The sequence below is a fragment of the Populus trichocarpa genome, chromosome 12 (genome assembly GCF_000002775.5).
Source record: "Populus trichocarpa isolate Nisqually-1 chromosome 12, P.trichocarpa_v4.1, whole genome shotgun sequence".
Taxonomy (NCBI): Eukaryota; Viridiplantae; Streptophyta; class Magnoliopsida; order Malpighiales; family Salicaceae; genus Populus; species Populus trichocarpa.
In genome coordinates this window covers 15,288,678-15,564,902 of record NC_037296.2, presented here as the reverse complement: position 1 = coordinate 15,564,902, position 276,225 = coordinate 15,288,678, and the positions used below count along the sequence as shown (strand labels likewise).

Here is a 276,225-nt window from a genome sequence, read left to right as displayed (position 1 = left end):
GGAGTTACAATCTGCAAAACAGCCTTTATTCTTGGGGTCATAGGGCTTGAATGTAGGGCACTGGGAGGGGCAGGAAATGATTTGGCCAAAGCATTTTGAATTAAACTGATTGCAGTAGACTGACTCAGGGAACTCCACAGAACCATCTGGAGGTAACACTGGCGATAGTGGTGGTGGTGGTGGTGGTGGTGTGGGAGCTCCAATGTTGTCTGCATGAGACTTGGCAATAAGAAAGTAAAGAAAGAACAAGAGGGACAAAACTGAAGTGATAGTGGTCATGGTTGACACACACTAGTACTGTGCTGATTATGTTTATGATATTCTAGCAGCTAGTTAATTTCCAGCTGATCAGACCTGAAGCGACGTAGAATCGAAGAGAAAGCCTAGTCAATTTATAGCTAGATCGATGGATACATTGCATAGCATGATGTGGATGAGCATCTTGGTTAATTACAATGGACAAAATTGATAGGCTAGCAATTAGTCAAGTCCATTTTTTAAATTGAAACTCGATCGATTGATCATCAGATTCCTTTTATTTTTGCTCAATAATTGTTATGATCATTGGGAAGTGCATGCCGCAGAGGCATCTGCGCCACTTTTTGTGTTTCTTGGTCATGTGCAATTAGTAGTCCACTTTCGCTATGAAGTTCTCCTCTCTGAATTCATTGCAGGAGTTGAAGTATTACTGGAATAATTCTCGTCATGTGGTCTTAATTTCTTCTTCTTCTTTTTTCTATTACAAAAGAGAGACTCGAACACACACGAGATATTATGGGGGAGGGTAGCTTTACTGCCAGTTGAGGTATATATTCATAGGCTGGTTTTCGACTTTGGATCCATCTCTCTGTTTATGTATCTGCCTTTGTTTCCAATTCCCACCAAAATTTATCTTCAGAATTCATGCTCCAATTTCTGATCTTAATTAATTTAGTATTATAATATACAAGTCAGCTGCTTAGTTTTTTTTTTTTTTTAACATTTGGGCTGATTTATGGGCTTGAAGCTCGTTGCTCGCGATAGAAGGAGAGCCATTTTTGAAATTGGACTTTTTAATGGGCCTGAAGCTTATTTGCATGATTTCGATAGATGGATGGTGAGGGCTAGGAGAAATCGGGCCGAAGTTGTCAAATAATCCACTTATTGGAGGCCTCAATGTCACGTGTAGGTGCTTAGTTCATCACTGGCTGCCTCGTTTTCTAGCCTTCTCTAATCTCTACTGAAGCAGCGATAATATCTGTGAGGTAGGATTTGGATTTAGGAAGGAGATGGAGGGAAGCTTGAGCTTGTTTTCTGCATCTTCTTTGACCAACTGCTCTATCCTCCTCCCTACTGCCTCTGCCTCTGCCTCTGCTTCTCTTTCCTTATCTCATCCTCATTTCTCTTATGATTATCCCCTTAAATTTCCTCATCTTTCACAGCGTGCGTCTCCAAATCATGCTCTCAGTTTTCCATTCTCACCTTCTTCTTCTTCTTCTTCTTCTACTACTACTACTACTTGTCAAAGAAGCAGAAGCAGAAGCAGACATGCCAACTTCATTTCCAAGTGCTCCACACGCAGTAGTAGAAAGGCTGAATTGGAATTCGAATCATCATCATCACAACCTGTAGATGATGGTGGTGATCTTGATTGCGTGGGGACAGGCCTTGACTCGGAGTGCCTTGTATCCGAACCCAACCTCGACGCTCCACTCATCCAATTGTCGTCAACAGAAAAGGGAGAAACAGCAACTGAAAGCTTAATTGAAACGATAACGGAGACTGCAGTGCTGGTCTCTCCCTTCTTCTTTTGGGGCACTTCTATGGTGGCAATGAAGGAGGTTTTGCCCCTCACTGGCCCTTTCTTTGTCTCTTCCTTTCGCCTCATTCCAGCTGGCTTGCTTTTGGTTGCCTTTGCTGGATTCAAAGGGAGGCCTCTGCCTTCTGGACTCACTGCTTGGCTCACCATCACTCTCTTTGCCCTTGTTGATGCCTCCTGTTTTCAGGTCTTCACTCACGAATCCTCTTTCATTCTTTCTTTCTTTCTTAATAATTACGTAATTAATTGTAACTGCAACAGGGGTTTCTTGCTCAAGGATTGCAGAGGACTTCTGCTGGTTTGGGTAGTGTACGTTTCTTTTCTATTTTGCCTTGTTATTTGATTAATCTCTTTTTGTTTCATATTTCAATTTGCAAGAATTTTTACAATTTTGATCACTCAAAATGTTTTTATTGAATTGAATTCCCAAAGAGGAACATTGTTCTAATATAAGAAAATATTTCATCTTTCAAAAATAAGAAATCGTTTTTTTTTTTTTTTTTTGCTGCAAATAAGCAAAGTTCATTTCTTCAATGCATTTCATACTTCTTGCTCCAGAACAAAAGGAGTGTCATTTGTGGATTTTTTTTTTTTCATACTGCAGGTCATAATCGACTCGCAACCTCTGACAGTGGCTATACTTGCTAACTTGTTATTTGGTGAGTCCATTGGGATCGTTGGAGCTTCAGGCCTTGTGCTTGGTGTCATAGGCCTTTTACTTCTTGAGGTAAACACTTCACTTCTGCTAACGTTGATGCAAGTTACCTAACTTGTATGTACTTGTTGAGGAATTTTCTAAGAAGAGGAATGAAGTTTCAAATGTCACGCATATGTTCTTGTTGGTTCTTATAGATGTTTGTTAGGCATTCGTTTACTATGATGTGCTATTAGTATGTATGTAACAACTTTTTGTTTTTAGTTTATGGAGGGATGGTTGAGAAGTGAGGATTGTTGGGTATGACACCGAATATCAGTTTTGAGTCTCTCATTCCTTTCTTCTTCTTCTTCTTTTTTCTTTTATTATGGTCACTGGTGAGCTAATAAAAAATATTGAAGATGTTATTCTAGAGTTGGGATTAGTTACATCAGCTGCAGCTAGAGTTGGGAAAACTTGAAGTAAATCTATGGACTGCCAAGAGTCTGAAAGCTTCAGGCTGAGCAGGACCAAAATGAAAAGTATCATTTGCAGCTTTAGAATTTCTTCAGTGGAAGAGGAGTTGTAAGTTTGGATGGAGTAGATCTAGCAGTTGAATATTTTAAAAGATTCACATTTTGTAATACGAAAGGAAGAGAACATCAATGAATTTTTTACCCATAGAGTCAAGTCAAGGTGTTTTGAAATGGAGCAGCGCAGGTAGAGTGCTGCGCGATTGAAGGATAAATTTAAATTACTCAATCAGTCCAGCCATTCTTTATGTGAGCAACTGTTTGGCTGTGAAAAGGCAGCAATGTTAACTAAATGAGCATAGTGAGACAGGAATATTAAGATAGATGTGAGGAAACATAGGAAAGAACCAAATAAGAAATGAGTGTATGTGTGGGAAGGTGTGGGAGACACTCATCAAAAGAAAAAAAAGGAAGTGTAGCATAAGATGGTTTGGATGGTTAGTTGGATTGAAGTAGTATTGGCAAGGAAAGGGAGAGGTAAACAAGAAAATGGATAATCTAAGTTGGTAAATGTTTTATTGGTAATCTTACAACAGTTGACAAATTGTTTAACTCCTAACACAACTGGATAGAGGAAAATGATTCACATAATTGAACTCAACTTGCTTGGGATCAAGGCTAGTTGAGGTTGAGTTAATATTTTACCCTATTGTTCAGTTTGTTTTGTTTAATCTAGTTATCGCAGATGACATTACTTGAATTTTCCACCCTAGTAAGCCCCCCTAACCACATCATCAACAAAAGTTGTGTCATTATTACTTTCTCAAATCACCACTTGTCACTTTCCTTTGCTGTTTAACTATGCTGTCAGTCATATGATGCATTACAAGTATTTTTTTGCTACATTCTCTTATTGAGATATAGCAAATATTCCTAGATGAGACATAGCAAATATGATTTTCCAGCACCTATTTACATTATATTTAATAGGTACCTACTCTGACATTTGATGAAAGCAATTTTTCCCTGTGGGGAAGTGGAGAATGGTGGATGCTTCTTGCTGCTCAGAGCATGGCAGTTGGCACGGTCATGGTTCGATGGGTTTCAAAGTACTCCGATCCTGTTATGGCAACTGGATGGGTATGTTATCTTGAATCACTCAGCAAGTTGCCCATCATTTGTGCCATGATTTGATAATTAACATGGATAATTGCAAGTTGGTCCCTTTCTTTTCTTTTTCTATATTTTATCTGCTTATTCCATAGTCTCTTTTTCTCCATTAAAGGAAGAAAATTTCAATGAGTGTGTGTGTGTGTGTGAGAGAGAGAGAGAGAGAGAGAGAGAGAGAGAGAGAGTAGACAGCTAAACACATCATTTGCAATACAGAATATAAACAAATAACCTTCCAGTCCTGTTGAATATAAGCTAAGGACACGACTTGGAAAAGGCTCCATGATGAAGGGTAGCATGAGGGAGCTTAGCGTAGTATATTTGTCTATGATAACTGCTAGAAAAGAGATTGATTATTGAGAATTCCAGAATTTCTTAAAATTCATATGTGATTCTTCTGCCAGCACATCATTACAAACAAAAATACCTTCAGAGAATAATACAGTCATTGCCCTTCTTAAAACACACTAAATTAAGCAATGCCAGTTTTTATATCTTTCCTACGATTAATCACTGTTGACCACATAAATCAAAAGGTCTATTCCATATGCTCCAAGCAAAAGATGACCACTTTTTCTTGGTTCCTAATATCTTAATAGACAGTACATGCAAGAAGAGCGATGCTTTCTCACCTGCAAGAAGATATGATATGATAGTTTTATTCCTGAATTGCTTGGGTACTGGGCTCTGTTTGTGTTGTGATAATAAAATTGCCCATTATTGTAACTTGGATGTGATGGATCTTCAAATAATTAAGTTGTTGCGCTTTCAAATGTTGTAGGATGTCCCGCTTCTTCACTTTGGCTTTGTGATGAACTCAAAGCAAAAGGAATGGAGATTGACAGACTAACTCACATGAAACTATTCTTGCAGCATATGGTTATCGGTGGTCTCCCTCTTCTTGCGATCTCTGTTCTCAACCATGATCCTGCCTTCAATTTGAGTCTCAAGGACCTGACAGCAAGTGATATATTGGCACTACTTTATACCTCTATTTTTGGAAGTGCCATTAGTTATGGAGTGTACTTCTACAGTGCAACAAAAGGTTGAAGTCTACTTAATTTTTCATTTTGGTCGGTTACTATGTTTCATTTTGTTGATTAAAACTAAGTTGTCCATATGATCCATGGTTCAAAATATCTATTTTGTGTTTTTTGAACTTAAGTTTGCATAATTTCTTTGAATCTGTCCAGGGTTACTTGAGAATCCTTTCCTGAACTAATCTACCTTCGCTGATGCTTTTCAGGTAGCTTGACAAAGCTCAGTTCCCTCACATTCCTAACCCCAATGTTTGCTTCAATTTTTGGGTAAGTTCCATCAATCAGAATAACATAAGAAATGGAGATATAACTTGATTAAATTGCCTGGGCTAACTTGTTTACACAAAACAATATTAGACAGAAAGATCTGCAAGCATAAGATATGGATGAGAAACTTTATTACACTGCCTGGACTAAATCCATATGGAAAAGAATAACACACAAAAGATGAGCTGGGTAGCAGCTTGGGCCAAGTACTGATGTATGATGCATTATATATCATAGTGTTTGTCTGATTTGTTTCTTCATGTTTGATTTCCAACCCCAGGTTTCTATATCTTGGGGAAACTTTCTCCCCCTTGCAACTGGCTGGGGCCATTGTTACTGTGGTTGCAATATATATGGTTAATTATCGGAACAGTAATGAGTGATGTATTAGTGAGAGTGAGGGGCTATATAAGATGCAGACAGAGAATAAGACCAATTAATTTTGATCATGTTGGCTCTACCCTTGTATTAAGGCATGTTAAAAGCATGTATCTGGAAGGAAGTTCAATAATCAAGTTTATAAGGAAAGTTGATGGCTTTCAAGATGTGCTGTGAATGCTGGAAGCTCTCTCAATTCTCGAGGCTAAGAGACTGTTTTAGGGATCTTGTATCAGGCAAACTGTTCTGGTTGCACTTGTTGGGTTCCAAACTTCAAGAACTAACTGTCATCATGTCGGTTAATCAGTTTCATACCAAGTAAACTGGTCTGCTGCTTTTGGTAGGTACACGAAAACTGATGGCGTCATCTTCCAGGGCGTTGTAAATAATTATTGTTGCCATGTTATAATTTTTTAACATAGGAAAAGGTTCAGATATGCTTTATTTATGATGTTCATATATTTCTTAAGTGAGGTCTCTGATGTAGATATATTGTAAGCATGACTCATGAAGCAGAATTAGTTTTTTATTTATTGTTATTTTTATGGCTATGACCAGTTCTTTCTTGCATGTAACAAAAAAAAAATCTTGCAATCAAGTTTTATTCATATTGTATAAATAAATGCTTTGATATTCAATAAAGATATAATCTTCTGCATTTTAAGAAATACAAGACCTGCTTTCTCTTTTTTATATAACGAACAAATTGATATCATAGCAGATTATCTTAGAGGACTTGTAAGATTAAGAGATCCAACACACAATCTCTAAACATGTATCACCTAACACAACATATCTAATATGAAGTCATTTACCACAATTACACCTCCAGTGTTTGATGGGTATGAGTTATTAGAATAGAATGGAAGTGTTTGATGGGATAAGTTATCAGGTAGGTATGAGCTATTAGAATGGAAGTCTATCTTAATGCTAATGATTTGTGGGAAGCTGTTGATTAAGTATATGAAGTTCTACCATGCCAGACAATCCAATTGAAGATCAAAAGCAAGAGCAATTTTGTTTGCAGCAATTTCACTATCATTTTTATTAGAATAAGGACTCTGAAAACAGCCAAGGAAATTTGATATTTTTTGAAGCAAGAATATGAAGGAAATGAGAGGATCAAAGGGCAAAAGATGAACATTCAAGAAATATTCTAACAGACTTCTTAGCATTGTCAACAATGTAAGACTTCTTGGTACTGATTTTTCTAATTCTAGAATTGTTCAAAAAATCCTAATAACAATTCCTAAAAAGTTTAAAGTTATAATTTTATCTTTGAAAAACTTAAAAGATTTGTCAAATATTATCTTGACAGAATTGTTGAATGAACTGCAGGTATAAGAGCAAAGGAGGCTTGTGAGGCAAAAAGAATATATAGAGGGTGCTTTCTTGGCCAAATCTTAAAACAATCATGGTGGCAAAAACAAGAAAACAAAGCAGAACAATAAGCATGGAGGTTATGCATTCAACATCGGAAATAGCAGAAACAGTAATAAGACTTTCCTCTTTGTCCTTACTATAAAAAGAAAAAAACAATCATCCACAGAAAAAAATGTTAGTGGAGGCTTGATGCATGATGTTTCAAGTGCGGTCAATTAGGGCACATGAAAAAGATATGCAAGACTCAACAACAACAAAAAGAAGCCAAAATAGATGAGGATCAATATCTGAAGGAGCAATTGTTTGTGGTATCATGCTTGGCCACCACCAGCTTCACAGAAAGATGGCTTATAGATAGTGGTTGTATAAATCATATGACTAATGATCGAAAGCTTTTTAGAGAGCTTGATAAAATTGTTATTTTCAAAGTTAGAATTGAAAATGGAGCACACCTGAAATTAGAAGGCAAATAAACAGTAGTTATTGAAAGACACTCGAATTTAAAATTAATTCTAGATGTACTATATGTTCTTGAAATTAATCAAAACTTGTTAAGTGTTTCTCAACTACTTAACAGAGGCTATAAGGTGTTGTTTGAAGACAATAATTGTGTTATTAAAGATGCAAAAGGTATAGAGGTATTCAAAATTCAAATAAAAGATAAAAGTTGTCTTAGGTTTTAGGAATAACAAGCATGTTGTTATACACAAATAGGATATTAATTCGATTCTTTGGCATCAAAGATTGGGGCATTATCATCATAAAGCTTTGCTTTTCATGAAGAAGAACAATATGGTGAAAGGCTTGCCTAAATTGGAAAAAGAATTCTTCTACATGTGTTGTTTATCAATATGAAAAACTATCAAGGTTTTCTTTTCAACAAAGTAAGGTTTGAAGAACCACACAGAAGCTGTAATTGATACACATAGATATTGGAGAACCAATGAACACTTCATCTCTAAATGGCAGTAAGTATTATATTTTCTTTATTGATGATTATTCTAGAATGTGATGGATTTATTTTATGAAATTCAATGTTAAGATTGTTAATGTATTTGGAAAGTTCAAAGCTTGGATTGAAACATAACATAACTACAAAATTTAGTAATCATATCCGATAATTGAATTGAATATACTTCTGAAAAGATCGGGTTTTATAAAGATGCAGGCATTAAACATCAATTAACAGCACCATATGCCCCTCAGCATAATAGAGTTATGGAGAGAAAAAATAAGATAGTGATGGAGATGACAAGGTGCTTGCTTCATGATAAAAGGTTGTTAAAGAAATTTTTATAGGCTACAGTTCTATTTCAAAAGCTTAAAGGATCTTCTTACCACGAAGAAATAAAGTAATCATCAGCAGAGATGTTCAATTTTTTTAGTCTACTAGTTGGAATTGGAAGGATGATAAGCAGCTTGAAGTTCAAGAATAGAAGAATAATATAGATGATAAACCTATCAGAGAAACTAGAACACTTTCTGACATTTATTAAAGATGTAAGATTACTGTAACAGAACCTGATGAAGAAGCTGCAACTGATCATAAATGGATAACAACAATGAAGAAGAAGCTAAAGATGATTGAAAAGAACCATGCATTGGAATTGATAAACAAACCTCAACACAAAAAGCTACAGGAGTCAAGTGGGTTTATAAAACCAAATTAGATTATGATAATTCTGTGAACAAGTATAAGACAAGGCTTGTTGTCAAGGGATATGCTTAGATGTTTGGGGTAGATTTTTCTGAAACTTTCACTTCAGTTGCCAGGATGGATGCAATAAGAATGTTACTAGCACGTGCTGCACAAAAAGGGTGGACTTTACATCAAATGGATGTCAAATATGCTTCTTTGAATGGATATTTGGAGGGAAAAAATTTTGTGGAGCAACCTGAAGGGTTTATTATTGCAAGACAAGAGAATAAGGTATATTAACAAAACAAAAAAAAACCTTGTATGGTTTAAAATAAGTTCCAAGAACTTAGTATAGCAGAATTGATGTATACTTGAAAAACTTAGGCTTTGAAAGAAATCTAAGTGAATATACTTTATATATCAAAGAAGTTGATGGTAAAGTACTTGTTGTATCTTTATATGTTGATGATTTACTTATCACATGAAGTAGCAAAGAGTTGATTGATAAGTTCAAAGAAGAGATGAAGGTTGTCTTTGAAATGACAGGCCTTGGAAGAATGATATTCTTTTTTGGCATGCAGATATTTCTATGTCAATATAAATATACAAAGGAAATTCTCAAGAAATTCAACATGGAATGGTACAAGCCTGTTGCAACTCCAATAAATTAAAAGGAAAAGTTTTGCCAGGAAGATGGAGCTGAAAATGTGGAAAAAATGTTGTACATGAACCTAATAGGTTGACTAATGTATTTAATAACAACCAGACTAGATATCATTCATGTTGGAAGTTTGCTATCCAATATATGCATTAGGTTAGTGAAATTCATTTTCAAACAGTAAAAAGAATCCTTAAATATATAAAAGACAATTGATTATGGAATAAGATTCGATCATATTGAAAAACTTAATCTTTATGACTATTTTGATAGTGATTAGGTAGGAAGTATTGATGATATGAGAAGCACCTCTAGTTATTATTTCAGTTTTGATTCTGGAGTTTTTTCATGGTGTTCAAAGAAGTAAGAAATCACAGCTCAATCTACTAGTTGCTGCTACTGCAAACCAAGCACTTTGAATTACGAAGCTTATGGCAGATTTGTATTTGGAACAACAAGAAAGCACACAGTTATTTATGGACAACCAAACTGCAATATTAATTTCTAATGATCCGGTGTTAGGGTTACAAAACACTTCAAGATTAAGTTTTTCTTTCCGAGAGAAGTTCAAAAGGAAAGAGAAGTGAAGTTGTTTTACAACAAAACTGAAGAACAAAGTGCAGACATCCTAACAAAAGCACTTTCTAAGTTCAGGTTTGAGTATTTAAGGTAGAAATTGGGAGTTTGCAGCTTCAGAGTCAAGGGAAAGAATACTCAAGAAGCAGAATTAGTTTTTTATGGCTATGACCGGTTTAACAGAAAGATTTGATATGCAAGGAGATTTTCTTGCAATTTAGTTTCATTCCTATTATATAAATAAATGCCTTGATATTCAATAAAGATACAATCTTTTGCATTTTAAGAAATATAAGACAGCTTTCTCTTCTGTATAACCAACATATATATTATTTATGATGTTCATATATTTTTTTTAACTGAAGCTATTCAAAATTTAGCTCTCTCTGATATAGCTCTATACTATCCATGGTGTTCATATTTAACTGAAACTATTCAGAATTTAGCTCTCTCTATACTATTCATGATATTTATATATTTTTTTAACTGAAACTATTCAGAATTTAGCTCTTTTTGTGTAAATATATACTATTCATGATGTTCATATATTTTTTTAATGAAACTATTCAGAATTTAGCTCTATATGCAGTGATGCTTGTGATTTCAGCATATGAATAAAAGGGAGTTTCTTCCCTAATTATCCCGGACTGGCATCCAACTCTTGTTGAACAAGGGAAGAATGAATCTATTTGAATTAACAAGAAAACAGGTTGCAAGTTTGCAACCATCAACGAAGTAACCTTTGAAACTGAAAGTTAAAAAGGGCCACAACTGCGTGGAATTTGAAAACAACACAACTGAGTGGATTACGTTTGAGTAGCAGTTGCAAGGATAGGAGTTGTGTGAGCATTTTTACTTGTACCATGTCTCCCACGTCCAATTCCAGTCCTTTGTCCACTGAATGCTCTCCTGGCCTGTTCCACGTCACGCCCTGTTTCAGGTAATCCATGCTTTTGATATCCCAGAGGACTCTTGTCATCCTCATCTCTCGTGTTGGATCTTGAAGACCAGCGATCGGTTGAATCAGCTGAATTGGGTTCCCATGAAGAGGTAGACAATCCTAAATGCTGTTGGCTGCCACCAACAAAGCTGTTACTTCCTGAGGATTCTTGACCATCCATGTCTTCCCCGCACAATGTACCTCCTCCTCTTCTCACGGTTACATACTTGTGAAAGCTTGGCTCCATAAGATCATCACTTGCAATTATCTCAGATTCTACAAATGGGTCTTTTGCCTCAGGTAGTTTCTTCCCAACAAGATTAACAGCAGCCACTGCAGGGGGGCTTATTCTATCATCAGAGAAGGCACATGACAGGTTGGAGCTTGTAGTGGAATTGAGGTCTGCGACCGCTTCAAGAATGGAGCAGGCCTTGGTGACACAAGCTGGGAGTGAAAAGGAAGGAGGAGTGTTCTTCTGGTGAAAATTTTGAATGTCTTCCAGCAATAGTGCGGTATATGATGGAGTTGGATTCAATAAAGTTTCAGGATTGAGGTCCAGGTCTCGCGATCGCCTTGCCGACCTGCTTCTGGTTAATGCTTGGGGCTTCAAGCTTTCACCTCCCAAGTCTACCACATTGGTCGTGACTGGTGGATGTCCTTTGGCCTCTTCCATTTGTTGTTCCTTTGAAAGCTTGTTTTCCAGTGAAGCCATGCTACTGCATCTGTAATTTGCCACTTGAACATTGACTCTGTTGTTTTTCTCAGAATTTTGCTTCTTCATTGGAGTCTGAAAAGGATGCATAAAGGCAAATTTTATGTTCCAAAGAAACAGTATTAGTAGCCTCTTTAGCTGGCACATGCTCAAAAAAGACATCTGTGAAAAAGAAGAGGTCGTACCACTAAGACAAAAGTTTGGCTGAAATTTGTCTTAGTTCTAGAGGGAAATTAGAGCACTAATATGTTCATTCATAACTTCAATAATATAAGCTTAGATATTAATTACACGACCTTGACTATCAATTACAGATTGGTTAAAATTGAAACCATTTAAACGAGAGTTGTTAAAACTAGGGTATTGAAAGATCAATTGGCGAAAATAACCATGAGCGGCTATGATATTATAAGTTTCTTCATCTTGACCAAATCTGTAGCCTTCATTACCGGATTCATTTTATGTGATTCGCCTGATCAAACTAGAGGTTACAAAGAACCATGCATAGTGAATAGAACCCTCCTCCTCTAGTCAAAAACTGTTACCTGATTCAGAGGATTGAAAGTTTCCTTGGCCACCGCTTGTCCTTCAATATCTTTGTTTCTGATTTGTGATCTGTTGTTGCTGGTGCAGGTAGCCTTGTTGCCAGATGGTTGTGAATGCTGTAATGAATTGGGGTCAATTTCACTTAATGGGTTTCTTCTGTAAGGAGATTGGTCTGCTTTTCTTGAATTGCTGCGGCTAAGACATGGCTGCTGATTATTCTCATTAGAAGTCTTAGCATTGGCTCTGGCAGGAGATTGGGAGCGTGGGGATGCAGCTGTCCTGGAGCCTGCCACCGCTGCCTCACCAACATTTCTCTTCACCGAGATGCGCTTAGTTCCAGCTGTAGCTTGCGGTTCAACTCCAATGTTGTTGCTTTTATCCATCACTAAAGAAGAAACAGTGGCAGGGACTGATACCATTTTTCCAGGCCTATTACCAGTACCACCAGTATTGTTAGCAGGAATAGTAGCATTAAGATTTCCAGGAGTAATGCTTGTATTTTGGGCTATTTCTGATCTTCTACCCGGTGATCGACTCACCCTTCTCCCACTGCTACCACTGGCCCTCTCTCTGCTTCCGGAGCGCTGGTTCTGGTCTCTTTCCCTGCTGGGTGTCCTTCTCCTCCCTTGAGCAGAAGGAGAAGCAGAAGGCCTGCTGGATTGGCGTTGGCGGTGGCGTTGGCGATGCTGCCTTCTCTCCGCTGTAACCTCACCCTCGTCGTCGTCATTGCCCTTCCTTCTAGAATCATAATCGGCAGAAGTGGCAGGCTTGACATCTTGGTCCTGGTCATTATTATTATCAAAGTCATAACTCCTCTTGGAGCCAGAATACTTTCTGCCAGAAGAAAGAGGCTTTCCAGCTCCAGAGGAGTTGCTGCGACTAAGCCTTCCACACTGTATGAGAATGGCATCTACCTCTTCTTTTGTGCAGCTTGATGTTCTGACAACCATATTATTAACACCAGCATTGGTGTTGCTGTTGGCCAATAATATTTCACCAGCAGCAGCAGCAGATGCATTAGCGTTGGCAGCAGGACCATCGTCGTTGGGAGGAGGGATGCGTTTGTCTCTATCATGGCTTTTCCTGTGTTTGATGACAAAAATTTCTTTCTTGAGTAAGCTGTCTTCTTCTTCCTCTTCTTCTACGACTTGTTTGTTGACCACCTCCTTTTGCTCCACTATCTTGTTCTTGATTGTGATCTCATTCTTCTGATCTACTTTGAGAGTGGCATTGTTATTATTATGTGGGTGATTTAGAACTGGTTGTGAAGCAGGAGCCGCAGCTGCTTTCAAAGAAGGAGAAGAGGAAACTTCATTTTTTTTCTTGCTAAAACAAGCACCCATAGTGGTATTGTATTGGTGAGGGAATGGAACAGAGAAAGAACTGGTGTGGAGTGAAAGAGAAGGTTTTAGGGTTTGAGGGTAAGGAAAGAACAAGAGAAGGAGGAGGAGATAGGATTACTAGCGCTGCTAGAGTAGCGAAGGGATTTTATTTGAATACATGACTGAGTGAAATGAAAGAGAAGACATAGTTAGACCACGATTCACCCACTCTTGGTCTCTCTCTCTCTATCTATTATTTCAAGTTTTACAAATCGAGAGAGAGAGAGAGGATCGTTGTCCAAGAAAGAAACAACAACATTTTCAAAAGTACCTGCTTTTTGGATTTATAATAATAATTAATGGTCCAGAGATTAGAGAGAGAGACACAAAAACATTTCAAATTTTTGAGGGAGAAGCAGAGGCAGATATGTGAGAGAAAGAATAAAGTTGTGGTAAGCTACGATTTTATTTGGAACTGCGGTAGTTTTTTAATAGTATTTTTAAAAAGAAATTATTAAAATAATTTTTTAAAAAGAATTATTTTAAGTACTATGATATAATATGATCAAAATACATTAAAAAAAATTAATTTATTTTTAAATATTTTTAAAATATAAAAACAAACTAACTCGAAGTAATATGGTAGTATTTGGAAACGTGATTTTTAAAATTTAATTTTTTAAAAAAAAACTTATTGTTTTGATGTTGACGTAAAAAATAATTTATAAAAAATAAAAAAATATTTTAATATATTTTTAAATAAAGAAAAAAAAGAAGAAGCCGCTAGACTGGGGGAGAGAAAAGAGAAGAGACATAAATAGCCGTTGGATGATGGATTGGAGTGTGCTGTTAACTATCTGCTTTTCTTCTGACCACCCACCCTACTCGTTCACTCACTCACCACCCATTTCTTTCTTTCTTTTTTTATCTTTTTGTTTTTATCATAAGAGAAATAGCCAGCATTCTTTATCAATCATTTATTCTCGAATCTTTCTCTCTCTTCTTTTAAATTCAAATTTCTTCAACGGCTATCTCATTCACAGTACCCTTTTTAACTTCTCCTCTTTACAGAGATCTCCTACTGCCACCATGATGCTGGGCCTTTTATTTCTGCCTCTAATAAACATACCTTTAAAAAGTTTCTTTCTTGTTTTTGGTTGATATTTTAAGTCTCTGAGTTAATTAAAAATAATCAAATAATAAGAATTTGAATTAAACAAATATATGTGGTGGGAATGCTATTATACTCTCTCTTTGTTAAAATATCTATAACTTAAAACAAGTATAACAGCGTAAATTGATCTACAATTAATATAAAAGTTAGAATGTTTTGTATTCATTAAAATAAATAAGTTTGATCCTCATTAATGAGTTTGTCATTAATGATAAAAAAAAATTAAAAAAAAAAAGAATTATACAAGAAAAACATGGAGAGATTGGTTAATGCGCATTCCAACTGAATAACTAGAGAAAAAAATTATCAGGAAAAAAAGAAGAAAAAGAATTCCATGTAGGCGATCATTTCTTGAGCCCACTTGCTTGGGTAAAGAGCCAGCACCATAAATAAATAAAGCCCATAAGTGTTTATATGGAACAAAGCATTTTAGCCCAAGAAGTAGATGGATGGATGAAAATCTCATTTGGGTCCAGCATAGGGGAAAGTTCTGTGCTCAATCCATTGGGCACCCACCAAACCAAATCTAAGAGCATGGCCCATCCCTTTCCATGCGGTGAGAGCACAGAGCTGTGTGGTACAACCCAACGAAAGAAAATGAAATTCAGTTGGTTGCAGTCAGTCATTCTCAAGAAAAAAAAAAAAAGGGGGAGATTCTGGAAACGCAAAGGCAAAATCATAGAAATTAGAAAGAGGGGAAATGTTTTTATCAGTTTCGAGGAGTGTGTGAAGAGCGAAAACAACTCCTCTCTCTCCCCTGCCCGACTGCGTAATAATAATAAATTAAAAAAAAAAAAAAAGAACTGACAAGGAAAGCTTTTGTTTTGGTTTCTGATTAGAAATAGAAAGAAAAACTAGAGGTGGCGCCGACGGCGGTATGTTAGAACTCGCTGTAGCAGTATAGAAAATAGTGGAGTGGAGCAGCTAATACGCTTCTGAAATCGCTACTCCTCCGCTTCTCTGGTAAAAAAGTAAATAATTAAATAAGGAATGGGTGGAATCGGCGTAATATCGGCACAAGATGATGATGCAGCAGCTTCAACTTCATTCAAGTTGAAGAGAAAGTCAGCATTGGCTTCCAAGCTTAAATCTTCCATTTCCAAACATCTCCGTCACTCTTACTCCCACGACCGTGTCCTTGCTGTAATTCCTACTCTTTTTCTTTCTCTTTTTTTATCCCATCCATTGTAACCAGTTCTCATCTCCTCCTCCTGCATTCTATCAATTTAATTGCATTTTCCTTCCTTTTTATTTTAATATCATCATTGTTCTGTGCTTATATCCGCTCACAAACCTGACTTTACAACTTTTTCTTCCCTTTTCTTTTATTAAAAAATCAAAATGAAAATTCTAATGGTGGTCTTCTTCTTCTTCCAGGAGTATATTACAGTGCTTGTTTGTAATGGGAAGAATCAAGAGCAGGCCAGACACGATCTCGAAGCATTTCTTGGTCAAAGGACTCAGGAGTTTGTTTCTTGGTAATTCTAAATCACCCTTTCTACTTGTTTAATCTCATTTTTACCACTTAAATCTCTAATTGCTTCAATTTCGATTAAGATGGTAACTTATTAGTCCTATAACCTCAAAGCAATTATCAACTGTGACGCTTGTGTTAAAGATAGAGCAGCCACATTGTCAATAATGCATTGTTTTGAGCAATCCAGGAAAAGATTGATTTTTATTTACTTTAGCTTTCGTTAGATTAGCCGTATTCGTTGTTATATTTTCTTTTCTTAGCGCCAAATTGCTGTAAAGTTGCTAATACGTTTCCCCTTATTATGTTTTCTGTAAAGGTTGTGGGATCTTCTTTTGAAATATGTCTATCAGTCCAACAAGGATATTTGTTTATTATCAGATGCAAAGAATGTCAATATCACCACTCCATGCGCTAAGGATTCCAAGATCAACAAATTAAAGGACTTTCAGAGTCATGGCCATGATAGTAGCACTATGGATGCTTTTGTGGTAATCCCACTTGTATTACATAATCTATGTGTTTAATCATCATGCATGAATCCAGTAGTGGAATTTGATTTGATATTTTTTCCTAATTGCAGATCAAAGATGATCAGATGCGCCAGTTGCCAACTAATTCTGATCCTAACTTCTGTAATGTCAATCACGGTCAACTTGCTGAAGACTTTGAACAAGTTCAAAGTTTTTCTTCTCCATCATCTGAGATCAATTCAAAAAAAGTATTGTCACGGTCTTGCAAGACTGAGCGTCACGGAAAGATTGGTGCTTCTGAGAATGTTCTTTATAATTCCTTGGCAAATGAATCTTTGAGGAAAGAAAGCTCTTCCAATGCAAAGCAAAATTCTCAGTGTGTTGATAAAGCAACGAAGGTTGGTGTAGCCACATCTTTTATCTGGCTTTTCTGGCTTCTTCTCTACAGTTTCTAGTCTAACTTGAGCATTGCCTCATTGTACAGCAGATCGTCCCTGGTAGCTGCAACATGCTATTTAATCAGCTTATACCCAGAAGGGAACCAGCTTTTAGAAATCCACAACCCTCCACATCAGGTACCACATATGCAGCCAATTTATATGCCATCTTGTATGCAATAACTAGATGATCTGTGGTTGACATGAACAGTAGGAAGATAGCTCAAAGATTACTGTGCTGATTTTGCATTCATTGTGATTATGCAAAATGCGTAAATGTTTAATCTTTCATGCTTTTACGTTTTCTTGCTCATCCTGCTCATCGGTGAACTGTGTTTAAATGCATGATCATTTTCTTCATCTACTATGTTCATGTGTGGACAATTTTTCAACTATTTTTTCAGGAAAATGTCTTTTGCCAAGATCTGTTCATGCGGAGTCCCACCAGAAGGAAAAACATTGTATTAGTGTTTGGGATAGATTGGGAAAGCCATGTGATGGTGTACCTTCAGGGGTCAAAACTGTTGAGTTGTGTGATGGTTCAGGTACAGTGTATCTAAAGCAGGAATTGCTTAACCAACACAAAGCAGTGCTTCCTGTTTTAAATAGTGAACTTAGAGGGAGTATGACTGGAGGAGTTACTGGCCGTGGTAACATCCAGCCTGAGAGCAGGAAATTGGAGAGACCAACGAGAACGATGCATGAAGCTCATGCTGCAAATAATATTAGATGAAAAAGACACTTCGGGGAAATTTGTACTGACCAGGATGCTTTGGCTGGCTGTAGCAGGAAGGAGCTTCAGTGCCTAGATTTTTCACAATTTTCTAAAAGGTCAAATATGATAAAAGAAGATTCTAAAGCTACTCCAAATTTGATCTCGGTATGTTACTGCCTTCAAAACCATTGCTAATTGGTGATAAATGCTGCATGAGTGTTAAGGTCTGGCTTTAGGCTATGGGAAACAGCAACTAAGAGAGGATTTTACTTTTCTATTTTGGGCAGTGACAGAGTTGATCTTATTAAAAAGTTGATTTCCTTCTTATCTCACTCCCCTAAAATACGTTAAGAACATGTGATCAGTGTGTCGAAGCTTTGAAAACCTTTTGTTTTGCAGGAAGTGCTAGATGTGAAACAGAAACTACATAAAATTGAATTGGAAATGTCTAAGCTTCAGTCAAAGCAAGTTGAGATGGAGAAAGATGGAAAGTCCAATTTACTGTCACGTTCTGGTAGGTTATTTCCATAACTTGATCACTCCTCCTGCACCACACACACAGAGACTTTACATGGCACCTCAAAGAAAGAAAGAAAAAAAAAGACAATGCACAGAGATAGGGCAATGAAAACGGCATAGATGCCTGTCTTTGTGAGAAAGGAAGGGAGTATGGAGGGTGGAAGCTGATTAATTTTGAAGAGGGGAACCTGAACACTTTTGACCTGTGTATGCTGCACTTTTCTTTTCCTTAGGAGCAATCTGGGATCTAACATGAGTAAAGAATGAACACATTTCATAGATTAGGAAATAAATGTACACCATGTCTGATTTTCCATTCAAATTAATTCTGCATTCGTGATGCAACTTGTATCTTCATGAATGATGTGGTCTTATATTAAATTAGTAGAATCATTTTAAATAAAGAGTTCCATAATAATGTCAAAGTGTAGATTTTTTGGTTTCAATGTTTCAGTGGCTGATGCCAATCTATCATCTAATTAAGCTGAGCCCAGCTAGTTTAGGATTACAACTTGGTGTTTTGCCATCTTATATGGATCTCCAAGATTTCCCTTCTGCTTTCTAGATTCAAATAATAAGATCGTCCTCCTTTTTTATCTTGCTTGACAAGTTGACAATGATTGTTGAGTTTTCTATTGTTCTTAGTGGATATCTTCATGCATTAAAATTTATTACCTTGTGCATTTGCAGATGGAAAAATTCATGCAGAAGAAGATACCAAGATGAGAACTGTGTTTGTGACAAATGTAAAGTCAATTCAAATGTTTCGCATTCTTTCTCTTCTTCTGTGTTGCATTGTTTACTGACAAGTCATGTGTGTTTTAAATGGGAGCATTGATTCATTTTCAGAATGTTGTTTTTTGGCTCATATTAGCAAGTCACAAATACTTTCAGTTGCTGAATCTACAGGAAGTTTCAATCCCTTCTTTCTTTTCTGTGCATATTTTTTACCAGAATTTAGGGAATCAAAGTCAGTAATTTCTGCTTATCAGCTTCTTTTCTGATATGAACAAGATCTGAAATGTTTCCAAGCCCAATAAGCAACAGAATTTAACGTATAGATAGTGGAAGACAGTAGCTTAACCATGCCTTACTTGGAAAGTGTTAATGAATATTGCCTTCCTCTTCTTCTTTCTGAAAGTATTTTTTTCTTGTTCTTCTTCGGCTGTCTTTTCTTTCTGAAATTATTTTTTCCTTCTGAAATTATTTTTACTCGCACCAGATTACCATGAGAGCATTTTCTGCATTACAAATTTAGAAATGTTACCAATTCAGAAATATATTGATACTCTGAACTTATCTCTGTGTATTGTTTCCTAAAAGTCTCCTAATAGACTTCAGGATGTCTCATAATTATGATATTGCTCTACTATAAACATACAGGTACATTTTGCAGCAACAAAAGAAGCTCTATCATTGTACTTTGCCAAGTGTGGAGTGGTTGAGAATGTAGTGATCTTGATTGACAAAACCACTGGCCAGAGAAAGGGGTAGACATCAAATTTCAGCCATGTTATTTTTCTGATTAACGGGGTCTATATTCTGATATATATTATTTTGAGACTATATCGGTTGACTGTATCTTATATTCTTCTTTTAGATCTGCTTATGTTGCCTTTGCTAGCAAGGATTCTGCTGAGAAAGCAGTGGCATTGAGTGGTGCAACATTTTTTTCTAGGACTTTGAAAGTAAGTGATCATTAATATCTTATAGTTGATAAATATATCCGTGGTGCATTAGAGCCACGCAAATTAAAAAATTAAGTGAGTGAAAACCTGGAATGGCTTGTTTAGAGAATTTGCCATATTTGACATGGAAAGTAGGAAGTTGTGAAGTGCTAGATGTTCTGCTCTGCATTCAAATTAAAAAACAGTTGGACTTTGTTTTGGGTTGCAGATATATCTCATGCAATTTTTTGCTCCCTACTTTTCCAATAGTTGCACTTTAGTTTTTTTTTAATCGTCCATTACATGTTTGGACCTCCAAGTTACACTGTTTTACACTGAGCCATTTTTTGTTCTCTCCACGTTCATTTAACTTATTGTTTCCTTTGTTGAGTATTTATGCAGGTGCCTGTGCCTTGGTGGGTGCGTGCGTGTGTGTGTGAGCCCCTATCTTCAATTGGATGCAGAAAAACAAACCAAAGCACACAAACTTTAGATCTAATTGGGGGTTAAAAAATTTGAAACAAGTTGTGTGATGTAAACTCGTGTTGTTGCAATAATGTACACTGGCCCTGTATTTTTGGGTTGCCCTGTCATGAAATAATCTTTGTGAATGATGCGAAAAATAATGAAATAATCTTTTGCTTGTGACTGTGCCTGTGCCTGTGCCCCTATCTTCAATTGGGTTCCAATCATATCAGTAATGATTTCATCTGTTTTCTAATGTTATATCAGAGACTAGGAATTCAAAATTGTATACATTGAACTACTCTTTAAGTTGACATATTCACCATGTAGGTTTCAAGGAAGGCGGAATCAACATCTGCAATGGCCCAGCTTGCTGGGAAGCCATCTCGAGCACTATCATCTCGCATCAACAAGAAAGCTGTTGTCAAGATGCCGTATTCTTCCAGCTCCCATCTGCAATGGAGGAGAGATTCTTCCACATCAGAGCCATCAGCTTCAGCCAATGAAGAGTAACAAGATCCCGCTACATTACTTGGAGCGTGATGGTTGAAGCTTGGTTTTGAAAATGCATTCCCAAATTTCGAGTTGAACACAAGTGAGAAATATCTTGTTAATGTTTTGCGCTCACCATGTCTTGCTATGCTAGCTCATTAAGTCCTTTGGCAAATGCATTTGCTTGCTTGCGTGTTTGCATGGATATCTACCTAGGAAGCATGGATACTCTTAAGAATGCCCCGTATTTGTATGGATATCCGTTGGCAGAAACATCGTGTGAAGTGGAGAATAGCTCAAATCTCCTATAAAGCTCTTTTAAGAAGATAAACGGGGCAAATGAAAACCTTAAATTTCAATTTGACCCTGCTTTTATCCAATCTCAGCACACTCAAATCCTAATCAGCTCATTCAAAAAGCAATTGGGCAGGGACAGGATGCAATCTTTTGAGAATTAAGACAATCAAATTAGAGATTGACAGCATCTAGAACAATCAGATCGAATAGGATCAGTCTCTAAGTGCAGAGCTGCTTTGACACTATAAGATCCCATCTCAAAAATCCCTCTCCTCGGTAACCTTTTTTTCTTTTCTATTTTTTTGCCTCCTCCTAACTGCATGTCATTTTTTAAGCCTCCTATGGCTCACAATTTCCTCAGAAACCGGTATTCTGCAAGTTCGCAACACTACATGTTAGGAGCAAGTTCCCTATCCAATCCGCAAGTATGTCTGACACAATTCATATCAGACGACCAACTACTTCCAGTTTGCTTGCAAGCCAACATATGGAACCACTAAGTTGAAATATCAGTATAAATAAATAAGCCTAATTCTAGTTTATGCAACATTTGAACTCAAACTGCATTCCACCCATCATGCAGAAAACTTACAATTTAGGAGATAAGAAAGTAAATTTGAACTCTATCCAATGAAAGACTGACTATCAAATTACCATTCTATCTGTTCTCCATAATCAAGAAACATAATTAAGGAGAAAAAAAACATTCATATTAAATTTCTGAATATAAATAAACTAAAAAAAAAGTTGACATCATGAATACCATAATTAAAACCTCAGACCAAATCTGCTAAAAGGACAGGCATACAACCATGCACTGATTCTCTCCAAGTTAAGCAAGCAGCAAATTTCCTTGTGTCGACTCTCCAGGAAGCGGCATTCAATCATTATGCAGCCAATCTTTTCTTCTTCTTGTTATCCTTCACTTGCATTCCCCCACTCTCTAAAGCCAAAGCATTTTTCTTTATCTTCTTTTGCTTGGTAACATCTTCATTCTTTGCTTTCTTTTGCTTGAAACCATCTTCTTTCTTCAATTTAGCTACCTTCTTCTCACCTTTCCCTTTATTATCTCCCATCTTTCTCTTCTTATTCAATAATTCATCACTGCCCTTTTCAACATCATCATCAGCATGGTTATCAATATCCCCTTCAAAGACACTCCCCAATTCATCCTCATCAACAACCCGACCATCATCGTTATTATCCATATATCTAACCTCATGTATCCTTCCCTTCTTTTTCCCAATTTTCCCCTCTTTAACCTTATCTTCCTCCTCAGCGACCACATCCTCCTCCTCCTGCTCTTTTGCACTACCATCAATCTTCAACTTCAAATCAGGAACTGCCTGATAAACAGGCAAAGCCAGGCTATCAAGCAACTTCAAATGGAAAGACCTAATACCACCCCACTTCCTGGGCACAATCTCCGCGATCCCATTAATAGCAGCCATCACATTTTTGGAAATCTCCTCTCTACTCATCGAAATCCTCCCTACCTTCACCACACTACAAGTTCCAGTCCTCAGGAACAACAAGGCAGACCCACACGCCTTGTCAATCTGCTCCTTCCAATTTTGGTGCTTCAAATCCAAAGTCATCGGAATCTTCTTCTTCTTAAAAAACTGTTTCCCTAACATCTTAGGCAAGAGAGGAACCACCCTTTTATCAGCAAAGAACATATCATAAGAATCACAGAGTTTCCTCTTGGCCTCAAAAGGACGGTAATCGGTCTTGAGCTTGGAAATCTTGATGATTTTGGAGATGGGTATGTTGTCGTTTTGAATCTTCTTCTTGGCAGCATCTTTATTGAGGCCTGATTTGGGTCTGTCATCGATGATTAAGCAGAGCTCAGGGGCTTCAGTTAGAGGGTTGGTTAAGGGGCAAGGGAGAGGGATTTTGTGGGCGTTGATGCGGCTGACACCCTTATGTGGGATCTTTTTGAGGGTTAAGATAAGGTAGACAAACTCGTCATGTTCCAGTAGTTGAGGCTTTTGGGTATTCAATTTGGACGATCTCCATTTGAGAAGAGCGTTCACAGCTTTCTCCACGGTTTTGGGGCTAAAACCAGATGGTGTTGGAAGGGCTGCCATAATGGACAGACGGTGACAGTTGAAGAAGGGGAGGTAAACCTGCAAGCTGCTGTTGGTTATCACTATCAGATCAGTGCAGTGTGAACAAGCAGTACGCGTGTGATTTAGGGTTTAAGAGAGGATAGCTAGCAGTTTGAGGTTAGGGTTTTGAGTATTTTAAAGATGAACTTCAGGGTTCAGAGTGGAGTAGAGATGGGCTGAGTTTGATGGACGATTTGGGCTGAGTAAGTAAAGATTAACCTGAGAGAATATTGGGCTAAACAATACCTCCTCTAATATAAACAATGGATGGCCCGTTTATGATTTTAGGACACGCACACACATATACAAGGTGTCAAGGTGGGTAGTTGTAGTTCCAAGTTCCAACTACTGTAATTGGAGCAAAATGCGACCAAGCATGTCTAGCGGGTGCCAGTACGTGGCCCATAAGCCCCATGAAGATCTCTTTCTGAATAGAGTCAGATAACTCCACAAAGACAGCAACACTGGAAGCTGAATTCAATTCATTGTTTGATGGTGGGATTGACAGAGGCTTCTTGCATAGATGCAAGACAGGAAACGAAGCTCTGTTGGATGAAGGAAGATTGCATTGAAATGAGCTGGAATGTTGAATCTATCTTCTACATGCATGGCCGGTGCTTTCACAAGCAATCCATCTTTGGATGTTTTGCTTGATTATACTGACCGTGGTATGCTATCCAGTTTTTAATGGAAATGATGACAGGTATATTTCCCCCTTCTCGAAGTACCCAAGGCCTAGCTTTTAGCCCATGCCCAAGGATGAACGCAAGGACAGTTCAAAAAAAAAACAGAAGAAGAAGAAGAAGAAGCCATTCCTAACTTGTTTTCTCAGGCAAGATCTAATCTTACCATACGGATTTCTACTCTCTGACGATCCGACCCTGAATGCAAACATTATGTCAAGGGAAAGGAAAATTCGTTGTGTGTTGACTGATGAGTGGGAGTGGCACGTACTGAACGAGAACATGCATGTCATGACTTTGATGGAACGGAACGTTAGTTACGACTTACGAGCGATTTTTTTTCTTTGCTTTTTAAAAACTTTTAAAAAACATTATTATTTTTTAATATTCTATATTATTTGAATATATTGCTATTAAAAATTAATTTTAAAAAATAATAATAATATATCATTTTAATTTATATATTGTTTTATAAAAAAAAAACCACTAAGAGCATCTCCAAGGGAAAATACTATATTAAAGAGTTAAATGAAAAAAATGGCTTTTTGAATAGTGTAAATATAGCTTTTTTGATTATATACATTCCAATGGTAAAAAACTATTTAGAAAAGCCAATTATATTTTAATATATTTCATGTTAAATTAATTTTAATATAATTATATAATTAATTTAGATATTTTATATATAGTATAATTATGATGTTATTAATTATATAATTAATATGAGTAATTTATAAAAGTAATATAAAATTAATGAAGTAATATGAAAGTTAAAAGATATAATTTAAAATTTATTTATATGAATATTTTTAATTTTAAGTTTTATATGTTATTGTTAAAATTTTAATTTTTTAAAAGTAAATTCAAATTCAAACTTTGAAAAAAACCGTCAACATTTTAAATTTTAATTTTCAATTTTTTAAAAAAAAATTCAAGTTTTGAAAAAATGACCGCCAACATTTTAAATTTTAAAATTTTAAATTTTGAAAAAATAGCCGCCAACATTTTAAATTTTATATTTTTATCAATATCAACTATCATTATTAATTCCTCTCAATTTTATCAAAGATAACAGCATAAATAAAAATTGTCTTCCTTAACCCATATTAAAAACATAAAATAACAAAGAAATAAAAATCATCACAAATATTAAATTAACAACAAAAGATCTAAAAAATCAAGAGATATAAAAAAAAATAGAAAAAGTTTTTAAACAAGCATACCTTTTAATTTCAACTAATTAACACAACCGATGTTATTAATTAACCGGAAAATAATTGATTCTTGTTTTTTTAAATTTGATAGAAGGGTGAGGCATAATACAAAATTTTAAAATCTACAAGCTCTTTCCTTCTACATTTAAAAAAAAAAATTGCTATAAAAATAATCGTTGACTAACAATCATTTGTTTTTGCTATTTCTACAAGAAAATATAGAAATGACTCTTCACGTAATAAATAGCTAAAGTGAAGAAATGAAGAAAAAAAAGCTGGATAATTTTTAACATTTGAGTACTCATTTTGCCTTTCTGTTGGAGATGCTCAAACAAGGCCAATTAAAAAGCTCCAATAATCCAAATAGGTGGTAGCTACTCCACTTCCATGGATACAATGGACAAACAGACAAAACATTATTTCCATTCCATGTATAGACTGCCGGTTTGACTGGTCGCTCCTTCATTGCTGTGACCCCCAACTGGTTCCAGTTCCACGTAGAACCACAGTTACGTACTGATAAAACAAACCACTAGCACTCTGCTCCATCTCCATCTTCATCCTTCCTCCTCATGAATATAAATATATCACGTTTTCTACTGAGATCATTCCTTAATTGCTTCGGACAAACAGACAAAAAGCTGTTGCCTGCTGCTGATCACTACTGTCCAAAGTAAAATAAATATCATACAAAGTCCTTAACTAGTTTCATCCAACCTAACTTTCAACTCTCTCTCTCTCTCTCTCTCTCTCTCTCTCTCTCTCTCTATATATATATATATATATATATATATATATATATATATATATATATAATCAATAATCTTCTTCTTAAAAGTATATATCAAGAAAGACCGAAACACAAAACTTCCATATCACTCATTTCCTTGATATATTGTTACCATATATATACATATCCTTAATATGGAGAGCACGACACCACTTCTGCAGCTCAATAATGGATCTTCGTCGTCGTCGTCGTCACCATTACCTGCACCAGCAGCACCACAAGAAGCAGAAGCAGAAGGAGACTACTCACCTGCAGTTTCCAAGACTTTCAAAGACTTTATGAAGTTCGTATTTTGGAAAGAGACTGTTAAGTTATGGAAGATTGGCGGTCCTATTGCCATCACTCTGCTCTGTCAGTATGGTACCAACACTTTAACCTCTATCTTTGTTGGCCATCTTGGAAACTTGCAACTCTCTGCCGTTTCTGTTTCCCTCTCTGTCATCATGACCTTCGCTTTCGGCTTCCTTCTTGGTATGGGCAGTGCCCTCGAGACCCTCTGTGGTCAAGCTTTTGGTGCTGGTCAAGTTCATATGCTCGGTGTTTACTTGCAAAGATCAGCCATCATCTTATTCGTCAGTTGTGTCGTCCTCTTGCCCATTTACATTTTTTCCGCTCCTATCCTCAAAGTCATTGGCCAAGAAGATGATCTTTCGGACCTTGCCGGAAAATTCACCATCGTAGGCATACCTAATTTATTTTCACTGGCTATCTATTTCCCTACCCAAAAGTTCCTTCAAGCTCAACGCAAGGTTGGAGTACTTGCCTGTATTGCCTTTGCGACTCTCCTTCTACACGCTTTTTGGCTTTGGCTCTTCATCTATAAGCTTGGTTGGGGCGCCACTGGAGCAGCAATCGCTTTAGACCTTACTGGATGGTCAACTGCTCTGGCTCAAGCTGTGTACGTGATGGGCTGGTGTAAGGAAGGATGGCGTGGGTTTTCTTGGGCTGCATTTAAGGATATTTGGTCCTTCGTCACCCTCTCACTAGCTTCAGCTGTCATGCTTTGCCTGGAGCTCTGGTATATGATGAGTATTGTTATTCTCACTGGACATCTTAGTAACGCAGTCATTGCTGTTGGTGCCCTTACCATCTGGTCAGTCATTCATCATCATCCTAATCATTGTTATATCAATTAATTATTAATCAATCTTAGCTTGATTTTAACTTGTTGTTAATCTTCTGAATTGTATATATTTCAGCTTGAATATCAATGGCCTTGAACTAATGTTGTTCCTTGGAATAAATGCTGCTATAAGGTAAAATTAATTTAGTGTGCTCAACTCAATATATATTTGCATTTGCTAAATTCTGGTGATAATCAATCATCTATGATTATGAATATGGATTCTACTTGCCTGTCTCATGAGTGTATACATCGGTGCTCTTTTCTTTTCTTATTGCTTTGGTTGCGTACACACTCCTGGACATGAGCTTGCATACGGGTTGGGATGCATAAATAATAATTCCAGGAGATCACCCATTCTATAACATTTAATTTCAGAGTTATTGCAAGATACAGTGCATTAGACAGTGCAACTTCTGCCTGTTTTAATTAATTGATTTCGAGATCCTTGATATGTTATCTCGATGGAGTGTATGATTATGATTTCAGCTTAAATGAATGTATATATATTAATTAATTAATTAATTTCAGCGTTCGTGTCTCGAATGAGCTTGGATTGGGGCATCCAAGAGCTGCAAAATACTCGGTCATGGTGACTGTGTTTCAGTCACTTGTGATTGGGCTCATTCTGATGGCTGTTGTGTTGGTAGCCAAGGACTATTTTGCCTACATCTTCACAAGCAACAAGGAGATGCAAGTAGCTACCTCCAAACTAGCATTCATTCTAGCCATCACCATGGTTCTTAACAGTGTCCAGCCAGTGATATCAGGTGGGCTACGTACGAGGACATACCAGCATGGTTAATTAATTTGGCTGCTTGCAAGAAATTTACAATGACTACCTGTCGTCATCCATCGAATTAATCTATCTTAATTTCAGTACTCATCCCCTTAATTTAATCATCAATTTAATTAGATCAAGCATGCTCATGACACGCGCAGGTGTTGCTATTGGTGGTGGGTGGCAAGCATTAGTGGCCTATATCAACATTGGTTGTTATTATGTTTTTGGGCTCCCCCTTGGCTACCTGCTTGGTTACAGAGCAAAGTTGGGAGTCGAGGTATGTGCCCGATCGAGTAGTAGCTAGTAAGCAGATTATCAGACCATGTGCTTCCACTAATAGTTAAATGGCCAGTATATAACACTACTAATTATGCTCTACAATCCATATGTGATCGATCATCTAGGGCGTATGGGGTGGCATGCTAGGCGGAACTGCTTTGCAGACCTTGCTGCTCTTGATTGTACTCTACAAAACCAACTGGAAAAAGGAGGTCAGAATTCCCTCTCCTCCGGTTTCTTTCCATAAACAAGTTAATAGCTACCTAATTCGTGACAAGTAAATGCTAAATTATATATGAAATGCAGGTTGCAGAAACAGCAGAACGCATGAGGAAGTGGGGTGGCCAGGATATCAACAATAATGATGATCGTATAGGTGCTAACGGAGCGTGAAGCAGCTGACCATTAATTAATACATCTTTAATTAAGAAGTAGAATAATGCATGGCTCTCTTCGTCTCGACTCATGATCAAGTCTTCCAGCGGTACAACTTACGTAGGAAATCAAACAATCAGTCAAAATATCAGTCAACAGAAGAGAAAGATTCGTTGTTTTGAAAGAGAAAAACCTGCTGAATTTGCCATTGGTTATCTTGAAACAATAATAATAATAAATAGCTAGCACTTTCGATGCTCATTGAATTAATAGCCAGAACAAGTGTAATATTATAATATGTATGGACTGCTTTCGACGTAGGACATGAAAAGTTTTGTTGAAGGGAACTTTTCTGCTAGCGCTTCTCTTAGTGTCAAAGCAACTGCAACTCAACTAACACGAGTTCGACTCCATCCTCTTTTTTAAAGGGAAGTATGTTGACAAGGTTACATCCCAATCAACTTGTATTGTATTGTTGTTCATGGAATTATTAAGATGATATTTGAAAAGTTATCCGATGGTAATATATAAATCTAATATGTAGAATTCTGAAAAAGAAATGCTCATTGAATATTTGATAAGAATTAAACATCTTTTATTAAAAAAAAAAAAAGAAGAGGATTTTGGCTTCTTCTTTTTTTAATGAATGCCTGTTTTAATTGCTATAAAATTAAATCGAATTAAAAATATCTTGCGACATCCCATATATAAATTTTGAGATGCATATATATTAAAAATTAAAGACCGACGCGCAGAGGTATCAATTTTATCTTATGATTAATTAATCAGTGCAGCTCAAACGACTAATATAATATATATTAGAGTGAAAGTTAACGAGGTTCAAAATGCAGTGATACGGTGAATAATTTCATAATCATGAAAATATATGGGAAGTTTTTGAAACTCGTCATCCCGACTAGTTTGAAAGAATTACTTAACTAATTCTTTAAGTGAAAGAAAGAAAGGAGCAATCATGGGTAAACAACACAGAAACTCCATTACTGGAAAGTTCCACAACCATCGATCTTGAAAGAAATTAGCAATGGCATGTCTTAAAAACTTAGCTCAAAATCTCTAGAGAGTTGCTTCGTGCTTAGATGAGAGGGTTAGTTGAAGTTGATGCCTGCTTGTGTTGTTGTCGACGTCTAGTACTGCCTTAATATGTCCTGATTCTAGACACTCTTCTCTCGATGTAGGATATTCCTAGCAGCAGTAGAGGAGCATGAGTAGAGTTTCTACTGCAGGTAGGTGATCCGCACATGTACTTTCTATTTAAATTCCATGATTTAAGATGTTATTAATTTGAAATGTGAATTAAGGAATGTTGGATATTATGGGAAAGGATGAAAGTTTGCGTAATGATGTTGATATTTTGGATAGTATTATAAATGTATGTCTATTCAAGGTGAATGGTTCTTTTGTGAACTGCCAAGTGATGAGATTATCGTTAACAAATGAAAAATGAGAAATGTGTTATGGGGCATGAACTAGCACCATGTTTTGTCTAACATACATTTATGTTAAGATCACCATGTTTGACTAACATTTATTTAGTATATGTTAGGATCCCGGGTAAGGGGATCGTCATGTATTGGCTAGCATATATTTAGTGTATGTTAGGATCCCGAGTAAGGGGATCACCTTGCAACGACTAACATATATTTAGTGTATATTAGGGTCCCGAATAAAGGGATCGTTGTGCATCGACTCCCACAGGGTGATGATGATACCGGTGAAATTGGTATCGGTAATGTGTTAGGCGGAAATAATCGTGGTTGATCTTATGAAATCTTGAATGGAGGTTGATAATGGAAGAGGAAACGATTTTTAGTAGTTGAATGAGAAAAAGTTCCAATGAAAACCAAAAGGGAGAAGTGAATAGAATATGAATGCATGTTTGTCTTTTTAAATTATTGGATATTTGTGTTGTTGTATTTATTGTAATATTCATATTTCAATAATATGTATTTTGTTTCAGGACCATCGCATGCATGACAGGAGTAGATCCTAACTTATGTTCACCTTTTATAATCTTGGTTCTAGGGAGTATATCCTTGTATTTTGTAATATTACAACTTTTATATAACTTAATTTGTGTAATTGATGTTTAAACTTGAATAGATAATCTTAACTCTGAACTTCATACGATTGTGTCCATGTATACATTTTATCTCATTTATTCCTCTATAATGATATTTGTTGTTCAATGTATGTTATAAATATTATAGTTGTGATGATAATGATGTTTGCGGGATTGAGACCCAGGACAATTGGATCGTGATTGAGTTATGAGATGTGAAATATTAGAAGTGTAAACAGGTTATATGTCGATAACTTGGGACCTCCCGATATAGGGGAGACTCTGCCGAAATTTTAGTAGATTTTCATATATATATTACCTTGTTTTCTATTCGCCATGTGATTGTTGTTTTATCCCAGATATGGGGATGTTACAACATGGGTGATCTCTCCATATGAAATTGTCATGCAGGTCAATTCTGTGTAAATATCTTATGACAAACACTTACATATAGTTTTAGGTATCTCTTATACCTCAATTTATAAAAACAGCTACTTCCTTTCATAAAAATAATAATATAATATGTATCGGTCTATAGGGCTCTAATAAATGTTTAATATTTAATAGAGCATCGACCAAGAACATCTTAGGAACAATGTTTTGATGCAATAAGAATCTCATAATTATAACAATTTTATAATTTTCTTTGTAAAGCATTTTTGTTCCATGAATTTTATATTTACTCTAAACTCATAAATCAAATATTAAATTTTTTGATTTAATATTATATGAATATTATAGATAAATTAAGCCTTTATTAGCAATAAATATATATTTACATGCATATAATAACATTACGTGTAACTAATTGATTGGTGTCTAACACACATGAAAGAGATCACATGAATATAGAATGAAGTAACCAATACTACAAAAGGTAAGGATGGCCGAGTGGTCTAAGGCGCCAGACTCAAGTTCTGGTCCTCGTGAGAGGGCGTGGGTTCAAATCCCACTTCTGACATATGACGTTTAAGCTGTGTATATTACAGTGTAATTATGTGAATTAATTGTGCTTCATGAAACTTTTTGTTTTTTGTTTTTTCATTTCAAATACCAGAGCCTTCTAAAAATTGAAAATTATTTACTCCCCCCCCCCCCCCCCCCCCCACATCTCTCAATCACCCTGTTCAGGCAGCTGGTTTGGGTTTAAGTAATTGGGATTGAGATTGATTTTTAAACTGTTTTTTATTTAAAAATATATAAAAATAATACATTTTAATTTTTAAAATTTAATTTTGTTATTAGCATATTCAAATTATAAAGTATTTTGATATAATTTAGATTAAAGAGGAAAGAAAAAACAAATAAAGAATGACTTTTCAAAAACATGCCAATGATGACAATATTAATATCATTAAAAAAATCTTGATAAAACAAATCTAATTATATATAAAAAAAAAAGAGTAACCAACAATGAATAAAACAAGCCACATAAACCTGCAAACCTTCCAAAGATGACAGAGCTGGCTTCTTTTTGAATGATTCGACTTCAATCACAATTGACAATATTATCCTAGTATATTTCTAACAACACCAGTAGTGCAGTCACTAAAGCAACTTCAGTATATGCCTCTATGATCTCTCTCTTTTTTTTCTCCTCCTCTTTCCTCACTGTGATTTTTCACAGGACATTCAACTTGAGAGTTCACGACACTTTAAATCATGCTATTTCCCTCTAAAGATTTCTGTTCTAGAGTCCAAACACAAGGTGAAAAGTATCGATCCAGTTAGTTGCTAGAGTCCAAAAATAAAGCGTCGCCACGTGAAGGCGCTCGAACTAAGATAAAGAGATGTGTACTGTTCATTTCCTTACTTCACCATCAAACACTGCTACTCAGTTTCACTTAAATTCGATATCAATTCGTTACAAACAAAGATGAATAGAGAAAAATACCCTCAAAACTTCACATTTGCTTTCTTGTCCCCTCTAATTCCTAAAGAGCAATGCGAAACAATACAGCCTAAATCCCTAAGCAGCAACTTTCTGTTTCTTTGGCATACGGTAGCCACCAACCACACAGGCATGGTCTCGCTCAAACGGCTCGAGGGTCACCTGTTCAGTAGGCTTCAACTGCTCCTGCACCATCTTTTTCACTTCACTTTCAAATACTGCCTCGGCAGGGACAGTGGAATCTATGCAATTTGCCTGGTCACAAAATAATCACATCAATACAAGAGCAGGACGAAGGCAAAGTTGGTAGTCGGGAAATAAAAGGCCAACCTTTATTGAAATAACAAAATGACCCCCAGACTTCAGAAAATAGGAAGCATTGAGTGCTAAAATCCTTGCCTGCAGAAGCGCACGACTTACATACCTCAGTCAAAAAGGATTGAAAGAACGTACATAATCATTTGACAATGGGCTATGCAATATAGTCAAAAGCAATCAAACCAATGCTAATATTTTTTACAGGTCCAGTGACCGTTCTAGTCAGGGAATGAGCTAAACTAGCATGATACATGGGAGCTTTGACACATTTTACAATGGCAAATTGATAATCACAGACCGAACACAAGGCTATATAGATATTTAATTGAAACATAAACAGACATCTGTCATAATGAAGCTAGCCACTAAAACATCCTTACGGGTATCCCAAATATATACATAGTGCAAGCTTTTAGACATTTCTAGACGTGAATATTAAATACTGCTGCCTCTAACAAAAAGTTGCATTTACATGACAATGGATAAAAATCACATGGATTTGATCAATTAAAGCTCCCTTTTTCGTACAAGAGTATCAACAAGATGTATAAAAAAGCTAAAATTTACTCGAAGGAAAGCAAAATAACATGGCAGCAATTTCCTGCAAGCACAATTGACAATATAAAATGTAAACATAATAACATTCCATGCATCGCATAATGATACTCCACTCATACTCTCAGACTAGTATATTTCAAAGCAGACCACAATTACACAGTGAATAACAAGCACAGAAAATTTCTGAAAATACATAAGAAGGATGAAAAATAAAGTGCCCAGGAGAGAAAAGAGAGATGACACATTTGAAATACTGAAAATAAGAAAATTATATGATTCATACAAGCATCAGAAACTCGGTCTTGCATCACCCATGATGTCTTGAAGGGGAATCCGAGTACTTCATCGTATGCTAGATTTTAAAAATTACAAACAAGTAATAATAAAGAAAATAATAGAAGTCTCAAAAGGATTTCAGTGTCAATGATATGGGGAAAAGCTGCTTGGTATTTCAGTAAGCATCAGAAACTCGATTTTACATCACCCATTAAGTCTTGAAGGGGAATCCGAGTAAATTCATCATATGCGTGGACTTATAAGCTTCAATTCCAATCAATGTGGAAAGTATCAAAAGAAATAAACTAAAATGCCTTGAATGAAATAAACCAACAGTGAGAACACATTGCTGGGCCAACACTGACACTGAGAGACAAAAGCTTGGGGATCGAAAGTGATTTGATACCCCAGTAGTCCCAGCCATATGCCAAAAAGAAAACTTTCAAAATTTTCAAATAATGAAGCCAATTAGAGGAGTGAAAAACCAATAAAAACATGAACAAACTATAGTTAATTATCACAGAAATAAGTGAAATATGATATTGTCAATGGAGTTAGTGCTAGTACTTGGCAGAAACAGAAAACACAAAAACCATGTTCATTCAGTACAAACAAATAATTCCGTAGTAAATCATTTGAAGAATTCAAAACAAGATTTCAATTTTTTTTCCAAAAGGGTGATAGTTGTTCCACAGCGGGGCTGTAATTCATTAGAAGGAATGATCTGAACAGAATTACAAAAGAAGCAAACCTGATCAGGCTGAGCAACATCAGAAAAGATCACATCAACCATGCCAACTAGCATGCGGTACTTGGCAGGATGCCTGGCATCTTCAATGATGGGAATTACATTGGTGCGTTTCTTTGCCATGTTAACTAAGTCTCTGCCACTTCTGTGAGAAAATTCTACTGCATATACCACTCCAGTCTACAAACAAATTAAACATTTTACACCACATCCTTATGAGTAGACAACGAAGGAAACTATAATTTACAAATAAATAATACTTACAGGGCCAACAATATCAGATACATGAGAAACAGTAGTGCCAGAAGCAGCACCCAGGTAAAGAACTTTAGCGCCAGGTTTCTTGATACAACAAGAAAACAAAAGGACGAGAATACACATTGTCAATAAGCAGGTTATTTGAAACAAATTCTATCAAACCATTGAATTAACTTACGATCCAAACATCATCAACACCACCAAGAATGGCAGAAGCCAATTTTGATCGGAAGGGGTTCCAAACCCTGTATTCAACTTTAGTTCCATCTTCATTCTGAGAAGAAAAGCATGATTTAATAAGACTAATAAAAACAGCACAACATATTCTCCAAACAAGAAAAGAGAAACTTGATGCAACAGAGAATCAACATTCCAGAGTCTTCACAAAAGATGCAATTTCATCAATGGAGATAACATTTGAACAAAAGTAATACCTGGACAGAGATCTTCTTCTCATTGTAGACAGTTTCACCAGGAACCATATTCTTAGTAACAAGAGCATCTTCTTTACCCTTAGCAATGAACACCCCTTCATGTCTATGAGGCTCCACTACAACCTTGCTCCCACCTTTCATTCCTCCACCCCCACGGCCTCTTCCACCACCACGGCCTCTTCCCCCACCACCTCTGGTTTTCATGGCACTACCCCTTCCACCCCCACCTCCTCTTCCTCCTCCAAAACCTCTGCCTCTGCCTCTTCCTCCTCCATCACCTCTGCCTCCCCTGAACCCACCACCACTGCCACCTCGTCCTGCTCATATATGCACACATATACATATATATAAAAAAAAAAAACAGGGCATGCTCTAAACAATAATGTATACAGTGTAAAGCAAGAAAAAAAAAACCACTTCAACCAAAAAAAAGAAAAAAAAATAAGAGATTAGTTAAGTCATTAGAGATGGTATTAATGTTTATTATAAAGTTTAATACTTTCGGGAATTAAAGGAAATACAAGAGATTTTGTTTCGTAAATAATAAGACAAACCATTGATAAAATGTCATCACTTTAGCTGTGAACTGGGAGAGCAAACGACACAATTATCAAGCCATGCAACAAGAAAAAAGTGAAAAACTTTATCTACCTCTTGGGGGAGCCATCTCTGCTTCTGCCGCTAAGACTTAGAAGAAAGTAGAGAGAAAAGAAGTAGGCTTGAGCTGCAAACAGATGGGAGGGAGGCGAACACCGAGCTTTTGCCGCTCAACGCGACCTCACTTTATAGTGTCTGATTTTAGGGTTTAGGGTTTTTTCTTTGAATGGCATGGCCTTATTCTCTGAAGAAGGTTTGGTAAATGGACCAAGACTGTTACTTTGAGTTTGTCAAAGCCCAGTAGTAATAGGCCGCCACATGTATAGCTCCATCCCTTCTCTTCGAATGTTGTGTTTTGCTTTTGGTCGTCCCTTTAGTTTAGTCAATTCTCAAATTGATCCCTAACATTTTTAGAATTTGCAAGAAACTTTGTATTTTTGGTTTCCCACTGTTTACTTGGCCGTCTATTAATTGAGATGCTAATATCATATAATCCAATGTCCAAGTGTCATTTAAGAGATCATTTTTGTCTTGAAGTTTTTTTAGTAAGAATTTTTTTAGTTGAAAACAATTGACCCACAGATATGCTTTCAGGATTATTTACTAATTACTAGTCATAGATTTTTAACTTACAAAATAAAATCATGAGGACAGTTATTAATTAAATTTATGAGAAATAAATAAGATATTATTTATCTCTATACAAATTGCAACTGCACCAGCTCACCCCCTCCCCCAGTCAAGTGGGGAAAGAGGAGCGGTGGAACTTTAGGGTGCACTAGTCTCTCGTCATATGAGAGACGTATTCGAACAAAGAGGTACAGTATTCAGAAAGGAATTTCACAGCACATTACTGCAAGTGCAAAACGAGTTTCACCTACTGAAACAAGTTATTCGGCTTGAATAACACTGGTTTTTGGAATGTTTCCATGAAAACTAAACAAAATCTGAAATGGTTGCATTTCATATCATCAAGGACAAAAGAATAGGAAAACATAAGAAAATCTTCTCAGGCTCTCCAAAGACTGGTGATGTAAATATGGATTACAAGCTACCACCATGTGAAATTTCACTGTCAGCCAAATGAACCTCACACTATTGTGTCATCATGTAAATTTGAATATTGAGGTTTCATGGACAAGCAGTCGTACAAAAGAGCAGAACTTGTGTACTTTGATTAACGTTTGACCCATTGGAAGCTCTTTCTTGCTTTTGCCTTTCCTGGTTTTTTCCTTTCAACCACACGTGGATCTCTCGTCAAGAAACCGCCTGGTAACACAAAAATAAACATATTAGATATCGATTATATCTAACACAAGTGAAGACCTGAAGCTTATGATGGAAGAAGTGCATCACAGACGAACTAGTATTCAATGCCAGGAGCCAAGTTTGGAACCAAAATGAGGCAGTGTGCTGTCATTCAAAATGAGGTGTGATTTTCACAGCCAATAATATGTTAATTTTTAAAAAGATAGCGTGTGAATTCATTACAGCAAAGCTTGATATAAAAGAGAAGCATTTAAAACAAAAACAATATGCTTCATAAGCATACCACTTCTGAGTGTGGGACGCAAGTCTGGTTCCCAGTTTTGCATGGCCCTGCTGATCCCCAACTGAATGGCTCCAACTTGACCTGTCACCGTATAAATGATTTGAACTAAAAATTAAGTTGTGCAGAATGTGGTTCTCAACTCTCATATACGTTAAGCATGACGTTATAAAGAATTATCAGTGGTCAAGCCATTCTCCATTTGATGGGGAAAAGGATAAAAAGTAAAATAAAACAAAAATAAAAAACCCCCCTGCAATCACTTATATCTGGCCTGAAAAGACAATCATCGAACACAACCTTCACAGATACAAGTTGGAACCTAATGAAATGCCAAAATTCAATCACAAAGAAAATGGCAAGGAACTCATAAAAAAAGTAAGATAAATAAAGCGCATGCTTTAGATGTAAAACAATTCAAAATTCCATTGCAGTAGTTGTGATTGTGTGAAAAAGAATTTCATACCAAGAGAAACACAAGGAAAGGCTAGATAAAGAGAACTATGATTCGTGAAATGACATCCTCAATATTATTACACATGAAAGCTAGGAGTATCTGGTTTCAAATGAATTTGTGTAAATCAAGAAGGGCTTTTACTTCAGTGCCCAACCAATTACCACTAAATTAGAATCACCCCTTGCAGACATATTGCAATAATGCTAACCTCTGATTTTGAGTTTCCACCATGCAACAGTAGAAGATGACATGTGCTTATATTCTGGCATATCCGAAGTTTTATATACTTGAGATAAAAGGTAAGCAAATGGAATAGGAAATAGAGTTCATCTCTTGCTCAGAAACTAGCAAGCAAAACAAAAAAAGATTTTTATCTGATGACAAATGATAGTGTTTTATGACCGTGGGCAATAACAAATGAGAATAGCAGTTGGATTAGGATAAATGGTGGGGGAAAGGTTCAATGACAACAACCACAAGAATGACTCAACTCAACTAACCATCAGTTCCCAGCTATAGTTTAACTAATATGCTGATATCCTGAGACACAATCCTGTCTGTGCTAGGTAATGGAGAGCATTGGTCAGGAGAAGGATAACAATGGGAAAATGGAGCATGCAGACAACTGGATATTGCACTGAAAGACTATAAAAATACTGCACTTCTCAAAGGCTAGTTACGTCTAAAAATGTTGAACTCCCTTACAATTTCAACCCTTCCATCTTTCACTACAACAAAGTTCAGAAGAATTTGCTTACAGAGCTTTCCAAAAACTTAGAGGCTGCCTTCACAAGACATTGTTAAAATCAACTTAAAATAAGATTCAATATATCAATCAAAGGCACTTAGAATACAAGAAAAGAAAACACAGGTGATGAACTAACTTCTGGATCAACCACTAAATGAAAACAGGCAGGTAAGCCACCAAGAGAAAGGAAAGCATTTTAAGAAGATGCTACAATAAGAGCACCATAACATGAATAAACTTAATCTCATGTACTCATGGAATTGGAGCTGTTCTTAAATTTTATTAAAAAAGAAAGAGCTATTTGCCTGTAACAATATACTCCATGCAAGTGGAGAAAAGAATCTTGTCAAATACCAAAAATAAGAGTTAATGAAAACTACAATAATTATATGCACTTTATCCAACAAGAGAAGTATCTCTGTACCATATTACAAAAAAAAAAGGGTGTAAACCAGATTATATGTTGTAAGTGAGAGAAAAAACAAGTTTTCTTTAATTTTTACAGAGGGTTAACTTGAGCTATTGCGGATGGCACCTTAATTAAAAAGAGAGATAACAATAACATATGTAATATTCTGTGAACTAGGAACAATTAAGCTCACCTGAAACACCACCGCCTTTGACAGTACATGTAACATCCCAAAGACCTAAGGTCTTTGTCTCAGAGAAAGGTCGCAAAAGGGCAGCACGATGATCAAGCATTGGGAAATAGACATCAAATTGTTTGTCATTAACAATGAATTTTCCATCACCAGGTTGAACCCAAACACGAGCAATGCTACACTTCCTTCTTCCTGTTCCATAAGCTCTTCCTTTATCATCAACCTGTCTCACTCTAGCTCTAGCAATTTCTTCCTGTTTCTGGCGCTCTATTTCAGCTCTTGGGGATTTCATTATGTTCTTTTCATAACGCATATCCTCTAACTCACTTAAAGGAGGCAATCCTTCAACCCCGTCAAAATCCTTGAGGGCAATTAAACTGTCCAACATTGCATCTGTTATTCCAGATGCTGCAATAAGGTCACCAAAAGCACGATTTGGACCTGCAATATGGATCGATATAAACTTTCAGAGACTATCACCAGCCTTGATCCACCACCAGCAGAAAAAGCATATGATTGAATTAGTTAACATGCAAGAAAATAATTTTCTGATTGCACCTTGTCATTCAGTAATTTCATTAAATGAAAAATAATTTTCACAAAGAATAACACAATAGAAAACTGCTGACGGGTGAAATAGTTTTGAATAAACCATTTGACAAAACAGCTCAATGATACATATGCTTTCACATAGTTTTGCTATTGATATTTCCAAGATGTGATTCAGATATTTACATCTTCAATATATGGTGCGAGTAATGCAGTAAAAAGAATAGCTTTGACGAGTATTTCATTTCTAACAGTATTGCTGCTTGCAGGCAATCAAGTAAGGGTGAAATTCTAAACCCGGTGTATAAATTAACTCAATAGCCTAACATAACGTCATTGGTTAATTGTCCCAAGCACAAGGAGACACCTAAGCTGCATATACAGTCCAGAGGATCGCATGATAAATTAATGATGTTTCAGAATTTGTAGACCAGAAAGTCCAATATGCTATGTGTCATCAAAGTAAGATATCAAGTGTATCACTCAATTCATTCTTCTACAAATGTGCGTCATGCAAAGATAGCATTTTTGACACTCTACTCGTTAATCAGTAAGCTCTATTCTATAGGGAAAGACATAATTGCTATGTAAAGACTTGAACTTTACTCATTAAAGCCAGCCCTATCAATACTCTCCCAAAAAAACCCAGTAACTACTTCAAGCCTATATAATCATTCATTCATTCAAAGAAGTGAAAATAAATGAAAAGGGGAGCGAGCTTGCTTGCTTGCCTTTGAGAACGGCATTGAGTTCCTCCTTTTCTTTCTCAAGCATCTTCTCCTCTTCAGCACTTCTCTCACTTGGAACATTCTCGCCCCAATTAATATTACCTTCACCACTCCGTACCACACCCTCTCCAAAATCAAACACCTTATCCTCCTTCTCCTCCTCCTCAAAACTCCACTGCTTCACCCCCAACGATGAAGTCCGCCATTCACCACCACCACCACCAATATCACTAACGCTCCTTTCATTAATCACATCTTTCTCGAGTCGATCAAATATATATCGACCTCCGTCGTCACCATTTTCATCTTCTTTTAGCCACGACTCTTCATCCTCCCCCTTGGCGGTCACAGGTGAATCGGTGATGCCAGGAACGCCAGTGTCCGATTCTTGGGGGAAGAAGGAATCGAAATTTCCTTCATTTTCTCCGGAAAGTTGCCAGATGTTGTAGCCTGGCTGGTCTCTTTTGTTGTTGTTGTTGTTGTCGTCGTCGTCGTTAGTAGAAAAGGGTCTGCTGAGTAGGAGGAAAGTGGAGGAGGTGGAGTTATGAGGTCGTGGAGTTATCAGGGATCTAGAGAGGAGACGGATATGGGAGGGTTTTGGGAGGAGACGAGACCACACCATTTTTGGCCAAAGAAGAAGAAGGTGAAGAAGCGGTGTAGGGAGGTCGCGGAGCTTCTTCTTTCCTTTGGGTTTTTCACGCTTTAGTTAGGGTTTTACATTTGAGCTTCCAATTCGGCCCAATATCAATTACTTGGCATTGTGTAAAGCCTCATATGGCCCAATATCTATTAATTAGCTTTAGACACTCTTAAAAGGAAAAATAGGAAGAGAAAAAGACTTGATGCAGTTTTTAAGGTATTGGTTGATAACTATCTCTATGTAAGAATGATAGAAATAATAAAAATAAATTTATTTTATATTTTTATATAATTATTATTTTAATAAAGTATGTTTTTGTCCTTTTTTTATCTGTTTTATGTCTTTGTGTCTTTATTCCTCTAATAAAATATGTTTTTTTTTTTCATTTCTTCATCTGTTGGTTTACTATACTGAAACATTTATCAAATGTAACCTTAAACTATTTGTTAATTTTTTTACCTTTTTTTATATTGAAACATTAATCAAGCGTGGCCTTAAACCATCTCAAAAAAGTAGTTTACTTTATTATTTTTATCACTAAGCTAGACCCGTAATTTTTTTATTTTCCTTTTTATCACTTATTTAACAAATACCAAATACTTATTTCTAGAAAGATTTCATTACAATAGCCAGATATTTTATTTTATTTTAAGTAAGTTATTTTACGTGAAACAAATTGATACTAATTCTTAAAATAAATTAAGGGTAACTTCAAGTTTGTCCATATATATATATAAGATTATAAATAGGAAATTAACCACTTAATTTGAATGCAAAAGTTTGCCTAACTATTTTTTACCTTAAGTTGTACGGGCAGGCATGTTCCATTGAGTATAAAGCTAAATTCGTACATGTATTGCATATATGCCATGTCCATCTTGAGAATCATTTGCAAAAATCTTCAAAGACTTTTCTTCTTCTAATCTATATGTATCGACACTTTTCTTATTTTCAAAGGGATTTTTAGACACAAATAATTAATGGCTTTGAGTTTTGATTTTGTATGAATTTCACATATTTGTTTAGATCGTGTCTTCTTGTAATCAAAGCGAAAATGTTAGTTTACATCCAATGAGATCGTCAAATGTTTTTGCACTATAATTAAATCTTTGTTTATAACGGAGCCGTAGATGGTCATTCACCACGGGTGTGCAAGCTAATAACTTCCTTAGGATGGAGTTTGCCTAGTTTAGCCTACGGTCATAGCCGACTTAAGCGAAGAGTCATTTAGATATATATAATGGTTCAAAGCTCTCACTTGATAAAATTAAAGGCCTAAAAATAAATAACATATATTTATTAATTATACTTGTAGATTGCTCTTACTTGATAAAAGATCCTAATTACATATATAATAAAAAATTCTCAAGGCTTCGCTTGTTAAATATATATGAAAAATAATGAAAAATACATGTGGTTTTTTAATATTTTAAAAGGTCCTCTATTCAAAATCTCTATATATTCACTTTAAACCGAACTTGTCATGGTGCTACTGCTACCTAAACGTAGATATATATCACCCATCACATTAGGTGCTTTTAATTTGATATATTTGAATAACAAAGGCATCTGGCTCTCAACTCCATTAGTCTTATTATTGTAACCCAGCAAGTTCAAGACTTTCAATTATAGTATCCATCTTATAATTTTATAATATAGTATGCATGCAATACTCATTTCCTTTCTTAGGCAAGTTCTTTTAGATAAATACTGTTCAGTGTAGATTAGCCTTCGTATTCACGCTTCGCTACGGGGCTGAATAATTTTTTGAACAAAAAATAATGTTCATGTACTGAAAATAAGCAAAAAAATAATAAAATAAACCATTTATAACAAATACGTAAAAATGTTAATTAGACTTAAGCCAACATGGGACATCTCATCAAACCCACAATTTAAAATATATAACTGGAATAATCCGGTTAAAAATAAAAAGAATTATAAAGCTTTTTTTTATAAATATTTTAACATTTTAAACCCATGAACTAAGTCATTAAACTTGAAGCATCCAATCTAGAAAAATCACAAGGTTCAATTTCAAAAACAAATAAATATTAAATGATGAATTAAAAAAAATCATACCAAAAGATTTTAAAAAATAATAATTCAAAAAATTAGAATCAAGATCACTATAACTACTATTATTAATAAGTAATACCATCATTATTACTATTATTATTATTATGACCATCATAATTATTTATATTATTATTAAAATTATTATTGTTGTTGTTGTTGTTATTATTACCACAATTATTGCTAGTATTATCATTATTAATAATAATAGCAACATTCATATTAATATTATTACTATTTTAACAACCAACACCATAATCATCATCATTATTGTTGTTGTTGTTGTTATTCGTATTGTCGTTATCACTATTATTACAACAATTATTATTAGTATTTTTATTATCATCATTATTCTTTTTCCCCATCTTCTTCTCTCTCGTGTCATTATTATTATTATTATTTATAATAGTAATATCAGTAATAACAACAGTAGTATTGTTGTCACCACAACGTACACTACAACAACTACTACTTATTTTTTTTTAACTATTATTACTATTACTATTGTTGCCACAACTATCATTACTAATATTATTACAATCATCATCATCATCATTATTATTACTAATTTAATTAATGTTGTTGCTGCTATCATTATCGATAATATTATTATTTTCATCATATTTTTTATAATAATATAATAATCACCATCATTATTATTATAACTAACATTGCAATTATAATCATCATCATCAATATTACCATGATTATTATTGCAATTATTAGTGTTATTACTATTATTATTATTATTATTATTAAAAAAATAAAAATCATGAACTTGATTTGAAAGATAGAACTAGAAATTATAAAAACTTTGATAAAAGGACCAAGAAAAACAATAAAAAATCAAAAGAAAAGGAACTAAATTGAAATTAATATTATTATTAAAAAAATAAAAATCATAAACTTGATTTGAATCATCAAATTACAATCATTAAATTTTTTTACAAAAGAGTAAAGGAAAAAATAAAGAAATTAAAAGTAAAAAAACTGGATTGAAGCGCCTTATATATACATATTAAGAACCAATGTAAAATTAAAAGTAAATAAAACTTCAACAAAAAGAAAAATGATTAAAAAACAATAATTAAAACTTAATGGTCTGAATTTGAAATTAAAAAAAAACAAGAAAGGATTGCTGAAGACACACCAGCCAGATTTTAAGCACACGGGCCGGGCCGCTTATAAAGAAAGAGAAGGGAATAATTTGATTATGAAAATTATGTTTCTGGCCCTACGAGCCATGGCCGGTCTATCTCAATGCTTGCTTCCCGTGTTGAACCCGCGTGTAAGCCTAGAAGAAGCATCTATGAATTATACTCTTCTCTGCCTTTTGCTTTGCTGCATCCTAATTCCTATCGCATTTATGCCTTGCCTTGTCCCGGATTTTGGTTAAAGAACATCCAGCTTTAAGCATTAGGGCATCTCCAAACGCAACGCAGGAGGTAAAAGATCTAAAGAACTATCTTTTATAGCCTCTTCCTCTTAGTTAATAGCTATCTTTTAGCCTCTTCCTCTTAATTAATAGCTAGCTCCATTAATTAATGGGAATGCATTATGAAAGCTATTTCTATTTATTCCAAAAAATATCAAAACCAACAAGCCAGCTGGTAAGATAGACGACAAGCGGTCGATGTGAAAAGAAAATAACTTCAAAACTCCGTGCTACTTAATTTCTTCTTCCTCTTCAATACACAAGTGACTCTTCAAATTAATGGCTTTTAATTTTACTTTGAAATATATACTATATTTAAAATATCATATTAATATTTTGACACTTCAAAATAGCATAGATGCTATTATCATGCCTTCTTTTATACATGGAAGAATCAAAATCAAAAAGGAAAGAGAAAAAGTACCTGTCCCAGAAATCCTTATCTTTCGCCTAAAATTACATTCTTAGCCGTTACTGCCATGCGCATTAAGGAATTAATCACCTTCACCTACCATACAAAATTACCACACTGGTGCTGAATGGATATATATGGGCAAACGCAAACAAATCACAAGGGCATTCTAGACCATTAATTACCTCCTTACCCCAACTACAAGTCCAAAGTCCGGGTACTGAAACCTATATATATATAAATACATCCCCGCCACGCTGCTTGCCGCATGCAGAAAGCATTCCAGTCTCCAAAGACCAGATCATGGCTTCTCGATACGAGTTTGAAGTCACCATCTCTTCTGCCAAATACCTCAAAAACGTTAACTGGCGCCATGGCTCTTTGAAGCCATATGCTGTCGTGTGGGTTGACTCCAACTACAAATGCTCCACTCAAGTCGACGACGAAGGCGACACCTCTCCTTTTTGGGACCAAACTCTGGTCATCCCCTTACCATCTGGTCGCATCGAAGACCACACCCTCCACATCGACATCGTCCACGCCGGCTCCGAGGAGGGCACCAAGCCCCTCATCGGCTCCGCTAAGCTCAAGCTCATTGACGTTCTCGACGACGTCGAAATCGGAGAACGAGCCACCCGCGCTCTCCAGCTCAAGCGTCCTTCCGGCAGACCACAGGGGAAACTCGACGTTAAGGTCACCATTAGAGACCCTCGCTATCGTGCTCCTGATGCTTACCGTGAACCTCCTTACGGGGTTCCTCCTCCGTCATCTTCGAGAGACTACCCTTACGCGACACCCTATGGTGCACCACCACCGCAGCCAAATCCGTACTATTCAACAGCAGCTCCGCCAACAGGGTATCCGTACAGCGCGCCCCCACCTCCGACATACGGGCAGCCGAGTTACGGTTATGGGGGTTACGGGTATGGAGAGCAGCAACCTGTGGTTGTGGAGGAGAAGAAGAAAAGTAAGTTTGGAGGGATGGGGACAGGATTGGCCGTGGGTGCGGTGGGTGGGGTCTTAGGTGGACTGGCATTGGCTGAGGCCATTGATGCTTTGGAAGACCATGTTGCTGATGACGTGGCAGAGAAAGTCGAGGATGATCTTGCCTTCGATATGATGCTTTCTGATCTCTAAACTTTGCTAGAAGGGGTCCACGTGAGCATGACAGATGGACACTTTATCGGTTGCTGTTTCTTTTACAATCTAGAAATGTCAGGAGGGGAACATGTCATCTCACAAATCTGTCTTTTTTATATTCCAATAATTAAATCTAAAATTAAACTAGTCCTCTATCTTGAACGCCAAGTGTAATCGAATCTTTCGCAAAACTGTATCCAAATTATGCATGAAAATCGCACCCTATCTTCTTCTTCCTCCTTTTTTAACAGAATTGCACCAATTTACTTTTTTATTTTTTACTTTTTTATAATGAATAATTATAGTAGAAGCATTTAATTGGTGCGAGGATATTGTATATATATATATATATATAAAAGGTTGCTTATAATTAAGTTAATCTTGTTCTATGGCCACAGTAAAAAGGAGAGAATAATTAATGCTTCTGGATATGCTTAAACAAACTAATAAATAACCTTTGGATCGATCTATGTGAGAACACACACACACACATATATATATATATGGCATGAATCCCTTTATTAATTTAACCTAATCACGAAGGATCGATGTGTTTTTTGCATCCTCTCGATCGTTAACATCATGAAGGAAGAGCTAGCATATATATAGTCATCGAAACAGAACAAATTAAGTCGCTATATATATTAATTCTATGGCATATATATATATATATAAAATAATAGAATATAGTCATCCATTAGAATAATTAATATATATATGGTCCCAGCAGTTTCATTATAACTTTATTTTCAAGGGAAAATTAACGACATGCGCGCATATATACCATCGATTATTAATTGTTATCTATATATGATCAAAGCTGGGAGACGCATGCAGCCAAGAAGATTAATAAACGGCTACCTAGCTCCACTCAATAACGGACAAAACTATATATATATATATATATCAAGGCCCTTATAGTGTCAATATGATCAATCTTAAGATTGATTTTGTCAATAAAATTCAATGTAATCCCTATAAACCTTGATTATTAATTTTTATTCATTGTCGAGGCACTTGGGCTAGCTAGCTAAGTTTATATATATTAAGATATGATCGTAAACTCAATACATACAATTAGATATATATGCATGGTCCTAAATATTGCCACACGTTGAGCAACCTCCAGATCATCAGTCGACTGGTGACTCGTGGTCTGGGCGTGAATTTCACGTTCGTGTAGGGAATTCCGACCGGTGATGTTCTGATATTTGCCCATTGGAGGCTAAGCACACTGACACAATATTTAACGTGGTTCGGCAAACCGCCTACATCCACGGGAGAAGCCATTTGATTATATAGGGAGAGAACAAGATTTACAACAATAGAGAAGGAGGAATCATCCCCTCTTTGGCAACTCTCAACCTCACTCTATTTCTCTCTTTTCAGTGCTGCAATGGCAGCTACTGCTGGCTGCCTTGGCAGCCCACTCTCTCCTACATCTCTCACATCTTTGGCTCTACTTTCCTTCTCTTAACTCTCTCATTTTGCTCTCTAACATATGCCTCTATTTATAGGCATCCATGGCAGCTCCTCCAGCTCTTTTGTCAACAATGGTGGCTGCCAAACTTGCCAAACTTTGACATTAGACAATGGTTGTTGGCTGCCACCAACAACCCACCATTGCAGCCATCTTCTTTGACAATGGCAGCCACATAATTGGCAATATTCCAACAATCACCCCCTTTGCCATTTATGTGGGCAATTGTCCTCTTGCTTCTTCAGCACACGCTTGCATCCTGCAGCTCTTCGAAGCTTACCATTCCGAGAGCGTCTTTGGCCAAGTTTCCAGGTACTTGCCAAACCTTTCAATCGCCAGAGTCATCCAAGCACCCCTTTGCTCACTCCAAAGGATCACTTCAACCAGATGGTTTGTCATATCTCATCTGAAGAGTGTTTAACGCTTGTCTCTAGAACAACATCCCCCTTCAAGCATATCAACCATGCTTGGCCCGGAATGATTTATCAAGCCTTACACCAAGGCTTACAACACCCCCTCAAACGGATATTTCCAAGTGCGACAGTCATTGAGTATTTTAATGTGATCTCGAGCTCACCACTCTTCCAAGAGTCTACTCATCCCGGAGTTGCGTCTGCCCTCTGTTCCTCCCTAGGAACCACGCCTAACTTCTCCGTGAGTCTCCCGCTCTTAGTCTCAAGAGTCCAGGTAGCTCTCCACCTTAAACCATGGGGGCAGCCCATTAAAGGTTGATCCATATATGTCTTGATACTCTAAGTATTACAATGCCTTCACCGAGCTCACCACCTTGACAAGAGTCAACTTGTTCTCGGAACCTGCGCATGCCCTCTGCTTCTTCATAGCAGTCGCGTCTTAATGCTCCACAAGTCATCCACTTATTTTCCAAGGTAAATGTCTTCTAGCTCATTGATCTTTAGCATGGGGGCAATATCCATGAAAATCAATCTTGCATTTGTCTCCATACTCATCATAGCCTCTTCATTGGCTATACACTTGTCCACTTATATCCAGCCATCACATTGGCTCTGGGGCATTCTGTAATTGGGCTCCTATCATGGCCCTCTCACCTTCCATCCGAGGTGTCTCCGCCTATCGTCATGAGACGGTCTGAACTTGGACTCATATCATGGTCCTCACACCTTCCATCCGAGGTGTCTCCGTCTGTCGTCATGAGACGGTCTGAACTTGGACTCATGTCATGGTCCTCACACCTTCCATCGGAGGTGTCTCCGCCAGTCGTCATGAGACGGTCTGAACATGGACTCATATCATGGTCCTTACACCTTCCATCCGAGGTGTCTCCGCCTGTCGTCATGAGACGGTCTGAACTTGGAATCATATCATGGTCCTCACACCTTCCATCCGAGGTGTCTCCGCCTGTCATCATGAGACGGTCTGAACTTGGAATCATGTCATGGTCCTCACACCTTCCATCGGAGGTGTCTCCGCCTGTCGTCATGAGACGGTCTGAACATGGACTCATATCATGGTCCTTACACCTTCTGCCCGAGGTGTCTCCGTCCGTTATGAAGCGGTCACATCCTCCTTCATCGGGGATGTCTCCAGTGGCTCCAAGATTCTCTATCACCATGTGGACTTGGGAGAGATCACTGCCACTGATCACATAGAAAGAGAGAGTTGCGTTATACTCCTCGCAATCCTCCACCTCGATTTCTATGTTTGGAGCTTCTACGCCTTTCTGCTTGATAGCTCCACCCACACCAACTCTCTTTGGTGTCTTCGCCTTTCATCGGCGGTCGCACCCCCTTAATTAGGTGCTTCTGCAATAGCTCATCTTTCCATCCTTGCATGCATTGGAAAGGTCCTCGCTTGTTGCCTTTATCAAGAGCACAAGAGACTTCCTGTTGTACAACTTTTTCACACAGTCTCTGCTCTGAGCTTCATCTGGGAACACTTCTTCTCCTTGCACCTGTTGTCTCATTACAGTACCTCGTTGGATCCTTCGGGTACTCCTGCACAATCTCCGTGTGCTCTCGTGCAATTTCGGTTCTCCAGATTTCTCCCTATTCTTTGCTTTTATGTTTGACAGCAGCTCATCCTGTCACAACATTTATCCAAGTCAAAATAGGGTGCCAATCTTTATCCCCTTGCTGTATTTCTCTTCCATTATCAGGGTCTTCATTAATTCTCCCTTCGAGAAATTACAGTCACCGAATCTAACTTCTTTGGAGAAATCACCACTCCATCAGATCCTTGAACATACGGAACCCAACTGTTCCTTTGTGCCGTCATCTTGCTAGTCTTCAACAGTTTCATTACAAACTGTTACATATACAAAAATAGTACTGTGTGGATGATCCTTCAACTAAGCAAGTTCCCAGGAAAGATTTGGAGGGGTCACACTGGTCCCGCTTAAAACCCAATCTCCTAGACAGAACTTCTTAGAACGTATCTATCCACCGTACTGCCTTTTCGTATATACAACCATTTGCTAGCTTTGTTGCGGCTTTCCTTTACAAGTGATCTAAGGTATCCTGGTTTTATACCTGATTTCTCAACATCTGGCGAGACTACCAGTTCTTAGATTCGTCAAGATTGGTCTTCATCAAATTTCCACTCTCCACCTCAAATTGTCCACTTGATTGGGTGTCTAGAGTGTCTCAATTTTGCCTTCCCTCAAGGCAATTAAAATTCTCTCCACTTAGCAGTTCAGCACATGTAATTGGGTAAACATGTGTGACATGTTCTTCTTCATCTTCATCGACCACCATGATGACCTTTAGATGCCTCCTGATCGGGCAATCTCTTTTGTTAATTCACCACCACCACTTTCGGTCTCAAATCTCAACGATCGGACCATACCATTGCATCCGGAACGATCAAATTAGCTGGAAACAAGTCTGAAATCGTCCAAATCGCATTTCAGACGGCTAAGATTTGATCAAAACAATTCTGGCCTGATGAACGGCCCAGATTCAATCTCAGATCCGGTTGCACATAGACTCTGCTGCACAGAATCTTATCCCTCGGCTCGCGGCTTGGCTCGGCTTCACAACGGCTCGGCTCGGCTCGCGGCTGATGATGTGGCAGGTGTGTCCCACGTTGCTGACGTGTCTGCTGACTGGTCGATGATGTGGCTGCTGACATGGCATGCCTACTGTGCATGCTGACATCACAATTATGCCATGCTGACGTCATTAATATCCGGGTCAGCCATGTGGGTCGGGTCAACTGGTATTCGGGTCGGGTCAGCCCATCCGGGCGAAGAAGACACGTGGGGCGCGTCTGCGCGCGTGGGCAAATGCCTTGCTGGAGAGTGATGGAGAGTGCGGCCATGTCCGACGTCCGATTTTGACGCCGTTTTCACCAGTGGCTTCGTCTCTTCCTCCTCTACACGGTGGTATGGTCAAAACACAATTTTGACAACTTTCATTTTTGAGCAAAAATCAAACACCACTTCAAACCATATGCTCTGATACCAATTGTAGGGAATTCCGACCGGTGATGTTCTGATATTTGCCCATTGGAGGCTAAGCACACTGACACAATATTTAACGTGGTTCGGCAAACCGCCTACATCCACGGGAGAAGCCATTTGATTATATAGGGAGAGAACAAGATTTACAACAATAGAGAAGGAGGAATCATCCCCTCTTTGGCAACTCTCAACCTCACTCTATTTCTCTCTTTTCAGTGCTGCAATGGCAGCTACTGCTGGCTGCCTTGGCAGCCCACTCTCTCCTACATCTCTCACATCTTTGGCTCTACTTTCCTTCTCTTAACTCTCTCATTTTGCTCTCTAACATATGCCTCTATTTATAGGCATCCATGGCAGCTCCTCCAGCTCTTTTGTCAACAATGGTGGCTGCCAAACTTGCCAAACTTTGACATTAGACAATGGTTGTTGGCTGCCACCAACAACCCACCATTGCAGCCATCTTCTTTGACAATGGCAGCCACATAATTGGTAATATTCCAACAGTTCGTTCGCCGCTGCTATACCAATTATTTAAAAATAAAAATAAATGTACACACATTTTAGAAAGAAACCCTAAATTAACTCATGCATCTTCTACGCACGCACTACTCTCCTCTCTCGATCCTTGACCGTATCTTCTTTCTTTCTCTTTTTATTGAATATATAGCATGCTACTCTTGTTCCTTCCTTCATTCATTTTCTTCTTTATTGAATAGACATGTTGCTGCCGAGGATATGCGCTGTACCAGACAAAAGGCCCCTCAAGGATGAGTCACCAGTGACTGCCCCTAGGATATATGATGATTTACCGCTTAATTATTATTCTCATGAAAAAGAGGAAGAGAACAGTTCAAACAACCAAAAAGCTCATCAAACGCTGCAATGCATTAGGAGACAGTGGTGCAGAATTGAAAGATGTGCTCTTATAAGACCTGTTGGGACGCTGACATTCATAACGTCTCTTACACAGAGCTGCTGTTATAAGACCTGTTGGAACCATCAGAATAATTGTTGCCTGCAGAATAGTTCATAAAAGAGCAACTACCAGCATTAGAGGACTGCTGAGATGGGGGGGAACTAGAAGAGTTGGATTTCTGAATCATACTAGAGATCAAAAAGGGAAACCTGTTTTCCTTGGACCGATAGTCCGCAATTATATTGTGATATATATATTCAAAACCAAGATTAATTCTTATAAATTATTGCTTTGAACTTCAAGGAGTCAAAGGGTGTCCAGAGACCTCTAACTCATCAGCAATATATTTTGCTTCTTAAAGAAATTGAGCTACAGACTCATCATCAGTGGTTAATTCTTGTAGTTGAATATGAAGTTGCAACAGTCTATTTTCAGAAACATAACCAAAAGATCTTTCAAGGATCTGCCTTACCTCATAAGAGCTGTTGAGTTCCACAACGTACGTATAAGCCTCCACAGGGATAGAAGCCAGAAGCCGTGACAACAGCTTTTGATCCTTCTAAAACCACTCGGCATATGCTGGATTTGGCTCCAGCTAGCACAGACGTTGTCTTGTTAGTAATTTCTGGAGGGGAGGGGTTGAGAAATATGAAGGTAGTTGATCGGGAAGCATGAGAGGATCGCCATAGATGGCTCTAATACCATGTTTCAAGCAATAAAGAAAGAACTGTTTACAAGGTTAATTAAAGGGATGATTCCGTTACTGATGTATATATATAAAGAGAATTCACAATAGGATAATTGTTGTGCTTATCTTAAGCAAACAGAAGTTGAAAAAAATAGAATTATATCATATAATATTCAAAACTTGAAAACAGAAGAGTTGTGGTCTTTACAGGAGTATCTCCAATTGTCTCCTAGCACCCTGCGCGCAAGATGGCTGCCTTGCCGCCTGACTTTTCCTATTAATCATCCGCTGCAAACACTCAATATTTATTGCACGTCCAATGCCTACCATAATGTTCTAAACACTCTACCTTGTGTAATTCTACTCCCATCAATAAAATTTTCATGACCAACTGACAATATACAACGCAGTTTCATCAATTTACAACAAGAAAAAAACTAAGTATATGATCGGGTTGATTAAGAGAACGTTTGGTATTGCGTTTGTAACTGCGTTTTGTCCAAATTTAAATTATTTTTTTTTTGCTAAAATTGAGTGCGGTTTGTACTTTTTGGATCGTTTTGATGTGCTGATGTCAAAAATGATTTTTAAAAAATAAAAAAACATCATTGGCATGCATTTCGGCACGAAAAGCTATTTGAAAAGCACCTGCAACCACACTGCCAAACACGCTCTAATAGGGGAAAACGAGCCGCAACCAAATAACATTACATGACAAATAGATTATAGGTGTTAAATGTTCGGTGTTGGCACGGTGGCGGCAAGTCCTTGTGGGCAATGTTTGGAGTGTAATGTAATCGAATACTTCCATCCTCCATGTTGAAAACGCCAATGTCACGATCGAGGTCCAAAAGGTTCACAACGCCAAAGGAGAATGTAATCATCAGTGAAGTAAATAGAGTTTGGTAGGCATCCAGGGAAGTCTAAAGCCGAAACCGACATGGAATAGTTGTCACACAAGAATATTGCATCATCACCTTATAAGCTCTCTATCTCAACGATCTTAATTAATTTGTTGATGACTGTTGTTTAAAGAATCTGGTACTATAAGTTTAAAGACCTCAAACTTTGAGGGAACATCCTGAAACTCGTCATCTTTCTTTTTCAAAATCCTCTTAACAAATAGCAACTCTATCTCCCTTCGATGACTCTACAAGATACGTATTCCTCGCCCACGCACGTCATCTCGGGTGTAACCATCTTTAGTTTCGGGTTCGGTGCTGAAGTATCAAGGGACACAACTTGGCTCCTGTTACCCACAACGTATATCACACATTTGTAGTAAATAACATCTGAGAGGGGTAGACCTCTCCCTTGTACATCCATGCATGCTTCCACGAATATTTATGACCGCACTTGAAATAGGACAACCAATAATAATCACCGAAGATTGCTACAACCAGCTCGCTCGTGCTCATCCGGACATAAGGAAGTGGACAATTGATGTCAATCTCATTCCCTGAATGAAGATAAGTTATATTGACAGGAGGGAGACGAATGAAACCTGCATTGAAGGGGTTGAAATTAAAGAGTAATTCCATAATTCTTTTCTACAAATATAAGCCACCCATGTGAAGACCCACAGCATCTTTTTTTCTTTTCTTTTTTATAATGATCGATTTTTATTAAAAACATGGTTATTTAGGCAATAGCCATAAAAAAAAAAGATGAGGAAACAAACATCGAAATATGAAAAAGAAAAATAAACAAATCAAATCAAAACATTAGTAAATCTTATGTTGGTTTGTCCAAAACTTAATATCATTTGCACTTATTAGAATATTAAATCCCGAATATACGAGCTGATGATTATAGGACTTCAGCCAATAAAAAAGATGGTGAAGGATCAAGATAAAGCAGGAATCAAGATCTGCAGTACCCTCTTGAAAGACAATATTATTTCAATCTAGCCATATATTCTAGGTTGTGCATAAGGATAAAAACTTTCAAGTTTTTTTTTGAAAATTTCCAGTAACCAGCGCAGACCATTGATATAACTTGTCATCAAAACACCTAGGAAAAACATCCACTAATTCCCAACCAAGATAGAATTCTCATCCAAATATTCCAAGCAAAATCACAATGAATGAAAAGGTGATCAGTGTTCTAAATACGTATACCACAAAGGTTGCAAATTGTTTGAGCCTCCAGCACTAAGCGACAATGAAGCAAGAAACTTTTCGTGCCGAGTTTATTTTGAATAGCCTCCAGAACTAACTTTATTTCTTCATTCATACCTTTTATAGCTTAAATAGAAGAAATTATGTATTAAGAAAATATATAGCTAACCTTATATTAACGATAATTATTATTTTGGTCCAAAAGTTCATTCTCTTTATTTGTAGTCTCTTGGTTAAAGAGAGTAGAGAGAAACTCGTTTGAGAAGGTGACGAAAGAGAAAATAGTCAGCTGACAACAATTTCAACCATGAAAAGAGATCAATCTTGATGTCAAAAGATTTCATTCGATGATAGAAGTTTTATTAGGTTGTTTTTTGGCTTTCACTTTGCCTGTAATAACAAATCTGGGCTCGAGAAATTTTATCAATTCGGGTTAATTTTTTATTTTCAATTAATTTTTAGCTCATTTGATGTTATAAGTTATTTATGTTCTTATAATATTTTTTAGGTGTTTATTTATGTATAAATATATAGAAAAGACTTTCTATTGAAATAAAGCCACAATAGTTTCTATTCCCAAAGAAAAATAGAAGCAAATTACAAACCCCGTGTTTATTTACAAACTTAATTAATATATTAATCTAATCTAATCAAAGGTAAGATGTTGAATTAGAAATAAACTAGTTTATTTTTTGTGCGCGTTACGATATAGGAAACAAAGAGAAGAAACTTGAAGGATGGATTTGTTTTTTCAAAAAAAGAGAAAGGAAAAGAAATTGGAAGATGAAACTTGAGAGAGGAGACGAAGAGGGTAATTGGTGGCATGGTGTTATCGGTGAAGGAGGGGCGAGGCGATTCAACAAGATGAACGAATGCTAGCTAGAGCTTTAGCAAATAGCAACGAAGCCTAGGAAAAGAGATTTTGGATGCAGTCAATTCTCCCTGGCTCCACACGTTGACGGACGGTGCTGATGCATGCTGTGATAAATTGTCACATGCATGCAGCCGTCATGTACATGAAAGTGTCGTTAATGGATGTTTATTGAAGTGGCAGCATCAAGCTGGAATGGAAGCCCTTCCTTGCAACTTTCTTTCTTTCTTTTCTAGCAAATAATTTATTTAGGAGGTGAATCATTTATTGCTTGGAATTAAAGTCATTGCTTTAATTGCCTTAAATAATTAATCTCCGCATGCGTAGGTAGGAGCTAGCTCGATGCGGGTTTTCTTCTACCTGCATCGATGGAACCTTTTCAATAATGTCATTTGCCAGCCCCCCCTCTCATACAGTGCTTTAAATTGATTTGATTCTCATGTTCTTGATGAAATTATTCTTGTGTCCTCCCTTTAAATCTTATATGTTTAGGCGGAGTTTTTATAGTTTAAATCTTATTATTTTTATTTTTATTAATAAGATTAAATGTAATTTAATATAAATTAATTTAAACTTAAAAAAGCTTTCATTTAGCCCATCATCTCCGCAATCATTATTCCCGTCGGTCGCATAATTGGCCGGTCCTTGCTAAGAGTATGGGTCGTATACATGTGTGAACTTCTAAATTGTACTGTGAGAATTCCTCGACTTGATCTCGATGGTCATCCTCATAAAATTCGACGTAAAATCCCCAACCTAATTTGCCGACAAGGAAGGAAATGTGCATCCATTGGAACGACATCGATCATCCTGCCCGCACTTAATCTCTTCAAATTTATTGATCACCTGGACGACAAGTGCAGCCCGGACCTGATTAATTGCTGGTCTATGTGGGCCGGGGCTGCCTGCAAGATTTGTATCGAAACTATTTTTTTCCTTCGAGGTCTGTTTTCTCTGGGAACATGAACACTTTCGTAGCATATCCATGTATATATGCTGCCTCTATATCCATAGCATCCATGCATGGATGGTGCAAACACTTGAAGCACTGGGTCCAGGTTCTTACAGCCCCACATATTGACTGGTGTGTGTACAGGGCACTAGCTAGCTAGAGAAAACAAATTTTGAGGTGATTTATGTTGGCATTCATAAATTTGCAACAGGCAATTAATATTTGTAAGGAGAGAGAACCTCTATCTTACCGATCTCATCAAGTTTTTCCCTAACTAACAGTCTGTCTGATCAAATCCCAAATATTAATGGGACACAACCGCTCCCATGAAATCCATTAATGACTCCCAACCACACCAGAATCACATCTTCTATAAGTATCCCTTGTCTCTCTCTTCAGCTTTCCATAACCACACAGATTATCTGTCTGTCTTGTGTAGGTCCTGAAGCACAAGCTTCTTTCTCAGCTTTAATTAGGCACACTCCTGAATACCATCAACAATCAGCAATGGCCCCCGAGGCAGAATATAAGGAGGAGGAGATCATGAAGGTGAAAATAACTGGCAAATCCCATGTCAAGCCCAGCAAAAAACTAGGAAGAAGGGAATGTCGATTGGTGACCTTTGATCTTCCATACATTGCATTTCACTACAACCAGAAGTTGTTAGTTTACAAGGGAAATGAGTATGAGGACATGGTAGGGAAGCTGAAGGATGGGCTTGGAGCTGTCTTGGAGGATTTCTACCAACTGGCCGGGAAACTAGCAAGAGATGAAGAAGGGGTGCTCAGTGTAGAATATGACGATGATATGGAGGGTGTTGAGGTGGTGGAGGCCAATGCTGAGTGGATCAGTGTGGAGGATCTAGCTGTTGAGCTGGGTACCTCCACGTTGAAGGAGCTCATACCTTACAATGGGATCTTGAACTCTGAGGGACTCCACAGACCATTATTGTCGATGCAGGTAACATTTCGTAACATTTTCTTTTTTCGTCAGAAGCATACCCCATTTAATTACAACTTTGTAAGACATTGATTTATGCATGTAATTAAGTAGATGCCTTCTATTAATTTTGGCTACTAATTAAGAATATGTTAATCTAATTTGGTAGATACCTGCAGAATGCAGGAGGCAAGCAGAACATGAACTTAGGCAAAAAGGGTTGAGTTGGACTCTTTCGTTTTGTTTTAAATTGTTGTGTGGTGGTTTTTTTATTTAAAAATGTATTGAAGTAATATATTTTTATTTTTTAAAATTTATTTTTAATATCATAATAAAATAATTTAAAATCATAAAATAAATTAATTTAAAACTAAAAAATAATTTTCAAAAATACAATTTGACAAAAAAAAAAAAAACACTATTAAATTTGATTTAAGAAGAAATAATTTTAAGATACGATTCCATAGTTAATGTTCCAACTACTTTGTGTACATTTATCTATGAATTTGTTTTCACATAACCCGATTAGAACCCTATCCTCTCTCTCTCTCTCTCTCTCTATATATATATATATTCGTATGTAGTGTGAGCTAAATATTTAATTTCTGGAGGATGCTGCTAAATATTGCTTGCAGCTAACCAAGCTGGAAGATGGACTAGCAATGGGGTTGGCCTTCAACCATGCCATCATTGATGGGACCTCCACGTGGCACTTTATGAGTTCATGGGCCCAGATTTGCAGTGGGCTGCCTTCAGTCACTGTCTTGCCTTTCCTGGACCGCACCAAAGTGAGAAACACTAAAGTAAAGCTACACCCACCACCGCCAGATCAGGACGCACAAAATGCATCATCCAACGGCACTGCTGACGCTAAGCCTGTTGATCCGCCACTCAGAGAGCGAGTCTTCAAATTCTCTGAATCAGCAATTGACAAGATCAAGTCAAAAGTCAACTCAAACCCACCATCCGACGGCTCAAAACCATTCTCGACTTTTCAATCACTTGCTGTCCATATGTGGCGCCATGTAACACAAGCGCGTCAGCTTAAGCCTGAAGACCACACGGTCTTCACTGTCTTCGCTGACTGCCGCAAAAGGGTCGACCCGCCAATGCCGGAAAGTTACTTTGGTAACCTAATTCAGGCCGTATACACGGTGACCGCTGTCGGGTTGCTGTCGATGAACCCGCCTGAGTTTGGAGCTTCCATGATACAAAAAGCCATTGAGATGCACGATGCTAAAGCCATTGAAGAGCGTAACAGGCAGTTTGAAAGGTCACCAAAGATATTTCAGTTCAAAGATGCGGGTGTTAACTGTGTCTCTGTTGGGAGCTCGCCAAGGTTTCCAGTTTATGAGGTGGATTTTGGGTGGGGAAAGCCAGAGACGGTGAGGAGTGGAATCAATAACAGGTTCGATGGAATGGTGTATCTGTATCGAGGGAAGAGTGGTGGAAGGAGTATTGATGCGGAGATAAGCTTGGAAGCTGGAGCTATGGAGAGGTTGGAGGAGGACAAGGAGTTTGTTGTGGAGGTTAATTGAATGGGATAATATCTGGACGCATGCATAAGAGGAGTTTTGCTAGTTCTTGGATAACATCCATTCATTCATTCATGCATAATAATAATTTACTCGATCGTTACAGATTAGAATGTCCCAGTAATGTCGTTAATGTTGTCCAAAGAACTGATCAAAATCTCTGTTGCTTGAAGAGCACTACTGTCCCGTCCCGTGAGTTCTTTCTGGAAATGTTGTCGGGCCGGGGTGGCCCATGTACTTGTAAAGAGAGCTTGGAGGTGGTTTGATGATGCCTGGTTTGCCAATTAAGTGCTAGGAAGCTCGTGAGGGGAGTGCTGGTGTTAGTTATATATAAATGTTTATACATGCGTGTATTAATTTATATTTTTGGGCATCCTCGTGATGTGATATTGGCGTTGAAATTAAGATGCTTAACAACTAATGATGTTTTTCTACCACCCAATCTGTAAATCAAAGTTTATGAGTGAGTGACTGTGGGTGTGTGTGTACACAACAAATTAAACTAAAAGAGGAAGGGTAAAAACAATGCAGATCACACTGTAGATCATGACTCATGTGCACTGTATATAGGAGCAATGCATTTATGTTGTTACGCCTCGAACCGAAGATAGTTGGCTGCCTGATGGTAGTAGGAGGATCTTCTTCTTCCTTTTTACGAGGATTTAAACTACAAAAATGTCTTTCCAGAAAAAGAAAAAAAAACTCGGCGCTTATAGACAATTTCAGGTTTTTCCTTTTGAAAGTACAATTAATTTACTTTATTGCCTTTAATTTTTTTTAAAAAAAACCTTGCCTTTGGTCTCAGATTAGTTTGTCTTTTTAGTTCCTTTATTTTTTCGTTATTATTAAGTGGAATAGGAGGTAGGTTGGTCAGAAATTATAATAATTTTTTTTAATAAAAAAAAATTGCTATCCTGTTTGGTCACAATCTTCAAGAGGCACGTGTGGCATTTCTTGGTTGCTAAATATTAGCTGCCTAGAAAGTATTCCATTCGTCTTCTATCCTTGTACAATACATGTGACGACTCAAAGCAATCTTTTAATATTGTTTTTCTTTGAATTTGATCTCTCTTTTTTTAATTTTTAATTTTTTATACTTATTTTTTTTTTTTTGTAAAGTTTTGATTATTTTTTTTCAATTTTATTCTTTAATTTTAATTTGTCATGTATTATTTTATGTTTTTCCACTTTGGTCTTCATTCTTTTGATTTTTTATTTTTCTTCTAAGTTATCTTATATTGTTTTTATTAATTTTAAATTTCATCTCTTAATCCAAATATATGATATATTATTTTTCTAATTTGATTCTCATTTTTTTAATTTTATTGTCATTTTATTAAAGTTATTTTTCTTTCAATTTCACACTTTAATTAAAAAAAATTATGGTTGCCCTCTATTTAATTTTTAATTTCGATTTCTATCTTGATTATTTTAATTAATATTTTTTGTTTTTAATCCTTTTATGTGATTGTTTTTTATTCAATTTCTTCATTTAATGTTTGATTTGTTAAGAATTGAGTTTCATGTTTTTTTTATGTATGATGCTTTCGATCTGATAACCAAAGTCACACGTTTGAAAAGTTAATGCAGATTGATATCTTTTTTTAAACCTATTCTTTTTTTTTATTTCATTATTCAACATTAGTTTTTTTTATTTGACTTTGTGATTTTTTTTATTTTTTTTCTATCATATTATCTTGATCTCATTATGTATTGTGGATTTGCTGATTTGGTGAATTAACCTGAATGGCTCGCCCCTTATTATCCAGATTATATATCTATCATGCTATGTTGGGTTGACCCGGGCCAAGTTTTTTTTATTTAATTTCATAATTCCAAAGTTTTTTTAAGTTATCGTGATTCTTTTTTTATTTAAATTATATGTTTACTATCATTATCTTTTTTTTTATCTAATGAAAAAAAATCAACTTATAGTATAACCTGAATCATTATTATTATTTAAAAAAAAAAGCACAATCATCGTTTTTTTATGAAAAATACGTGGACCCATAATATATACAGTTACAGCCACGTCTAGTGTGTGTGTGGGGGGGGGGTGTGGGGGGGCACTGGGATCCGTGGGATGTATATATTTTTTTGCTGGGTAGCTCGCTAGTTCTCTCCTTAGAATGGCAATTTAACGCCCATCAGCCTCGCATAGCTAATATCTGACCCATGACAAGAACTTCAGCAGCCACTAGTTATGTATGTATGCTATCAATATTAATTTCTACTGATTATATAATAATGGATCCGTCATCAGTCTCTACCGACCATCCCCATCCCCATGCTCATGTGACTATGTCCATCTATACATGGCATTGAATGCTATGTCATGCAGAGGTGGCTCCCCGCTCATGCCTTGTCATGCTACCATGACATGGCATATAATCTGTCCATGTTTCAATTCCAATGTTATCATACAATCTGTTAATTCTAATTATACATGCATTCTTCATAACATGATATGATATGTGGGTTAAGATTCAAGATTAACAACATAATTAAACTGAACCGATTGAAGAAAACATATTATTAGTTCAGGGGCTGCGATGCAAACTGTACCTGGTAGGGGCTCGAACTAAAGAAGAAGGCCCATTCAGACTTCCCAGCTCATACTATACCTGGCACGGCCCAGGCATGCAAATGTCAAAGGTGGAAGCAGCAATTTGAAACTAGTCTCTGTTGCCGAAGAACGAAAAACCCTAATTTGTTTTTTGTTCTTCAGTCTCTAACATGAGAAATTCAATCTCAGAGGAAGAGGGGCAGGGCAGGGTGCTGGTTTCCTTGTCTATTTCAGCTTCATCAATGCATTAATTCATTGATTGATTTCTTCAGCAAAATCCAAAACCTTCCTTCCCTTCTCCCCACTAATCATCAGATCAGGTTTCCTATTAACTCTTATTTCTCGAATTTTCTTCTTTAATTTGAATTTAGTTGAACGCAATGCTCCTAAATTTCTTTTCTTTGTCCAATTGCAATAAAAATAGTTTCTTTTCTTTTTCCTTCTCTCAGTTAGGTCATTAAACTTCGAAGCAATCCCAAAGTTTTGATTTTTTTTTATTATTCAACTGGACCCCCTTGAATGGACTTGACCTCGCTTGCCTGCTCCTTTCTTACTATTTTATTACCTCTAGAAATTTTCTGTTTTATAGAGTTTGTTTAATTTGTAAATTTCAACTCTTTTAATCTCGTTGTCAGTGTTTTTTATTGATCCTTGAATAGTTCTTTTATTGATTGCCATGGAATCGCCTGAACGTTCTAGTCGTAGTTATGGGAGAAAGGATGTAGAAGATAGTTCAGATGTGAAGAGTGATAGGGGCGGGGATGATGAAGAATGGGATGTGAGTGATAAGAGGAAACACAGGTCTATCAAGTCTAGGATGTCCACCAATGGGGAGGATGCTGAAGGATTCGATGGGGGTGGGAGAAGGAGAACTTCAGGCGGGGACAGGAATGATAGTCGTAAGAGGTCAGGTGGTGGTGGGTCAAGTAAAGTGGGTAGTGATGAAGATGATTATGAGACGAGAAAAGAGATGCGTTCTAAGCAGATGAAGAAAAAACAGGAGGAAAGTAGTTTGGAAAAATTGAGCAGTTGGTATCAGGATGGAGAATTAGACAACAAGCAGAGTGGAGGTGACAAGTCTGTTGGTAAAGGCCATGGTCGCCCTGATGAAAGTGAGAGAAGGAAAATGATATCAAAGATCTTGGAGCATGAGAGTTCCCGTAAGGCAAGTAAAAGTAGAGAAGAAAGATCCTATGATGGAGAGATTGAAAAGGCACTGGGTAGAGATTCTAGATATTCAGAAAGGAAGGATAGCAGCCGAGATAAAGGTCACGGTTCTGCTGAGACAGGGAAAAATTCTAGGAGAAGGTGGGATGAATCTGACTCCAACAGAAAAGCCGAAGAAAATCATCATGAAAAGTCTGATTTCATAAGTGGAAAGATGTCTGATTCCAATCACGAGTCTAAAGAAAGAAGTGCTAGAATCGAACCTAGTGAGAGTAAAAGCAGGGGTTTGGATTCAAACAGTGAAAAGGGCGCCAAAACTAGCAACAGAGATGACAAAAGAGCTGATGCAGACAGGGAGAAGAATAAGAGTAAAAGCAGGTCAGAAGCTGCCAAAGAAGATAACGGGGCTAGTCCTATCACCCGTGAAGATAGATCAGGTCGGGAGAAAATTGAGAAGCATAGAGAGCAGAGAACTCCCACTAGAAAAGATGTTTCTGAAAGCCGTGAAAGGTCCTCCAATGCAGAAGAAGATGGAAACACGTGGGTGGGAGATAAAAGTGCAAGAGAAGTAGGGCGGTCTAATAGGTCCAGGACTCCCGAGAGGAGCATTAGGCATCATCAAGAATCTCAACATTCTGAAATAGAGTATGAAAGAGATGTTGACACAAGACGGAAGGATCAAGAAAAGGATGGCTACAGGGATGATAGATCGAAAGGCAGGGATGACAGCTGGAATGACAGGAATAGGGATCGGGAAAGTTCCAAAGAGAACTGGAAAAGAAGACAACCTTCTGGTAATGATAGGGAGCCAAAAGACGGGGACATTGCTTATGATCGTGGAAGAGACTGGGAGCCAAGACATGGTCGTGAAAGGAATGACAATGAAAGGCCTCATGGTCGAAGCAGGGGTGAAGCTGTGAAAACCTCCTCAAATTTTGGGATTTCAAATGATAATTATGATGTGATAGAGGTCCCGCTTGATCATGGACGACCAGAGGCTAGATCCAACTTTGCTAGGAGGATTGAGGTCAGTCAGCAGTCTGATGTAAAATCAGCACCAAACACTGAAGAGTGGGCATACATGCAAGGTGAAAGGGCAAGAAGGAATGACTCACCTTTTCTTGGAGACTCAAAGGACAAGTATATGGATGATGATGCACCATTGCGAGATCCGAGTTCTTGGAGGGATGACGTTGAGTACCAGGGAGGGAAAGGGAGAGGCCAAAAGGGGGCCATGCCCAGTCGCGGTGTTGGTGGTCAAAGTTCTAGCAGTGGTTCACAGACTCCATATAGAAACCAGGATCCAGGCTCCTTTGGCAGAGGTTCTCCACAGGGAGTAAAAGGAAGTAGAGTAGGGAGAGGAGGAAGGGGGAGGCCTGCTGGGAGAGATAACCAACAGGTTACACTCCCGTTGCCATTAATGGGATCACCTTTTGGGTCTCTTGGAATGCAACCACCTGGAGCACTTCAGCCTCTTGCTCCTAGTATGTCACCTGCTCCGTGTCCTCCAATTAGTCCAGGTGTCTTCATTCCACCATTTTCTTCACCAGTTGTTTGGGCTGGTGCCCGAGGTGTGGAGATGAATATGCTTGGTGTCCCCCCTGCTCTCTCTGCTGTTCCTCCTGGGCCCACAACGCCAAGATTTCCCCCTAACATGGGAACAAATCCATCAAACCCTGCTATGTTTTTTAATCAAGCAGGACCTGGCAGGGGAATGCCTCCAAGCATACCTGGTCCTGGTTTTAATGCTTCTGGACCAGTAGGACGAGGAACACCACCAGATCAAAATGCCGGGGGTTGGATTCCTCCTAGAAATAACGGTCCTCCAGGTAAAGCTCCTTCAAGAGGAGAGCAGAATGATTACTCACAGAATTTTGTTGATACTGGTATGCGACCCCAGAACTTTATCAGAGAGCTAGAGCTGACCAATGTTGTAGAGGATTATCCCAAGCTTAGGGAGCTTATACAGAAAAAGGATGAGATTGTGGCTCAATCTGCTTCTCCTCCCATGTACATGAAATGCGACCTACACGAGTTTGAGCTGTCTCCAGAGTTCTTTGGAACCAAGTTTGATGTTATTCTGGTGGACCCTCCATGGGAGGAATATGTTCATCGAGCTCCTGGTGTTGCTGACCATATGGAGTATTGGACTTTTGAAGAAATACTAAATCTTAAGATTGAGGTACATTGTTTCCAACTCTCTTTTCCTTGCAGTTGCCTTTCATAGAAAATGAGTAGTTGTATTTTTGTTACCTTGATTAAGAATTGACTGCTCTACTTGCAAAAGAGTGATTGCATGCCATTAAAGTGCAGTTGGAATGCAAAGGCTATTCATATTGGTACCCAGGGCCATCAGTTGCTAATGTTCAAAGTGTAGATATAAGCTGCATTGTTCTTTTATAAATAGATGTTATATTTCATATTTCTCTTGACTTGTCTAAAGTTTTTTTTTCCCCATGTGGTTACAGGCAATTGCAGATACGCCTTCTTTTATCTTCCTCTGGGTGGGTGATGGTGTTGGTCTTGAGCAAGGCCGCCGCTGTTTAAAGAAGGTATTCAGCCATTAGATTTAGAATTTGACAATGGCTTACCCATTCATTTTTGGCTCCTCATATATGTTCTGTTAAATCAGTTGTTCTGTCAGATTTGAATTTGACAATTGCTTGGCCTTTTCTTTTTGGCTCCACCCATATCATCTGCTGTAAAATAATCTGTAATTTATATAATTTAATTTAGTTTTCCACCACTGCAGTGGGGATTTCGGAGATGCGAAGATATTTGTTGGGTGAAGACCAACAAAAGCAACGCAACTCCAGGGCTCCGACATGATTCCCATACTTTGTTTCAGCATTCAAAGGTTGGTGTTTGATTTTTCTTCTGCATTGTAAAAGTGGGCAACTTTCCCCGACTTTGACTTCTCACAAGTTCATTTATTTTTTTCCTTGACTGTTTATTGCCTTGTCATTGAAATGAAGGAACACTGCTTGATGGGTATAAAAGGAACTGTTCGCCGCAGCACTGATGGTCACATCATCCATGCTAACATTGATACTGATGTAATTATTGCTGAGGAACCTCCTTATGGTCAGTGTATTTCCTCGTTGAAATTTTTGGCTCTGGTTGGTATGAGTCCACATAACTACACTTGTGTTTGGTTTGTGAATGATCTAGATTAGAAATTGAAGAGCTGCTGCATAACTTTCTGTGTTTACTGCTAGCTGTCTGTCTGTCTGTTCTCACAATATAATAAAGGATTTTGTTATGCATGCATTCTTTCCTCATTTTTTGTTCTTGTTTTATTTGTTATAAAATCTGACATGCTTCCTTCAGCTGGAAATTTACAAGAATGTTGTAAAGCGTCACCTTAAAATGGGTGATGCTATGAGACATATTAATGTGTTTTATGCCAATGGAACTGCAGGTTCAACTCAAAAGCCTGAAGACATGTATAGGATAATTGAGCATTTCTCTCTAGGCCGCAGAAGGCTTGAGCTCTTTGGCGAAGATCACAATATTCGATCTGGTTGGCTGACTGCTGGTAAAGAATTATCTTCATCAAATTTCAATGCTGAGGTACAGTATCATTCAGAAACATGATTACTTCTAATCATAACACTCTTTTTCCCTTCACGTGTACTCTCTTAATGTGCCGGCCAACAATCTAAGACTTAAGTTGTTTAATGGAATAGCAATTTTTGGTGTTACGACACTTGTTTACTAATATGAATGCTTTGTTCATGCTTGTCATCGTAGTTCCTCTATGGTATGCTAAACCTAGATTTGGTAACTTTCAGGCGTACATCAGGAATTTTGCTGACAAGGATGGCAAAGTTTGGCAAGGAGGGGGTGGAAGAAATCCTCCTCCTGAGGCGCCTCATCTTGTTGTGACTACCCCTGATATAGAGGCTCTACGCCCTAAGTCACCAATGAAGAACCAGCAGCAGCAATCAGTATCTATTTCTCTGACAGCAGCCAATTCCTCCAACAGAAGGCCAGCTGGAAATTCTCCTCAGAATCCAAGTACTTTCAGTTTAAACCAAGAGGCCTCTAGTGCTAACCCTTCAACCCCAGCCCCTTGGGCATCATCACCAATGGAAGGCTGTAGAGGACGAGAGGGTGGGAATATGCCTTCAGAAGACAAGGTCTTTGATATGTATGGTTATAGTGGGCAGGCAAATGGAGATTATCTAGATTTTGAATCCCACAGACCTATGAATTTGTTGTAAAGAAACACTTGCATAAAAAATCCCCCCCCCCCCCCCCCCCCCCCAACTAGCTAATTAGCTAATATAAATGAAAAGAAAATTCCCATATCGGCTTCTCTTTTTTCTTATTTCTTTTTTTCCCTGTAGTTGCAACAATAAAAGGGACAAGAATAGATGGCAACAAATATGAGTTACTTTTCAACTGATTTGATGTTTTTTTTAAGTGTTTTGAAATGGTTTTTATATCTTGTAAAAATTATCTAAAATCATCGTCCAAGAAAAGCATTAATTTTTAGGTTCAAATACACTTTTAAAAGCATTCTCAGCTGTATTTCAACAAATTGACCTTTCACGTTTCAACAACTCTTGAAAAATCACACAAAACCTCTACAATTTAGGTTAGGAATGAGGATTTTTGGTTTGGTTTGATTTTTACTCGAATAAAACAACCAATTTGAATTTACCAAAAACAATTTAAACCAATTATTTCTTGTTTGTTCGGTTTGGTCATTTAAGGTTCAAAACCAGAAAAAACCAATAAATGAAGGTGCTTCAACAAGGAGACAAAAGGTAGCTTTACCCACTTTTGTTTCTCTTCTAGATACAACTATTAATAAATGATCATCCCTGAAATAACAGTCAATTAAAAGCGTAAAAGGAACTAACAAGAGAAGGTGGCTAAGAAGTCACCAGGGGGTTTGATGGAAAAAAAGCCATGGTCACTCAACTGTTCAAGTTTTTATCATATGTACGGTACATTGCACGCATAACTCAATGTTTCTTAGGTCATCTTAACACTCCCTGCAAAAGGATGAAGAGAGAAAACCAGTAACCTAAGATCGAGAGACTGGGAGATTGAGAGAACCAGAGAGCTTGGAGAGCAGCTTTGATTTAGAGAGGAGAGATTAAAAAATGAAGATATTGATTTAGATTTAGATTTAGAGATAGATCTCCAAAGCGTGATAATAAAGAGTTTGAAATCTGCACAGCAGGACTCGAGTTCGAGTTAGGACGTTCACCTTTTGTAAGAGTTTGGGACAGCTGAGGTTTTACTAGTTTACTTGGGCCCATAAAATGTGCTTTTTAGAAAGTAGAGTTTCCTCAAATCCAAAAAAAAAAAATTAAGAATGTGACAGTGATTGTGAAGTGATTGTGAAGGGAGGCTGGTTTTTTAGTAATTTTTATACCAGTTCGGTCCGGTTAATTCAGTTTAAATCTTTGAAAACTAAAATTAAACCCAAGAATTTTTTTAAAAAGTTTTTTTTAATATATATATTTTTTCTGATTTAATTTTTTTAATTTTCTTGTTTTAATCGATTTTTTTCTTAGAACTGATTTAGGACACAAAGTGCAACGGCGAAAAGAGCAAAAAATACGGCCTTATAGAAGAGCTTAAGTGAGGATACTGCAATAATTACCATCATTTTACTCCCTCCTCGTGCAGAATCCGGCACTACAATACGTGAAGCAGATGTATTGTATTGAATTGAATTGATTGGCCGCAGCCTCTGATTTCCAATTGCAAACTCCATGCTATAGACTTACAAAAGGCAGATCAACTTGTATGGGATCAAATCAAGTACTACTTTTATTTGGAACATTCACATCTAGTATTCAAGAGGCCGTGTGCCCCTCGATCACTTGGTAGTTGAGACTTGAGACTGACGATGGACTATGGAGTGTGGAGTAATCTCCCTGAAAAGAACATGGCATTGGTGCAGAACAAAAGGGCACCTAATTAATTCCGAAAGCTTCATTAACACAAAAAATTCATATTTTACAACATATTCAAGAATCATACACTTGCTAATCGTCACAATATCCTCTTCATATAGAATTTCTAAAGGCTACTCTCTTGTTGTTTCACTCTGCCACCCAAAAAAAGAGAGGATAGAGCTCCATTGCTCTCGTTCTTGAGCACCTGATTAATTCATGCTTAGGCAGTCTCCTCTCCAACATCAAAAAATGGACAGCTGCAGCAGTTCTTCTCCACTGTGTTACTTAATAGTTTTGACTTCATTTTCTGGCTTTTCTGGAGAAGGCATCGCACCAGCAGTATCTTTGACGGGCTCTGAGTTGAGTTCATATACAAGATGTAAGGAAATTTTGGGGGTGGGGAAGACAGAGATGGATGTATGAGAACAAACTTAGTAGGAAGAATGGCTAACCTTGTGGCCGAAGCTGAGTTTCAGGTTCCAACTGACTTTCTACTGGAGGGGTTGACAGACCCTGTTGTTCAGCAGCAGATGCTTTTAGCTGCTCTTCTGTGATTTTCAAGTACTCTTCACTGGTATAAGCACTGTTTGGGGATGGAGCACCATCTAAATTTTTTTAAACAGAAGACAATGTCTCTCATCAGTCTTGTAGTGAAGCCATAGTTAATATAGGGAAACGGAAACCACAGTATTTTGTAGTGACTTGATTATTCAATCAAGAAAACAACCACAACTTGAGTCGATTGAAAACAATGATCGAAGCTATTCAAGCCAATCCTGCTAAGTAACCATGGTTATTCCCGTCAATGAAGTGCATAAATCAGCTTTGGAGGAAGGTTTTAAACGATCACTTATTTCGACCCCAGATATCGATTCTAGAACCTTATCCACTTCCGACGTTCAGCTACTTGTTCAGGGAAACATGGTTGGTTCTACAATTTAGAAGGATTGAGGTTCAAATTATATTTGATAAACTTTGAGAAGAAAACTGCCAATGGCATGAACAGTGCTATAGAGAAATGTCATTCTTAAACCTTCATTTGTGGTTTATAGCAATTAGCAACTGTCAGTGAACATACCAACTTTGATAAGAGTTACATATGCTAAAGAAAGCGTACTAGTATTTACTCATGCTCCAATGCTATCAGATCCAAAAAGTTCAGTAAAGGAGTAAAAATAAGTAAAGGTCAATTTACTAATTAATAGTATAGTATGAAGTACTAGAAGTCAAAAATCACCATCTGAATCTGATACCACTAATGGTATCACAGGAAAGTAGCAGCTATTACTTAAAAACGATCACTCACTGGGGTCAGTCACGGTCGGAGAAATATTGGTGCTGCCAGCTGATGAAGGGTTTGATGCAGTGTTTGTTATCTTTGAGCTATATGTGTTTTGAGTTTGATTTGAAATTTCATCAAGCCCAATCTCTCGCTCAAGGGTGCTCTTGAATTCCCTTGACACCTCCTATATTAAATTTAAAGGGTCGAATCAATTATATACAATTACACAAATAACTGGCAGGAACAATTCCATTAAAACTAAAGTTTCAATGACCAACCTGAAGTTCTTTAATTGTGGGTTGAAATTCACGTAGAGTTTTCCCTAGATTGCGTGCAACCTGCATTTAGATAATTCAATGGAGACACCACAAGAATCTTTTCTTTTCAGACAACAGGAAAATTAATAAAACATGCACTCTAAAACTTGGCAGTTCATTGCTACAGAAACGCAAAAGGTGCTACAGAGTCGTCAAGATACCTGGACAGGGTTCTAGATTTAGTTTTTAATGCTGCACCAAACAATCTTCAAATCGATGGAAAATAAAAGGCATAGGGTTTTCTAACTTTACTGGCTCATTATACAATTCGCACGGAACTCCATAACATAGGTAGCAAGCAATTTAACAATCCTTGTCTCATAGCATTGCTAAAAAGAGTGAGATGAGCAAACACTTTCAAGTGCAAAAATAAAATAACAACAGAAACAAAATGATGCTTATCTAGAATTACATTAACCCTTCCAGCATTGCCAGACTTTTTGCTACAGAAAATCTTTAAAAAGGGGCAAAGCAGCAAATAAGTTACACAACTAACCTCAGCAAGACCTTTGGGACCAAAAACCAGCAAAGCCACCACACCAATAACCAGAGCCTCAGGAGCCCCAACACCGAACAAAGATGCATGAATCACCTTACCCTTACACCTTCCTTTCCTCTCTGTATCACCAACACATGTCAACAAGAATAAAACAACAGGAAAACGAACAAGCGAAACCAAATTAACCCAGAAGAAACTTAAAGAAAGGAAGCCCAGATGAAAAGGGCATAATTACCTTTAGCAACGAAATTGGGAGAGAATGAGATACCCAGATGCTTTAAACCACTCCATTGAGAGAAAGGACCAAGACACAGTTGAGGAATCCATGTCGAGAGACCAAATTTGGGTGCTTTATGGTACGGGATTAGAGGAGAGGGGGGGAGAGGGTAGAGAGCTGATTTTGTGCTTGTTGAAGTTGAGCACAAGGATGCTGAGGTTGGAATTAGTGATGCCATGACCATGAGGGGTTTCTACGGGATTCTTTTAAAGGGGGCTTTAGTCATATGTGCAAGCAATATTATCCTGAATGGAAGGAAACTACGAGTGAAGATAGATTTCCCGAGTTAAGTTCACCATCACCATGTTTTTGACATTTCTTTCTAGCTTTTTTGTCTCCGCCTTTTTTTTCTTTCTTTTGTTTTTTGGTGGGTATGCCCCCAGGTCTGCTCATTGGGCTCAGTAATGGGAGGTAGCTCAGAAGCCCAGATTTAGGTTTCCTTGGAAGTTTTGGATAGCTCTTGCTGGCCCAGAAAAGATAAAGCACTTGGGCCTAGTCTACTTGATGTCCTGACAAAAGAGGACCATTCAAAGAGCTGAAGCTAACATTGTCTTTTGATGATGTGGTGGTTGTGATGGGAAAGCAGGGATGGCATCAAGCATTTGTAAATATTCTCAGAGGGGGCCAAGGAGCATATAAAATGAAGCAGGCGAAGATGTTGTTGGAGCAACTTAGTCTGCGTACCTAAATCTTTCACTTTTAATTATTCAAGAATTTAGGATTTGAGAGATCAACCCCCCCATTTACTTGATAACTTAAACACGTGGTGTGTTGGTTCGGCTTTTGCCTTGTAGGGCCATAACCACACTGAAGAGCTAGCTAGCTAGCTAGCTAGGGTCAGTTCATGGAGAGATATCCTTCGGCTAGCTACACCTGATCCTATTGGACCCAGCAATGGACTTGTTCAAATAATTCAAGCTTTCTTGGGGTGTAGTAATTTTTTTTTTCCTTTTCTGTCATGAACTGGGCTGGTTTTCAACCTTTGATCAGCACTTGTTTGATCATCGATTCTTAATTTGGAGGGCGGCTTTCAAGTGCAGGAATTGATCGCTAGGTAGCATTGCATGCATGGTCGAGACTTGAGAGATGATCGAAGAACATGGCAAAAAAGAAGGAAGCACATTAATGTTGAGGTAATGCATGTCGTTTTCTAAACTGTTGATCATGATGAGCAGATGAAAAGGCTACATAATAATAATAATATAGCAGCAAATTAATGATACGAACAATGAAAGGCTGTGATGAGATGGCTTTTCTTCCACTCACTAGGCAGGAAAGACAAATCATTGTAGTTCAAGAGTGGAGGGCTAAAGTGCAGTATCTGGTGAAAGAGAGTGCATGAAAAGGCCAAGGACTCGCCATAATTAAAGACACACATGAAAAGGGTTAAAGGTGGTCAGTTCAGAAACAAAGGCCCTTTTGAGGGAGAAAAGGGATGAAGGGGTTATAAATTATAATTAAGCAGTCGATCGACGACAAATTTAAGATAAAAAAAACAAGGAGGACACGTGAAAGGGGTTAAAGGAGAGTTCATCAAGGGAGAGGAGGTGGGGTGTGAGGTAACATCATTATCTCGAGAGTTTCAAGGCAAGAACGGATAATGGCAGGCAGCGGGAAAAAGAGAGAGAGGAAGGAGGAGGAGTAACCCACCCACCCGTGCAAGGTTTAGTTAATTAGAAAGGAAGAGGAGAGAGTGTCGCCATCTTCCACACAAAGTTGTGCGCACAAAAACCCATCCAACAGGCACCACTTGGGTTGGGTATCCATCCACACGTGCACCACTGGATAAATCAAAAACAAATAAACTAAAAAAAAAAAAGCCACTGTTGCTAATTTGTCCTAAACTAACCAACAACAAGTAACTCTTTTTATATATATATATATATATATATATATAAATAAAAAAAAACACACACCACCACTGCGTGAAGGAATTGAAGGCCTTCTATAATCTGGGCTAACTCGTGAATGCCCTCAACTCAGGAGGAGCCATTGCAAATTAAATCCATCCATCCTACGCACAGGACAGGAGGAGTGGCCCTCCTCGTGATGGGGGCCACAGCCTTACTGAATAAGATAGAGAGATTCTACCTAATCGATCTATTTTTGTAGTTACAATTGTGTTTTTTTTTTTTCTTTTTTGAAGAATTTCTTATTTAAAAAGTAAATTAAAATAATATATTTTTATTTTTTTAATATTTTTTTTGATATTAATGTATCAAAATAAACTAAAAATATAAAAAATATTAATTTAAAATAAAAAAATTTAAATTTTTTAAAAATATTTTTGAAATCTAAAAATAAAAAAACACCTTAACAATGTAATCATTACAGTAGCTAGCAGCAGCAAGTAGCCTCTTCTTCTTCCCACGTACGGGGGAAATAGCCTCCAGACTCATCCACCCGTAATTGTCGGCTACTATCCAAGTGAAAATATCGCGTTTGCTTCCCCAGAACACATAAAAATAATAATAATAATAATTTCTTTAAGCTAGATATGGCCTTGAAACACTATTGATGATGCCATGATGACCCGAAAAGTTATTTATCCCTCCGCGCACATACTGTCCTCCTCCTCGCCATTAAAAGCAGTTGAAGATTAAAACTTTCTTTAATGGGCATTCACATGGAGAATACTGGATTCTTCCCTATAATAAGATTTGTAACAAGCTTGACCAAGAACACACATGTTCTCTGTAGAGGAGGGAGGAGGAGGAGGAGGAGGAGGAGGAGGAGGAAGGATGTACGTAGCACGTGAGGGAGAGGCATGCTTCAAGGGAGTCCACATGGCAGAGCCGGCCGAACGAAACCCATCGAGGGTCCAAGTCAATGAATAAACGGCCTTGATTGGTTTGATCAACATTAGAATTAAATAATAATAAATAACAGACGTAGCACATGGAGCTTGCAGCCTCGCACAAATGAGGTCACGAGGATCACGACCTTGTAATTTCATGTCGCAGGGAGACTGAGACTGAGACTGAGAGACTGGGCATGTAATTTTATTTTTATTTTTATTTTTACTTTTACTTTTCCTTTTTAAAAAAAGAAAAGAAAAGAAAAGAAAAGGGTATGTTTCTGTTCAAATTCAATGTACAGAAAGCAACTCTGTAACTTACAATAACATCGCCATGACTATCTCACCTCCAAAGCCTGGCAGGGTTGACATGAAACCCTGGAGGCTGGAGCTTATTCTCAGTCATGATTAAACAAAAAAATCTGGTTATTTGGGTGAATCTGTTGATTTTTTTTTTTATCAAAATAATATTTTTTTTAAAAAAATAATGTTTAAGGATCGTCTTAAAACTACAGTAAGTAACAACTCTCGTAGTTTCACGTCCATGCCATGCCCATTTCAGTAATTACAAGTGCTTGACCACCGCATCGTTATCAAGTGAGAGTCCTTGTTATAATAATCATGTACTTATAATATCATTATTTGATTTTGTTTTTGTGTTTTAAAAAAAAATTTAAAAATATAAATATATTTTATTTTAAATTAATATTTTTTTAAGTGTATTTAGATTATTTTGATGTACTGATTTCAAAATTAATTTTAAAAAATAAAAAATATTTAATATATTTATAAATAAAAATTATTTTAAAAAACAACAACCAACCAGACTACTTACTCTCCGCATCAGCTCCCACCAATCAATTAAACGAAACAAGCTATCGTTGTTGATTATTTAGTGTAAACAAAATGGACTCTTACTATGAGACTATATATTAATTGCACTCTTCTCTTTTTCAAATCCCAAATCTTTTCAGATCACCTATAAGATTGTTTTATGAGAGTTGATAAATAATAATAATATAAAAAATACAGCAATAATATTATAGAATGATAGCGATGTATCATGGCGATGAAAAAGCATTGATGATAGACATACTAATTAATGGAGTATTAATATGGATGATAAAATATCAATAACAATGGTAATGGTTGCTGAAAGGGTCATTATAAGCAAATTATTATTATTTTATAAAACCTTAAAAGATAAGAATATTTCTTCATGAATAAATTAAATTTTAAAATTGACTATAAAATAAGCTAATTATTTCACCGCCACCATTGCTTCATGATAACGCGTTATTATCATCTTGCTTTCATAATCGTATTTTTTAATAATTATTTATCGAACATGGTAAGAACAATTATATAAATATCTACATGTAAAATATTTTTTATCATTAAAAATGGTATTCCCTCTTAATAGTTAAAATAGTATTTATTTAAGGGAAAAAGGAAAAGAGTTAATGGGATTAAAAACAACAAACAAGAGGATAAGAACCGTAGAGAAGAGAGAGTGTGCATGTTTTTCGTTTTCATGATCTGAAAAAACAGAACACAACTCAACACTTCTCTTCTGTTCTGTTCTGCTGTCTTGTTTTTTTTTTGTTTTTTTTTTTAAACAAAAATCTCTTCTTTTTTCACTTCTTTTATCTAAGAAAACAGCAGCCCTCTTTGGTTTTGGTATGAATTTAATTCCCTGCATGTGTTTTATGGGTGGTGATGTTTGCTGTTGTTGTTGTTAATCAAAGATGAGAAGTGTCAATAATAGCAGCATCGAAACCGTTAACGCCGCTGCTACCGCCATCGTCTCCGCCGAGTCTCGTGTCCAGCCATCCTCTTCTTCTGTTCAAGTACAACTCTTCTTTTTCTTTTTCTTTTTCTCTCTCGATCTGTCTGTGTGAGTTTGGTTAGGAAATGAAACTGATTTCTGAGGTTTTGTTTGGGCTCTATTCGTCTAACTGTTATGTTTTTCTTTCTTTGTTTGATAGAAAATTTTGATCTTGTTCTAAGGAACAAAATAACCCCTCCTTATCCTTGGACTGCGCTTTTTAGCTGAGGAACAGTACAGTTCCGGGGAGATGAAAAGATTGGATCTTTTTTAGACTCCTTTGATGTTCAAGTAATTGAGATTTTAGCTTTATTTTTAGCTTTTAATTTTTCTGGGTCCTGAAAAGTTGCAATCATATAATTGAATTGGATGGACTTTTTCACTTGCTTATGAGCTTCTTCTTCTTTTTTTCTTCTTTTTTTCCATGATGGAAAGTTAAATCTAAGACTAAGAAGATAAGACACATGAGATGCTTGGCTTTAGATGATGTTCAATAGCTCCTTTACTTTTTCCATGATTATTTATTTTCTTGCTGCAAATTGAGGGATTGGAAGAGACAACAAAAAGGATTCAAAACTTTTATGCTATTAGAATTAAGATCTTAGAACCCCTTGGAAAATAATATGATTCCGTGAAATACTTTGAGAGTTTGGATTTATCCATTCTACCAATTAGGATTTGCTGTCAAACCCACCTTCTTTGACTGTCTTTTTTTCTAGATGAATTCAGATCTATGCTAGGAAAGCAGCAGTCCTGGCTCTCTCTTTCCATGGATGTCTCCAAGTTTCAAAATATGATTTGCGTGGTATTGGTCATAAGAAAAATACCGTGTCTGTCTCGCTTTGATGCCTTTTGCTTTGCGATCAATAATGTATTTTATGCAATATTACACAGGAAATATAAGATTTAATTTGATTCTTCTGGAACCAGTCATTTACAATCTCTTTTCCTTCGACAGAAAAGAAGGTGGGGAGGCTGCTGGAGTCTCTACTGGTGTTTTGGTTCTCACGGTTCTCACAAGAATAGCAAGCGAATTGGTCATGCTGTCCTTGTTCCTGAACCAGAAGTACCAGGAGCAGTATCCTCTTCAACTGAAAATCAGACTCAGTCAACTCCCATTCTGCTGCCCTTTATTGCTCCTCCCTCTTCTCCTGCTTCTTTCCTCCAGTCTGATCCCCCTTCCTCCACTCAATCACCAGCAGGATTGCTCTCTCTCACGTCCCTCTCGGCGAATGCTTATTCCCCACGCGGACCTGCATCCATTTTTGCCATAGGCCCTTATGCACATGAAACCCAGCTAGTCACACCACCTGTGTTTTCTGCTTTCACCACTGAGCCATCCACTGCTCCATTCACTCCCCCTCCGGAGTCTGTTCAACTTACTACACCTTCATCTCCTGAAGTGCCATTTGCTCAACTCTTGACGTCCTCTCTGGAACGTGCTCGAAGAAATAGTGGCCCCAATCAAAAGTTTTCGTTATCTCACTATGAATTTCAGTCATATCATCTGTACCCAGGAAGCCCAGGTGGTCAAATCATCTCACCAGGATCAGCAATCTCGAATTCAGGTACCTCTTCTCCGTTCCCCGATAGACATCCTATGCTTGAGTTCCGAATGGGTGAGGCTCCCAAGCTCCTGGGCTTCGAACATTTTAGTACTCGTAAATGGGGTTCAAGATTGGGTTCTGGATCTTTGACACCGGATGGTTTGGGGCTAGGTTCGAGGCTTGGTTCTGGTACAGCGACTCCAGATGGCATGGGATTATCCAGGCTCGGTTCCGGTACGGTGACCCCAGATGGCATGGGGCTATCGAGGCTCTGTTCTGGAACTGCCACTCCAGATGGTGCGGGCCTGCGTTCAAGGCTTGGCTCAGGAACTTTGACCCCTGATTGCTTCGTGCCTGCCTCGCAAATTGGTTTCCTTTTGGAGAACCAAATTTCTGAGGTTGCATCACTTACCAACTCAGAAAATGGATCAAAAACCGAAGAAAATGTGGTTCACCACAGAGTCTCCTTTGAGTTGAGCGGTGAAGAGGTTGCGCGTTGTCTTGAAATTAAGTCAGTGGCATCCACTAGAACTTTCCCAGAGTATCCACAGGACACCATGCCCGAAGACCCAGTGAGAGGTGATAGGTTAGCAATGAATGGTGAACGTTGCTTACAAAACGGGGAAGCTTCCAGTGAAATGCCTGAGAAAAATTCAGAAGAAACAGAAGAGGATCACGTCTATAGAAAGCATCGATCCATCACTCTTGGGTCAATAAAAGAGTTTAACTTTGATAACTCTAAAGGAGAAGTCTCTGATAAGCCTGCTATCAGCTCTGAGTGGTGGGCAAATGAAACGATTGCTGGGAAGGAAGCTAGACCTGCCAACAGCTGGACTTTCTTTCCTCTGCTACAGCCAGAGGTCAGCTGACATTACAATCATGAAAAAAAGACCTCTCTTCCATATTTGGACAGTGAAGCAAATATGTTGTATTGAAAGCTAGCCTGTGAGATGCAAGTCCAAAGCCAGCACTGTTTTGGAAACTCTGATTACCATAGTCTGCAATCACATGATTGAAGGATAGATTTCACAGTACTATTTTCTCAAGTGACCAAAAGCACAAATTCTTAGAGGAAGTAGTTTGTAGGGATCCTTGGTGTGGGCACTGATAGATCATTCTTTTTTTTATCTTTTCCTTATTTTAGTTACACAAAAATAGCATTTGCATATAGGTATTGTACTCTGGATATTTTTTTTCTTTCCTTTTTCCTTTTCATGTGTAATAATAAGAGAATTTGGTTTCCTTCGACAGGTGCCCTCACTATAGTGATTCGGTGTCTCTGTGGCTGTATATGCCCCTCCTCGTCTTGTTTCTGCAGGTTCTCTCGTTATAGAATCCTGATGAATTGATTATATATATTAGAAAGATAAGTTTGATATTGATCTATCTACATTTTTAGGTCTCTGTGATAGGGATTCAGTCTCTGTGGCTGTATATGCCCTGTATCCTTGGCTTACATTGCATTACATCTTTAGGTCTTCTCGTACTGTTGGGTTCGGTGCAGAAGGGTCAACCTTTGTACATGGAATCACAGAGGAATTTGGTGTACATGCTCTGTTTAGATATGTCACCACTGTGTTTCAAAATGTTGTGTACAAGTTAGCTATAGCTGGCCTGGAATACGGATTTTAGATACTGTGACAGAAATCCCACGCCAAGAATAGCCCTGGGAGTTAGAGAGTTACAGTGGTGTAGTAAGAATCACTGTTGGTGGGGTACTGCATTGAATTTCTGCTGCTGGGAAGACAAGAAAATCGTGGTGGTTAATAAATGGCGATGTGTTGAATGAAGAGAGAGGGGGTGGGGGTATCTGTGGTGGAGCACCGTAGGGTACAGAGGAAATAGGAATACAGTGTGGGATACTAAGATTATCAATACAGTAGGGGGTATTGTCATGGTCATATATGGCTGATGCCATGCCAGCACTAGGTATGCTGGCTGGCCATTGCCTCTATTGGCAACAGAGGGAGGATAAGGCAGGCAAATAATTTTGTTAGGCAACGGCCAAGTGTCATGTCTCTGTCCCACCTACCTATCCTAACAAATGAACCGACAGAAAAGAGAGGAACAGGCTGTCCTGTGAGACCAGCAAAACCGACTGGCTTCTTCTTCTTCTTCCTTCACAAACCTGTTACTATTTAGCTTTAGATGATGGGTGATGACAGTTATTTTATAGATAGATCCTTCTCACGTTGGAAATCAGTGGCCTAGGAACAGGGAGTGAATCTGGGTGCTAATTAGATGTTGTTATTACCTGTAGTTTTAGGCAGGCAACTAAGAAATCATGTCAAGGCGAGGCGAAGAGAATGTCATGTGATTATGCATGGTTGTCTCTTGGCATGCCTCTGCTTTGCTTCCAGCGTGCATTCCCTTTTGTCTTTTGTATATAAATATAGTAGCCAAAACGCGTCGTGATTCTCCTTCTCTGCATTTTTCAAACCAAAATTTGATTCCTTTTTTTATTTTCTATAACGAAGCCCTTCTTGTTGTGGTCATTGGGCTATTAGTGGCATTGAAGTCCCACAGCCCATTGGGGATGGTAAGTCTATATCATGCTTGAGAAGTCATCAATCAGGCTGTCTATAACAACAATATATAGATAGATCCAAGTTTCTGTTCTTTTATAATTTTACGATTAAACTAGATATGCAGCTCCCTCATTTTTTATGTAAAAAAAGCGATAGGTTAAAAAAAAATTTGATCCAAATTCAATTGAGAAGTATAATTCTCAAACACAGATAGAAAAATATTAATAAAAAAACCTGTAAAAATAACAAAAAGAATAATGATAAAATTTGATATAAAAAACCCAAAGAGGATGCAATTTGATAAAAAATAATAATAATAAAATATCTCAAATGAAATAAATATCAATTAAAAGAACAAGTATCAAATTTTAAAGATTAAAAAAATTACATGGGGTGAAATTGAAAACATTTATAAAAACCAAGCAAATCTGAAAAAATATCCTAAACATGGTTAAATCTTCAAAGCTCGTAACCTATGAAACCCTGGATCCAAATCCTATCAAGAAATTTATTGTATGCCAATTTAAATATATAAATTTTAAAAACTTGTCAAAGAAAAAAAAGATAACAAAAAAAGCTTCGAGCAAACCCGGCGGCCAACCTGGGTCAACAAATCAAACACATGACCTAGGACATGAAACTGGGATGACCATATAAATAGGAAAGTGAAAAAAATACCAGCAAAAATATATTCAAAAAAATGCTTTAAAAAAATACGGAAATCGACTCGGGCTAATACTACAGATCTTTTACTTGGGTCATGAGACGAGAGTGACCCTATTAAAAGCAAACCTAAAAAACAAAGAAGCAAGATTCTTAATCAAACAAACATTGGGGGATAAAAATGAGAAAAAAAATCAATAAAATAACAAAGCAAAACAAATAGTAATTAAAAGAATTAGGACTAAATTCAACATAAAAATTAAATGAAATTAAATGTTTATGGAAAAATAAAATGAAATTAAAAGTTTAGGGATGGAATTGAAAAAAAAATCCATTAAGATAATGATTAAAAAATAGCAATTAAAAGAATTGTGACCAAATTTGACATAAAAATAAATGCCTTAGGGTGGAATTGAAAAAAAAACAATCAATCAAGAAAATGATTTAAAAAAATAGCAATTAAAAGAATGAGGACTAAATTTAAAAAAAAATTAAAAAACTCAAATGACTAAGGATGAAATCGAAAATAAAATTCAACTAGAAATAATCAATGTAAATAAAACAATTGCAAATAACAGAAGAGGGACAGAATCAAAAGAAAAAAATAAATTGAAGGGCTAGTATGAGTTTTGCATGATCAACACGCAATCCGAGAAAGAAAAGGAAGGAAAAGAAATGAAAGAAAAGCAATTTTTGGACAAACCACGCCGAACCACCACACACGCATCACTCAGAGAAGAAGAGAACGCCGATATAAATCAAATGATACAGTGGAATCACAATCACAACCACCAGATTCAGCCGCACACGCCGTCAGAAGGCGGCAATGACCGAAAATACCCTTAGAATTAAACAATAATGACTGTTTTTTAAACAGTTATCCATGAACACATAGATGCTTGTTTGAGAGTATGGTAGAGATTGAGAAATGTATTAAAATAATATTTTTTATTTATTTTTAACATACCGTATCAAAACAATTCAAAAGCATCAAGAGAAATAATTTGAATAAAAAAAATTCAAAAAAAAGTGAGACAGTGGTTCACCCACGTCGCTAAACAGGCCCTGAATATTCCGAACCAGAGTGACCCTGCCATGACGAACGACATTTTCAGCAATGATAAAATCATATGCTCTAGTTTGCACTGAAAAAGACAATCTGGCTAATAGAGAACCCATACACCACTCCATGTTGGTGTTGTCTGGTCCACTTATCCATGCCATTGGATCCTATCTCAGTCACAGGAACCTAATGATCGCACAAATTTCATGTTTAGTGTTGAATGGAAAAGGACTTGTAACTACCAGCACCTCTCCTGCTTTGACATGTAGTTGTATTCGCAGCCAAAATGATCAAGCTCAAGCCTGCTGGATATGTACGTACACTACCAGTAAGGTATTTATTCATCCATTAATTAGACTAAACCTTGTGCAATTAATGGCTGTTTTTTTCAGTTGGACCTGCTGCATGCTGTGCTAGTTACACTTCTGTTTGACTGTTAAGTGCACTTTGATTTTAGGTCCACCACTTTGCTGTCAACATGGAAGACTTCACTAAAATGCCAATGGACTGCTGGCATTTTTTCAGAAAAGCAGTGGACTCTTGTTTTTACACATCTTTCATTTTATGCGATTTGTTTTTTTTTTTTGTTGTTGATTGGAACTGCTATGTTTTACTTGATAATGATGGGTATTGTTAGATTAAGGCACTGAGCAATTCGGAATGTTATTGAGTTCATAGTTCTTCAACAGGAAAGGAATTTTGTTTATCTTGTAACAGTTCTTCCTAGGTGAACTCCTGTTAATTGGCTAGTCTTCTATTTTGAATGGCAATGTCTTTCAATATTGTGTGAGAATGCAGGATAATTGAATCTTGTTGTGTTTTCAGGGTTTCTAAGCTGCAAAGGAAATGGCAATGGCTCCTTTAGTGAAAGTGGTTCTAGGCACATTTGCCTTTGCAGTATTCTTGGTGCTGGCAGTTTTCCCTGCTGTTCCATTTCTGCCCATTGGGAGGACTGCAGGATCTCTTTTAGGTGCAATACTCATGGTTATTTTCCAAGTCATATCTCCTTCTCAAGCATATGCTTCCATTGATCTTTCAATTCTTGGCCTTCTCTTTGGAACAATAGTCGTGGGTGTCTATCTTGAAAGAGCAGATGCGTTTATGTACTTGAGCAAACTGCTGTCATGGAAGAGCCTTGGAGCAAAGGATTTAGTTTGTAGAGTCTGCTTATTATCTGCCATTTCAAGTGCTTTCTTTACCAATGACACTTCTTGTATGATCTTGACTGAATTTGTACTCAAAGTTGCAAAACAACACAATCTCTCGCCTCGACCTTTCTTGGTTGCTCTTGCCTCAAGTTCAAATATTGGGTCATCAGCAACTCCAATAGGCAACCCTCAAAACCTGGTTGTTGCTGTAAATGGTCAGATTCCTTTTTTGACTTTCTTTGTTGGAATTGCACCTGCAGCACTTGTAGGAGTTTTTGTGAATGCTGTAGGTATCATATGTATGTATCGGAGAGAGTTATCTTCTCATCTTAAGGAAGAAGAAGATGCAAATGGGGAAGTTGTTGCTGATGATGACACGAGTTTCTACAGGTTTTTACCAGCCACATTGCCACATTTCCCACGCTCAAGCTTTCAAGAAAGAAGCTTCATGTTGGATATGCAGGGCTCGCCTTCAATTCATGGGAATTCGACTTATTTTAACACGTTAAGATACAGATCTGGTGCTAGTGAGACTGACATGTTCAGGGTTCCCAGTATTATGTTAGAGTCTGCAGGAAACTCGAGTGCATGCTCGAAATGGAAACCCATACTGTGGAAATCTTGTGTGTACCTGGTGACTCTTGGGATGTTGATTGCTTTGGTTATGGGAGTAAATATGTCATGGGCTGCAATCACTGCTGCTGTTGCTCTAATGGTTCTTGATTTCAAGGATGCTCAGCCATGCCTAGAGAAGGCAAGACACCAAACTTGATACTTGTGTTATTTTCTACCTGTCTTCTCTGTTAGTTAATGAAGATTTTTACTGGTCTGTCAAGAACCTGAAGCCTTGAATCTTTCTTCTTACATTTGGCCAGGTTTCCTATTCTCTTTTGATTCTCTTTTGTGGGATGTTTATGACAATTGAAGGCTTCAATAAAACTGGATTTCCAAGCTGTTTGTGGGAATTCGTGGAGCCCTTCGCACAAATTAACCATGCTAGCGGGATAGCAGTCCTTGCAGTTCTCATCGTTATCCTCTCAAATGTGGTGTCAAATGTACCAACTGGTATATATGTTCATACTTCCTTTTCTCCAAGCCCTAGTTATCCATTGAATGAGATTGGCATGCATGCATGGACCCAAATTATTCTGATCAATGCAACTTCATGCATATATAATGCACGTCATCCATTTATGGGGCATTAATTGTTACATTAATTATGACTGAAAAGAAACATAAAAAGATGTTTATAGTAACTCTGCCGATCGTCTCAGTTCTCTTACTGGGGGCACGGATGGCAGCATCGGCAGCTTGTATTTCCCCGGATTACGTGAGGAAGTCATGGCTGATTTTAGCGTGGGTGAGCGCAGTGGCAGGTAACCTCTCGCTATTGGGTTCGGCTGCCAATATGATAGTGTGTGAGCAGGCAAGCCGTGCCCCAGATCTTGGTTACAACTTATCTTTCTGGAGCCATCTCAAATTTGGAGTCCCCTCCACCATTATCGTCACTGCTATTGGTTTGACAATCATTAGATAGTTCTTATTTTCTTGTTACGCCGAGAAAACTTCGTGCTACAGTTGCCGATGTATTCTATTCTTAGTATTATTTTATGGATAATCTTGTAATATTTTGTTTGGCTTAAAAATACATTTAACTGATATTTTATTTAAAGTCAATCTAGATTGTAGCCTCACACCGCTTTGTTCTCCATCCCTCGAAAAAATAGCAAATGTTTTTGGGCTCTGAACCCTTCTCTTCGGGACTAAAAGCCCAGGTATCAATGATTGAGACACAAGTGATCTAGATCACTGTTATTATTTTAAAGTATGATAATAATTATTTTTTAAAAAAATTTTTTTTCTTAAAAATATATATTAAAAATTTATTAATTTGAAATAAATAAATAAAATTAAAAAAAATAAATAAACAAATTAGACGTTTGGTGTTGACCACCATGGAGTTTTTGCATGGACTGGTATCAATTGCATCTCTTTGACTTCGGTTATTAGGAGCCCACATGAGCTCTTAATCCTGAATAACAAAAAGTCAAATGGATATTTAAAGAGAGATTGTCAAGATGGTGATATCTTTGACAAGAAAAACCCAAAGGCACAAGTTTCACCACAAGCGAGTGCCCATGAAGAGCATATGCAACTTGACTTCTTTCCAAACATTTTGTGCCGAAATGAGAAATCAATCCATACCCACTTGGTTGATCCAATTTTGGCTAAAACTGCCATTGTAAACAAAGACGCCAGACTGCACTTTTAACCCAGCTGATCAAGATGCGTTTGATTAATGTTTTGATACAGGAAAGGACATGAATGCATTACCGATGGAGATGAATATAAAGACAAAGTATTTTTGTAATTAATTTATATGTTTTCAAAACAAAACACGTCTCTTGTACTCTCACGGCTTTTATGTTCAAACAGTAACCAAACAATTTTCAAAGGAAACAAATTCTTGCACAGCAGCCCATGATCCCCAGGGCTGAAAGCAAAACACATGCACATAGGCACATCACATGTGCTGGTGTTTTTTGTCACAGGATGGCCATGGAGTTCAGCTATAACTCGGAGGGCGGCAGCACTGCCATGTCGCCAGCAACAAGTTAGAGAGAGAGATGATGAGAAAGTAGATGGGACCTAGGGGCACGTGTAGGGCTGATGGTGGGGTGGGGCTAAATCTTTAGGACCCCACTGGTTTCCTTTTCTCCCCTTGGGTACATCTCCCCTTCCATCTCCGTCTCCATCTACCGTCGCAGGCCTGCCCCTTTTGTCACATTCCTATTGCAGTCTATGCCTCCATATCACATCTCGCGGCCATGTGGTTTCTATGCTTCCTTTCATTTCAGTCACCATCTTCGAGTTTTTGTGCAAAAAATACCTCTCAGATTGAGTGTGTGTTACGTCTGGTTTTCCACAAGGGTATCCGCCTGAAAAGACATTAAAAATATCCGCACAAATAAAATCAGGTTCCATACAAAAAAAAAAAAAAAAAACATTAAATCTATACATTTAAGGATTTTTTATTAGCATATTCACTCGCGGTCCCACAGCACATCACTAACAAATTCTTTTTAAAATGTAAAAAAAATATAAAAAGTATTTTCAGGATTTTGAGTTTGACAACAATATATACTCAATAACCTTGAATCTGACAATTATACCATGTCCAAGAGTATTGGGCCTGACAACTATACCAGGCCCAAAAGCATTGAGTCTGACGGTCAAGCCTAACCCAATAGCCTGGGGTTTGACTACGGGGCCAGACTCTGGTACCAAGTGTTTTGCAGTCATGTCATTTCTCGATGTCTCGGGTATGACAGTCATATCAGATCCAATATTATTAGGTCTGGCGGCAATACCAAACCTGATAGCTTGGGATCTGGCTACGATACCACACCCGAGCACCTGTGGTCTGGCAGACATGCCATTCTCCAGTGCATGAGGCAAAACATTATGTCTTTAATTATTCTTTTAATACCATATGTATCCAATGAAAAAAATAATCTTATCCCCAACTGGATGTTTAGCAAGTTTTTTGGATAGGGACAATTATATTTTTACACTACTTCAATCCACAGTGATTTATGTCTTTGTGAACAGTAAAATAATGAACAATAAAAACTCTACACTATTTAGCTTTCTTTAGCTCCGAATATTTGTGATTAAAAATAAATATTTTAATTAATTTTATTTCTTTTCTATTTTTATCTTTTTATTTTGTATTATTATGCTTTTCTAACCTTTTCTATTTAAAGAAAATAGTTTTTCCATTTTATCTTTTTTATTATCCAGCATTACTATGTTTTTTTTTTTTAATATAAAAAGTTGTAATAATATGTTAGCAAATAAGATATAAATGGATAGAATTAGATATTTTTGAAGTTTTTTTCTATAATTATTGTATTTTTAATTTTTAAAATTTTTAACCTGTATCAAATTTCATTATCCTTTGCTTCCGACAAAAAAAAAATTAAAATTTAAGGGAACGCGGTTCACACAGCGTTCCCATACAGATCTGTACATTAGATACCGTGGTGAATTTTATTTTAACCATTTAATTAGTTAAATGACTTATACTTATATATGTTTATTTTTCAAGTTTTGATTTTATAAAAACTAAAATAACTTATTTTTTTATTCACAAAAACATGTTTTATTTATTTATTTTGTATATAAAAATCTATCTTATAATATTTTAAATTAAACACATATTTATATAAGGATTCACATTCAACCACATATTTTTTCCTGATTACAATTAGGCTTTCTTATTTGGAATTGTGGTTGCGGTTCAAAGTGATTTTCTCTTAGAAATGCATAAAAATAATATATTTTTTATTTTTTAAAAATTATTTTTGAGACCAACATATCAAAACGATCCGAAAACAAAATAAAAAATTAATTTTTAGTAAAAAAAATTAAATTTTTAAAAACATGGATTGAACCGTGTTTCCAAACAGTCTCCTGCCTCTACTGTTAATATGTTTTGCTCTGCATGACTCATTAAATCAAAAACAGAAAACAGATAAAAATCATGGCATGGAGAGTTGAATAATTAAATTGGTGTCACAAATTCAAAGCCACACCCTTTTATCTTGCATACTGCCTTCTTGACGAATTTATGCACACGATTGCAGAAATCTCATGTTTGTTTTTAGATGATCCAATTTCTCTCATGTACGTACAGGCTACAAGTCACATCGTGGGCTCTAAAGCTCTGAACCCTAAAAAATAACAATTTAATTTTTAATCCTCCAAGATATTTTCAAACCTATTTTCATTCTTTGAGGTTATAAATTATTTTTCAATTAAATTTTATATAAATTATTCATGGAAATCTCTATTTTCCAAACCCCCCTCGAGTTTGAAACTACAACAATAACACAAGCATTAAATTCAGTCGCCACTTAATTCATACTTGATATTCGTATATCAAGATCATGGATATTATTTATACCTAGGTTAATGGATTAGTAAGGATTTTTAATACAAGATATATTGAAATACCATTGACTGCAGACTAAAACTTGATGATTTATTTATTTTTATTTTGATGGTTATATTATTATTAAATCAATTTTATATATTGATATCGACTCCTTGATTGAGAGTATAAATGTAGTATTTAGTGTTGTGATATAACTATATTTTTAAAAATAAAAAAATATTATTTTAATATATTTTTAAATATAAAAACACTTTAAAAATCTCTATCACATTATCAAATACACACAAAATCTATATCTAGATTAGTGTATTCATAATGTATTTTTATCTCATTTATTTCTTAAAGTTTTGACTCATGACACGCATCAAAAATATATATATATATATATATATATATATATATATATATATATATTATATTAAACAAGCTTTGAAAATAAAATTCCATAATTTTAATGAGAAGTTACAACAAAAACTTAATCATGTAGTAAATCCTTGCTAATCCATGATGTCATGACAAAAATTAGCATACAAGATTAATAATAGAAGCGAGTAACTTTCCAAGCTTCACCATAGACAAAAAGAATCAAAATCAACAAATCCACACTGCAATAATAATAATAATGTTTTTTTTTTATATATATATATATAAAAGAAGAAGCAGTAGTGGCAATAGGGAGTAGTCCTGTTATCTTATATTTTTATTAAATTATTAATAGAGTAAGAATCGAGCGCATACAGAGCTCATGTCTGAGGACAGTCTCTCCTCACCCCCCCCTCCATTTCTATCAAAATCCCTCTCTATTTCTAACGCGATCTCTTATGATCTCTTCACGAACTCGCAAATTCAAAATCTTTTTCTCACTCTCTCACTTCTTAGATTCAGATTTTAATTGGGTTTCTTTTAATTTTGCTTCTTTCACTCTCTAAAGTTGAAACATTGAAGATTTGTTGCTCTATTCAATCACCTGGTCTCCCTCTACTTTAGCTTCTTCACTGCTTCATCAATTGTGTGGAAAAAGTAAGTGTTTTTCTTATGCCCCATTTTGTTTTTTTTTCTTACTAATGTCTTGAAGGGAGTGGATTTAGTTTTGGTGTTTGTTTTTTTTTTTTTGTGGAATTTTTGATCTGTATTGGTAAATTTTTCTTCTTTGTAGCAATTTGAGATCTTTAGAGTCTGTTTGGTTCCTGGGAAAATAGGGTTGGATGAAGAGAATGGGAAAGAAACTGAGTGGAGGTATCCACTTTTTGCTCACTCTACTTTCTGTTGTTGTTGTAAAACAATTGTAAATTTTGAGACTAATAATTGTGATAGAGATATTAAAGGATTGATTTTGGGTTTTTCCAGTTCTTATATTTATATCTGTAAGTATTGGAATAAAGGGTTTTTTTTTCCGGAAAATTATATTTGATGTTTCTTTCCATTATTGAAGTCAAATGGGTATTCCTGGAATTCGCGTCAGAAGCTGTTTGATAGACCTAGAAAGCACTCGAAAGTGGATTTGTGGGCTGATTTTTGACTTCCTACCAGTGTTTCCAGAAGACCTGTTTCGTACCTGAACTCTCATTGACTCATAGAAAGGTTCTACTAGAATTAAGAAGATGAAATCACATACGGATTCTTTTCATGTCGATGTGTTTATGGTATAATTAAAACTCTATTGTAAATTAGTCACCAGATGGTTCTGATAGTGTTAGTGATTAATGTTCTGTGAACTTCATAGTTTTGGATAATTTGTGTTATTTTTGAAGATGCTAAGTTTCTTGAGAGAACTGAAGACGGGCCTTTTCCATTTATGTCTGCAGGTTTATAATTTCTGACAGTTTTCAATGTCACTCAAAATCTGCCCCCCAGAATGTTAGCCTCAATTTTCATGAAACTCCTTCAGTGAACTTTATTGTTGAACTTTCTAAGACCTCAAGCTCAAGCTTTTTAGGGTTTTCATGTGGTTCATAACTTCACACCTAGGTGCTATATTATAATGTTTGATATCAGAATGGATTAGCTTTGGGAGAACTTTGCATAGTGATTCTTTGTAAATAAAAAAATTAAATTTTTTTTGAGAAAAAAGATGCCTTCGTGGTGGGGAAAGTCATCATCTAAAGAATTGAAGAAGAAAGCAAACAAGGAAAGTTTCATTGATACATTACACAGAAGATTTAAGAGTCCATCTGATGGCAACCTTAATGGTAGATCTGGAGGTTCTCGAAGACATTGCAGTGACACAATTTCAGAGAGGGGATCTCAATCTCGAGCAGTATCAAGATCACCTTCACCTTCATCAAAACATGTTTCTAGGTGTCAGAGTTTTGCCGAGAGACCCCATGCCCAACCACTTCCCCTTCCTGGTGTGCACCTTGCAAATGGGGGGCGCACAGACTCTGGAATTGGTATATTGACTAAACCTAGATCGGAAAAGGGTGCAAATTCGTCATTGTTTTTGCCCCTACCAAGACCAGGATGCATTCGTAATAGGCCAAATCCACCAGATTTAGATGGGGATTTGGCCACTGCTTCAGTTTCCAGTGAGAGCGCCACTGATAGTGACGATCCCGCTGACTCAAGTCATCGTAGTCCTGCAGCAACTGACTATGACCTTGGGACCAGAACCACCACTAGCAGCCCTTCCAGGTAAGCCTCTGTACGAATTGTTAAATGTTCATTATTTGTGGTTTTTTCCATCATTCATTTAACTCATCCCTGATGAATTTACTCCATTTTCTGCTGAAGTGCAATGCTCAAGGATCAGTGCGCTATTGTGAGCCATTCAAACTCGAAAGAGGCAAAGAAACCAGCTAGTCTTTCTTTTGGTAATCACACCTCCTCTACATCACCTAAACGGAGACCTGTAAGCAGTCATGTGCTGAATCTACAGGTTCCACAACATGTTGCTTCCGGCAGTGCTCCAGACAGCTCCATGTCAAGTCCTTCCAGAAGTCCCATGAGAGCATCTAGCACCGAGCAAGTCATAAACTCTGCTTTCTGGGCAGGCAAGCCATACCCAGATGCCAATTTTTTAGGATCTGGCCACTGCTCCAGTCCTGGTTCAGGCTACAACTCTGGACATAACTCAATGGGAGGGGATATGTCAGGACAGTTATTCTGGCAACAAAGCAGGGGTAGCCCTGAATGTTCTCCGATCCCTAGTCCTAGAATGACCAGCCCTGGCCCCAGCTCCAGAGTCCAGAGTGGTGCTGTTACACCAATTCATCCCAGAGCAGGAGGGACGATCATTGAGTCCCAGACAAGCTGGACAGATGATGGGAAACAACAAAGCCACCGGTTGCCCCTCCCTCCTGTAATAATTTCCAGCCCCTCTCCCTTTTCTCATTCAAACTCAGCAGCAGCATCTCCTTCTGTGCCACGAAGTCCAGGAAGGGCAGATAATCCAACAAGCCCAGGATCTCGCTGGAAAAAAGGAAAGCTTCTGGGTAGAGGCACATTTGGACATGTCTATGTTGGATTTAACAGGTATAAACCCCAAAAGCAAACGCTTGAATTTGTTTGATTTAGCAATATTGCATGTAAATTCTCATGGATGCATTATGCTCCAACTGTTTGCAACCTACACTATAACCCAGTAGAGATGCCTAGTTGTGACCGTTGTTAGTCAGTTAAGTCGACTATTTGTTTGTGGTACCATTCTTATGAGAACCTACATGATTGATTGACAGTTTTTATTGAATGGCATTTTAAACTATTCCTAAGTTTCCAAATGTTTGTGAAATTGAGGACTACATGTCTGATTTTACCTTTACAATCGGCCAGTGAACGTGGTGAATTGTGTGCAATGAAGGAGGTGACATTATTTTCAGATGATGCCAAGTCCAAAGAAAGTGCTAAGCAGTTGATGCAGGTAAGTTGATCACCCCTTAGCAATGAAGTTTCCTGTGACAACACGATAAACTTTTCTGCTTGCGTATATTTTTTTTAATATTATTTAACTTGTAAATAGCTTTGAAAGAAGTTCTTACCTTCAGTCTTTTGACAGGAGATTTCTCTTTTAAGCCGTTTACAACACCCAAACATTGTGCAGTACCATGGATCTGAGACGGTATGTCTCTCATGTGCTGTTCTTTATCTTTTGCATGCAAGTGCTATTGAATTTAACCTCTTGTATTCATATTGAAACTTGTGTTATTGTTACCATAACCTTTGGCTCTTTATAAGTCCTTTTACATTAGGGTTAGAATAACAGTCAATGGTCAGTGATCATAAAACCTAATTATTGATACTCTAGAAATTAAATTTTGGGTCATGTTGGCTTGCTTAACTGTGTAGTGCAATAAGTCGGCTGGTAGTATTTCTGCATTTTGTGCAATTTGCTATTTCAAGGGGCAATTGTAAGTACTACACTTCATTAACAAAACCTTCAAATGATTTCTTGAACAGGTTGGTGACCGGCTTTATATATACTTGGAGTATGTATCTGGTGGGTCCATATATAAACTTCTCCAGGAATATGGCCAATTGGGCGAGCTAGTTATTCGTAGTTATACCCAGCAAATCTTGTCAGGACTTGCATTTTTGCATTCTAAAAGCACTGTTCATAGGTGAGTGGACTTTCCTCTCTTTGATCTGCTAGATAACAACAATTTATTTGCTCATCTTTACCATTGTTAATATTCTCTTGCTGTTCCTCAATTTTTTTTTTCTTGATAAATATCTCGCTTTCCTCTTCAGAGATATCAAAGGAGCAAACATTCTTGTAGATCCAAATGGTCGTGTTAAATTAGCTGATTTTGGCATGGCAAAACACGTAAGTGTGTACACAGTTATTTTTCTCTCCAAAAGACAAGATGAATTTCATATTGAACTTGAGCTGATATATGTATATTTACGGATATGGTGTTTGTTGAATGATGCATATGACAACTTGGTAGCTCGCATAATCCCTTGTCAGCAAGCAAAATTACCTTGTGAAGACTGATTTTTTAAGTTTATATTCTTTGGGTGCATGCACTAGGTGCAAAAATGAAAGAAAAAAAATTATGTGCTGCTGACTACAGTCTGATCTACTTTTACTGTTTACTCCCTCTCTTACGGTCAATCCTAGTAGCTGAGCTAACCTAATCTTTGCTTTGCAGATCACTGGGCAGTCATGTCCACTATCATTCAAGGGAAGTCCTTATTGGATGGCACCTGAGGTCAGAATCTTTTCTTGCTCAACTTTCTTGTCCTTATAATGGCATTTCCATATTATACTCAAACCATCTTTTTCATTGTTTTCTCAGGTTATAAAGAACTCAAATGGTTGCAATCTTGCTGTGGATATATGGAGTCTTGGATGCACTGTTTTGGAGATGGCTACCACAAAACCACCTTGGAGCCAGTTTGAAGGAGTAATTCCTATAGATGATATTTAATTTAGTGCTGTCTAAAATCTAAATATTTTAGTTGATCAAAGGAAACTGGCACAAATTATTTCTCGTGTATCCTGACACGTGCTTCTCATTTATAAAGACTTTACAGGTATTAGATTTTGTTCTTTCTTCTCATGTACGATGTTTTCATGTTGTTCAGGTTGCTGCCATGTTTAAAATTGGAAATAGTAAGGATCTCCCAACAATTCCAGATCACCTCTCAGATGAAGGAAAAGATTTTGTAAGGCAATGTTTGCAACGTAATCCACTACATCGACCTACAGCTGCCCAGCTTTTAGAGCATCCTTTTGTAAAATCAGCAGCGCCTTTAGAAAGACCTATTCCGAGCCCTGAACCTACTGATCCACCCCCTGGAGTTACAAATGGAGTTAAAGCTATGGTATGTTCCTTTGTTCATGTTGTTCCTTCAATTTCTACGGAGGTCTAATTTTGCATGCTTGGATAGTTAGCTGCATTTATTCCCCTTCATCTGGGATGAAGGAAAGGCTTTGGTAAGGCAATTTTAAGCTCTGACAATGTTTGTTTTAAATAGCAAATTCATCATGTTAAATTCATCTCTGATATTGTGCTGAAATGCATTTCATTTGTAGTCCAATGATGTCATGTTTAATATATGAATTTGTACTGTTGTCTATTAAAAAAGTATGGGAAGAAGTTTGGTTATATGGTGGAAGTTGTCATCTCCTAACTTTTCATCACAATAACCTTACAGTTCGGTGAAGAATGCTTTCTCTGAATTTTTCTGAGAAGTTTGTGCTCTGAAGGATACAAGCAGAATTTGTAGTGAAGAGGATGTATGCATTGGATGAGAGGCTGTACAACCAATATTTTTCTGTTTTGTATATTATGCATGTGCGAAATGCATTTATATTTATGAAGTCAATAAACTGATGTATGTCTGGGGTGGAAGGTTACTTGACTGTTATTCTCCTGCTTTTGTTTGGCAGTATGACATAGGAGAAACCTATTGATCTGTCACTGAAAGCAGAGGAAAATCATGAGAGCTTAAACAAGCTGTTTTTCATGTCTGTTACAATCATTCTGCTTTTGGATACCTGCCATGTTAAATGTTTCTGTGGTTTATTTACCATGTTTCAGGGCATTAATCAAGCTAGAAACTTTCCCACCTTGGATTCAGAGAGACTTGCAGTTCATTCATCTAGAGTTTCGAAAACTGGTCTACTTGCCAGGTATCTATCTCTCTCATAATATCACTGACATCACTGCAATCATCATCTCATCATCTTATGATCTGATTTCAATTCCCAAATCTGTAGTGATTTACATATTCCAAGGAACATATCATGCCCTGTTTCTCCCATTGGAAGCCCTCTCTTTCATTCGAGGTCGCCACAACACCTAAATGGAAGAATGTCTCCTTCACCTATAGCTAGCCCGCGCACCACTTCAGGCTCATCCACACCTCTGACTGGTGGAACTGGTGCTATACCTTTTAATCACTTGAAACAGTCAGTTTACTTGCAAGAGGGTTTTGGAAACATGCCATATCACACAAATGGTATATATGCCAATGGCTTGGCTTACCATGATTCCATTCCTGATCTTTTTCAAGGAATGCAGCCTGGCTCTCCCATCTTCTCAGAGCTGGTTCCTTGTGAAAATGATCTCATGGGAAAGCAGTTTGGAAGGCCTACTCAAGGGGAACCTTATGATGGGCAGTCAGTCTTGGCTGTTCGAGTGTCTCGGCAGCTTTTGAGGGATCATGTGAAAATGAAACCATCCCTGGATCTAAGTCCCAACTCTCCTTTACCCAGTAGAACCGGAGGTATATAATCTAATGCATTTTTGTGGACTGACGGATCAAAGCAAGCTTTCAAGATTTTGAGACTCATTTTGGTTCAATATGATTGTTTTATTCATCACATTAACAGCTGAGGAAACTAGCATGTTCAATAAAGGGAAGGAAATGTGGAATAAGTTTAAAGGTGATGAGACTTGGCTGGAGGCAGATTGATCAGCGTGGTTCCAAGCTTATGCATTTAGATAAATGCATGCCAGGCATGCTAAGGTATCTGAAAATACTCTTTCTGGTCAGATCTTCAGATGCACTGAAATGGAGCTTCCTAACTTGACAGAGAAACTTGCTCTTGTGGCCATTTTGTGGTGACATGCATTGCGAACTTGCACACACTTGACGAATCGCTCTAACACTCAAACTGATTAAGGTGATGTATTACATCCCCCCTTGCATTGCGTTGCATCTCATGATCCGTTGCATGGCAGTTCCTTCAGTAAGGAAATTATTCGTGGCATTGAGAATTGTATATTCCTTTAGATCATGGTATGAAAAAAACAAATATCAAGCTAGTAAGTGCAATTACTACCTTTTCGGACAACCTTTTTTGGGTCTGAAACTGCTGTACAGAAGATGAACTGAATCGGGGCTAGAAATTTGTTTACCAAGCAGATGTGGATTTGTCGACCCTGCGTGTGCCTGTTTCTTGGAGTTTTTTTATGCCGGCTCAGATTAACTGTTGCCTTATAGTCGATTCAAGCTGATCTGTATGTACATTATCACTAGTTATTGAAAAGAATCTAATCCAGTGATTTCTGTATTTTCGATTTCTCATTAAGTTACTGAATGATAACGTTTCAATCATGTGCTTCGAAGCCTATCATGAGTTACAGAGCCAATCTATATATATATACGTAGGCAATTTGTATATATGCAGACACAATTTATAAATCTATGAATTGATAAAATAAAAACTACACTAAGTAAAAATTACAATAGATTAAAATAATACGAGTAGGATCATATTTTATATTTTCCCAAGAAAGTGAATCGTCTGAGAACTCACTGTGAAATGAAAACGTTGGGATTCAAGCTTTAGAAATTGAATGCTCAATTTGAACATTGCTGAGAAGCTCCTTAATTCTAGTTAAGGTAAATCTGGCTAGAAAAGAACTGGACCAACTCCAAATTATTGATTCCATATTCATGGGATGTGTGGTTTCATGCGTGCAGATTGAAATGACTTTACTTGCAATGAGACGTAAAGAGTTTCAAGCAGATGGCTTCTTATTGAGAACTTGCAGCATAATCTTTGCAGGCAGAATCTCCTTATTGGAATCAGTTTTATGATGTTTATGGAGTTGAGCCTCTTCGGACCAAATCTAAGCTGAAATCCCAGAGTTTCGTAGCCAACTCAGCATCATTTGCTTGTAAACTCGCCTTGGCTATGCTGCTGTCAGCAAAATACTGCCCGCTCATGGCTTTAACTTTTGGATGCAATGCTACATAGCATGTAGTTGCTGCCCCCTACACCCAGATTGATTTAAAAACAGAGCATACATGACTTCAAAAGCCTGTGTAATCTACAGAAAATCCATTATTTCAAATCAATTATGTCGTGAACCCTACAGAGAAAACACTCCCAAGAAAACTGGACAGAGTTTTGTTTCCATCAAAACTTTTGTTTCCATCAAAACTTGTGGCGCAAGAAGACATGCACAAGCACACATACACAGAGAGGGAAGAGAGGACGCAAGCAATTCTAAAGACATTATCAGAGTAATATTTACTTAATTGTTTTTTCTCAGTTAATTATGATTACCTGCTGAACATTTTTGATGACGTACTTACCAACAAGACCAACAAGACCTGCATAAAACCCACATCATCAGCACTTAAATTAAAGTCCCAGCTGACTTTCATCACATACATCCAAGAGAAGAACATGGGATTTTAACCTGAAAAAGATGATATTAAATCTTAGTTAAACTTCCTCCTTGATGAGGCAAACAAGGGTTTTACATGATCCATCCTTGTATTATGTAAGGTTCATTAACTGTGTGATTCAGTGAAAAGTGAAGCACCTAAAAGAAAGAAAGAAAGAAAGAAAGAAAGAAAACTGTTCGGTTTTTTGCAAAATATGGGCAAGACAGCCTCTGAAAGATAACGTTGCGATTGTGAAGGCCAATAATTCTCAGTCTCGACTGAGCAAAGAGGTTTTGAGCATCAACTCTCCTCCCCCTGGCAGTTGGCATTTGATCGAAGAGGTATGATTATAAATCACGGTTGAAGCTGCCTTTGATTATTTTAACACCAAATCTTTTGAAATATATTTGTTGTCCATGGAGTAAGGTTTATAAACAAATTAAATGAGATCATTTGCCAACACTGTTTTCTTCATTAAACCAAAGCAGAAAAAGTTGTTTCCATAAGCAAAAATCAAAAGCTAATCTACTATGAAAAATAAGTAAAATACCTGTGAGAAAACTGTAATGCCGAAAAAGATTGGTGGCTATCAATCCTGGATGAACTGAATTTGCAGTTACCTCCACCCTGTCTTCCTGATTGAACAATATATCATCAAAGTGTTGCGGCAACTTACCATTATCATAACTACCACATTCTACTTTATATTAGACAGTGGAGAGCATTAATTGTGAATTATAACAATAGATCGTCTCTCCTTCAAACTGGAAGAATCCGGTATTTACTTATTGCTTTCTATACACAGCCAATCAACTGAGAAAAACACAATGACCGAAAACTTCAGGTACCAAGGCCAAGGAAGTTCTGCTGAGAGAAAATCCATGTTTATACTTTATAGCAAAGAGATAGTGTACACTGACATAGTTTCAAAAATATCATTTCTGGAAGCTCATCGGTATAAAAACACAGTACAGTGCAAGTTCATTAATATGCTTGAACAAATAACACACCTTTAGTTGTCTTGCAAGCTCATTAGCATGCAAAATATTTGCAAGCTTCGACTGACCATATGCAGATAAACTGTTATACCTGTACAATCACATGCACTATATGTTAAGAGGAAAGCTATATCTTGCAAAAACACATTCACTACATGTGTCCTAAGAATAATTTTGCAAAAATGACTAAACATTCATTACAAATTATCAAGAACTATGTTTACCAATCAGTCTCACTTTATGACAAGCTTTAGTAGTAAAAAAAGGGGCAACAAACAGCAAATTCCCCACAAATTTAGTTACAAATGACATCATATACTGAACACATTTGATGTTCTACACTATTGACCAGCCACAACCTGAATGATTAATAAACTGGTGTTTCCCCATTTTTCTCCATGCCTATCCTTATAGGGATTTTCTATACTAAACACAACTGTGCTCGAAATTCAACTCAATTTTGTTAAAAATTTGCAAGAATTTTCAAATGCTATGTCAAAATCATCTGTAATTATCCAGACCAGAATGCTTAACATAAACAAATAAAATAGACCTCCAAAAGTGAGATCCATGCAATTCTGTGTTGAGACGTGGTTCTACCCGGATGGATCATTGAGTTTAGCAAAACGAATCCCTTCTGGGTATGAGAATTTGTGCCGGCGTGATGAGACATTCACAATCCTTCCTTCTTTCCTGCTTGCACGAGCTGTCTTTCTAATGGTTTCCATCAGTAAATTCGTCAACAGAAAATGACCTGCAATATCACAGTCTCAAGTATTAAAAAAACACATCACACGATTGACTCCATCGGATTGATCAAGCTATTTTGTATACATTTAACAGTTTCTTCTTCCCACCATCTTGAGCTAAGAAGGAACCCTCCAAGTTCCAACACATGCCTGCGCTTGTTCACCCATGCAAATCTCAGAAAAATAAGACAAAGGTGGAAGCAGGAAGCTTTTGAATATTCAAACAATTGACAGTTCATTTAAAAAAAAATGTACTCACCGACATGGTTTGTTGCGAATTGAAGTTCTATGTTGTCCTTGGAAAGCATGAATGGTGTTGCCATGATTCCTGCATTGTTACTAACAAATGTATATCTGCTTTCAGTGCAGGGTTGTCACTAAGTGAAAACATCAAAAGGTTCTGGGTGTAAGCAAAACGAAATTACTGAGCAAATTAGAGCCCGTAAATCATTTTTCCTGTTATCCAATTAACTTACATGAGAAGGTTTAAGGGAAGATTCAAGGACTTGAAGTCTTCTGCAAATTTCTTTACTGATGCCATGGAACTTAAATCCAAATCCATGGCATCAAGTTTTGCATTAGGGTTTCCCTTAACAATTGCTTCTTTGACCGCCCTGCCAGCTTCCAGATTCCTCACTCCCATAACTACATGAACACCCCGTAATGCAAGCACCCGTGCTGTTTCTGCTCCAATCCCACTTGATGCTCCTGCAGGATAATACATCCATGATCATCAAATAAAAAAGTATCCCTAATGCTTGCTTTCAAATGATCACTTTTTTTGGGGTTTAAAAAAAATTGACCTGTGACAATGGCAGTGAGACCAGAGCCATCAATCCCTTGTGTAACATCTTCAGCTGTGGAAGAAGCTGAGAACCCAGATGTTCCTTTTCTGCTCAAAAACCACATTCTTTCTGACTCTTATCATAAACACATCATCTACCGTAGCACTTTGTAGTTGTACTATTCAAAGGGCAGTGAACAGTAGGCGTTTATCCATTTTATTTCTTCAGGGGCTAAAGGCCTCAGTCCAGTCCAACAAAACATGGCCTGCCCATGAAACCAATTTAATGATCTCCATTCAAACCAGCTCATTATGGTTAATTGGAGAAGCCAGTTGAGATCTCATGTCTCATAATTTTCGGTTTTGTACAGTTGGAGATCTTAAGGGAAATGTGTCATTACTGATTCCCTTTTCTGAAATGCAATCATCGAACGACAATAAAGTGTTACAGCATTGATACCAAAGACAAAATGGCAAATAGAATACACCATCATCTTTTATAAAGAACCAAGAATCCCTCTGAAATATATTACATTATCTTGGAAATATAGAAACTTGTAGGCGTCAATATTTATTGAACCAAATCCATACTGAAATCCCAGAGTTTCTTTGCTAACTCGGCATCTCTACTCTCAGAGGATGCAGCGGCCGGATTACAACCCGAAAAATATTCACCACTTACACCCTTTAATTACTTGTGGATTTAATGCCACATAGCACGTTGTTGCACTGCAATCAAATTCAAGAAATATGAAAATGGAAACGAAGATCACTAGAAGGTGTTTCAGTTTAGGGAAATTAGAAAAACAAGGAGTATTTTCGAAGACAGGCAGCTCACCTGCTGGACATTTTTTAGCACAAGCCCGGCGAGGGACTTGAGAAAGACTGCATTAAATCAAAAGAACTGAAGTTAAGAAGCTATTTTTCACTTGAATTTGGGACTGAGTCCATTGAAGTAAGAGTAAGACCAAAAAGATTAGAGGAGTTAAAATGTCAGACTTCTTATGGGATTGTCGTTGGCAAGGCTCTTATAAACATATGCTGCATGTAACAATTTTGTCTTCCGAATCACATCAATAGACACAAACAACCGCCTAAAAAGTTCTGACATATGATAAGCTCTTTACTGAGAAAGTATTCACGTTTCCCAAGAAAATTCCAATCACAGATCATGGGAATCTGACAGGCATTCGGCCAAAATCATATGAAGCATGCACAATAGTTTAAAACTTAAAAACAGGTCCAAGTATCAGATGCGAATTATTCTACGTGTGTAGCGAGCGAGAATTATCTTTACTTCACTTTAAGATATAAGATTTAGCATATCTTAGATATACCTATAACGGGGAAAATACTATAACTTTTCTTATATGTTAGAGTGGATTCTTCCAGTAGTTTCTTTTTTCTTTTTTTATTTTTTCTAAAATTATTTTTATCAATTTTATTATTTTAATATTGGTTAATAATTTAACTTTGTAATTTTTTTTATAATACTATAAATTGCTACATTGTTTATTCACATAGTTTTTTTTATGATTGTTTTTTAAATTGTTTGTTAATTTTATTTCTTTAATATTGAGCTGGTTGAGAATTACAACAGCAGTTTTTCTCACAAAACACTGTGAATTGCTATAGTATTTCCCCGCATGTTTTTTTTTTTTTTTATGAATTTTTTTAAAATTATATTTGTTGATTTTATTTTTTTAATATTGAGCTGGTTAAGAATTTAACTTTGTAATTTTTTTCTTTAAAAAATTATGAATTGCTACAATGTTTCTCCACATGGTTTTTTTTTGTTTATTTTTTATGATTTTTTTCAAAATTATCTTTGTCGATTTTATTTTTTAATATTGAGCTGATTGAGAATTACAATTACAATATGTGGGGAAAGCACTGCAGCTTTCTTCATAAATTACTGTGAATTGCTACAGTGTTTTCCCCACATGATTTTTTTTTTTCTAAAATAGTCTTTGTATATTTTATTTTTTTAATATTGAGTTGATTGAGAATTATAATTATAAGTAATACAAGTAATGTTAAATCATGTGGGGGAAACCACTATAGCTTTCCACACAAAACATTGTAGATTGTTATAGTATTTTCTCCACATGGTTTTTTTCCTCTTTTTTGTGTTTTCTTTTTGTTATGATTTTTTTAAAAATTATTTTTATCGATTTTATTTTTTTAATATTGAGTTGGTTAGAATTTAGCTTGTTAATTTTTTTTTAAAACATTGTGGATTGCTATAGTGTCTCCCCACATGATTTTTTTTTTCTTGTGATTTTTTGAAAATTATCTTTGTCAATTTTATTTTTTTAATATTGAGTTGGTGTGTTTTTTCCTCATAAAATAATGTGGATTGCTATAAATGTTTTGAATGTGATTTTGTTTTTTATTTTTTATGTTTTATTTTTTATGATTTTTTTTTAAATTTAGTAAACTGAGCAGGCCAGGAGACACCAAGAAAGCTATGCATGGATGAACAGAAACCAAAATGTTAAATCATGAAACCAGTACGAGAGTAGGATGAGACAAAGGCGGAATATTATCTACCAATAGGGTTCTTTATTTTTCCTTACATTAAGAGGTTCAAGGGACGGCCCGAGGAACTGAAATCCGATGCAAATTTCCTCACAGATGCCAGTGAACTGAGGTCCAATTCCATGGGATCAACTTTGGCAGTGGATATTTCCTTAACAATTGCGTCTTTGACATCTCTTCCAGCAGCCATATTCCCGACCCCATAATAACATGGACACCACGCAACGCAAGAACTCGCGTAGTCTCAGTGCCAATACCACTAGATGCTCCTAAAACCAATAGGAAATAAAAATGCTTGTCAAGTCATAGTGGCAATACGAATTGTTGAATGTCTTGAAACACAAAATTAACCTGTGCAATGCTTGCACAGTCCACAATAAGGATTTATAGGATATACCCATTAATCATAAAGCATGCAGATAGATTTCCATTCTCCACAATAAACAGTTTTGCAATCTTTCCAAAAGCATGCAAGTGTGTTTATTCCATGGAGTTTTGAAGAACTCGATCCTAATATCCCTGTTATGTATATCTATATGCAGCTAGCTGTCTAGTTCTAGCAGCATATACACCTTAATTATTAATCACTTTGTGCGTAGCAAATCAAATGAACTTAAAAACATGTTAATTTTGGATATTGTCTCACCATACAAACGATCTCTGATTTCTGTAAGATAAAGTCATGATTCTTGCAAACCTTTACAGCAATTTCATCCTAATAAATCTACTTGAAATTTTCATAAACAAGCCCATGCCAGAGGCATCAATCCCATGAGCAACTTTCTCAGCTGTACGTAGAAGATGAAGAGAGCCCAGATGATCCTTTCCTTTTGAAAAACCACATGATGAGATGATCTAAATTGAGTCTAGTGGTAAGAGTATGCAATGACAGGATAGCAGCAGCAGCCAGCAACCTTTCTTGACTAGTGCTGCAGTGCAGCAAAGAAAGTCCATGGCCATGCTGCCGCCAAGCCATCCTGACATCCTTTATTTGGCACCCCGCAAACTGTCAACGTCCCATATAGGCTGTCGTTTCTACATAATTTTGGCAGGTCAATACATTATTATTGCACCGTTTTTAGCTGGGAACTGGTCACTTAGCATAAAAAAAAAAAAACCCTTTAACATAAAAAAGTAAGGTTTTTATTTATTAATAAAATAGATCAAGAATTTAAAATATTAGTAAATATTAAAAAGAAACTTAAAGTATTTTATCTTAAGCGACGGAGAGCTCTTTAGTTTTTTTTATTATTTAATTTTATGAAAATTATTATTTTTAATGTAAGAAATATAACAGTTAAAATTCCATTGAAACAGAATGATTTGTTAGTTTAATTTCTCATTTCTTTATTTTTTTTATCTCGTCAACATGCTCCATTTTTTACTTTTGACTTTTTTTATCTGAATATAAATTATAATAATTAATTTGACGTTGATGTTTTAAAAAAATATAATAACATGCGTGATAACATTTTAGCAGTACTGGTACCCTTTTTGAAATGCAATCACTTAGATTTTTCTTTCCTTTTTTTTTCTTTTTCTTTGCTATCTATTTATTTTTTTATTTTAAAAATATTTTTTTAAAAAAATTATTTTTTATTTATTTTAAATTAATAATTTTTTATGTTTTTAGATATTTTGATGCGCTAATTTTAAAAATAATTTTTAAAAAATAAAAAAATATTATTTTAATATATTTCTAAATAAAAATTACTTTAAAAAACAACTACAATAATAATACTATTAAATATACTTCACTTCGTTATCACAATAAAGTAGTACAACACTGATACCAATAAGACCATATGGCAAATGGAATGACACCATATCCCTCTTAAATATATTACATTATCTTGGAAATATAGAAACTTTTGTAGGCATCAATATTTATTGAACCAAATCCATACTGAAATCCCAGAGTTTCTTTGCTAACTCGGCATCTCTACTCTCTGAGCATGCAGCGGCCAGATTACAACCCGAAAAATACTCACCGCTTACACCCTTTACTTGTGGATTTAATGCCACATAGCACGTTGTTGCAGCACCCTGCAATCAAATCAAGAAATATGAAGATGGAAACGAAGATCACTAGGCTTTTGTGCAATGAAGGTGTTTCAGTTTAGGGAACTAGAAAAACAAGGTGTATTTTGGAAGACAGGCAGCTCACCTGCTGGACATTTTTTAGCACAAGCCCGGCGAGGGACTTGAGAAAGACTGCGTTAAATCAAAAGAACTGAAGTTAAGAAGCTATTTTTCACTTGAATTTGGGACCGAGTCCATTGAAGTAAGACCAGAAAGATTAGAGGAGTTAAATGTAAAATGTGAAACCTCTTATGGGATTGTCGTTGGCAAGGCTCATATTATGACGGAAAAGATTGGTGGCGATTACTCCAGGATGCAATGAATTTGCAGTTATGTTTACTCCATCTTCCTGGTTATCAAAACAATCAAGAACATGTTGCACACTTAGCATCATATCTATCCATGTTCAGATATAGTGTAGGCCGTTGTACTTGAATCCTAGATTCTTGAATGCTATATACCATCTCTAATTAAGCTGTTGGAGGGGTATTTTTGTTATAAGGGATTGGTTTGATCCTTATTCGTAAAAGATGCTATCGACATTCTCTTTTTATCAAGCACTTCATGAGACTTATTTTTATAAAAAGAAGACCAGATACCTTGAATCGTCTAGTGAGCTCATTAGCATGCAGCACATTTGCAAGTTTCGATTGGCCATATGCCAGGAACCTTTTATACCTTTACAAGAGCAAGCATAGACACGATCAAATTTCTCCATTCAAGATCAATATTGCATAGCATGATTATATCAGACAACAAATTAAACATGCTGAATAGCTAGCATGCATCAAGTCCAATTAATGCATGTAGAGGATACAGAAAGAGCTTCATGGTTTAAAAAATATAATCAAGACGCTGGAAGAAGCAAGATGCGTTACGGAGGTTATTCCAACAACAAAAGCACATACTACATATATTTAGCAATTTTCTCTTCTGAATCATATCAGCAGACACAAACAACGGCCTAAGAAGTTATGACATGTGATAAGATCTCTACCATGAAAGTATTCGTGTTTGCCAAGAAAATTTCAATCACATGTACATCATGGGAATTTGACAGGCATTCAGCTAAAATCAGACGAAGCATGCACAATAGTTCAGAACTTAAAGACAGGTCGAAGAGTACTCGAAGTATCACAAGCAAATATTCATCATGTGTAGCAAACGAGAATTATCTTTTACTTCATTAACTTAATTTGTTCTTGAAGGTTCAGACTTCACTTTAAGACATAAGATTATTAATGTCATCATTTAAACAGCATATAAGAGTATATATGTTGATCTTCAAAAAATTGAAAGACGTAACAGGGACATATGAAATTAGGGACACTGGTACTTCTGCTTGGTGACTAGCATGCTTTCAAAATTAGAAATGGATGCAACTCTGAATGATTACAGTGTTACCCTGACTGATCATTGATATTATCAAAACGAATTCCCTCAGGATATGGATAGCGGTGAAACTCCGAGGAAACATTTACAATTCTTCCTTCTATTTCACTTTCACGTGCCGTTTTCTTCATAGTATCCAACAAAAGATTTGTCAAAAGAAAATGACCTGTAGAAAGCATTTAAAGGAATTAACTTAGTCTACTCGTTTGTTTGGACAAGAAATCATTGAATTGTTTATTATTTCCTGAAACAAAATGAGTACCCAGGTGATTTGTTGCAAACTGTAGCTCTATGTTGTCTTTGGAGAGCATGAATGGTGTCGCCATAATTCCTGCGTTGTTACTTACAATAGAGAAGATAAAATCATTTCTATAATTTAGTAAACTGAGCAGGCCCAGGAGACACCAAGAAAGCTATGCATGAATGAACAGAAACCAAAATGTCCAGAATAGGATGAGACAAATGCGAAATATATATTGTCTACCATCAAGGTTCTTAATTTTCCTTACATTAAGAGGTTCAAGGGGCGGCCTGAGGAATTGAAATCAGATGCGAATTTCCTCACGGATGCCAGCGCGCTGAGGTCCAATTCCATGACATCAACTTTGGCAGTGGGTATTTCCTTAATCATTGCATCTTTGACATCTCTTCCAGAAGCCATGTTCCTGACCCCCATAATAACATGGACACCACGCAACGCAAGAACTCGCGCAGTCTCAGTGCCAATACCACTAGATGCTCCTAAAACCCACATGAAACAAAAAAGATACAATCATAAAGTGGTAATACGAATTGCTGAATGTCTTTTGTAGGATTTAAGTTTGTATGTTATGCATATCTTCATTTCTTGATGTAGCTATGCAATGACGTTATCTTACAGAAATCATAATTCAAATAGAAAAGACATATATGCATGTATGACCTGTGACAATGGCAGTGAGGCCAGAGGCATCAACCCCACGAGTGACTTCCTCTGCTGTTGAAGATGAAGAGAACCCAGATGATCCATTCCTGTTAAAAAACCACATGATGAGCAGAGCATGCAATGACAGGACAGCAGCAGCAGCAGCAGCAGCCAGTAACCTTTCTTGAATAGTACGTACTGTAGTGGAGCAAAGAAAGGCAATGGCCATGCTGCAGGCAAGCATCGTGACATCCTTTATTTGGCACCGCGGGAAGTGTCAACGTCCCTTGAGCTGTCGTTTCTACTTAATTGTGGCAGTTCGATACATTTGTCAAGCTAATTAAGAATTCATTACACCGTTTTTTTGGGTTGGAAGTCGTAAAGTTATAACTGTCTGTCTGTCTGTCTCTGTCGATAATTTCTCTTTCAATTCATTTTTTTAATTTTTTGCACTTTCATTCATGTTAATTCTCTGTCTTTTGTCTGCATGTTGGCTAACAAAGATTAACTCATGTATCTGATTAATTATTTTTCTTTGCTTTAGGTTAATTGATGTCAAGGAATTTTCAAAAGGTGACCTCTTTTGGTGCAACCATTTCAAGTAGTTATTTCCACACAAAGGTGTGTTTTAGTCTCAATAGATCCATGTACATGCTAGATACCGCGGGCCGAGTTGTTTTTTCTTGCGTAAAAAAAACCATAAAGATATTCAAGTGAGTTAAAAAAAAAATTAATGATTTAGATCATAAATTCAATTGAGTCGAGTAAATTGGGGTTTTGTTTTAATTAAATGATAAAAAAAATTATACCAAATGTACCAAATAAAAATAATAATTAAGATAACTTGAAAAAAAACTATTTTGCAAAAAACAAAAATTAATGTAGCTAAAATTTCAGCTAACTTAATATGAAAGGACAAAATTAAATAAAAAAACAAAAACAAATCAACCCGAGTTAGCATGATAAATTCTTAACTCGGGTAATAAAGGTGGGATAATCCAATAGAATGCATATAGGAGAAAAACAAATCACAAATTATAATTTTCAACAAACCAAATGTTGAATGATGAAATTGAAAAAAAAATCAATTATACAAAAGGATCCAAAAAATAGCAATTGAAAAATAAGGATCAAAATTGAGATAAAAAATAAATTAGAGAACAACTAGAAATTTTTTATTGAGAGGCGGAATTAAAAAGAAAAATCAATTTAATAGAGAAACAAAAAAATAATTAAAAAAATTAATGAGGATTAAATTAGAAAAAGCAACATATTAAAATTTTGAATTCAAAGATGAAATTATAAACAAACTAAAATTTTATAAAAGAGCCAATATCAAAATTTAAAAGTCAAAAGAAGTAGATATTCAAATATTTTTAAAAGTTTGAATGTCTAATATGAAATTTAAGGGGAGAGGAGAGAAAAGAATGAGAAAAAAAATCTCACCCTCCCACCATGCACCGCCCTAACAAAGAAGACATCGCAAAAATTCCAACAACACAGTGAAAGGAATTTTTTAGTCGTCGTATGATGCCTTGCACGCCATTCAAATATAGCAAAAGCATCCCACACATTGACATGCATGTTGCACGCGCCAACCTGTTTATACCAGTCTCAGTATTTGTTTTTATTTTTAAATTTGATGTTTTAAAACTTAATTATTTTAAATTAACCAAGAATTGTTTTAATTCGCAAAACTTAGCATCAATTTCCCTTCGTATTGCAAGATGTCTTAAGCCAATTTAAATAGGTAAAAATGAGAAGAAAAAATGAAGGGATAAAAAGGGGGTTGAACCCTCCCGGCCCTGTCTGTGCATTTCAAATCAATCCAGTCCTGTCTGATTTTTTCTTTCTTATTTTCTCATTAATTTCCATGTAAAAAAGGGGGGAAAACCATCGATTTACAAAAGAATTATCTATAGAGAAGTGTGGTAAATATCGCTTTTATCTGGTTGGATGAAAAGAAATTTAACGGTTGGAACAGGAATTAAGGAATTATTGCACCATTTTTTGGTTGAGAGTTGTAAATTTTAATAATCAATGTTATTTGCTTGTGAGAGGTTACCCATCTAATCAATTATTTTCTCTGTTTACATCCTCATCTCTCTTTAATTATTGTCCGCTCGTCCATTTGCAATATAATCTCCATAAATTAATTAATACTCTGTGACTTTTATTCAATTATATTTTTGACCGGTCCAACTTGTAACCAACATGTTAAATTAATCATTCATTAAATTTACAAGATAATATATATCTTCTAAAGATCGACTTGTTTTATTTTATTATTTATTTTGTGATTTTTCTTTGTTTTGGTCACCGCTCTTTTTCTCTTTATATTTGGCATATTTATCACTTTACACTTAATTTATATATCATCCTTTTATCTTTTTTATCTTTATTTCTTTGTAATTTTTATTTTAAAAAAAAAATTAGAAAAAAAAACTATTATTATTATTTTTCGTGAATTTTTTTTTGTTATAATTATTGTTTTGGTCCCCTCTTTTTTTCTCTTTCTATTTAACATATTTATCACTTTATACTTAACCTATTTATCACCTTTTTTTTTTGTTATCTTCGATCTTTTAAAACTTTTTTTGAAAAAAAAATATTACTATTTTTTCGTGATTATTTTTTGTTATAGTTATTGTTTTTTTTTCTTATCACAATTGTTTTTATTCTTATCTATATTCTTTTGTAATTTTTTTTCCTTCAAACTCTTTTTAGGAATTTTTTTTTTATTTTTGACACTTTGAATATTTATCACTCTATACTTCATGCTCGTGTGCATCAACTCTTATTTTTTTTTCTTTGTTAATGGGGTGAACGATAATCTACAGTTATAGGCCCTTGCGTGAGCCCTTTATTTATTTATTTATTTATTTATTTATGTTTTTGCTTTGTTGATGGAGTGGACAACATGTTGTCCTTTCCTTTTCAAAATAGGCATCCCAACCGTGCTTGAATTTTTTTTTTTTAATTTTGTTTTTTAATTGATACTTTTTTTAATATGTATTTTTTAAAATAATTTATAATTTGTATTTAAATTATTATCCATCCTCTCTAATTCTTACACTAATTATTTGGTAGTTGCTTTTTTTTTATTAGCACAAATAGTTGTCAATTTATTTAATTAAATGCATGCATAGACTTTTTGATTTATGATTATGATTTTTTTTTTTGTAAAAGGACATGTTGAAAAAACTTGTATATTCCTTTTTTATTATTAAAAAATTTATATGGCTCATGTTGAATCGCATGTCAAATAGTTAATATTCATATAATCATGATACACAATACTTGTATCAAGTTCAATGTTTTAAGAAAAAAACAAAGAATACCTTGATAACTTATTTTTTTTATTAATTAATGTATACATTAATAAATTTTCATGGTCCCAAAAGTATTGATTTATAGAGATTTAACTATACATTGAGAAACATTTTTTAAATATGTATTGGTACATTATGACTCATGTACCAAAGTTTTTATAACAGGTCCGGACCAAAACCTGGTCCATGGATTGAACTAGTTGACTCTGGTCAAATATTATTTTTTTAAATTAAAATAACATTATTTTAAAGATTGTTTATTTTTAAAATGAAATGGGTTTTGATTGGTCAACTAAGTCACAAGTTGACCTGTTATGTCGACCATATTAAATCGGGTCAATTCCTAATTGATTTGTTTTGAAATCCGACCTGAGTTAGGGGTCATGTCAACCAGGTCCTGGATCACCCTATTGAAACAAACAAGATTATGTTATGTATTTATTTTTAAGTATTTAAAAAAAGTTTAATTCAGTAATTTATATGAAGAACCATCTAAGTTTAAATCAATTCGTTAAAAGTAGGTTAAAGATAAACATTTTTAGTGTGTTTTTTAAAAAATATATGTATAATTAAAACTACTATGAAATGAATTTTGTATACAAAATAACAAAAAAAAAACAGGTCTACATAAATGAAAAGTAAATAAGTATGAGATCCAATAGAAAAAACAGAAGTTGTTTAACTAGTCAAATAATTTTAAAAAAAAACTATAAAAAAAAACAGAAACTCAGTGTTTTTATTCTTTAAAAACCCTTTTTTTTTTATAAATATATTGCTCGCGCTTCATCACATGTTGAACCTTTTTTTTTTAATGTAAAAAAGTGATAGGTAAAAAAACATTCCCCAAAGCAAAGGGCCACCTCACCTCCCTCTTCTCCTCTCTCTCTATTCAAACTTACCTGTGTGAAATCGCAATGGCAATGGCCAGCAGAGAGAAGACAAGACTGTAATCTATTGTTTTGTGGTATAAACTGCAAGACAATTTTGAGTCATCTAAGAGTTGTGTTATTCATCACGATCGTCCAATGCTTAATTATTCTCCGTCAGGATTTTACTCAAATTATACTATGCTTCTGTATTTACTCGTTTGATTTAATTTTCTGTGATCCTATTATTTCTTTTAAAAAATATAAAATTTAGAAGGTATTTTAGAATATGATAGTGGTTACAGTTCTTTTAAATTATATCAAAATAATATATTTTTATTTTTTAAAAACTATTTTCAATATAAAACATACAAAAATTTAAAAATATATAATTTTTTTTTAAGATTGTGTGAACACAGTTTGCGTTTCCAAAGACGCCCTAATTTAAACCAGCAACAAAAAAGAAACACGTGCGAGGAGGAGGCAGGCAGGCAGGCAGCACTCACTCAGCGGGGAGCAGACAGACTTATTCTTCTACTCTCGATGGAAGTCACGTGCACAACTCAAACAGCCCAGCACAGCAGCACACAATATACCGAAGACAACAACAACGCACAGACCCAAACCAGAGAGACCAACAAACACCATACAAATTAAATTAAATCAAATTATATTTAGCTACATTCCATTTCTCAAGGTAAGCAGCTCCCTCTCCCCCTCTCACACTCAATCTTACTATCGTTTTTATTGTTAATTAATTAATGGTTTTTTTTTTTAATCTTGTTTAGTTTCAATTTCTTTTCTTTTTAATCCATTTTTTCAAGGCATTGCACCTGCAAAACAAAAAAATAATAGATGAAAAAAGAAACCAACTTTTCTTTATGCATTTAATAATAATTTATGAAATTGAATTGTTATTATTAGCAGCAGCAGCTTCTTTCTTATTTTGGTGAGAAAAATGGAGGTTGGACATATAGTGTCAGTCTGTTTTATTAAGATAAGATATCTAATGGGTGCTGCCTTTTCTTCTTGTTTTTATTTTTCATGATTCAAGCAAGTTTTGCTGATAAGAATGGTGATATCCACAGTGTTGTTGGGACTCAACAAAGTGTTCTTTTGGGAAGCTTTGGTGCAGAGTTTATGTGCATCTCTACAAGCTGTTGTTGTTTTGACGAGGAGCCTGCTTTTTTTATTGCCTTCCCTTCTTTCTTCTTTTTAAGGCCACTGCTGCTGCAACTCCCTTCCTTTTGTTTTTTCGAGTTTTTACCACATGCCAGAAGCTGGATTGGCTGTTGTGAAACCTGAGGTTTGTCTTTGTTTTAATCTTTTCCCCCTTAAGTAGCTTCATTTGTGGTTCCTTTTAATTTGATTTGTCTAGATGTAGACCAGATTTCTAAGTCTTGATTTGGCTTCTTTGTTGGCAATTTGTTTGTGGGATGAATGGTTTCGCAGCAGGATAAATATTGCAGAACTTTTTGGTTACAGAAATATGATTGTAGAAAATTTATAATTGGGTGGAAGTGGAACTCCTGGAACTTGAATTTCTGGATATCCAGTGCTTGCATCAAGCTCCGATGCACACCTTTTTTCTCTCCTATTATTTGTTCATTTTTAGCCTTAAGTTGCCTTCTTTCTTTGATTTTGTTGTGGTTTTCTGTATGAAGATGAAGTCTTACATTTGGCTCCAAACTGCTGATGGTTCAGTCCAACAAGTAGAAGAAGAGGTTGCTATGTTTTGCCCCATGATATGCCGAGAAATTATTCAAGCTGGCATGGGATCATCCAAGAACCATGCCATATCACTTCCACAACGGCTGAATCCTGCCATTTTGGGCTTAATTCTTGATTACTGCCGGTTTCATCAAGTACCAGGTCACTCTAACAAGGTGTTACTTTCTTTTGTCTTTCATTTTCTTCTCTTGTTTTTCAGCTCCTGTAATTCTTTTGCTTTCTTAGATGCTATAGTTTCCTAGAACTCTAATAGAGGACACTGAAATTTTTGGGATTGGAGAAACGCCATCATCTCATATTGGATTTTTTTTGGTGTGTGTGTGTGTGTGTGTGTGTGTGTTTCTGCTGGGAGTTGGGGTTGGGGAATGAACAGCATAGCTTGTGGATGATCAACTCGAGTACTAATGTTATTTTTGCTTCCTCATTCTTTTGTTTAGGAGCGAAAAACTTTTGATGAAAAGTTCATTCGGATGGATACAAAAAGATTATGTGAGTTGACATCAGCTGCTGACAGCCTCCAGTTGAAACCTTTGGTTGATCTTACCAGTCGTGCGCTTGCTCGAATTATTGAAGGGAAAACTCCTGAGGAGATTCGTGAAACATTTCATTTGCCTGATGATCTCACAGAGGTGTGTTGCCAACAATAAGTATGCTTACATTCTTTAGCATGTGTGAGTGTTTTTTCATGTAGATTTGGTTTTCTCCAGGAAGAAAAATTGGAGCCACTTGGAAACATAACTGATGATCCGCGAATCCGGCTTCTAAATCGTTTATATGCAAGAAAGCGGAGAGAGTTAAGAGAGAGAGAGAAATTGAAGGTTGTTAACTTTTTTGTTTGACTTTGTGTTGGCAGCTTTTCTTAGGGAAACTTTTTATTTAATTTGGTTGACCTTTGCTTGTATTGTCTGATTTTAATTCTGTAGTCATTATAGTATCGAACTCCTTATACCTGCGCATCTTGTTATAATAGCAAATGGATTTTTCATATGTTCCAGAATGTTGATGTTGAGGATGAGCGTTCGGATAACCGCTCAGTTGAGGATCTCCTATCATTTATAAATGGTGAAGATGGAGGTATGTGTGCAAATGTTTCTTCATCTTCCTGTTGAAGATGGTTAGCATCATCTTCTGACCAAATTGATAGCACTTGTTAACAACAGGCTTCTCCAGTTGCTTCAGACTTTGTATTGATATTCAACAATCAGTATATGGCTTACAGGAACATTTGAGAGGATCAGTACTTAAATAGCCATCTTTTAAAGTTTTCTGTGTCTTTGGAAACTTACCAGATGTGCTAACATTTGCAGATTCAAAGGGGGGTAGAAATAGTAAGAATAAAAAGAAAAACCGGAGAAGAAAAGAACAAGCAAAGGACTCCTCTTCAAACAATCCAAATGAAAACCAAAAGAAGGTTTCAATCTCTTTCTCAATCTCCTCCAGTGCATTTCCTTGCTTTATGGGAATGCTTTGCAGTAATCGTGTCATATCTAGTTTTGCACATCATGAATAGCTTATTGGCACAGTGAAGGGTGCTTTTTTCTCATTGCTACTTTTTTGTTGATGGTTGATGTCTCAGGAGTCGGACACGCTCCCTTCTGTTTCCCTTAATGATGAGGTTAACGATATTTTGGCTGCCTCTCCCAGTAAAACTTCAAATTTTCAAGGTTGTTCTGCTGTCACCTTTTCACCTAAGCTTGATTTTGATGACGCTGATATTGATGATGATTTAGATCCTGCAATGAAGGAGGAACTTGACAGGTTAATTGCTATGCTTGATTGTCTTCATTCACTCAACGAGTTCAATTTGTATCTTGTTTTGAGCAGCATTTCATGTGGAATTTTGACGCCGTTGAAACAGCAGTATATTTTAGACTGCAAAAGTTTGTTAAACCATATGTTTTTGAGAGAGAGAGAACTGTCAGTGCTTGCTGATTGAGATTTACATTCTCTTTTAATTTTCCATAATACAGGGAAGTTGAGGACTTTGCTCGCAGATTAAATTCTGATTGGCCAGAAAGGATGCAGGAAATATTGTCTTTGGACCAAAAAAAAAGGCCTGTACCATTATCTATGAACGGCAATGGAACATCACGTAGATATTCAGGTTCTTTCCTACATTCCTTCTTTCTCCCCTCTTTTTTTTTTGGGTTTCTTATGAGTATTTGCTTTGGTTATCCGGCATCTTGGTAGGTAGGTCCTGTTAAGTTGTCAGGGATGCTCACGTTTGTTAAGAATTAATAAGTTATTTTGTGGCTAAACAACCCTGAAATCAGCAGCACGGGGAAAATGTTTCTGATTCCCCATATAAAGCAATATTTTACATGAATATTTTGCTCTAAATGAGGACTTCCATAGGGCATGGTCGTCGCCTCGTGTGCCATGATGTGTATTGTGTCCATTGATAGACTTTGCAATATAGCGAATGACGTATTTTACATGGATAACAGGTTTGGACCAGAGATCATGTAAGGATACTTGACCTATATTTTAAAAATCTTAAGCAGCATGAGTGTTTTGTTAGACTCGATAGATCTAAATATATTTCTAAAATAATTTGCATTTAGTTCTAATGCGGGGAAATAAATAGATCAAAATATATCTCCTGTCATTGATGAAAAACACTCAATTTTTTTTATAAAAATTTTGGTACTTTTAAGCTCTAACACACTCAAATTTAAAGGTGTATTTCTGTAAATAAAAGTTTGTATTTTAATGTGTGAGCTAAGAGACCAAAAGTTTGTATTTATATAACAAGAGTCCTATTAAAGTCGTATTAATATAACTCTGATGCCACTAATTTAGAAAATATTAATATGAGAGTTAATTAATTGGAGTAAATATTAAAGTTATTGAAAAACTGAATCTCACATTAATAGGGAAAAACATAACTTTAACAATCTCCCACTTGGTCCATATATTTAACTCAATGTCTTAACTTAACCCCATCCTTTATCTTTTTTAGAAAACAAATGCATGAATCATGGAGATAAGTCTTTTAATAACGAGTATTACATTCCATGTATTACAATGCATATAATTTTCTAAGTATTATTCTATATGTGACAACCTTACTCAACAAATAATCCCTATGTTTATTCTTGGTCCTATACATATGAATTTTCTCAAATTCTCAAATAAACTATTGTGCGCATAAATATGAGGAAAAAATCACAATAAATAGAATTTCCTTAAAAAATAAAACTAAAATAACATTATGGAACCAAGTTCCATTTTCATTACATGATCATTGAATTTAAACGGTAGCATGCCCGTAGTCAAAGGATTTGTGATCAACATTCCCACAACAAATGCAATGTCAAACCTTGTACAGACCTGCTTTTTACAACAGGAGCATATGAAATGTTCTTCATTTCTTTCCTTTCAAGATCATTTTTTCGGGCATTGGTTCAAATTGAACCTATCACCCTTCACAATGAGAGTTACATTTGATGAACAATCATTCATCCAAAATTTCTCAAAAACTTTATTGATAAAGGTTTCTTGAGAACCAAAAACGCTTTTAAATCTGTCTTTATAGATCTTAATACAAATGACATAAGATGCCTCACCCATATCCTTTATGTAAAAAGTTTTAGAGAGATTGTTTCACCTCATGCAACAAACCCTTATCATTGGCCACAAGTAGAATATTATCCATGTATAAAACAAGAAAATAAATCTTACTCCCATTGACCTATGATGTTTTCTACAAATTCAAATGAAGAAATTACATCATGGAATTTAAAGTATCATTGTCGGGACACTTGTTTTAAACCTTATATGGATTTCTTGAGTTCGTAGACCAAATGCTCACCATCACTAGAAGAGAATTCCTCAAGTTGTTTTACGTAAACCTCCCATCTAGATCTCTGTTGAGAAATGTAGTTTTCACATTTATTTGTTGCTTTTATAAGTCAAAATGTGCTATTGATGCCAAAATAATACGTAGAGAATCTTTCTCAGGTATAAGGGAGAAAGTCTATGTGTAATTGATTCCTTTCTTTTGAGTGAATCCCTTAGCAACGAGTCTTGTCTTGTATCTTTCAATGTTGCCCAATGAGTATATCTTTGTCTTAAAGATCCATTTACATCCAATAGCTCTTGCATTATTAGGCAACTTAACAAGATCTCAAACTCTTACTTTTCATAGAATTCATCTCTTTCTTCATGTCATTGTACTAGAACTTTAATTCTTTCAACTTATAGCCTGTGAAAATGATTCAGGATCATTTTCGGCTGCAATGTTATAGTCATATTCTTGTAGATACACAACATAATCATTAGAAATTGTTGATCTCTTCGTTCTAGTAGATATTTTCAATGTTGTGTCATCATCTTCTTGAGAAATATTTGGTTCAACTGGTTGTTCAGAAATTCTTGGTAATGCTTGAATTACCTGATCTATTGGAATGTTGTCAATAACTTGTGGAACTTCAACGATTGATCGTTCAACACCAGTTTATACTTTGGGGATGTTATGAACAATAACCAATTTATCATTTGATGTCGAAGGTTGTGATTCTGAATGATCCTTTTCAGAAATTATGTTTTTGATTTGATCGCTCCTACTGATCTAAGTCATTTTCAAGAAACTTTGCATTTCTTGATTCTACAATTCTAGTGTTGTAGATGAACAATAAAATCTGTACCCTTTAGAGCTTTTAGCATATCCAATGAAATATCCACTAATGGTCCTTGGACCCAGCTTTTTTTCTTATGGATTATAAATTCTTACTTCAGACAGGCATCCCCAAACGCACACATGTCACAAACTCGGTTTCCAACCTTTCAATAATTCAAATGGAATTTTTGGAACAACCTTGGTTTGAACTCGATTTAATATGTACACTGTTGTATTTAATAGGTAGATTGGAGTTGCTAAACATACTCCGTGCCATGTCCAAAAATGTTTTGAGTTTTTTTTTCTGCTACACCATTCTGGTATGGTGAACCGGGCATGGTGTATTGGGCAACCATTCTATTTTCTTGAAGGAACTTTGAGAACGGACCAAGTACTTGCCCATCCTCTGTGGGTATCTGCTATAATATTCTCCACCTCTATTTGACCTCACAATCTTAATTTGTTTCTCACATTGTTTCTCTACTCCAAGTACTTGCCTATCTTCTGTGTATCTACTATAATATTCTCTACCTCTATTTGACCTCACAATCTTAATTTGTTTCTCACATTGTTTTTCTACTTTAGTCTTAAAAATCTTAAAGACATCTAATACTTCGTTCTTGTTATGAAGCAAGTAAAGTTACATGTATCATGAATAATCATCTATAGAAGAGATGAAGTATTTCTGACCATGTGAGTCTATGTCTGGACTACATATATCAGTATGAATGATTTCTAACATGTATGAACTCCTATTGGCACCTTTCTTTGACTTGTTGGTTTGCTTTCCCTTAATGCAATCCACACAAATTTCAAAGCCAGTAAAAGTATCCCATCATTTAATAATCTCTTAATTCTCTCTATGAAGATATGTTCTAATCTCTGGTGCCATGACTAGAAGAATCCTCGTTAATAACGCATCTTTTAATGTGAGTGTGAACATGTATTGAACTATAAGTGACATTATTTTGTAAAGTAATGCAATAAAACCATCATATAAAATATCATTTCCAACACAATCAGATTTATAAAATAAACTGAAAGTTTCTGAAAACTTAATGAAATATCCAAAAAGTACAATTCTTGAAACTAAAATTAAGTTTCTAGAAAAACTTGGAACATAAAAAGTCATTTCCAAATCTAAATCAAAACCATTACCTAGAATTAAATAGCATGTTCCTATAGCTTTCACATGTGAACACATCTTGTTTCCTGAATAAATGTTTTGCTTATTTCCCATTGGTTTCCTTAGGTTTCTCATACCTTGCAAGGTATTTGAAATATAAACTGTGTTATAATTAACATCAACCATATTAGATTCATAACAAACAAATGAGATTGAAATACCTTTCTTTTCAAGCCATTTCTGAAATTTAATGCTTTCCTTCTTCATGTCTTTTTTTTTACAAAAGAAACATGCAGATTTCTCCTTAATGTCAACTTGGAGGGGCATTTTACCTTTCCTTTTTTTATTGGCTTAAGTTTTGTCTTCCCCCCTGTGTTGCTAGCATTGCACTTTCTCCTAGTTCCATTACCAACCTCCTTTCCTCTTGAACACACATGGTCATGAGTTCATTGATTGATCATTTGGCTTTATATGTGTTGTACAAGATCTTGAAAGGTCTGTATTGTTGTGGGAGAGTATTCAAGATATAATGCACAAAAAAGGATTCTAACATCTCAACCTCAAGATTATTTAATTGAGCCATAATGTCCCTCATCTACATGATGTGCTCGCGCACACCTCTCACACTGGTGAGTCTCATGGATGAGAACTTCATAATTATGGTGCTTGCTAGTGACTTATCTAAAGTGACGAATTGATCATCAATTTCTTTTAGCAAATCACAAACTTTCTCAAGCATCAACCGAACCACGTATACCGGTGGATATTCTAGTTTTTATGAACTTCATATTGAAACGATTAGATCACTCTCATAGTTTATAAAGTACAATATCCTTTGAAGTGTTGGTATTAGTAATTGTAGGTTCATTTTTTCTAATTTGCATAATCCATGTCCATCCACCCTAAACGAAGGATAATATTTTCCTTCCATACTTTATAGTTATCACCTTTTAGATCGAGAATATCACAACAAATATAAGAGAAATTAACAGGTTGTAAAATTGCAAAAACAAATTTAAAGTATGTGTTTATGTCAAAATCGAGGAATAAATAAAATTCCATAATTTACCAATGTAATTCATGCAAAAATTGAATCTAATGACATAAAAATTGCATGTGGGCCAAAATTTTAATTCAAGCATATTCAAATATATCTTCAAATATATTATCAAATTATGTATGTAATTTATAATTTTGTGGGTATATATTATGAGAATAATTTGATATTCTATTATAAACCTTTCAATAAAACTATCAAATTATGTAATTAATTTATAATTCTTGTGGGTATATTATAAAAATAATTAGATATTTTAATCTAATTAATTATATAAATATAATAAAAAATTCTTGTGGGATAATATTTATTATATTTAGTATAATTAATTATGATTAATGTCTGTAATTCTTTATGTGATCCTAATATAGCATGATGTATAATTTTATTTAATTAAAGATGTTGTGGCCAATTTCTAATTATTTAAAATTATATAGATCACTAGACATTAAGTTAAGGCATAATTTTATATAAAATAAAATAATATGCTACCTCTTTTTTTTTATTTATTCATAAAAGCAACAGTAAATAAAACAAAAATAAAACCATGAAAATAAACCACATAAAAAATAAAAATGATAACCACGCGAATTAAAATTACACAGCCCGAACGTTAAATGATTATAAACCTTCTGACGATTTATAATCATATGAAACATCAAAACAATCCATAAAATAAAAAACCCTAAAATGTTTATTTTTAACACAAATGGTTTTCAATTTATTCCTACCCTACCAGGCATGTTGATGGCAATTGTGCATGTTGATGGCAATTGTTTCCTTTGCTATTAGGCATGTTGATGGCAAGGCATCATATTCATGGCATTTATTGAAACTTATTCCACCATAAACTAACCTTCCAAGCCATAAATAAAGTCAAGTTAATTATTAATTTAATTTGGAACCAAGGTTGTTCTTAAAAATTTTAAGGCATATAAAATACCATGGAATAAAAAAATCAATTTACCACTAAAAAATTTCATGACAAATATAATTAAGTAGATTAATTAATTTCTTTGAGCACAAAAACTCCTGGACAAATACATCAACATGCATAAAAGGCAAATGTATTATTGTTGTGGTTTTGATATCAACAGTTAGATTTAGTAGATCTGAACATGTTTCTAAAACAATTTGTATTTAAATCTAATGCAGAAAAATCAACAGAAAAAAATATACCTCTTGTCATTGATGAAAAACACTTGCAGAGTTTTTTATTTTTTGAAAAATGTTTTTGGTACTTCTAAACTCTAACACACTCTCAAGTTTAATGGTGTATTTCTACAAGTAAAAGTCTCTATTTCAGTGTGAGCTTAGAAATAAAAAACCTGTCTTTATATAACCGGAGTTCCATTTAACTACTATTGATATGCTATTAATTTATGAAATATTAATACGGAGTTAATTTATTGGATCAAATATTAAAATTCTTGAAAAAAACAAAAAAACATAACTTTTAACATGTTTTCGGAGAAGATACTATCATACTGCACTGTGTCTGCTGCTGTCAGATGCCAGAAGAATTGAGGCCATTATCTGGTGTGTATTGCATGTGAGTATATTGTTTGTTTGACCCACCAAAAATGCAACATTCTTTCTGGGCATCTTCGTACGTTCGAAAAGCTTAGAAAATAGAAGTAAAAAGAACTCAGAGTAGACAACTTGAGCACAATACGCTCAGTTGTCTATATTCTTGCGCGTTATTGGCTTTGCTTGTGACTTTCAGCTGTTTTCATCGGCAAGCTCCTGTACCTTTTGAAAAATATTGCTTCCACAGTTTTTGTCTTCCCTTTGAATGTCATTCAAATTTTTCTCCTCATTTTTCAGAATGCTTCCTATCGGCTTCTTCATGAAGATCTCTAACCTATAGATAAAGATTTGGGGATATATAGTTGCTTATCTTGCAAATCCTTTGGGGACTCCGCATGTTCCTAGATGTTGCTTGGTGTCACGAGTGGAAGTGGAACTTTAATAGGAGAAAACTGGTAGAGTATTGATTTTTCAGTATGTGGTTTGTAATTATATAGTAAGACCTTCGTAAAAGCATACGAAATTTTTGTTCAAGGGTATTTGGGGATTCGATTTTAAATAGTGAACAGAAGCTGCATTCTCCTCTACGCATAGAATGTTTTGATGTTTTTTCCTTGTTGTGCTCTGTCACCTCTGCAATAAAGAGATCATCATCAGCATCTTCATGATATCTTATGTGCTCGTTCTGTGTTGTCTTCATAGATATCATTTAAGATGCTTTCGATTTCTGAAGAAGACATGAAAATGGGGAGCTAATGCTCTCATCTGCTGACACATGTTGGAGTTACATGAAATCCCTTGCCCTTGTGGGATATATTCGAAAAACTTATTGATTATCAAAGACTTGTATTATTCAAAGTAGAATTATCTGGGGTGTCAAATGTCTCAGAGTATACAATGTTTTATGTCTAGTTAAAGAAATAAAGATATAAAATAAATGTTTTTGAAATAATTTTAATAGAAGAAAATCCTTTCCGGTAAATGACAATATATAATTTAGCACTCCTTCATATGAATCATTTCAACTTGATATGCAAGTGAATTTTTTACCCATGATGTCACACTGACATACAGCACATGAAGCAGCAGAAAATAAGATTTTAATTTTCTTTTTTTACTCCATTTGATATATTGAACTACGAAACAAAAAGAAGGCAATTTAATCCTTGACCTTCAATCCAGTGTAGTACTTCTTGAAGGCTCCAGGGATGCAAACAAGCACCAAAAGGCCAGGTTAGCCACAGCAAGAGCTCTACCAATGTGGAGCCTCCTAGTAGATTCTCCGTAATCCTGCTCCACCTTTGTGATCTCATTCCTCAACCAATCCACAAGTGTGAAAATCCTCCTTGAATTACAAAACACAGGCACAAAAACACGTATTGGGATCGAAAACCTATCTGAAAATGCCACTCCTTCCATGAAAACCTGAGCTGCTGGTGCTGCAGCTTTGATTCCTTCTTTATCTCCCTCGAAAATGCCTTCAAAGATGTAAGCTAGGGGGAGAAAGAGTCCAACAATAGCACCAACAAACACGTATAGGCCGAGAATCTTGGTTTTTGGGTAAAAAACTAGAGACTCTCTTGGAGGGTTGATAGTGGTGGGGAATGCAACTTTGGAGAAAAAAATGCATTTAAATAATGGAAAAGGCAACAAAAGCAAAGTCTTGAGGGCTTACCATGCCACAAAACCAGCTTTCTTTGAAGAGGTAGTGCTTTTAGGGTTTTTCAACGAAGACAGGTCTTCTTGGAGTTTCTGTTCTTGTTCTCTTTCATTTGGAAGGCTTATGTCACTACATGAAGGGCCAACACCACCTGACATTTTGCTCTAGTTTTTCTTTGGCTAATTTTTGAGTGAACTAAGTTATGTACAGCGAAAAGAGGAAAGGAAATGGAGATACGAACTCCAGTAGTGAAATTTAAGAGGAGAGAGAGAGATGGGAGATATGATCAAGAAGAAAGGTGTGAGGCAAGGAGAGTGTACAAGTGGCAGTTTGTGAGGAGTTTAAGGTGGAGAACTACTTGGCTCGTGTTAGTGTGGAAATCGTGAGCATGGTTTTCATCTTCTTGGTCGAAGTGTTTGCAAATTTTAAGGCTTTAGATTTGCGCCTTGTCACTGTTTCAGCTCTTGGTTCTTACCGATGCAAAAAGCTAGGTTTCGGTGCTTAATTGCCAGTGTTTCCTTTTCTGTAGTGGTGGTGCTACAGGCAATGCGATTAACAAATGTAATAGCTGAAGCTCAGCTATGGGTGATCTTAAATCCCGCCATGTCAACGAAAATTCTTTTAAGAAATTCGGTGAACTTTAGCTAAGCTCAGGGGAACCGAACTATCTTTTTTGATAAAAAGGAATGAAATTTTTAATATTTAATTTCATTCAAGTAATGTCTTCATCTATGTACAGATTTTTTTGAGAAGAATTTATTGAACATGTAGGTTTTCAATTTGCTCAATTGGATTTAGAAAAGCCCTATTCCATCAGTTTCAAGATGTTATGCGTCAAGAATCACCTATCACCTAGATCAGAAGAATTACCTACACCACGTTAATAATAAAAAAAAAATTACCTACCTAGATCAGTCTATATCAACTAATGAACAATGGCCAAAAATGAATACATAGCTACATTCGCAAGTCCACATTTAGGCTCCATTTTCTGAGGAATGGTTGCCCCAGCCACCAAAAAGGAACCCCACAAGGAGGAACGAAGCAAAGCCAAGAAAACAAAATTTATTACACAAAAATTTGGACTATTAATCCAAAAATACCTAAGTTTAGTTTTCTATGACAGGAAAAAAAAATGGCGGAATAGCAAAAGGGCGAAACCTTTCTTCAACTTTCTGACAGAAGACCATCGGTAAAACTGGAACCTCTGCTAAGAATGCAACAATGATAATACTGTGCACATCCATAAAATAAAATTATCCCTTTCTCTTCTCCATCTTATATTAAATGATCGTTCTTTGTTTCGGTATATACTTTAACTTGACACCATTATCAGGCTTTGTTTTATACTTGGCTCTACCAGCTCCAGAAGTTGAAGACTCCTGTGCCTCCACATTAAACAACTGATTTTCTGCACTGCTGATATCGTTGTGCTTACTTGTATCCGATGAATGATTTGTAGCAATTTGATAGTCTGGGGATAGAGCCAATTTCACATGTTCAGCAGCAATGGCCTCCTTCCACCCTACAGGAGATATATAGCCAATCAGATTGAGAGAGGCCAAGCAAATTAAGCTATGAACATATAAGAGCAGAATGATGACACAATACGGTGGGAAAAGGACTATACAAGTGCAAGTGCAAACAAATATGAACTTACTCTCTGCAAGAAAAGCCCTTGCTTCATGGCTTGTAAACTGCAAGACTCCTGGAAGAAGCCCTCCAGGTAGAGAACCATTTTCCATCCCACCAAAAGTATTGTCCATGGCACATGATCTTGGAGAGCTGTCATTGAAGTTCTGATCCTCACCCTTCCCATCAATGTTGTCGTGTTGGCATTCTCTACTGCCATTTTCAACTAGCATTAGATCTTTCGATCCATTCCGACTAACAGGCCTCCAAAGCTTTACTGTTGAACGATTTGTGCCACATTGAACTGAATCAGGTCTGTTGTGCTTCTCCTGCACATTTTTCTTCTTTAGAATTTCATGCTCTACCAGGTAATCAGCTCGGGCTCCATCCAAATTGTTACCTTCATCATGGCTACAATCTCCAAGGGTGACAGATATAGAACCAATCAGAACCTCCCCCTTCTTATCATGATCCAGTACGGTTACTACTTCCTTTTGCACTCTAGCTTTCAAACTCTCCCCATTATATTCTGGTTTAGGTTTTCGGCTCCATTTTCTGTTGCCATTCATTACAGGTCCAGGCTTAAAATCCCTTAGATTTCCATGCTTCTGTATGGTGCCAGGTTTTGGGGCGTGAGAATTTTGATTAGCATGGAAACCATATGACAGATGATTCCGCTGTGATTTTAAAGGACCATGCCATCGAGCAACAACAATATGCATATGACTCTTTCCTTGTAACATTGACCGTCCACCACCGCATCCCATCTGATTTTCCAAATCAAAATCTTCATCTGTTCTTGGTAGTTGTAAGGGTTCAAGAGATGAGGGAACATCATCTGGCAGAATCTCTGAACCAAGCGTATCAGAATCAGATATAGCCAAAGGACAGGATTGTTCAGCTTGAGGCACAGCCTCCAGTGTGTCCTCAATACACTCCTTATCATCAACCTTATCATCTAGCCTTTGCTCCTTCTCTTTCTGTTCTTTGAGCCTCAGTTTTTTCTGCCTCTTCCTTTCCAGGAGTTCAACTTGCCTTCAAAATTTAGGAAATAAAATGAATAAAATATGTTTAGGGAAAGCAAATTCAAGAGTCAAGTTTTTCGAGCCCCACAGTAAAACACAAAAAAGTTCTGGCTAATGGAACATCTATAATTCTAATGCACTGAAGAGGTTTGTTTTAAGAATTCAGGTAGTACTGAGGAAGATATTAGGTGGTGTAATATCTGAGCAACACCCTAATGGTTGAACAACTAATCTTAAACTGGTTCCATAACAGTTCAATGGATAGTCCAATTTTCAGGAGATAGGTTTGAGAGCTTAATAGAAACTAAGAAAACAGCAGATCCGAGCAAATAAAAATCCTGATGAGACAAAAGAGCTCTTATCAGTGTCTGTCTCTACTTTATGCTGTGTTTTTTACAGTGGGGCCGTTTGATATTCTTTTACTTGAAATAATGAATCGTGTAATTTCCTTGAAGATTAAACCATGAGCAGCTCCAACCACAAATGTCAAGTTCATTGAGAGTAGGATCACAAAGGCTCAAACAATCAAAACAAGAGAATAATCACAAGGAATGCTTCATTGACTCTCAAATGATCATAAAAACCTAACAAGAAAGAGCAAAACAAATCTCCTCCTGAACTTTTTTTCTGATTATCTTAATTCTTGCCTTCCATCTTAATTTTTTCTTTCCTGTATGATATCATCGATGGATCCTTGGATATGAAAAGATTCTAATAACTATCAAAGATAAACAAGTTCAAGAGCAAACTATACTCGCAATATAAGATACAACATAAAGCAGCATCATAAGTTCAAGGTATAAGTGTGAACTTAGGTTGCACCTTCTTTGTGCAGCTTCCTCCTCCTCCACGAGCAACTTTTGGCACCTCAAAGCTTCTGCATCCTGGTCTGCAAGCCATGCGTTAATCTGAATACAGAGAATCACAAATGCAAGAGCGAAGTACATCAACACATTTCTGAATGCAACAGTGCATAAGGAATGTCTGTGGTGCATGCAACACCAAAGCACTGGAACTTTGGAAGTAACTGAGCCCAAAAGAATGAAAAGAAAGGAAAGAAAGATACCAATTTCTGTTCCACCACAAAGCTTGTGCAAGCAACTATGTTCTTTGTTTCAAGCCCTATCTTCCCAGCTCCTCCATCAAAAATATATTTTTGTATTAATACAGCTGTTCCACATAAAAACGTATTTTCACTTGCATCATCAAGAGTACTGAAGAGTTGCCCAGAAGACAAAGGAAACCTGGAGGGCCTCCCCTGGACAAGATCCTATCATGAATGAGGATACATCACATTTTTAGGATAAATAATATGGCAGATGAAAACTATACAAAATCCAGAGGAAAAACAATGACAAGGGAGGATGCTCCCTTACCAAAAGGTCAGAACCAGCTCTCCAACAAGATTGAGTAAGTGAAGAGATCCCTGGTTTCCGAATAACCGTCATCAATGACCTTATAATTGAAGACCCTGGAACTTCCTAGTAAGTAATTAAAGAAAACAGGGAAAATGTTTACAAAATAATTATAGAATGACAATGGATTGCATTGAAAAGAAAAGGCAAAGACTCCAACTCCAGATGTTTATTAGTCAACGTATAAAAATATGGAACAAATGAAGACACTCAGCAGCTAATATCACTAACTCAACTGAAATGAATAGAATATACCTCAAAAGTCACGTCCTTGAATGATAAGATTTCCTTTGCCTCATCCTCAGAGAGCTGAACAAAATTAAAAGATACTAAAATTCTGCATAAAGAGAGATGGGTTCAGCCAAACCTTCCTAAGGGGAAAATACTTTACCTTATCCCAAAATGCTCCTAACAAGTCCCTATTTTTGGCAGAATCCTACAAGGAGAAACAAAACATCTTTCAGAGAAATTTATTGCATGTAAATTAACAAAGAGAGTAGCTATAAACAAACTATTTGATAGGAAAAATCAACATTGACGGAATTGAACATCTGACCATGACGAACACCAGATTTACAAGTTCCAAAACGCCCAAAAAATGTTAAAGCAGCAGGACTAATAAAAGAACAGGCATGTCTGTGAAGTGAAATGAATGAAACCTTATCAAGTCTTTTCAATCGATGATGAACCCGCAAGTGTCTTCTATAGTTAATGGAAGAACAAAATTCTCGGGAACACTTGCTGCACTTTTGCATCTGCGCCTTCAAAGGAGTGAGCAAAGGCCAACCTGGGTAATCTGCAAAAATGAAAACCAAGGAAATCAACAAGCTGATTCACTGTCAAACAACGCCATATGCCAACCTTGACCCAAAAACCCACCGACAGTATCAAGAAGAAACCACTACTTAGAAATTATGATTCATTTAGACAATATCTAGTACCTGGCTGATCGAGAGCATGGAGTAATTGGATCCACTGAACAGGGTTATCATTCGGCCTTGAAATAGAAAGAAGCGGCTGTTTTCCAATGGCATCCCTGATGAATGTATCTAGGGAAGATTCATTCCCCTCAGCCGGTCTCATCACATCAATAATACTGCTCACAGGTTTCACAACTGGCATTTAACACAGCAACTGCACACAAAAAAAGAAGAGAGAGTTAAGAACTGATTCAAAATCCTCAATTTACCAAACTAAAAAGGAAATGGGCTCTAGATCAGAAACATGAAGGATAAACAATGACAACACTTCCATTTCTATGACATTCATAATGAAATTTCCATAGAAACACATAAAGATTAAAACTTTTTCAAACTGAGAAAGACTATTAAACTCTACAGCAGAAATAAATGAAGAATTACAGCTAAACAAGCCAAAATCAACATATATTCAGTACCAAATCACCATAAAAATTATAAAAGCCAAAAGGGCATCACACAAAATTCAAGAAATGATGCTTTATATCTGCATTTTTAAGAGACCCCACAATTCAGAATTCAGTTTATCAACAGCTAAACCGCATAACAGAAATTAAACACACACACACACACACAAAACCCTTTTTTTCCTAAAAAAAATAGCATGGTTTACGCGGTCTGTGATGAGTTCTTGAAGGTGACGTACCCAGTGAAAAAGTTGAAAGAGAGAGAGAGATCGGAGAGATTTGGATTCGCCGGGAGAGAGAACAAAAAAGGTGATGAAATTGATGATCGGCCGATTAAACAAGAAAACAGAGGAGAAAAAAAAAAGCGAGAGAGAGTTTTGAGGAAGAGAACTGGAAGTAAGAAAAAAACCCAGCTTTACATGTATATTTTATATACGAGGCAAATATAGAACCTTTTTTTCTTTTATATATATATATATATATATATATATATATTTAGTAGTTTTTCATTAGGTATTAAGGGATTGAGACGTTGCAATTTTTCGAACTCTAGGGATGATGATAAAATCTTGTGTACTATAGGAGTAGAAATAGAATGTTAATAAAGTTATGAGGACTAAAATGAAGTTTATCTATTAACATAGGACATGATCGTGACATGTGAAAAATTCCATCACACTTGGGGAAGAGAGAATGGATGACATCATGTGATAGACGAGCACAATAAGCCCTATGTTGTTCTTTCATAATTAACTAGTTATGTTAAATCTAAAAGTTTATCCACTCTTTTAATTAAATAAATAAAATAATTATATATATTAATAAATAAATAATTATTAATAATAACTGAATATATATTTGATAAAATTAAAAAACAGATATAAATTAAGATATTTGATCTCGTAATATAATATATTTATCTAATTGTGTTTAATAATTTTGTTTATTAAAATTAATTTTTTATTTAATTAAATAATAACAGAAATAAAAACACACATAAAATTAATTGAATAAAATTAAAGGAAAAAAAATATCTCATGAGGTTGCACTTATTAGAAATATCATCCAAAAATAAAGTTTAATTATATAAAACATAAGAACAATTATACATAACTTACAATAATCTCTTACTAAATACAAAAAAAATAATTAAAAAAAAATTACTATTTAAAAAATGTTAAATACAAAACACAAAGAAAATAGAGAAAAATGGTATTAATTTTAATCCAAATAAAAAAATTATTTTAAAAAATACATATTTTTTTATAAAAAAAAACAAAACACAGAAAGGAATCAGGAGTCACTAGGCCTAACCCATCTAAGAAGGGCTCGTGTGCGGGCTCAAATTTTTTTTAATGTAATTGCACCCTTTTATTTTTTGAAAAAAAAAACAGCCAAACAACGTGTTGTATGGTATTATCTAAATTTCAACTATCATGGTGATTGGAAAAACAGATGTTATGTTTTTTGACATAGAGATTCATTTTCAATATATTTTTGACCCAATACATTTAAAAAATATCTAAACACCTTGAGAAACTCATAAATAGCTTTAAAAAAATACACGAAAAACCAAAATCAACTCAAAATCAATATTCTTCCTGGGCTCAAATCTAGTTTTTTTAGACAATTTCAAGGCACAAAATACATAAGTAAAACTTCCCTCACCAAATAAAATCCTTTGACACTAAAACTGACCATTTTAATAGCAAACTTGGTCTCAATATCATTTTTATAGTTATGATTTGATTTAAAAACACAAGTTTAATAAAAATTATAAATTGCAACTCTTTTGTAAATAATATTTTAAAGATTTAAAAATGAATTTTCAATTAAAAAAAACCATGTAAAATCGTGATATATATTAAATAACTAAATACTTTTAAAATTATAATTGAAGCAAAATAAAATTTTAACCACACCTCACCTCATTATTTAAAAAGTAATGGGCAATGATGTTTTTTCTTGTTATTGGCATTTTTGTAATTTTCCTATGAGTTGCAAAGATTCAAAATTCTTGGATTGCTAACAAATGGAGGGCAAATCATTTCATTTATCTCCCAAACAGCCTGTATGATGATGTTTCAATCTCAACCAATACACTAACTTGAAGCAAATATGCATTCATCTTCAGCATTTCAATCAGTTCACTTCTATATATATCACAATATGTGTTCTTGTTCTATACATCAGGCATGTCCATAAAAGTTGAGCCTTTCAATCAAAATCTTTCAATAGCTATCAACAAGCATAGTGTAGTGTTTAATTGCTCTGTCTTTCCTGTAATGTTGAGTCCAATCAATTCACAAATGCTGACGCCACTCAAGAATCGCTTGATGAAGAGCATGGTTAGGGAGTAGATTACAGTGCTCAAGTTTAAGATTTGTCATTGGTGAAGTGTTGTGCCCGCTCTTCAGCCATCCTCTAATAGCCTCTGCTTCATATGTAAAACCATCTGCGGCAATCTGTGGATCATCCATGACTTCCTGCAAATCCAACATAACAGCCATGGTCATAACTCAAAAACAAAAATGCTAATAAGAGAACAGTAGGATTTGCTTAGGTTTCATGTTTAATTTTTGCATAAATACAAATCTACAGTGATCAAAGAGAGGGAGCGTGTTCAGCAACACCGACCCATGGATGTGATTATTACCTGAAGAATAGGACAGACAAAATGAGATGGAATCCGACTTGGCTCCTTGGGTCCTGAATCAATTCCTGAAGTCTTCATTGGCTCAAGCACTCTCAAGATTAACACAAGATCTGGCCTGTCAAGTCGGTTCTTTTCACAGCACCTCAAGGCCAAGTTAGCTAACTGTTCGGCTTCCTCAAATGGCCAATTCCCACCAGAACAGTCCAGCAGTGCTTTGAAATTATCTTTTTCTATTGCACATTTTACTTCTTTCAATATGTCCAAACCAGCTCTCCCAGTCAAAAGCTGTAACAGTATAATTCCAAAAGAGTACACATCTGACTCTGGAGTAAGCATCCCGGTCTCAAGATATTCTGGATCAATATATAAAGAGGTGAAATTGGGGTTGGATTTATTACAAATTCCAGTTAAGTTTGAACCGCTTTCACTTTGTGGGATCAAATAAAACACGCCAAAGTCAGTAAGTTTACTGACAAAGTTAGCATCAAGGAGGACCTTGGATGGTTTTAAATTCCCATGTATGATACAAGGCTTGTTAGAGTGTAGGAAGACAAGGGAAGAGCATATCTGGACAGCAATGCGTATCCGAGTTTGCCATGGAAGCGGAGGCATCTTGTCTTTGCAGAAAAGGTTATCTTCAAGGCTTCCATTTCGGACATACTCGTAGACAAGCGACCTAGACTCTGGACAGGTTCCAACTAGCATTACAAGGTTTGGGTGCCTCACTCTACTAAAAATCTCTACCTGAAATTCAACAAAAAAGAAAATCCATGGTCAAAAAGTTTTCTGATTCCTTCATATGGCTTACCATTTTCATACTACAGTAACTCACATTGCTGGACCATGAATCATTTTACACACACAAACACACGGACAATCTGTCTATAGCTCTCGCAGGATCTAATCTGTTTACAAACCAAGCACCTGTGGGATGCATATTTATTAGCCCCTCAATCATTTGTTTCTTCACAAATTATTTTAGATTCAATAGCTCTCGTCCTGGTCTGATATAAAAATTGAACAGATCTTCAAAATAATATTGAAGATATATATCCAAACTTCATAACTATAGGCGAATGGAGTAGCAGATTAAGCAATAATCTCAAGGCAAACAGAGGGAAAACCTTAAAAAACATTAAAGACTAGCAAGGTTAATTTTATTTCTTTGCACAAGCTTTAACTTTAATCTCTCAATTATCACTGATCACATGTCTCATCATGATTGATTGTTTCAAGCAATGATTCAGCTGGTGTGTAAATAAATTGATGGTATTATAGAGATGGGAAAACATGATTACCCCATTTTGAAAGTCCAAGAGGCTTTGAGAGCTGTAAGATGGAAACATCTTGATGGCAACAAGGAGATGGCGAAGGAGCCCTTTGTAGACACTTCCATATTTTCCTTCACTGATCTTCCAGGATGGATCAAAATAGTGAGTTGCTTCATTGATTTCCATAAAAGAGAATTCAAGGATTTCTGACTTGCTGCCTGCAGCTGCTGCTATAGCTGATCTTTTTAGCCTTCTAACTTCCTGTCTTGCATTTTCATACTCCACCATTGCTGCATCCCGCCTTTCCTTAAAACTTATCAGGAGTTGCACAGCTGAGATGATCTTCTGCTCCAACTCCTCCACTGTATTCTGGGACTCTGCAATTTGGCTCTCAAGTGCAAACTTGTGCTCCTGGACCATCTGGAGTTCTTTTAAAAATTCATCACGCTGATTCTTTTTCTTTTCCACTTCTTGCTTTCTTCTATTCAAGGCTTCCTCCATTTCTTTTCTTAGGCTAATCTCCTTAATGCATAAGTTTTCTAATGCTATGGCCTGTAAGAGTATAGGATGGCAACAAAGTTACTGTGAAAAAGAAGAAGGTATTTTCCAATATTCGCAAGAAAGAAACATAGAACCCTAATTAGTAATATTCTTTGCTAAAATTTGGAACTTCTCTTTTCCTAGTGGAAACAGAAGTACAGAACGTAATCAAGTCTGAAACAATAATTTATGAACTCAACAGCGCCAGCAAGTCAATAGCAAAAGATGAAAAAAAGAAAAGAAATAAAAATTTTGCCTTGCATTTGGCCTCCATAACATTGTCTTCCTCTTTCCATCGCTTTACTGCCTCCACAAGAGCCTTTTGCTTTGAGTCCTTAGTATCCATAATTGCTTGTTCCAATCTAGAACATGTTTCTTCAGTTGTTTGCGTCTGAGTTTTTTCTTCCTGCAAAAGCCATGGAGCACTATAACCTCATGAGGTGGTTTAAACTAGAATCGAACAATTGGCTTTAGTGACATCTATAAAGACCACACGCATATGTAGAATGTATTTGTAAGATAATTCGTTGTGTAATCCTCAAGATGATGACCTCAAATTCAGCCTTATCATGTCAAAGTTCCTGGAATTCAACAATTCTGATGGTAGCTCATTGATTTCTTCATAGTACAGATATGAACATAAGAAAAAAAAATTTAATGAAAAAAAAAAGATTTTATAAGAATGAAGTATTTGAGAGATTATTGGGGAATAGGACATCTTCCAATCCAACAAAATAAATCTTAAAACACAAAATCAATATAAGAGGGCATTCCATTTACTCTGAATATCTGCTCCAGAAGTGCCACATGGAAGCAAGGAAACATGTGAGATAAAATGGTTTACTGTATTAAGATCTCATGCCATACCATGAAAATCAAAATCACAGATGAAGAGAAAAACATCTCATGACTTTTGAGCTGAGGAAAGGAGCAGAGAACCAGTTTCTCTAACCTCATCTGCCAACAATGGAATCAATTTGGAAGTGCTGAGTATTATGTTGGTTGATTGACAAGAATGAACAGGATAATAATCAAATCTTCCCAATATTCCTTCCAAGTCACCAGCAACTTCCTCTGCATCTGTACAGCTCTGCAACAAAGTTATTCCTCTAGCACTCATTAAGAAAACAAGTCTTTGAGCTCTCCACATGAGAAACAAACTCAATAGATTTGATCATCAAATGCAATCTCTGCGTTGGTCAGTAAGCTTACCGAGAGATCTATCTAGTTGTGTAAGAGACTCTGATCTCAAGAGTCTCAATTGCTCAGTATCTGAATCTGAACTCAGCAGTAGCAATGGAAGAGAAATCTCTGTTTCGGATCCATAATCTCTACCTTCCCTGTTTTTTTCACATTCCATCTATGAGCAGCATTGGTGGTTGAATCAAAGTAATAGCAATAACAGAAGGAATTCAAGCGGAGGAGATACTCCAGACTGGCCAAGCCTTCACAGCAAGGCTATTGCACAGCATTGATGAGATGCCTATGTTTTAACTGAAATGCTATCCATTCAGTTCAATTCTCGTTCAATTAGAATCTATGGAGATCTACAATTGCGGTTTTGCTAGTAAATTTCAGAATCCAAGTTAATGCCATTCAAATCATGTGCTCGTACATATGTAAATGCAATGAGTCTCATGGATAGATTCTCTAACCATGATCAGTCTGATCCTGTGATCTAGAAGTTGTTGATCAAAACAGACCAAACAACCCACTAGCCCAAGATTTATAACACAGTTCTAACTCGGTGGACCACCAACCACAACCAAAGAATCAACAAAAGAAATGGTCTGCTAGTTCAAATAAGCACACTAAACAAACCAAGAGTGAAATTTTATAAAGTCAAAAGCACCTTGTGTAGATAAGAGAGCCTCTGCAAACAAACCAGATATGGCAGGAAGTTGGTGCTTGCTGGCACACAATTATTGCTTTCTTGGACTTTATTTCTCCCAGTTTCCTGCAACAGAAACACACTCAAATTAACTGGGAGTGGCGTGAGTTCTTTATATCAGCCATACTATGTGAAGAAACTTATTAAGAAGAATCTATACATCATTTCTTAACATTACTGTAGCATCATGAAAATAGTGACAAAGGAGTAATTGCACTAAATAGTTCATACTTTGAATAGTATTTATCAGCTGCTGCTCCCATGACAAGCCACCTAATGTTGTATTGAGCAATAACCTCAACAATTCCCTTAGCTATATCGTCCATCTTGATCCATACTTTGTCTGCTTCTACCTACAATATAACCAAGTTTATCAATAAACTGTTTTGAATGTCCACATATGTATTGACCCTGGCCTGGCTTCCAAAAGCATTTGAGTTTAAATCACATTTGGATAAAGTAATTTTTTTTTTTTTTTGTGTTCAATTTAATACAATTCAAAGCATTAGTGTTTAACGTCTGGGACTCAAACTTCTATTCCAAAGCTGACACTGACACTCCATCGTGACTAGTTAGAAAAGACTGAAGAATCAGAAAATTACCCCCTCTTGAGCAAGAATGAGACGGTATTGATCCAAGACATCATGCATCTTTTTCGTTTCAAGTTCTTGGAATGCCTTGACAGCATCTTCCTTTAGTTTATTGACAGCAAGTTTTCTGTGTGCTGCATAAATCCCAAGAAGATCAAAACAATTACATCAGGCCATCCACGACAAAATTAAAAGAGGCAGAAATCGAAAACACATTTCTCTTTACAATCTCCATAAGCATGTGGTTTCCTTTTAAAAACCCAGTTAATTGAAATTCTCAAAAGCTTCACATCCTAGGAAATTCGATTCCATTCAAATTCAATATCAAATCATCGGGACCAAAAAAATAATGCCCTTTGATTGCAATACGTTGTGGATTCTTTGTTATCTGGGAGCTGTGATGAAACAAAAGCAAGCAAACAAATAAATAAATAAACAGAAAGCTCTGCTGACTTCAAAACAAGTAATCAGCCATCAAGCTTATACAGCACTGATATTTTATCCCTGTATAGCATAAACAACAGCACAGGATGGATTAATCACTAATATTTTAAATTGTCTTTTTCAATATATAAAACATGACCTTTAAAATTCAATTTTCCTTTCCTTTTCCTGAATTCTCTCAGGGACCAAACATGGAATTAATCAAAACTAATAGCAACATTAAAATGGATGAAAAATCATTCAAAGAAAACAATAAAAAATGAAAACTCACTGAAAGACACAACATTTGCAGGCCGGTGAACATAGAGGAGACATATCTTCTTGCCTGCAAAACTCTGTAATACCCAAAAAAGCAATCTTTTACTCTTATCTACATTCTTGCCAACTGCAACAAATATAGTCTCCTCCAAATGAAACACTCTCTCTGCCTCGAGCCCATCAACACCCTCCATCCCTTGTATAATCCGATCACCTTCTCCGTCTGTTAGGTGAGAGCCTAGTGAGTGAGTCAATCAACAGTCTCCTCGAGTCGCAAACTGGGTGGCTAAAAAGGAATAAACTTTCCTTTTCTAGAGTACTTTTTGTGACGTGGGGTTAGCTATTCTAGCTTGCCAACCTTTCGAAAAAGTATCGGAGAAGATGATTTCTTTCTCCTTGCATCAGTATTTTTTCAAGAGTTTCTACAAATCTTAAACTGCAAGTCAAGACAAAAGCTAATATAATGAGTGATTTGAGGACAAGTGGAACATCTACCTGGCAATTGGGTTTTTGTTTGTTTATATACGTCTACCTACAGTTTCACTATTTCATTGACCTTTTCAAACAATCAATTTCTTACATGACAGATTCAACTCAACTCCTTGTTAGTTTCTTGGTGTTGCCTTAGATTTCTGTGTTCAGACAGAGAAAACTTACAAGTTAGGGTGGGCATGCCAGTTCCTAGCAGTTGAGTTGATGCTGACTTTCCTATTTCATCGTGAACGATGTGTTGGTGTTTTTTTTTTTTTACCGGGCCATGGTTCCTTGATAATTACAATCTAAAAAAACTTAAAAATCTGAAATCTACCATAAAAACAGATCTCATTTTTATGTATTTTAGACTTTGATTTTCTGTTGTTGAATTTTTTCTATCCTCAACAAAACTTGACAAGTTATTAAATTATATAAGGCTAGAATTGTATAATTAAAAAAAATTAAGGAATAAAAATAAAAACTTGGTTACTTTACCTAGTTATTTTAATATATTTTGTAATAATTTTAATTGTAATCGATAATGTGATGCAATGCTTTTTTTAACAATTGAGCTTCAAAGAGGCTTTAAGCCAATTTGTCATAACAATATAGAGTAGTTGTATTTATTTTTTGAAATATTTTTTATTTAAAAATATATTAAAATAATATTTTTATTATTTTTTAAAAATTAATTTTTATATTAATACATTAAAATATCTAAATGATTAAAAAAATTAAAAAAATATTAATTTTATAAAAAAATAAAAAAAAGAAACGTGGTGGCTTCTTCTCAAACTGTCATTCAGTCGTACACTCGTACCATTCTAAGAGTGTGTTTGGCAGGGTAGTTGTAGTTGCTTTTCAAATAGCTTTCCGTGCCAAAATACATGCCAATAATGTTTTTTTTATTTTTTAAAAATTATTTTTAATATCAGCACATCAAAATGATTTGAAAACACTAAAACACATATTAATTTTAAAAATTAATTTTTAACGTTCAACAAAAAAAAACTCTAATCCCCTCCCCTAACAAAACTTTCTTTTCTTCCTCGTCAACACACAAATACTTCAAACCAAGGGATCATGGAAACAGCAACACAAAACCCTCCTCAGCCCTGCATCAAGGACCCTGCTGACTCCCCAACCACTACCAACATTACTTTCTCTGATCACCGTGACCTTCTCCCTCAGCTCCAATCTCTCCAACAGTCTTTTGACACCATTCAAAGCAAGTCCTCCTTGATGGAGGAAAACCTACTACTCCAGCACGAAAGAGATGATGCACTCAGAAACAACTCCCAGCTCAATTTAGTCATCCAAGAGGTTTCAAAGGAAAGAGAGTCTTTTCGTGACCAAGTTAACTAACTTGAGGCCTCTTCCAAGGAAAAAGAAGATGGGTTTGTGAAAAGGATTGGTGAAGCATATTTGACAACGGAAAAAATTGAAAAAAAACGAAGTTTCTTAGAGAGACGAATGATAAGTTGGAGCTTGAGATAAAAGAGAGTAAGGAGAAAAATGGGTTCTTGTTAAAAATCACTATGCCTTCAGTAAGGCCTATGAAGGATTCTTTGGTAAAAGTGAAAGGGTGTTTAAGTGTACTTGGATTAACTCTGATAATTACCATTAGTTTTGTCTTGAGCCCGTGCCCGAGCCGAGCAAGCAAAGCTCGAGTCCAAAGCCACTTCGCATAAGTTCACTTGCGTGACTCCAATTTTTCAATAAAGTTTTAGAGTGGAACCTATTTTAATCCAATAACCATAGGCTTAAAACAAATTTTCCAACATGCCTAAATGGATGGAAATGGTGAAACTTAGGTGGAGAAAAAAATGGCCACACGACTGCATTTTTCTTAAACCACTTTATGCTTATAAACATGCTTGATTTTGCTTGCATGGGAACACAAATTGGTTTTTACATGTCAGGCCAGACACTGAGCGATTACAAAGCCTTGCGCAAAAACAAGCTCAAGAAATTGTAGAAACTACATTATGCATAAAAGATTTGGAAGACGAGAGGGTGCTAGCTCAAAATGTAATTAATCATTGGTTTGGTTGAGATGGAATGACTCTTTTATGTGCATTCATAAAGCAAGCTCTTTCCCCTGTTGACTTCAATTCTTCTTGTGTTTTTCACAATAAGGTTGAGGAACTTCTGGGAGAAATAAAAGAAACCGAGGCAGAAGTTGTAAGATGGAGAGAAGCTTGCGAGTTGGAAGTTTTCAGCAATTAAACTTGGTCTGAATTCTGTTTTTATGTATTTGTTTGTGTAAGACAAAAGAAAAAAAATCCGGGGAACCTAAATTTCCATAGAATCCCAACCTGTAGGGAGACATGTAATGAAATTGTCATCGGTTTCTTCAGGGCTCCAAAAGTTGCTTCACAATCACTTGTTGAGCCCTGATATTGAAATGCTAAAAACATAACCGAGGGCCTATCAAAATATGACCTATGACCTCGATCTATCAGGGAACTATTTCAATTCTTCAATACACAACTGGTTGTATAGTTTTAGCCATCTTCAGTTCCTCAACCTCGGCTTAAACAATTTCCAAGGCACAATCTCAAATTCAATTTGGAACCTGACTTCCGCAGTTAACTTGGACCTGTCAAACAACAACCTTGAAGGGGGGATTCCAACATCGTTAGGAAGCCTTTGCAACTTAAGATCCGTTGATTTTCTACATGTTTCATCGGCTCAAAACATATCCAGAGTCTTAGATATCTTGTCAGGATGTGCAGTCGTTTGGAATTTCTGGATTTGATCGGTTGTCAACTTTCTGGTCATTTGAACAGTCGACTTGGGCAACTCAAAAGTCTAGTCACACTCCATCTAAGTGCTAATTCAATTCCAGGTCCACTCCCAGAGTCCTTGGGAGATCTTTCATCCCTGAGAGTTTTGGACCTTTCTTTTAACAAATTGAATGGATCTCTCCTGCATTTCTTGGACATCTTGAAAATTTGAAAATATTACAGCTTCCTTCTAATCTGTTTGAAGGTGTTGTTTCTGAAGATTCCTTTGCGAATCTCACAAAATCGAGGGAGCTTGATGCAACTAGAAACCAACTAACGTTAAACGTTAGTCCTGATTGGGTTCCTCCTTTCCAGCTAGAAGTTATAGGACTGGCTTGGCATTTAGGCCCATGATTCCCCCGTGGCTTCGATCACAAAAGAAGTTTTGGTGTCTGGATATTTCAGACTCGAAAATTCCTGATACCATTCCCAATTGGTTTTGGAATTTGTCTTACCAATGTATTCATTTAAATTTCTCTCACAACCAAATCCGCGGAACAATTGTACCAGCTGGGGTTGCTTTTGAGTTTGTCAAGGGTTCCACTCTCATTGACCTAAGTTCGAATCGCATCGAAGGTCCATTACCTCGTGTTCCCTCTAATGTTGCTGCACTAGATCTTCCAACAATTCTCTATCAGGCTCTATTTCTCATTTTTTGTGAGATAAAATGAACGAGTCAATGATACTGCAGTTTCTTTATCTTGGAGATAATCTTTTGTATGGAGAGATACCAGATTGTTAGAGGCAGTGGCAAAATTTAGTTGCAGTGAACCTAGGCAACAACAGGCTTACAGGTGATATTCCAAATTCTATTGGAACTTTACGGTTTCTTCAATCCTTGCACCTTGAGAACAACAGCATCTCTGGACAAATACCTTTGTCACTTGAAAATTGTACAAACTTGGAGTTTCTTCACTTGGCTGAAAATCATTTAGCAGGAAATATTCCAACATGGATTGGAGAAAGTCTTTCTAAGACGAAGGTTATTATCCTCCGTTCAAATAACTTCAATGGTTCCATCCCTGAAGAAATCTGCAGACTAGCTTCTTTACAAATCTTAGACCTTGCTCACAACAAGCTCTCCGAAAACATACCGAGATGCATTAATAACTTCAGTGCCATGACTACAATGAGTGAACATTCATCCAACGGCATATCATATACTATATCGATGGGGGGCTTTTATGAGAATGCTGCGCTTGTGATGAAAGAAAAATAGTCAAATATGGCACCATTCTGAATATTGTAAGAAGCATGGACCTCTCCAGCAATAATTTATCTGGAGAAATTCCAGAAGAAGTGACGAGCCTTATAATATTGCAGTCATTGAATTTGTCACACAATCATTTCCATAGAATAATCCCTGAGAATATCGGTGCTATGGGATCACTAGAATCTCTTGATTTTTCTGTGAACCAACTTGTAGGTGAAATCCCATCAAGCACGTCAAGATTGACATTTTTGAATTACTTGAACCTCTCCTACAAAAACTTGAAAGGAAAAATTCCTTCAAGCACTCAATTACAGAGCTTTGATGCATCCAGTTTTCTTGGCAACGCACTTTGGGGAGCCCCACTAGAAGAGAACTGCACTGTCGTTAATGAAACATCTGCAAAAGAAGGTGGAGAAGGACAAGGGAACAAGGAGTTGAATGGGGTGTATGTGAGCATGGAACTTGGATTTTTGGTTAGCTTTTTGTTAACATTTGGCTTCTTGGTGATTAAAAGGAGATGAAAGCAGAATACATGTACTTTCACTTTTTGGAGAGCTTGAGGTGCAAATTTGAGGAAGTTGTACACAAGTTTTGCTAGACGTCATATTAATCCTTGAAGTGTCATGTTACAAGAAAATCTGCTTCAAGCTTATCTCAAGATCAACCCTCGTTTCAGTAAGGTAGTGCCTTTAGTTTTCGACAAACCATAATCTTGGTGATCTCTCTCCATGTGTTCAACACTTATCTCTCTCTTTTTTTTCCTTTTATTAGCATGTAGTACTTGTAGGTGAAACCCCTCCAAGCATGTCAAGATTGACATTTTTGAATCACTTGAACTTGTTCAACAATAACTTGACTGGAAAAATCCCTTTAAGCACTCAATTACAGAGCCTTGATGCATCAAGTTTTATCGGCACTTGGAGAGAAATGCACTGCAATTGAAGTAACACCTAAACTTGAAAGCAGAGAAGGACAGGAGCACAAGGAAGTGGTGGATTTTATGTGAGCATGGCACTTGGATTTGTAGTGACCTTTTGGTAAGTATTTGGCTCCTTATTCCAACAATACCTATGTGCTTTCTCTTTGTTTGCCTGATTAACAAAACGACCACAACAAAAGCATTAACAAACTGGAGCCTATATATATATAGTAGTTGTATTAATTTAACTTATGCATTGGCTTTGATATTATCGGAAACAAGTCAAGAAGATTCAGAAATTCACATATATCTCTCGATGTATACTAAGAGCCACAAGAAGATTGATCTTTTCTGATGTCTTTGAACATTTGATACAATATGACTGAAGCAACCGAGTATGCCGTGTGCATGGCAGAATTAAGCTTCAAGTTGATAGTCTTGCTCCCAGCAAAACTTTTCCTTTCTATGTGGTCTCTTAACCTTGAAGTGCTATGAACAACACTGCGAGTATCATTATCAAGGGATCCGTACGTGCATGATGTCAAACTTGGACGGTCTAGTATGGATACTCACGATCGACACACTAACAACAGCCCAAAGCAGCAGCACTTGAACTAATCAAACAACAGCCGTTTTCAATTTTATTTTTCGATTTCTTACCAATTGTTGGTTGGAGATTGGTATAATTTCGAGTCTTCCATCCCCAAAGAACTCTGCAGTCTAGCTAATTTACGAATCTTGGATCTTTCTCACAATATGCTCCGTGGAAGCATACCAATATGTGCTCATAACTTTTATGATAATGCATTGCTTGTGTCGAAAGGAAACACGGTAGCTTATGGCAGCATTCTGAATATTGTAAGAAGCGTAGACCTTTCTAGCAATAATTTGTCAGGGGAAGTCCCAGAAGAAGTGGCGCTCCTGATAGCCTTGCAATCATTGAATTTGTCACACAATCATTTCACTGAAAGGATCCCCAAGAAAATCGGTGCAGTGGGATCACTGGAATCTCTCGATTTTTCTGTCAATCAACTTGTTGGAGAACACCCCCCCCCCCCCCCCCCCCCAAGCATGTCCAGGTTGACATTTTCTTTTTGGTTTTTCTGTGAGCTTTTCGGCAGTGTTGGGCTCCTTGGGGATCAACAAGAGATGGAGGCACTTGCACTTTCAGTTTTTGGACCACGTGAGGTACAAATCTGAGGATGTTGCGAGCAAGTTTTGCAAGATGTACTCTGTTTCGTCAAAATATCATGTAGTGGTTGATTCTTGATAGTAATCATTTTGGTGATCTCTTTCAACGTGTTCAGAAATAGGAATAACAAAAACACTATTTCATGCAAGTGTCTTAAATAGCATTGAGCATAAGAAAAGCAGAACATATCCTTTATTTGGGTGTGTTAGCAGAGAAGAAATTTCCTCAAAACTAATTGAATAGAGAAATTTTGTTCTATTGATCATGCTCTTTGTGGCTAAGTTTTCAGCAATCAGGATATACTAGCACCATGAGTTCTCTTTTCTTCTCTTCCACAAGTAACTCGTGCTAGTGATAGATATAGATTCTGAATCAAGTCTACCATACCCTATCTAGCAACATCATCATTAAACTTCATCCCTAGCCTCGCAGTCTTATGGGGATCGTTACCTCTTCACAGGTACGGAGATATATTAACCTGAGCTGTGTTAATGTTCGTTATTTTCTTGAAGCGGGAGATTTTATCAAATTCATGGATTTTTAATGAAATAAAGAGAAATCATGTGATTTTTTACATGAACACATAGCTATTTTATTAACTTAAACTAACAAAAAGATTTGTCTGAGAATCCATAGATCATCAGAGACTAATTAAGATTACCCTTATAGGTTGGGGACTTTCTTTCTTTTTTGAGATTTTAATAAAGGGGGTTACGTCAAGTGTTACTCCCAGAATTGAGGCCTTCAAGTCTTCTTCTTCTCCTACTCCTCTGGAATCTCAAACAAAGAGAGCTTGAAGCCTTTTTCTTTCCTTCTTTTTTTATTCCAATTTTTTTTTTTTTTTGTTTAGGAGAGAGGCTTTTACGGTTACCTTTTGCTCCATGGCTCCATTTCTATATCCTCCTTTCGTGACACCAGGATAGTCTTAATTTGTTCTGAAAACAGTCACTGTTTGAAGTGACCATTTGAATCTCTTCGTTAAAAGAGATCAACTTTTCTAGGGTTTCTTTTCATGATCTTTAGGTGGTAGTTTAAAAGAGCAGGTGTTCCAGACTACAAAATGATGTCATTTCTATGACGGCAGAGTTATGATTGATTTATTGACGACAGTGAAGTCAAATCCTATCAGGTACACAGAATGATTCGAGCCCCATTGGCTTTTGGAGATTGAAGAACACTGTGGATACTAACTCCGATGAGTTTCTTTATGGAATAAATCAATGAATGCTATATTAAAAACCTAAACCTTCTAAAAACTGCTGAAAAATAATAATCAGCTGGAGACTGTAGAGTACTTTCTTTGGTTTAATGAAGGGAAAAAGAGAGTTGCGACTTTGGCTTTCAACAAGCATTACAACTCTTCCTACATGTCCCAAAGTAATCGGGGGAACCAATCATATACACAGGGTTCTTTTCGCATTCTCCGAGAGCAGCCCAGCTTGGACAATTTTCATCTTCATCGGTGCATTCACTTCCTTCGGAGTCAGAAAAGACCTTAATGGCTCTTAAATAAAACTTTTTGGTGGCGTACCACATTTCGCCCTCAAGGACAGGGCATCTGGAATGGGAGCTACCCATGTCCGGAGATGTATTAGGATGCACTGTGAAAAACAGAATTGCATTCCCTTTAATCGGTCGAAGGGAATCACTAATCTTTGTACAATCAGACCAAATCTTGTTTTTAACCTGTGACAGGTTGAATACTGGTGTTAATGAGTGGTGCTGAAATGAAATCCTCCATTTATGAATGAACCAAAAGAAGATTTCTCACCAACCTCTGACTTAGGGAAGAATATCTCACCACCCTGGGTGACATTAGAGAGATAAAAAACCAGAGTTGCCATCAAAGGCTCGCTTGAAATGATTGCAGATTTGTTACCAAAATAATCAAAGTAGTTTTTGGCATCTTCAATTCCATAATGCATGACCTGCAGGGGTTTGCTGTTCTCTGAAGTGCGATATAAGCCATGCAACAACATGAAACACTAAATCATATAGATACGCAGTTCATGGAACAGAACAACCATTCTATGGTGACAAGAGCCAGGGTAACCAAACATACCTTTTGGAAGGAGAGTCCAAGCTGAAACTCTTTCTTCAATCCTTGAAAGTATGTTATCCTGCAAAGAAAAGAAGGTTTGTATTCAAAGTGGTGAAAATGTCATATAAGTCTTGCAACAGAATAACAATTTCAAATCTAGCGTGACTAAGAGCAAATCTCAACATATGCTCTTCAGCCATTTTTTTTAAAGTAATATTAAAGTGACGGATCGGTAAGTCTCTGTTTACACAGAGCTCTCTCCCAGCTAAAGATTGTAAATTTTCCTCTCGTGAAAGAAATTAGTAGCTACTTTATCAAAATGAAATAAAGTGGCCTACAATACAGAGACTCCGAGTTGGATGTTGAACCCAAACCATCAGAATGTCCTCCTGGAAACATCATTTGACAATTACAAAACTAAAGACCATTATCAAACTATTTACAAGCAAATAAGAAAAGGAAACAAAAATGGCTAACAGAAGAACCAGTTTCTCATGACATAGAAGAATAAGTTCCTCTTGATTATTAATACTCAACTCAATGATAGAAAGCATCTACTAAATCTTCACACAAACTCTGAAAAACAGCGAATCAAAATGAACCAAATATAATATGAAAGAACAAAATCAAAGCACAATCTGCAAACAAAAATCTAATAGTAGGTGATTATCCATAATGTAACAATATGCAGCATTAAAAGCACATGTTTGTAAAAATATAATCATAAAGAAGCTTACATCCATGTTTAGAAGAGAAGTCGAGCTTGCAAACAGCCTGTTTCTCTCAATTCTCCCTGAATCATCATCCTTTCCCTCAGAAGTTTCTTTTGTACCCTGTGCCTAAGCACAAAAAAAAAAAGCAATTCAAATAATTTCCATCACGATAAATAGATAAAACAAAGGCTAAAAGAGCAAAAGACAAGGGCATACCAAAGAAATAAGATGATCACATTCCTCGTCTGTCAAAAAGCCTTTGTACACGAACACCCTAATTCAAGAAAAAGAAAGTCATACATTTTTTAGTAACCGAGCCATTGAGCACCACAGTATTCATTCTGCGCAATAATTCATAGACGAATGCTCAGCCAGACATACTTAATTTAAAAACCTTAATACTTAACACAACCAACAACAATTCCCAATTAACTAATATCAGATTTTATTGGGGCCATAGCAACAAAATGACTCCTTGCATTATCCACTGTGAAAAAACAAACGCTTTACAACAACTTTATCAAATCAAAGTACCTGACCTTGGTTGCCAAGAGACCGTGACAACTCTTGATGGGTCTACCCAGTTGGTCTGAATTGAGCTTCCAAATTGTATCATTGTTTCAAGGTGGGCCTCCTTGTTCCTTAATTCCTTTCGGCTACTGAAGCAGAAAATTGCAAAGAAAGACATGGTTATTGCTGTATAAAACAAGTATACCATCAAAGAAAATCACTCAGATCACAAGAGGCAAATCTCCTATCAGGTTATGCACACAATATCTATTCAGCTGTAGAAAAAGATCGTTCCTTTATAGATCAGAAGATAAAAAGCACCAAGAAGCTCCCAATCCCACCACACACAAAGTGTTGTAACAAAAACCCAGATCAAGAACAACACAATTATTCAGATGTCTAACTAAATCAGAGATTAAAAAAAAAAAAAAAAGTAAAAAGTGATGTTCCATTAGAGAAATTAAATTGTGAAAGTACGCTAAAACAACAAACTTGATCCTTCATTGGAAAATAAGACATGAGAAAGGAGATGAGTTTCTTTACCTCTTTCCGAAACAGAGGGAGAATTGGGTTGTAAGTGTAAGCACCATGAAGAGAAGAAGGTAGACAAAGGAAGCCATGGATTGGAGATCAAACTCCAAAGAGATGCAACGCCAAGATTTTGATTTAAGACTCGCTCCCTGCTTTATACAATCTTTCTCAGTCGTGTTGTCAGGGTTGTTTCTTTTATTTAAATTTTTAATATATATATATATATTAAAAACTATTTTTTATTTTTTTTAATTTATTTCAACACTATTTAAAAATAAAAAAAAAATAATTTAAAATAAAAAAATAAAAAATATTCAGAAATCCATTGAAAATAAAAGTAACACTCTCTTAAAATAATATTTAAAAATATAGTAATAATTTCTTTTTAAAATATTTTTTATTTAAAAATTTATTAAAATAATATTTTTTTTATTTTTAAAAAATTATTTTTTATAATAACATATCAAAAAAACTCAAAATTCAAAATAATACATGACACTCTATCTAAATATATTACTACAATTCAAAATATTATTCATATTAACATATCAAAACAGTACATGACACTCTATCTAAATATATTACTACAGCGATATAGTCTTGTAGGTTTATTTTTATATATATAAACAGTAATTAATATTTTCAACTGTTGTTTTAACTTCTTTTTTTTATAATGATTGAAAATATTATTATAATTTATCTATATTTTATAAAATAAATTGTATTTATATGAGATATTTATAAAAATAAAAATAAATTGGACGTAGCAAGGAGGATTATTCTCTAAAAATATTTATAAAAAAAAACAATGCGAGTAAAATATTTATATAATTACATATTCTACTTTAAAGAATAAAAATTAACTTCTTTTATGTATAAATTCATATATTTTTTTATAGCACAGAAAAATAATCTAATGATATCAAAAACACATTCATACCACAAACATATTTTTTGGATGGGAAATTAAACTTGAATTCCTACCCGCGGCTGCATGGTGAGAGATATTGGATCAGTGCCATCTATTTCTTCCATGTATCATGTTCGCAACATAGATCCAATTCTCAAATTTTTCATTTTCTTTTTTTCAATCCTACATTTACTTATTAACTCAAGAATCAATGGACATATAATTTCAATTTAATGTCTTTTGCAGCAAACATATCCCCTCCCTCTCCATGATCAATCATCCATCCCTTTGTGATTTCTTGAGAGCCATGTGACCAGATACATCTTTGTCAAAAAGACGTTCAATCAATTCATCCCAGTTCTCTCTTATCTTGCCTGTCTTCGAAGAACCAAAAGAAGATTCCCCGCTAGATCTTTGCGAATCCTCTCCTTCTTCCACCTCATCGAAAGTTCCATACTTGGAAGGTGAATACGCATGGGGAACTGAGAGTGTAACAGCCCTTTGTAATGCAGCCCTGTACTCCTCACTGTGTTCTCGGGCCAAAGTCTCCTGCCGCTCCATCCTTTGCTTTGCTGGGATCTCCATGATATGATCTTTCTCTACCATTATCTAAGTCGAGGAGAACAAGACGCACATGTCATGATACAAGCTTGCAAGTAATTTTCTTAAAACCAAAGTTTAAGAAACCTTGGGCATAGGATGGGTGCTGCTGAAGCTGAGTTAAATATCAGCAAGAAAATACTCATACCAACTCCCATATATTTGTGTCAGCGCTGGAATGAGTGCAAGTGAATTCAAAAGGTTGTGGAAAAATACTGTTTCCGGTTGGATTGCTGTAAATTCACGCATGAACTTACAAAATATGCACATGAAGATCAAGCTACTAAAGATAGGCTATGGAATTTCAAGCATTCATCCCCTACCCTGGCAACAAATCGCAGGGGAAGAAGAGGGTGGTGCTGGAAACTCCAGAATTTCAGCATCTTTTACTGATTAACAACAGTTTGCCACTTTCAGAGCAGCAAATAGACCCTCCCAACAACCAACGTGCCAGCAAAATAAAGCAACTAATGGTTTGAGAACCTGGTCCACAAAAGATCAGTTTAATACTAAGAGATTGAAAGCTTACATCCATAGCCCTCTGGGCTTCTCTCTCTATCCAAATGATTGCATGATCAGAAGTAGCATTACAGGAAAGAACTATATGCTCAAACCGCCCATCTACTGGTACCGCTGTCCTCACAACAGGGGGGATTCTTCCCAATCTGCAAACCACGTAGAATGTCCAATTGTCAAAAACTCAAAGATCTTTACCGGCCAAAATTGACTAGAATATCTACTGAAACCATAAACTGGTAAAGGCAACAAAGCTCGTGAACAATGGACTCTAAGATTTTTTTACTCCAATTTCAATTGTTGATAGATATAAAAATACTTGACCACTAACCCACCTAGACTAGTTATATGATTCATGCTTAGTAAAAACTAGCAATATGCTCCACTTTGCTAACCATATGACATAACTAAGCTAATACCCCTAGGAAATACCTGAAAGGCTTCCTTTCAACAATGTGATATAGGCGGCCAGGTGCATACAGTCTCCTCGGATCTTTGATCATTTTCTCATCCGGAATACAAGTATCTCTCATGCACCTTAAACATAGTAGGCAGGGCAGACTGTAAAAGAAAAGGAAAACTAGAAGAATCGGTGAGTTGTTATAATACTGGACAACACATAGAATAAAATTTTGAAAAGGGGAAGTTCATGTTGTTTAGAGTATCAAATAATTAATGTCATCACCTAACTACATTCTTAGTCGAAAATAAGTTCAAGCACTTTGTTCTACAAGCCTCCCTTTTGTTAATCTTCCATTAGTAAATTTTTTCCTGTTGTGCCTCGAACACAACAGAGAAAATGCAGATATGGTCTAGCTTCTTCAAGAAGATTAAGGAAAACTTTAATAACCTTCTGACCGATCAATGATCAAACTTTAATAATTAAAGAACTTGATCTGTACCAGAAAAGTGACTTGAAAATGTCTTCCAAGGGCGTGGCTGTCCGCGGCAAGAAATCATCCTGATCCAGTAAAATAATCCACAGGCATTTAGAAACTTCATCAGAAGTTGTTCAGATAAAATCCAACAGACGTAAGCATATCTATGAGCATCAATGTACTAACACCAACCCATGGACAGATTCTTTACATGGTTTTCAAAACTAAAAAGAAATGCGTGCGTGAACAAGTAAATCAAACATTTCAAACCTTTATTTGCAATAAAAAAAACTAAAGTCATCTTGCAGCAACAGTTCATGACCTTGTCACATACTAAATATTTCATTCTCTTTCCCAAGACAAGGAAACAAGCTTCAAATCAAGGGAACACCATATTTACTGCTACCCTGTGAATAGCATTTTTCTAAAGGTTGAAGCATGAAAAATTTAGGAACATTTTCTATGATATTGATCAGATATGAAAATAAGAAGCTATAGTAAAAAGAACCTTTTTCATAAAAAGAAAGGTAAATGTAATGTTACATATTGATAACTAAGGGTATTAGCAATGCAAAAGGTACCAAAAAACCATCTCAACCTGAGAATTTAAGTTGTTCCGTAAAATCTCAAGATATGATTTATACTATTCTCTAACACATCTCCTCAAATGAAAGCCTTTGAACTTGAAACTTGCACAGACCCACACTATCTTGTGTTTCATTTTTATCCATTAATGTGAATGGTAAGATTCGAACTCCTGATTGCTTGGTCATCAAGGCTTTAATACCATGCCAAATAACAATTTCCACCTAAAGTCTTAAGTTGTTAGGTGAAGTCCCAAGATATGATTTATATTATTTCTATCAAAAAAAAAGATGTGTAAATTTTGTTAAGGTTTCTTTAGATGCATATCTTTATATTGTTTTTCATATGTATGAATTGGAATAACAACTTGCCTGAAGCACTACAGAATTGATAACATCTGCATATCTGACAGCCAAATTAAGTGACATGCATCGTGCAGGTGCAACTGCGTAGCATCTGATCCTCCTTCTATCAATGTTTCCCAATTTATCATGATGTAGCACTACCACTAGTGCCAGCATTGCTGCTACACCTGACCCCAGAGAATGACCTGTAAAAGTCAATGTGTAATTCGGATACTTTTCCACTAATTCCTTCAAAATGTCACATTCCGCGTCCAAAACCCAACCAGCAGCCTTCAATAGCCCATTGTGGACATACCCACCATCAATTTTCCTTTTCCCTAGCTTATTATCCAAAAGTACAGCGTAGTCACTCTCCCTTGCCAAATTAAGGCCCCTGACAGCTAGAACTATATCAGCATGGTCATGATCAAGATACAATATATATGGTGGCGCCCTTCCATGAGTATCTTCGTATGTTCTTCTTAGGATTAACCAATCTGGCTTTATTCCATACCCTCCAGGAGGTTCCCAAAGAGGGTGCCGAAGATCATCTTCATAAACAGCTAGAATATAGCGGCAAAGGCGAGGAATTGGCTCGAATTCTTCAGCAGTTGCAAGACCCCAAGTCTCGCTGTCATGACCTGCAGTGTGGAGACATCGTTTCCACGCCCATCGAGCACAAGCTAGACAATACACACACTCAAGGAGAGGTACGCCACATAAGATTGACATTGGTGCCTAGAGTCTAACCACACTAACATTGATCAAGAGGCATGTATTTAGAAGGAAAATGACAAGAACCTGGGGAAATAATATCAAAATAGATGGATGATTCAAAATGTGCCCCACTGTATGATGAAAGAATTCAATTGGACACCAATATGACTCCTTATTAGGTACTAGAAATTGATTCAAAATGCGAGGAGAGATTTCAAATGGTTTGAAAATGGTGAGAATTTCAGTACCAGAGAATGTGTTTTAAATTGTATTTAAGCTATAAACTGAGTAGGATGAGTAGCAGAAATACCAAGTCCACAAAAACTCAATGGGCCAACAACATCCAGGGTATTATGAACAGTACAAACAGAATCACACACCAGAATCTTTCTTCCAATAACAAAATGGTATAAAAGGATAGATCTCAATTCTCACATCAAATAAGAATAGAGTGACAGCAATGGAAATTGTCAAAAACAATACAAAAAACAAGTAAAAGAGAGAAATTTGACAGCATCAATGAAGAATATGTACAGGATTGAAAACACCACTCGCCAGAGCTTGAAACTTTACAAACGAATGGCGATTGGAGAGCCCAGAAGTTGACTTTTTGAAACAAAAACTGATCCGGGTCTCCACTGCTAAGGTTCTTTGTCAAAGCTTTTGATACCCAACCAAATTAAAGGAAGAGAAAACAAGACAAAAGTAAGAGATACAGAGATACCCGAGAGCAGAATTTAGCTGAGTAGGTGAAAGATCAAAACTTTAGAGGCCAACATTCATGGAAGCCACAGAAGAGATTCCATCCAAAGAATTTGAAGCATGTGCTTTCTTTCACTGCCAAGAAAATGACAGCTTTCTTCTTCTTGATGAGAGAGATTAGACATGTACAACGGGTTTGACACTGTAGGCTGGGTGGTGGTAGTGGTATGGCTGAGTTTTAATGATTGAAAATTTTAAAAATGGCAGGAAATTAAATAGAGTGGAATTAATTATCAGAAAATTTGAAGGGCTGCTGCTGCTGCTATAACTGCAAGTCAAAGGGAGATTTGAAGATGGGCAAAGGGAGTTGCTGAGTTGGATGTTTGTATGTGTGATTTTGATTGATTTTTAAAGTATTTTTTTAAGAAAAATATAATAAAATAATATTTTTTTATTTTAAAATATTTATTTTTAATTTCAGTATATTAAAACAATTCAAAAATAAAAATACTTAATTTTAAATTAAAAAAATTAATCAACTTTATAAGAGGACTAGGAGAGTATTTGGCAGTGTGGTTACGGTTGCTTTTCAAATAACTTTTTGTGCCGAAATACATACCAATTATGTTTTTTTATTTTTAAAAAATTATTTTTGATATCAGCATATTAAAACGATTTAAAACATACAAAATATATTAAATTTTAATCAAAAAAATTAAATTTTTTAAAAACATGGTTTGTATCGTATTCCCAATCATATTCTTCATGTAGGGAGGACATGGACACATGAAACATTCAATCATTAATGACAATTTTCTTTTTTCTTTTCAATAATGGTAAAGGGAACCAATCCGATATTAGTCGCATTTTATAATTTTTCAATATTATGTAGAGATTATATTTTAAAATATTTTTTATTTTTAAAATTTTAATTTTTAATCAATAAATTTAAAAATGCTAAAAAAAATTAAATTTTAAATAAACAATGTTTTGGCCGCACTGCCAAACACCTTATTAATGGTTAATGGTAAGGCTATCCACAATATTTCTATAAAATTAATTTTTAATGTAAAATATTTTTTTATATATTAACATGTGAAAATTATTTAAAAAAATGTTTAAAAAAACAATAATTTAATTTTTTTATATGAAAAATATTTAAAAAAACAAGCCGAAACAAATAAAAACAAAAATATACTTTGACAAACTATCCTGTGTATCTCATAACTTCAAAGAAAAGCAAATTTGAATTTGAATTTCAATGACTATGATTTATTTAATTATTATAATGTGATGAAGAATATTAAGAATTCTGATTAGATGATATTTTTTACAGTTCTAACTTGAGATCAACATGAGAAATTAATAATTCGTTAATTTATAAGATAATATATTTGATATTTTAGTTAGATTGTTTACTTTGGATGCTGTCTTTCGCGCTGTTGTGTCATGAGAGACATTTGCATGGGTTTTTTGGACGGTTTTGTTGTGAGGTTTAAGACAAATATTGCTCCCAATTTCACGTTTTCTTTGCAAGGGAGTTGGAGGAAACTTCCCCTGCCTTTGTGAAAAAAGAAACATATATGATCGGTTTCATAAAGAACAAGGAAAAAAGAAAGCTTTGTGATTAAAAATCTTTATTGTTGCTTTTCATTTTTTTTTAGATATACTTTGATCATTGGCATGTGTTATGATGTTGGTCGAAATAAAAAAAAATTAATGTAAAAAATTATTTAGATGTTGCTGGTGTGTTTTCTAGTAAACACAAAAAATTAAACTGTATGGAGATTGATTTAATGTGACACAATCATCTTCGCGAGTCAAAAAACAATATAAGATAATTTTGATGACCAGTAAAAATATAGTTTGGCTCGAAATAAATATTTAAAATCAAATATTTTTTTTATAGATACTGAGAAGGTAATATATTTGATAGATTTAGGTCAGCCTGCCAATTTGTATGTCGAGTTATAAAATCATGATAACCCCGTAAAAAAAAATCAAGAAAAAATTATAAAACTTAATTTCCAATAAACTCAATGTTGAAGGATGAAATTGAAAAAAAAATTAATAAAAAAATGACTTAGAAAAATGACTCAAGTCAACCTATTAAACTCGTGACTCGGGTAATGAGATTGGGATAACCCAATAGAAATAAATTGAAATAAATTATAAAGTTCAATTCTCAATTAACCTAATATCAAAAAAATGAAATTGAGAAAAAAAAATCGATTAAAAAAAAAAACACTAGTAAACCTAGGTTAATTTGCCAAACTCGTGAGCCGAGTCATGAAACGGAGATAACCTCATGAAAAATAAACCAAAATAAATCACGAAGCCTAATTTTCAATCAAACCAATACTAAATGATAAAATTGAGAAAAACAAGTCAACTAGGAAAAGAAAAAAAAACTTTAGTCAGCCGAATTAAGTCAATAAATTCATGGTTTTTGTCATGAAACTATAACAACCTCATAAAAAATAAATTAAAAAAATAAAGCTTAATTCTTAATAAAACTAATATTGAAAGATTGTATTAAAAATGAAAAAAAAAGATTAAAAAAAGTATTCTAGTTAATAATATTTTTGAAAAGAAATAAAATAAAAATTGTTAGTTGTTGGTAGTCAATGGCCGGGGGAACGCCAACCTAACTTCCCGAGACAGACATACATGGTTACTCGAGCTTTTATCTTTTCTTGTTTTTTTTTAAGCATAGCTCGATTCTACCTGTGGAATGAACGAGTTTCAAGTTGACCCGTTTAAAATTATAGTTCTAATCACACAATCATGTGATAACAATAAAATCCCCTTCAAACCAATGAGAAAGTATAGTGTTTAAATAATTGTTGTTTATAATTATCATAGAATGCCCGAAGATGTTTTACAAGAGTATTAACCGGGTGATGAATGGCCCGTGAAGATTATTTTTTATTTATAAAAAAAAGAACTAGAAAACTTTATTAATATTGAATAACAAATAAAAATAGAAAACTATTTTCTTCAAATATAAAATTTTGTTTCTAAACTAAAAAATAAAAAATAAAATAATTGTTTTTTCAAAAAGCTTTTTCATCGGTCTTTCCAGAGTAAAAAAAACTCGTTCTCAAGTTCAAGCAACACGAACACTTTCTTGTGTAGGGGCCACCCCACCATAAATCCCTAACGGTTTTGTGCGGGGCGCCTATCATGAGTCTCTAGAGCGTGTTTGGCAGTGTGATAGTGATTATTTTTCAAATAGCTTTTCGTGCCGAAATACATGTCAATGATGTTTTTTCATTTTTTAAAAATTATTTTTGACATCAGCACATCAAAACGATCCAAAAAGTACAAACCGCACTCAATTTTAGCCAAAAAAAATTTTAAAATTTGATCAAACGCAGGTTCAACCGCAGAGCCAAACAGGCTCCTAATAACTTTGTGTGTCTATAATAGATATATCGAGGACTTAATCTAGATAAGAAAACAAACTAGTTTGAACACTTAATCTGAATTCCCCCTCTAGATTGGGGACTCATTTAAAGTTTGCCCCTTTAGCTTCCAACTGAACTGGGCTAGTTATTTTATTTTTTGTCTAAGCCCATTTACAAAGGAAACGAGAAGCCCTTTCCCTAATAAGCTTAAAAGACTCAATTACCCCTTGCCTTTCTCTTATATAAACCAGTAGACTGTAATAACCCTAGCTTTTCTGCTTCCGCTCATACTTGCCGCTGCTACTGATTTGAGCCAAGGTACCGTCGCCAAATCTATGCTCTTCTTTCGTTGAGCCCTTTTGTGCTTTATCTATTCATGTAGCTGTAAATTGCCTTTCTTTCTTGATATTAAACTTGTTTTAGGTTGTAAAAAAATGGAATCTTTACACCAATCTGCAGCCTTATTCTGATCATTTTCATGTCTCAGGGCTTAGTCTGTTTGTGTAGCTTTCGAGCTGTAATTTTCCAAGCATTTTTAAGCGTATCACCATGATTTATTATATATATATATATTTTTTGTTGATATAAAGCCGATATTTTTTTTCCCATTAGTTTGCTAATTTGATTGTAAATATTTGTGATCTCTTGTTTGTTGGTTACATTGTTATTCATGTCAGTCCTTTTTTTTCTCTCTCTCTTTTGGATACAGTTTTGAGAACGCGTTTATGCATTATTATGATTTGTGCTATGAAGCTTGGTGCTCTTTGTTTTGTGTTGTATAGGTTGGAATGTAGTTGGAGTAGAATGAGCTAACGTTGTGACTTCAGTACTTGGATTTTTAGTGGTTTGAATTTTATTCGTTTAACATTGTGATGTTGTTTTGATTATGTGCTGAATTAATCTTTGCTGTTTCAGCAATGGCTCCAAAACAGCCAAATACGGGTCTTTTTGTGGGTTTGAATAAGGGGCATGTAGTCACGAAGAAGGATTTAGCTCCACGTCCTTCTGATCGCAAAGGGGTAAGTAACGTTATATCATGCAAGTTTCACTGTTCAATTTGTTTAATCTGGTTTTGGAGTTACATTGTACTCTTGAAAGGAGACTGTCCATGTTGAATTGTTTGTAATACATATTTGTAAGTTAAGATTTTTTTGTTGTTAGGGATTATATAACTGGTCTTCCTTGGATTTATCTCTGGACATTTTAGGCCATTTGAGATTAACAATTTTCTCAATGCGACTTTATTATTTTTTTGTATAATAAATTGCTGATATTGTGATATGGTCTCTTCCCCATGCATGTGTTGAGTGCAGAAATCTAGCAAAAGAGTTCTCTTCGTCAGGAGTTTGATCAGGGAAGTTGCTGGCTTTGCGCCTTATGAGAAGAGGATCACTGAGCTCCTCAAGGTTGGCAAGGACAAGCGTGCTTTGAAGGTTGCTAAGAGAAAGCTTGGGACACACAAGAGAGCTAAGAGGAAGCGTGAGGAGATGTCCAATGTTCTTCGCAAGATGAGGTAAGCTTCTTGGATATTCAATTTTCCTTTTGTTGCTGTAGCCAATGTGTTTAATAGATCTGTAAATGTACTTGAAATCCAATCTTTTATTCTATCTAATGATTTTTTATTGCCTTTCGCGGTAATGTTTCTTGCAGGGCTGCTGGAGGTGGTGAGAAGAAAAAGTGATTTGATTTTGTAGTCTCTGGCTATTAGATGCTAGTTAGAGGAACGGTGTTGTTTAGAGACACTATGGTCGGAAGCTTGTTATTTTAATTTTCAGGAAATTTTGTTGCTTTTTAATCCAGAACTAAATGTTATGTACCTCGTTTATGATGTGTATGTGTTTAAATTAATTGCAGCTATTTGAATGGGTGATTATGGAAATTAACTTATGTTTTTTTTCCGGAATCTCAATGGGGACAATGAGAGGTAGAGTATATGAATAGATCATTGATTTGGTTTCTGGTTCCTTGCGTATCACTTGTAAGAATTAAGTTAATGCTTGCATCAATAGTTAGCGCTTTCAAAAATTCTCAAATAGCTTTTCTTACCACTATGGATTCTGCTAGTGCATGTTGGCCTGTGCCTTTTGTGTATTTTTTTTACATTGGTAGGGTTTCTTGAGGCATTTCATAGCATCTCATGCTGTTCTTGGACCATCTCTGTTCTATAGAGTACTTTGTTATGTTGGAAATGATGGATTGGATATGATAATTTCTTATGTGAAGTTGTTTGGTACATCTTTGGATGATATAAAAATCAAATTTTGTATCAGTATAGAAATTTTTGTCCTATTAAAAAAGTTTAAACAGGCTTGCTTAATTCAATGAATGAGTTAACTCATTGGAATTAATATAAAAATAAAAATAATTACTATAATTTAAATACTTGATATTGATTGAGACAAGGTTTGTGTCATAGATTAGATTTACAATTGATTTATGATTTGGGTAAATCTAATAAAATATTTTATTATAATTTTAAAACTTGGTTTAAGGGTTAACAAAGGTAAGGCTTATTGAATTCAATAAATGGTTATTACAATTCTGAAACTTGATTGGGAGTCAAAAACTTGGGTCATAAATTGGCTTGATTAATGACTTGGGTTAATCTAAAAGATAAAAATAATTATCATTATAATTTTAAAACTCGACTCGAGTTAACCTAGGACAAGACTCGGGCCATGAGTTGAGTTTACCATTGATATTGGTCAATATAAAAATAAAAATAATAATTATTATAATTTTAAAACTCGATTTAAAAATAGATTTAGGGTAAGACCTGATTTATTGGTTAGGTTGACTATTTACACGAGTGAACGTAAGGATACAAATAATTATTATCATAGTTTTAAGACCCAACTTGAGGATCGACTTGAAGCCAATCACATGTTAAGTTGACCACTGAGTTGGGTCAACGTAATGATAAAAATAGTTATTATTATGGTTTTAAAACCTAACTTAGGGTTTGATTTCAGTTAAGGCCTAGGTCATAGTTCAGGAGGATTAACCCGGGTTGTCTTATGTCAACGTATGAATAAAAGTAATTATTATCATAATTTTGAAACTTGCTCGAGGGTCGGCCTGGGGTAAGGCCTAATAAAAAAAAATCTAGATTTTTTACCTGTGTTTTATTCCAGTTCGACTAGGTTGCAAGTCGACATAGGTTTATAACCAGGTCAAGTCAAATCAATCCTTTTTCTATTTTTTTTTTTATAAATTTGGACCGATTTATATTTCGGGTCGACTAGGTCTCATCTAATATCTACTAAATACAAAATAAAAAAGTTCAAAGCATACCAAATATAAAATAAGATGATTATTTGTCTAATATACCAAACAATACCCAAGGAACCTATTATGGTGGACTGGACAAGACATTTCTTTTGTGAAGTTTGGTGCATTTTTTAGCAATACTAAAACCTTGCTAAAGGCTCATTTTTGTTTAAGGTGAGACAATTTTATCCAATTCTCTATGCAATGTTGTTATTTATTAAATGAATAAACTACCCCTCTTATAAAATATAACCAACCAGACGGAGGCAATAATAAGATTATTTTTTAAAAAAAAATATATGGAATTTCTAATTCACCTCTTTCCCTCTCTGTCTCTCTTTCTCTCCCTTTTCCAATTTCTTTCCCTCTAAACACCATATCTCCATTTTATTTCTTTCTTTATTTCTCGTTAAATTTTAAAATCAATATTATTTAAAGATACAAAATTAAAACAAAATTCAATTAGAAAAATAAGTCGAGCCAACCTGGGTTAACATGCGAAAACTTGATCATGAGTCTAGGATAAACGTATAGAAAGAAAATTAAAACAAATTATAAAGATCAATTCTCAATCAATCCAGTGGTAAAGGATGAAATTGAAAAAAAATAAATTAAAAAAAAAACAAAAAAAACATCTAAGTTAACTCGAGTTAACCAACTAAACTCGTGACTCAAGTCATGAGGATGAGATAACATCATAGAGAACAAATCAAAATAAATTATGAAGTATAATTCTCAATCAACCTAATATTAAAGGATGACATTAAATAAAAGAACAAAATAACCCGAGATAATCAGGCTAAACCTATAGTGAAATGTAATGTCTTTTAATATATGTTAATAATAATAATTATTATTAAATGGGTATGATATGAATTTAGACCTTGTATTTTAAATGAAATCATAACTTAATATTTTTATTTTTATAATCAATATTGCACTTCATTGGCTCCATTATTGTATGATGTTTTTAGTTTACTAACAAATATCCAAAATGCATTTGGATTTCTATTTTGTCTCTTTGTTATATGGAACGAAACAATAGCATCAGTTATAAAAATTATTTTAAATAAATATATTTTTATCCTAACAAAAACAATTTACACAGGTTTTTTCAACATGTTTTTGTAGTTAAAAAAATTATAAATGAAAATAAAAAAGTTTATGTATACATGTAATCAAATAAATTAAGAACTATGCGTGTCAATAAATAAATAAATAAAAAGTTATAAACGACAACTAAAAATAAAACAAGAAAAACCAAGAGATATATTTAATTTTGCAAGAAAAGATATTTATCTGGTTGTGCTTGCTAAATTTTTTAATTAAAATAATATTTTTATTCAATCAAATGATAATAGAAATAAACATACACATTAAATTGCTTGAATAAAATAAAAGGGAAAAAATCATTATGCAAGGTTGCATATATTAAAAATATTATTTGAAAATAAATATTTTTTTTATTTTAAAAAATAAAGTTAAGCTATACAAAGGATAAAAAAAAACTTATAGATGAATAAAAACAATAACTCATTTAAAAAAGGCTCTATAAAAAAAAAGAATGTGTATTTATAGAAATATAAATAAAAAAACAAAAAAAAAAACATATAAAAATCATTAACTTGAAATTTATTTTAGAAAAAAGTCAGGCGCTGCTAGATTTGGCAAACCATGCTAACCTGCTTGGCCTATTTCATTAGGTCTCACGCGCAAGCCTTCTAAGACAGGCATGGGCCCTTTTCTTTTTCTTTGCATTTGTTATCTGCCTTTTTTTTGAAAAAAAAAAATTAGACAATATGTCGTTTGATATTGCCCAGAAAATTAGGGCCAATGGTTTTTTGATCTAAAGATTTAATTTTCAACTCATTTTGATCCAAAACACTTAGAAAACACTGTAGAAATCATGGTAAACCTGTCTATGACCTAAAAAACCCCAAAAAACCATCCCAAAACCTGAAATCAACCCGAAACAAAAAATATTCCCGAGCTCATATTTGTTTTTTAGGAACTTTCAAGGTAAATAATCACTTAATATGAATTTCTCTTATCAAATGAAACCATTTGACATAAAGATCAACAATTTTGGTGGCCAAAATCGGCATCAACAACATCTTTCTCTCTCTACATTAAAATTCAGCAATTTCTCTCTCTCCTCTCTCAAACTAAGGACTAAAAAAAATAATAAAAATAAACTTTTACACCAAAATTGAATTGAAAAAAATATTGAGGTACCAAATATTTATAGTTTTAAAAGTGTGAGGATCAAATTAAACTTTTTGTGTGAATTTTGAAACCATCATCCATTAGTAGCGCTTTTTCTACTTAGTTTCTAATCTTTTAATTTTATCTTTAGTCAACAAATTTGATTTAATTGCCCTTGAATTTGGCTTAAAGAGGATGCAATCGCAAAAAAAAAAGGTTTGAGAATCAATTTTTTTAAAAAAAATTGAATTGTAGACCTATAGTAAAATGTAAGAGAATGAACAATGCTATAGTTGAAAACCTAATCATTTTGGTTTTTTACTTAATTGTTCAATCCAGTACAATGCATTCTAAACACAAGATTGTCCAGTCCAAATTAGTCCAATGCATCCTAAACACAAGACAAAAAAGTTATTTGTCTAGTCCAACTCTAGTTAAGTCCAATCTAATTAATACTATCTAGCATATCAAACAATTATCTAAGCATATCAAACACTATCTAGACCTGGCACGGGTAGGTTTCCAGCTGCACAAACATTTGAGAGATGCATGCGTTTAAGCTATCAATCTTGCATTTTGGGGTTCGAGAATAGTGATGAACCATAGAATCTTGGCAAAAGTCATAGCGGAATTCTTGATTAGAAGTGAAACCTGCATGATTGAACATGAATAGGTAAGGAGTCTTGGCAGTAAGGAAATGGGCACATCGCTGTTCATGTAATGGTTAGCAGTATAATCAGAAGACTGATACCCATGCAATTCTCCAAATTCAAAGAATGGATATCCACACAAATCTCACGGAGCAGAAATCATTTCCATTTCACGGGTTGAGATGATAATTTGTGTCTACACCCATTAAACATTTTCCAAATGAGGGTGAAGATTATGTAAGTTGATACAATGAATATTATTACATCACTAATTTCTCGGTAAAAGTTACCTGCAAAATTTATTACTGGTACAGTGGGAAGGGACAGGGAGTCTGGGGGAGCATTCAGGATTTGAACTTCTGCGTCAGTTTCTCCACTCCTTCCCTGCAATCTTCTGTCACCCGCTTTGTGCCTTCCTTGACAGCTGAACCAAATTCTGCAGTGTGCTGCTTCAACTCTTGCATTGATCCTATCGTCTTCTCCTTGATGGCAGAACTAAATTCAGTTGTGTTCTGCTGCAACTCGTGTATTGATGCCCATGTCTTTGAGATGGTGGCTTCTTTAAGTTCTTTGGTCCTCGCACATGCCTCTGCAATCCACTCCTTCAGAACTGAGATTAAGACCAGTATTTTCTGAATGATTTTATCAAGTACTACTCGAGATTTCCCTCTAATGTCATCTGCCATTAGCTTGAGCCTGTCCACCAAGTTCTCAGCCCTGTTAACAGTTCCTTCAACAGAAGAGACTTGCTTTCCAGCAGTCAGCCATGTAACTCCAGTAGAACTCTCTTCATTAAGATCACTGTCAACCACCACCTTGATGCCATGCTTCTCCCACCGATATCTAGCCTCTTCAAGGGCTTTTGCCTGCTCTCTTGCTCTTTTTGCCTCGTCTTCAGCCCATGCCCTGAATGATAATAAAAAATAAAAAATAAAAAAAATGAAGGCTGTAATTAGTTATAGTATGGTTTTAGCTATCCATTACATAAGTTGATGACAACATGATAACTCCATTGCAGGTTTATATCGGTGAATCATGCCAAAGACAATTATTACTTTCTTACCTGGCCATTGACAAGGCTTTCCGCTCAACCTCTAGGTCATACTGTAATCTAGAGATCTCCTGCTTTTCACTCTCTGCTTCTTTTTGAAGTTTGCTAATCCTTTCCTTTTCATATGATATCTCCACCTTGTTGCTCAAAAGGCTTTGCAATTGCTCCTCCAATTCACGCCTTAACTTTGAAAGAACTTCCATTTCAGATTCAATAGCAGCACGCTCCTTCATCAAGGCAATATCATCCTTCTCTCTCTCAGCTCTTAATGTTTCTAATTCGCACCTTGCCTCTTCAGCCATTTTCTCTATAGCATTAATCTTTTCCCTCTCAATGGAAAGCTCCTTCTCAAAACTTGCATTTACATCCTGTTCAACTTGAGCTACTAAAGCATTGTGGGCAGAAACGACATTTTCTGCCACAGCTTCTGCTTCAATACGTGCAAGCTCCTCACTAACTATGTCAGAAGCCTCACCAGTTGCAAGAGCAACAGCAGCTTGGGCCTTTGTGACAGGTTTATCTGGCTGGAACAATCTCGTGCAACCTTTTGGAAGACACAAAGGTGAGGGTTGGTGCGTTGAGGCATCTCAATTATCCAACTTAACAGAAAATTAATAAACTATGATCATAGGCTAACATGAGGCTAACATGACTCACCAAATGCAAGTGATATAATTCCTTGATCTCCTGCAGACAAGTCAGCCACAAGAGCAGGCCATGCATCCGGGTTTAACTTGTCAATATCTCTGAACCCAGAAACTTTGTACAGCATCTGTAAATGATTGCAAAGTGAAGATGAACGCAAAACTTACCGTTAAAACTTTGACTATGTATTGACAGAGTAGCAAAAGAGACAGAATAAGAAAAAAAAGGTTCCAACCTTTTTATCAGCTTCTGGAAATTGTCTTTTCTCAAGGGCCATCTTCCAACTGACAAGATCCTGGCGTGACAAAGGGCTGCAATGGTAAAACTTGATAATTACAACAACAATGAGAAATCATAATATTGAAAATGGTAATATTGAACCACATATTTGAAATAGAAGACAGAAAGATCCCAAAAGAAGAATATAGAGAAAGATTTTCCATGGTAAATTATCAGAATGATATGGTACATAATGCATGACAAGGTAGCCAGAGGAAAAATTTTGCACTGCGGTCTCTTGCACAACACCATAATGCCAGGGATAGGTAGCATCTTCATATACGTTGCATCAATACTAATAAAATACAATTTAAGAGGGTAAGCACATAGGTGCGCTAATTCTACAAAGGACAAAAACCATTCTAACTGTGAAAAGAATACTCTATTCATTAACAATTTAACAGGGTATCAGAATCAACACAGTTGATATTGCAGGGTAAAACTGCTATCACCTTTCAGCAGCAAAGTAAAATGGACCTTGGTTTTCAACTGAAGAAGAAAGCAAACCACCACTTGAAAGCTTGCTTGAGATAAGTCCTGCTTCAGCTAAGCCTGAAAAAGATACAACTCGGTTAACAACTATAATGCAGTGGAATAAAGCCTTGTTACTAAAATTTCAAATGAAGATCAGAAATGAAGTTTAAACCTTGAATGGATGAAAAATCAGGGTCATCAGGCGTGATATCATCAAATGCAAGTTCAGTAAAATTCTCTATGTACATTGCAGGATATACTTTTGACACCGTGCTCCTTCAAGCAATTAGAAGGCAGTCAAAACATGTATTCTGAGCTTCTGATAAACACTTTGCACTGCTAGTTGGGTGCTCATCCTCAAGCTCAGTGCTAGACAAGCAATACTAACAAGAAAGATGCATACCTTGAAAGAGCACTGCTAGCAGTCACTAACCAACGAGCAAATTCACGCCGGGTACATAGATCACTGGATTGAATATCCGCCTCAATAACCTGTAATTGCAAAAAAAGAAAAAAAAGAAATTTCAAACTGGTTGTCCTCATTTATCTATACAGGTTATACACGCTGATTGCCTCACCATCCTCTAAAATAATGAGAAGCAAAAACAATAGCAAGGAAGTACCTTCAAAACTTGCAGTGCAGCTAATACCTGCCCCTGAACCTGATCAACAACTGCAGGAACTAGAACCTTTCCAGGAAGCACCTGCAAGGCTGCAGAAACTGCAGATGGAGCAGGTATACCAGCTGAGAAGGAAATTTCAGGAGTTGGTGGTTCAAAAAATGGTTTGCTTTCCTTCATCTCATTATTAGCAATAATGACGTCTGTGTTTGCAAATGGGTCGACTGAAGCTGACTCGGAAATTGTTTCTGAGGAATCTCTTTCATCTAAGTGATTCACTTCCAGGGAACTATTTCTCTCAGCTGAATCCTGGGTTGTATTGCTCAGATCAAGATTTTCTTTGGTTAAAAATGAGGCTACAGTCTCCATATCATCTTGGGGGACAATTTGAGGTTCTGAACTTGTATCCATGGGTGAACTCTCTGAAATTTTCACACCCACAGGATCACTGGGTTCACAAATGATGGAATTAGAAGAATTCAACGATGAGTCATAATTCTCATCTATCTTTGAGGCAGGCGATTCACTCTGGTGGTCCGTGTTAAGATTTGTTATATCTGGCACATTGCTAGGTTCTACATTAACAGGGTTTTGTTCTATTTCAAAGGTTGATATAGAGGAACTTGCACTAATATCAGAACTGGGCAAATTCTCTGAGCTGGTTGTTGTTTCAGGAGTAACAGATTTGTCATCAAAATTTGATTCATATTGCAAATTTTCTTGAACAGGCTCATTATCAACAGTATCACTGACCCTAGTAGCATAATCAACACTGTCTACAGAGGTCTCCTTATTGTCACCAAGTTTATTTTCACTGGGTGCTTCATTAAGTTCTGGAGATGAAGAAAGATCCGTTTCTATACCTTTCTTGCTTTCCTTGCTTTCACTCTCCTCAACTTTATCATCCTCCTTGTCAGAGACCAATGAAACTTCCTGCTGAGTTGTGAATGGTTCCATCTCTTGTTTTGGTCCTGTATGTAACATTATAATTAAGCATTGGATTGGTTGAACACCAAGGAGAAGAGAAATTCAAGAGATGCATACATTCTAGTGAAGCCCATTTGTTTATTAAGCACATGACATTCAGATCAAAGATTAGGCAACAGTAGCCAGAAGATTGTGATAGCATACAATTGGAAATCTGTTCTTTCTTTCATTTCATTTTTTTAGCAGGAAAAATAACATCTGATGATATAAAGTTTTCATATTTTTTTTAATCAGCACTGGTCATTTAAATTCTTCTAAGAATACAGGCAGCCACTTACTGGAAGTGCTCCGCTTGCTTAAAGACAATGCTGCAAAGGTAAGCCCCGCAAATAGGATGACCCCAGCTACTCCAGCTCCAACCATGCCTGAAAGCAAACTACTTCCAAAGTGTAATTAGTCCATTAAAAAGGCACAAATGAAACCTTTAAAACCATTCTCACTTTCACACGAAAATGCAACAATAATAATCCAACAAAAGAGTTCATATACAAAGCAAGTATCAACAGCAACAAAGATAATAACTTTGTTTGCGTTTACACAATACCATTCACTAATATGATTACTATTAAGAAACTTTTCCTCACACCCTGAAATTAACACCCTTGAAAGAGCTACTACATTTCACATTTGAATATAAAAAAAAACCCTCATGTTCATAATTTATTACCCAGAACTACCACAAAAACAACAACAAAAATGAAACATTTTGCCTCCCTTTATGCCAAATTTTCTCATTTGCAGTTAAACATAGACAATTGCATATTCTAAGTAAGAAAAAAAACACGAACTTTGCCAAATGGGCTAACTTTAACCCACTCTAGAGAGCTACATTTTGCATTACAAGCTTAGAAAAATAAAACCCATCATTTGTTTCTCAAAATTAACAAAACAAAAGGCCAAAAATCAAACTTTGCACATCTTTACCTCCAAACCATTTCTTTCTCTGATTCTCAATAGACTCATCACTCCCATTATCCGAATCAGTCCACGAACTCGACACGACCCACGAACTCCCATTACGTCGCGGTTCATTTTGAGACAGCAAGAGAAAGCGAAGGTTACTATCACTCTTCTTCTTCCTCACACAAGCCCGTGTGAGTGTTGCAGGTGATCGTCTACAGTTATGGGAGTTGAAGGCTAATCGAAGCTGGAGAGAGGTCGGAGAACACGTGGCAGCCATTGCTGATACCATATCTGGGTTTGGGTTTAATTATGAAATTATGGAGTGAAAATTAGAAAATGGGGATACGAGAGAGGTGAATTGAGATTGAATTTGAAAGAGGCTTTTGTGTTGTTTGGTTGTTGGAGAACAAAATGAAGAGACAGAGAGAGAGGTTTCGGAGTAGACTATGGTGAAAACGAGGAGACAAGAGCGTGCAATCTGTCATGGGATAATCCCATTGAAGTTTACTAGCTATAACACTGCGGATCGAATAATTTTTTGTTTTTTCTAATAAAAAACCGCATTTTTTTGGATTTTTTTATATAAAAATCTCAATTATAAATTAAAATAAAATATTTATATTTTTAATTAAATAATTAATTAATTATTTACCCAATCAAAAAAAATTATGCATGATTTCTAGCCATGTAAAATTAATCAGTCAACCTCGTGATGGAATTATTTAGATTTTATATTTTCTTTTAATAATTTTTTATTTAAAATAAATTTTTATTAAATTAAAAACTATCTAAATATTAAAATATTTGTTTGAAATCATGATATATCTAAAAATACCAAACTGTAATTAAAAATTAATAAAATATTAGAAGATAAAATTAAGTAAGAAAAATAAATAAAAATTTGATTATGAGTAATCAAATTAAAAATTAAAAAATAAAGAAAAAAATTAGGTGCTCAGGCGGCATGGTTGCCCCCAACGAACCTGAGCCTTAAAAAAAAAAGGTTTAGGCAAGTGGGCTTAGAATAGCTCACGTATTTAGACCTTTTTATTTTTATTTTTTTATACCCCTTTAATTCTTTGAAAAACATGTCAAACAATCCATTTTCACATTCAAAAACCACATTTTCAACCATTTTTTCACCTAAATTTATCTAAAAACACCATAAACAATTAAAATATATATTTATAACCTCAAACAACCCAAAAACAGGTCTAAAAATCCAAAATCAACATGAAAATCAAAATTCTTCCTGAGTTTAAATTCATCATCTCATGCATATTTTAAAAAAATAACACACAAGATAAGCTCCTATCATTGAATGAGATCAAATAACACTAAAATTACCTTTTACATGGCCGATATCAATGTCAACTGATATTTTTTTTCTTTCTACCATTAGAATCTAGTTATTTTATCTATATCCTTTCAAACTATAGATAAAAAAAATAAGAAAAATAAAGTTTGGAATCAAAATTAAATTATATAAATTATGAGAGACTAAAAGCTTATAACTTGAAAAGTTTAAGGACCAAGATGAATGTTTCACCCAAAATTTGAAACGACCACCCTTATTTATTGTCTTTTTTACTCTAGTCCTCTATATTTGAATCTTGTCATTGCTCAATAAATTGCTTTAACTTGCTATTAATTGGGATATATAAAGGTGTAATTGAAAAAAAATGGACAAAAAAAATTATTATAGCAAATCATAATGATTTGTTTTTGTGTGAACAATGATGTAATGAAAAATGTTTTCACCGCCATTTTCATATAGTAGTTAATAAATAAGTAACAAATCAATAGTTAGTCTATAGTTAATATCTAGATTACGAAATGGTAAATGAACTCATATGATAATAAGATAATTTATAGTAGTACAATGAGTAAAAGTGTTTAGCATATGCAATTATTATTATTATTATTGAAGCAAAAATGATTTTTATTTACACTTTATATTATATTAACTAGTTTTTTTTATCCCTGCTACATTAGTGGTCGAATCATTTTTTTATAATCTTAAAAAAGATATAAAAATGTTAGGAAGTCAAGAATTTGATGTATAATGGACGAAACACTTTAAAAATATTGAAGTGGTGCTATATTAAATGATATTTTTCTTTAAAAAAATATTGAAACAACGACACTGAATTAACCCCGGTCAACCATGTTTAACCCTTGAAACCCTTGATCGAGGGCATGAACCCGTGATCATAGAATCCAAATAAAAAACAAGCTAGGAAGCTCAATTCTAATTAACCAAATATTCAAGGCCTAAAATGAAAAAAAAACTCAATTAAAAATAACGACAAAAAAATATGATTCGAGCAAACCTAGATCAATTGCCCCTACTATGCCAGGACCCAGACCAAATTGGTTTTAACATAAAAAAAGGATGTTCAGGCAATGCCAATGTTTAAAAAAATAAAAAAAAATCAAGACTCGGGTCATTGACTTGTTTGAATCCATTAAACCGGGTTAATTTAATAATATAATTAAATAAATTAGCAAAGAATAAAAAGTTAAAAAACTCAAAATAACCCGAATCATTTTCAAAATTAGTAAAAAATCATATAGAAAGCCAAAAAAATAATTATGGAGTCCAATCTTCAAATAAATAAAATATTGAGGGATGAAACTGAAAAAACATGATCTTAAAATATAAAAATAAAACAAATTTTTTTTTTACTCATGCTATGTCCCAAGCCATATATTTTTCTCTAACCATTAGAGAAATGTAAAAAACAAATGGAGATGTTGATATACTAGATAATATTTTTTAAAAATAAATATTAAGCAATTAATTTAATTTAATTTAAAAAATATTTAACAATAAGATGAATATAAAAAAAAATAACAAATAAAAAGAACTAGGATAGCCCATGTAATTTTTAAAATCAATGAAAAATACTATAAAAAAATAGATAAATTATGGAGTTCAATTTACAATCAAATCAGGTGCTAAATAATTAAATTAAAAAATTAAAAAAATAAAATAAAATTAGACGAATTTTTCAAATTTGATTTAGACTCTTAAATTCGCAATCTTTTAAATTTTAAACTCGAAATTAATTAAGAAACTTAATTTAATATTGAAGGATAAAATAAAAAAAATCTAATTAAAAAACTTGTCAATGCAAAAAAACAATAATTTAATTATGTAAAAAATCATAAAAAGACGAAGCTATACCCAAATAATTCTAAAATTATAAATGGACTCGTGAAAAGCTTCGTTTATCCTTTAAGACTAGTTTATTGGTTTTTCTAATGAAGTGAAAAAACTTTAATTTATTATTATAATCCACATTAAATAAAAACAAATATACGATACTTTTCTCACACCAAATAGGTTCTGCATGCAGAGAATGCCACGTGTATAATGTTTGGTTATATAGCTAATAGCATTATTTCTATACTAAATAAACTGTTTTTTTTTATGTGGATATCCTCTTTTTCAAAATTAATGAAAATACTATAGAAAACAAAAAAAAATAAATCTTCATTTTTAATTAAACTAAATGTTGGAAGATAAAATTAAAAAAATACGAGATTAAAAAAATAAAAATAAAACAAATAAATTTTTGGCCCCCGCTACAATGTGGCTAAGATAAATTTTTTATGAACTTAAAAAAATATAGATGATGACATATTAGATGATACATTTTTTAAAATTAATATTGAACAACTCATTTAATTTAATTAAAAAAGATTCTTTTAAAAAAACTAAATCTAGCAAAGAATAAAAAATAAAAAGACCTGAGAAAATCCGGATCATTTTCAAAATTAGTGAAAGTTTAAATAGAAAGCAAATAAAAAAATAACGAAGTCCAATCTCCAATTAAATCAAGTTATGGAGAATGAAACTGGAAAAACATGAGTTTTTTTTTTTTAAAAGTACAAAAATGAATCCGAATAAATATTCTACACCTGGGTTAATCTCTCAAATTCATATCGCATTAAATCTTAGATCTGAACTCAATCAAGAAGTTCAATTTAATGTTGAAGGATGAAATCATAAAAAAATATCAATTTTAAAAACTTGTTAAGGTAAAAAAAGTCAAAATAAAAAAAATAAGGTTAAAATTTATCACTAGACCTTGAATTTTGTGATTTTGTTTTCGTTTTTTTATAGAATTATTCTAATTTTATATCTCGAATTACGAGTTATTGGTAACTTTATCATTATCTGGATATTTTTATTTATTTTATAGAAAAATAATGTGTATATATATATAACCAAACATTATATCATGCCCAAACCCTAAGTCCCAGGCCCAAACCAATATTTAAAGAACAAGTGTCATTGTGGTCCTTATAAATCATATTAAATGTTAAATCAGGGCTAGTCATTAATTAATTATCCTTCCTCCAACAGCATGGCTCAAGAAACGGTCTTGTAGGAGGGGATTGATAAAGGGAAAAAGAGCAACGCTTGACAGTAGTTCGGGAACAACCTGGGTAATATTCGAAGATCTAATACAAATCTGATCAATTAAAGAATAACAGGAGATGTCGTCAAGTCCCAAAAAAATCCTTTATGTTCTTGCAGGTGCTTGTAATTGATCAATTAATGATGTGATTATCTTTTAAATCTCTGAAATAATCCTAAAATTAGTGTTAATACAAGCCATGCAATTGCTGTAATCCAAGTTTAAAATCAAGGGACTTCTTCTCGTATGAGAGTAACATGGTGTAAGAAAAAAATGTGCTCCACTCTGCCTCTCTCCCTACCCCTTTCCCCTCCTATTTTCACATCCATTTGAAGATCTTTCTTTTCCTCGATTGCTTGTAGAAGGAGAACAATATGATAAATTTCCTTCCCTTCTTTCATATCTGACATTTGAATTGGTTGTGCGAAGAGTCAAATACAATTAAGTAAACATCAAATTGTTGATTCTCTTGTTTAAGTTTTTCATGGATTGAATTTCCTGGTGAATTTACAACTTTTAGCTTGCCCACTAAACTCCATGGTGCAAACCGCAGAGGTGGGCTCAAACTTCTATTTGGCGTGCTTTGTCATTGACATTAGACATGCTTCCTTCCCACAACTCGGGCAGTTCCCTCCTAAACCAAGAGACAACAATAACAGGTCCGAGGGTTGAAGGCACCTACATTCACCATCAAGCAAATCAACAAAAAAACATGAAAGGAAAAACTCAGAGAAATACAAATATGTTTTTCGACCTCTTACAGTCAAAAGCTCAAAAAAAAAAAAAACAAAAATTGTTGTGCAATCCAACACTCAAGCATAGGCAGGTATATTCCAACTACAATATTCAAGCAACAAATAAATACATTGCCAATAGATGTACCAGATAGAGAAGTGCAGGTTGGGGTGAGTGAGTCAGGACACCAGCTGCTAAGGCGATTACCAATCCAATGGCATACCCAGGAAGAGCATACCATATATATTTTTGTCCCTTGGAAGAATATAAATCCAAGAGATTCACCGGATCTCTGCTCTTTCGGTAGTCAAAACAAAGAACTAAAGCTAGAAGCATGGCAGGAATAGCCTGCAAGAACAACATTATTGAAATAAAATGTCACATCTTTCAATATTTTCTCCGGAAGAGTACAACATGCCAAAATCATATTCTCCATTTAGAAAAAATCTAGTAAGATTTTGGTGTGCAAGCATGAGTGTGCAAATAAATTTAACGAATATCTTTACCAAAATGAAGTTGCAAAGGATTCATAACTTAATTTTCCAAGCAAGCAGGGCAGTAAGATCATTATTCATAACAGCTTAGCTTTTAGTCAATACAAGAAAAAATAACTTGGAGAGAAAGAGAACAACATTGACAATCAGTTTGTGGAAGGCCTGTGAACTGGAAAGGTAGAAGAAACAAGGTATAACCAGAGGTGTAATGATTGTGAAGATTTTTGACCAATGGGTCCTAAAGATCTAGTGTATTCATCATTTTACATCTACATGCATAGTAAAAAGATGTATAACTATGGGCTCCTATGGATACAATCTGACCTAACGATACAAAGAGTCTTCCTGTGATGACTGAACTAAAAATTGTATGCAAATCCAATTACGGGATTAGAAGCTGCAGATCAACAATGGACCAAGCAATCCAAGAACAGGATGCACCAAGAAAATATAGAGAACTGATATTTAGCATGATTGGACAATGGACGGCTTAGTCACCATCTTTAACAAAAGAAGGCGTAACAAAGATCAGTCCATTGGAGGGGGATTGGGGCTAATACTATACAGATGCCGTGGTCATTGTTTTCAAACAGAACAGAAAATCAAGTCCCAAAATGACCAACAGTCCATCTAAGAAAACTGTATGCAGAAACTTTGATGCAACCACTTTGCTGCATTTTGGTGGGGGAAAGGCGCATTTCTTATTGACTTGAGAAATGCCATGCAAGAACACTAACAAGAAATCCTAACATACCATGTCCCCAAGGCCAAGCATCATGAAATCTGTAGTATTTCCTCCTGGAGCTGTACTACTGAACAAATTTCGGGGGAAGACTATTTTCACAGGCAACTCAAGCTTCTTTGTAATCAATTGCAACCCTGGAAGACTCAAACTATTAGCCACTGTATGAACAGGATTCGATGCTTGCTGAGTCGCCACTGACACCATGACATTGGCACCAAAAAATCTCTCTGAGTAGAACACCCAGAATATGTCATATACGAACAAGCATGCAAGGAGCATTGCACATATTTTGATGTTTGGAAGGCGTACATGACTCACAAATGCAATGCAAATTGAAATACCCAACAGATTGTTCAATATCCAATGCCCAGATACAAGCCAGGCTGCAACAGTAAGAGAGCATGATAGCAACAATAACCCTTCGATTCTTGTAAATGACTTTGCACAGCAACGGGACACAAATGGGTCTGCCAAGCCATAATGTGACTTTATATAGGCAACAAAAGGAGAGAGGCAGAAGAAAAGAGATGAAACAGAGGCAATGGCTGTGAATGCAGTAAGGATTTGGGAGACAGACGAAAACAGGTAAAACATCAAAAGCAAACTGCAAGAACTCATTATTGGGATCATTAGTGCTTGAGACCTATCCAATGTAATGGATGCTTCAGACAAGTCAAGATTCCTCTCCATTTCTTTCCCATAATTTAAAGCTCGAAAAGCAGACCCAAATGTCACGGCCACTGCTGTCACTATAAGGGTAACAGGTGCAGGCTCCAGCAAATATAAAAGCTTCCACAAGGTCTCCATGACAAAGAATGAAAGTCTTTCAAATCAATTATCTCAAACCAGTCTTTCGTACATACAAAAAAACCAAAAGCCTGGCCACCAATTTTGCATTCAAAGTTGCATCCTTGGTCCCGTGAACACTTAGAAAAAAGATATTCAAGGAACCAGTAAAACAGTCCGGTCCTGTCAAAACAAAAGTAAGTGACCACAGAAATAAGAACAATTCAAGATTCTAAAGCATGCATCAACAAATTCCTATTTCCCAGAAAGTAAAACCACAGAAATAAGAACAATTCAAGATTCTAAAGCATGTATCAACAAATTCCTATTTCCCAGAAAGTAAAATCTAGACACGAAGATGCAGAAACAGCAGTTCCCTATTCCACATTTTTTGTTCCAAGCCAGAGCTACTGAGCACAACTTAAATAGAACAGGCATAAAACCTAAAAGAAATCGACAATTCCCACTTTATTTCTCTTCCCTGGCTTAAATTTCTTATCACAAAAAAGGTCAACCGGCATGAAAAAATTCCATCCAAATCAACACCAAGCAAGCACATTTCACTCCCGGTCAAGCTTCCAATACAAAACAAAACCAAAACTTCACACAACAAATATTCTGAAATCCTAATTTATTTCCCAAAACAACCAAGGTAACAACAACCTCTAACGAGCTGAGCTAAGCACAATTATGCTGCCTATTTAACTTCAGTTTTTCATTTTCTCTAAAAACCCTTTTGAAACAAACAAAAAGATTCAGACTTTTTCATCATCTCAAAAAATTTAAACATTCCAAACACAAAATTTTATCAGCAACCAAACTATTGGCAATTAACTCAAAACCACTTAGATGTAGAGCTTACAAGCAAAGAAATAAAAGTAAACAAAATCAAATAGATATAAAATTTACAACAAAAGATCTGAACCCAGAAGAAATTTCAAGATGGGAAATCAGGTTTCAAGAGAAAGGACTAACCTTGGAACTTTTGAAGAGGCTGGAGAGTCTCGCCCTCTCAGTCTATCGTCACAGTTTTCTGTCAGAGCTGCCTGAAACCGTACACCAAATGACCAAAAGAGAAACAAAATTACGCTTATTTGCAAAACAGCCCCAATCGTTTTTGTTTTTGTATATTGGTACAGTGTGTGCTTGGGCTCAAGACAATGGTTCACCCGTTTCTGTTTGTTATGTTATGGGCCAACGTCCAAGGCTTGGAGTTGAAGACAATTTATACAACCATTTTTGTTTTTGGATTCAAATTATTTTTTATGCTAATATTAAAAATTAATTTAAAAAAATAAAAAATATATATTTTAATATATTTATAAACAAAAATATCTTGAAAAACAATTCATACCCCACTCTCAAATAAACACCTAGAAGTAGTTTAAGATTTCGTTTCAAACAACATTTTATAAAAATTTAAATTTTGTTTTTATTTTAAATTAATTTTTTATGTTTTTGGATTGCTTTAATATACTGATATTAAAAATTATTTTAAAAAATTAAAAAAATATATTTTAATATAATTTCAAATAAAATATATTTTAAAACACAATTAATCTTCTTATATCTTAATTTATGCTTCGGTGGCCGCCAAAAAATGATCCCATTTATCCTCTTACCACTTAGCTATCAAAATTAGTTTAAAATTGCTAAAGTGCCAATTACAACAGCATAGAACTCTTCACCTTTCCAACGGGTATTTGTTTACAGGCAGAAAGTATTTAAAATTATGGTAAATATTATTTTTTTAAGGATATAGCTGAACCACAAAAATAAATAAACACATTGTAGCTTAGTTAAAATTAATTACAAGTAAAAACGGTGATCTTTTTAATTTATATATTGCCTATTCAATTAAAATATTAAATGAAAAGTTTAGTTTTCACCCGTGACTTTGATCATACAGCGCTATTTTATAAAATATTGTTTTTGATATGTGCTCATTTACTATATATATATATATATATATATATATATATATATATATATATATATATATAAAACCTATTCCAACACAGACACCAACTTTCTCTTCTTAAATCTAAAGTTTGTTGAGTAGTCTAACCGATTAAATGACTTGAAAAACGTAATGTTCACCAAACAAAATCCATGATCCATCACCAATTCACACGCCAGATAAAGAATGGTACCGGTGTTTGTCTTCCCCTTCAAGATTCTATGATCATAAGGATAGTTCATCAATCTGTTGATGGGTCTCATTTACCGAGTTTGGTCATTAATTTCCTTAATTTCCTCTCTTACATAATTGGTTGCCATGTCTGGTTCACGACATGAATATATAATGCACGAGTTGGAGCCAACATTATATCTACCTGATGTCCCTCCTCTTTCATATCATTTCATTTCATTTCATTTCCTTTCAATGCATAAAACGCATTGCTAACGTCCAAGATTCATCTTGATTTCTATAGAATCGATCGAGCACCCTATTTCCCCTTGCATAGCTCCTGATCGATCTCTTGGCCTCCACCATTCAAGATGGAATTAGCAGTAGCCATGCTATTAATACTGCTGAATTTAGCATCGTGGTGCGTGCTTTCAGAGGGCCGGCTTCTTGTGGACATGACTCTGGTTTCCGATGCTTCCAGCATTGGTGCCTGTAAGCTTACAGTATTTCTTCTTATTGTCTTATTGATATATTATCATGAGTAGTTCTTTATTTATGACGGAATAATTAATCAGTAGTTTGTTACTAACCCTTGTCTTCTTCTTCTTCTTTTGCTGGTGAATATTATTTATTCTTAGTTTGCTTGGATGGAAGTTTGCCTGCGTATCATCTGCACAGAGGATTCGGAGCTGGTGCAAGCAACTGGCTTTTGCAATTTGAGGTAATTATATCCTCATGCTTTTAGAAGGACATGTCTAGTCTAGTCTGAATTGATGTATGAGCTACAAGAACAAAAAAACAGGGGTCAATACCAAAGAAAATTGGTTTACAAAAACTTTCCAAAGAGAATGCAGGCCCGGCAGTTCTTCGGTGCTGAATACACAGTGACTTTAGGGGTGAAGATGTGTTGACCTTGGTTAAGTTTTGTTAGGAAACCAATACGCAAAAAGGTGTCTCGTCAATCAACTTGCACTTCACTTTATTTATTACAGCCCATTTTAGAGTCCCTGTAGATTCATGGCCTGGATTCGTCTGCTAAATTAGGACAAATATTATGCAATTGCTACATTTATTCCCGATGTCATGTTCTTCGATAAAATTTAACTCACTAGATTGTCTCTTATGTGACCCCAATGTCCCCTGCCGAACGAATCATGCCAAAAGAAGTTGGAAGAACTGCAAAAGATGCACCAAACAGTACGTTCCACGGACATGGTCCCCAAAAGAACTGGTCCAATACTTGTCTATATTCCAAAACTTTTAACCTAAGCAAAGACTTTGATTGTAATAACCAACAGTCCCTGTTATTAAATCGTCGGTTTTGGTTTGGAGGTTAGGCGGTAGCTTGATTACTATTATATAGCTGTAATATATGGTGGCTAGACAAAACGAGCTGGTGTCATAATTACGTTCACCTTTTATGTTCTTACTTGTTGTTCAAGATCTTCCCTTGAATCGATTGAACATATATAGGAACCATTCACAGCAAAGATGTTAGATGAGACTCTGTAAATGTTTTATATTATAGTGATCAGTTGCAGAACATGGACATGTAATATATATGTAGGTAGCCTCGATGCGAAACAATTGTCCTGAAACCTGTTCTAGTCACCTGGTTAGGCTAGTGGGATCCAAAATCGTGAAATCACTAACCAGAATCTTAACAATAAGTCAAGTATGATGTGATCTTGACAGGGAGGTGGGTGGTGCAATGATATACAATCATGCTTGGATCGAGCCAAAACGAAGCATGGATCTAGCCTTTACATGAACAAGTTGGAGGATTTCAATGGAATCCTAAGCAACGATGCCTCACTTAATCCAGGTAATTAATCACCTTGTAATCCAACTCCAATGGCCCATTATTTAGTTCACAGAAATCTAGTACATATATGTGTATGACATGCCCATGTTCCTCCACATTCTGTCTTTGCCTTTTTTTTCACGTGATCCTATAGTATTGAAGGACAGCTTCTGCCTTTATCACTGAGCCCTTTCTTGTCTTTGAAAATAAAAAATAAAAATATGTTGCCTAATTTATTGTCTTCAAAGGTGATGATAACTCGAAAGGACGTGTGGGAATCTTCTATAATGTCTTCAAGCCTATACTATTTTAATGCCTTTTTATCTTATTATTAAGGTTGTGTGTCTGGTTAGTGTCGTTGACAAAATAGATAGATATAAAATGGATAAAAATATATTTATTAGAAAAACAAAGAAAAAAACACAAGAATAAATATATTTCAAAATAATTTTGAAATGAATTTCTGTTTTTTTTAAATAAAAATAAAAATAAAAATAAAAAACGAGAATATGTTCACTGGTCTCTTCGTCTCGAGATAAAAAGTAAACGCTACCTAATATTAGTAACATGATATGATCCAAAAAGAAAACTCTAAATGCTAAATATTAACATGATATTTAATAAAGCACTGGTGGTCGGAGTCTTGATCAAGTATGTAATAAGTAGAGCTATCTACACTGATGAGAGATTTAATAACATGATGGACTTCGGTGCTGTCTTCTGCTCAAGAAACATAAAATCCACTGCCCCAATGATTAATTAAAAGGCAATTCTCACACCTCAATCTCATATGGATTTACAATTTTTTTTTTATACTTTGTGTTTATATATAAGGAAGGCACACCACAAATTTGCTCACAGTTGACTCGTATTCAAAACCAGACCATTCTAAAAATTAAGGACTTGTAAAACCCTTATGGCTATTCTTTCTTGATTGTGTTTCCAGTCCTTAGTGTTCTGATGAGGCTTGGAACTGCCATATTTAGTCTGAGTGTGTGACATTGTAATTCTTCTGTGTTGATCTCCTGAATGACTGTAATAAAAGTTACCAGGAACAAAGGCAATTCCTTGTCGTCAGGAGATTAATTTAGTGTTGTTTATTCTTGCAAATTAACCATTCAGGAATAAAAGTTACCCTTATGCTGTTTTTTTTCTTATCAGATTTTTATAATTGGAACCGTGTGAAGCTTAGATATTGTGATGGAGGTTCGTTTTCTGGAGATGCCAAATTTGACAATGGGGTATCTCTCCACTCTCACCTAAAATTTTCTCTTCTTTGTAATATCTTGTTGGATTTAGAATAACAAAGGCCATTGAAGTTTAAACATGCTAAAATCTCAGGAAATAAATTATGTTAATCTTTCTTAGGTGGTAGTAAGCAGCATTCAACTGAATCTTGTTTGCTGCACAAGTTCTGTGAAATCAAACATCAGAAACAATATGGCCTGCTGGGATCATGGTGTAATGTGGCTGTTTCAGTTTGATAAATTAAAAGAAATCGATTGCCACTTTGTGCGAGTGTTCATGTTTTGATGAGGATCAACATTGTTCTTTGAAATAACTAGAGCTTAGCTAATTAAATGCAGAAAACTGGCAATTGTTCGTCATACATGAAATTCTTATGTGAACCTGTTGAGTGCATTGTTTCACAAGATGTAAAGTGAAATACAAAGAGTTGTGCAGGATAGATTTCTGATGATGGAATTGTGAGCAAACATCCTATGAGTGAGGCGGTGATTTATTATTATGTGCTGTGCTTTACTAGAAAAAGACTCAAGTGTTCATGAGTTTAATTAACTCTCATCCTTCTTCGTGTGCATGACTGTGGAACAGACATCAGTCCTTTACTTCAGAGGACAAAAGATTTGGGAAGCAATGATTCTTGATCTCCTCCCCAAAGGTTTGGGGAATGCAGACAAGGTAAAAATCTCTTTTTGAATATTTTGTTTTGAATAGACTAATTGTCTCCTGGTTCAAATCATCCCAGAAGCGAAAATGTGATCTTTTCCGTCGTCCTTTGGTTATAGTTTCGAGCAATCATTACGTCTCTTCTCCAGGCTTTGCTTTCAGGTTGCTCTGCTGGGGGTTTATCATCCTTTCTCCAATGCGAAAACTTTTACCGGGCATTACCGACGAATACCAGTGTGAAATGCTTGAGCGATGCTGGATTTTTTTTGGATGAGTAAGTTTGCTCTTTCTGATATGAAAGTGCTGGATAATTTCTGTCTCTATCTATTATTTATGTTTTCGTATCTCCTGTTCTTGTTCTCACAGAAGAGACATCACTCTGAACTACACCATGAGGACCTTCTTTGAAAACCTTGTTTCTCTACAGGTGCAACTTTCTGAAATCTGTGTTCCATTGCGTTTGCTGTGTTTATATTTTGAACTGTTCGCTGCAGGGAATTGAAAAGAATCTGGATAAAAACTGCACTAGTTTCCTTGACAATCCAAAACTGGTATTTCCTTTATTGAGGCCTCCTGTTTAACTTTTCGGTCTGTTTTTGCTGCTGCTTCTTGTTGCTGGCTGAGATGGTTATGGCATTTGTCTTGTATTTGTGCAGTGCATGTTTCCACAGTATTTCTTGAATTACATGACAACACCATTCTTCATCCTGAACACAGCCTATGATGTATACCAAGTAATTTATTCTTCGGCCTTCATTAATCTGTAATCACATAGCAACAGGAATCTTAGATTCACCATCTATTTTTGTAAGTTCATAACAACAAAGCATGATTGAAACTGCAAAATTTAACAGTTCCATCATGCATTGGTTCCACCCTCTGCTGACATGAATGGAGACTGGAAGCGTTGCAAGCTTAGCATAGCATCATGTACTCCACAGCAGCTTGACATACTGCAAGGCTGGTCTCTTCTCTGGCATCTGCCATCCTGGATTTTTAGCTTAGCGTTTTCCTATTATATAATCTAATTGGTAATTACTTTGTGATGGAAACATCTTGTATCCAGGCTTCAGGGGTGATATGCTGGCGGCATTGAGTTCATTTCTCAAGGATTCCACAAGCGGGGGAATGTTTATAAATTCATGCTTTGCTCATTGCCAAAGTGAGACACAAGAAACATGGTTTGCACTTGGGTCCCCGAGTATCCAGGATAAGGTACATCGCTTCCATTACACCTGTTACATTCTATAAAAATCTTAGTGCACTTGCTTTAAATCCAGGGCATGTTTTATCTGCTCAAGAATTGTGGCCGGATCACTCGAATCATCGAAAATCCTAAAACCGGCAATGTTTTATGTAAAGGTTACCGCAACGATTTCGACATACAATGTCTCATGTTTCCCTCTCTCTTTAGTTCATTCTACTTTGTAGAACATAAACTTTTTGGCACTGTAAGTAAAATCTCGAGGACGTTTCACAGACTATTGCAGGAGCAGTTGGTGATTGGTATTTTAGTAGAAATATAAGCAAGTTAATCGACTGTGCGTATCCTTGCGACGCTTCCTGCCATAACATCCTTGCACAGGTATGTAATTAATTTCCTCACGACCTCGGAAGATATATTTATTATCATTGTAAGATCACTTGGTGTTCTTGTTGCTAAGGTGCAAATGTTGCAGGTTTCCTAGAAGGGCTAGATATGTTGGGGAATCCGGCTCCCCCATACGCGGACCGGTGGTGTTCTGATAGTTGCTCATTGGAGACTAAACACACTGACACAATAATTTACGTGGTTCGGTAAATCGCCTACATCCACGGGAAAGAGTCATTGTATTAAAGATAGAAAAAGGGTTACAATAAATACATGGAGGAGGAGGATCACTCAACTCTACTCCCAGCTTTCTTGCTGCACTTGCAGGCTCTCTCTCTCTCTCAACTTACACTCACGTTTTTCACTCTCACTCTCTCTTTGCTCTCAAAATAATTATGCCTCTTTTATAGGCATTTCATGGTCAACATGGAGGGGCCAATAATGCCTTAAAGCATGCCACCATTTGTGGCATTAATGGAGCAACCACTTGCTTAGTGGTGGGGTATTGCCACCAAAAACGTGTATGATCCACTCTAGTCATTATTATTGTTGATTTTTTTTATTATAACTAAATTTATTACAATGATATAAATTTTGGTGTGCCATTTCATTCATTTCTTTTTTTTCCTTTCTCATTCATAAAATTTATGTTAGTTTATTTTAATTATTTATTTAAAACATCGTGTTTTTTAACTGTTATATTTTAAATAAAATCATATTTTTTACCTATAATTTTTATCAAACTACATAATTTTTCAAAAATTAATTTTCACTTATGCTAATTTGCTATTTTTTTCCAGAAAAAAAAACCCAAAATGAATTTTTTTTAAATTTAGTAATTTTCCATATGTTGCCCTACCAACCCATCTTGTCAGTTGCAACACACTGTCCAAATTGATGATTGGTACCCATCAGCATATGCTTTTATAATTTGACATGTATCTAATTTCTTCATTAGGAATTATGAAAGCAATTTGAATTTAATTTAATTTAATTGAATTTAAAATCATTAAAAAGATAAAAAAATAAAAATCCCCTCTTGGACCCACCTGATGAGTTTTTGTGACTTACAAGTCATTACAATTACATACAAGGACAAACATAGTAATTTCAACCACATCCAAACATTCTGCCACCCAATCCACATCCTAACCCAACACAAAAGTCCACCCATATACCAACATCCTATCACTTCACCACTCAGCAGGTGGCACTCTATCACCTCCCCGCCGTCCCCCCCCCTCCTTCCACCACCATTACTGTAGCCGCCCCCAAAATTCCCAAAATACCCTTTTAAAACACTAACTAAAAAGTAAAAAAAAAAAACCCCTATATTTTATCTAACTATGCAAATTAGCCCATTATATAATACACCCATCAATTGGGCCAACAAAACCCCATTCTTTTTACACTCTCCATCTTATCTACTTATAAACAAACCCAACAGAAAGCTCTTTCAAAGCAGGAGGAGGAGTCAATACTTTAACACTAGCAAAAGTAATATTAGTAGAAGTGGTGTTTTTTTCAAAGGGATGCCTTGCGATTCAATTGCTAAAACATCTGGTGGTTATGGTGGTGGTGATGAGAACGGGTCTCTGAGGAATTTCAAGCTGAATGAATCAACTTTTTTGGCTTCTTTGATGCCTAAGAAAGAGATTGGTGCTGATCGCTTCATTGAAGCTCACCCTCAATATGATGGCCGTGGTACCATCATTGCTATCTTTGGTATACTTCAATATAGTAAAAACCCTTCTTTTCTTTTTGCTTATAGTAATAAAAAAATAATTGCCTTTTGTCATTATTATTAAGAATTGATTGACAGAAAAAAACCCTTTTTTCTTATTCTGGCTTTGTGCCTGTGGGATATAAAGATCATGACTTTGTAGTTTGTAAGGATTGGTTGAATTCATGGTTTAGATTCTGGAGTTGACCCGGCTGCTTCTGGATTAGAAGTGACATCAGATGGGAAGCCTAAAGTACTTGATGTTATTGATTGGTGGGTTTAAAAATCTGAAACAATTGGTGGTTTTTTACTGGACCGGTAATCTTAATGTTGCTATTTCGTTGGTAGTAATATTGATGTTTGAGATTTTTTTTGTGTTTTATGAAGCACCGGGAGTGGAGATATTGATACTTCAAAAGTGGTGAAGGCTGATGCAAATGGTTGCATACAAGGAGCTTTAGGTATGGTTTGGCTGTTCATTCATTTGCTAGAATCACAAACGATTTACTTATTTCTTTGTGCGTGTCAAACCTTTTGACGCTGTTAATCATTGTATATGCTAAGATTTGCAGTAGCCTTTTCAATCCTGTGCTGTTTTTTTTTTTTTTTTTTGAAATAGGGGCTTCTTTGGTTGTCAATTCTTCATGGAAGAATCCTTCTGGTGAATGGCACGTGGGTTATAAGTTTTTATTTGAGCTACTTACTGGCACATTGACTTCCCGTTTGAAGGTAAAGCAATATAATTTGCAACGAAAAAAAAAGATCTCAAGCATTCATTAATCTCACTGATAAGAAAAATCTATCCTTTCTACCTTTTTTCTGACAGAAAGAGAGAAAAAAGAAGTGGGATGAGAAAAACCAAGAAGAAATTGCCAAGGCTGTAAAGCATCTGGATGAATTCAACCAGGTTGTATGAACATTTGCTTCTGCATTTATCTGTTGCATGTGTTTTAGTCATAAAAAACTGTATATGTTATTTCATTCATATTTCAGACGTGTATTAAACAGTATACTTTTTCTGGTTTCCACGTACAAACTTACCCTTCAAAAAAAGAAAAGAAAAAAGTTTCCCTGGAGGGCCATATTTGTTGTATCCAATGAATTAAAATGAAACTAAAATCAGCACTTGAGATGTAGCGGACTGTTTCTTGCTGAGGCGTTGATGCTCCCATGGCACATTTATCTGTATTCTTGCATAATTCTCTCAAGAATGCTTATCTCCAGAAACACTCCAATCCAGAGGACGCAGACTTGAAAAGGGTTCGTGAAGACCTTCAAAACAGAATTGATTTACTACGGAAACAGGCTGATGTGAGTGCCTGATTCTTTTAATCCATTCCTCTTCCGAAACTTATTTTGTTTTCCTGAAATGCAAATCTCTTTTCTGTGTTTTAGGTTTATGATGACAAGGGGCCTATTATAGATGCTGTTGTATGGCATGACGGAGAGTTGTGGAGGGCTGCTCTTGACACACAGAGTCTTGAGGATGACTCAGATTGTGGAAAGCTAGCTAACTTTGTACCCCTTACAAATTATAGGTATGGTATAGTAAGAATTTCATTATATTTATCTGCCAGAAGATGCTTTTCATCTTTCCAGACTTTGTATATCCGGATCAAATCTTTTGAAGATTATGCTATGTGAATTATAGTTCATATGTTTACAATTGATTTTATCATAACTTTGTTCATCATTTGTAGTGTAGAGGGAAAGGCATCCTTGTTGAACTATAAGCTGTTAGGAGTTTACTTTTACACAGCATGCTTTAGTTCGCTTAAGTTTCTCATCTACGTGTTTTAAAAGAATTAGAGAATGCAAGCTTTACTCCTCCTGCATTTGCAAATGTGTGCACACACATTGTAATGGACACTTTGATGTTACCCTTACATGCTTTACCTCTTTCGGTTTTGATAAAAAACTTGGCTTCTGACCTGTCATTGGTTGCATTCTCAAGCTTTTGAGGAATTTTAAACAAACAGCGCTGCTCAGATCCTGAAAACTTTGTTAGTTTTAGCAATTGTTAACCTTGGAAAGAGTAATGAAATAATTGAGTTGTTAGATCTTTTATATGATCTGGATACCTAACTAGTTCCATGGTAAATGCTCTCTCAGGATTGAAAGGAAGTATGGTGTGTTCAGCAAGTTAGATGCCTGTACATTTGTTCTTAATGTTTATAGTGATGGGAACATCTTAAGCATTGTAACGGATTGCTCTCCTCATGGAACCCATGTTGCGGGTATTGCTACAGCCTTCCACCCAAAGGTATTGCTGTTTAAGTCCCTATTGCTTTCCTTTTCGCTTTCCTTCTTTTAGAAATGACTTGATGTCTGTCATTTTCATCTATATCAGGAGTCATTATTGAATGGAGTTGCACCTGGGGCACAGTTGATATCTTGCAAAATTGGCGACACACGTTTAGGTTCAATGGAGACAGGCACTGGCTTGACACGGGCCCTAATAGCTGCTGTGGAGGTGAGTATAATTTATTTCCTTTTCTTGTCATGACCAAAATGCTAGCTGAACCTCTCCTTGCAAGAGGAGATTGCCAGCTCAAGTTCCCTTGCCCCAAAAGAGTCCCAATGGGGGGGGGGGGGTAATGGCAGATTATTATTATTATGTTTGTGTGCCTTGACTAAATGGACTTTTTTTTCACAGCATAAATGTGATCTCATCAACATGAGTTATGGGGAACCTACATTACTACCAGATTATGGCCGCTTCGTTGACCTTGTTAATGAGGTATCAAATTGAAACCTTGCAATTTCAGCTTTGATAATTGTTGATCTTCTTCCTGTATTTATTCTTTCATGTTCTTATATGCTACGGGTTACTGTTTCTTTAATTAGGTGGTGAACAAGCACCGTCTTATATTTGTAAGCAGTGCTGGCAACAGTGGTCCAGCATTAAGTACTGTTGGTGCTCCTGGTGGTACAAGTTCAAGCATTATAGGGGTTGGTGCATATGTCTCTCCTGCAATGGCTGCAGGTGCTCATTGTGTTGTTGAACCTCCTGCTGAGGGACTTGAATACACTTGGTATATTAATTTACTTTTGCCTGACTCTAGCCTTAAGTTTTTGTTTGCATGTGAATACTTTGTAATTCATTGAAATGGGATGTAGGTCAAGCCGAGGACCAACTTCTGATGGAGATCTTGGAGTAAGTATAAGTGCTCCTGGAGGGGCTGTTGCTCCTGTCCCTACCTGGACTCTTCAAAAACGCATGCTGATGAATGGAACATCAATGGCCTCTCCATCTGCTTGTGGTGGAATTGCTTTACTTATCAGTGCAATGAAGGTTCTTGTTTATCATTCTATTTCTTCTTACCCTCTTTCTGTCCTTGTTGCATGGCTGGATCTACATTGTCGGTGCTAAATTAAATCTTCTATTGGGAACTTCATTTGTGCAGGCTGAGGGTATTCCTGTAAGTCCATACAGTGTAAGGAAGGCCCTTGAGAATACATCTGTTCCTGTAGGTGAATCGCCAGCTGATAAGCTATCCACAGGACAGGGGCTTATGCAAGTTGACAGGTAAGGTTTTCTTCCTATTCCTTTTTTCCTTTACAATTGTCAGCTGTGGTCTGTCTTAACTATTTGTTGCATGACAGGGCACATGAATATATAAGGCAGTCCCGGAATATTCCATGTGTTTGGTATGAAATAAAGGTCAATCAATCTGGAAAAACAAGTAAGTACCAGTGATGTCTGCCAACTCCACACAACATGCAAACACCTGACTTATTCAGTCTGATCATCATGTGACTTTGAAAACTTGCAAAAAAGTGATAATTGTGAACTATTGTATAGTTATTTCAATGTAATTGTCATGCCACTCATGATACTCCTCAAAAGGTTGAGGATATGGTGATTTGTTAGCTATCAGGGGATTTTGCAAGACATTTGGAGATAATCCTGCCTTGCCTAGAACTGATTCCACGAGTATTTAGAGGCTTTTTAAAAATTTCAAGGAAGTTTCAGCTATTGTTCACTAGTGACCAAGTTTCTTCTGCATGTGTTGGGATTGAATTCTAGTTGATTTTGGATTATGTGTGCAATGAAACTGTAACTCTATTTATGATGAATTTTGGCTGCAGCTCCTACTTCACGAGGAATCTACCTCAGGGATGCAAGTGCTTGCAAGCAACCTACAGAGGTGGGGGCATTATTATACTTGATATTGATTGTTTTTGTCTTGAGAAAAATATGCATACATACATGAGATCATTCTGTTTGAGCTTGCTGAATTCCTGGAATTGTATTTGTAGGCATCTGTTAATGTTCTGGTTGTTTTCAGCTTAAACCAATCATGTAGTTATTATCAGTTGTTACTGCCCCAGCCATTGTTCTTTCTTGTGACTGAGTTGTCTTATCTGTGTTCTCAATCATGAAAGGATGTCAGTTGGTTTTTGTTTTGTTTTTGGGTTCTGTGTTTTCTTTGATCGCTTTTGATTTTACTTGAAATCTAATGATGCTGGCATGTTGTGTGGACACTAAAGTTAATCTCTTTGCTTTGGATTTACTAGGCTCTTATTCTACAGTCGTTAGACATTAAAGCACAGGTAGTTCTTGTTAAGGAATTGCTCATGCGTCATGGGACATACCTTGGCTGACAAAGAGCATGACTTTGCACCTAGTGATCAGTTTGATTAGCAATCCAAACTCTGCTCTTATTTTCTTGAAATTTCTCTGCCTGAAAACCTTATTTTGTTGGGAAATGTTGATTGGAAATCAGCTTACTCAATTGCTATGTGGTGGCAGTTTCTCTTTGATGGTTACTATCTAGCCTGATTTGCATACTATAAGCAGTCATTTGTCACTGTTGTTTTTTTGTAGATGTTTGTTTCTTTTGTTGATGCCAATGTTTTCCAATGTCTTCTCATCTTACTATTTTGGTCGCTGCAGGGTTGCATGACTTTTCGTTTTTATAATGCAGTGTCATAAAGCATTGTCTTAACTGCTATTTTGTAGATTTAAAATGCTATATAATTGTTCACATGATGAGTAATATGAAATATTATAATGTTAGATTACTTATATCACACAAGAATTCCTCCATGTTTATCTATCTCATCCAGGACATTGATAGGAAAGAGTGTGTCTTCTGACAACAGGATTTTCCAGTTCCATCGTGTCTTTCACTTTTATAACTACTAAAGTAATATTTTTGACAGTGGACAGTGCAAGTCCAACCAAAGTTTCATGAAGGTGCAAGTAATTTGGAAGAATTGGTTTGCTTCGAGGAATGTATTGAGTTACACTCTACTGAAAAGACTGTTGTGAGGGCTCCTGAGTATCTCCTTCTCACTAACAATGGACGCAGCTTCAAGTAAGTTAGCATCACTCTGCTCCATCTTCTCCTTACTGAAGAATTCTTGAATGTTTTCAGATTGTGGTTATTATTTACAATTTGTTTTGCCTATTTGACTTCCTAATCATTTCATTCCTTTATCTTTCAATTTTAAACTCTTCTGGTTGCATTTTGAGGCTCTATAATCTGACATAAACTGGTTCTACCCTTTAACTTGTATGGTGGATATCGTTTGGCAGACATCATGATAATGCTCACAACTGCATCAAACAGATACTTGTTCATGCACGTCTTGCTAAGAGAGCTATATATTGTTTTCCCAAGCTTCTTATGCCCCTCTTACTCTTTTTTCTGTTATTAGTCTAACTTGGAGGTTTCCCAGGCTTCTTTTGTCTCTTACCCTTTTTCGGTTATTAGTCTAACTTGGAAGTTTTAGCTTCGAAGCATCTGTTGGTTTTTTTCTACACTAGCAGGATCTTATTTTAGATGTTAAGAGGTACCTCATTTTACTAATGTATGTTTCCTTTTCCTTTCTTTTCAGCATAGTGGTTGATCCTACCAAGTTAAGTGATGGTTTACATTACTACGAAGTATACGGGGTTGATTGCAGAGCACCATGGCGTGGTCCCATTTTCAGGATCCCAGTCACCATAACAAAGCCTATGGAAGTGAAGAATCAGCCTCCAGTTGTCTCATTTTCTGGGATGTCTTTTCTGCCAGGTCACTTTTGTCCTATCCTATCCTGTGATATGAAATTATGATTTTGGGCATCAAGAGTTAGGTTACACTGCCTTGATGTCTGGGCTAGCTTTTATAGCAGCACATAAATCATTTTTCTTTCTATCATGAACATATTGCTTGAACAGGGCACATAGAAAGGAGATACATTGAAGTGCCGCTTGGTGCTACTTGGGTTGAGGCAACTATGCGAACATCAGGGTTTGATACTACTCGACGATTTTTTGTTGACACTGTTCAGGTATGCATGCAGTGAGAATGTTATATTATGTTGCCTAGACCTCCTATAATGTGATGTCAATGTGCAGATTTGTCCCTTACAAAGACCTTTGAAGTGGGAGAGTGTTGTAACATTTTCTTCTCCTACTGCCAAAAGTTTTGCATTTCCTGTTGTGGGTGGTCAGACAATGGAATTAGCTGTTGCTCAGTTTTGGTCAAGTGGGATAGGAAGTCATGAAACCACTATTGTAGACTTTGAGGTAACAAGCCATTTCCAAATTTTCTGCATTTTTATTAACTGCCTATCTTTTTTTTCATTTTTCCTTTTTTTTTTTTTGGGGGGGGGGGGGTATGGTTATGAATAGTCTATGGATTATGAACCACCATTTAGTGTAAGCTTTTGATTGATTGTGTTGTTTTATAATCTTATAAACAGTAAAATTCCATCTTGTGATGTAGAAAATAAAGCTGATATGTTCTGCGAGTCCATTGATTTGGTTAACAATCAGAAAAGTAAAACTTAAGCATATATTTTGTTATTCTACACTTGCTAAATAATATTGTTTATCTTATAATGGTTAGATTGTGTTTCATGGGATTGCCATCAATAAAGAGGAAATCATTCTTGATGGAAGTGAAGCCCCTGTAAGAATTGATGCTGAAGCTCTATTGTCATCTGAGAAACTCGCCCCTGCTGCTATTCTGAATAAGGTGAAATATAGCTTCGGTTTTCTAGATGATGTGGGTTGGAATTGTTCATTTTGTTTCCGTTTAAATAAATATAAAACTTTTCTTTTGGTGTGGTTGTTTGCTATTTAATGCTGCAATTCTTCATGTTCATCTTACAGATAAGAGTTCCATATCGACCCGTTGATGCTAAACTTAGCACTCTTATAGAGAGTCGCGACAAACTACCCTCTGGAAAACAGACACTGGCCCTGACGTTAACGTATGTTACAGTTCTACTTACACATACTCAATGAATTTCAACTCTTGTCATCATCTACTCGTGTTTTTGTTGTTTGGCAGTTACAAGTTTAAATTGGAAGATGGAGCTGCAGTGAAGCCTCAAGTTCCATTGCTTAATAATCGCATTTATGATACAAAATTTGAATCACAATTTTATATGATTTCTGACACTAACAAGGTACGTGAACAATTTATATTGTCTTAGCAGATGAGATTTTAAAAAATATGTTGATCATTGCTTAAGGACTGGAATAGTTAACTCATAGTATACAACTAGTATTTCCTGGTAGTAAATTTAGTATTACAATTATTAGCTTTACACTGAAAAATGCTACTCTATTCCACACACTATTACTGCTTCATATCATTCAATTTACCAGCAATGGGTGATACTTTTTTTTCCTTGTTGCTTTGAATATGCAGAGCTGATTCTTGTTTTCTTATTTTATTTTTCCCCTTTTTGATTACAGCGTGTATATGCTATGGGTGATGCCTATCCTAATGCTGCAAAACTTCCTAAGGGTGAATACAATTTACGGCTATATCTAAGGTCTGGCCCAATTGCCGAGGCAGTCCAAATTTTAATTAAAATTCATACAACCAATTTTTAACCTGTACTTGTTTGTACCAGACTATAAATTCAGTGTAGGAAAAACCTCATTTTTTTTCTTAGCCACTACTATGAACATTTGATAATTTCAAACTTCATTTAGCAGTAAATGCTTAAAACCCAGCTTAACCTCTGTAATGATACTGATTGTGTTTCAGGCATGACAATGTGCAATATTTGGAAAAGATGAAGCAGTTGGTATTGTTTATTGAGAGAAACTTGGATGGCAAGGTAATGTATCTTTTATTTTAACGTATCTTGAGATTTTAGTTGAATTCAACAGGTGCCACACTTTTGAATGTACATATGGGCATTATACAATTTGTGGATTTTTTTTAAAGTTTTTTTCCTGAAGCATTTTTGTGCTTAAGTCGCATCTTTATTGGCACTATTTGACTAGAAATAGATTTGACTGCAGCTCTCCTTTTGCTTGATAGAATATCGGTTCCCCTTGTGCAAGCACTCTCTTTTTTCTTTCTTTTTTATTCAGGAACTTGATTCTGCGAATTATGTTGCTAATCAACTGACTGAGATCTGGTCTTTTTAATCCAGGAAGTCATTCAATTGAACTTTTTCTCCGAACCAGATGGTCCTGTGATGGGAAATGGTGCTTTTAAGTCCTCAGTTTTAGTTCCAGGGTATGTTTTGTCTTGAATGATTATTTCCATGGTTCACTAACCTTGTGTTATTTTCTGTTTCATTGTGCATTTTATAACTTCAAAGTTATTTTGTAGGAAGAAAGAAGCCATTTACTTGGGCCCACCAGTGAAAGACAAGCTCCCTAAGGTATTATCCCTGCTCCCAACTCCTGTGGTAAAAGAACAATATAAATTGGAATTTCTCAATTTCTGCAGAATGCTCCACAAGGATCTATACTGCTGGGATCAATCTCATATGGAAAACTATCATTTGCTGGCGAGGAAGGGGGGAGAAGTCCACAAAAGAACCCTGCATCTTACCGAATCACTTATGTTGTGCCACCAAATAAGGTTTATTTTCTTGTTTTTTGGCCCCTTATAAGTCAATTTATGAGGATCTAATGAAGTTGCCTACCATTGTTTTCATTGTAAACTAAATCCAAGGCCGGGCTTATCATTTTGCTAATGTTGCTTTGACAGGTTGATGAGGACAAGGGGAAAAGTTCTTCAACTAACTCGAAAACTGTGTCTGAGCGTTTAGAGGAGGAGGTACTTGTGCCATCTTGAAGCAAGATGTTCTAAGTGCATTTTCAAGTAATTTAATAATTGTCATCGATTCTTGCATTAGAAATAAAAAAATGGTCTTATCACCTCATTTGGTTGCTGTAAAATTGGCAATGATTGAATTGCTTTGCATCATCAAACAGGCACATGCCTCTGGGATCATTTTGCTTGAATCCTTTGATTTTTCTGTTACCTTTTTAATTCTTGATTATCTGTCCTTCATACGCTGTTGAACGCTGAGGTTTTGATTATCATCTTTGAGTTTAGACCTTTTAACTACATGTATACCTCAGGTTCGAGATGCAAAGATTAGAGTTGTTTCAAGCCTAAAACAAGACACTGATGAAGAGCGCTCAGAATGGAAAAAGTTATCCGCATCTCTTAAGGTTGGATATTACTAAATTTAAAGACTAATATACTATTGTCCTTTATAAGCTATTTTTTGACATTTTGAAGAAGCATCATTTCACGTTATCAAAGAGCTCTTTTTTGTCTCTCTCCAAAACTCAACTGTTTAGGTCAAATCATCTTCTGGAGTAATTCAGAATCCAGTAAATTTTCTAGAATACATGTTTAAATTTTGTCCCATATGCTGGAATTGCAGTATCATGTTGGATTTAAATGCGCATTTAACTTGGGAAAATTTCATAAAGGTGGTCGAGGTTTCCCAAATTGAAGAGTCTTGCTTTACTTGTCCTATTTGTTTTGCATTGAAACGAGGACAATTGCACCATGAGCAATCTTGCAAACTTTCAAGCCTCAACATGTGCCTTGATTATATGGGTTTCAGGCATTTGAAACTCAGCCTCCTTTGCTGTTGGCAGTCAATTGCATTTAAAGGTTATAGAATTATTTCAATACATTGTGACCTAATAATCATGGGTCCTTTGGCAGTCTGAGTACCCAAACTATACTCCACTACTTGCTAAGATTTTGGAAGGCTTGCTTTCTCAGAGTAATGTGGAAGATAAAATTCGTCATCATGAAGAGGTAATTTCCATGAAAAAGTAACAATAATATATGTTGCAGTGCTATTTTTTTCACATCCTCTATGAAGAAACATGCTATGAAAATAGCAATTCACGTGTGCATGCATTCTGCAGGTTATAGATGCAGCAAATGAAGCAATAGATAGTATTGACCAAGATGAGGTGGCAAAGTTCTTTTTGCACAAGAGTGATCCAGAAGATGAGGAGGCAGAGGTGTGTATCTATGTTGCCAATTTTCTACCTTCTTTGTGGTTCCCTTTTGGACAAAATTCCTTGTAGACTTTTTTCGAAGTTAATAAATGAGCTATTGGCATATTAGTTTTATCAAAATTAACACCAGTTTCACATGGTTGCTTTAATTTTGTGGTTTCAATTTGTTATACTCGATGATGTAAGCTCTGCTCCCTCCTACTGTTATAATCTCTCTCTCTCTCTCTCATCAATTGTAGCATGTATTTGCATTCATTTACTTGAATAGCAGTTATGAAGCTGCGCCTGTTATTCTTTTATTGTAGAAAATGAAAAAGAAAATGGAGACAACCAGGGATCAATTGGCCGAGGCACTGTACCAAAAAGGGCTGGCATTGATGGAGATTGAATCTCTAAAGGTAGTAAAGATCATCTCTTTTTGGTTGTAGGTTTATGCCCCGTGAAGTGTTTTTTATTTTTTTTTAATTCCATCAAATTAGTTACATGGAATAGCTGGTTTTTCCTATAGTACTTGTGTCCAATTGACTGGACTAGGATGCTGGTATCAAAATCCGGCTTGGATCAGCAAGATTTTTTATGGTTTCTGAAACATGCTTGCTTCCCTAGTCCTTTAAAAGAAAAAAAATGTTTTCAAGGACAGTTGAACAACATTACTGGTTAGAGAGTCGGACCCTGGCAACCTGTGGTCCTTTTTGAAATTTTGACCTGAGCAATGACTGACCTTTCTTTTTCCCCTTGAACTTTTTCTTTGGTTTTTGTTTTTTCTTTTTGGTAAAAGGATTTGATACTGTATATCTGCAGGTGTTTGATTTGCCAAATTCTTAAAACATAGATACACCTAAAGAAAATGACGGGCATAAATAACTCTCATTGACACTAAAATATGAATGCAGGCCCTTTGTTTCCGTGGTATTTGTGATTTATGTATCTTACAACTATCATCATGGCAGGGTGAGACAGCTGAAACGGAAGGGACAAAAGATTTGTTCGAGGATAATTTCAAAGAGCTGCAAAAATGGGTTGATACAAAGTCCTCGAAATATGGCACCCTCTTAGTGCTACGTGAAAGACGACGAGGAAGGCTAGGAGCGGCACTAAAGGTAATATCTTCTTCCTTGTGTCATGTTTGTTGTTAACTCAGCCGGGCTTCAAGTTTATTTTGACCATAAGATAGTATTTGTCACTTGTCAAGAATGTATGTTGAGAAGAATGATAGGGTTTGGTTATTATATTTAGTTAGTTGGTCATTTTACTCGAACCTGAACATCCATTGTCTCCAGGCATTGAATGAAATGATACAAGATAATGGAGATCCACCCAAGAAGAAGCTGTATGAACTGAAGCTCTCATTGCTCGATGAGATTGGATGGGATCATTTAACAACACACGAGAAAGAGTGGATGCACGTTCGGTTCCCCCCAAGCTTGCCGCTTTTTTAAGTTTATTTTATGTTCACAAGATTGAATGATAATTAGGCTTCTGTAAGCACCCTGTTTTATCCTGCACGAATTTAGGCTGTAGACCTTTGTTCATCACTTTTTTTATTTTTTTTAAAAATTCCAAGAAAAACAAAAGAGGAGAAAAATGAATCAATCTTTAATGCTTTGTATCTTCAATCCCCGACGCTGCATTTCAACGAAACCTTTGATGCATGGCAGTATTCTAGGAGACCAAAGGTCATTTTTTCTTCTTCTTGATGTGACATAGGAGTTTAAAGGTAAACTAACCAAAAATCTGGAGAGTGTTTTTCATAGTTTTCAAACAAATCTCGGCAAACTAGAGCACTTCAAAGACTCTAATACTAGCATAGTTGAAGAACTTCTGCTGCTGGGAGTACCGCAACTTATAAGTTGCGTTTCTTTTTTCTTTTTAAATCTCACAAGACAATTCTGCATTGATTTGATTATCAGAGTGCTCGTAACAATTGATTTCAAACAGTATAAATCTTGACCCTTGCTGGATTTCCAGACAATGGGTTTGCCTCTTTCTTAATTTGGACGAGACTCGAAATAAAACTATCTTTTTTCTACGAGTACCAAAACGTATGCAAGTTTCCAAATGCTATGCAATCAAGTCTACACGATAGGGTTGAATGGGAAAATCGATTGCATGCACCAGGCAAGGGGATGGTTGAAGAAACTAACAGTAACTTAGCATTCGTCATCATGAAGGGGTACTTTTCATTATAGACTTTTGACCAGCAAAGTTCTTCCTTGAAAATGATACTTTTCATGTTCCATTGATAAGCTCCAAATATTTTCTTATTCTAAATTTTATATTTCTTACTTGTCCTATAGGCTACGTCAAGCTTAATGGTGGAGCCAGCCACAAAGATGCTAGACAAGTGGACTGCCCTCACGAAAAATTCCGGCAACCATGAAATCGACGTGGAGAGAGAAATGACGGCGACGGCCTAAGAGATCATATATAGCCAAGATGCTATGAAAATGGGAGCAAGGTTGTTTGAGAAATTAAGCGCAATGCAAGTCACTCTGTTTAAAATCAAACCGTTATGTGGCCCGGGGGTACCCTTTAGCAGGCTCATCTCCCCTGAAAACACCTTCGAGGCCAAAAAACTAGGAAATGAAACTGATGCTAAGAATTCTAATGATGGGTGTTCTCCAAAGGATTTGCTAGGGTTATTGCTCCAAGTTCATCGTAAGTGTAGACTTTCTTCTTCTTGGTGGCCACGAGACCACAGCATTGGCTCTATAGATCATGGACATTGCTGCTTCAATTCTGGCTATGCATCCAGAGTGGTAATTAAAACAGATTGATCAGAAAGGAGATAAATATTTTCAAAGAAAAGGATGCTCGAATCTAAGATGGGCCATGTAGCTAGCTAGCAGCTCCTCTAATCATAACTTAATTACTCCTATATATATATATATATATATATATATATATATATAGACACCTAAGAGTTGATGTGGTTAGCAGTCATAATTAAAGAAAAACATTGGTCTTAAATAATATACTATATATTTATAAATTCTTTTCTTGACCCTTTTTTTCAAACAGAATTCTTTTCAGAATGAGAATTTTAGAGAGCAGAAACAAATGGCATGGTCCAAGGGTGTGCTTATATATATATATATATTCAAGGAAAGGAGGCTCGAATCTGTATTGGAATGAGAATTTTATTTTTCCAAACAGAAACAGATTTCTTTTCCTGATGCAGAATGAGAATTTCTGAGAAACGTAAAATAAATGGAATGGTCTCCTTTGACTGTTCCAATTTCTTATACCACGCGTTTCAGTACTGTTGAGTCTAATACCGCGGGAGCGTTGACTTTAAAATTTAACTGTTCACTGATAGCTACGAGTGAAACTATCAGATGGTATATTTATCCTTTCAAAAACATTTAAACAGTAAAATAATTTATTTATCTTCAAAATAAAATAAAAAATTTAGAACTATTGACATATTTTTCTTGTTTTCTTAGAATACAATAAAAAATTATTTTTACACTTAGAAAAAGATTTATAAATAATATCTGTAATATATTTGGCCTTATATAATAGTTTTTTTATTCAATTAGTTTCATATGTGTTTATATTTTTATGATCTTTTATTGATTTTAATAAATAAATTCAGTAAACATACCAGATAAATATTTTATTTTACATCATTAAATATCTTGATCTATATCTATCTCTTATTTTTTCTAGTTCTTTTTTTAGTTATTATTAACAATTTTTTTCAATATACTGTTATAAATGATTTTCTTGACCCTTTTTTTCTCAAACAGAATTCTTTTCTTGATGTAGAAAGAAAATTTGAGAGAAACAATAAATAAATGGAAAGGTCTCCATTTACTGTTTCAATTTCGTGTGTCATGTGTCTCAGTACTGTTGGGCCTAATAAATTAAGGGTTCAATCCTATGAATTTATTTATTTTGACTTTAAAATTCACAAAATCTGGGGACTGCCTTCCAGCGAAGTGCCTTAATTAGTGATGTTGTGGACTGCTAGCTATTAATTAGCATTTTCCACACGCAACATCGATCCTATACATGTTAGAACTTATATATATATATATATATATATATATAGCTAGGCTCGCTAGCTAGGCGATATGTCCTTTTCGTTTAAGTATGTATGTCCACATATGAAGTTCAAATGCGTGGTGGGAATTTTGGTGATAATGTACGTAATAGACTCTTTGTTGGATCGATCGATCAGTCATTTTTCCTCAAAAAAAAAGAAAAAAGATTTGTTTATTTGATGATGTGAATAAGCCTTTGAGATTTACAGTTTCTGAAAGGGTGGAAAAGAACATTTGAATGATTAATTATGGCAACTAAAATAACCAGGGACTTATAATCTATATATATTCTACGCTATTCATCATTTCTTCCAAGGAGCCACAAGAAAAAGCATAACTGGCATGGATGTATCCTGTGGTTTGAAAACTCTATACGTACATGAACTAGCTATTGGCAAGAAAAGGAGCCTAAATGGGCTGGAGAATGAGTTGCAGGCCATTGCCGGGCCTCAAGGAAAGCAAAATAGCTGGAGAATGACTGTATGTTGGAGAGACAGAGAATGAAAACCTAGTGAGAATCAAGGTTAGCACAATCTTATACTCCATCATTGTCAAGTTCCTGCCAATGCACATTCTTCCTCCAAACCCAAAAGGCAGAAACCCCATCTTGTGTCTGCATCCACCATACAAGTCATCCTTGAACCTCTCTGGTTTAAACTCGTTCGCATCTTCTCCCCATAGTTTAGGGTCATGGTGCATGGCTACAACATCAATCCACATGTTGGTCCCATTTGGTATTAAGAGGTCATTTACTTGAATATCTGCTCTAGCTTGCCTCTGTACATTAGGCGATGGCGGGTAGAGTCTTAAAACTTCATTCATCACCCACCCCATCTGCAATGCATTGAAAATAAAAGAAAAGTACATTAAAAAATGTGCAAAATGTCTAATTCAATATTGTATGTATCTGTGCTAGCTGGAATTATCTTAAAAGCACATTCTCCGCGTCGAGGTGTGGTGTATTCGTATAATTTCAATAAAATCTTTATGGATATTAATTCTGAGACTTAAGCCTAAAACCTCTTAAAGATTAATTATACTTTTTAACCATTAAACTAACTTCTTAAAAGTTGTTTTTCTAATGTTTTCAAATACACCGAAGAAGGCACTGTAACAGAGATGATGACGCAAATGCATATGTAAGCTTGTCAAATCCATTCTGTGCATGGGGGTGGTGTTGGGCGGTTAGGGGTATGTTGTCAAAAACACTTTTGGCCAGTCAAAACCATGGGGGCTTAGCCATGTGTAGGTGGGAACAAAAAGTGTCAATTCGTTGTTACTAGTGGCACTCAGACATGCCACGCCACCTTATATTAAGTGCCCAAGAGGTGGGCGTGTGGACTAAGACCTTCTTGTATTTGACCTAGACCATCTGATTACAATTTGGTCACTCAGACACCAACCTCAAGGGTTTCCAACATCAATTTTATTCAATCCCCCTCTCTGCAAGTTATTCTTATTATAATGGCTCTATACGTAGCCAATCTTAGATTCGAGCTTTTTTTTAAAAAAAGAATTATTGACATAGTTTAGAATATATAGCCTATATATATATATATATATCACATTGCTAATTAATTTGGATGCTCTAGCTAGCATGTAGCTAGCAAGCTCATGGCAACTAAGGAAAAAAGGTGCGGTAATTTAGTTGGTGTCACTGAGGGTTCCTGTAAATAAATGAAATGCATGTAAATTTTACGTATAGAAGTACGCAGCAAACATCTTTTTGTTAGTGCATGGCCCCTACTTATAGTCTATATTCAATTATTCATCTCTCCATTTACATGTACATACATATATGGGGGATGATCGATGGACTCTAGCTTTTACCCTAAGAATTTCAGATGAAAGAATTAGTATTAAACAAAGAAACAAATCATAGATGCATGCATGACCATAATCAGAAAAAATGTGATTCAACTAGCTAGCATCTTACGTACCTTCTTCAGTCCAGCAACCTTCGTGAAATCAATTTCTTTATCCCCTGTAACTTCTCTAATCTCCTCTCTCAATTTGTTTTGCCACTCTGGATGCATAGCCAAAAGCAGCAATGTCCATGATAGAGCCAAAGCTGTGGTCTCGTGGCCACCAAAGAAGAAAGTCTTGCACTCATCGACCAATTGCCTTGTTGTTAGCATCTTCCCTGACATTCCATTTACATGATCCTCTTGGAGCAATAACCCTAGCAAATCCTTTTGAGGACACCCATCATTAGAATTTTTATGAGCTTTTATGATAGATAAGAGGAGAGCATCAATTTCATTTCCAAGCCTTTTGGCCTCGATGGTTTTTTTAGGGGATATGAGCTTGCTAAAGGGTACCCCCACATAACGGTTTGATTTAAACAGAGTGATTTGCATTGCCCTTAATTTCTCAAACACCTTGCTCCCATTTTCATAGCTTATGCCAAAGCTTGCCTTGGCTATGATCTCTCCGGCCGTCGCCGTGATTTCTCTCTCCACATCTATTTCATGGTTGCCGGAATTTATGAGGCCAGTCCACTTGTCTAGCATCTTTGTGGTGGACTCCACCATTAAGCTTGACATAGCCTATAGGACAAGTAAGAGATATAAAATTTAGAATAAAAAAACCCTTGGAGCTTATCAGTGTGGAACATGAAAAAGTAATCATTTCCAAGGAAGAATTTTGGTAGTCAAAGTCTATAATCTAGCTAGAACCAAATCAAATCACGGTGAGATAAAGATTGCCATTTAGGACCTTTTTGACAAATTACGTGAAATTCTATCCATCCATTTACTCTATGAAGTTTATGCGACCACCCAAGAACATGAAAATGAAACACATCCTTTTCTATTTATGGTAAGGTGATCATGTACATTAACACACACTATTATGTTAATTAGTGAATAGTCGATGCCAACGATTTGGGTGCATTCTTTCCACAAAATTCACCATTGAAACTATCTGATTTACACACATAGAATTAATAGTAACAGGATTAATAAAAAGAGAGAGATGGTATAAATGGACCTTCAAGTTGGCTGGAGAGAATGCAGGAGTGATAACATGGCGGTGGCGAACCCATTCATCACCTTCAGCCATGACCAAACCATTACCAAACATGGGTTCTCTATCATGTTTAAACACTCGAGGCTTTCCCCAACTCTTGCCCATCACCCCTGAAGTCATTTCTTTCAAGAAATCTGGGTCTGCTATGTACAAAAATGGCTCTGTACCTAACCAGTAAATGAATACTTTCCCTACAAGGCATCAAATGTACACATATTATTATTCGTGTTACATATACACATATCTGTATACTCTTGTCTTAACAGAAGTAGCCTTAATTCCTTGTATAAAGTTGACACACACGGCAACAAATGTGAAAATTGCATACGTTAGAAGACGAAAAAATTCAGAAGAAGAAGAAGGTCATGAGTCTTACCATGAGACTTCTGCCACTGAGAGAAGTAGGGAAAAACTGAAGAATGAATATCATTAGAGATTTTTGAGGACCCAGAAGAAGAAGAAGAAGAAACTGTTGCTTCCCTACTAATCCTTTTGATTTCCCTATGATTTCCTAAAGGGAAATTTGGTGTTGGACCTCGAAACCCATTTTTCTTTAGCTTCATATGCGCCCTACCAGGCAAAATCCAGCAAGAAAACAATATTCTCCATATTACGTTAAAAAAACTACCAAGAAAGGAGAAAATAAGCACTTGAAATATTAACACTCCCATCTCTCTTATCTTTCACGCACAAAAACAAGCAATTAAAAGCAATGTTACGATATCTTCCAAGGCAGAAGATATAAATCGCACTAGTGTTTCTTGTTCTAGCTTTCGTATTGATAAGAGAGATGGAGGAAGCAAAAGGGTATTTATAAATGGAGAGGAGAGGCTTCAGAAATGTCGGAGATTTGACTAGAGAAACTACATGCCCCATTACGTAGTTTAAGTTTGAACATTCTCTCTCTTTTTTCTTTTTTTTTTGCGCTTTTTCCAACCTGCCTTTTCATTGATTTGAGGCTGTCAAATTTCTAGTCTCTCTTCTCTTATTATTCCTAAGTATGAAATTAAGAAAATCTGATGTGGAAACATCACTTCTATTCAAACGAATTCCTCCTGTAAATGTTTTCCGCCTTTTGGATTTTTGACCATGGCTGCAGCATACCTACTCTTGGACTGGATTGCAACCCCGTGTGTGCCCTTGATATTTATCAAAGTTTCTTTTTGTTCATTTACCACTAGTTTACACTTCAATCAAAAACTAAATTTACGTTTACTACTATTTTAATTTTAAAAATATATTTTTATATTGTTTAATGCATTAATTAATTTCAAGAAATAAATTCCTTTTATCTTAAAATATGGACTTGAAAAACCAGATAATGTATTTTATAATTAGGGAGAAAACTAGAGAAATTGATTAGTCTTCTCATTCTAATATAAATGGTATATCTTTGACTAGGCTGAAAAAAATATTAATTTTTAATAAAAACAATTCAAGTATACCTTTCCAACCATAAAAATCAAAAGTGTCTCTAACTTTTTATTTATATATATATAATTGTCTCTAACTTATACAATATTCTTATCCCTCTGGATTGTGTGGCGACAGTATTGTATATGAAACCTTCAAATGCATAACATGTATTTAATTATATATATATGATAGTCATGATACCATGCAAGTAGGGTTCTAAATGATTTTAAATTATGACGAGAGAAGTACAATTATAAAGTCAAAAAGGTCTTACGCAGAATCACATGCACATAATATTGAAATGTAATAAAAACAATTCAAGAATACCTTTCGGACCATAAAAATCAAAAGTGTCTCTTAACTTTTTTTTATATATATATACAAACACATACATACATATATATGTATGTATGTATATGTTATGTATTTGAACGTTTCATATACAACTGTAGCCACACAATACACAGGGATAAGATTTATAATTATTCCGAGTTTATTATTATTGATAATTAATGTATTTAATTATATATATGGTAGTCATGATACCATGCAAGTAGGGTACTCCTAAATGATTCTAAATTATGACGAGAGAATTACAATTATAAAGTCAAAAAGATCTTATGCGGAATCACATACGAATGTCAATAACAATGTAGAAGTACTGCAACGATTTTATTTTATTTTATTTTGATAAATTGGGTAAATTAGTAGCCAAAATATAATTAAATGTTGAAATATTAAAGGATATTTTTTTTAACAAAAATGGCATAGTTTAAGGATATCACGATTCAAAAACACAATATTTCAATAATATCGCAGTTCAAAACCGCAACATTTAATACACGTTGCGTTTCAGAACCACGACATTAATTTAATGTCGCATTTCTAAACTGCGACATTTGATTCAATGCCGCGGTTCAAAACCGCAGCAGTCTCAAGGAAACAGTTTTGAGAAATATCTGGATATTTGATAAAACAGTTGGACAATAGCAAAAACGGTTAAACTATTTTGACTACTATAAGGTTTTAGGTCATTTTCATGTTTTAAGCCTGAAAAAAGTTTATAGAATTATAATTTTTGTTAATATGAGGTTTTATTTACTTTATGATTTTATAGAGTTAAAGTATTTACAATTTTATCAAAACTTGAACAAAGTTTTCTCTGTATAGGAACTACATCCAAAATTTTATCCCGCTTAAAAAAACCTGCAAAAAATCACAATAACCGCAATCAATAAATCCTAACTAAACTCAATATATTCTCATATTCCATAATCACAAATAGCCTAAAAAATGCAATACACACACACATCCATGCATGCAAAATGAATGTCAAATAATTCAATATTCAAGTAATTCCAAAATATATAAACATAACTCAACGTCTACATCATCTATTGGATGATCTGGACTCATCAGTAACATGACTGAATCTTGCTCCCGCCTGAGTGACGTTGTCCTCTGTCATGTCATCATCAAGAGTTAGCTTCTTTCCAAAGATTTCAAGTCCAGTGCGATAAGCATTTAACCACCAGGACGCTACGGTGTGAATTTTGTTTTCTTTGTCAATATTACGAAGATAAGATGTGGTCTCTCGACCTCCCGTAACAAGAAACCAACATAATATTAATAAAATATTAATGTTAAATTAAAAAATAAATACATAAAACTCAACGATTAACATATATTAATCATAAAAAGACTTTATTACTTACGTGATGTTGAATCCATTGGATATGTTACTCGTATTACATATAAATCCGTTGGATATGTTACTCGTATTACATATATATTGAGGTGGAGGAACCTGCTCGAGATTCGGAGTAATGATTTGTCATGTTATACTCATGTGCCAAATTATATACTCCTCGTCAGTAATTAAAAGATGCATTTTTATAGATATCTTATTTCTCTGTGTATCTCACTGTGCTGATATCATAAATAATATATTATTTTTTTAAAAAAAATATTTAAAAAAACAACATCACACTATCAAACACTATCTAGATTAGCATCCATTAGAGGATTGGGTTCATTTCCTCCACAAAAACTCCGAGTTAATTATATCGTAGTCTTTGTAATTGAACAAAAAATTGTCAGTGCTTTTAGAAATTACAGAGCTATTTAGAAATAGAATAATATTTTATTTTTCTAAAAAATAAAATTAGAAAAGAAAACTTGGGACTTTCTCTTCTAATAAAATATTCTAATCAATAGTACTTGATTAGCTTAATTGGAATTAATTAGTGACTAATTAAAGCGGTGATTATATATACACACACAATGTCCTTTTGTGTACCAAAAGACAAGCTCTTTAGTTACTAGGATTGGTCCCTGTATGGACATGCATATATACCTATGTTCAAGCATCCCAGATTTCATTCTCGAAAACATATATACCTATGTTTATTAAAATATTATAATTCCAAAGTCATCGATCAAAAGATCAGATTCTCTCTGTTTATGTTTTTTTTAGGTGAACAGTATAGAGTCAGAATATCTTTAATCCACCATCAACGATCCAGGCTAAGTGTAGATACAATCTCTTGCTTTCTTCTTCTTCTTCCTATAGTTTTTTTTCCAGGCCAAGTGTATTGAAAGCCGATTTTTTCTGTCGTAATTGGATGGCTAAATTAGTTGTGTCTGTTTTTTTTTTTTATCGAATATATTGAATTTTTTTAAAAATTAACAACTAATCTTTAAACAAAATATTATTTTATTGGTGGGCTTATACTTGATTACTTTGCAGCAAGGTGTAAGAATTTATTTCAATTTTAATAACTAGTTTAAAATTTTAGATTGAAAGAAATATAGTTTTCAATGATGTTAGTGGAAGCTAGTTGCTTAAGATGGTTGAGTAATTTGACATGATATTTAATAGGTTTTTCGAAAAAATGTTCGCTTACAAATCATTAAATTTTCAAATAATTAATTTAGTGAATCACATTTTAGGATGCAAAAGAAAAATCATAAAAATAAAATAAAATAATTAAAAATACATCAATCACAAAATAATTTGGATAAATTTAATTTGATATTTAACAGTTTTATTGGCTTGATCCTTGAATTTAAACAATGAACTAGATTCACCTAATAGTTTCTCTCATGCTTAAAGTTAATTAATTATTCCAAGTATATCTTTTGTTTCAGATTAATGTTTCATATTTATTTATTATTTATTGTTAAGGAATAATAAATTCTCACTAGCTTTTAACTTAATATGGTTTTATAACAAGATTTCAGAGTTTTAATGCAAACGACTATAAATTTAAATTTTATTATTTTATTTTAATTAATAAACTTAAACAAGACATAGTGTAAGTCTATATAAGTTTAAAATGTTTTAAATTAAAAAAATATTAAAAAATATTTTGAAATCTCAAAATTGAGATAATTTTTTAAATGCGATAATATTTTTCATTATGTTTTACTATTTTATCCACGAATCATAGCTCCACTTAGAAATATCCAACGATGAGAGACGACAAGCCCTAGTTACATCAAGAAAAAAGAGATATTAAAGAGGGGGAGGATTACTTTTACTTTTATGTGTAACTATTAATAATATATTAAAAGAACACCAAAAAGTAAAGAAGATGAGAACTGTTTTCACTGACAGGCCTCTTGGATATTGAGTTATACTACAAATAATATGTAAGCATCTACGTAGCTAGTTTCTTGGGGGACAAAGAATTTGATTTTTGGACCGTCATCTTCCATTTCACGGGACAAACGAATGTGATTTTACATCTTTAATTCGGCTTTGACAAGGAAAGGAGACCAATAGAGGGGGAGGTAAATAAAAGTTGTCGTAGGCTTTGTAGTCACTTTGGGTGACATATTTTATATTTTAAATATTGAAAAGAAAGGCTGCCTTTGATTAATCTCTTCCGATGCCAAGAATTTTGGCGAAGCTGCGTTTTGATCATTTTTTTATTTTAAATATCAAGTTCATCTTGTCAAATCTGTCGTCGTGCTTCTATGGTGACATGCACAGTGATCGCAAAGGTGTTCGTGTTAATTAGAACCTCTTTTCAACTTAGAAATACTGGAAACGTGATGGTTATATACATCAGTGAGTTTTTAAATTTTCCCATGATTTTTATGCATGAGATTCCCTCTCTGACTTATTTTCTACTTTTTCTTTGTATTAATTTCTTGGCCCTCCGGAGATTTTTAATCCCACCTGCTGCCTCTGTTGTCAAATATTGAAAAGAAATAACAGGGAATTCAAAATTGATGGTATTATTTGATGTGAGATGATCTTACTACTTACAAGCCATAATATAGTTGGCATCCACAGATCTCAAGATAATTGTGGCGAGGTTGAGTTGTCACCAGAAAGTACATATGACAGCCACCAAGCCGGTTGCCGACATCTTAATAAACTTTTCAACAATGTTATGATCTACCCGACTTGAGGCCGGTGGGTTAATATGATCACATGTAAACTATGTTTTTATTTTTATTGATTTAGCTCTAAAATTAAATCGGATAACAGTTGATTTAATCTAGCTCATTAAATTAAAAACGGTTTAAATTTAATTGAGAAAGCAAAAAACCTACATCGCTTTATTTATTTATTTTTTATAAAAAATATTGAAATAATAATGTTCTAAATTAATATGAATTAAACCAATTTAACTCATGATTTAGATTATTACCCTAGCAGTATTCAGTAACCTTAACCTTACTTTCTAGAATCCACTTTTGGTTTAATTAAATGAGTATAGAGATAGACATTTGCACAGAAGAAAATGAATAATTAAAATCATCAATATTAAAAATGAATTTTCGACCTGAAATCTTTAGAAAAGTAATTAAAAACAAAAAAAGCTCTGCATCCCTGCCTCATGATAAAATTGGTCCCCATAAGTTTTTATTATACAAGCAATAAAACAAGATTGTTTTTTATAAAATCAAGATCAAGCTAAATTAGGAGCAATTAAATCCATCTTGATTGTACACTGTTTATAATTAGGAACAAAGCCATAGAAGCCCTATGCATCGATCCTTATACAAGATCATTTGGACCGAGTCATCTATTCAAATGCACCAAACTTTTGTTAGGCCTCATGATTCATCCAAGGAAGAGCAGCACTGATCGTACGTAGAGGTTACAAATTCGCTCACTTCACTACCATCAATGATCACCTTGCACTTTATCATTCTTATTTACTCCTGATCATATATATATATATATCATGTGTCATGAATTAATCGTGAAATGATGGCATCTATATATGACACACATGCATCTAGCAATTAATCTGGCCATGTTGCCCTACAATTTCTAAGCTAGCTACTTTCTCATCATCGGACAACATTGTCACACGAGTATCATGCATACGATGCCATTGACCATGATGGGTCGTCATGCACATGCAGCAATATAGCAACATGACATGTTACCCATGGAGCACGGGAGAGAACATTCAAATCATGGAATGGGTGGAGAATAATACGACTATTAGAGCGAGCACGCGCACCCGCACCATCTTTTTGATCCGTTCGAGTCTTGATTATTATGTGTCAATTGTGAATACAGTATAGTTTATATAAGAATTGTCAACATCTTGATTCTTACACCATGACACGTCTATTGCCAGATTGGTGATATATCAATATTTCCCGTACATAACTCAAATTGTCTAACTCCCTGCATGCAAAGAGATTATAACATTTATCATGTGATGCCGCCTCCTATATACAGCCGCTTAAGTTTACTAGCTTTCTTAATTAAAGCATGTGGGACTTAATTTGCTAACAACTAATTTCAGTACTTTTTTTTTTAAATGAGCTACTACCTCAACAACAAGTCATAAGAAGTAAATTAGAAAAAGAAAACATTCTTTATTTAAATTCTATTATTTACATTTCTCAACCCACATGTAAATATATGATCGATCGAGAATCTCGAGTTGACGAGTTATCTCCATGATCTGGGATGGAGACATGATATTAGGTTTTTTTTTTTTTTTTTAGAAAAAAAGATCATCTCAATTTGTCATGATCATTTGTCTCAATTAAAAACCACGATTTTGTTCTTTTCCATAAAAACTGAGAATCAAAACATGATTGTTACAAGAGCACTTGTCTCCGCTCATTCACAAGGACTCGATTCTATGTCCAAACATCACATACCAGCGGATGTGGTCACCATCGATCATAGGTAATTCTCAAGAAACACAAACTTGTGAAAGTGTTAAAAGAAGGAATTCAAAACAGCGAAACAGACATTGGCATGCCACACAAACTTGTGAAAGAGTTAAAGCAATGGATTCAAAACAACGAAATACACATTGGCATGCCATGGAGTTTGCTTCAATGTTTGTGTAAAATTTGGCACAGACATGCACACGACATGGTTTTCGCTTGCATGTGATCAATGGTGACATGACACAGCAGCCACCATGCCCGTTAATCTAATTAGTTGAGAACTAGGAGTTTCTTAAGTTTCATTATTTCTGAAAATGGATTCTATGGCCCAATTCTTTTCTTCTCTTCCTATTTTAAGCCTAGTATATCCTTCCAAGTGCTGAGATGGAGTGTTCTCTCCATACATTTGACTAACACATCGGCACTAGTATTTATAAGAAGATTTTGCTCCCAACTTTTTTGGGCTAAGAGAAGCCCAAATTGGGTTGTGTAACCAAAACTAAAGGGTGGCCTTTTTTTTTTTTTGCTTTGCAGGGCCTACCTAGCTCTTTGTATTATCAATGGAAGAGGCAAAAACCAACATCAATGACACAGCACCAAAGAAGGGTGTCGTTTTGGTTTGCTTACAATTCGAAGCTGAGTACTCGTGGCTGTGGGGAAAAGGCGAATGATTGTCGCAGTGGAATTAATTAAATGTTTGAAGAATTGTATGTTTGTTGATCCTCCCTATATATCTGCTAATAATAGTTAACAAGATCATGGGCCAAAATGACCACAGAATTCTCTTGTGTAGCTCTACGGGAGTTTTTCTCGCATTATTTTACGAATTAATATTATATATCATGATATAATTCGACATTCGTAGACCTTTTGGTTTTCTTTATGAATCAATATAGGTTAACACTTGGAGGATCCAGACATAATTGCTTAAGATTTAATCATGAAATCTTGTGATGTATGGTTAATACAGGGTTCATGGCTGATTATTTAATTGGTTACCATAATTATTTTATACCCAATATAAACAATTTGTAAATGAAAATTGTAATAATTACTAATCCATACCCAATTAATTATATTCTATAAATAATGAGGCTTAATTGTATTGAGTAGCTGATGAAAGATATTTATACTCCTATATATACTTGGCATGGTCAATTATACACGCATACAAACTAGTAGTGGAGGAGTGCAGTCTAGTGGTAACTGCATGGCATGGTCATTGGACCATGGTTCGACCTTGATACCAGGTTAGGGTTCTTAGGGCTCAGATCTAGCGAGTAATTAGCGTGGATGGTCCAATCTCGAGTCATGTAGAAGATTCTCTTTCTCACCAGTACTAGGATAATTTCTGCTCTTTTTTTTGTATCAGAAATATTGAGGGCATCAAATACGTGAGGGAGAGGTGTGAAAGGGCAATCAAAGTGGACACCCTAGTAAAGTTGAGGGGGAGAGTGATAAAATGATTTCAGACTTCAGCCATTTTGACTAAAAAAATAAGAGGAACATAAAAACCCCATGAGTATCGAATCGAGGGGACATATCGTGGTGAAATGGGGCATGGCCATGGCATTTTGTACGTGGGGGTCTGAATATGATGTCCCTTCAAATAGTTTCATGGCCTTAACCTAGCACCTCTGATCACATGAGAGAACGATGGCGTGTGTGTGTGTGTGTGTGAAGATGTCAAATCATGATAAATTTCCCTCTTTCATGTACACATGATGTGATATTCAAATTGATTTTTAAGATAGATTGGGACTCTTTTAACGATTTGTACATAGAATTACTTAATCAACCATGAAAACTAAACGAAATCTTTTACTATCATCGATTAATGTGGATTGATAGAGAGGTGAAATTGTCTAACGAGGATTATATGTGGGGTTGCATTGTTTAAAACAAGAAAGAAAAAAATTGAGATATTCAATTAACAATGAAGTAATATTCATTAAAGAAATTAAAACCTAAAATATATGGGAAAAGTCCCATACAAATGTCTTGATTTACTGTGTATTAATAATCATTAAAGTAGTATTTTTACTCACCTTGAGAAAAATCAGTAGCCTTTCTCGTGGGTTATTATTATGATCATCTCACATGGTTTATTTACTACTATTTTTAAAATTGATTTTTTTTTTATAATTTCATCTTTTATTTTATTTATTTTTTTTTTTACTTTCATAAATTTTTTAAATTGATATTTTTTTTCTGGTTTTATCATTTAACATTGAATTAAATTTTTGAATTCGGGTTTAAAATTTAGAAAGCGTTTGGCTATGCGGCAGCTGCTGCTTTTTTTTTCAAAATCAGTAATATAGTGTTTGGTTATAAGTAGTGGTTGTGTTTTGATGCATGGGACCCATAAAAATTGAGGTGTAACCGTAGGTTCAGCTGAAGCAATATTTTTATGCTTCTTCCTGCTGCGCTATGTCTTTGTACAGTGAAGAGCAAACTCTCCGCTGTTCACTTAATTAAGTGAACAGTGGAGAGTAAAACTCCACTGTTCACTTGAACAGTGGAGTCACTCTCCACTGTTCCGGTCGGTCCGGGTCCGGTCCAAAGCTAAATGCATTAAACCGGGTCCGATCTAGTAAAAAAAATTAATTTTTATTTTTTTTTAATTGTGTTTTATTCGAAAAATTAGAAGGCAATCCCAATTTTATTCTTGCCGGGTCCGACTTGGTTAAAAAAATTAAATTTTAATTTTAATTTTTAATTGTGTTTCATTAAAAAAAATTAGAAGTAGATCGTTTAATGACGTAGCATTTACAAAATTTGATCCCAACTTCAATTTTGTTCTTGATGATATCTTACCTGATGTTGTTGCGCGCTTAAGAAACTATGAAAAATATAGTTCTTGTTGGATAGATTTCGTACGTTATGAAATTGCACATAGTTTAATGGAACAATAAAAAATATTTGATATCAATATTATTTATTTCATGATGTAATAACAATAGTTAAATATACAATATTTAAATTAAAAACCATCAATATTAATAAATATTTTTTTAATTATTTTATAACCTCAATTTGAAAAGCATTCTTTTAACCGAACACATTAAACTACTTTTTGTTCAACCTCAATTTCAACCACAGTTTTAACCAAACATATATTTTTCCAAACCAACCTCAACTAAAAGTACTTTTATAAAATAATTTTTTTTAAACCACAACCACAACCACTACCGCAATACCAAACACACCCAATGAGTTGTGAATTTGAAAGATTAACTCAGTTTAGGAGATTTATCCAAGTTCATTTGTTTATGTTTTTTAAGCTTTTTTTTTTTCCAATTACATCCTTTAGTTTTTGCTTTTTATAGGATTTTACAATAATTTTATAAATAACTCGAGTTATCTTCAATCTTTTTATTTATCATTCTTCATTAAATTTAGCCTTATTTTAAATAAATTTTGTTTGTAAATTTTGTTTTTCATTTTTTGCCTTAAATAGTTGGTTGATTAGAATTGGGTTCCCTATTTTATTTCTATTTTGATTCCATGTCCTGAATTACGAGTTTCATAAGTTACTCATGGTTGGTCCGGGTAGATTCAGTGTGTATTTTTTTTACGATTTCATCCTCCTTCAATGTTTATTGATTTTTTCTTGTTTTTTAATTTAAAATTTATTTTTTATTTCATCTTTCAATATTAAATTGAATTTCTTGATTGAGCTTGATTTAAGAATTTAACGGGTTGTGAATTTGAGAGATTAACTTGAGTTTAAAATATTCTTTCGGGTTTATTTTTTTATATATATTTTTAAAATTTTATGTTTATTTAAAAATGTATCGCTTTAATATTTTTTATATATAAAAAATAGATTAAACCTTATCATATAACATGCCCTTTGTCGCACCCTCGCGGCGGAGCGCGGCGTCGCGGCAATCCTCGATTGATTTCGGGGTCTTTGTTTTTGTGAATAAAGGGAGTCGCCACCTACTATTATGGTCACTAGGAAACCTAACTGGTCTTTCAGAGATTCTAAAGCAAGGGACTGGTTGCGTAAAGGGAAGGTGTTAGCACCCCTAGTACGCCTTACCTAAGGTAAGCTGCTTGGTGTTTGGTTTGTCTTATAATCTGCTATGGTGTTGGTGTTTTCTAATCCCATCAGTTTTTCTAGGTTTGATTCAAACTAAATTTATTAAGATAGAAATCCAAGGAAGTTCCATGTGCTTTAAAAGCTCATTTTCCCCTTAGTTTTTTAAGAGTTTGCGACTCGTAAATCGCAAGGAGGAGGGACAAAAATTTAGAAACCTAGGGTGCTTTAAAAACCTATTTTTTTTGTCTTAGTGTTTTATACTCTCACGGCTCGTAAACCGTGGAGTAAAAAATTGAAATGTCCTCGATTATAATCAAGGCTTCTTTCAAGGATTTGTGCGGATTTATTACTCCCAATAATATTTTGGATATTCGTCCTTTAAGGATTTCTTTATCCAAACATTAGCGGTGAATAATAGATGAATTCCCCCCAAAATAAGATTTTTGTATTTTTTGAAATATTGGCCAATACCCTTTGGAGTTTTACAAACATGTTGTAAAATCCAGAAATGCAAGAAAATAATTTTTTTGGTGTTTAAGAAATCCATGCGAAAACACATTTTTAAAACTTCCAATATTTTTGTACATAAAAAACGTTCTAAAACATGTAAGGGTATTGACCGTATGCAACACACAAGAAAACTTGTAAATTTTTTTATCGAAAACACATAGCATCACAATTAAACACAAAAGAAAATCACAATAAAAGCTAAAACAGCCGTCATATATAGATTCTAAGATTTACAATAAGCTTTAAGTAAAAAAAAAATCAAAGCCAACTCAATACGCAGACAACAAGAACAAAAATAAAACTGGGAGCAATCACTAAAAAAAAAGGGCCGGCTGATTTCTTCTCCAGCGGGTGTAAGGAAAACAAAAGGAAAATCCCTATATGTAGAAATTTCTAAACATGAAAGACACACCCTTTTTACATGGACAGCAGCTGAACTCAACATCATGAAATCAATAATGGGCAAGCGTTGGCTTTACTAAACAGAAACCAATTATTCAGAGGGAAGAAAACAAATTTACAACCGAATGTCTCGTACAAAAATAACAAAGGAGTAGAGATTGGGACTTATACCTGCAGCTCCTTGTATATTGGTAACTGATGGACGAAAATAGAGATACTGAAGTGGATGAAATAATTCAGCTATGGGCTGCAGGTCTCAACATTTTTTTTTTCTGCAGAAGATGAAATGGAAAACCAAGCGCACGTTGCTGTCAAGATTTAACAGCAAATCTCCCTCTCCGTCTTGTCTTTTTGCTCTCCTCTTTCCTCACAATAACACCCGAATACAATAAAGAAAATCCCTCTATTTACTGTGTGTTTTTTTTTACTTTGCCTCTTACTCTCCGGTTTTCTCTTATTTTTTTGCCCTCTCTTTTCTATTTTTCTGCTCTCTTTTTGCTGCCCCTTGCTAGGTCATTAGAGGGGTTTATATATAGTCTAACATATCTCTATTTAGGAAAAATTCAATGCATTAATTCTAGGATGCAAATCCCTGCTGATGTGCAGTAAAAAAACGCAAAAAGGAAACTGAAATATTCTTATTCCTATTCTGATTTTCAGCACTTAATTTCCATTGATCAAAGGGTGGTACAACTCCTTTCTTTCCTTCCATAGCTGGGACCATGAGGCACCAGCTGTTTCCTTTGAAATGAATCAATAAAAACGTGGTCTCAAGCTCTCCAATCAGCAAGACAAACATGGAAACCAGCAGGAAATTTGCAGAGGAAAAAAAAAGAAAGAAATCAGATGGGTAAGGGTGCATGCTGCAAAGTCTTATTTTCCTTATTCGGTGTGGTAAAAATCCTGTCATTTATGATGATTCAGCCCCCCTCTCCAGCTTTCAATTCAATCCCTCAATTTAGCACATTTCGATTCAGTCCTTGGTCCAAAAAAAATCCTTCGAATCAGTCCCGCGAACTTGGGCAAAAATCCTTCTCGCGGTCAAGAATCCCTGCTTTCAACACTAGATATTCAAACGGGAATATCTTGAGCTTTTGATATTGAAATCAAGCGATTCAAAAAGCCCAAATTCATCTACGTGTCCCGGACTACAACTTTGATGAAGGATTCAAAGTGAGATAAATTCATTTTGAATAACAGAATTGCAAACAAACTCGGCTGGAAACCTTCTCGTGGCAAGATTCTATGTTTTCACGCTAGATTTCAAACAGGAATATCTTGAGTTTCTGATATCAGAATCAATTAATTCAAAAGCTCAAATTCATCTACGTTTCCCGGACTACAAATTTGATGAAGGCGTTGAAGTGAGATAAAATCATTTTAGAGAACAAAATCTGCTAGTAATCTAGTTGGTCAAAAAGATTCTTGATCTGACGATGCTGAGCATCCGAATCTGACTGAGAATTTGCCCTAAGAACAATGATCCCTAGGACCTAATAAAGGTGTACGTCAATTTTTTAACATATCATGAGTGACAGAATATACCTAGGATGGTCAGATATCGTACGAAACCGAGTCAGAATCAGAGCCTAAGTTGGAACAAAAAATTGCGACAACAGCAGAACTATTTTTTTTCTGAGGGATTTTTTCAACTTTAAAAACCAGATAAAAAAGGAATGAATTTGGCATTATGAAGACTCCTGATCAACCTAAGAAAACCTGATGATTTTGGTAGTAAAGGGGAAGGATAAAAAGAGCAGAAAACAGCTCAGACAAGGTTTCAAAAAAACAAAATATTTCTTTCTGTGCTTTTGTCAATCTTTTGGCGAATATGAGCTAAACTCCTACACTCTGTTCAAAAGAGGTATACACCGTCTCCAGCACGTGGGGTCCAAAATTGAGTAACAACACCCTTAATTAATTACTTTACTTCTGACTTTGCAGGATTCCTATGAAAGAATTAGGTTGTATTTCACATGTGATATTCTAATTACTATATATATTCCTTGTAAGAGGCATAAGTTCATGACTCTCCAACACAATATTCTAAGATAAAATCCCATTATGATCGTGGAATTTAATTTAATATGCTTAAGTTTGATATATATGATGTACGGTTGTGCGAATTTATCATATGGTCATTTTCTTCACAAGATATATACCATCCAACATCAAACTATATCTCCTCCTTGGACGGTGGATATCTCTTGGAAGAAGGTGATCGATGAAAGTTCTTTTTAGGGTTTCTTCCATGACTATATATGATCAGTCCTAGTCATGACTTGGTCTTGTTCATAGTGAATAACTATGAATTCACATCAACGACGAAGCTATGATTCCTGTATACATACGTACCTATCATAACAGCCAACAAGTCACTAATTTTTATTTTAAAAGAAATAGATATATTAATTAAAAGGGTTAACAAAAAAACCATCAGATACATAACCGAAAAATAACATCAGAATTAAAGGAGTTGATACATCATGTTTAAAGTTTTAATTTGATGTTAGACTAATTTATAATACCTTCAGATCTATAATTAAAGTAGTGTTAGTAGTCATGAAGAATTTATATGTAAATTTAAATTAATTAAAAAATAAGAAAAAAATAAGAAAAAACTATTTTCAAATATCACAGTTTTATCATTAAAAATTACCTTGTTACTCATGAGGCATATACTCCAACAAGTCACTAATTAATTCGAAGCAATCCAGCACTCATGTGTGGCCGTGGATACTTTCTTGGCTTGTATTCATAGGCCATATATATATATATATATATAAAGGTAGCAATAATAAAAGATTGAAAGAAGAAAAAGGGATTGTGTCCTTTTCTTGAAAGGACCGAGTGTTTAGTTTCATCCTAACACCATTAGCTATGTGATTGCAACTATTTTTGTTTTTTTGTGTTTAGATTTATAGTGCATGATATTTTTTAAAATATATAAAATAAATATTTTTTTATTTTTTTATTTTTAATATTAGTAAATCAAAATCATTTACTAAAAGTATAAATTTAATATTTTTAAAATTAAAAATACTTTTAAAAAACACATAAAACTAGAAACATAAATAATGACAAATATCTTTTTATTGTGTGTTTGTGTATGTTGCTAATCGTGTTTTAAATTATGATCAGTTAAAAAAGCATCAAATAGTTGACCGTTATGGATAAACATGCTCTAAAAACTTTAATATTATTATCCAAATAAATCTGTTTTCTTAAAGATTGATGCCATGTGTGTATAAACAATATCTTCTACCACGAAGTGAATTCATATGTGAATATATATATATATGCGCGCTTATAACTGGAACCCTAATTTCCATTTCATTGCTAGGTTAAACTGTAAAATCCAATTAAAAAAATGTATGATTGGATAGAGATATTTTAGTAATTTAGCATAGCAAGAGTCATATTTCATGAGACTGTGAGGTAGCAGAAGAGGACAATATTTCTCATCTCTTTCTATAAAACAAGAACCAACCCAACCCTAGTTTTTTTGTATTTCCGTGTGCTGCTCCAAGAGCTATTTACATTGAAAACCTACAACAGCTCTTCAATTGTTATCAAATCCTTAGTGCAGTTGGAGTGTTCCAAAGGGATCGCATTGATCTAATGACTTTTGATGTCTATATGATGTTAATGTTTAGTCATTTCATTGGATCATGCGATCCCTTAGGAATTTTCCAGCAAATAGCTCTAAATTTTCACCACCCTTTAAAGGTAAGCTAACACGAGATCTTATATGGACATGTTTTTCTTCTGAATTGCATGAACTTTTAGGATTACACTGCTTTATAGTACCGTACTCTTGTGGGTTTGGTTTTCTTTATCTAAATATGTTTGAGCCCAGTGTCAATTCTTCATCAATATTTTTGCAAAACTCAGGTAACTGGTCCACTGTAAACTAGGTGATGGCGGTAATATGTAGCTGGACCCTTTAAGAGAAAATAGTAGTTAACACAGTAGAATAGAGACTCCCCTCTTTCTATCCATGATTTGTTGACTGTTAACTGTGTTTGCCTATGATTTCTTCCCTACTGAACTCCATAGCTAGCAATACTCTACTTATCCATGATCGATCATAGTTATGATCGCTTGTAAGGGTACTAGCTAGCTAGTTGCGTCCCTTGATATTGAAATAAAAGATGGGGTTAATTATGATATCTCTATGATCATTTTTGTTTAATCATGATGTACAACACTAGCTGGGATAGATAAATTAGTAGAATAATTAGTAAAATATCACAGTAATTAGCAGAAAGTTTAGTATTTGATTTTCCTCCTTTTGTTTTTCTCCCCCTCCATGATCAATTTCCTAAAACAAAGTTAGTCTGAAGTAAATTTTTTTAATCCGGCTTTCCTAATTAACAGATTACAAAATTCAATTAGTCATATAAAATCATTTAAATTCTACTAGTTTAATTAAAGGCTCAACATTAACTTATTAATTGCAGTAATGATTTTGGTTCAAACTTTTTGTGCTCATTCCCTGCTAGGAAGATATTGGATTGAGATTTTCTTGCACCCCATCAGACAAGAACCAAGCATCAATGTCCTCATGGACAAACAATGGCCTACCATGTCTTAGATTCATGTCGGATTCTCGTTTCCTATGGGCCTATGGTAGTGCAATTGATTTGTTGCTGGTCCTGTCTTTATTGATACTTGCACGAGCAAGCATTGTCAGTATATAATGCAAACGCAATGCTTGAATGACTCATAAAGAATCATCTGCAGTCATTATAGAATTTAGCTTATTGCAAGCCGTACCAGGGAATTAAACTGTCCTTACTTCATCTTTTGCAGAATATATACATGATATAAATGTCTGTGCCTTTGATTGTTGATGGATTTTTCTTCTTCAGAATATGCATGTTCTCATCGACAGCTTTGGCCGTCGACAATCACTTGATTCAGTTTCTAGGCAAAAAATGGATCAGTTTGCTTCCCTTCTTCCAGTCAATGTAAAAGTATTTCACACACCAAAAATTAAGGTCCTCATCTTTCAATTGCAGTATATAGTTTATTTCTCAAGGGAAACTATGAATGTCAACTGTTAAGTTCTCCATGTTAAGCTTGTATATTTGACAGAAATGTTATTTTCTAGGTTTAATGAATCCTTTTCTTCTGTTTATGTTTATTTTCTTTTTAACTGTATTTGAGTGCTAAAACTACTTTCGTATATACCTATATCCATTGTGATAAACAGATGGAGATTTGGAATTCATGAGTACTAAAATTTAAGATGTTTAGGAATAAAGTTGATATGTTGGATAATTGTCTAATATCTTAGTTCAAATAATCTAATTCATTCTTCTAGTTAAGGTGTATGGTGGCTTAATATGAAAAGCCTAGGGGGTTGGTAACTAATAGGGGGCAATGTTTGGTAAGCCAGGTGATCAGTAGTTGTGATTGTAGTAGGCGGTGTCTGGTAAGCCAGATGATCGGTAGTTAATACCTGTAAAAGGTCTCATTTGATAGATGTGGGAACTCTTCGATGGTAAAGTCAGTAACTTTGTAGAGCGAGAAAATGCAATGATATTTTAGAGAAATAGACTCTAAGAATATTATGTTGAAAATGTTAAGAATGAAGAGATTATGAACATTTAGCTGGAAGGCTTCATGGTGTATTTATAGCTCATGAATCTTTTTTTTTTTTTTTAGAGAAGAGAGGTTGAAGTGTAATTTCACATTTGTGATATTTTGAGTTGTATTCTACTCAAAATAATATGTATTGGAATAGTATAAAATATTGAGGGACCCGCGCGTAGTCCCTAAAAAATTCTCTGGTGAGTGTTGGGTTCGAAGCGCGTTCTCGAGCCCAAAAGGGTGTTGGGCTCAAGACGCGTGGCAAAGCCCATAGGGTTTTTTAGGCCATTTGGGGGGGTTTTGGGTCCATTTTATTTGGATCCATCAGTAGCTCCCAATTCTTTACGGTATTAATCTGCAAAGACTTGTAAAACTATCTGGTTATCATGACGAGCTCGTCAAACTTTCTTCGTATGAGAAGAGGGGTTGCAACCCCGGGTAATAAACTGGAGAGTCTGTGTGTAGGTGTGTGAGCCATATTTGAAAAAAAATCTAAGTATTTAGAGAGTGAGATGAGATATAAAAGATCTTATACTTAAAATTTTTTTCTATAAGGTTATGTGAAACTTATGAAGAAGAAGCTCCTTCTCAGAAGAATTTCTAAATGGCTAATGGAAACCTATGGAGGGTGAGTCTGTACTTAGAGAATATTCTAAAAGGCTGAAGGGAACCCAATGAGGGTGATCAATGGCGACGCCTATACTTATAAAAATTTCTAAATGGCAAAGGGGACAAATCTATGAAGGGTGATTCTATTACACTTGGGAAACTAAGTCCATCCCTTGAAGAGTGGTCATACTGGAGTGTGGGGGGTATGTGACCTTTCTATGATGACATAGGAGCTTGAAAGCCCTGAGAGGTCGATAATTCCCCTGGTGATAGTGTGGGGGCTTAGAAGCCCTTGGGAGGTCTTTAACCTCTATGATGATGGCGTGGGGGCTTAAGAGCCCCTAACTGAAGAGTAGTGTCAATCCAAGACTATATTGGAGATGCAAAAGATCAAAGATCAACCCCTAGCAAATTGGTGACAGGCCTTCAGGCATCACTTGAAGAATGAAGGATCCCAAATCAACCCATAACGAATTGATGAGAGGCCTTTAATTTGGCATCACCTAGAGAATAAGGTATCCCATATCAACCCTTGACGAATTGGTGAGAGGCCCCTAAACATCACCTGGAGAATATGGGATCTCATGTCAACCTCTAGTGAATTAGTGAGAGACCCTTAGGTATCACCTGAAAAATGTGTCAGTCTAAGATTATACTGTGAAGTAGGGGATCCAAGATCAACCTAGCGAGTTAGTAAGAGGCCATTTGCCATCAATTGAAGAATATGTTAGTTCGAGACTGCACTGAAAAATGAATGATCCGAGATCAACCCCTGGCGATTATGGGGATAATGCTCTAGGTAAACCAAGTCAATTCTCTTAAAAGAGAGTGGTTGGAAGCCCTTCATTGAAGATCTATAGTTAGGAAATGTATGTCCGAGATATATTATCAATATTATTTTAAAAATAAACTTACATTATCATCGAAGATCATGTATCATGAGATGATTTGTTAGACTTTGGGGAGCCTGAAGAGTTTGCCGTGAAATAAAGAGATTGGTAACTAAAGTCCATTCCGTGGTAGCCAGGGGAAGCATGTATGGAGTATCTGTTATGTGTACGGGTATCACAATGGTGTGAGCAACCCCTAAAGCGACTTGACAAGTATGGAGGCAAGATACTCTATTGGATGTCATTCTATCCAAACTTTTCTAGGTAATGCAGCAGGCTACGGGTATTGGGAGCGACTAATGGCGATGGTGATAGGGTCAAGTGTGTTACCATAGCTACTAAGACTTACTAGGGTGGTAAGGTTTGATTTTGATCTTGGGTTGCCGAAACGATCTTAGTGAGGAATTGCACCTAACTCATGAGTTGTTAAAAGTCTGGCTAGGCAAAAGTGTTTATGGTAACGGGTAGATTTATCTTGCATCCTATCCTATATGTGTCTTGGTTATATGTCATGTAATGACATGGAAATGTCAAAAACAAATTTTAGAAATTGATGGATTTTGTTATCGGTTTATAAACAACGCTAATTGATGAGTTCTAACATCCAAGATGCTTAGAAATAAGGTTGATGTGTTGAATAATTGATTGATCTTTTAGTTCAAGCAATCTAATCAATTATCCTTAGTCAAGGTGTCTGGTGGTTTGATATAGAAAGCCAATGGGGTTGGTAACTAGTAGTAGGTGATTCCTAGTAAGTTAGGTGACCGATAGTTATGGTAGTAGCAGGCGGTGTCTGGTAAGTTAAGTGACTGGTAGATGTGGTAGTAGCAGGCGATGACTGGTAAGCCAGGTGACTGATAGCTGATACCTGCAAAAGATCTTCTTTGATGGACGTATGGACTCTTCAATGATAAAGTCAGTAACTTTGTAAAGTGCAATGATATTTTAGAGAGATAGACTCTAAAAATATATATCTTGAAAATATTAAGAATAAAGAGATTGTGAACATTTGGCTTGAAGGATTCATGGTATATTTATAGCCTATGAATCTGTCTTTTTTTAAAGAGGAGGAGTTGAAGTGTAATTTTATTTTTGTGCTATTTTGAGTTGTATTCTACTCAAAATAATATATATTGGATCAATATAAAATACTGAAAGACCTGAGTGGGGTCCTAGAAAAATTCTCTGGCCAGTATTAGGTTCGAGGTGCGTGCCCGAACCCATGGAGGTGTTGGGCTCGGGACGTGTGGCCGAGCCCATGGGGTTTTTTAAGGGCTATTTTAGGGTTTTTTTAATCCATTTTATGTGGATAAACAAATAATATTTCTTTTCTATTCATAATTTATTCAGAACTAGTTTCACCTTCATGAAGTTATTTAGCTTTAGATTTCAAACAATAAAAGTTGACACCCCTATACCCAAAATGGCCAAATCCTATAAGAATCGGTTCATTTAAGTGATCCAAGCTAGAATCTTTCTTAGGTATAATGATCATGTTTTTTTATAAAACAAAAAACCAGGATACACTTGAAGCTTAAAATTTTTGTTTATTATTGAATATTATTCAATTTTATTAGAGTTAAATTAATTAGAAAGGTAAATATTGTGATTTTACATGTCTTGTTATATAAGTTATATAAGGTAGGAGTATGAAATTAATGATTGGTTAGGTGTGAGTTTACTTATAAGAATAAATTGAAAAACAAATTGGTTGAAATGATAAAATAATGTTGGTTGATATGGGGTTGGCTTTAGCATCATACAGGTATTGCATTAAATAATTATTTTGAAGGAGTTTATTATATATTTATTTTATCATGAAAAAATATTCATATAATTTGCATGATGGTATTTAAGAAACATGCCTTAATGCTCACTCACAATATTCATTGTTCGGAACTTTACTTGACGATTAAAGTTTTTAGATTAAATTAATTATTTAATATGATATTAAATTCTTAATAATCAAAATAAAATTATTCTTAAAACTTTATCTAACAGTTGAAGTTTTTAGACTTAATCGATTTTTTAATACTTATTCAAGAATATAAAAAATTTCCTTACAAATAACAAAATAGTCACCATTCATTTACTCTTCCTTCCTTAGGTAGTTTCTTTGAATTTAAAAATAAAGTTTTTGGAAAGAAAAGATATTGGTCCAAGAGCAATTTTAAATTATTTTTATAAGAGAGATTATATACATGGTATATGGCCGGGGAGAAACTAGTTTGAGAATTGGTAAAATTATATGGCATTTATACTGTTAATGTGATTTTTTTTTTTTTTTTTACATACCAGAGTTTTCAAAGTTTACACAAAAAGAAATATGTTCAAATATATATAATGGTTAAAAAGAAAAACAAAAAGGCTAGGCACTATGATGGGTTGAAGAAAATGTGGTACCTTTTTCATGTAGTGGCCCATCTGGCCCAACATTTTAATACGAGCTGTGTATGAAAGCACTAGCATGGGCTCCAACATTTCCAACGTTCAACAAGAACTCCATTTAGCAGCAACAAATCCAGCTTTTCTATTTTGAGTTAATTATAAGTTAGTCCCTTTAGTTTAGGAGAAATAATTAATTATTTATTATGGTTTTTGAAACTATATATTTAATATTTATATTTTTCAATGTATGTGTAACTTAATTTCTTTCATCACTTTCGTGTTTTTTTAATTTAGTTTGATTTTTTATTTTACAAAATATAAAAGATAAAAAAAGTAGTTAGGATTGATTGATGGACTTGAAAAACAAAATATGGAAATTTTTATAAGAAAAAAAATATTTTTTTAAATAATATACTACTAATTTAAGCATGATCAATGGTAGTTAAAGAATTATTTAATTATTTTTGTTATTATAAAAATTAATTAATTTTAAAAGATTTTATGGTGCTTGTGCAATAATAGCGGGTGACATCATATTAATTATTCTTTGATGCTCACTTTGATGCCCACTTTAAAAAAAGAGATAAGTATAAGTAGAGAGAGAAATTCTAGGTGGAGATATTTTATCATTTTTAATTAGGGATGAACAAAAAACTTAAAAAATCAATTAAATAGAGAAAAGTAAAAAAAATTAATCGAAAAAATCAAACCGTGAAAAAATAAAATGAATAAACCGATTAGAAAAAATTAAAAAAATCAATTTGGTTTTAAAAAGTTGAAATTGATTGAACCGGACCAAACCGGACCAGTTCAAACATAAAAAACCAGGAGTATAAATATTGAAACTTACTTTCTTCTAACCCCAATCAAATCAAACCAGGGGTATAACTTAATTTTTTTTAATGGAAAATTAAGTTCTTGAAGTCATTTTTCAAAGAGATTTGTGGGTTAGATAGTAGTTTATGGATCTGTAGATTTGCTTAAACTGTTTCTAGTTGTGAGAGAGAAAGGTGAATAAATATGGTGTTGTTTCTGAAAATAGGTTTTGGGATTTGGTCGGTCAAGAATCTGGGTTTGGATTGAACCTTACCATGACCGTGAAATTGGTTTATATTAATGGAGTGTTTGCTTAAAATTACCATATGATTTGTCAGTTTTGCAACTATATATTATCTTTTTAATGATCTATATATATGACTATTTTTATCGAGTTCAAAAAACAACAAATTAAGAGAAAATAAGACATCTTTTTTTTTCTACTTCTGCCATGAGTGCATTGCTGATTCTTCAAAAACCATCAAGAAGAAGGAAATAATTCAAAGCTGTAGAAAAACTTTCGTCATGGTAAAGCAAGAAGTCTCTAGAATGACGAGAAAGTTCAACTATATCATGTAATATAATAAGACCCAGCAAGCCAGCCTTCAATCAACTAACAAAACAAAACCCAGAAAGCTTCCATAGGAGCATTCCTGCTTGTCGTAATCCAAACATCTCAGCTAACCAATCATGACTTGTATTTTCTCTTTTGAGTTGCTCGGAAAAATCCCAACAAACAATATAAGAATGAAAAGGCCAAAACGTTAGTCATAAGCTAGCTGGAGAAGTGCATGACAAGTTTTATCATACTCGCACGTAACAACATTAATGGATACTTGCAGCATAGCTAGCTAGGGAGGGGAGAAATAAATATATAAAGAGGGGAGAAAAACAAGAGAAAGGAAATTAAATAAATTATATTGTGAGAGAATTCTTCTGATTTTTTTGTGAGATGGTATGCAATTTAATTTCCCTTTTTTTTATGTATTTTTATATCTTATATATATTAGTTATATGGTGTGAGTAGTATATATAAAATTTCTCGAGTTAATTTGCATCTCTTTCAACACTTGTCTTTCAATGAGCTCATCTTAGAAAAGGTAAATATATAATGATATCAACAGCATAAATCAAGCAATAATGAGCACGGCTAATCATTCGTCGTTTTAATCTTTTCTTTTCTTTTCTTTTTTTTAAAAAAAATTCAAGAAAGTAAACCTGTTAATGTATCTCTCTTACCAGGAAGTTGAATGGAACCACGTCATTTCCAAAAGTTTAGGCCCAGAAAAAAGAAAGTAAGATATTAAATTACGAACACAAACCCAAGATTTTCTCCCTAATCATGGGAGCTGCCTAACTTCTGGTCCATGTACAAACAGTAAGTATTGGTCGCCACTTGACCAGTAACTACCTCTCCGTGAGTGACGGGCCAGAAAAGTCAACGTCCTTTCTAATCTTCTCACGAAAATATTGTTCTCTTTCACATTGTTATTAGCAAGTTCTCTTTCACATTGTTATTAGCTATATATTTGAAATATTTTGTATATCAACCATTTTTTAAAACATGATCTGATATAAGTTCTATATTGTCGATCCAAAAAATATTAAAAATTAAAATGTTATAATTTTAACTAGATAATTTTTCAATTGATACTCAAGTTTTAATCTAGTTAATTGAGTCACAAGTTAAGTAAAATTTTAATTGGATTAGATTTTATTTTAATTTTTTTAATTTAAACTGATTTAGATCTCAGATAAATCTAATTTGGAGGCGATGCAGAAATTCAATTTAAATTTTAAAACAATGTTATCAACTGATATTAAACTACCCATTCTCATTGGATTTTAAATATATTTATAAATATATATGCGAGTGCATTAGGTTCCATAATATTCAAATGCTCCACTACATTTTCTATATATATAGTAATCCGCCACAATGTGAAAAGTCAAGTAAATTGCACTAGGTACGTATTGAATCCACGAGTGAGGCTTGGATTATTTTTCTCCTCATTTTTCGTTTTTCTTCTTTTAACTAAAACGTGGGTTTTATTCATGAGGTTGAATCACAATCAAAGAGAATCAGCTCCACGTGTATTTGTCACAATCATAATTTTAAATTTAATTAATGGTTTATATATACAAGTATAACGTAATAATTAACTCAAAACCTCAGATGTTTGGTCCATGATTAATTAATAAAGGTGGTAAGTACTTAATTGTTATTCCTTCAACCCTCAGCACCGAAATTCCGAGAAATTATTATATATGATGGTTGAAGATTCTAAAAAGTAAAATAAAATTAGACTTAAATGATCTTGGAAACAACATTCAGAGAAATTTAAGATGAATGAAAAACAACTTATAGTCTTAATTGATACACACAAGTTGGCTTGAACATCTTCTTTATGCACGTTTAATTTCGCTGTATAAAATGGTGGAGACAAGTGATCTACAGTCAGTCAACTCATCGTGAAGAACCTCCATTCAAAGAAGAGAAGAGAAGAGGAAAAAAGAAGATTTGATAACTCATCAGCCACCTAGCTAGCTAATAACCATTCTTTATGCGTTCTCGAGAAAGTTTTTGCCCTCTTCCCTGCAGCTCACAATTCTAGGAGCTATGAAAGTTCTTACCCTCTTTCCATGCAACTCATAATTCTAGCTGTGACACCTGACATGCTCTTTCCATGGTGTAAAACATCGATCACAGTATACCTTACGACTCACGAAGAAAATGAAGAGAATGCTTGTTTTTATTTTAAAAAAAAGAATTAAATTTTTTATTTTATTTTAAATTAATTTTTTATATCTTTATATTATTTTGTTGTGTTGATATTAAAAATAAATAAATATATTAAAGTAATATATTTCTAAATAAAAAACACTATAAAAAATAATCATTAGCATAATTAATATCAATCCAATTTAAAGAATATAGATTCATTTTCAATTATCAAAAGACACATCTTTATATAGTTATGTTTAATTAATGTTTTATGGTAAAAAAAATATAAAATAGATAAAAACATGAAGATATAAATATAAAATAAATATATTTTAAAAACAATTTTACAATGAATTCTTTATTTTTAATAAAAAGAAAAGGAAACATGCTCCTCTCCCAACTGATTCGATTTTTTATAAGTCAAAATAGTAATCTAATACTACTTTACGATCAGTACGATGTGAATCTCAAGTAGAAATTTTAAATTTGAACTGTTTATAAGCTAATTAATCAACTGCTTTTATCAAGTTTTTAGCATCATGCATGAAAGTACTGATATCTAGGCATCGAGAATGAACAAATTGGACTATATTAACACATATACTAAACCGTGTGGAGGAATCACTGTTCCTCATACACATTTCACTGTGGATTACAACAGTAATTCACAGTGATTCTTCCCCACTTTTTTTTTTTTTTTTTTTTTTGAAACCTATTTTTTTTTTCATTTATTTTTTCTTTTGTTTTTTCCAAAATTATTTTTGTTAATTTTACTTTTTAAATATTGACCTGGTTAAAATTTTTGCTTTGTAATTTTTTTCTTGAAAATACTGTGGATTGCTGCGATGTTTTTCCACATAATTTTTCTATTTTATTTTTATATTTTAAAAAATTATATTTTTCAATTTTTTTTTAATATGAAGCTGATTGAGAATTTAGTTTTGTAATTTTTTTCTTTAAAACATTGTTTATTGCTACAGTGTTTCTCTGCATGATTTTTTTTATGATTTTCTCTAAAATTATTTTTTTTATTTTATTTTTTAATATTGAGCTGGTTAAAAATTACAGTTACAATATGTGAGGAAAACACTTTAACTTTCCTCGAAAATTACTGTTGGTTGCTACAGTGTTTTTTCCCACATGGTTTTTTTCTGTTTTCGTTATGTTTTTCCCTAAAATTATCTTTGTCAATTTTATTTTTTAAATATTAAGCTGGTTAAGAATTGTAATTACAAGTAAATACAAGTTTTTCCTCAAAAAACACTATGGATTGATACAGTTTTTCCTCACATAGTTTTTTTCCAGTTTCTTTTGTGTTTTCTTTTTTTGTAATATTTTTTTCCAAAATCATTTTCGTCGATTTTATTTTTTTAAATATTGAGTTGGTTAAAATTTAACTTTGTAATAAAGCTTAATCATGTCGGGAAAGTATTGTAGCTTTGCTCATAAAACATTGTGGATTGCTACAGTGTCTCTCCGCATAGTTTTTTTTGTTATAATTTTTTTCAAATTATCTTTTTCAATTTTATTTTTTTGATATTGAGTTGTTTGTGAATTACAATTACAAGTCATTACAAATAAGGCTAAATCATGTGGGGAAGCACTGTAGCTTTCATCACAAAATACTGTGAATTGCTACAGTGTTTCCAACATGATTTTTTCCCTTTTTTTTGGTGTTTGTTTTTTTTTCTAAAATTATCTATGTTGATTTTTTTTTAATATTGAGCCAATTAAGAATTTAGCTTTGTTATTTTTTTTTCTTTAAAACACTGTGAATTGTTGTAGTGTTTTTCCATGTGATTTTTTTATGATTTTTTCCAAAATTATCTTTGTCGATTTTTTTTTTAATATTGAGTTGGTTAAGAATTATGATTACAATAAAGCTAAATCATATGAGAAAAGCGTTGTAGTTTTTCTCACAAAACACTGTGGATTGCTATAATATTTCTCTAAATAGTTTTTTAGTTTATTTTATTGGGAAAAACGCTATAATTTTCCTCACAAAACATTGTCAATTACTGCAACATCTTTTCTCATGGGTTTTTTTCCTTCCAAAATTATCTTTGTTGGTTTTTTTTTAATATTAAGTTGATAGAGAATTTAGCTTTGTATTTTTTTTTTGCTTTTTATTAACTGAAAAGCTAAATCATGTGGCGAAATCACTGTATCTTTCCTCACAAAACACTGTAGATTGCTACAAATCATTTTATTCAGTCTCTAAGTTTTTGATCACCAGCACAACTTCTTTTTCCGTCATGAAATATTTGCTCCATCATACCTTTAATTTCTATTACTTATTTAGTGCTGGTTCACAATTATAACACTATCAAGTGCATTTGTTTTATAAACCCGCGGCAACGCGCAGGCAAGTCATCTCGTATATATATATATATTGCATTGGTTTTTAATTAGTCAAATCGTTAATTAACCCGTACGTCAAATCGTTAACATATATACCAAACCAAGATTTTTATGCAATGAATCAACCAGTCCAGCACCCCTAAAAGTTTGACAAATTTTTAATTGTAGTCCTAAGAATTTTAATATCCTTCAAATATACCCTTAAATTTAATTAAGGTTTCCTTCATTAAAAAAAAAAAAACCATTATTCCCTCCAAAGATTAATTTTATACATTATTCTATAATCACTTTATATTCATTTTATTTTCCAATGTATATTAATCCTAATATATCTTATATTAATTAGCATATAGTAGCCCCCCATACATAAAATCCTAATTCCGTCCCTGCAGGAGTCCTCAGCTCTCACTATCTCGACAGTTAGCAGCATGAGCAGCGGTTCTCGAACCGGCGGCTACCATTGATACAAGCCAAAGTTAGAACCTAAGTACTACTTCCAAAATCATGGATCACGTTCATGGTAAGAGTCACACACCCGCCATTGATTTCGGCCATCTTTGACTGGTAAATACAACTTCTTTTCGGAACAGAGAAATTAACGACCTTTGCGGCACGAAACCCCATTATTGTGGGGTCAACACCAATGACCAAAATCTTCATTAACACATTCTTTAACATTGACAGTACTGTTACAGTAACATTCCTGACACTGCTTTCCAATATTCTACACTGCCCTTGAACAAGTATAAATGCCCCCACATCCAGCTCTTCTCATTCCTCACAACTTACTCCTCCTAGGACAAACACAAAAGTTGTCGCCAACTTTTTGAAGCCTAATTAACAAATATCGGGCACCAGCTTCCTGTTTTTAACCAAAACTGTGCTTAATTATGGCTTCTAGCTTCAGAATTCTGTCAGTCCTGGCTATTGCCCTTGCCATCTGTGTGCAAGGTACTCTAGGTAAGCAAGGTTTCGTTCTCTCTTTCTCTGGCAATATTGCTAGAAGCTAGCTAGCAGCCCTTCTTGATGTTCTTGGATTTTCTTTAACAAATTACTTGATCATATAATGGTATTATATATTGTTGCAGGAGAAATAGCATGTGAACATCTTGACCAAGACACATGTGCCTATGCAATCTCATCGGCCGGCAAGCGTTGCGTGCTCGAGAAACGCGTGAAAAGGACCGGAGAAGAAGCATACACCTGTCGCACATCCGAAATTGAGGCTGATAGATTAAGGAACTGGATTGAGACAGACCAATGCATCAAAGCATGTGGACTTGACAGAAAATCACTTGGAATCTCAACAGATTCTCTCCTCGAGTCTCGCTTTGCACAACAGCTTTGCTCTCCTCAGTGCTATTATAGCTGCCCTAACGTTATCGATCTTTACTTCAACCTTGCTGCTGCTGAAGGTAAATAACAAACATGTCCATCGATCTTCCGTCATTCAATAAACTAATCGTAATGGAACACAAGTAATCAGTACTGCATGCCACTTACACCATTCTTTTCTCTGTTTTGGCAGGAGTGTTTCTCCCCAAATTATGCGAGGCACAAGAAGGAAATGCAAGAAGAGGACTGATGGCTGATATCAAAAGTTCTGGTTTTGTTGCACCAGGACCAGTGAAGTACACAGTTGCCCCAGCACCAGTTGAACCAGTAAAATACACAGTTTCCCCAGCAATGTCACCTTATTATAATTAAACCTTTTGAAAGGGAAAGGAAAGGAATTAATCAAGAGTATACATGTATGTGTGTGGCCATAGATACTAGCTAGGCAGCAAACAAATACAATAAGGGAGTTCACCAATTGAGTAGCCGGCCGGCCTGAGTAGTCCACCATTTGTAGTATTTCGTGTGCATATATACCAGTGTGTGCTGTGCCAGTTATTTGAATCACACTAAGGTGCTGCCCAGATGTTCTTAATTATAGGTAGATTTGGGTGTGTTTTGTGTATTATTTTTATATGATTGAATTTGCCTATGAGCAACGCATACAGATATATGAATATTGTATCCAATATATAATTAATAAACTTGTTTTGATTATACATCCATTTTCCAATTGAATTATTAATTTATGTATTATTAATTAGTTCAAGCCGACCTCTTGCTTCTAGTTAATTATATATATTGAAATGTCTGGCTACAAATTAAATATAACAAGTCAAAACAAATCATAATTAAAATATATTTTTCCATGAAAGTAAACATTCACTTGAGTAACCTTTCCGACTGTTTTGAAAATCATGCACAATTTCATTTCTTGATGGGCTTGATCGTTTAAGTTAATGCTTCAGCTTTCTTTTGTGTCACCAGGAAAGCTTAGGAAATTGGGAAACGTTGATCCATTATGATAAGAGGCAAATTGTAGCCTAAAAGTCATAATTAATTGGGTAATTTTCATTTTGTGGGTAAAATGGTATGAAGGTTCCATAGTTACGTGGTTTTGTGGCATTTGTATCCTTTTTTTTTTATTATCAGGGATGACAATGAATATTTATTAAATACGTTTTTTTATTTATTTCATGAAAGTCTCCGAATATCTCTCTGCATGTCTCAATTCATACAAGACTAGAAAAATACTAAGATTATAAAAATATATAAAAAAATATAAATATAAAAAATTATTTATATATATAAATTAGGATATTAAGGTCTGTTGAATCGAAATATTTTACCTCCACCCCTTGAATAAATCTTGATATTTTTATCTTGTTTTTAACTGATAAAACATCATAGTTTAATAGTTACACTGACTTATATATCTACATTTATACGGAAAAATAATTTATCCTCTATATCATTTGATTTATTTTTAAAAAATAATTAAAATAATTTCTTTAAATATTAAGAATTTTGATAAAAAAAAAAAATACAAACCTAATTTGGATGTAAGCACTTCTTTTGTTTTGAGATTTGGGCCATTTTCGATACCGAAGGAATTCTGATTTCAATCTTGTGCGTTGTGACCCATAATCTGGGCCCAGAAAATGACTGATCCATTGGACTTGGGAGCTAGAGCAAAAGAAATAAAAAAATAAAAATAAAATCTGCTGCAAAGCGCTAAAACCCCTCCTCCATCTCCCACTAGTCACCAGCAAAAAACAACACGTTGCCACTGTAAAACCCTGCACGAAGACACAGCACAGCTTCCTCCTAGTTCAAGTTCCTCTGAAAACATCCTCTTTGGTTCTGCTTAAAATCTACACTTTGAAGACAAGATGGTGAGCAAAAGACAGAAACTAGCACGAAAGAGATTCAAAGGGGAACATCCTGAGTTGTTTCCAAAACCAGAACCAACACTACTCAAGGATCCCAACAAGAAGAAAAAGAAAAAGAGCTTGCTCAAGAGAAAAAAGTCTGACCCAAATGAGCCTTATAAAAAAGGGTTTGGACGACACCCACTTAGAGTTCCTGGTATGAAGCCTGGTGATAGTTGTTTTATTTGTAAAGCTAAAGACCATATTGCCAAACTTTGCCCTCAAAAATCTGAGTGGGAAAGGAATAAGGTTTGTTCTTTTTATTGCTCTTGGTTTATAGTTCTCTGAAATTTTTTTTACTGGGTTTGATTGATAATTCTTATAAAGTTTTGAGTCTTTGTTACCTGTTAGGTATTGGATTGGGTAGAGAAAAGCGCTTTTTTATTGAGTTTGATATGAATTCTTGCTCTTAATAGTGTTATAGGTGTGGGTTTTAAAGAAAAGTAGGTTTGGAATTGGATATTGGGTGTGGAATATGTTTATAATTGAAGATTTTTTGCTCATTGAAATTTTGATTTTGTGGTTGAATGTGAGGTGTTGTTTATTTAAATGAAGAAAATGATGGTGGTGTTTTGGTTTTGTGTGTTAATGATGATTGCTGCAGATATGTTTGCTTTGTCGGCACCGTGGGCATAGCCTCAAGCGTTGTCCCAACAAGAATGACGAGACTATGGATCAGAAATCGTGTTACAATTGTGGGGAAAAAGGGCATTCGCTTTCTCAATGTCCTCAGCCAAGAGAAGATGGTACATCATCTTTCAATGGAGTTTAAATAGCTCTAGCTTGGCTGACTTTTTGAATGATTTCTTTATGCGATTAATTTCAATGGAAATAAGACATTTCTTGGTGTAAGATATTGTGTGATCAGTTTGTTTAGTTCCTACATTTTTTTGTATTGTTTGTTTGTTGGTGAGGGCAACATGACTGCTGGTAAATCAGAATCATTCTTTCAGGTCTTTGGAAAAGTGGTGGTCTATTTAATTTTTTTTATTGCATAATGAAAATGACTCTGAATTGGAATTATTATATAAATATTTTTAGGTTTTGGAATCAGCTGTTTTATAGATTAATTATGTACAGACCTTTTCAATTACTAGTGGTAGGACTTGTTAAGTGGGGGTGAATTCAAAATTGAGCACAGTAATCACTGATTTTGTTAAGAGAATTGGACCTTCATGATAACTCATTTGTTGTTGACAATGCTGTTGTTATTACGGAAGTGATTTATTTCTTTTTATAATGCAGGGGGAACAAAGTTTGCCAATTGCTTTATTTGTAATGAACGTGGACATTTGAGCAAGGACTGCCCTAAAAATACTCGTGGTATATACCCGAAGGTATGTGGAACTTCACTATTTTAATGTTTGCTGTTGCCATAATGCAGTCTGCTATGCTCTTTTTTTTGTTTTTTTATGGTGGTGCTACATGCTCGGTATCTAGATGCTCAATCGACTTCCATCTTCAGCCATCTAGGCATACTATCCATTCATTAATTTCCAACATCTTAGAAATACACGGGTTCTTACAGGGTGGTTGCTGTAAAGTATGTGGTGGTGTAACACATTTGGCTAGAGATTGTCCTGATAAGGGTTTGAGAGGTTCTGCAGCCACTGGCAAAGAAGGTAAGCATAAAACATGCCAGCTTTTAACTGCCTTTATTTAAATCTTCTGCTTATAGAGTTGGTTACCTAAAATTTGACACACAGAAGACGCTTGTTTTTTTTTATTATTATTTATTGGCATAGAGCCTGTCTCCTTGCTTATGCAGTGTATACTGCTGATGTTGTTTTAAGTTCTGGAGTATTTGGATGGTGAATGAAATAGTTTGAATACAGGTGTAGCTATAACTCTCGACCGTAATGAAATAGTAAAACATTATTAGACAAACAAGAGAAAATAGGAAACAGGAAAATAGGTAGTGCTAGATCAAGAATGGTAGCTGCTTTGACTGTACAAGCTGATACATACTACCGGAGCTGGCAAAAATCACCCTGCTCTATTGAAATGGTTGATAACAGTAATTCGTCAAAAATGCTTTGTTCTGCTGGTTGAAGCATGAATTGTGTGGCCTTACAGTAATAGGATAGAGGCTGATATAACATTATAAAGAGTCGTATACAAATCCTAGTATGATGTGTCAACCCACAGTTTGGGTCACAGAGCGAAAACATGAGCTCCATGGAAATGAGACTTGATATGGGTATTGTCAAAAATATGGCATGGGTTGCAAACCAGTACTGTCTTGTACAATTTTTGAAAATGAATCTTGTCTGCATATATATTCTTTAAAGACCATATGTGTTCTTTCTTTCCTTTCTTATTCTTCTTTTCTATATAATGTGCCATGTTTTACTTACCCCATTATTTATCTCCAAATTTCAGCTACTGGAAGGGAAGTAAGGCCTACCGGGCGGGTGACTAAGTTTGTAAGTGGAGATGAGCTTGATGATGATTTTATGACAGGAAACATGTATAGCATTCCAGAAGACAAGTCATCTGATTCAAAAATCGATCCTTCTGTTTCAAAAGATGTTCATGTAAAATCAAAAAAGAAACAAGGTCCTAAAGTAGTGAACTTTGTAGGGTAGAAACTGTTCTGAGATGAATAATAGATGAATAGTGTGTTTGAGATTAGATTTTGTTTTTTAAAATATTTTTTATTCGGAAATGTTAAAATAATATTTTTAATTTTTATTTTTTAAAATTTATTTTTGATATCAGTACGTTAAAACAATCTAAAAACACATAAAAAAAATTATTATTTTAGTTTTTTAATGTTTACTTTGCATGCTTCAAGTAAAGTGCTAAATAAAATGTTATTTTATTATCTCTCTTATAAAAATGTTATTTCTACTTGTAAAAATACCAAAAAATTATTCATTGCAATAATATTTTTTTTCACTTTTTTTTTCCTTTTATTTTTTTAAATTTATTTTATTTTTGTTTGTTTTATAAGATTATCTTATTCTTATAACTTGTGTTATAGATTTGGTGAATTTACCAAGGTTAACTTGAGTTTTTTATTTTGTTAATTTTTTTAATTAATTTTTTTTTAATTTTATCATTTAATATTGAGTTGATTAAGAATTGTCGGGATTGTTTTTAGACCTATTAAGTTAATTGAGTCATATTGAGTTGTTAAAATAATTGTGTATTAAATATATTAAAATACAATTGGTTTTTGTAAATGATTTTTTACCATAAGAGGGTACATAAATAAATAAATAAAAATAACTAAGCACTCTATTTTCCATGCTCAGTTAAATATTGAATTTGCACATCTATTTTCTTCTAATCGCAGCTTAATTTCCCCAACTCTATGGAACCCTACCTTGCCATTCTCTGTAAAATAATTTACCAGCAAAATTAATCCCATTAGAAAACCTATAACTGATCGTTGACCGTTACCCTGATAAAAATTACTATATTTATAAGCAAACCCTTAAAATAGAGCACACTATTTTTATTTATTTTTTTCTCAGAAACAAAAGGAGGCAGCAAGTTGATACGTGATAGAGGGGTTGAGAAGACAGGCATAACGTGGCAACGTTAATCGGTTTCGAGCTTACTATTTTTGCTGTCTTTGATGCATGAAACCGTTGTTGTGGACACGATGAGCCTAGGAATATTAGACAAATCTCAACCCATGTTTTGTCCCTCAAATTTCTCACCTTCCCCGTATTTGTCTGACCTCATTGTATACCCCGAATCAAGGATCTGATCTTTACCCCCTTCTCCTCTCCTCTTCTGCACGCCCATCTTTCCATTCCCTTTTCCTTCCTGAGTTTTCACGAGGTTTTTGCTCTCATTGGAAGTCAACATGGTATGCTCCTTATCTCCTACGTTCTTATGATATTCTGAAAAGCATGTGTCATTAATCTTCTAAGTTCTACATTGCTAGCTTTCATTAATTAATTTATATGGAAGCCTAGCATGATGCGATGTTGGATCAAATATGTGGATATTCAGCAGGAATTGTCGTTTCATCAAATTTTTATTCGAGGCCATTTCTATTTCTTAAAAATCGATTTCATTTCTGTTCATTCATTGAATTCAGCAGCTCAAATGATTCATGCCTTGTAATTTCAATCCACCGTACGTGTTTATCGAGCAGGATGGTCCATGTGTTTTCTTGGAAATTGTTTGATCCCATACATGTCTGTTTTCTTCTCTATATATTTTCCAATTAAACATTTGGATTAATTAGGCGAACGCGGCGTCTGGAATGGCTGTTGATGATGAATGTAAGCTGAAGTTCTTGGAACTAAAGGCAAAGAGGAACTACCGATTCATCATTTTCAAGATTGAGTCTCAGCAGGTGGTGGTAGAGAAACTTGGGAGCCCTGAAGAAACTTACGAGGAATTCGCTGCATCTCTCCCTGCTGATGAGTGTCGCTATGCTGTCTTTGACTATGATTTCACAACTAATGAGAATTGCCAGAAAAGTAAAATCTTCTTCATTGCATGGTAATTGCATAGTTGCTCAAATTGCTTAAAATTTTCTTTCCTATATTTGCCTAGCTCAAACCAAAAATATATAGCAAACTATGCATGATACTCTGGCTAATGCTTCGCTGCTTGTTGGAGTCATTTTTTTGAACAAAACATGTGAAACGCTTACCAGACACAGAATTACTAGATTGTTTTGCCTTTGTAGGTCACCTGATACATCAAGGATCAGAAGTAAGATGGTCTATGCAAGCACCAAAGACAGATTCAAGAGGGAACTAGATGGCATTCAAGTGGAGTTGCAAGCAACAGATCCTAGCGAAATGAGCTTTGACATTATTAAGTCTCGAGCTCTTTAGACATCGTTGTTTCTCTTCCTTCAACTGCCAGTCTTTCTTGACGAATTTCATTTCGCCGGTGTTGTTTATTTATTTACTTTTTTATGTTTATTCTTCTAACTTAATCCTAATTTTTGTTGTATGGATTTATGTTAACCTTGTTTGATATAATATTATGCATTATTTCTTCATGTTCAATACTTGTTAAGATATTTGCTCTGCGTTACGTTTTGATATGCATTATTATTCCTGCTGCTAAAACACATTGAGAGATCACTATAATATGATGTCTTGATGAAATAAACTAGCATTCTGATATTGAAATGAGGATTGATCTTATAACAAGCATATGATACAGTTAAGTACTGCTACTGTCAAGAAAAGAAATAGAAACTAATCTACAACACGATACTTCAAGGAAACAGATAATATCTAGCAGAGCTTACGTAGAACATCCTCGAATTTGTACCTCATGTAATCCAAAAACTGATAGTTCAAAGTAGATATGCCTCCATCTCCTGTTAGTAATCAAGAAGTCAAAAAGGGTCTAAAAGCTAACCACAAATCCAACTGCCATGCTCACATAAAACCAATACACTTCCTTGCTCGCCCATGCTCAAACACTTCAGTTCCATTGATCATGAACTCACCTGCAAGTTTTCAGCAGTGGCTGTGCTGCACATAAACAACTGATTGTGTGTAGTGACGTGAAAAAGATGAACATTGAACTTCGTTGCTAGTGCTTGTAGTCTTTATTCGTAGTGATAACCAAAAGCAAATTAAGAGCGCTTCTAGACTGAGAGATTAAATTGTTAAGTCCAACTCCAAGAAACAAATTAGGAACCATAAAGTTACCAACAAAAGGTAAGAGGAAGGATCGATCATGGTTAGAGATGAGAAATTTACATAGGATACTAGAAGAAGATGGTTAAGGCGACATCCTGACAAGGTAATGCTGATAAAGAAGGGAGTGTGCTTGCCTTAATAATGTCCGTCTCATTTCAGTTATTTGTAAGGAAATACAAGGTGGGCCTTACGGATGTGACTTGTCATGTTATGGCAGACATCCTGAGCCCATTCGCGATAATCCCTTTTACCAGGCCAAGAAGCTAGCAAATTTTTTAAGGATCTATTATAACTTGTTTGAGCCTCAAAAGTGCTTTTTCTCTCTCACTCTGACCACACCCCATGTTGGAAATGCATAACAAAAACTAATCTTAGTGGTTACAGTGGCCAGAAACCAAAGGAAGAGAATTGCAAAAGAACACGTTGAATTTTTCATTACCATGTACTGCCTTTTGGTGTTCTTCGCATTCTTCTTTAGCTCATGCTGCAGTTTAAGGCTTCTTATTTTTTTTGTTCTGAACTTGGTTTTGGCTTTGATTGCCCGACTTTCTCAACCCCTTTTGGATGATTGTTTTTTCTCAATGGCTGTCTCTTTGGCTAGCTCCAAGGTGTCTATCAATATATCCGGTGCTGTCAAAATTAGAAAAAGCTCCATTCGTTCCTGTTTGAAATACCTGACAATTTGCAATTTTGAACACCATTTGCAAGAGAAAATTAATTAGATACAATATCCGCATGCACCCTCACTACTACGTACATTCTAATAACTGCAAGTTAACGGATGCTTTCGTAATGATAATTGGGTATGAAAAAGGAAAAGTCTTTCAATGTTCAGAAGAAAGAAACGAGGAGGGGCCATTTTAACCATGTAGATGTAGGGTACCCAATCTTTCGTTTCAAGCTCTTGAAAGAAGAGAGAATCTTCAGAACCGAAAAAGTAAATCAATTATGGAGAAACCAGTTTGGTCACAACTTTCAACTTGTCAACCCAGTTTTCATGTCACTATACTTTTCTTCCTCATCTCCATCTCCAACAGTCTCTCTCTCTCTCTCTCTCTCTCTCTCTCTCTCTATATATATATATATATATATATATATATATATATATATATATATGATGGCCGACAAGGTGCGGTTTCAAGGTCTCCGTCGCCTTTGCCATTACGCGTTCATTTCTAAATCCCACATAAGCTAGCCATGATGAAAATTGTTAGTTAACTACGTACCCAAGTTAAGGGAGGAACAATATATCGAATAAACCTTGTATGATTTTCAATTTCATTCCCATATATCAAATATTTTTCAATCAATTATGAGATTCTTCCATATAAAATCACCATAATTTTTTAATAGGAAATTAAGATCAGATTTTAACACTGGATATGAGTTTAATACATGTTTAAATCCTAGGACCAGCTGATAGAACACAGCTAAAGTTGTAAATGTTTATAGTTTTTTTATTTATTTAGCAAAAGTCCCATAAAATTTGAAAAGATAGGTTTAAATACTTCAAACATAAAAAACAACTAGAAAACAACCGAGAAAGAAAAATAATTAAACTAAAATCTAAAATCAACAAGCAAAGTCCTAGATTACGGGCCAAAGCTTTGAATGCATTTTTTAGAGCTTTGGAATGGAGTTTGACGAGTCTGAGCAATCTAGATTCACTGAGCATGAATAGGATTTGAAGAATAGTTCCATTTTCTTTACGAATCCACCTATATAAAATTTGAGTTGAATTTTAAAAATTATATTATTTTGAGTTAAATTACCTATTTGGATAACTTCTTAGACTATTTTTTTTAATCTATATGATCCATAAAATTCTGAGTAATTAATATAATCATTTTATTGGATAAAATAATTCAAAAATATTAACAAATATGCATGAAAGGACTCAATTAAGAAATATATTAAACAATCTAGAGGCCGGGTTGAAAAATGTTTTAGTTTGGAGATCCAATTGTAAATTAATTAATGGGTAGATTGGGGATTGACACGATCTAGGTTGCTCTAAAATAAATATAAAAATATTTTATCAAATTGAAAAATAAGATAATTTTTCTTAAGAACCCTAAACATTACATGATCGGTCATATGCCTACTCTATAGATTAAAAAATAAAGGAGAGAATATTTTTTTTTAAAAAAAGAAGGAAAATAACATATAATGACAAATTCAAGCAATAACTTGTCCATCATGCTAACTTTTTTACTTTTGTCAAAAAGTGTCAGGGATCTACACAAATATATCTGCATGTAGTCACCCACCACCTTCACCTGTAGAGTACAAACAAATAGGAGCACCACTGTTCACATCTTTAAACCCTTTATATACAAAGCTCACCACAAATTATTGAAGTATTCATACTTCTCTTCTTCAATCCTCTCTTCTAATGGCTCAGGTACCTTGTAGTTCTTCTTTATTTTCATGTCCAATACATGTTGATATTGTCCTTATTTTTTAAAAAGCTCTCTTTAATTTCCTAATTTGTAGCAGAAGGTGGTGTTGAAGGTATTGACCATGACTGATGTTAAGACAAAGCAGAAAGCTATAGAAGCTGCTGCTGATATTTATGGTATTTCCCTTTCTCTCTTTTTTTTTCCTTTCTGTATTTATTTTTTGGAGTTGGCGAGACAGATTAAAGCAGAGCTTAACAAGTTTTTTTGAACATAAACAGGAGTTGATTCCATAGCAGCAGATCTAAAAGATCAGAAGCTAACAGTGATAGGTCAGATGGATACAGTGGCAGTGGTGAAAAGGCTGAAGAAAGTAGCGAAAGTGGACATAATCTCAGTTGGACCTGCAAAAGAAGAGAAGAAAGAAGTGAAAAAAGAAGTGAAAAAAGAGGAGAAGAAAGAGGAGAAGAAAGAAGAGAAGAAGGGAGAAAAGAAAGAGGAGAAGAAGTAATTAATTAAACCAGGAATATTCCATTCCCTTTCTTCTTCTTCTTCTTCTTGTTTTCTTCTTCTTCTTCTTCTTCTTCTTCTTCTTTTCCTTAATTTATAAGCTTAATTATTACAAGCTAAATCATACTGTAATAAGTTTTTAAGAGAAGTTTTGCCCATGAAAAAAAACCCTATTTTCTCTATCTTTTCTGTTTTGTTCCAAAACAGTCAAAAAAATATTCAAGAAAAACATGGTAGAAGCCAAGCAGAAAGGGTTTTTTTTTTTTCTCTTTGTATGTCCCTAATATTGTTTTAGCATTTGTTTTATGCTAGCCCGAATCAATCTTTGGCTTTTCTTCGATATTAATTAGCAATGTTGAGTGTAATTTGGGCATCTTCGAGATGTAACTTATGCAAATGGGTTATGGATGTAAGTGTCCAGTTGATGACAGAGTTTGGTTTAATGATCGAATTTCCTCTTCCTAGTTCCTATTAGTTAAAGGGTCATTGTCCATCAAAAATGAAAGCTTACCTTCATCTTCTGCAATGCATGCGCCATACGATACCTTCACCAGGATAAAAAAGTAACAAAAGGACAGGCAAAAAGCACAACTTTTTCAAAGGTCGTAAAAAGAGGTGGAGAATTCATCGTTCTTCTTTCAAAGTTTACGAGGGAGACGCATCGTGCTTGAGAGTGACATAAATGAGGTCACCTCACCATTTATAATTAGTTTATGGTTCTATATGTGTGTGTGTGTATGTATTTTGTAGTTATATATACGTGGACATGAAAATTAGAATGCATCAAGAGACATTTGATTAGCCATGCCTATAAATCAAGGTGGGAGAAAGGTTATGGATTATCAATGTTATTGGTGTCGTGAGAAGACTATGTTATATGCTATGTGCTCTCGGATTTCTGTGCAATATTAATAAGACGCAGAAAGCATTTGCTGGATCCATGAATCAGAAAATACCAGACGAAATGGAGATACCTGAGGCACCAAGTGGGAGTATTTTCATTGTAAATAAAGGAGAATTGAATCTGTATTTGTCTTGTCAGGCTCTAAACGATATAATTAATGGGGTGGTAACGTCACTGAGCATGCTAGTTGACTAGAAACAAAGCTTTGGCCTTCAGAATTATTAAAATGGCAATAGATAGGCAAGTACAGGTGTGTTGCCCCCCACCCCACTGTTTCATATACTAGTCCAGCAAGATTATGAATGCCGAAACACCCATTTATATGTGCTATTTCTGGATTCCCAGTCCCATCTTATAACATGGCAAACATGATAACAATAGCAATAGGAGTGAATGGAGAAAGTTTTCTGCTGTGCTGTTATAGGCAGCCAAAAAGACGAGACTCAAGCTCTAGAAGGTTGGAGAGCCAATTTTCTCTGCTGTGCTGTTATAGCAGAGATATGATTGTATGCTAATATGACCCTACATTCTTAAATATTTCAATTCTTAACTCTTCTCTTGCACTTATCCAATCTGGAGGTGATAAGTGAAATGTTAGCCAGACAAGAGAAGTCGATGAAAATCAACTCTCAAATAATCAGAATGTGATCTTCATAGAGAGTTGGACACAAAGCCAGTGAGTGAAAACTCTGCAGGCACCTAACTTCAGGTTGCTATTAGAAAAAAACTACCTAATAAGAAACCAAAAAGAAAGAAAGGAAAGGAAAGGAAAAGGAAACAATAACTGATATTTGGTAGAAATCTTCAAAATCCACTCTTAAACTAGTACAAATGTGGGTACTCAGCATTCAAGAGCAGATCCACTTGAAAACTTTAAGAAGAAAAGGCAGCACCAACAAAGTCAGAAAGGTTTCTCATGGAACTGCATTACCCCAACTCTTACGCAACTGCATTACCCAAATTTATTTGTTTCGTCGTCGTCATCATTGTTTTAACGCAAAGAAAAGCCAGAAGAATTTTGCATTGATTAGACAAACTTAGCAGGAGCTTTGGCATCCATTCCTCTTCTTTAAAACTTCCAAGGTCTATATTTTTATGCTGTTCCCTTATCAAAAAAGGGCATGGTCATCTTCCAGCCACAAAATGATCAATGGTTCACAGTAAAGATATCAGATTTCAAAACATAGATTGAGTGACAAAAGAGCTTTTTATCACCAGCTCCTGGTAGTTATGATAACAAAAATATATATATATATATATATATATATATATATATATATATATATATATATATATATATATCATACTGCATCGTCATAATGATAAGATGCACATAAATGAAATGATAACTTAAAAATTATTATATGAATACAACTAGAACACATCAAATTCATGATAAGGAAAAGCATCATAAGAAGCTGATGATTCTCAGAAGTTTTTCAAAACTAGGCTTTCCATTATATCTCAATTATGCTGCGGGAGTAAGTATGACAAGGGAGAAAAGATAAGCATACTTTACCCTACTAATTTCCATGAAATCTAATACTGCAAGCAGGTAAAGGGCATCAATTGAGCTAAATCGTTGAGAATCTTCCCAGAAAGTTATGATTGAAAATTATCTATGGTACAGAATGTACCACTTCAGCATCCCTTGTATCCTTTGATCTTTGCGACTAGATGGCTGTATTTCCCTTTCTCTATCATCTGCTTTATCACTTCATGAGCTTCAGAAAGCTTTCCAGCATTCCACAAATTTCTTACTAGGGTTCTGTAAACATGAAAATCAGGATTGCATCCTCTAGATTCCATTTAGTTGAGCATGGCACATGCCTACTCAAACTTCCCAGCCATACAGTTCGAATCATAGAATTATAAGTAAATACATTGGTGATTGGCCATTGACCATCATGTCTTCAAACATTTCCTGAGCCTTTTCAAGCTCACCTGCCATTATATATCCTGTGATCATTACAGTGTAACAAACAACATCTGGCATGCATCCAGTTTTTATCATTTCATCAAAAAAATACTGCCAGCCAAGTAAATTCCCAGCCCAACTCAGTCCATCTATCAACGTAGTGTAATGAAGAATGGTAGGGTCAATACCTGCCTCCTTCATAGCATTCAAGTGCAGCAAGTGGATTGTCTGTCTTTCCATAAACATGTAGAAGGATGTTATAGGTATGAAAATCTGGAAAAATTCCATAACCAATAATTTCATCAAGCAATCTATGAAACTCAGGTGCCTTCCCCAACCTCAATTTTGCATAAAAAATAACATTAGAAGTAAGAACATCTGGGGAATGATGCTCATCCAACATATACTGATATACCCACTAAATCAACTTCTACTGACGCAGAACAAGCAGTGAATGCAGAATTGCATTATAAGAACTCTTGTACAGCCTAAAATTGAATGTTTTTGACTTAATGAACCTATCCAAAACATTCATAGCCAAACCAGCCTTACCGCAAGTACAAATTAATATATTAAATGTCTGTGCTGTAGTGTGAAACCCCTTCTCAATCATCTCATCTGCTAGTCTCCACATTGCCCTAAACTCCTCACATTGCAAATATCTTCATTAACAAATGATACGTATTCCCGGTGTGCTTGTAATTTCCATGCTGATCAGACCACATGAAAAACCCAATTTAGCACACCTGGTTTTACATGAAAAACCCAATTTAGCACACCTGGTTTTATTCTCCTCATTTATGTTCCTCAAAAATCCTGTAAGAACTTCCCTCACAAGAAGCCACGAAACCCTTATCTTTAACTCACTTAAAGCCCTTTTTGCATCGAATCCAGGGCCATCTCGTCTTAGAATATCAAGAACTCTATAAGCATCAATTCTTGTGCTCTCAAAATAATCACGTCTAACCGAGAAATACTCCTCAACACAACTTCCACTCTCATACTTTAATACATTCTCTTTAAGGGTTCCTCAACGTATTGAAACCCATTATCATTCTTATCACCACCATCAAAACTACAATCACATAACTTTCTCGAAATGAAAAGAAAGCATGATAATTTATGAACTACCCTCGTACCAAATAAAGCTACAGAGTTCATTGTTTGACCTTCTTAGACCCATTATTTCACCAACCTCGCAACACTCAACAAATTCAAGAAACCAACCAAAAGACTGGAACTTTCCAACTGATAGAGCTCGAATCTCCTTCTATAATCAAATTGAGAAAAACCCATCAAACTGAAACAACTCAATTGAACAAGAAAAGGATCTTATCTTTATAGCCAATGCTCATGAAACAGAGGGAGCCAAGGCAAGTTCAATCAAAATAACCCCAAGAGGACTTAGAAGAATGAGCAAAACCGTAGGACTCACCTGGGTCTAACTTATTTGTTAAAAAGATCAAGTCTTTTGAGTCCCTTAGCAAGTTGTTTGTGTTATTGCAAGAGTGAGGACTGCGGTGAACTGAGGAAAGCTTTTTCGCAGAACAACAGGTCACTTCAAGAGACTGATCATAGCAAGCCACGAAAGCAGACCAGGAGTTTGATCTGGTTACTATTTGAGAACGGAAAATCCGACTCCTTCATATATATTTTTTGGACAATTAATATATTTCTTTCCCTTTTTTTGGATTTTTTTCTTTCTTACTTTATGATCTTTTTATATGTTTAATAATAATTTTTTGGTTATTAATATATTTTTTATTTTTTTATTTGTTGAATTTAAATTTATTTGTCTCCCATTTATAGAATTTTTATATTTTTTATTGTATTGATAATTTCAAAAATAATAATATTTTATATACTATATATATTCAATAAGACCTATCACATGTTCTCCTTTGGAAAGTGGTTTAACCTATTTTTATGTTTTTTAAATTATTTTTCATCTAAAAAATATCATGATTTTTCAATAATTTTATATATTAATATTAAAAATAAAAAAATAATTATTTTAATATATTTTTAATTAAAAGTATTTTTATAAAAGCATTTTACATAATATTATCAAATACACATTAATTATAACGAATCCATCTTTCTCAAAGATATGATTTTATTATTTATATTAAATATTTAATTAATTTCAAATTAAAATTATTCTAATTTAGCTATTATAGATTTCGAATATTTTTTTAAGTTTGGTTTCATCCAAAACTCAAAACCCATCCAATCCATAACACATGCTTTGTATTGGATCAGCACCAAAATAGGTTTCTATGAAAGAAATTATTTAGAGTTGATTCTAGAATTATAGCATGTTTGGGAACGCGGTGTAAATTGCATTCCCTCAAATTTTAAATTTTTTTATTTAAAATTAATTTTTTATATTTTAAAATCGTTTTGATGTACTAATATCAAAAACAATTTTAAAAAAATAAAAAAAAAATATTATTTTGATGCATTTCTAAGCGAAAAACACTTTGAATAACAATCGCTACAACATTTCCAAACACATCCTTAAGCTTTTACAAGATTTTATAGTTTAGACATGGATTAATTAGTTTGGATATCCTTACTTTCATAATTTCTTACTATAGTCCCACATCAAGAAAATTAAGTAAATGATTAAATTTGTGGGTTTGTGTAAAGCCGCAAGCTAGAACAACTTTTTTTTTCATTGGCAAGAAAAAAGATGCTCAAACAATGCAAGCATGTTTTAAAAAGTAAAAAATAAAAACTTGGAGTATAAATCTGACTGAGAAAAAAAATTATTATAATTTAATTAGATAATAAAAGAATAGATAACAATAACAAATGGATCGATGTAAAAAAAATCATGAGAACATGCAAAAAAATAGTTACTAAAATAAAAAAGATAACAAAACTAAGATTTTAGCCAATCAAATGTAGAAAAAAAAAACTTCAAAGAAAAAGAAGAAGACGACGACTTGAGCCAACATAAAGAGTATGCCAAATATACAAACCATGTCCTAAGATTATAATAAGCTAATAAATTTTTTCTTCTTCTTCTTCGAGTGGCTGCTGCTAGGAATGAGAGAGGGATGTTATTTTCGGTTTGGAGGGGGTAACGTGAATGGTTGTGGATTGTTGTGATGGTGTGGAGGTGTGGAGGTGATGGACTGATGGGTAGGTCTCGGTTGAAAAAGATGGTTGCATGTGCGGTGTTGGGAAATTCACGGTTGGATCACGGTGTGTAGTGGTTTCAATCGCTGGATCTCCAGAAGGACACCACTGCTGGGAAGTGGGGACGATGTTGCTGCGAATGGTGGGGAAGGAATCAGTTGGCGAGGGGGCTGTTGGTTTGATTCTCAGCTGAATGGAGATCTGTCGCTAGAGAGGGTTACGAGTGAAGGGATGCAAGGCTGAAAATAATGGTTTGAGTTGGATAAAATGTCAATTATGTGGTTAATGGAAAATGAAAGGGGAGGTCGTTGCTAAGGAAAACCAAAAGAGAAGGGTAAAAAGTAAAAAAGAAACAACTCGAGGCATCAATTTGATTGAGAAAAAAAATTATTATAATTTAATTAGATAATAAAAGAATAGATAACGAGAACAAATGGATTGATTTAAAAAAATCATGGAACATGTAAAAAAATATGGTTATCAATACAAAAAAAAATAATGAAACTAAGATTCTAGCCAATCAAATATGGAAGACAAAAAACTTCAAAAAAAAAAAAAGAATACTTGAGCCAACCTAAGCAAGCATGTCAAATATACAAGTCATGCCATGAGATTATAATAAGCCAATAAAGATAAAAAAAAATTTTAAAAATCAAAGTTCAATTCCAAACAAATACAATGTAGAAGGATGAAATTGAAAAAAAAATCAATTAAAAAACAACCAAAAAAACATACAGCAAACCAGACAAGCATCTTATGCTATACAAATGAAATAACCCAATAGAGTGCAAATTAAAAAACATTATGAAGTTTAATTCTAAAATAACCTAATGCTGAAAGACAAAACATAAATAATATTAAAATCTAAAAGAGATAACCCTAAAAAAAAATCAAAGACAACCTATGTCAACCTGCCAAACCCGCGATTTAAGTGAAGGACATGGATAAACAAATAGAAAGAAAATAAAAGAAAATCATTAAGCCCAATATAAAAACACCTCCAACCTTAAAGGATTGAACTAAAAAAGAAAATTAATTCCTAACTGATATAATATTGAAAGATGGAATTGAAAAAGAAATATCAATCTAAAAAATTTGCCAAAGTAAATTCAACAAAGAACAACAAATATAAAAACTTGACTCCAATTTCTAATCATATAAATGTTCAATGATGAAACTGAAAAAATACGAGTTTAAAAAAAGAAAAAACAAACTAAGCAAACTCGGGTGAACCTCTTAAATTTAGGCTAATCTCTCAAACTCACAACTCATTAAATTCTAGACTCGAGTTGAATCAAGAAGTTCAATTCCTGAACTTTTTCTAACTTGAAAAAAAAAAGTTGCTCAGGTGATGATAGCATTTTTAAATAAGCAAGAGAAATCTAAGAGTTGGGTCATTAACTTAATTGAATCTAATAAGCTCGTTTTATTTAATGATATGACAAAAAAATATGCAATAATAGCAGATAAATCGAACAAAATAAAATTAGGTTGACTTAACCTGCATTAACCCTCCAAACCCGCGATCTGACACATGAGATTGGAACAACCTCACAAAGAAGAAGAAAAAAAATGAAGCCTAATATCTAACAAACCCAACATCGAAGGATGAAATTGAAAAAAAAATCAATTGTAAAAAAAGGACCTAAAAAAATACCAAAGTCAACATGGTCTAACATTTCAAACCCGTGACCCCGGTCTTGAGGTTGAAATTACCCCATAGAAGAAAAACATGAAAAAATTATGAAGTTAAATTCCCGATCAACAAAAAACTGAGGGATAATATCAAAAAAGAAAGTTTCAATAATAAAAAAAAAGATCTAAAACAAAACAAATAGAAATTAAAGGAATAAGGACACAATTTGACATAAAAATTAAGTAAAATCAAATATTGAGGGGTGTAACTGAAAAACATTCAATTAAGAAAATGATTAAAAACAAAATAAATAATAATTAAAAGAACATGACCAAATATGACATATGATAAAATCAAAAGAGGATGAAATTAAAAATAAATTTCAATTTTATGAATTATTTAAAATAAAAAATAATAATAAAAAGAGCATGGACCAAATCCAAAGAAAAAAAAAAGTGAAGGGTTGCTTTTAAACTTTATAGGGTCAAACGTATAAATCAAGGAGGGAGAGAAAAGAAAGAGAAATAAAAGATTGTCGATACCAAATTGGAGGTCTCTTGGCCACATACCCAGTGATGGAGGAGCCTCCGTGAAGATTCAAACAATTCCATGGAAGCCGACATTTGATCGTTGAGAGATGTTGGACGCGCCGCTTGAAGAGCTCGGGCAAAGCAACACACTTTCATGTGATAAGCTCGTGCTAATCATTTTTTAATTTTAAATAATATTTTGTATTTGTAAAAATACTTGATTTTAATAAAAAAAAAACATAATAAAAAGATGAAAAAATCTATGCACGCCATTTGAAGGAAATTTGAATTTAAATCATTTTACTATGTTGTAAAAAAGAAAAGCTCCATGCCTAGTTTTATATTTCTTTTGCTTTAAATGGTAAGTTAGTCATTTTATTATGTAAAAAAATAATAAAAATCTCATATTACCCCCAATATGCAAGCCAATTGTTTTTTTTGAAAAGAATAAAATAATAATTTTATTGTTCCAAACGTAATAATAAATCTAGAGCTACAAGAAAATTGATATAGTATTTGTGTTGGGAGTTTTAGTTTTTTTTGCTAATAGTTGGATGCACAAACGTTAACATGATAATAAAAAAGTAAAAGATTTGATCTATGCAATGGGCTCCTTAGATCTTGTTTATTATTGTGGTTTAATAAATTTTTTGAAATTTTTTATATTTAAATTTTTTATTGATGTTAGAATCGTTTCAATATGCTAATATTAAAAATAAAATTTAAAAAATAAAAAAAAATATTATTTTAATATATTTTTAAATAAAAAACACTTTTAAAAATAATTTTTATATACACTCTAATTTTAACCGTAACCACGTATTATATTTTTCCAGAGGAATATTTTATTGTTAAAGAAATCAAAAACAACTTTTCTCTATTAAAACAAACACAATCTTGCAAAAACATTGAGCATACATTGCTCATGCTCAGATTCCTGGCCTTAGAAGTCTCTCCCATGCACCTTCTCCACTGGCATGAGAACGAATCATTACCAAATTTACAAAGGCTCCATGACTTTACATGGCCATTTAATTAGGTGTGCTGTAGAAGCTGAAAACTTGCTTTCAAATTACACCCCTCTTCTTCAATGCTAGTGCTTGTGCAAGCACCAGTAGTATTGTTGGGTTTGTTGCCATTGCATGTGCAGCAAATGAACAGCACCAATCATTGACTATTGGCAACCACCACTGTTAAAGGTGAGCTGGAGTTGGTGGCCACCATTATTGACAAAAGAACAAGTGAAGCAGCACCATTTTTGCCTATAAATAGACAGCAAGAGAGTAGAGCAAACTGAGAAAGAGAGTGCAGAATGTGAGAGACCAAGAGAGAAAGTGAGGGGCTGCCAAGGGCAGCAACTCTGCTGCCTTGTGCAGCAGTGTGAGAGCAATGAGAATAGAGTTTGAGTGAAGTGATCCTCCTCCTCCATGTATGTTGTAATCCTTTCTTTATCTGTCTCTAATAATATGGACTCTCCCGTGGATGTAGGCGGTTTTGCCGAATCATGTTAAATATTGTGTCTCAGTGTGTTTAGCCTTCTTTGAGCAATTATCAGTACACCACCGGTCCGCGCACCGGGGAGACGGAATTCCCCAACAAGTAACACGTACTGCCATGGACTTTTGCCATCACAGTACAGCCTTCATAAGAAACTCCACACGGTGGCTTTACAGTGTCTTGTCCTTGCATGTCTTGTTTCTTAGTTTGGTCCTTCTCTCCATGTCCAAGCTTGATGAAAGTTGCAATATTTGCTGCAGATTTTGTTTTATCAGCGATTACAGACGTGGCAGCAGAGGTTTTTGCTGTGTGCGTAGCTGCTATAGATTGATAGTTTGACAGGAATCTCACTATGTCTGTGTTCTCGGTGTCTTGACTTTGAAGGGAATGGAGTCAAGGTATAGGAGGAGTTGGTTCTGGAGAGAATTTGCCATGGCTTCTAATTAATCATGCTGTCCAGCAAGTTTGTTTCGTTTTCTTCTGGTTTTGATTCAACACAGTTATTCAATAAGCGATGATAATGAGACTGATCCACTCAAGATAGCTCTGCTCCTGTTTCTTTCTTCAAACTTCACCAATCTAATCTCACGCACATCCTAGGTGTCAGTGTATATTATGAGGGAAAAAACTTATATAGATGAGTTGCTTGGGAGGGGAAGCAGTAAGCAAACAGAACCTCAAATTCAAGGGGATAAAGGAAGGAGGCCACCGATTTTTTCTTGGAAAGGTCCCTTAAGAAACTTACCACCATATTACGCCACGTTAGAACTAGGATTTAGGGTTTAGTTGTTGACTTTGTAAGGTTGGAAACTATAGCTAGAAATCCAAACTCAAAATCTCATTTTTTTCATCCCTAATTTGAGTAATCTGTGTTCAGCTGTCTCAAAGTCTAAAAGAAATTGGATTTTTCTACCTAACTCCAGCATGTTAACGATCTTGAAAGTCAATAAGCATCAAATTCCATATTTTTCACCATACAGTGCCTGCCATTACCGTTTCATTACAGTTCTATCAACATAACACCAAAGAAAAACAACATTTTCACAACTAGTAGAAACCATATGTAAAACGCACAGAGTCTCTCTAAGAGTACTAGACATTGCATGTTCCTCAGTTTCCTGTCTCTTGAAGTCTCTTCTCTCCTATTTCTTCACCACTAGCATAAGTAGAAGGAAACCCTTCAGCACCTGCAAACCCCAAAACACCAAAAAGCATCACAAAAACCAGTTAAGTCTTAATTTTCAGATTCTATCCCGAAAGCTGAATTTTCAAACCCAATTCAAGATAGTATTTAATTCTTACCAGCATTGGAGGAACTAAGTGGATGCTGCTGAGATGCCCTAGATTCTTCACTTTTGACAAACAAAGAACCAACAGCACCTTTGAGCTTATCAACCACACCCTTGGCAGGAATATGCACAGAGACCGAATCCGTTATTTCGTCAGAATTCTCTTCTTCTCCACTACCTAACCTTTTCTCCACCTCCTCTGAGTCTGTCACTTTTCCCATTGGCCTACCGTTCTTCCACATCCCTGTCTCAGTCTTTCCCTTGTTCAAAGTCTCCGAAATAACTTCAGAAAGCGCCCTATCTTCTTCTCCTGGCCTCAGCTTCTCTGCGAAATAGTCCTTCACTGACGCCCCTTTATCTTTCCCTTCAATCCTGCTTTCTGCTTCATTGCAGGTATTAGTGCTAGCATTTGTATTGCCATGGAGTTTTGACATTACAGTACTGCCTACACCAGCAACTTTTTCATACACTGGAGTGAGTTTCTCAGTCACAGTTGTTGCAATTTTCTTTCCATATTCAACTGTCGATGCTGGCTTCGCAGCATTTTGTCCTTGTCCTTCATGTGTCATTGTATGTTCTTTAATATTATTGTCTCTCTCTCCATATCCAAGATTGGAGGCCATGACATTTGTGGCAGCTTTTGCTTTGTCAACAATTGCAGAAGTGGCAGAGGAGATTTTTTCAGTGTAGCCACTCTGATTTGGTGGTTTATCACCGATGCCACCAAGTGTGTGCTCCTTGGATTTCAAGGTGACAAAAGACTTTGAACCTGATACAGGGTTCTCTTGGGAACTAATGGATATTGGGGGAGTTGGTTCTGCAGAAAATTGGTCATGGCTTCCGGTAGGAAGCAAGGAGAGCTGACCATCACGCGATCCAGTTGATAAGTTCTGTTTTTCTCCTCTTGATTCATCATAGATATTCATTTTGTCGAAAGAGTAAAGAATTGGCGTTATTCCTGCTTCTTTCCCACCTGAAAAGTGCAAGAATTAGACCCTTTGGAAGACAAAAATTAGCTCAATCATCAATACCAAAAAGCATTGATTGCATGCCTATATTGAACAGAACTTACCAGAACCAGTTGGATCAGTGACTTTAGTCTGATAATTCGAAGGAGCATGATCACCAAGTCTACCCTTTGGAGCATGAGGATCCTCCTCCAATCCTACTGGTATTTTCAAATTAACTTCAGGTTGCCCTCGAATCCTTTCTTGTTCATGAACAAAACCCTTAACAGGATAAGCATCTCTTCTTTGTTCAACTGTTGCTGGAGAAACATATGCAGGTGAATTAACTGGGGCATGGGGTACTTCTTTTATAGCAGTTGTCCTTCCAACAAGAACCTCTTGCCCAGGAAGAAAGCTCTTCATTGGATCAGTGCCTGTATGTTCCTTTTGCATTGTTGTTGGATTTCCATAAGATGTCCTAGGGTTACCTAGCCCCAGACCTTGTCCTTGCACAGAGTTCCTAATAGCAGCAGAATCGTAGGCTGCAGATTTGATTTTCAATTAAAACCATAAAAAGATTCCAAAAATTTATTGACACACGAATCTAAGCCTGTCTTTCTCAAGCAAGGCCATTACCAACTGTTGATCGACATTGAAGCAAGTAGCAACAAACCTGATGCGCCATGAACTTCTGGGTCCTCAACCATTTCTTCATCCTCATCATCATCTTCCTCATACAAGTCATGATCATCAGGCACATGACCCTCATGATAGTCATGGCCATGACCATGTAATTTGACTTTGTCCTTCAATTTCTTGGCTTTATCCATCACCTTCTTCAACACTGACTTCTTCTCATGCTGATATCCATCTTCACCCTCTACCACTAAAAATTAACACAAAAACATGAGCCACATTTACAAGAACAAAATTAGCCTACAAGTAATTAACCAAATATATTCAGCCTGCATGATCTTTACAAGAACATTGCAAGTTAAATAAGGTTCTTACCAGGATGCAGTCCAACATTGTTGGGGTCATGCTCATAGTCATGAACACCATGCGGGCGTGCCATTTGTGATTCCATGATGAAAACAGTAAATTGCCAAAGATTAGACAGTTACTTACTGAAAGAAAAGGATAACCATGCAGTAGTGGAAGAATTTGAATAATTTTATAGAGGGACAAGACAGTAACGTTGCCACATTTGCATGGAGGTGGCCTTGAAGGGCGATTGACACGTGTATAATAAGCTCCGTTTCCAGACACGTAATTGTAGGTGCTTGTACACGTGGTGGCAATGCCGGAGAGAGTGATGAGAGTGGATAAACTTTACCAAAGAGATATCAATTTGTATAGGCAGGCAGTGACTCAAGAAGGTGTGGATGCCTGTATGGTATGGACAGGGACAGGATCGGTACACGTAGAGTAGAGTGTTAGCTAATAATATCCGTACTCTTAAAACTCCACCCCGATAAGGTTCGGCTCCCGGATTAAAATGATCATTTTATTTTTTTAAAAAAAATATTATTGATTTTATGGCTGGGGTTTTATCAGATTATATCAGGTTAATTTAATTTTTTTAACTAAATCACATGAGTTTTTTTTGTTTGTATTTTTTCTTGAAAAAAATAGTGTCAAGTGAGTTGTAATATAAAGTTCATTGAGTCTGTCCTCCAGTAATACTATGCTATGATGGCCTGTGCCTTTGCTCCTGCTTCCCATTACTTGTGTTGTGGTAAAAACTAAAAACTCTAAACAAAGACCTGAAATCTCAACAACATACAAAAAGAAGACGCCGTTGCCGGGGATCGAACCCGGGTCACCCGCGTGACAGGCGGGAATACTTACCACTATACTACAACGACATTGCTGGCACAAATCCAACACTATATTAATTTAAAAACATACATGCAGACTCGCTCCTCTTTTTTTTACCTTGCTGCTTCCGTTTTTGGTTTTGGGCTCCAAGCCTCAAACATATTACATGTTGATCTTTCAGGAATTAAGTTTTTTTTTTTATATATATATATATATATGATTCTTATTTGGATTTTCTTTAGAATGAATTTGTATTTTAAATCGAGTGTCTAAATTTTTTAAAACTTGCTTCACTTTTCGGCAATTAGAAATACAATCCAGAAAGTTCCAATTAAGCATTTTGAATTATCTTTTATTTATATGATTAGCTACAAAAAAAAGTTATAAAAAGGAAGGTATGCTAGTCTTATATATAGCTATATGATTTTATTAATTTATTTTTGGGATCACATGGAACCAAAAATTAATAGGTTCTAATTTTGTTTATTACCACGATTATGAAAATTAAGTTTAATAGACTCATACTCAACTTATTTTAACTTATTTTAGGAGAGAGATAAAAGATGGTGGAAATGATTTTTTTCAAAAAAGCCAACCAAGTCAATTGATTTGGTTTAATTTTTATATTTTTAAAAACCATTAAATATACTTTAATTTTGATTTAAATCCGAATCAAATAATTCTTCTTAATTGTTTTTAACTAAGATCATGAAAAAATAAAAGAAAAAACTATTCAGTTCGATTAATTTGAAGTCAACTTTTACATATAATTCGATTAATTTACTCACCTCTTATATGGGCCGATGTTTAGTAGGAGGATAGCAAAGCCCATACATTCAATCCCGTGGGAGAATTTAAATACTCAGGCGCCAATTTCAATTTCAGCTTCGAAAAAGTAAGTAGTAGTCCGTTACCTCTCCTTCTCTCTCTGTATCGAAACAAAATGCGAACTCGATTTCTAAACACAGACTACTTTTCTTCTTCTCCGGTCGATACCCTAAGCTTCCTAAATCTTCCAGTCACTCACTTAGCTCCTCCTACTCCTCCGGAGCAAGAACTGCATCGTCTCCTTCGCTTCTTCCATCCTCTTGAAACGCTCTCTCTCCCGATCGAAAGACCTCCTATCGATTCCGCTCTCTCCAAATTCATCTCCTCAGTGCTTCCTCATTTCATCGACTTTGATTTTCGTGATTTCTTACCTGATCGATTTCATCAGGTCTATTTCCAAAATATCGTGTTTATTTTAGTTTTTTTCTTTGGTGTTTAGTTTCTGTCGATTATGATGCGTTATCCTTAATTTATTTGATAACTTTCAAATTCGTGGATTTTTTTTCGAAACTGGAGCCTTTATATCTTAGATCATTTTTTCTTTGTTTTGTTTCTGTTTTTCTCCCTTAATATTTTTTTTCTGCTTCTATTTTTCGATCAGTATTTAGAAAAATTATATTAAGTTATAATTTTATTTTATTTTATTTCAGTTATAGTTTAATTTAATTTAATTTCAGTTCTTTTTTCTTAATTATTTTTTTCTCACTATGCTTCGATTAAGTTAAAAAACACCAGAGTTGGAAATGGAAGAGAGCTAAATTATCATTGTTTTGAATTAACAGCCTCTGTTTTTAGCCTTTTTTTAATTGATAATGTTAAATTTGGCTTATTTTGCGCTGTTTTTTTAAATGATTTCAAGGTGAAACAGTGATTTTAGATTATATTTGTATATATTCACAGTTGGTGTTCAATTTGCAGAAGGAGGAGGAGATAGAGAGAGGTTTTGGAACTGATTCAGCTCAAGAGGTTGAGTTTCGAAACGAGTGAAATTGGAATTATGTTTGAACCTTTTTTTTTTTAATTTTTTTTTTGAAATTAATTTGGTTTGATTTGTCTGATGTATAAAGGACATTTGGTCTTGCAGAAAGATAATGGGAATAATAAACATTCGGAGAGGCTTGAAGTTATACAATTGGAAGCACCAGAGATTGATACATTCATGGTAAAGATGAATATTTTAGAGAGTATATATGCGGGTATAGATACATTTTCCTTGTGCTCGTGCCAGGAGATTTTGTGCTTATGTGCTTTGTTTTGTGTGCTTTTGAAGGAGAATGTGTGCTTCTCTGACGAAGGGATGCAACTCCTCTCTGAAGTTTCTGAGATTGAGAATGATTTGGTAAGTGTCTGAGCCATGCTATATAACTCAGAGTCTTTGTTATGTAAAGTGATAAAGGGTAAGTGACTCCATGAGGATTGGAATATTTAAATCTTTGGACAATTCTTTTTCTTAAAATATTGTTTTGACTCTTTTGTGCCATTTTTCTTGTAATTTTGGGATATATATATAGTTTAAAAGATTTGGTTGGAAATATAAGAAGCATTTTATGGTGACTAGTTCAAATTCATCAAGTGATGGTCTCGTTGTTTCTTTTATCTGATCCATTCTGGAAAATGGTGTAATACAGTAATGAATATATGAAAAGACTATGATGTGCTGATTGCAGTCACCTTTTTCACTCATTTACCTTTGTTTGTTTGTTTGTTTTTTCAGAAGGAAATGAACAAATACTAATGAGTTGTTCATTCACTTCAGTTTTGGAAAGTTGGTTATAATTTTTTACTTAGTTATATGTACTACGATAACTTGCTTTTCATTGCTTACCCTTATTGTCCGATGTTTAGACAAAGATTTTGCTGCTCAAAGTTGTCTGGTCTAGACGTTTTTTACTTAGTTATATGTACTAGGATTCAGGTTTTTATGATTATGGCATTCATAAATCATCATGTGGTTTTATTTATTTGTTGATTTTTTCTACACTTGCAGGATCTGCTCAGGCCTGAGATTGAAATGCAATATCCTGACAAAGTTCAAGAATCAGTTTATTCTGTTGAAGATGTCACATTAGAGTTTGACATGGATGAAAAAGCTTGTGCGCTGGAATATGATGGTTCTGTTCAGGAGCAAGCACACTTTCATCATAACACATTCCCTCTTTTAGAAGTTGAAGAGATGAGTCTTCGAACTTTCACAAACCCATCCATGGAAGATGAGTTTCTTTTATTTCTTGAGCATGTTGAGTCCAAATGGGGTCAAGAAAATATCCTGCATATTGACGGGAACGAGCTATTGGGTTCGATGCACTTTGATATCTTAGAATTTCTTTCAAAGCATTGTCCAGAAAAGCAATGCCTTGAACCTGAGCTGGCTTCTCTAGATACATCCCTGGGAATGGACATTATAAGCATGGTGGAAATTCCACAGGGTCGTGAAGACTCTGCAGATTGTCTTTCACCAATGAACCCAGTTATTTTTCAGGAATTCAAATTCCTTGAGACGGATTCATCTCAATTTTACGAAGTCTTCTTTGAAATGCAATCAACAGATGAACCACAAACATGTGACTCGATGTTCAGAGAAGATATGAATTTTAAGAATTTTGATGAATTGATTGTTAGTTGTGAACTAACACTGGAAGATGACACATTCAAATCTCTGCCTATACCTATTTTTTCTGATCCTGACAAGATAAGTTCGATCTATGCCATTATGAAGGAAAAACTAGCTGAACTCAAGCCACAACCCCTATCTGCATCCCATGGGATTTATTTGGATTGGCATCTCTTGGAGGAGGATAATTACAACGGTAAAAATTCATCCATATATCAAAAAATGTTGGAGGAGTTGGATTCACACAACATTGATTTTGATAGGGAATCCTTTGATGGTGGAAAGTTGGTGATTGACCTTGTTTTCTCTGATAATGGTTTGAGTGGGGCACATATGGAAGAACATAAGGAACTGTTGAATGTGATTTCTGAAACTCCCAACAGTGGACTTGTGGAAGGTGCTTCAAGTGAGTCTTTGGATAGACGTCAAGAAACAGGAAATAGAGAAACATTAATTGGAGAAAATGCCAGGAAGGCTTCATTGTTGTTCAATTCTACGTCGCAATTCAATGATCTTGATTATTTCTTGAATCCTGGGAAAGCTACTGCTAGGGGAAAAAATGAATCTACAGTCAAGATTCCTGATACTAGGGCTTCATTTCCCAAGGTAAATTTCTTAAATAAGTCAAACAAATCTTCCAGTCTGGGCCTGTTGCCTTCTTACTATATGAAGAAATTTTCTTTTTTTCCTTAATCATTGCAGTAACAGTTTTTTGCTTTGAGTGTGAACAGAATTAAGGTAAATATAAGATTATTTATCTCCTGAGATTTATCATACTGACATTCTACTGAGATTTATCTCCTCCCATAAACTGCCTCTCTCTTCCTAATGATGTTTTTGCAAATTATATTTTCAATTACAATGTTAACTTATTATGCAAACATAATTCTACTACTAAATATCACTAACCTAGCATTACCTTCATCCTAGGGAAGCAAATCTCATTCAGTTCCTGGTATGAATGAGAATATCAACGACCAGAAATTGGAGGAACTGCTAAATCTTGCACCTATTGAGGACAAGTTTAATATGACATCTTCAGAAGCTGCAGATAAAGCTGAAGCTTGCAGCATCCCTTTGCAACTTCCTTATGCACCCTATGCAACAAAAACTGAGAAGACTCAAGGGGACATGATTTATTTCCCTGACATCGTCATTATTGTGAATACTCAAAATTTTGACAAGGAAATGATAGTATCCAGAAGAAGTACATACCAAAGAATTCTTGCGATGGAGAAAGAAGGAGCACAAGTTGTGGAGCGTGACTTGAATCTGCCTGTTGACGTGATTATTAGTTCTTCCATTTGCCTAGTGTGGTATGATTGTGGAAATATTGGAAAGAAAGCAACTGCTGCAGATGAAGCTTCTTCATGCTTGCCTCTGTGCATTGAGAATATTGCTGCAAATGTTTTGACATTGCTGAGTTTCGCTTTCAGTGGCTGCATTCTGGTAATTCCTGTATATTATGATGTTATAATTCACATATTTTCCTTTGTTTTGTTTCTACTCCAGTTCTATGTAGAGTAGTCCAGTCTTTAGAAGAATGAAACTTGTGCATTTTTCTGGAGTTCTTGTGATATGGTGAAGCAGCAATCCACTTATGAATGAAAAAGCTCTGGGTTGAATACAATACTATGCTGGATAGGGTCTTTCATATAATTGTTGAATTACTGAATCACTGTACGTGCAGGTTTTCTTCCAAGCAGTAGGAAACATTAACTTTGTCGTAGCACAAAAATGTCTAAAAGGAACTCTGAAAGCATTTTCTCCAGCATATTCATAATTAATGGCATCTTAGTGGTGTACATTAAATTATGATCATTTTGATAGGTTAGCTTCATCAGATATTACTTTCTTGACATTAATTATGTGCATATGTTAAGCAATTTTTATCTTTTCTTGCAAGGGATTTTGGAAAAAATTTAAATCCGTTGGTGTATAAATTATATTGTGCATGTATTAGTATTTTACTTTGGCCAGTAATACAGTTGACTGATATATGAAGGTTTCTTCTTTAGGATATTCTTCTCAATTACCTCTCCTTCTTGAATAATTTTGGAACTTTGTTTCTTACCTTTCATATTACATTTTCTGCAGGTCTTTGAGGGAGAAACCAGATTCCTCTCTACTGTAATGGAATTCTCTGATGGACTCTACGCAGCTGCAGCAAGCCTGGGAATTGACCTACAGCTCTTTTCTTCCTATTCAGCTGAATTGACCGATGAAATTATATTAAACAGTATTTTGTATGCCACTAAGTCTTCCAGGGGCAGATATCCTAAAATGCCTGAATCAGAAACTCTTGCAGAATCCTTCCTTACCAAATTTCCATCAATTAATCCACTGACAGCACATGCAATTCTGTCTTCTGGAGGCATGCTTATTGAGTTTCTTGAATGGTCACATGAACGCAGGATCCTTGCAGTCCAACAGTATCATGTTCCAGTTGAAAGTGTTGCTCTGTTTAGTGCTTTGTGCAAATATGGTGAGCGGGAGGATTCTAGATCCATAATGACAGACTGTTCCTCCTCTGCATCTTCTTGTCCTGACTCAGATAAACTTCATCTTCATATTGATTCTGAAAGAAAACGAAGAAAATGCATAAATAGCCTTCAAAAAATTGACATTCAAGTGGATGACATGTGGAAATCTGAATCACTGAACCAATTCACTGATGGTATGCTGGATCCTGGAGTGTTTAAGCAATATGATTGTTGGACTTCAACAGATCCCGAGATGCTTGGTGAGTTGAAGCAACCTAGTTCATCTTTGAAAGATTTGTTTGGTCAAAAGCAGGTACCGGATATTGCTCCGGTGATGGATTTTCCTACTTCCATAAAACCACTTTATTCTGGAAACTTCAAAGATCCTCTGATTCGGGATGACAGAAGACAGCCCAGGTTACCACTGAACGATATATTTCTGGGTCAAAATCGGGCATCCGAAATAAATATCAAGAAGGAGTTGAAGTTAGACAGTGGCAATCCCTGTAAATCTAACGCTAACAACCTGCATGAATACTTTAGAGGTGAAGTCATAGACCTCACTGATGATCCCGTCTCGTTGGAGAAAGACGTTGCTTCTATTGCTAACTCTACATATTTCTCACCTTGGATGCCTGATACTGATATCGAACAAGATTCTGCAAGAAAGTCGAAAGCTGCAAGACGACTGTCATTTGGTAAGAATAGTCACCCTAATAATCCAACGGCTGCTGAGAAAAACTCTTGTCCAGATTTATGGACCCCTATAGAAAGTGATAGACAAAGGTTACCACAAAATCGTGGTGATCCAATTATAGATGATAAGCATGAAAAAGTGCCTGTAAAACCCAGGAAAAATCTCTTAGAGGAGGCTTTTACACTGAGAGCTGCAGGAAAATCCACTAGGTTTCCATTTGAAGAGGAGATATCACATTGCGGTGGAAGTGGAACACCACTTTCTAAAGCCATCCATTCTGCTCATCCACAACCAGGTTCACCCTGGACAATAGAGTTTCTTAACAGAGTAAGGGAAAAGAGCAGATTGCGGCAGCAGTCCCTTCCACCTGATACATGTACTCCAGATTTTTGGAATTCAGGAAATACATCAAAGGCTACTGAGAGAAGAAGCCTGTCTATTCTTGATTTTTTCAAGTACCAGGGAGGAAGCACTCCTAGAAAAGTATATGAGCAGAAGAAGCAGAAACAACCTATTCAATTGTCAAGTTCATCCCAGAAGGAAAGAACTTCCGCATCCCTAATTCCATCATGGACACCCAAGGATAAGAGATCAAAACAGGTATGGTATGTGAACCCTTATGTATGAGACATTTTTCCGTATTAAATTGTCATCATAATAAGAAGCTTCATCAAATGTAGACTTTATCCTTTGCAATGGATGGTGGAAACCAAACTAGGCTGGTCTGGAGTGATGGAAGTGCCCACCGTATGAGCAAAAAGCTCAGGAGAAATTGAAGGGAAAGAAAGGTATAGATGTTTGGGTTTATGTTGATAAAGTTATATTTTGGTCCTTAAACATCTGTACCAATGCTATGCTTTTCTTTAAATCCTGTAACAATGCCACCCTTTCCTGTGCTTTCTATAATATTGGAATATCATAACCTTTGCGTTCTGTAAAAAGCAATTAATTTTTTTCCTTAATGGACATAGCTATGATAGGTTAATTTCTTTCAACACGGTCAACATAGATATCATTGTCACATCCATGGTTGTATCATACACCAAAGTTCGACAAATTCACGAAACAAAGAATCTTAGTTATAAGTGGATTTCTAAAACACGTTCAGTACAGGCAGAACTAACGTGAAAGGTATGAATGAAGTCATGAACATAAAACTGTTTCCATTGTTTAACCTAAAATTCTAGACAGTGATGTCTGCAATTTTTAAACTCATTGGAATATCTTAAAATTCTAATGCTTTTAATTTCTGCAATACAGCCACAATTCAGGTTAGGCACCAATACTTCAACTAGATTAGCTACATGAACATCACAAATAAGGAATACACAAAATCTGTATAAAGCAAAGGAGTGTGTAATTACTATATTTTTAAGGAAACATCTATCCCTTTCTGAACTCTGGACCTGCTTCTCGAGCACCTCTAGACTTCCATTTACAAGATGCATAAAGAATAGTCGAGCAACAATCTTGCTCATCAGAGGCTCGCTTTAGCAGCTGCATTACCAGTGCTTCATTTCTGTGTCTGATATCCGATATCTTAGAGAGCTAGAATGCTAGCTCCTCTTACCATTCTTGAGATTGCGTACAGTCATGACAAGCTGTTGCCTTTCACCTTCTACTTCTGCAAGTTTGAGGCTTATCTCTGAATATCTCTCTTGCATTTCTTTTAACTCAGTTTCCATACATTTGTTCCTTTCTTTTAGCTGTGCCATTTCTGTCAACAGTTCAATCAGGTAACCCTCATCCATTGAGTGGAAAGTGCCAACTCTCAGTTCTTCCTTCGAGCAAGTTTTTGCTTCTCTGTCATAACAAATATTGAAGAATGAAACTAATTTCAGTGACAACTATGATCACGAACTAAAACATATCTGGATGCACAATGCATGCTTCGATTTATCTCCTTGTTGGAAATTAATTACTCAGAAAAAGGTGGTAGATATATGAGAAAGTACAATAATCATTATAAACAAGAACTTGAAATTGTACCTTTCAATACCCTTGCTTCCTGCAGTGTGCATCTCAGAATTCAGCAAGTCTTCCCCAATATTTCTTTTTTGGAAGTCATTGACATTTGCAGTATTAGTTGCAGCACATTTGATCTGCATTCTGTCATCCATTGGCACCGAGTTCTTTTCATCTGAAAATGTGAGTTTCTTCATGAAACTAGTATTTTCCTGTTCCTTCTTCTGCAGCTTACCTTTTAATTCGAGTACTTGTTGCTGAAGTTTTTCTTTCTCCTGTTCTTCTGCGGACAGGCTATTTTTTAGCTCAATCTGCAGATCTCTGAGGCTTTGAAGTTCCAATGAAAGGTTCTTGATCATTGCCTCCTTTTCATCCTTTAAGGACTTCAAATTGAATAATTCTTGCCTCGTGTTTTCTGCCTCGTTCTTTGTCAATGCAAATATTTCTTCTATTTCGTCTCTTTCACTTTTCTGTATTTCTGTTAGTATCTTTGTTTCTTCAGACGATGTCTTCAATTTTTCAGTTTCATCTCTTAATTTCACTTCTTTTTCCAGTTCAGAGATGTCATTCTTCTCTTTTCTTAGGGTCTCTATCTCACTTTTCAGCATTCGAACTTCCGCTAGAAAAGCCTCTTGCATTTCTCCTCCATGCTTCAGTTTGTTGGAAGCATCTTCTAGTTCCACTGACATCTGCTCCATATGTTTTGTTTTCAAATCTAGTTGCATTGACAATTCTTCCATTTTTACTCTGTTCTGGTCCGTCATCATTGCAAGCTCTTCGTTAGATTTCTTAAGATTCTCTTCTAGAACTCTATTCTGTATTCGGAGCTCGTTTGCTTCAAATACTGATTCCATTGTCAGCTTCTCATTCTCATCAACCTTTCCTGCCATTTCCACTGAAAGTTTTCTGAATTCCTCCTGTAGCTGCTCTGCTGTAACAGCATTTTTCCACCTTGTCTTCCTCAAGGCCTCTTCTGCACGGATAGCTCTCTGTTCCTGCTCAATTCTGGCATGTGTCATGGCATCGAGGTCATTTTCGTATCCTTGTGCCTGTTTTCCCAGTTCTTTCTCCAACCCTTTGACCTGACTTTCCAGTTCGTTGATGGAAAGCAAAGATTCTGAGAATTCTTTTGTCTGCGTCTTCAATTTTTCCTCTAATCTTTGTACCTGTGATTCAAGTTCTTTAATAGTAGCTGAACATTCTGAGGTTTTGTGTTCTTGTAGCTTGCCCTGCTCTAACTTGGAAGAGATATCATGGTTTTCTCTCTTTAGATCTTCACAGTCTTGTGTGAGTTGTTCGATATAATTCTCCAGCTTTTCTCTAGTTTCCCTGTAGACATCAATTTCATCAGATAGGTCTATCACCCTTTGCTTCAGTAGACATAATTCATTATCTTCCCTAGTCTTTTCTTCCAGTGCAAGCACTGCTTGTTGGTCTCTGTCCTCTTTCTTGCTGCATTTGCAATTTTCCTCCTGAACCTCATCAAGCTTGCTAGACAGAGAAGATATTTCCACATTTTTTTGATCCAGCATTTCATCAAGGTCTCCCACAGCAAGAATCAACTCAGCATTTGAATCTTGCGTTTTCTGGAGTTGCGACTTAAGATTGGTGTTCAATTCCTTTTGATGACTAAGTTCTCGCCTGACTTCTTCTAGCTGAACCCTAGAATCCTCATTCTCAGCTCGCAATTGATTCAGGGATTCTCCTTCATTTGAGCACTTGAGTTGTTCACATCCTGTTTTGAGTGCATCTCTCTCCCCTTCAAGTTCCTTAACATGTCTTGACAGATCCAGCCCCCTTCTGCTCTCCTTTGTAATCTGTTTCCGAAGAGACTGTAATTCCAGTTCTGATTCTGTTTTGAGTGCATCTCTCTCCTCTTCAAGTTCCTTAACATGTCTTGACAGATCCTGCCCCCTTCTGCTCTCCTTTGTAATCTGTTTCCGAAGAGACTGTAATTCCAGTTCTGATTCTGTTTTGAGTGCATCTCTCTCCTCTTCAAGTTCCTTAACATGTCTTGACAGATCCTGCCCCCTTCTGCTCTCCTTTGTAATCTGTTTCCGAAGAGACTGTAATTCCAGTTCTGATTCTGTTTTGAGTGCATCTCTCTCCTCTTCAAGTTCCTTAACATGTCTTGACAAATCCTGCCCCCTTCTGCTCTCCTTTGTAATCTGTCTCCGAAGAGTCTGTAATTCCAGTTCTGATAATTCTGACTGCCTCATTAGATTAGATAATTCACTATTCAGTTTTTCAATGGATTCATCTGAGGTTTCTTGTAATTCTCTTGGAAGGTTCTCTTCAGGGCTGTTTGTTGAGTCAACTAACCTTCCGTCTGACACTGAACCCATTGACCAATCAGTGCTTGTCCTACAATGCAAGTGGTTTTTCGGTGTGATGCCATCAACTGCTCCCTTTGGAGGCATTGAATCTTGTCTGAGTGTTGATTTGAAGCTAGAATTTCCACCAATGGATGTTCTGAAGCTGCTGTCTTGTTCAGATAAAACAATGTCCGGGTCCTGGTCCTGTGAGATTTGTCAAGTTATAGATCAATTATAACCTTGAACAACAGCACATCTATCTCTAAGATTTGACAAAAGGAACTTGTTCAGTCCAGCCCTTCCTGAACTGTGTTAAAACAAAATAGATAATTTAGACCTTACTTCAGTAAAACTTTCATCGTTTTTGTCTGTGTAGCCATTGCTCAGCTGGTTCTTCAAGCTTCTGTCTTTAGAAAGTATGGGATCTTCATTGTCTTCAATTTTTCTAAGATTACAAAGTCCAGTAAGTAAATTAGCAGCAGAGGAGATGGGAAAAACAAAACTTTAGACTACAAAGTAAAATGAAAGAAAAAAGAGAAATAAATGCATAAATGAATTGTTAATGCTCGTGTTCACCTTGGATCAAAATCTCCATGCATCTTCTGAATGGTCACCTGTTTCAAAAATTACTTGATACATGAGAAACAATGGAAGGTTTTTGATAACGAAATAACATGGTCTTATTTACTTTTTGAAAATAGACATTGCTCTAGCTCTAGGAGTGAATCAAACATAGGAAAAGGGTCAAATCAAGAGAATTACAGAGTGTGTGTGTGTGTGTGTGTGAGAGAGAGAGAGAGAGAGAGAGAGAACAAACATGTAGAACTGCACCAGAGTTGGCAAATTTAAGGGGCAGGGAGACAGACAATGGTTCAGTTTCATCAGCAAAATCTGCAAAGTCAATCGAAGCTTCTCCCAGATAACCTGATTTGGATGACCCCTGCAGGAATTCATAGGAATCAGTAAACAAACACAAAAAAACTATGCCTTAGAAAATCAGTAAAGATTTTAACTGTGAGTATAACGTACACTTGAAACAATGAAATGGTATATTTTCTCATGCAGCTTTCCTGATTTTGGCTCCTTGATGAGTATCACTGTCACATAAACTGGATTGTCCCATGAACAGATTCCATCCTGAACTGCAGCTTTCTCTAGTTTGAATGTTGTCTTCCCAACATCCTCTGGCACCAAGGATATTATCAAGGCAGGTTTCTTTTGGCGTGGCACCTAAAATGGAGACGCGAAATAAGGTAAGAGTTTTGTTAGTATCCCGAATTGCTCAATCACATTGCCTACATTATATCACCACACACCTTATCATACACTCACAATGTAATCATTGATTCCAGATAAACAAAACCCATTTCGAATCAGTAACAGGGAATACTTGGTATCTGTTAGATTAGTACCTGAGTTGCCTGAAATTGCAGTTTGAATGTAGCTTTGATCTTTTTCTTCACGTTCCTCCATGACTTGAACATGTTTTGACCTTATTGTAGATTCTTTAGAGAATCTTCACCAAAAGACTCACTCAGTTTTCAGTACTTCTAACCTTGATTTTCTCTGAAACAAGTGTGACTTTGTTATGAGGAGGACAAAACAATTTATGCTTTCTCAACTGTGAAACCCAGAAGAAACCAGAAAGCAACAAAGAGGGCTGCAGTGAGTAGTGGTGTTTTTTTTATTGTTGTCCTTTAAGTAAAATTTAGATGCCGCAGAAAGTTTGGAAATTAGAGCTGAAAATGACTAAAACGTGATTAGAAAATGAATCAGTCACAGAGCAAAAAAACTAGAATATGTGCCTAGCTTGATCAGACCATGTGGTATTGCTGTAACAGAGGTACCCTAGCAAAAGTTTTCTTTTGAATGCAGGAAGGCATGAGGTGCTGTCGTGCAGAAAGCTTTAAATGACACTACCGATGACCCTGCACTTTTGGTGGTATGTCTTCTACCACACAGATAGTCTTTTAGTTTTAGGTTAAAGTTCCAGTGTTGTCCTGAACATCAATTTTATGATAGGAATATCAAATTGTCAGAGGCAAACGATTTTGAGAAAGGGTTGCCCCAGAGAAGGTGCTGCATTGATCAAGGTAACAATGGAAGAATTTCTTGCACCTACCTTGTTGACTAGAAGCAACTAATTTTCGTACTGTGCAATCAATACACACGTCTCTGAATTTTGTCAATACTGAACTCCTACTCTGGTGTCATATTAGTGGCTCCTTGAGCTTTTTTAGAAAGTTACTCAGAGTACAGGAAATAAAGTTTGAATTAGCTCCTATTACTTCACGGGAACAACCTTTAATGCAATGGAATCTGTTAGGTAGAAAAGTGAGATTTACAATTGATAGCTGTGGACTAAGAAAAAATTGGGTAAGCTCTTATTTACTATCTTTTTATGACCACCACTACAGCTTTGCATATTATCATATTCCATGAATATGGGATTTTTTTTCCCATATGGGGCATCGTAGTCGTAATTTTTCTAAAGTTTCCAATTAATCTTTATAGGAGTTGGTGAAGATTTGCAATTGGATAAGGACTTAGTTTAGTGTGTATGTCCAGATTTTAAATGATCATGAGACTAGGAGTTTCGAATATGTGTGAACAACCTTTTTCTTATGCAGGCTTGGAGGAGACGTTTGGATAAATAGGTAAATGAATTCGTCTTCTTCTTCTTCTTTTTCCAATCCTTTCTTTCTATTTAAGAGGGACCTTCGCTTCTAAAGTTTTAGTATACTGTGAAATCTCCTCTGTTTTTTTAATGTATTTATAAACAAAAAACTACGGAATAGCCTCCCAAAGAAAAAATTATACAATCTTGCCCCCATGCCACGACCTAGATTCGGCCCTTGCAATCATACTTGCATTACTGAGATTGCTAAACTGAAACTATCATAGGATCACATATATATTATATAGGTCACGATTATTGGAAGTGTTAGTTAAGAGGCAAAATAAGGGTTTTGTACTTTCCCTTGGTTGATGGTGGTGACTTGGATAATGTTTAGTCATTAGTGTTGTTTTTTATTTAAAAATATATTAAAATAATATATATTTTTATTTTTTAAAATTTACTTTTAATATCAATATATTAAAATGATAAAAAAACACATAAAAAAATAATTAAAAAAAAATCATCTTTTTAACACCTGTGGCCGGCTAGCCACGCTGCCAAACAGTTTCTGAGGGTTGACTTGGCTTAAGACGTAGATTACGTGTTTTTTTATTAGTCTAACTTAAAAAAAGGCACCATTTTTTATGGGAAAATGGTGGGATTTGATAGAATCACTGTTAGAATTATATGAAAAAGAAGACTCGTTACAGAATCTTATGAAACTTTTGAAATCTAATTGAAATGAAAGGGAAAAAAAAAAACTTACGGCATTCGATTGAGGATCCCTATATGTGTAGTTGGTGTGTTAGGAAGATGATTTCCTTTCCTGTCCTTTTCATGTCGTTATAAGTTAGTAAAGTAGACCTTTCCTACCATACTTACTCAAGAAAACGACTCATTAATATCATAATTATATACATGCATAAATAGGAGAAGCACTCTAAGATTTGTCAACAGATAGAACCATATATGATGCCTGTGTGCTCTTTAGTTTTGTCATCAAGAATGGCGGATAATACCAACATTAATAATAGTGCGAGTATGCACTTGAGGGTCTAGCTGCTGTGGTCAATCGTGTGACTTGTTCCGCCCCGTCCTGGGTTCGACCTTCTATGTGCACGCCTGTCACCCCCGCGGTGCCTTACCTGCTCCTGGGCTTGCAGGATGTCCAGTGGGCCGTGGGGAATAGTCGTGGTACGCGTAAGCTGGCCCGGACACCCCACGTAAATCAAAAAAATAATAATAATAATAATAGTGCGAGTATTGGACACGCATTGTAAACTACATGCTACTAAGACTTGTTCAATATTACAATTCAACTGTATTTTTTAAAAACATTAAATTTGTTTTAGTTTTAAAATAATTTTTTTTATAATTTTGAATTGTTTTGATATACTGAAATGTTAAAATTAAAAATAAATTTTTTAAAAATTAGAAATATATTATTTTAATATATTTATAAACAAAAAAAAATACTTTAAAAAACAACTTTTATTAAACTTCCAAACAGACCCTTCCCCCTCCTCGTCACTTTCAACGGATCAATCAGAATTTAGATGGTTTATGAGAAAAAAAATTGGAAATATGCTTCATTTTTTTAGCTACATATTGTGGTTCCACGTATGGTCTTGCTAATGGCTTTGCTGATATATGTAACAATTGAAAAAAACAAACAAACAAACAAATCATCCATGGAATTTGCAACGTCATGCAATGCCTTGATTCATATTTTATTTATGCATTCAACAACACTTTATTGCTAAGCTATTAAACCTGAACTAAGCTGGTGGATAGGCAATTTGATAAATTTATTAAAATCTGGTTTGATTTTAAATTGTTTCTTTTTAAATAAAAAAAATCTTTTAGCTTTAAAAAATAAAATGATATTATTTTAATTAATTCTGTTCAACTTACTAACTTGAATTTTAAACCAAATCACATGTGATTTCATTATTATGCTTCCTTATGTTTACTAAAGTAATATTTAAAGAAAAGTCAACCTAGCCCATATTTATGATATAAATAAGAGAATAAAGAGCCTTTAAGTCCTTAGCTGCTATCTTCATCTCATCCTAGTATGACACTTTTCTAGCAAGCAAGATTGCAACTTAATGATACAAAATTGTTACTAAAGAGATTAAAACAAGTGTAGACTACAAGAAGACAGAAATCTGGATCTTATAGACATAGATTTAAATTAAATTTTCTCTTGAGAATGAATCGAATGAAGGCTCTGTTTTGTAAATCCTATTTTTTTTTTTTATTAATGTAGGTGTATGGGGTAGGTGTATTGGTCAGTTTGCGCGCATCTCGACTAATCTTATGGGTCCTGAAATTAACGACCATGTAAACATCAAGTGATCATCATATTAGCAATTATAAAACTTGAATCTAAAACCATAAAAAAAACAAATCCTTTAATTTTAATCTCCTATCACTACTATACCATCTAATAAATGATTTTTAAATCTTATTTTGATCGTAGTCTATGCAAGGTATTCTCACGAAGGAAATTAACTTTAGACGTGAACAAGAGTAAAAGAAGAGAGGGGCCATGGGCTTGGTTCTTTGAATTTTGAAGGCTGTAGGATTTTCTGGGCTTTTAACTGCTCATCTAAATAATCTCTAGCTAGATGGGCTTACCACACCATTGACCCAAGATCCCATCCCACTAGTCGATTCTCTATTTTTAATGTGGAAAAAGAACAGATGAGAAAAAAAAAGTTTATGTGAGGGAAAGGAATTACATATGAAAAGGTGTTTATTAATATTATTATATTTGTTAAATTCAGCTCCACTTAGGTAGTTAATTCAGAAAATTTGAGATTTAAATAGATATTATACATTTAATTACTCTTATTCATGTTCTCATAAACTTCAAAAACTTCTAATTATACTTATTTTTTAAAAAGTATTTCTTAATTAATATAGATTTAAACGCTTTTGTTAATCAAATAATTTTTTTCGAAATGTTGTCTGGTTTTGTCTTGAGGTGGATTTCATTGAGTTTTATTTTTATCAAACCATTTTATAAAGCAAAGTTTGATTAAAAAAAAAAAAAAGCATTCTCAAACACATTATACTATGTTACCTAGCATGATAAGAACAATTACAATTGACAAGTTGGAGCATTGATCAAGTCAGTGCATCCTTCATAAGCTACCTGTAACTCATAATTACTCTGCTAAAAAAAATCATTATTATGGTGTTTCACTGTTATTTTTCAAACTTTCCTTTTCCTTTATTTTTTTTAAATTCTACTTTTCAAATTTTTTAATAAGTCCATCCATTAATATTTTATTAATTTTAAATTAGTTGTCATAATTTATTTCAGTTTTTTCTATAAGGTTATAATATTCTCAAATAAATATATCGATATTTAGTTGATGTTTAATTTTTGTTAACATCTATTTTTGTTATCATATCATTAAATAAATAATAATTAATTTTTTTAAAACCAGTGAAGTCTATAATCCGGGTCGTGAGTTTTGCAAGTTAAGAAGCAAAGCCCAGGTCTATCCAATATGTTATTGTTTTTTTAAAAAATATTATCTTAAATTTTTTTAAAATAAAACTACGTTTTTACCGGTCATCCAAGTTGTTTTTGGACTATTCAAATCAACTAGGTCATGTAGTGTCAACTTTCATTCATGTTAATTTTAAATTCGAACTAGGTAAGGAGTTAGGTTGGGAAGTTCCAAGAATAACTTGTGGGGTCTAGTTTAATAATAATGTCAAATAGTTTTATTTAAAAAAAAATCTAGTTTCTATCTTTTTTTCTTTTGATTGAATCATTGATTTTTTTTTATTATTAATTTTATCATTCAATATTTGGTTGATTTTGAATTGGTCTTCTTCATAATTTATTTTGGTTTGCTTTATATAAGGTTATTTTAGTCTCAAACAAACGTCCCGGTATTTGATTGGTGCTTAATTCTGCGAACGTCTATTTTTGTTATCATATCATTAGGTAAAAAATAGTTTTTAAAAAGTTGTTAAATTTAGTGGAGTTCATGATCCGATCGCGGGTTTGTTGGGTTACGTTGCGAAACCCAAGTCAATTTAATATATCGTCGTCTCAATATAAAAGAAAGAAGATAATTTGCAGTTTTTTTGAAAGCCCCGAAACATTTTTTCCGTCATCTGAATTGTTCTTAGATCCATTAAATCAATTGAATCATGTTAGAATAATTATCGTGGGTTAATTTTAAATCAAGATTTGATAATAAATTAGTGGTTGGAATTCAAGTTTGATCTTTTAACTTGAGCTTAATAATAATAATAATAATAATAATAATAATAATAATAATATAAAATAGTTTATTGGAGCATGGATATTCAATTTTAAGATTCAAAATGTTTAGATCCAAGTCGCGACATAAAGCGGGTAAAAACAGTAGTTATCTCTAACCTTCACTAGTTTTCGGTTTTAGGTCAAAACATATCCATTTTTCAAGAAGACGAATTAAGGTCATGACTCTCTTAGAATGTTAAGATTTTTTCTTAAATTTAATGATAGTTTTTTTTAAAAAAATAATATTTCTTATTCTTAATATATAATTTCTTACAATAGAAAAACTTACAACTTAGTTTTCGATATTCAAGTTTTGGATTTCTTTTTAGTGTCTGATTTTAAATGACTGCTTGATATTAGTATATCCATTAATCCCTCGAAGTAAATTTTATAACTTTAATTTCCCTTAATTAGGTGCATATTTTAGCTAGTGCTTACCGAAATTAAATGAACCTCCAAATAAAAAATTATTTCTACTTTATTATTACGTTACCATGTTGATATAATTACAACATTTAGAAGCTGTGAAATATTTTTTTTTAATTTAAATACATGAATCTAAACTTCAATGATTTATTTAAACTTAACTGGAATTTGTATAATTTACTCTCAGTATAAAAACAAATATTCCAAAAAACCCCGAACCCATTAAATTAAAATACGGAATTATTTATGCGACTAAAATACAAAGAATCCAGAGGAATAGAATAAATAAAGCTCATCCTACAAATCAAGTCCACGTGGCACAATCATATCATGAACAAGATCTCCATCCAACGGTCATAATCGCATTATCTGGTTGAAACAACATTTAAAAGACGTGACTGTCAACAATCAGAAAGACTCTCTTCCATTTATCCTTCATTTTTCTTTTTTCCCAGTTTTGAACTATCAAGATTTAAGATTTTAGAAGAAGAAGAAGACGAAGACGAAGACGAAGAAGAAGAAGAAGACTCAAGCATGACTATAGGGGTGGAAGCACTGCCATTAACGTTTGTTGCGCATGCGCTTGCTGTTGCTGGTGCTGTTACGGTCTTGGTTTGGAATCTATATTATAGAGGTGGCTTAGCATGGGAAGCCACTAACAAGAGTCTCATCTTCAATGTAAGTCTCTCCCTCATGTTATCTTCTTTCTACTTTGGTTCCATGGATTCTTTCTTGGGTGTTTTCTTCTGTGTTTGTGTCTTCATTTTAGTGTTCAGAAGCTTTTTTTGTTTGAGCTTATCAATTAGGTTTGTATTTATCATCAGAATTTAAGGTTTTCTTGTTCGATTGTGTCATTTCTTATGAAGCTTTTTTGTTTGAGCTTATCAATTAGGTTTGTATTTATACAGTTAGTTATTTTAGTGAATAGCACAAGTTCTCGGTTGATTTAAGTTTTTTCTTATCTTTTCTAGTTGATATTTTTTCTAAATATTAAAATAAATATTAATAATATCTAAATATTTTTTTACATTAAAATCTTTTTTGATATAACTTCGTAACATAGCTCAAGCCAATATATAATATAGTAAAGTCTATGGCCTTAAGGTTATTTTGAATATTGGTTTTTTGTTTTTTTCTTTCGGTTATCTCTCTTGGATATTGATATGGCATTGAATGACTATAAGCCAATAAGTCAAGGACGTTTCCCTACTAGAAGTCTATCAAATTAATATCTTCAATAACATTAGTATTAAGAGGTTGGGTAGGTGCCCGACGTTCGTGACGTGGTACAACCCGTCTTCCTAAAAAATCAAAAGAAATCAAGATCTAGAAAATTGAAATTCAAGATACATGTCATTGGAATTTTTATGCTCCAAATATTATTGTTAATTACCCCCGAGTGAGAAGCAAGAGTATTTTGATAAAGCTATGTTAATTTAAACATGTACTGCTAATTTCAAGTAACCTGACAGGATATTAAAATAAATGGCTATATCAAATATTCATGAGCTTGACTAAGCAAGAGACTGAGTTCATACTTTCCATGGTTACATGCATGTGAGTGTTCTTAATTAGCACGCTCCTGGGCCCTTGCACTCTCAAGGGTCACCCCCTTCCACCATGGATGGTTAGCAAAATAAGCCACAAGGGGGCTCTGAATTTAATTCTCAACGTATTCAGGCTAATTTAGAATGTATTGTTTTAATATTAAAAAACAAAAAACATTATTTTGAAGAAATTTTGTATATATGTTTGTGACAGCTTCATCCTGTTCTAATGCTAATTGGCTTGATTATCATTGGAGGTGAAGGTAATTCAACACCCTTTTGGATTCTTACAACAACTAAATGCTAAAACTTTGCCTTTTTTATACTAATATTCTTACTCGTACTTTCTTTTCCTCCCAAAAAAACAAACACAAACACAGCCATTATGAGCTACAAATCTCTTCCTTTGAAGAAAGAGGTGAAGAAAGGAATACATCTTGTACTCCATGCCATTGCTATAATACTTGGTAGCGTTGGCATTGCTGCCGCATTCAAGAATCATAATGAGAGTAACATTGCCAACCTATACAGCTTGCATTCATGGCTTGGCATATCCATCATTTCCCTTTATGGTATTCAGGTAAGCAGCCACTCATTTCACTCTATTTTTATCTTATTTTATAGTGACTTTCTTAATTTGCCCTAATCTATCGATCTTTCATCAGCATGTTGATGGAAATTTCTCGACAATTTCACCTGAAGCAAAATCAATTAACACATATTAATTAAAATTATTAACACATAGGTGAAGTTGAGAAACTTTAGCTAATTACACTTGATGAAATGATGAGTGGCTAGACCGACTCTTTATTTTATTTTATTTTAAGACTTTTTTAAAAAAATGGGAAATTAATTATTGCAGTGGATATATGGGTTTATTGTGTTCTTCTACCCTGGAGGGTCTGCAATAATAAGGAGTGAGTCTCTCCCTTGGCATGTGCTATTTGGGATTTTTGTATATATTTTGGCTGTTGGAAATGCTGCCTTAGGGTGTTTGGAGAAGCTTACTTTCCTTGAGAGCTCTGGAATTGACAAGTATGGTCCTGAGGCTTTGCTTGTCAACTTCACTGCTGTGATTACAATATTATATGGCGCCTTTGTTATATTATCAGTTCTTGGCCAGGCTCCCGTAGAAGACGACGATAAATAAGGCCTGTGTGAGTGTGTTATCAGCCATGAATTAAGAAATATATATATTCCATTAGCTGAATTTTTATTGAAGCTATCATGATATCTAGTTTTTGTATGATCTGTACATGTAAGATTGTGAGCATCATCATTAAATAACAATGGAGCTTATGGTACTAAAATACCAATGTTCTCATTCCGATTTAAAATCTTAGAACCTATTCCAAAAGCTCTAAAATTGAAATAAATGAATTATCCTTTCTTAGATTAAAAAGTTATTCATTTATTAATAATTTTCTAAACCAATCATGCAAAGTTTGCAATTATTTCATAGCATGATTTAAACAATAGCATTGGAACCTCAGATATCATATGACCTAGCTAGCTCCTTTTAACAGAATAATCGGAACCCATGCAGTTAATGTTTTTATCTTGATATCATTTTACCTATCTCCGTAGGGACAATTTAATATAAATTTTATGGATATTTATTCAAATGAGTGAGGTTTTTTCTTTATATTTAATTTATTTGATGGGTAATAGATATAATATAGAGGTTGTCTAACCGATTTGAAACTTAATCCAAATCTAATATTTGTTTATATATATGCAGAAAATTTATATTTTTTGAATCCAATATATATAATATATATACATATTTCAATATTGATATAATACCCCCAACCCACACACATATATACACACATTTATTAATATCTAAATTTTTTATTTAATGAATAATAGATATAATATGAAATTATGAACATAAAAGAACTCAACTCATGAATACTCATTATCATCCTTGTAGCTACTTACATTGGTGGAGTTGCACAGATGGGAAGGGAATTAAAAAAACATGGCGGAAATCAATGTTTGGCTCAACATTTAATTCCACATGCTTGCAATAAATCTAAAATAAGTTTAAGATACTTCAAGATCTATGCAGCATTAATTAGAGATGCAAAAGCTGTGGATCTTTAGATATCTAACCATTTACAATTCCTGTAAATGCAAATAAATCCCAAATTTAGTACGTAGAGCAGTAAAAGTATGCCACGCCATAAGATTCACCATATTTATAATTATATGGTGGCAGAATGTTTAATTAGGTTAACTTCTATAACCCAAAATCCTTTCCTATAAATAGGTAGGTGGCTGAGGTAGGAGAAAGATCAGCAAAGTTGAGCATCATATTTGTCTTGAAGACGGTTGAAATGGGTGAAGGTATACAAATTTGTTGTTAAATATTACATTGCATTCATGACATCATGCTGATTGCTGGGCCTCTTGTCCACTTGTGCTCCTTGATTCAGACCTCTTTTTTTTTAATCATTCATGCATTAAATCATTTTTTTAAAGATGTAATTGAGAAATTAGTACATTTTTCTTGGTACTAATCTCAAGATTTGAGATTAGAAAGTTGAGAAAAATAACATGTTTTCTTGATAGCCACACCGATCTCTTGGATTTCTTTTTCTAGAAAAATTATATTTATTACAATTAAAGTTATGTAATTGCATAAAATTAACTGATACTTGTCATAGAGGTAATTCATGAACCCCATTTTTATATGAGAAAAAAAAATATTATTGAATATTACACTTGTAACTATAGTTCATCGTTTGTCTTCCTGTTCATTGCAGCTCTTAAAGAAATGAACAAAGTGCTACATGAGAGAAATATCAAGGCATGGGAAGACAAAGAAAAAGCAAAATCAGCTAATAAGTATAAGAAATTAACACCCACATGCATGAAACCTTTTTTTTTCTTGTTTTAAATTAATATTTTTGTTTACTGAAATTGGATTGATGTTATCTTACTGCAATTAAATATATAATCAAAGGGCTCAGAGAATGTTATCAGACATCAAAACATGGGAGGAAAAAATGAAAATATCTCATGAGGCTAAGACCATGAAGATTGAGGTAATGATTAATTTCATATCCATCTAGGGGATATATTGATAAAGAAAATAATATAGACTCTGGTGGATAATTTATTTTGCTATTAATTTGTTCCTCACTAACACAAATATTATATTTGGTTCGCTTTTCAGGCAGAATTAGAGAGCATAAGGCAACATAAACATGAGAAAATCAAGAATGAGGAAGCTCAGATACAAAAGGCAATGGAACAAAAGAAGGCAGCCATTGATGCTCAAAACCAAAAGAAAGTTCTGGAGATAACTGAGAAGGCTGACAAACATCGATCAAACAATACACTTCCAATGAAGTGCTTTGGTATATGTACGGACTAAAATTCATGTTTAATGGAATAAAGAAAGATGCATAAATAAATTCAATAAGTAGCATATGATTTGATTTATCATTTAATAACACTTGTAGTGTATATGCTTTGTTTATTTGATACATAAATAAATAAGTAGCATATTTTTTTAAAATATCTCATCAAATAACACAGCAGGGAGTGTTTTTTCATGTTTTTTATATGCTAATATCAAAAATAAAAAATAATATAATTTTAATGTATTTTCAATTGAAAAACACCTTGCATCGCATTATTAAACACATAAGTCTCACTTAATTAGAAACATGTTTACAAGATTCGATCTGGTTCATAATTCAATTCAAGGTTTGAGTTGTGGGATAAATACTCAACATATAGATCAACAAGTTAAGTCAAGTTTATTGGATTTTTAATGAAACAATAACATTTTGAGTATTTAAAAAAAAAACTAAAACAATGTGGTATTAAAATATTAGGCGTAATGCTTGGATCCAATTGATTTTTGGGTACTAGTCGCACCTCAGCACCCAATGGGCTTGGGCACATGCCCCAAACCTAACTTGCATGAGCCCAACACTCAATTGATTTTTCTTTTCAGAACTTCATGCTTATCCCTCAATATTTTATGTTGATCTAATATGTATTATTTTGAGTAGAATATAGCTCAAAATATCACAGTGGTGAAATTATACTTTA

At 35.0% G+C, this 276,225-nt stretch overlaps 35 protein-coding genes, 2 long non-coding RNA genes, 4 other non-coding genes and 2 pseudogenes across 77 annotated transcripts in view; 20 read left to right on the top strand and 23 right to left on the bottom strand.

The window, feature by feature from the left end:
- LOC7484364 (uncharacterized) overlaps nt 1–361 on the bottom strand; it is a 1,552-nt gene extending 1,191 nt beyond the window's left edge. The window contains exon 1 of the mRNA XM_002318764.4: nt 1–361. This exon is cut by the window's left edge and continues 25 nt beyond it. Coding sequence (XP_002318800.4) covers nt 1–279 — 279 coding nt within the window. The 5' untranslated portion in view covers nt 280–361.
- An 811-nt stretch (nt 362–1,172) lies between these two features.
- LOC7484365 (WAT1-related protein At3g02690, chloroplastic) lies at nt 1,173–6,311 on the top strand. 2 transcript variants are annotated; one of them, XM_002318166.4, is made up of 7 exons: nt 1,176–1,985; nt 2,060–2,107; nt 2,403–2,525; nt 3,896–4,045; nt 4,949–5,120; nt 5,322–5,382; nt 5,663–6,311. In XM_002318166.4, the coding sequence occupies exons 1-7, from the start codon at nt 1,269–1,271 to the stop codon at nt 5,763–5,765; spliced, it is 1,374 nt and encodes a 457-aa protein (XP_002318202.3). In that variant the 5' UTR covers nt 1,176–1,268; the 3' UTR covers nt 5,766–6,311. The 2 variants fall into 2 exon arrangements, with proteins under 2 accessions (XP_024438678.2, XP_002318202.3); XM_024582910.2 differs by lacking the exons at nt 5,322–5,382; nt 5,663–6,311 and having other exon boundaries at nt 1,173–1,985; nt 4,857–5,091.
- A 4,316-nt stretch (nt 6,312–10,627) lies between these two features.
- LOC7484917 (uncharacterized protein At1g65710) lies at nt 10,628–13,961 on the bottom strand. Its single transcript, XM_002318765.4, has 2 exons — nt 12,214–13,961; nt 10,628–11,743 (listed from the first exon to the last, which is right to left on the bottom strand). The coding sequence occupies exons 1-2, from the start codon at nt 13,555–13,557 to the stop codon at nt 10,823–10,825; spliced, it is 2,265 nt and encodes a 754-aa protein (XP_002318801.2). The 5' UTR covers nt 13,558–13,961; the 3' UTR covers nt 10,628–10,822.
- A 1,365-nt stretch (nt 13,962–15,326) lies between these two features.
- On the top strand, nt 15,327–21,225 carry LOC112323620 (polyadenylate-binding protein 2). Of its 7 annotated transcripts, none has more exons than XM_052445924.1 (9): nt 15,327–15,853; nt 16,088–16,188; nt 16,504–16,687; nt 16,768–17,055; nt 17,142–17,232; nt 17,499–17,974; nt 18,209–18,323; nt 19,712–19,818; nt 20,791–20,937. In XM_052445924.1, exons 1-6 carry the CDS (start codon nt 15,701–15,703, stop codon nt 17,825–17,827), a joined length of 1,146 nt encoding a protein of 381 aa, XP_052301884.1. In that variant the 5' UTR covers nt 15,327–15,700; the 3' UTR covers nt 17,828–17,974; nt 18,209–18,323; nt 19,712–19,818; nt 20,791–20,937. The 7 variants fall into 7 exon arrangements, with proteins under 7 accessions (XP_052301884.1, XP_052301886.1, XP_052301885.1 ...); XM_052445926.1 differs by lacking the exon at nt 20,791–20,937 and adding an exon at nt 20,398–20,643 and having other exon boundaries at nt 16,504–16,675; XM_052445925.1 differs by lacking the exon at nt 20,791–20,937 and adding an exon at nt 20,398–20,643 and having other exon boundaries at nt 17,145–17,232.
- Nucleotides 21,226–21,880: 655 nt separating this feature from the next.
- Nucleotides 21,881–24,094, bottom strand: LOC7484918 (uncharacterized). The gene has a single exon (XM_024582464.2). It carries the CDS (start codon nt 23,337–23,339, stop codon nt 22,137–22,139), a length of 1,203 nt encoding a protein of 400 aa, XP_024438232.2. The 5' UTR covers nt 23,340–24,094; the 3' UTR covers nt 21,881–22,136.
- Nucleotides 24,095–26,088: 1,994 nt separating this feature from the next.
- Nucleotides 26,089–29,121, top strand: LOC7484367 (protein DETOXIFICATION 35). Its single transcript, XM_002318168.4, has 6 exons — nt 26,089–27,140; nt 27,247–27,303; nt 27,702–27,940; nt 28,113–28,231; nt 28,359–28,445; nt 28,540–29,121. The coding sequence occupies exons 1-6, from the start codon at nt 26,182–26,184 to the stop codon at nt 28,624–28,626; spliced, it is 1,548 nt and encodes a 515-aa protein (XP_002318204.4). The 5' UTR covers nt 26,089–26,181; the 3' UTR covers nt 28,627–29,121.
- A 2,444-nt stretch (nt 29,122–31,565) lies between these two features.
- Nucleotides 31,566–31,649, top strand: TRNAL-CAA (transfer RNA leucine (anticodon CAA)). The gene has a single exon. It is a non-coding gene; the product is annotated as a tRNA-Leu (tRNA).
- A 783-nt stretch (nt 31,650–32,432) lies between these two features.
- LOC7484920 (rRNA 2'-O-methyltransferase fibrillarin 1) lies at nt 32,433–36,035 on the bottom strand. Its single transcript, XM_002318767.4, has 7 exons — nt 35,823–36,035; nt 35,172–35,488; nt 34,916–35,011; nt 34,744–34,821; nt 34,483–34,659; nt 32,910–32,978; nt 32,433–32,834 (listed from the first exon to the last, which is right to left on the bottom strand). The coding sequence occupies exons 1-7, from the start codon at nt 35,836–35,838 to the stop codon at nt 32,658–32,660; spliced, it is 930 nt and encodes a 309-aa protein (XP_002318803.2). The 5' UTR covers nt 35,839–36,035; the 3' UTR covers nt 32,433–32,657.
- On the bottom strand, nt 33,740–33,810 carry LOC112323689 (small nucleolar RNA snoR60). Its single transcript, XR_002977180.1, has one exon. It is a non-coding gene; the product is annotated as a small nucleolar RNA snoR60 (small nucleolar RNA).
- LOC112323688 (small nucleolar RNA snoR60) lies at nt 33,913–33,984 on the bottom strand. Its single transcript, XR_002977179.1, has one exon. It is a non-coding gene; the product is annotated as a small nucleolar RNA snoR60 (small nucleolar RNA).
- A 676-nt stretch (nt 36,036–36,711) lies between the features above and the next one.
- LOC7484368 (30S ribosomal protein S9, mitochondrial) lies at nt 36,712–41,101 on the bottom strand. 2 transcript variants are annotated; one of them, XM_002318768.4, is made up of 4 exons: nt 40,405–41,100; nt 39,125–39,565; nt 37,321–37,401; nt 36,712–37,037 (listed from the first exon to the last, which is right to left on the bottom strand). In XM_002318768.4, the coding sequence occupies exons 1-4, from the start codon at nt 41,021–41,023 to the stop codon at nt 36,946–36,948; spliced, it is 1,233 nt and encodes a 410-aa protein (XP_002318804.2). In that variant the 5' UTR covers nt 41,024–41,100; the 3' UTR covers nt 36,712–36,945. The 2 variants fall into 2 exon arrangements, with proteins under 2 accessions (XP_002318804.2, XP_024438615.1); XM_024582847.2 differs by lacking the exons at nt 36,712–37,037; nt 37,321–37,401 and adding an exon at nt 37,416–37,639 and having other exon boundaries at nt 40,405–41,101.
- Nucleotides 41,102–44,902: 3,801 nt separating this feature from the next.
- On the top strand, nt 44,903–46,339 carry LOC7484369 (protein SRC2 homolog). The gene has a single exon (XM_024582025.2). The coding sequence runs from the start codon at nt 45,268–45,270 to the stop codon at nt 46,099–46,101; it is 834 nt and encodes a 277-aa protein (XP_024437793.1). The 5' UTR covers nt 44,903–45,267; the 3' UTR covers nt 46,102–46,339.
- A 10,539-nt stretch (nt 46,340–56,878) lies between these two features.
- Nucleotides 56,879–59,481, top strand: LOC7484921 (BAHD acyltransferase DCR). Its single transcript, XM_002318171.4, has 2 exons — nt 56,879–57,530; nt 58,145–59,481. The coding sequence occupies exons 1-2, from the start codon at nt 56,910–56,912 to the stop codon at nt 59,045–59,047; spliced, it is 1,524 nt and encodes a 507-aa protein (XP_002318207.4). The 5' UTR covers nt 56,879–56,909; the 3' UTR covers nt 59,048–59,481.
- A 2,199-nt stretch (nt 59,482–61,680) lies between these two features.
- Nucleotides 61,681–67,184, top strand: LOC7484922 (N6-adenosine-methyltransferase non-catalytic subunit MTB). Of its 3 annotated transcripts, none has more exons than XM_024581810.2 (7): nt 61,681–61,930; nt 62,270–64,959; nt 65,246–65,329; nt 65,530–65,634; nt 65,753–65,861; nt 66,199–66,350; nt 66,572–67,184. In XM_024581810.2, exons 2-7 carry the CDS (start codon nt 62,287–62,289, stop codon nt 67,001–67,003), a joined length of 3,555 nt encoding a protein of 1,184 aa, XP_024437578.2. In that variant the 5' UTR covers nt 61,681–61,930; nt 62,270–62,286; the 3' UTR covers nt 67,004–67,184. The 3 variants fall into 3 exon arrangements, with proteins under 3 accessions (XP_024437578.2, XP_024437579.2, XP_024437577.2); XM_024581811.2 differs by having other exon boundaries at nt 61,682–61,930; nt 62,310–64,959; XM_024581809.2 differs by lacking the exon at nt 61,681–61,930 and having other exon boundaries at nt 61,940–64,959.
- Nucleotides 67,185–68,717: 1,533 nt separating this feature from the next.
- LOC7484923 (sec-independent protein translocase protein TATB, chloroplastic) lies at nt 68,718–71,411 on the bottom strand. The gene is made up of 6 exons (XM_002318769.4): nt 71,032–71,411; nt 70,794–70,915; nt 70,259–70,318; nt 70,005–70,164; nt 69,151–69,303; nt 68,718–69,053 (listed from the first exon to the last, which is right to left on the bottom strand). Exons 1-6 carry the CDS (start codon nt 71,255–71,257, stop codon nt 68,980–68,982), a joined length of 795 nt encoding a protein of 264 aa, XP_002318805.3. The 5' UTR covers nt 71,258–71,411; the 3' UTR covers nt 68,718–68,979.
- Nucleotides 71,412–75,219: 3,808 nt separating this feature from the next.
- Nucleotides 75,220–78,491, top strand: LOC7484370 (uncharacterized). Its single transcript, XM_024582397.2, has 2 exons — nt 75,220–75,720; nt 76,657–78,491. Exons 1-2 carry the CDS (start codon nt 75,619–75,621, stop codon nt 78,112–78,114), a joined length of 1,560 nt encoding a protein of 519 aa, XP_024438165.1. The 5' UTR covers nt 75,220–75,618; the 3' UTR covers nt 78,115–78,491.
- A 3,222-nt stretch (nt 78,492–81,713) lies between these two features.
- On the top strand, nt 81,714–84,341 carry LOC18103943 (silicon efflux transporter LSI2). Of its 3 annotated transcripts, XM_024582218.2 has the most exons (5): nt 81,714–81,832; nt 81,957–82,226; nt 82,325–83,401; nt 83,523–83,712; nt 83,922–84,341. In XM_024582218.2, the coding sequence occupies exons 3-5, from the start codon at nt 82,346–82,348 to the stop codon at nt 84,182–84,184; spliced, it is 1,509 nt and encodes a 502-aa protein (XP_024437986.1). In that variant the 5' UTR covers nt 81,714–81,832; nt 81,957–82,226; nt 82,325–82,345; the 3' UTR covers nt 84,185–84,341. The 3 variants fall into 3 exon arrangements, with proteins under 3 accessions (XP_024437986.1, XP_006377058.1, XP_006377057.1); XM_006376996.3 differs by lacking the exon at nt 81,957–82,226 and having other exon boundaries at nt 81,719–81,832; XM_006376995.3 differs by lacking the exon at nt 81,714–81,832 and having other exon boundaries at nt 81,859–82,226.
- Nucleotides 84,342–88,283: 3,942 nt separating this feature from the next.
- Nucleotides 88,284–95,567, top strand: LOC18103945 (mitogen-activated protein kinase kinase kinase YODA). Of its 4 annotated transcripts, XM_024582801.2 has the most exons (14): nt 88,284–88,627; nt 88,764–88,843; nt 89,413–90,238; nt 90,338–91,078; nt 91,376–91,463; nt 91,599–91,661; nt 92,000–92,160; nt 92,291–92,366; nt 92,695–92,754; nt 92,842–92,949; nt 93,131–93,370; nt 94,090–94,181; nt 94,269–94,777; nt 94,884–95,567. In XM_024582801.2, exons 3-14 carry the CDS (start codon nt 89,679–89,681, stop codon nt 94,964–94,966), a joined length of 2,781 nt encoding a protein of 926 aa, XP_024438569.2. In that variant the 5' UTR covers nt 88,284–88,627; nt 88,764–88,843; nt 89,413–89,678; the 3' UTR covers nt 94,967–95,567. The 4 variants fall into 4 exon arrangements, with proteins under 4 accessions (XP_024438569.2, XP_052302140.1, XP_006377060.3 ...); XM_052446180.1 differs by lacking the exon at nt 88,764–88,843 and having other exon boundaries at nt 89,679–90,238; XM_006376998.3 differs by lacking the exon at nt 88,764–88,843.
- Nucleotides 95,568–95,727: 160 nt separating this feature from the next.
- LOC7482074 (short-chain dehydrogenase TIC 32, chloroplastic) lies at nt 95,728–99,395 on the bottom strand. Of its 5 annotated transcripts, XR_002977152.2 has the most exons (9): nt 99,224–99,394; nt 98,897–99,128; nt 98,680–98,759; nt 98,272–98,425; nt 97,684–97,762; nt 97,224–97,308; nt 96,706–96,831; nt 96,570–96,616; nt 96,173–96,274 (listed from the first exon to the last, which is right to left on the bottom strand). XR_002977152.2 is itself a non-coding variant. In XM_024582804.2 (8 exons), exons 1-8 carry the CDS (start codon nt 99,327–99,329, stop codon nt 96,250–96,252), a joined length of 864 nt encoding a protein of 287 aa, XP_024438572.1. In that variant the 5' UTR covers nt 99,330–99,395; the 3' UTR covers nt 95,728–96,249. The 5 variants fall into 5 exon arrangements, 3 of the variants coding, with proteins under 3 accessions (XP_024438572.1, XP_002318806.1, XP_024438573.1); XM_024582804.2 differs by lacking the exon at nt 96,706–96,831 and having other exon boundaries at nt 95,728–96,330; nt 99,224–99,395; XM_002318770.4 differs by lacking the exon at nt 96,706–96,831 and having other exon boundaries at nt 95,728–96,274; nt 99,224–99,393.
- A 326-nt stretch (nt 99,396–99,721) lies between these two features.
- On the bottom strand, nt 99,722–106,358 carry LOC7484371 (short-chain dehydrogenase TIC 32, chloroplastic). Of its 3 annotated transcripts, XM_052446181.1 has the most exons (9): nt 106,142–106,358; nt 105,729–105,960; nt 105,482–105,561; nt 105,232–105,385; nt 104,427–104,505; nt 104,074–104,176; nt 103,913–103,959; nt 103,623–103,791; nt 99,722–99,765 (listed from the first exon to the last, which is right to left on the bottom strand). In XM_052446181.1, the coding sequence occupies exons 1-8, from the start codon at nt 106,350–106,352 to the stop codon at nt 103,633–103,635; spliced, it is 1,065 nt and encodes a 354-aa protein (XP_052302141.1). In that variant the 5' UTR covers nt 106,353–106,358; the 3' UTR covers nt 99,722–99,765; nt 103,623–103,632. The 3 variants fall into 3 exon arrangements, with proteins under 3 accessions (XP_052302141.1, XP_052302142.1, XP_024438571.2); XM_024582803.2 differs by lacking the exon at nt 99,722–99,765 and having other exon boundaries at nt 103,484–103,791; nt 106,142–106,357; XM_052446182.1 differs by lacking the exons at nt 99,722–99,765; nt 103,623–103,791; nt 103,913–103,959 and adding an exon at nt 99,974–100,089.
- A 4,507-nt stretch (nt 106,359–110,865) lies between these two features.
- LOC7484372 (SKP1-like protein 21) lies at nt 110,866–122,757 on the top strand. 6 transcript variants are annotated; one of them, XM_024582278.2, is made up of 10 exons: nt 110,866–111,018; nt 111,410–111,627; nt 111,986–112,207; nt 112,490–112,681; nt 112,760–112,870; nt 113,048–113,126; nt 113,360–113,463; nt 113,629–113,810; nt 114,023–114,156; nt 116,917–117,521. In XM_024582278.2, exons 2-10 carry the CDS (start codon nt 111,592–111,594, stop codon nt 117,000–117,002), a joined length of 1,146 nt encoding a protein of 381 aa, XP_024438046.2. In that variant the 5' UTR covers nt 110,866–111,018; nt 111,410–111,591; the 3' UTR covers nt 117,003–117,521. The 6 variants fall into 6 exon arrangements, with proteins under 6 accessions (XP_024438046.2, XP_024438048.1, XP_024438049.2 ...); XM_024582280.2 differs by lacking the exon at nt 116,917–117,521 and adding an exon at nt 121,089–122,757 and having other exon boundaries at nt 110,867–111,018; nt 111,376–111,627; XM_024582281.2 differs by having other exon boundaries at nt 110,867–111,018; nt 111,376–111,627; nt 112,026–112,207.
- Nucleotides 121,471–122,204, bottom strand: LOC7482075 (uncharacterized; annotated as a pseudogene).
- A 225-nt stretch (nt 122,758–122,982) lies between the features above and the next one.
- LOC18103947 (uncharacterized) lies at nt 122,983–127,929 on the bottom strand. Of its 2 annotated transcripts, XM_006377000.3 has the most exons (10): nt 127,742–127,929; nt 127,060–127,252; nt 126,778–126,914; nt 126,510–126,554; nt 126,374–126,427; nt 126,080–126,184; nt 125,770–125,973; nt 125,526–125,611; nt 123,707–124,713; nt 122,983–123,571 (listed from the first exon to the last, which is right to left on the bottom strand). In XM_006377000.3, the coding sequence occupies exons 2-10, from the start codon at nt 127,238–127,240 to the stop codon at nt 123,330–123,332; spliced, it is 2,061 nt and encodes a 686-aa protein (XP_006377062.2). In that variant the 5' UTR covers nt 127,241–127,252; nt 127,742–127,929; the 3' UTR covers nt 122,983–123,329. The 2 variants fall into 2 exon arrangements, with proteins under 2 accessions (XP_006377062.2, XP_052301987.1); XM_052446027.1 differs by having other exon boundaries at nt 122,983–124,713; nt 127,742–127,928.
- A 1,702-nt stretch (nt 127,930–129,631) lies between these two features.
- LOC7484374 (U-box domain-containing protein 32) lies at nt 129,632–135,659 on the bottom strand. Its single transcript, XM_024582275.2, has 10 exons — nt 135,166–135,659; nt 134,463–134,584; nt 134,092–134,213; nt 133,822–133,926; nt 133,182–133,309; nt 132,922–133,049; nt 132,226–132,375; nt 131,457–131,981; nt 130,159–130,902; nt 129,632–129,988 (listed from the first exon to the last, which is right to left on the bottom strand). The coding sequence occupies exons 1-10, from the start codon at nt 135,344–135,346 to the stop codon at nt 129,806–129,808; spliced, it is 2,388 nt and encodes a 795-aa protein (XP_024438043.1). The 5' UTR covers nt 135,347–135,659; the 3' UTR covers nt 129,632–129,805.
- Nucleotides 135,660–142,919: 7,260 nt separating this feature from the next.
- LOC7482077 (probable prolyl 4-hydroxylase 12) lies at nt 142,920–145,718 on the bottom strand. Of its 3 annotated transcripts, none has more exons than XM_024582368.2 (7): nt 145,547–145,718; nt 145,033–145,152; nt 144,710–144,767; nt 144,518–144,613; nt 143,802–143,859; nt 143,515–143,687; nt 142,920–143,425 (listed from the first exon to the last, which is right to left on the bottom strand). In XM_024582368.2, exons 1-7 carry the CDS (start codon nt 145,621–145,623, stop codon nt 143,081–143,083), a joined length of 927 nt encoding a protein of 308 aa, XP_024438136.2. In that variant the 5' UTR covers nt 145,624–145,718; the 3' UTR covers nt 142,920–143,080. The 3 variants fall into 3 exon arrangements, with proteins under 3 accessions (XP_024438136.2, XP_002318810.3, XP_024438135.2); XM_002318774.4 differs by having other exon boundaries at nt 144,518–144,619; nt 145,547–145,716; XM_024582367.2 differs by having other exon boundaries at nt 144,518–144,619; nt 145,033–145,149; nt 145,547–145,716.
- Nucleotides 145,719–146,532: 814 nt separating this feature from the next.
- LOC7484376 (uncharacterized) lies at nt 146,533–151,117 on the bottom strand. Its single transcript, XM_024582366.2, has 5 exons — nt 149,395–151,117; nt 148,463–148,521; nt 147,993–148,121; nt 147,574–147,709; nt 146,533–147,053 (listed from the first exon to the last, which is right to left on the bottom strand). Exons 1-5 carry the CDS (start codon nt 150,097–150,099, stop codon nt 146,721–146,723), a joined length of 1,362 nt encoding a protein of 453 aa, XP_024438134.1. The 5' UTR covers nt 150,100–151,117; the 3' UTR covers nt 146,533–146,720.
- A 3,236-nt stretch (nt 151,118–154,353) lies between these two features.
- Nucleotides 154,354–156,075, top strand: LOC7484377 (60S ribosomal protein L36-2). The gene is made up of 4 exons (XM_002318178.4): nt 154,354–154,514; nt 155,112–155,215; nt 155,510–155,709; nt 155,847–156,075. The coding sequence occupies exons 2-4, from the start codon at nt 155,114–155,116 to the stop codon at nt 155,875–155,877; spliced, it is 333 nt and encodes a 110-aa protein (XP_002318214.1). The 5' UTR covers nt 154,354–154,514; nt 155,112–155,113; the 3' UTR covers nt 155,878–156,075.
- Nucleotides 156,076–159,961: 3,886 nt separating this feature from the next.
- Nucleotides 159,962–165,782, bottom strand: LOC7482078 (uncharacterized). 4 transcript variants are annotated; one of them, XR_002977137.2, is made up of 11 exons: nt 165,302–165,782; nt 164,656–164,742; nt 163,394–164,361; nt 163,174–163,262; nt 162,943–163,046; nt 162,749–162,848; nt 162,253–162,328; nt 162,030–162,144; nt 161,385–161,916; nt 160,612–161,227; nt 159,962–160,322 (listed from the first exon to the last, which is right to left on the bottom strand). XR_002977137.2 is itself a non-coding variant. In XM_024582759.2 (11 exons), exons 1-11 carry the CDS (start codon nt 165,567–165,569, stop codon nt 160,666–160,668), a joined length of 2,139 nt encoding a protein of 712 aa, XP_024438527.1. In that variant the 5' UTR covers nt 165,570–165,781; the 3' UTR covers nt 160,455–160,665. The 4 variants fall into 4 exon arrangements, 3 of the variants coding, with proteins under 3 accessions (XP_024438527.1, XP_024438525.1, XP_024438526.1); XM_024582759.2 differs by lacking the exon at nt 159,962–160,322 and having other exon boundaries at nt 160,455–161,227; nt 163,394–163,491; nt 164,254–164,361; nt 165,302–165,781; XM_024582757.2 differs by lacking the exon at nt 159,962–160,322 and having other exon boundaries at nt 160,455–161,227.
- A 4,303-nt stretch (nt 165,783–170,085) lies between these two features.
- On the bottom strand, nt 170,086–173,600 carry LOC7484378 (signal peptide peptidase-like 1). The gene is made up of 4 exons (XM_002318777.4): nt 173,446–173,600; nt 171,694–172,653; nt 170,593–170,793; nt 170,086–170,388 (listed from the first exon to the last, which is right to left on the bottom strand). The coding sequence occupies exons 2-4, from the start codon at nt 172,489–172,491 to the stop codon at nt 170,272–170,274; spliced, it is 1,116 nt and encodes a 371-aa protein (XP_002318813.1). The 5' UTR covers nt 172,492–172,653; nt 173,446–173,600; the 3' UTR covers nt 170,086–170,271.
- A 959-nt stretch (nt 173,601–174,559) lies between these two features.
- LOC7484379 (pectin acetylesterase 9) lies at nt 174,560–180,518 on the top strand. The gene is made up of 13 exons (XM_024582182.2): nt 174,560–175,093; nt 175,240–175,322; nt 176,297–176,426; nt 177,567–177,646; nt 178,239–178,325; nt 178,463–178,587; nt 178,680–178,740; nt 178,808–178,864; nt 178,970–179,047; nt 179,168–179,273; nt 179,380–179,528; nt 179,794–179,898; nt 179,993–180,518. The coding sequence occupies exons 1-13, from the start codon at nt 174,973–174,975 to the stop codon at nt 179,999–180,001; spliced, it is 1,191 nt and encodes a 396-aa protein (XP_024437950.2). The 5' UTR covers nt 174,560–174,972; the 3' UTR covers nt 180,002–180,518.
- A 652-nt stretch (nt 180,519–181,170) lies between these two features.
- On the top strand, nt 181,171–193,486 carry LOC7482079 (tripeptidyl-peptidase 2). The gene is made up of 34 exons (XM_006377004.3): nt 181,171–181,629; nt 181,822–181,900; nt 182,015–182,088; nt 182,247–182,356; nt 182,454–182,534; nt 182,852–182,938; nt 183,023–183,165; nt 183,740–183,890; nt 183,978–184,100; nt 184,284–184,367; nt 184,475–184,662; nt 184,748–184,922; nt 185,035–185,156; nt 185,234–185,313; nt 185,720–185,778; nt 186,797–186,951; nt 187,475–187,653; nt 187,800–187,912; nt 187,980–188,150; nt 188,473–188,601; nt 188,739–188,839; nt 188,920–189,037; nt 189,330–189,409; nt 189,628–189,700; nt 190,022–190,107; nt 190,204–190,255; nt 190,324–190,458; nt 190,588–190,656; nt 190,965–191,057; nt 191,566–191,661; nt 191,775–191,873; nt 192,176–192,268; nt 192,821–192,970; nt 193,151–193,486. The coding sequence occupies exons 1-34, from the start codon at nt 181,251–181,253 to the stop codon at nt 193,307–193,309; spliced, it is 4,086 nt and encodes a 1,361-aa protein (XP_006377066.3). The 5' UTR covers nt 181,171–181,250; the 3' UTR covers nt 193,310–193,486.
- A 2,592-nt stretch (nt 193,487–196,078) lies between these two features.
- On the bottom strand, nt 196,079–199,758 carry LOC7482081 (cytokinin hydroxylase). Its single transcript, XM_024582238.2, has 4 exons — nt 199,326–199,758; nt 198,911–199,140; nt 197,860–198,468; nt 196,079–196,753 (listed from the first exon to the last, which is right to left on the bottom strand). The coding sequence occupies exons 1-4, from the start codon at nt 199,618–199,620 to the stop codon at nt 196,328–196,330; spliced, it is 1,560 nt and encodes a 519-aa protein (XP_024438006.2). The 5' UTR covers nt 199,621–199,758; the 3' UTR covers nt 196,079–196,327.
- A 27,882-nt stretch (nt 199,759–227,640) lies between these two features.
- LOC7484391 (uncharacterized) lies at nt 227,641–228,923 on the top strand. The gene is made up of 3 exons (XM_002318199.4): nt 227,641–227,831; nt 227,960–228,286; nt 228,400–228,923. The coding sequence occupies exons 1-3, from the start codon at nt 227,762–227,764 to the stop codon at nt 228,576–228,578; spliced, it is 576 nt and encodes a 191-aa protein (XP_002318235.1). The 5' UTR covers nt 227,641–227,761; the 3' UTR covers nt 228,579–228,923.
- Nucleotides 228,924–229,944: 1,021 nt separating this feature from the next.
- On the top strand, nt 229,945–235,122 carry LOC7482099 (uncharacterized). The gene is made up of 8 exons (XM_052445836.1): nt 229,945–230,386; nt 230,742–230,883; nt 231,383–231,474; nt 231,666–231,759; nt 232,520–232,721; nt 233,124–233,142; nt 234,345–234,604; nt 234,795–235,122. Exons 1-8 carry the CDS (start codon nt 230,099–230,101, stop codon nt 234,943–234,945), a joined length of 1,248 nt encoding a protein of 415 aa, XP_052301796.1. The 5' UTR covers nt 229,945–230,098; the 3' UTR covers nt 234,946–235,122.
- Nucleotides 235,123–235,215: 93 nt separating this feature from the next.
- LOC112323572 (uncharacterized) lies at nt 235,216–235,901 on the bottom strand. The gene is made up of 2 exons (XR_002977008.2): nt 235,575–235,901; nt 235,216–235,442 (listed from the first exon to the last, which is right to left on the bottom strand). It is a non-coding gene; the product is annotated as an uncharacterized LOC112323572 (long non-coding RNA).
- Nucleotides 235,902–238,011: 2,110 nt separating this feature from the next.
- LOC7482083 (heavy metal-associated isoprenylated plant protein 39) lies at nt 238,012–239,122 on the top strand. Of its 2 annotated transcripts, none has more exons than XM_052445882.1 (3): nt 238,012–238,174; nt 238,270–238,348; nt 238,451–239,122. In XM_052445882.1, exons 1-3 carry the CDS (start codon nt 238,166–238,168, stop codon nt 238,678–238,680), a joined length of 318 nt encoding a protein of 105 aa, XP_052301842.1. In that variant the 5' UTR covers nt 238,012–238,165; the 3' UTR covers nt 238,681–239,122. The 2 variants fall into 2 exon arrangements, with proteins under 2 accessions (XP_052301842.1, XP_052301841.1); XM_052445881.1 differs by having other exon boundaries at nt 238,013–238,174; nt 238,267–238,348.
- A 1,795-nt stretch (nt 239,123–240,917) lies between these two features.
- Nucleotides 240,918–243,289, bottom strand: LOC18103950 (pentatricopeptide repeat-containing protein At1g55630-like; annotated as a pseudogene).
- Nucleotides 243,290–249,238: 5,949 nt separating this feature from the next.
- LOC7484381 (low-temperature-induced 65 kDa protein) lies at nt 249,239–251,716 on the bottom strand. Its single transcript, XM_002318779.4, has 5 exons — nt 251,559–251,716; nt 251,221–251,433; nt 250,673–251,089; nt 249,614–250,573; nt 249,239–249,498 (listed from the first exon to the last, which is right to left on the bottom strand). Exons 1-5 carry the CDS (start codon nt 251,632–251,634, stop codon nt 249,422–249,424), a joined length of 1,743 nt encoding a protein of 580 aa, XP_002318815.2. The 5' UTR covers nt 251,635–251,716; the 3' UTR covers nt 249,239–249,421.
- A 627-nt stretch (nt 251,717–252,343) lies between these two features.
- TRNAD-GUC (transfer RNA aspartic acid (anticodon GUC)) lies at nt 252,344–252,415 on the bottom strand. The gene has a single exon. It is a non-coding gene; the product is annotated as a tRNA-Asp (tRNA).
- Nucleotides 252,416–253,311: 896 nt separating this feature from the next.
- LOC7484382 (protein SHORTAGE IN CHIASMATA 1) lies at nt 253,312–259,928 on the top strand. The gene is made up of 8 exons (XM_002318185.4): nt 253,312–253,584; nt 254,097–254,162; nt 254,281–254,358; nt 254,467–254,535; nt 255,184–256,413; nt 256,738–257,256; nt 257,905–259,587; nt 259,668–259,928. Exons 1-8 carry the CDS (start codon nt 253,312–253,314, stop codon nt 259,761–259,763), a joined length of 4,014 nt encoding a protein of 1,337 aa, XP_002318221.4. The 3' UTR covers nt 259,764–259,928.
- Nucleotides 259,929–260,208: 280 nt separating this feature from the next.
- LOC7482085 (uncharacterized) lies at nt 260,209–265,295 on the bottom strand. The gene is made up of 7 exons (XM_024582245.2): nt 264,680–265,295; nt 264,297–264,497; nt 264,085–264,207; nt 263,844–263,881; nt 263,610–263,712; nt 260,977–263,471; nt 260,209–260,790 (listed from the first exon to the last, which is right to left on the bottom strand). Exons 1-7 carry the CDS (start codon nt 264,749–264,751, stop codon nt 260,544–260,546), a joined length of 3,279 nt encoding a protein of 1,092 aa, XP_024438013.2. The 5' UTR covers nt 264,752–265,295; the 3' UTR covers nt 260,209–260,543.
- Nucleotides 264,396–265,553, top strand: LOC112323578 (uncharacterized). Its single transcript, XR_002977018.2, has 3 exons — nt 264,396–264,520; nt 265,143–265,209; nt 265,290–265,553. It is a non-coding gene; the product is annotated as an uncharacterized LOC112323578 (long non-coding RNA).
- Nucleotides 265,554–271,012: 5,459 nt separating this feature from the next.
- LOC7484383 (transmembrane ascorbate ferrireductase 1) lies at nt 271,013–275,618 on the top strand. Of its 4 annotated transcripts, XM_024582258.2 has the most exons (7): nt 271,013–271,285; nt 272,369–272,417; nt 272,535–272,734; nt 274,434–274,506; nt 274,926–275,007; nt 275,126–275,207; nt 275,339–275,618. In XM_024582258.2, the coding sequence occupies exons 1-7, from the start codon at nt 271,142–271,144 to the stop codon at nt 275,537–275,539; spliced, it is 831 nt and encodes a 276-aa protein (XP_024438026.2). In that variant the 5' UTR covers nt 271,013–271,141; the 3' UTR covers nt 275,540–275,618. The 4 variants fall into 4 exon arrangements, with proteins under 4 accessions (XP_024438026.2, XP_024438028.2, XP_024438027.2 ...); XM_052445880.1 differs by lacking the exon at nt 272,369–272,417 and having other exon boundaries at nt 271,154–271,285; XM_024582260.2 differs by lacking the exons at nt 274,434–274,506; nt 274,926–275,007; nt 275,126–275,207.
- Nucleotides 275,619–276,225: the final 607 nt, after the last annotated feature.

Excerpts from the sequence above, each read along its gene's own strand:
- LOC7484379 (XM_024582182.2), top strand. The coding sequence starts at position 174,973 with ATGGAATTAGCAGTAGCCATGCTATTAATACTGCTGAATTTAGCATCG. Across the intron at positions 176,427-177,566 it reads CGATGCCTCACTTAATCCAG|ATTTTTATAATTGGAACCGT; the intron begins GTAATTAATCAC and ends TTTTCTTATCAG. Across the intron at positions 178,741-178,807 it reads AAAACCTTGTTTCTCTACAG|GGAATTGAAAAGAATCTGGA; the intron begins GTGCAACTTTCT and ends TGTTCGCTGCAG.
- LOC7484377 (XM_002318178.4), top strand. The coding sequence starts at position 155,114 with ATGGCTCCAAAACAGCCAAATACGGGTCTTTTTGTGGGTTTGAATAAG. Across the intron at positions 155,216-155,509 it reads GTCCTTCTGATCGCAAAGGG|AAATCTAGCAAAAGAGTTCT; the intron begins GTAAGTAACGTT and ends TGTTGAGTGCAG. Across the intron at positions 155,710-155,846 it reads AATGTTCTTCGCAAGATGAG|GGCTGCTGGAGGTGGTGAGA; the intron begins GTAAGCTTCTTG and ends TGTTTCTTGCAG.
- LOC7482085 (XM_024582245.2), bottom strand. The coding sequence starts at position 264,751 with ATGTTCAAGTCATGGAGGAACGTGAAGAAAAAGATCAAAGCTACATTC. Across the intron at positions 264,498-264,679 it reads TGCAATTTCAGGCAACTCAG|GTGCCACGCCAAAAGAAACC; the intron begins GTACTAATCTAA and ends TCTCCATTTTAG. Across the intron at positions 263,713-263,843 it reads CATGGAGATTTTGATCCAAG|AAAAATTGAAGACAATGAAG; the intron begins GTGAACACGAGC and ends TTGTAATCTTAG.
- LOC7484371 (XM_052446181.1), bottom strand. The coding sequence starts at position 106,352 with ATGGCCATTGCCTTTCTTTGCTCCACTACAGTACGTACTATTCAAGAA. Across the intron at positions 104,177-104,426 it reads AGCTCACTAGACGATTCAAG|GAAGATGGAGTAAACATAAC; the intron begins GTATCTGGTCTT and ends TTTGATAACCAG. Across the intron at positions 103,960-104,073 it reads CAACGACAATCCCATAAGAG|TCTTTCTCAAGTCCCTCGCC; the intron begins GTTTCACATTTT and ends GATTTAACGCAG.
- LOC7484370 (XM_024582397.2), top strand. The coding sequence starts at position 75,619 with ATGAGAAGTGTCAATAATAGCAGCATCGAAACCGTTAACGCCGCTGCT. Across the intron at positions 75,721-76,656 it reads CATCCTCTTCTTCTGTTCAA|AAAAGAAGGTGGGGAGGCTG; the intron begins GTACAACTCTTC and ends TTCCTTCGACAG.
- LOC7484369 (XM_024582025.2), top strand. The coding sequence starts at position 45,268 with ATGGCTTCTCGATACGAGTTTGAAGTCACCATCTCTTCTGCCAAATAC.
- LOC112323620 (XM_052445924.1), top strand. The coding sequence starts at position 15,701 with ATGGGTGGAATCGGCGTAATATCGGCACAAGATGATGATGCAGCAGCT. Across the intron at positions 16,688-16,767 it reads CTTTTGTGGTAATCCCACTT|ATCAAAGATGATCAGATGCG; the intron begins GTATTACATAAT and ends TCCTAATTGCAG. Across the intron at positions 17,056-17,141 it reads GTGTTGATAAAGCAACGAAG|CAGATCGTCCCTGGTAGCTG; the intron begins GTTGGTGTAGCC and ends CTCATTGTACAG.
- LOC7484922 (XM_024581810.2), top strand. The coding sequence starts at position 62,287 with ATGGAATCGCCTGAACGTTCTAGTCGTAGTTATGGGAGAAAGGATGTA. Across the intron at positions 65,635-65,752 it reads CTTTGTTTCAGCATTCAAAG|GAACACTGCTTGATGGGTAT; the intron begins GTTGGTGTTTGA and ends ATTGAAATGAAG. Across the intron at positions 66,351-66,571 it reads CATCAAATTTCAATGCTGAG|GCGTACATCAGGAATTTTGC; the intron begins GTACAGTATCAT and ends GGTAACTTTCAG.
- LOC7482074 (XM_002318770.4), bottom strand. The coding sequence starts at position 99,329 with ATGTGGTTTTTGAGCAGAAAAGGAACATCTGGGTTCTCAGCTTCTTCC. Across the intron at positions 98,426-98,679 it reads ATTCGCAACAAACCATGTCG|GTCATTTTCTGTTGACGAAT; the intron begins GTGAGTACATTT and ends GTGATATTGCAG. Across the intron at positions 97,763-98,271 it reads AAACTCAATGATCCATCCGG|GTATAACAGTTTATCTGCAT; the intron begins GTAGAACCACGT and ends GTGATTGTACAG.
- LOC7484365 (XM_002318166.4), top strand. The coding sequence starts at position 1,269 with ATGGAGGGAAGCTTGAGCTTGTTTTCTGCATCTTCTTTGACCAACTGC. Across the intron at positions 1,986-2,059 it reads TTGATGCCTCCTGTTTTCAG|GGGTTTCTTGCTCAAGGATT; the intron begins GTCTTCACTCAC and ends TAACTGCAACAG. Across the intron at positions 2,108-2,402 it reads CTTCTGCTGGTTTGGGTAGT|GTCATAATCGACTCGCAACC; the intron begins GTACGTTTCTTT and ends TTCATACTGCAG.
- LOC7482083 (XM_052445881.1), top strand. Across the intron at positions 238,349-238,450 it reads AGCTGCTGCTGATATTTATG|GAGTTGATTCCATAGCAGCA; the intron begins GTATTTCCCTTT and ends GAACATAAACAG.
- LOC7484383 (XM_024582258.2), top strand. The coding sequence starts at position 271,142 with ATGACTATAGGGGTGGAAGCACTGCCATTAACGTTTGTTGCGCATGCG. Across the intron at positions 272,418-272,534 it reads GATTATCATTGGAGGTGAAG|CCATTATGAGCTACAAATCT; the intron begins GTAATTCAACAC and ends ACACAAACACAG. Across the intron at positions 272,735-274,433 it reads TTTCCCTTTATGGTATTCAG|GTGGCTGAGGTAGGAGAAAG; the intron begins GTAAGCAGCCAC and ends ATAAATAGGTAG.
- LOC7484374 (XM_024582275.2), bottom strand. The coding sequence starts at position 135,346 with ATGGAGGGTGTTGATGGGCTCGAGGCAGAGAGAGTGTTTCATTTGGAG. Across the intron at positions 133,050-133,181 it reads ACAACTAGATAGATCTCTCG|ATGCAGAGGAAGTTGCTGGT; the intron begins GTAAGCTTACTG and ends AGAGCTGTACAG. Across the intron at positions 132,376-132,921 it reads TTCCATTGTTGGCAGATGAG|GAAGAAAAAACTCAGACGCA; the intron begins GTTAGAGAAACT and ends TGGCTTTTGCAG.
- LOC18103943 (XM_024582218.2), top strand. The coding sequence starts at position 82,346 with ATGGCAATGGCTCCTTTAGTGAAAGTGGTTCTAGGCACATTTGCCTTT. Across the intron at positions 83,402-83,522 it reads CTCAGCCATGCCTAGAGAAG|GTTTCCTATTCTCTTTTGAT; the intron begins GCAAGACACCAA and ends ACATTTGGCCAG. Across the intron at positions 83,713-83,921 it reads GGTGTCAAATGTACCAACTG|TTCTCTTACTGGGGGCACGG; the intron begins GTATATATGTTC and ends CGATCGTCTCAG.
- LOC7484372 (XM_024582278.2), top strand. The coding sequence starts at position 111,592 with ATGCCAGAAGCTGGATTGGCTGTTGTGAAACCTGAG. Across the intron at positions 111,628-111,985 it reads TGGCTGTTGTGAAACCTGAG|ATGAAGTCTTACATTTGGCT; the intron begins GTTTGTCTTTGT and ends TTCTGTATGAAG. Across the intron at positions 112,208-112,489 it reads TACCAGGTCACTCTAACAAG|GAGCGAAAAACTTTTGATGA; the intron begins GTGTTACTTTCT and ends TCTTTTGTTTAG.
- LOC18103945 (XM_052446180.1), top strand. The coding sequence starts at position 89,679 with ATGCCTTCGTGGTGGGGAAAGTCATCATCTAAAGAATTGAAGAAGAAA. Across the intron at positions 92,755-92,841 it reads CTTATTGGATGGCACCTGAG|GTTATAAAGAACTCAAATGG; the intron begins GTCAGAATCTTT and ends TTGTTTTCTCAG. Across the intron at positions 92,950-93,130 it reads CTTGGAGCCAGTTTGAAGGA|GTTGCTGCCATGTTTAAAAT; the intron begins GTAATTCCTATA and ends CATGTTGTTCAG.
- LOC7484923 (XM_002318769.4), bottom strand. The coding sequence starts at position 71,257 with ATGGTCATGGCATCACTAATTCCAACCTCAGCATCCTTGTGCTCAACT. Across the intron at positions 70,165-70,258 it reads CCACAATTAAAGAACTTCAG|GAGGTGTCAAGGGAATTCAA; the intron begins GTTGGTCATTGA and ends AATTTAATATAG. Across the intron at positions 69,304-70,004 it reads TCCGACCGTGACTGACCCCA|ATGGTGCTCCATCCCCAAAC; the intron begins GTGAGTGATCGT and ends AAAAAAATTTAG.
- LOC7482078 (XM_024582757.2), bottom strand. The coding sequence starts at position 165,569 with ATGGTATCAGCAATGGCTGCCACGTGTTCTCCGACCTCTCTCCAGCTT. Across the intron at positions 162,849-162,942 it reads TGATTTTTCATCCATTCAAG|GCTTAGCTGAAGCAGGACTT; the intron begins GTTTAAACTTCA and ends TATCTTTTTCAG. Across the intron at positions 162,329-162,748 it reads TTTTACTTTGCTGCTGAAAG|CCCTTTGTCACGCCAGGATC; the intron begins GTGATAGCAGTT and ends TTACCATTGCAG.
- LOC7484378 (XM_002318777.4), bottom strand. The coding sequence starts at position 172,491 with ATGGAGACCTTGTGGAAGCTTTTATATTTGCTGGAGCCTGCACCTGTT. Across the intron at positions 170,794-171,693 it reads TGCTTGGCCTTGGGGACATG|GCTATTCCTGCCATGCTTCT; the intron begins GTATGTTAGGAT and ends TTGTTCTTGCAG. Across the intron at positions 170,389-170,592 it reads AACCTGCACTTCTCTATCTG|GTGCCTTCAACCCTCGGACC; the intron begins GTACATCTATTG and ends TGGTGAATGTAG.
- LOC7482079 (XM_006377004.3), top strand. The coding sequence starts at position 181,251 with ATGCAAATTAGCCCATTATATAATACACCCATCAATTGGGCCAACAAA. Across the intron at positions 189,701-190,021 it reads AGAGAAACTTGGATGGCAAG|GAAGTCATTCAATTGAACTT; the intron begins GTAATGTATCTT and ends TTTTTAATCCAG. Across the intron at positions 190,657-190,964 it reads CTGAGCGTTTAGAGGAGGAG|GTTCGAGATGCAAAGATTAG; the intron begins GTACTTGTGCCA and ends TGTATACCTCAG.
- LOC7482081 (XM_024582238.2), bottom strand. The coding sequence starts at position 199,620 with ATGGGAGTGTTAATATTTCAAGTGCTTATTTTCTCCTTTCTTGGTAGT. Across the intron at positions 199,141-199,325 it reads TCAGTGGCAGAAGTCTCATG|GGAAAGTATTCATTTACTGG; the intron begins GTAAGACTCATG and ends GATGCCTTGTAG. Across the intron at positions 198,469-198,910 it reads TCTCTCCAGCCAACTTGAAG|GCTATGTCAAGCTTAATGGT; the intron begins GTCCATTTATAC and ends CTTGTCCTATAG.
- LOC7484381 (XM_002318779.4), bottom strand. The coding sequence starts at position 251,634 with ATGGAATCACAAATGGCACGCCCGCATGGTGTTCATGACTATGAGCAT. Across the intron at positions 251,434-251,558 it reads CAATGTTGGACTGCATCCTG|TGGTAGAGGGTGAAGATGGA; the intron begins GTAAGAACCTTA and ends GTTAATTTTTAG. Across the intron at positions 250,574-250,672 it reads CACTGATCCAACTGGTTCTG|GTGGGAAAGAAGCAGGAATA; the intron begins GTAAGTTCTGTT and ends TGCACTTTTCAG.
- LOC7484921 (XM_002318171.4), top strand. The coding sequence starts at position 56,910 with ATGACTCCCAACCACACCAGAATCACATCTTCTATAAGTATCCCTTGT. Across the intron at positions 57,531-58,144 it reads GACCATTATTGTCGATGCAG|CTAACCAAGCTGGAAGATGG; the intron begins GTAACATTTCGT and ends TATTGCTTGCAG.
- LOC7484376 (XM_024582366.2), bottom strand. The coding sequence starts at position 150,099 with ATGTCAATCTTATGTGGCGTACCTCTCCTTGAGTGTGTGTATTGTCTA. Across the intron at positions 148,522-149,394 it reads TCAATTCTGTAGTGCTTCAG|GATGATTTCTTGCCGCGGAC; the intron begins GCAAGTTGTTAT and ends TTACTGGATCAG. Across the intron at positions 147,710-147,992 it reads GTTGAAAGGAAGCCTTTCAG|ATTGGGAAGAATCCCCCCTG; the intron begins GTATTTCCTAGG and ends CGTGGTTTGCAG.
- LOC18103947 (XM_052446027.1), bottom strand. The coding sequence starts at position 127,240 with ATGCCAGTTGTGAAACCTGTGAGCAGTATTATTGATGTGATGAGACCG. Across the intron at positions 126,915-127,059 it reads CCATGCTCTCGATCAGCCAG|ATTACCCAGGTTGGCCTTTG; the intron begins GTACTAGATATT and ends TCATTTTTGCAG. Across the intron at positions 126,428-126,509 it reads TAGGAGCATTTTGGGATAAG|CTCTCTGAGGATGAGGCAAA; the intron begins GTAAAGTATTTT and ends AATTTTGTTCAG.
- LOC7484391 (XM_002318199.4), top strand. The coding sequence starts at position 227,762 with ATGGCTTCTAGCTTCAGAATTCTGTCAGTCCTGGCTATTGCCCTTGCC. Across the intron at positions 227,832-227,959 it reads CTGTGTGCAAGGTACTCTAG|GAGAAATAGCATGTGAACAT; the intron begins GTAAGCAAGGTT and ends ATATTGTTGCAG. Across the intron at positions 228,287-228,399 it reads CAACCTTGCTGCTGCTGAAG|GAGTGTTTCTCCCCAAATTA; the intron begins GTAAATAACAAA and ends CTGTTTTGGCAG.
- LOC7484382 (XM_002318185.4), top strand. The coding sequence starts at position 253,312 with ATGCGAACTCGATTTCTAAACACAGACTACTTTTCTTCTTCTCCGGTC. Across the intron at positions 254,359-254,466 it reads CAGAGATTGATACATTCATG|GAGAATGTGTGCTTCTCTGA; the intron begins GTAAAGATGAAT and ends GTGCTTTTGAAG. Across the intron at positions 259,588-259,667 it reads AGGATAAGAGATCAAAACAG|ACTTTATCCTTTGCAATGGA; the intron begins GTATGGTATGTG and ends CATCAAATGTAG.
- LOC7484917 (XM_002318765.4), bottom strand. The coding sequence starts at position 13,557 with ATGGGTGCTTGTTTTAGCAAGAAAAAAAATGAAGTTTCCTCTTCTCCT. Across the intron at positions 11,744-12,213 it reads CTTTCAATCCTCTGAATCAG|ACTCCAATGAAGAAGCAAAA; the intron begins GTAACAGTTTTT and ends CATCCTTTTCAG.
- LOC7482099 (XM_052445836.1), top strand. The coding sequence starts at position 230,099 with ATGGTGAGCAAAAGACAGAAACTAGCACGAAAGAGATTCAAAGGGGAA. Across the intron at positions 230,884-231,382 it reads TCCTCAGCCAAGAGAAGATG|GGGGAACAAAGTTTGCCAAT; the intron begins GTACATCATCTT and ends TTTATAATGCAG. Across the intron at positions 231,760-232,519 it reads TGCAGCCACTGGCAAAGAAG|CTACTGGAAGGGAAGTAAGG; the intron begins GTAAGCATAAAA and ends TCCAAATTTCAG.
- LOC7482077 (XM_002318774.4), bottom strand. The coding sequence starts at position 145,623 with ATGGCTTCCTTTGTCTACCTTCTTCTCTTCATGGTGCTTACACTTACA. Across the intron at positions 144,620-144,709 it reads GTGATCATCTTATTTCTTTG|GCACAGGGTACAAAAGAAAC; the intron begins GTATGCCCTTGT and ends TTTTGTGCTTAG. Across the intron at positions 143,688-143,801 it reads TTGGACTCTCCTTCCAAAAG|AGAACAGCAAACCCCTGCAG; the intron begins GTATGTTTGGTT and ends ATCGCACTTCAG.
- LOC7484367 (XM_002318168.4), top strand. The coding sequence starts at position 26,182 with ATGGAGAGCACGACACCACTTCTGCAGCTCAATAATGGATCTTCGTCG. Across the intron at positions 27,941-28,112 it reads TGTCCAGCCAGTGATATCAG|GTGTTGCTATTGGTGGTGGG; the intron begins GTGGGCTACGTA and ends TGACACGCGCAG. Across the intron at positions 28,446-28,539 it reads AAACCAACTGGAAAAAGGAG|GTTGCAGAAACAGCAGAACG; the intron begins GTCAGAATTCCC and ends TATGAAATGCAG.
- LOC7484368 (XM_002318768.4), bottom strand. The coding sequence starts at position 41,023 with ATGGTGTGGTCTCGTCTCCTCCCAAAACCCTCCCATATCCGTCTCCTC. Across the intron at positions 37,402-39,124 it reads CAAAGGCGGTGGTGTTTCAG|GTCAAGTTGGAGCCATTCAG; the intron begins GTGAGCTTAATT and ends ATACGGTGACAG. Across the intron at positions 37,038-37,320 it reads GCGTCCCACACTCAGAAGTG|GCGGTTTCTTGACGAGAGAT; the intron begins GTATGCTTATGA and ends TTGTGTTACCAG.
- LOC7484920 (XM_002318767.4), bottom strand. Across the intron at positions 34,822-34,915 it reads GTGTTGATGATGTTTGGATC|AAACCTGGCGCTAAAGTTCT; the intron begins GTAAGTTAATTC and ends TGTTGTATCAAG. Across the intron at positions 32,835-32,909 it reads ATTTTGTTATTTCAATAAAG|GCAAATTGCATAGATTCCAC; the intron begins GTTGGCCTTTTA and ends TTTTGTGACCAG.
- LOC7484918 (XM_024582464.2), bottom strand. The coding sequence starts at position 23,339 with ATGGCAGCCCTTCCAACACCATCTGGTTTTAGCCCCAAAACCGTGGAG.